Here is a 284,475-nt window from a genome sequence, read left to right as displayed (position 1 = left end):
AAGTGGGTAGAAGTGTTTTGTTTTTAATATTGGGAGAAATAATAGTATATCTTGTATATTAATGTGAATCAATTGGTTAAGAGGGAAAATTTTGAGTATTTATGAAAAAGTAGATTCTATATACTATTGATGTCTTTTTTGAATCATTTACCTTCTAAGAAGTATGTTCTGACCTTACAAATTGGAGAGAAGAGGTTATAGCTCAGTGGTAGAGCACATGCTTAGCATGCACAAGGTCCTAGATTCAATCCTCAGTACCTCTATTAAATAAATAAATAAACAAAACCAATTACTAACCCCCAGATAAATAAATAGCATTTTTTTAATTGGAAAGGAAAATAATACCAATTTTTTTCTTACATAGAACCTCGAAAGACTAGATCTTGTTTGCTATTGCTGTTGATTTGATGTTAGCAATTTTCTAAATTTTTAACCTTCTTGCCTAAAATGATACAGCATGCCTGCCAAAGGATGCCTACTGCTTTATGAGACCTTGTTGATAATTACATATTGTTTCTGGCTATAATTACAGGTAATGCCTTGATTGACTTAATGTCTCTAAAAGTTAACTATTTGAAATTTGTCTATTCTGACTCTTACTTCAGTTTAGGGTTCAGAGTTCCTCTTGCTTGGAGTAGGATTTTATTTTCGTAGGATTACATGGTTATGCTTAATGTCTGGGGTTGTTTGATACACTCAGCAGATACGGTTGCCAAAGCCAGGAAGGAAAACCAGTGCTGCTGACTCAGGCTGGCATCTTTTCGTGCATTTGGTAATCACGTACTGAAAGCCTGTGATGAGGAAAGCACTGTGCAAGATGCAGACGAACTGGTGAATGAGACATCTCCTGCCCATAAGATACTTACTGTCAAGGAGAGAGAAGAAACACATAACACAACTATAATACATGGTAGAAAGCATTAAGTGCCATAAAAGAAATTCAAGGAAAGTCCTAGAGGAGCCTGAAGGAAAAAGAGATGGTCACTTCTGGTTTGGAGGACATCACTGAAGCAGGCAGGTATTCTGAAGGAAATCTACCCAACAGCCTTCCTTCCCACGGTCTCAACTAATGTCAGTGTTTTCCCCACATTTTAAAACTCATGTTTATTCATGTTATGAGAATTCATGTTTATAATCCGAAAAGCAGTGACATTTTGACCGCACTTTAATTTTACAGCCAAATGAACTGATTCCATCTGTTTTTGATAAAAAAAATTCTATTAATGTTATATGTACTTAAAATTTAATGCTAGAAGAGTTTATTTAATTTTTATTTAATTTCTTCATTGAATTTTTAAAACTAATGACCAGTTGTATTTTAAGAAAAATAAGGTTTAATATGTTTTTAATCAGATGAACTAGTCATGAACTCATTATAGTTCCTCATTATGTGAAAAGAACAGTATTATGTGGAGGAAACTACCTCTTGGCTACGTTTTCATCATAAGTCATCTACTTTTGTCTCTCTCTAGTCTTAGGGAAGAATTGATAATGTGTGAACTAGCATAAGAAAGGGACATGGTAGAAGGTAACCACCTCAAATGGGAGTCAGTCAGTCACACCAGATTCTAGGGGTTTGGGGAGAAGGGTGAAGTACATAGTATCACAAACTAAAATATACGAATTGTGTTCCTTTTCCCTCCTTCACCTCTCTTAATATTTTCAGTAGTACCCAATGTAACCTAGCTGACTTCACAGCAGATCCAAGAGAGGGAGGGAAAAAAATGTACACTGAATTAAGGAAACCATCCAAAAAGGTATAATTTGTTTTATTTTATAAGGGTAAAAGTCCGATGTGAGTAGAGAATAAGAGGAAAAGAAAGAGCACATGCCTACCTCCCCCAGCTTCCAGCAGTGTGTGTGTAAGAACAGTTGGAGAGGTAATAGAGCTGTTAAAAACGCAACGATGCAAATCGTCAAACATAAAGCATGCTTCTATTTTTATGCCACCGCATAAAAATCGCAAGTTTTCATTAATGTTATATCTGTGTATTAGTGATATGAAAATAACTTAGTTTATTTGAACTTTTTTTCTACTAGTATATATACACTACCTGTTTTATTATATCTCTAGCTGACATATTTAAAATGAGGTTCTAGAATGCAGCTTTAGCTTATGCAATTCTGAGATACAAGTTTCTAGATGATGTTCTAGTACATTTCCCTGCAAGTGGACTTAGTCATGGAGACTGTGTCTTTCTTTCTGAAAACTTGTGCCAAAGATAAAATAGCAGAGCAAACAATCAAAGATCTTTAACTCATCCATTTCTCTAGGGGGATCTTTTTCTCCATGTCAAAAAAAAATGTTTCATTGTAAAATATAACACACTGAAATGTGCACGAAGGTGATAATAAGGTAAACCTGTGTATTCACCACCTGGTCAAGGAATTTTGCATGACCAGACCTTAGCTGCTTCCTTTCTGCCCCCAGATCTTCCTGATCCTAACCCTGTTCCTTAGTCTAAGTGAGGTCACTATCCTGACTTTCACTGTGATCATTTCCTTGCTTTTCTTCATAACTTTACCATTTACGTGTGCATCTTAAAACAATATAGTTTATATTTTGCCTACTTTTATGAAATACTGAGTATTTTTTGTATCTGACCCTTTTGATACTCCGTATAAGATTCATCCATGTTATTGTTTTTAGCTTGTGTAGTTTATGCATGCTCATTGCTGTAAAATATTCCATTGCATGAATATATCACAATTTATTCACCCATTTTACTCTTTTTAAGTTTTTTTCAATTAATTAATCCTGTTGGGGAGGAAACCACACAATTCCTGCTGGTAAAGTCATTGCAAATCGTTGCTCCCTCTTGCTAGCACCAACTTTGGCCTTGGCAGCTCCCCCAACTTTCTTCATTCTGTTCTAGAGCTCTTTTTTCTGTTTTCTCGAGGTCTTTTTCTTCTCTTACAGGCCATGCCTTGCAAGCCAAGGTCAGGTTCACTTACTTTTGCATAATCCAAGGAATCATAAACCATGCTGAAGCCAGCTGTCTTGCCGCCCACTAAAATGGGTTCTGAATCCAAATACAAAGATGACATCTGGAATGGCCTTGTACATTTTGGTTCTTTTTTCCTGAATTTCTGTCTTAGGTGCTGTTGCCTTCCCAGGGTAAAGGACATGGAAGACCATTTTTTTTCTGCTGAGATAGTCAGTTGGTGGTAAACTTCCTGGTCTGGATATTGTCTGTGTCACTCATGATGGTTGTCCATCCTCAGGCAGCCAGGGAGGAAGAGAACCATTTCACTCTTGACGAACAGATTTTGGCAATTATAAACAATGCTGTTATAAGTATGTGTGTATATATATATTTATATTTATATAAAATATACTGGCCTACCTAAGCATACGCATGCTTTTTATCTTTGACTTGAAAATAACAGTCTCTATTTTTTTTTCTTCACATAGTCTCTTTTATTATAATGGAATTGCCACTTTTTTTCTGGCAATTTTCAGTTTTTTTCTTTTAGTTTATTTACATTCATCTGTTTGAATGGAAAGTTTAAATTGTGCATTTAATATTAAGAATATATATTTTGTTTATTCAATCCAGTGACGCTATCCAGCATCATTCAATATGCAGGAAAATAGGAACACTTACACAGGATGGGAGAGCTAATGCAGCACAATGGTAAAAAATACGGGCTCTAGAATCAAGTAGATTGTTCAGCTTCTCCAATCTTCAGCCTTTTATTCTATAAATTTTAGGTAATAATACTTACCTTACAATGTTATTGTAAGGTCTGTCTTACAATGCAAACTAACAAGATTCAACTCAAACTGTTTTAGATACTAAAGGACTGTATTGACCCACCTGACATGAAGAAAAAGTGGGAGGTAGGGAATGGGGAATAAAGGAAGAATGAAATTTCCGCCTGCCGGCATTAAATAAAAATCCTTCACTCTGATTGGGCCAGCTGTCTTCTTATTACCTGGCCCTGAGCCAGTCACTGTGCATTTGGAAAATGCCCGCCACGATTAGACCAATCAGAGCCCATTCACAGAACTGGGGGTGTGGTCAATCCCATTCTGAGAATGTGGCTGGGATAAAATGGGAAAAGGATAAAATGGGTGTTAGGGAGGCAACCACAATGTCCACTCCATCAGATTTATAAATAACAAGAGTACAGGGCTCCGTCTATTCACTGACCCTCTGTCCGTGTTCATTGTTCTAGGGGCTGCCAGCACCCTAATCTGCCAGGTTTGTCACTCTCGGTACTAAGATAAGTATTTTTCAAAGTGATGAGGTAAATCTACACCTCCTCATAAAAAAGAGTTACCCTGTAATTTTATGGCTGGTGATTTTCATTTTCACAGAAAACATTTTCACGGAGGGAAATAGGGTTGGGAATGTATCTATTATTTTCAAAGCTTGTTTATTGTTACTGATTAGAAGACTGTTTTGCAAAGGGCCCAAAATATTGCACCCAGGAAGATATAATTAAACACTAATGAGCACATCGAGTAAGTATCAAAAGCAAACCTGTCATCTGTGGAGAACTGAAGACTTCTCAAAAGAAAGGAGAGAGAGGAGAATTAGGGAAAATAGTATCCTACAAAAGATCTCAGGAAATGAAGTAGAGATTCTTGCCCTGGGCAGAAATGAAGTGAATTTAAAAAGCATTCACTATAAGCATGTCCACTGAGTTCACTGTCTGAGACTCCAAATGAGGAGGTTATAAAACAGCACTATCAGCAAACGGGATCAAGGGAACTTGTTGGAGTGATGGACATGCTCTGAAGCTGGATTGTGAGGATGTTGCACAACCATAAATGCACTAAAAATTATCAAACTGTACACTTATAATACGTGAATTTTCTGTTATTTAAATTGTAATTCAATAAAGCTGTTAAAATTAAGGAAAAAAACTAACAAGAATCACAATCTAAGAAATTACATTTTTATTACAAGTCACATAAAAATGCTATTTGTCCTCCCCTTTCCCATCCTCTTCCTCTTCTTCCTTTTTTAGTCTTTTAAGTGCATCCAGAATGTGTAGACAACAGAGGTACTCCCTTGCTAAGGACGAGCCTTTCCAACTGATTATCTGAAGGGCCAATAGCCAGTGGTAATTTCATGGAAAGATCTTTGATCAGTGCTCCTGGGATCAAAACTTGAGAGATCCAGACAGAATCAAAGACTGTGAAGCTTCTCTCTGAACAGTAGAAACACCAAGCTTGTATGGAAATGAAGCAGGGTTATTTAATTTTTTCAGTTTGTTTGAGGTATAATTGACATATAATAGTGGCCTTAATCAAGTTACTGATTTGACCCTGGCTGGTTGACAGGTCAAAACCAGAATCTGGCACATCTTGACTTGGAGGTCATGCCTTATCCTGGGAGATGATGAAGTGAAACTTCCATGTGAAGACTTGAGAAAGAACATGTAACTCATGTATCCAAAGATGGAGAGTTTTCAGCTTCCTTAGTGTTAAGTTCTTTTCTCACCTTGTTTCTATAGTTAGAAGCTGACACATCTGAATTTGAGACAAGTGACCTGGAATTGGGGATAAAACTGCTCATTGTATGGAGCCTTGGAGTGTGCAAAGTTTAACTTAATAGAAACTTAGTAAACCTGGGTTCCAAACAACCAATACAGACAAGCACAGAATAAACACACAGTGTGTCTCGAAGAAATGAAGAAATGAGTGATTGAAAGTCTTCTCCATGGAAATAGTCTCCTGGTGTTCTAGTGGCCAAGATAGCAGAAGTAAGGGGAGAAACATACTTGAGGAACAAAGGTGCAACATTTTATGAAGCAGAAGGTTGACCCAAGATGAAATGATCCGTTATGTGGAATATATCAAGTATACTCTGCAGCAGAGTATAGGATTACCAGTACAGACTCTAGTTGGGGGAGGGTATAGCTCAAGTGGTAGGACACATGCTTAGCATGCATGAGGTCCTGGGTTCAATCCCAGTACCTCCTCTAAAAGATAATAATAATAACAATAATTATAAGTAAAGCTAATTACTCTCCCCCTCACCCCAGGAAAAGAAAAGAATACAAACTCTAGAGCCAGACTACCTGGTTTTGAATTCTGACTCCCCGATTTTACCAACTCTGTGACCCTGGGCAAGTCACTTAATGTAAGTAGGACATGTAAGATAATTTGTGTCAAAATTGCCTCATCTTTAAAATGGGAATATGAATAGTAGCTATTTTATAAGTTATGAAAATTAATGAATTGATCTATGTAAACATTAGAACATTGCTTGACCCATAGTAAGGATTGTGTAAGTATTCTATATTATTATCACCTATTTTTTCAACTTCCCTATTAGTGAACTAGCATCTTTCCATCTTTCTTTGTACACTGTACCCTTCCCCACTGAGACTTGTTCTTCATTACCAAAGACAGTGTACCGAGCTAAGATGCTCACTTATGCCTGACTCTCATCCAGTCTTGTGGATCCCTGGTGCCTACAGTGGGAAGTTCTCATAATCTGCAGCAGAGGACATTAACACTGACCACCACTACAAGGACATTAAACCAAGCAAGGAGTCTCAGGTATAATGGTTACAGCCTGTGGTTCTAATCTTGCCTCTGTCACAAACCAACTTCATGACCCTCCAGGAAAGTCATTTACCCTTTCTGTAACTTGGTTTCCTCATCTGTAAAATAGGGGTAACATTGCTATAAATACTTTACTGGGTTCTGAGTCTCTTCCCATTGACACAGCATAATCGCTTAAGCCCAAAGTGTTTTTATTTACCTATGAAATATTGTAGGTAAACAAAAACATATAAAGAAAAATATAACAACACCCAAGTACTTACCAGTCTAAGAAACAAAACATGATGCACAGAATGGAAGTCCTGGCTTGACGGGTTTTATTTATTTATTTGGTCACATTTGCATTTCTCACCATATTCCTGTATTGAGAACATGTGTGTATTTTTATCATTAACAATATCTGGATAAGTAATACAAACAGAGGCAAAGAGTCCAGGAGAAATGAACATCAATTCTTGCTTATTTTTCAAAACGTGTGTACACTAATGCTTAGGAATTCCCAGGTACTTCCCTATGACTACACTGTGTTTTAGTTAGGATGCCTTCTGTTCAAGTAAAAGGAAAGCACACTTCAAATTGGTTTCAGCCATAAATGGAATTTACTGATTTACATAACTGCAAAGTCCAGAATCAGACTTTCAGGTCAGGCTTGTTCCGGAGACAGTGAATCCAAGTTCTTGGTCTTCTCGCTGCTTTCTGCAGTATCTGCTTCCTCTTCTACCTGGCTTCCTATGGGGTACACAAATGGCCCCCAGGATGGGTCACACTTCTCCATCCAAGCCTTACAAGGAAGAGAGGCTGTCTTTTCCCATCATTCCCAGCTAGACTCCTGAAATTCACTCACATTAGACCACTTGGACAATACCCAACCAAAATAAACAACAAGCAAGCACTAATTGACTTTGGGTCACGTGTTTCACCTCTAGAGCTGGGGAGGAGTTAACTCCAGCAGAACCAAATGGATTCCCTCCAGCAAAATAAAAGTCTCATCATCTACCCCAATAGTGAGAAAGCTAAGTGACAGCTTCTCCTGAGAAATAAGTGACTAAATAAATAGTATTAAGCTGCTACTTTAGAGAGTACCAGTTCCAGAGACGGATCTAGATTTTGTAGTACTGGAAGCACAAATAATTTGGAAAGTCTTCTTTAAGGAAAAGAACACCAAATTAGTCTCAAATGTGAATATTTAAAAATTAGAAAAACAACAATTTTATTAACAGCCTCTAAATAAGTTTTTTTTTTTGCAGCATACTCTTTGCCTCTTCATATGATAATTTCCTAATATAATTTTTTAGAGAGATTTAAAAAGTAAACGAATTTTTCCTCTATCAAGGTTGACTGAAATTTACTTTTCATTATTGATAGCTTAAGAAAGTTTCTTTTAGTTTCACAACTCATTATAGCAAGGACACTACATTATCAATAAGGATATGTGAATTTTAGGACTGTTTTTAAACTTGTGACTATTTCTGTGAAGTTTCAGAGATGAAATGGGAGATTTCAGGGCATTACAAGTATTCTTATGCTGTGATTTACGGTAAATACTCTGAATTGATAACTCACATTTACCAGTTTGGTTTTGCATCATGGTGTGTTATGTTTTCTATTAACTCCATCAGTGTCAGTATTTTATGTAAATTATTGAGAAATTTAAAACTTTTGATTTACTCTTTTTCGTGAATTGGATTATCAAACAATTCAAGAAACTGTTCATTACACTTACTCAAAATGTATCCTCTGCGGGAAAGGGGGTAGGAAGGGATACATTTGGGAGTTTGAGATTTGCAAATGTTAGCCACTATATATAAAAATAGATTTAAAAAAACACATTTCTTCTGCATAGCACAGGGAACTATATTCAATATCTTGCAATAAATTTCAATGGAAAAGAATATGAAAATGTATGTATGTATGTATATGCATGAGTGGGGTACTGTACTGAACGCTAGAAATTGACACATTGTAACTGAATATACTTCAATAAAAACGAAACAAGACAAAACAAAATTTATCCTTATAATGAATTACTGCTTTGGTATGACCTTAAAAAAATTTGGGGGGGTTACAATTCACTTCTTAATGTTAGAATCATTTATATGGAATTCATCATTCATCAATTTTTGTGGCTTTTGTTTCATATACTCAGAACCTAATAATACTTGGTGAATCTCTAGAAATGTCTATTGAATTCAATCTAAGCAATTGTGATAAAATGCATCTAACAGTTAACCCTAGTAAATCACCATGAGGATGGTCTCTTGCATTTTAAAATGACAAAGAGATTCTTCACATACTATATATGTTCTCTCTGGTTTTACTGACCCATTCCAAAATGTCTTTCCAAACTGAAATTAAAACAGTGAGTCACAGTAAAAATGTATGCTGGTCTTTGTCCTTGATTCCTGGCACAGAGGTCCTAAAACCCTTGGAGTCTCCTAAGTGATAGGAGTATCTTTGTCATTCATAAGGGGCCCCTTTAGATCACACTTGAGTTTGCATTAATGGGATAACTTAAGGTGCCCCCTCCTAGATAGCCTCAGAACCAGGGCTCGTCACTAGAAAGACCAAACACTTTATTAGAAGATGGGAACTCCTGCCCCACTCACCAGCCTCTGGGAGAAGAACGGGAGCTGGAAATGGAGCTCTGTAAAAACTATTGAACGATGAGGTTCAGGAAAGCATCCAAACTGGTGAAGGCACCTAGATGCTGAGAGAGTGGTTCACCCAGAGAGGACGTGGAAACTCCACATTCCGGGAGAGGGTGTAGCTCAGTGGTAGAGTGCGTGCTCGGTATGTACAGGTCCTGGGTTCAATCCCCAGTACCTCTATTTAAAAAATAGTAATAATAATAAAAAATAAATAATTACCTCCTCCTGGCTAAATAAATAAACAAACAAAAAAGAAACTCCACATCTCCCCATCCAGTATCTTGCCCTAAGCATCTCTTCCATTTGGCTGTCCCTGAGTTGTATTCTTCATTATAAGCCAGTAACAGTAAGTAAAGCACTTTATTGTGTTCTGTGAGTCATTCCAGAAAGTTAATGAACCTGAGGGGACCGTCAAGGGAACACATATTGTACAATTCCAGTCATAGAAAATATCCAGAATAGTCCATGCCATACAGATAGGAAGTAGTGGCTTGCAGGGGCTGCGGGGAAAGGGTTGACTGCTAATGAGTAAGGGGCTTCAGTCTGAGGTAATAAAATAGTCCCAGAACTGGACAGTGGTGATGGTTACACCACATTGTGAATATTTTCATTGCCCTTGAATTGTACACTTTAAATATGGTTAAAGTGGTCAATTTTATGTATGTGTAAATTACCAAAGACACAGAAAACAAGGGGTGAGGGATATAGCTCAGTGGTAGAGTGTGTGCTTAGCATGCATGAGGTCCTGGGTCCAATCCCCAGTACTTCCATTAACAAAAATTAATTAATTAATTAAGAAAAAACTAGAAAACACATGTTGGTAAGACTGTGGAGAAACTGGAACCCTTGTGCACTGTTGGTGAGAGTGTGAAATGGTGCAGCTGCTGTGTTAGGCAGCTGGTAGTTCCTCAAAAAGTTAAACAGAACGACCATATGACCAGAAATTCCACTGCTGTATATACTCAAAAGAATGAAAACAAGGACTCAAACAAATATTTGTACACCTGTGTTCAGAGCAGCATTATTCACAAGAGCCAAAAGGCGGCAACAACCCAAGTGTCCACTGAGAGATGAATGGATACACAAAATGTGATCTATCCACATGATACAATGGAATATTATTCAGCCTTTAAAGGGAAGGAAATTCTAGCACATGCTATGGCTCATCCTTGAAGATTTATGCTGCATAAAATTTGCCAGACACAAAAGGACAAATACATGATTCCACACATATGAGTAGTCAAATTCACAGAAACAGAAAGTAGAATGAAGGTCGCCACCGGCTGGGAGGAAACAAGAGGGGAGTTGTTTAATGGGGACACGGTTTCAGTTTGGGAAGATTAAAAAGTGTGGTCATGGCTGCACAACAATGTGAATGTACTTAATGCCACCGACCTGTACTCTTAAAAATAGTTAAAATGGTAAATTTTATGTTATGTATATTTAACCATAAAAATTTTAAACCACTAAAAACTAAATAAAATAAAAAAAGAAAGAAAAGAGAAGAGGGAGGAGGGTATAGTTAAGTGGTAGAGCTCATAGATGGCATGCATGAGGTCCTGGGTTCAATCCCCACTACCTCCATTCAAAGTAGATAATTAAACCTCCTTACTTCCTCCCATAAATAAATAAATATATAAAATAAAACAGACTCTCAAGTCCGTTCAAAAGAAGAAGGAGAAGGAGAAGGGGAAGGAGAAGAGAAGAGAAAAGAAAAAACAAAAATTGCAGGGTCCTCCCTCCTTCCCCAGAGGGCGGGGGAGAAGAGAGTGTGAGGCTCCTCCAGAAGGGGGCGCATCGGAGTCCCCCAGCTCCTCGGAGGCTACCTAAACCGGTCACCCCGCCCCATCTCCATTAACTGCAAATCCCCTGGGTGGTTCCTCTCCTCCCCGGCTCTCCCGCCCATTCCCCCGTGTTTAGGTGGCGCGGAGGTCAAATTCACAGAAACAGAAAGTAGAAACAGCTCTCCCACCCTCCCCTGGAAAACTCCCGTCCTTCCAGAAGCATTCCTCCGCTTCTCAGGCAGCCAGAACACGCAAACGGAGGAATCCCCTATTTAATCTATTTCATTGCTTCTCTCCCAGACTGCAGGCTCCTCAGGGAGGTGGGCACAGGACGGCCCGCAATAACTTTGGGGACTAAACAGCCTCAGCACCATCACCCTCCCACGCGACAGGCTCTTGCAAGGCGTGCCCGCGCTCAGCAAGGGCACTGCCACCCGCCCCTTCCTCCGAGGGATGCGTGGCCGCTGCTCCCAGAGCAGCCCAGAAAAACCTGCACAGCCCTCCCCAGGTGGACATCTCCTGATTGAAACGAAAACTCCCTCCTGGAGGCTGGTTTCTGAGCCCTTCCTAACTGGAGCCAAAATAAGCGCCATAGGAAGCTGTAAGCCAGTCTTTTCCTTGGAGAGTGAGAGGAGTTAAATTTCTAACACTTAAAACCTTTTATTTTTTTCTGTTCTGAAGTAGTGATTTCCACTAATCTATCTTTTAGCTCACTGATCCATTCTTCTACCTCTTTTAGTGTATTCTTGGTTCCTTCTAGTGTATTGTTCATTTCAGTGATTTTATTCTTCAACTCTGTTTTGGTATTCTTTACATTTTCCAACTCTTTGCTAAAAACTTCACTCTGCGCATCTATACTCCTCTTGAGTTCTCTGAACATCTTGGCCGTCATTACTTTAAACTCTCAGATGAATTACCTATCTCCTCATCACTTATTTCTTCTGGGATTTTATCTTGTGCCTTGCCCTGGGAGATATTCCTTTGCTTCCTCATATCATCTATCTTTCTATGTGTTTGTGGATTCCTTCCACAGGCTTTGGGATTATTGTTTTCTTATCTCTAGTATATCTGCCCCCTGGTGGATGAAGCTGGACTAGAGGTTTATGCAGGTTTCCTGGCAGGAGGAGCCAATGCCTGCCCACTGCTGGGTGAAGCTTGGTCCTGGACCTCTGGTGGGTAGGGCTGTGTCTTTGAGGTTTAGGAAGTCTAATGGGTGGGGCTGTGTTCCCACCCTGTATGTTGTTTGGCCTGAGGCTTCCCTACAGGCTGTTGGGTGGACCTAGGTCTTTATGCTAATGATCCAATCAAGATGTCGGCCTCCAGGAAAGCTCATGTGGATTAACACTTCCAGAATGTCCACCACCAGCTTTTATGCCCCCTGAGTGAGCCGCAGCAGTCCCCCACGTCCCCAGGAGATCCTCCAAGTCCAGCAGGCAGGTCTGGCCCAGGTTCCTATGAACTCACTGCCTCTGCCCTTGGACCTGGTTCACGTGAGTTTCCGTGTACACTACCTAAGCGAATGGAGTCTTCCCTAGTCCCATGGGACTCCCAGAGCCAAGCCCCCCTGGCCTTCAAAACTAGACATCCTGGGGTCTCCTTCTCTTCCCGATGCCGAGACCTGAGCTAGGGAGCCTGACTTGGGGCTTAGAGCTCTCACTCCTGTGGGAGGGCCTCTGCAACCTAACAAATCTTCAACTTGTGGGTTGCCCACCCTGGGGGTATGGGCCCAATTATCTCACAAGCACACCCCTCCTACTGTCCTGTTGTGGTTCCCTCTTTATGTTTCCTAGTTGCAGAAGATCCTAACACTTAAAACTTTTAATAAAATGCCTGAAGAAACAGACAGCTGCAGGGGTAAAAGGATGAGGGTTCAAACTAAAACAAATCCTATCTTGGTTTTGTGAGCTGCATAAGTGGGGAATTTTTTTAAATTCTGACTTCCACAGATGATTAGATAAAGAAGTTTGGGATTTGCAGATACTAACTACTACTTATAAAATAGATAAATAACGAAGTCCTACTATATAGCCCAGGGAACTATATTCATTATCTTATAATGACCTATAATGATAAAGAATATGAAAAATAATATATATGTATAACTGAATCACTATGCTGTACAACATTGTAAATCAACTATACTTAAAAAGACCATTTGAAGTGGACAATTCCGTGGTATTTAGTATACTCTCAATGTTGTGCAACCGCCACTTCTGTCTAATTCCAATATTCTCTCATCACCTCAAACAGAGACTCTGTACCATGAAGCAATAACTCCCCATTCTGCCCTACTCTACAGCCCCTGGTGACCTCTAATCTATTTTCTGTCTCAATGAATTTGACTATTCTGGACATTTCATATAAATGGAGTCATAAAATATGTGGCCTTTTGTTACTGATTTATTTCATTCAGCGTAGTATTCTCAAGGTTCATTCATGCTGTAGAATGTGTCAGAATTTCATTCCTTTTTATGTCTAAATAATACTCCACTGTATGAATATACCACATTTTGTTTACCCAGCCATCTGTTGAGAGATACTTGGATATTTTTGCCTACTGTGAACCATGCCGCCATGAACATTTGAGTATAAGGATTTGTCTGAGTCCTTGTCTTTGACTATTTAAAGAATAGAACCCGTGGCTTCTCTTCCCACAGCCCTCAAGCACTGCCTTTCCCGGTTTGACTTTTGGTCCTCTCACTGTTCCCTGAAGGAGCGAGGAAGGACCAGCCCAGAGGTCGGCCTTTCTACATTGTACAGGTGCTGGTTTGCACATGAGGAGGGAGAAGGAATCCCAGCACTCAGGGCTGCCTGAAAGGGTCTGGGACTGCCTTTGTCTGCAGCTTCCAGGCTCTGTAGCTCCATTATCCTCTCCCTGAATCTTCCTCTTCCTCCTCCCATCTCAGATAACCCTGCTGTGAGGCCCTTCTTGCTGTAGAAAACAGAGCTAAGTTGGTGAAGTGTTTGAATTTCACTATTTGGAGGGATCTCAATTTAAACATCTCTCCTACTTAAAAAAAAGAAGAGGGAGAAGGGGAAGGGGGAGAAGAAGGGGAAGGAGAAAAAATTAAAGACAGCTGAAGCTTCCTCAGCCTCTGCCCTTTCCTCCTCCTCAAAGGTAAATAATTTGAAATTGCCGTGTGTCCCTCCTGTCCAAGATAGATAGATAGATAGAAGTTTTCTGGATCCTTTCTGTTGTCCTCCAGCAGCTTCCCCAGAGCTGGATGACCCCTTTCAACTTGTTATACGAGATTTTAAAATATTAAAAAAAAAATAAAAACAACAGCAACAACAAAACAATACGCTTAAACTATTGTTAGTCACATTTTCTATCAGCTGATGCTAGAGGCATTCTAACTGATACAGAACTTCATTTTGGAGTAGAGTGTTGCAGTAAGTCTCTAAAATGTGAAGCTGATTAAATAGATTTAGCTGCAAGAATCAAATGTCTGATAAAATGGATAAACAAGGCCCTACTGTATAGCACAGGGAACTATATTCAATACCTTGTAATGGCCTATAATGAAAAACAATATGAAAATAAAATACATTAATTTTATCCCAACATCCTCCAAAATTCTTAATTTGTTTCAGCATCAGTTCTAAAGTCTAAAGTCCAAAGTCTCATCTAAATATAATCTTAGTCAGTTATGGGTGAGACTCAAGGTAGGATTCGTCCTGAGAAAACATTCTTCTCCAACTGCGAACCTGTGAAACCAGACAAGTTACGTGCTTCCAAACTACAGTGGTGGAAGGCGCAGGATAGATATCCCCATTCCAAAAGGGAGAAAGAAGAAGGAAGAAAGGGGTCATGTGTCCCAAGCAAATCCAAAAACCAGCAAAGGAAATCCCATTAGAGCTTAAGGCTCAAGAACAGTCCTTTTTTGGATGGACCTAGAGATGATCATACTAAGTGAAGGAAGTCAGACAGAGAAAGGCAAATACCACATGATATCACTCATATATGGGATCTAAAAAAAATGAGACAAATGAACTTATCTACAAAACAGAAACAGACACACAGACATAGAAAACAAACTTATAGTTATCAAAGGGGAAAGGGGGAGGGAGGGATAAATTAGGAGTTTGGGATTAGCAGATACAAACTACTGTATATACAATAGATAAACAACAAGGTCCTACTGTACAGCACAGGGAACTATATTCAATACCTTGTAATAACCTATAATGAAAAAGAATATGAAAAAATATATACATATGTGACTGAATCACTACGCTGTACATCAGAAACTACACAACATGGTCAATCTACTATACTTCACTGTTTTTTTAATTTAAAAATAATATATATCTTAAAAAAAAAAAAACAGTCCTCTTTGATTTGATGCTCCACCTTCTGGATCCACTGGGGTGGTGGTCCTGCCTTCAGGACCACTGGGGTATTAATCCCTGCCCCAAGGCCCTGGGCATCAGCAGCCCTGCCTGTTGAAACCAAATCTACACCCCATATTTTAAAACCCAGGAAGCAGCCCTGATGATCTTCAAATTGCCTTCAAGACAACAACAACAAAAGCATAAAATAAAATACAATAGAATAAAAACAAACAAAAACCAAATTGCCTTCAGGGTCATTCTTCCCTTTTCTTAAAGAATGGTGTACTTTAACAGTCTTACAACATTATGGTCTCGCCTGTCCTATCTAAGAAGTCTGACAGCCTTCTTTCATTTCATCCATCTCCATTCCCTTCAGTTCAGCAAGATTTCTGCTAGCAAAATTCTATCTCTAGTCCTGGTTTCTGCTGAGATGACTGATTAAATTCATGGTTCACATACCCATCTCTTTATCAAATGGTGGTTCAATCAGCATGCTTAGTATTTTTCTCATAGCAGCCTTTTTCATTTTTTTTGCAGTATGGATAGGCTGAGCATTTTCCAAATCTTCAAGTTCTGGCTCCCTTTTGCTTAACAATTCCTTTGCCAATTTATCTCTCTCCTCTCATATTTTACTATAAGCAGCCAGGAGGAACCAAGACATTGCTTCAGTGTTTTGATTGGAAATCTCCTCAGCTAAATATCCAATAATTGTATCACTTGAAAGTTCCACCTTCCACAAAACACTAGTACACAAATGCAATTCAGCCAAGTTCTTTGCTACTTTATAGCAAGGATCAGCTGTCTCTACTTTCCAATATGTTCCTCATTTCCATCTGAGACCTCAGCAGAATGGCCTATATCATCCATATTTCTACCAACATTGAGTTGTTCATGATTATTCATGCATTCTCTAACAAGTGGCTTCCTCTTTCACTAGCTCTCCTCCTTTCTTTCAGAGATCTCACCAGAATCATCTAGAATGTCCATATTTCTATTCCCAGCAATCCAGGCTTTTTCTAGCATGTACCTCAAAACTCTTCCAGTCTCTACCCATTACCCAGTTCTACAGCCACTTCCACATTTACAGGTGTTTGATATAGAAGCATCCCACTTGGTGCCAAAAGCTTTCTGGTAGTCGGCTTGGGCTGCCATGACCAAATACCACAGACTGGGTAGCTTAAACGGCAGACATTTATTTCTCACAGTTCTGGAGGTTGGAAGTGCAGATCAAGATGCTGCTGGATTTGCTTCCTGGTGAAAACACTCTTCCTGGCTTGCACACAGCTGCTTTTTACTTACATGTTCTTTACCACGAGCATGTGGAGAGAGAGAGTGAGAGCTCTCTGGAGTCTCTTCTTAAAAGGACATTAATTCTATTGGATCAGGGCCCCACCCTTATAACCTCACTTAACCTTCATTACCTCCTTATAGGTTCCATCTCCAAATACAGTCAGGCTGGTGGTTAAGACTTCAACATATGAATTTTGGGGGACCCAACTGAGTCCATAGCACCCACACATAACCTTTTCCAATAAATTATTAAAATCTTTGCAACCTTGTTTCATCTATACACCTAATGTTTTGTTTTTGCTTTTTGGTTTTTGCTGGAGTATTTCAAAGCAAATTCCAAACATATAATTTTACCTTGCAAATATGTCAGTATGTCTTTAAAAGTTTAAAAAATAGTAAAACAAACAAACAAAAAAACACAATACCATTAATATATGGAGAAAATTGATAACTTTTAATCTAATATCCAGTCCATGTTCAAATTTCCCTAATTATCTAAAATGTCTTTTAATGGCTGGTTTATTTGAACAGGATATAAATAAGGTCCACATATTATATTTGATTGATATGACTCCTACTTCTTTACCTCTTTAAAAACAATTTGTTTTTGCCTCTTTTAATTTAGAACAATTCTCCTTTACTTCCATTTTTATCATGCTAAATTTATGGGTGAAGTAACCACTTAATTTATCTTCTAGAATTGAATTCCTCACATTCAGGGTTTGGGTGATAATGTCACTGTAACATGTCCGTCCATCTCCTTGTATTCTCTATAAAGCAGTAGTTAGACTTAAGGCTGATTTAGATTCTGTGTCTCCTTTTTGAAAAGGGTTCCCAGGTGCTTCTGTCGTATCTCTCATCGCATCACACACAGTGCCTGTCCCCACCTTGAGTGATAATGATTGATCGCTGGGTTCATTAGGTGGTGTCAGCCTGACCTAGCCATTGTAAAGACCCCACTGACTGTTCATTCACCTAGCAGCCACTGATGATCATTGCCCAGATCCTTACTTTCATTAAGGGTTGAAAAATGTTGATACTCTGAATCTATCATTCTTTTCTCACCAATTAGTTGGCATTCTTCTATAAATAAAAACTTCCCTTCCTTAACTCTGTGTTTAACCTGAACTATAGTTTGCACAAGAGAGTCAGAGAACTATCGCTTATTACATGCTGCTGCTTTAAGTCAAGTCCTGTAAGAGAAGCCGGCCCTTCTAGAGCTGGTTTGCCTGCAAGTGGAGGTTGAAGATTTCACAGCTCCACTAAAAGAGACGCTGTTTTCCTGTGACCTAAGACTCCCATAAGTTGGCACCTTGAAAGACTGGGGAAAAAAAAATCAACTGCTTTTATATCCTAAACTGAAGGTGGCACTTCCAGGTGCTGCAAAGCAGTGGTCTAACAGATAAGATTGCTCGAAGCCTCCCGGCTCTGCCGAAGGCCCACCTCATCTCCACCTGCTTTTGGCCTTAGGACTGCATCTCCAGCGCATCCCACATCCTTCCACTGCAGGCCCTTTGCACTTATTCTCTTGCCCCCAGCCCTCCACAAAGCCTCTTTCCTTGCCTTAGGACTCTGCTTAAATGTCACACTTTACTGAGATTTTTCTAAACCATCTTGCTTAAAGGGGAACCACCAACATTCTGTTTTCTGTATTCCCCTTCCCTATTTTCTTTTTCTTCTTTTATTTATTTAATTAAAAAATTTTTTGTTTTTACTTTTGGCGGGAGAGGTAATTAGGTTTACTTATTTATCTGTTGTTAGAGGAGGTACTGGGGATTGAACCCAAGACCTCATGCATGCTAAGCATGCGCTCTGCAACTTGAGCTAAACCCTCCCCTCCCTATTTTCTTCTTCTTATTTTTGGTAACCCTTACCACAGCATGTTTAACTTGTTTATTACCTATCTCCTCCCAATGGTCCATGAGGAGAAGTTTTCATTTTTTCCCACCGCCTCAATTCCAAGAATTAGCACGCTCCCTGGGACAGCAGGTCCTTCATACTTGGATAAATTAATAAATGCTGATAAAACTTTGCCTTCCCCTCACAGCCAGCTGTTTCAAAATGCCTCAGGGTAATACTGCTATGTTAGAAGGAGATTTCTAAGACGGGGTGGTCTCACGGCCCACAGCCCCCAATTTGGGTTACTCACTGCGTAATTCTCAAATCTGACTGGGTCTGCGACCTCAGCTAATCTACATACTGCCTGATTTTATCCTGAAACAATCTCCTGTTCTTTCTATTTGGTGGGATCACGATATCTAATTGGATTCACAACTGTCTTCTGACTTCATTCAGCTCCAAAGTCACCACTTCTAAGGTCAAACTAACAACTTGGTTTCCATTACTTAAGAGTTATATGTGATACTCAGACTGTAATTTCCTATAGATTTCTGTCATCCCCAGCAGACTGTAAGCTCCTTACAGGCACAGACCTTTCCTCTGCTGTTGCCCATGGACTCCCTAAACGCCAGCTTAGAGCTTAGTACATGGTAAGTGCTCAGTGAACGTGAGCCCTTCCCTGACCTGCCTTCCCTGGCCTAGACTCTGTGGTCCATCAATTCCAACCATCTCGTCAAGCTGCTCCCTCCCAAACCTCCCTGAAATTACCACCACCTTCCTTCTGCTTCCTATTGTCTGTACCCCTTCACGGCCACTGTTTCCATAACCCTTTGTGTGCTGCTTCAGTCCGTCCTCACCAAGATGGCAAAGTCCTCCGCCTCTTCTTACTGATACCTCGGGCGACTCAGTGAGCGCTGAACACTCCCTCAACCCTGAAACATTTCTTTCCTTTGCTTCCCTGTTTCTCCAGCCCCCCATCCCTGGTACATATATGTACTGTTCATTTGTACCTCAGGTATCTCTTTTCTCACTTTAAATACAGCCTCCCAGACAATCTCATCCATGTGCATAGTTTAGATGCTTGTGGCAACTTGTCCATGTCTCCGGACTCATCTATCCATTGTCTCCTGGCAGCCTGGCTCTCACTGGGCACAGGCACCTCAGAATCTGAAGCTCCAACTCCCCTTTCCTCTTCTGCTTGTTCTTTTGTTCCTGATGGACTTCAGCCTTCCTGTAGCTGCCTGAACCAAAACAGAGCACCTTTCTGAATTCTTCCCCTTCCAGCATCCCTGCAGCTCATCCATCCCCTTGGACTGTAGATTCTGCCTCCTAAATGGTTAGTTGCTTCTCTCCAGCCCCAGAGTTCTGTCCTCGTATTTGAGACCCAGGCTCCAGGTGTTCCTGAACCAGTATCACCCCACACTGTGATTTCCAAGGGAAACTGCTTTCTGAATCGCATCCCCTACTTATCATCTTTTTTTTTTTTTCTGTGGGCCCTCAGAGCCAGGGAAGATTTTTTTTTTATTTACATATATGTACTGTTCATTGTTTCTAAGAACAGTTTAGAGCTTTAGCTTTTTAAACTTACACAGTTATCAAAGGAATAAAGCCAACCACAAACTAAGAATCAGCAGAATGTGGTAATCCAATCATAAAGGACAGTCAAATGTGCTTACACATATTCAAGAAATTAATCATCTAAGTAGTTCATTCGTCCCACCTCCCATCCTTTCTTCCCTCTGCAGTCAGAAGCACTTTCTATGAGCTAATCTGGTTGTGCATATCAGCTTAATATCCATCACCGTCTTCCTATCACTTTGGGGACAAAAATCTCACCTCTTCAACCTCACATTCAAGATTCTTCATGATAGGGCCTGATGGTCATTCCAGGTTCCCCAGCTTCGTCTCCCCACCCCAATGCTTCCTGCTTACCTCTGCTTCAGGTCTCAGCTTAAAGATCACCTTCAGAAATACCCCAGACCCTGCCACCACTTGCCTATCCCCAGATGACAGGTTTGCCTCTCCCAGGCTCTCATAGCTGCCTGTACTTGTCACCAGCGTTCAGATGGCTTGTTTTGTCCATCTTCCTCACTAGGATTTGAAGGTGGGAATTACAACTAGTTTATCAGTGTGTCAGGGGTGTGCCTAAGGAGGCTTTTGAATACTTCTGAAAAAGAAGGAGATATGCTAAATGTAGAAGGAAAAAGTCAGAATCACTGGACAAGTTTATTGAAGCTGAGAAATTTTCTCACAATCCAGATGGTTCTTGGCACAGGCTGTGTGACATCTCTCCCACCAAGGCCCGTCCCAAACCAGGACATCTGCAATATAATTCAGATCATCAACATTTGTTCATCTGGGATATAATTCAGTACTGAGCAGCAGCAGTACATGGGGGCTCTGTGGCTGGATACAGATCAAGCTCTCTGGAACGTCTGTTTGCACACTTGGCCTTCACAGAACATTTCCTGGGGACCGGGAGGAAGGGAAGACAAAAGAAATTGAGTTGTCACGTGGTCTATTATTATCATTACAACAATTCGGACACAAATACATGTCTTTTCCAAGCTCACTTCTCCTACTCTCTGATGCCAAACTGGGTATCCAACAATTTAATTCAATTCTGATGCTAAGGACCCAGAGCTAGTGCAGACCCCACAAGATAAGGGCTTAGCGTCACAAGATCGCCCCACTTGCGATATCAATCGCAAGTTCCAGGCCACCCATACTTCTGACCAACTAACCCCCTCCTCAGGCTCACTAACTTGTTAGACTGGCTGACAGAAACACTCTTTGCTTACATTTACAGGTTTATTATAAAGGATACAGCTTAGAAACAGCCAAATGGAAGAGATGCACAGGGCAAGGTATTGCAGAGGGGATGGGGGGTGCTGAGCTTCCATGCCACCTCCAGAAATGGTACCCTTCCAGCCCTTCAATGTTTTCACCAACCCAGAAGCTCTCTGAACCCCTGTATGTAGGAGTTTTTATGGTGGTTTCATTACATAGGCATGATTGCTTACATCCCTGGCCATTGATGGGTAACTCAATCTCTAGCCCTTCTTGCCTCGTCTGAGGTTGGGGGCTGGGCTGAAAGTTCCAACTTTCTAATCTAGCCTCCATCTTTCTTGGGAGCAGCCCCTATCCTGAAGCTATCTGGGGTCCCCAGCCACCAAGCATCTCATTAGCATATAGAAGACACTCATTACCCTGGAGATTCCAGAAGTTTTAGGAATCAGGTACAAAGACCAAATATTTATTTATTTTTATTGTATCACAGCATGTAAAAATCTTCCCACGAGTACCCTTAGAGGAAGTGTCCTTCTGTCCTCTATTGGGGCAGAGTTCTTGGCTATGTCAAAGACAGGTGCATGCAATTAGAACATTACTTCTTACAGCCAACTAATCTGAATCCTCAAACATATTTTGATTTTCTTCGTTATTCCGTATTACACTTTTGTGATGGCAAGTTTAACTTTGTTTTTAATTATCAGAAGAGGGTGAGATTTGTCAATCTAAGAATCAAAGTATCTTCAATGTCTTTGTAATCAAAGACTCCTCAGACCTTCAAACACCTGCCCACATCCAACTCTAAGATAAGTGCTCTAATTTTGTTTTCATGACTCTCAAGAGATTTCACAAGTACATTGAGACCAAAAGGGCATCAAGTTGAAAGCACACATTCTTGTCAGACCTAGATTTGAATCTCTACTCTGCAACCTTGGGGAATTTCTAAATCTCTATCTCTTCATTTGTAAATGGGAAAAATAGTGTCCCTTTCACAGGATTGTCCTGAAGACTAAGGGAAATAATGCACTCAGAGGATTTAGCTAAGTAATCGGGTACAACATTGTCACTCAAAAAATGTAAGCCATTATAATATACATATATGGCAGGAAGGAATTCTCATTTTGAAAGCCATAATTAAGCCTTGATGTGCAATTTTATAGGTTCTAGATTATATTTAGAATTTATTGATTGGGTCGAGCTATAACTTGTATGGTCTTGAAGTGCTGATGGCATAAGAAATTAATCCATCCTTTTGGAAGTGAGTTATGCAACAAAGTAGCAGGGCAATGACGTCTCTGATGACACTGATCCCCTACGTGAATTCTTCCTAACAGAATAAATCCATGGATGCAAAAAGCCCTATTTATGTGAATTTAAGGAATAGCAGAAAACACCCTGAATCAATACTCTTAGACATTGAAATTAAGAAAATATTTTACTAAAATGAGAGTTCATGAACCAGATGGACTATTATTTAGCTACTTTGCTACCTTATTATATGGATTCAATTAATACATGATGAATTCAGGAGGTAAATTATTTAGAAACCTGGAATATGTTGCCCTATTAAATGAAAAGGTAGAATATTCCTACAGACTGGAAGGTAAGACACCAAACTGAGAACAGTTGGGTTGGGATGGTAGGATTGCTGCTCATGGTTTCCTGTTTAATATTTTCTTTAATAATCGCATCAAAAATAAAAACAAAATGTGGCATGTACCAGGTGGAGTAGGTCCCCTTCAATCCAGTGGATCCAGCCTCTGTTCTTCTTTTCCCCCTTCTGCACACAAGTGAGTCTGTCATTGTCCCAGGTGACCAAGCTCTGCATGAGGGAGGAGAGAAAATGGATTGCTCTAGCAGCATCCTCAGGGAGAGTGCCAGGTTAACTCACAAAAGCCTCTGTTATTACTTTAATTTTTCACCTTGCATTTCCTGTTATCCAGGCCTTTGGTATCCTCATCAAATTCTTCTCCAACTTTGAATGTAACAGAGTAGTTCCTTAGACTACTGTACGTGTGGATGGTAAAAGAATCTCCATTTTGCTCGATCACTTTCTGTGGCTTCAGCATCTTGGCTATCTTACGAGTGGCAAAGTCAATACCTTAAAAATAATTAAAAAAAAAAAAAGAAAAGAAGAAATCTCAACATTCAATTGAGATGCAAAAGCTGAGAATCTGGCGGCTATCTTCAAATTCAAACTCATCACACTTGATCGCTAGTGTTTCTTTTACAACTTCAACTTTGCTTCCTGCCGAAGTTGGATGAATGGAGACAGGCATCCTGGCAAACTTCCATCCAGAAGTGAATTAAAAAGCTTGAACAATTTTCAGAGCAGATTCATTTGGCTGGCTGTGTCTTAGGTAATGGATTTGAAGCCTGGCGTGGCAGAAGCAGTACTGGAAATCCCACCCCCTCATGGTTGACAAGATGACAAAGAAGCCAAGGGGACATTGCTCAAGACCCAATCCAGCCTCAATCATAGTGATGCTGCCTTTTTCTGCTTTATGTATTTACACTTCAAATTAAGACAGCATTTGAACAGTTTCTGAACAACAATGAAAAAAACCTCAAAAACCATTCTAATCATGCAAATACTACTAAACATTCAGAAATCTTTAATAAGCTTTAAAAAAATAGTCACACACAGCAACATGGGATGCTGAGAAGATCAGGGTTTCAGTAGAAACAGTTCCCAGTTGGTGATTTTGTACACACAGTGTAGCTAGAGGTAAGGGTTGCTATTTTAATAGAGGGACCAGGTGTCATTTCAGCCAAGAGCTGAGGGAGTGAGCCATGCAGATTTCTGGGGAAGGAAATATAACACAGAGGTCACAGGGAGCCCAAGGACTCCCAAGAAGGGTGTACCAGAAGGTTTCAGGGATGGCCATGGAACAGCCACCGGGGTCCTGACAATTCTTTATTACTTTCGTATCTCTCTGGTGTTCCCTAAGAAGCTTTTAAAACTACATATATTTTGTCTTGCTTAATCCTCAGTGGAAGAGTTAGGACAAATAGATTAGTTTGCCATTATCAGAAGCAGACGTCCTCAGGAAAGGTCTGAGTACCTCTGTGCAAGTTGGCATTAGAACACACTTAAGTTGAGAAATAGGCTTTGCAGTATTTACTTCTGCTAGTTGCCCCACTGGTGATTTGGTGTATCAAAGACCGGCACTCTTCCATTTTAATTTTTATCCGAATTACCAAAGAATCCGGTTAAATGCAGATTCTGATTCCACAGATCTGGGATCTGGGTTGAGGCACAAGAGTCTGCATTCTAAGAAGCCCCTGCTGGTCCTAGAGTAACAGGACCCTATGCTCACCTGGCCCTGAGCTCCTGTTTTGCCCCGGGGAAAATGCATCGACCTGGAAGTCCAGGTTCTTTACACGTGGAAGATAGAAGACAGCAATGTGTGCCATGTCATTTTCTTCACAGCTTGTTGGCAACTGGCAACAGGTTTTAGGCTGATTCAGCTATTGTATAAAATGCTAATGTAAGCAGGTAGGTTAGGGGGTCTCCAGAGAAGGAGAACAAGCCATAGCTTTCTTGACATAAGAGAAGCCATTTTGTGATCTAAGCCATTTTGTGATCTAAGCCTGGCCACAGTGCTTGCCCTTGAACGGGTGTCAGTAATCAGTGATCTTAAGGGAAGTAATGGAATGCAGGAACAAAGGAAAAGCCATCAAGAAATGGTAGTTTAGCAGTAAAACAGAGTCCTAGTTCTGTAACCAGCTCTTTTGTCCCTTTTCTGCTTGCCTATTTCTGTTCCTCTTAAACCTTAATTACAAAAATGAGATCATTAGGTAACATTTAATCTATCTCCTGACTTATGCTCTGCTAAATGCACACAATACCTTGCCTAACCTGTTGATTTCTTCCCTAGATTAAAATAAGCAGGAATGAAGAATTAAGCAGTTAAAGAATGACTAGTTCTCTACCTCCAGTGGTTCCCTTAGCAAATTTACAGACAGACCATGCAGGCAAGGCAGCACCCTAAGTAAGAACAGAAGTCAGCAAGTACACATGCAATGGAAAAATGACGAAGAATCTGACCTCCTACCTAAATGACTAACTGAGATTGTTTCCCCTTTAAAAACTTTTCATGGCTGAGCAGAACCTTCAGAGTTGGTTTTGGGACATGAGTCTGCCTTACCCACAGATTGCTGGCTTTTCTGATTAAAACAACTTCCGTTTCTACCAACACTTGCTTGTCAAGTATTGGCTCTTGAGCAGCAAGTAGCTGAACCTGAGCTTGGTAACAGTTCCTCCTCAAGGGAGATACAGAACAATCTGATGCAGTGAGTTCCTAAGGAACTAAGGCCCTACCCAAGTGGAGAATGGAAAGATGATGTTGACCCTCCTGACTTCAATCCACTAAAGCCTGAACTCTACTGACCTTTGCCCCAATTCTGTGCTGAATTCTCTGCTCAAGCCTCTTCATGAAAATGCATGTACCCTTAGCTCAAAAGTTCCCCAATTTCTCAGCAATGTTCTCCTAGGGCAATCTACCCAAGCAATAGACATAAAAGCAAAAATAAACAAATGGGACCTAATTAAGCTTACAAGCTTTTGCACAGTGAAGGAAACCATAAGCAAAACAAAAAGACAACCTATGGAATGGGAGAAAATATTTGCAAAAGATGAGACTGACAAGGGCTTAATTTCCAGAATATATAAACAGCTCATACAACTTAATAAGAAAAAAACAAACAACCCAATCCAAAAATGGGCAGAAGACCTAAACAAACAATTCTCCAATAGAGACATACAAATGGCCTAGAGGCACATGAAAACATGCTCAGTATAACTAATTATCAGAGAAATGCAAATCAAAACTACAATGAGATATTACCTCACACCAATCAGAATGGCCATCATTCAAAAGTCCACAAATGATAAATGCTGGAGAGGATGTGGAGGAAAGGGAATCCTCCTACACTGTTGGTGGGAATATAGTTTGATGCAGCCATTATGGAAAACAGTATGGAGATTAAAAATGGACTTAACATATGATCCAGCAATCCCACTCCTGGGCATATATCCAGAGGGAACCTTAATTCAAAAAGACACATGCACTCCAATGTCCATAGCAGCACTATTTACAATAGCCAAGACATGGAAATAACCTAAATGTCCATTGATAGATGACTGGATAAAGAAGCTGTGGTATACTTATACAATGGAATACTATTCAGCCATGAAAATAATAAAATAATACCATTTGCAGCAACATGGATGGACCTGGAGAATGTCATTCTAAGTTAAGTAAGCCAGAAAGAGAAAGAAAAATACCATATAATGTCACTCATATGTGGAATCAAAAAAAAAAAAAAAAAAAGGACACTATGAACTCATCTACAAAATAGAAACAGATTCAAAGACACAGTAAACAATCTTATGGTTACTGGGGGAAAGAGGATGGAAAGCGATACATTTGGGGGTTTACTATTTGCAAATGTTAACCACTATGTATAATAATAGATAAAAGGCAAACTTCTTCTGTATAGCACCTGGAACTATATTCACTATCTTGTAATAGCCTTTAATAAAAAAGAATATGAAAATGAATATATGCATATGTATGCATGACCGGGATATTGTGCTGTACACCAGAAATTAACATATTGTAACTGACTGTACTTCAGTTAAAAAAAAGAAAGAAAGAAAGCTCAGCAAGGCAAAATTCACAGCCATCACCTGATCCTTAACACTTTATCCTCCACACAAGAAGCCAGATACTAGCCAGAGAAACCAGTGAAGAAAGGATTTATGGTCACATGCCACCACCAAACTGGGGGTGAGGAGATAAGTAAATTATCAGGATTTACTGCCTTTGGGGAAAATAATCATTAATTCCTTCTTATGAATTGGAAATAGAGAGGAAATGAGATTCAAATTAAGGATAGCAGAATATGCCTCCTGAAATATGTCACTTTGGCATATTGATCATTCTGAACTGAAGACAAGTTCAGGGAGCTGAACTTGGGAAGCTGATAGAAGAAAAGCTGTCTGCCCTCCCCTCAAAACAGGACATAAATTTATAAAGGTGTCCACCCCTACTCTGTACCAGGTTGAACAGAAGTGAGAGAGACAATTCCAGACACCTATCAGCTTAGAGATGGCACCAGAAGAATGTACATAATCAATTTTACTAACTAGCTCTTATTTTCCATAAGTTCCTCCGTGCATTTATCATCCCAGAAGTTGCCATTCCTAGAAACACAATACCGTTCTCTTTGTCTTGTCAGTTCTGTGGAAAATTATTACTCCGTGCTAAGGTGCCGTATAAGCTCACGTTCTAACCACTCCCTGAAATACTTATCTCTGAGTCCTCCAGTGTGTATTCACCCTGTACGTGTTAACGAAATTCTGTTTGTCTCTTGTTAAGCTGTTTTTTGTTAGTCTCATTTACAGGGCCCCAGCCAATGAACCCAAGGGTGGAGAAAAATATTTTTCCCTTGCCTATAAGGTTTTGTGGTGTGAATCAGATTTAGCTTGAGAAGTTTCAGATTTCCCTACGTGGTGTGAGAAACGGAGGGGAGAAATCCTACCATAGGCTGAGAGATCTTAAAAACACACTGGAGCCTTAGAACTCTAAGTACTGTACATTTCAAAACAGTTAAAATGGCCAATTTTATGTTATATTTATTTTACCACAGTGAAAAGAAAAAATTGGACCTCTCCTCAATTTACAGACGGAGAAACTGAGGCCCAGGGTCTGGTAATTAGAGGCAGAGCCAGAGCAGCCCCCAGCTCCCCAGACTCCCAGCAGCTCTGGCCCAACCATCAAAAGTGTCCTCCCCTTGTAAGTGTCATTTAGGCTAAAGCGCTTGGCACAGAGTAAGTGCTCAGAATCACGAAGTCTGAAGAATTAGACTAAGGGCAGGACAAACTGAGAATCGGTAGGGAAGGGAGGTGTTCTGTCTTCTTGGCAGGAAATAAATCTTCCGGGCCCTCTGGGAAGCAAGGACCTTGGTCAGAGCCCCGCCACCCCACTACGCACCGTGGAGGCCCCCGTGTTCCCGTCCCTTCGCGCCTCTCTGCTAAAGCGCTCTGGGCACCCAGGCGCGCCGGAGCCGGGTCGGGCGGGGCGCGGGGGAAGCGACCCCTTCAGACACTGACCGACAGTTCTCCGGGCCGGAGTTGGGCCCCCGCGTAGGGGGAGCGGTAGTGGCCTCTAAGGGGTCTGGGTTTCTTGACCCCTCACAAGCCATCGAGGGAAGGACAAGCCAGGAAACAGAAGATTTCAGATGTGACTCCCGAACTCTAAGCCGGCACCAGAATCATCCGGGGGCGCGGGCGCGGGGGATGGCCAGCTGGGGCCCCGGAATCTGCGTCCCGGACCAGCTCCAGGCGATGCTGATGCTGCCAGTCGGATCCTCCCTGGGACAGCCACTGTTCCCACGGAATCCTGGAGCCGGCTGCTCGCGTTAAAGCAGCTGCGGGGCGAGGGGAGACCCTTCACCCGGGCGGACCCCCATCGTGTCCCTGAATCTCCCTAGGAGATGGCCCACGCCACAAGCAGCCCCGCCTGCTTGGGAGTCCGCGGAGCCTCGGTGGAGGGGTAGAGATGGACCGGGGCACCCGCGTGTCGACAGACAGGAGGACAGGCAGACTGGCAGCCAGGGGCGAAGGAAGGACAGGGGAACGTGTGGGAGTATGAGTGGCAGGAAGAAGGACGGAAGGGACCGGGAGATGGCCAGACAAGTCGGGGAGCAGGGGATGGGGGAGACCGAAGGATGGAGGGACAAGCAGATGGACTGGAGTGCTGACAGACGGACAGAGGTGGGAGACCGACCTGCAGACGGACGGACAGGGGGACAGAGGATGGACGGGAGGTGGCGGGCGCGGGTTAACGAGCGGATCGGCAGGCAGACTGGGGGGACAGAAGGACGAGGGTAAGGGGAGACAGGGAGACAGACCCACAGGCCAGCCTGGCTGCCTATGCCCGGACCCCCGACAAGCGGCGGGAGCCGGAGGCCGCTGCACGGCCCCTACGCGGCGCGCGGCCCCTCCCGCCCTACCTAGGGCCACCATGTAGCCCTCCAAGTTGTCGCTGCTGAGCAGGTTCCAGGTGCCGCTGAAGTCGGCGGGCATGGCGGGTCTCGGGGCGACACTGGCGGGTGGGCGGCGGGGACTGGGCGGTAAATGCGGGGCCCGGGAGGCGGGTCCGGGGCGGGACCTCGAGGGGACAGCAGCGCGGGGAGGGGCTGTGCCGGGAAGCACTGGGCACACGCACTCCTAGGAACCCTCTCCACTCCTAGCCTCCTTCGCCAAGCGCTCCTGGACTTCTGCTACCTCCCTTGCAAACTACTCAGTTTTCCTTAGGGCTTTCTCCTCTCCTGCTTCAACTCCAAACGTGGGCGTGACCGAGACCGCGTTCACAGGCACACTTTTTTTTCTCTGCCTACATGTTAATGACCAAGGGATCACCTTCAAACGCATGGCATTGATTACTGTGTCAGCCTCAAGCAATACACCAAGAAATCCAACTCTAGAGGACTCAGTGGAGGCTTACGTCCCTTTTTCCCAGCAGTCCTGGGATAAGTGGAAGGTGGTGGTTCTTTGGCAACTCCATGACATGCAAGGGGCATGTCTGTGATTCTCCTAGCCTTTCATTCCAGCTACTTACCTCACTGTCATGAGTCGGCTGCTGGGTTTCCAGCTGGGACATCCGCATTTAAGGTGGGAAAGAAGGGGTGGACCACCACCTGCCATTAGCCCTTCATCAGATTTCTGTTCATACTCATTGGCCAAAACTGTGTCAGATGGCACTTGTAACTGCACGGGAGCCTGTGGATCTAATATCCAGTCCCTCACCTTGACAGCAGAGAGAGGCAGAAGAGTAGGGAGTTAGGGATGTGGGCTAATGTATAACATTAGCCACAAACACCATCTATTCAGGCTGGCTCCAAGACTTTATCTGTCCATTTCTGATCTCTCCCACTCAAATATATTCAAATATATTAATAGCCAACATTTACTGAATGATTACTACATGTATTATCATTTGTCATCAAATCCTACTTCTCCAATAGTTATTTTAGTATCTCCATTTCACAGAGACAAAACCTGAGACAAAGAGAGGCTAGTAACTTACGCAAGGTCATGCAGTTGGTGGAAGAGTCTGGATTCAAGCTCAGGCAGCCTGGCTCCTGAGCTCATGTGCGACCTCTCTCCGCTTGGATGCCTTAAAGGCATTCAAACTTAACATATCCAAGACAGAAACCATGAAACAAATCATTCCTTAGCTTTCCTTATCTCCATGAATCGTACCATTAGTCACCCGGCTTGCTCAAGCCCAGAACCAGTAGATACTGTGGATTTCTCCCTTCTGTGCTCACCCATATCCAATCCATCAGCAAATCCTACTGCTTCTTCCATCCTAACCCAAAGCACCATCATGTCTTGCCTCCTCCCTGGACTTGCTGCTTCCACTCTGATCCCACCAAACCATTCTCCATGCAGCAGTCAGGCAAGCTTTTGAGAAATGTAATTCATATCTTATCACTCCTTCAGTGTTGTCCCTTTTTTTTTTTAATAAGAGGAAATTTGTACTCTTTCTCATAGTTCATAAAACCATTCCTGATTTAGCTTCTGGATACTTCTCCAACATCATTACTTTCTGTCTCCCTTGATGCAGGAACTCCAATCATGCCAGTTTTGTTGTAGTGGTGGTTCTGCGCAGAGGTCAAATGCTTTCCTTCTTCAGGGTCTTTCTATACTGTGTTCCCTCTTTCTGGGATGTCTTTCTCCTGGTTTTTGCACAGTTAGCTCCTTTGGCTTCCAGTTCAAAAGTCACTATTAGGGGAACAGTCATTTCTTTTGTGTGTGTGTCTCTGTTGTGTATATATATTTTTTCAATTTCTTTTTTTGGGGTATATATATATATTTTATTGAAGTATAGTCTGTTTACAATGTGTCAATTGCTGGTGTACAGCATAATGCTTCAGTCATACATGAACATGTATTCGTTTTCATATTCTTTTTCACCATAAGTTACTGCAAGATATTGAACATAGTTCCCTGTGCTATGCAGTATAAACTTGTTGGTTATCTATTTTATGTATAGTAGTTAGTATCTGCAAATCTCGAACTCCCAATTTATCCCTTCCCACCCTCTTCCCCCATGGTAACTATAAGTGTGTTTTCTATGTCTGTGAGTCTGTTTCTATTTTGTAAATAAGGTCCTTTGTCTTTTTTTTTAGATTCCACACGTAAGTGATATATGGTATTTTTCTTTCTCTTTTTGGCTTACTTTACTTAGAATGACATTCTCCAGGTCCATCCATGTTGCTGCAAATGGCATTATTTCATTCTTTTTATGGCTGAATAGTACTCCATTGTATAAATACACCACAGCTGCTTTATCCAGTCATCTGTCGATGGACATTTAAGTTGTTTCCATGTCTTGGCTATTGTAAATAGTGCTGCTATGAATATTGGGGTGTGTGTATCTTTTTGAATTGAGGTTCCCTCTGGATATATGCCCAGGAGTGGGATTGCTGGATCATATGGTAAGTCTGTTTTTAGTTTTTCTGAGGAATCTCCATACTGTTTTCCATAATGGCTGCATCAAACTATATTCCCACCAACAGTGTAGGAGGGTTCCCTTTCCTTCACACCCTCTCCAGCATTTACCATTTGTGGACGTCTGAATAATGGCCATTCTGACTGGTGTGAGGTGATACCTCATTGTAGTTTTGATTTGCATTTCTCTGATAATTAGTGATACTGAGCATGTTTTCATGTGCCTCTTGGCCATTTGTATGTCTTCATTGGAGAATTACTTGTTTAGGTCTTCTGCCCATTTTTGGATTGGGTGGAACAGTCATTTCTAATCATGCTCTTCATGGATAGGAATTTTCCCTAACATCCTGGCCTCTTTCCAAATCTACTTCCTCCTCAGAGAGGTGGAATGAGTTACCTGGTTGAGTGACCACCCATCCCAGTTTCCCCAAGACTGAGGAAGTCCCAGGACATGGCACTTTCACTGCTAAAACTGGAAACGTTCTAGCAAAACTGGAAACGTTCTAGGAAAACTGGAAGAAGTTGCTTGCTCTAGGGGAAACAGCCACTGAACCATTTCCATCAACTAGGTAGAGTTAGTCTACCAAAAATTCTAAACACAGGGTATCTTAGTTTTTATTTCTCCTCTGTTGACATGGACTTGAGAGCATGTCTATTTGCAGACCCAAACTTTCTCTCAGACAGACTGTCCCAAAGTCTAGACTGAGGGAGTTAGTTTATAAGTTATTATTGCCCCTCCCAACTTAATGGCTTAAAATTAACAATCATTAACTTGCTCACAAATCTACAATCTGGGTAGGGCTCACAGACATGACTCATCTCAGCTCCATGTGGCATTAACAAGGGTAACCTGGCTCCAGCTGGAAAGGCTAGAGAAGCCACTTCCAAAATGGCTCCATCTCACGGCTATCTGTTAGCTGGGAGCCCAGCCAGGCCTGCGGGCTGGGGGCCAGGCTCCTTTCCACGTGGGCCTCTTCATGGACAGCATGGGTGGCTTGGGGAGCATCCCAAGGGAACCAGGAAGATACTGTACCATCTTTAATGACCTAGTCTCAGAAGTCATAAAACATCGCTCCCACCAGCGTCAAAGACCTACCTAGATCCAAAGGAGGGAGCATGGACCTCAGCTCTCAATGTCACACTGTAAAAGGAGCATGTGAGATCAGAGAGCTCATTACTGCCATCTTGGAAAACACCATCTGTCACAGTGACCAATCCTTCTTTTGACCCTCACACTAAGCTACAATTGTTAACCTGGACTTTATCAGTAATAAAGGTGCTTTTACGGTCCTCCATTTGTTGTTTGTTTTGTCTTATTTTTCAGTTGGTTTAGAAGTTGGACAGAGAAACATTTGGATCTCTTCAAAAATCTGAGTCATATTTTCATATGTGTGTGTGTGTGTGTGTGTGTGTGTTAGTAGGGGTACTGGGGATTGAACCCAGGACCCTGTGCATGCTAAATACGCACTCTACCACTGAGCTATATCCTTCACCTCTGAGTCCCCTTTTCAGAACAGCCTTCTGATACACTTACTCTGCATCATGTCTCTGCTTACTTCCTTCATAATGATCATAATCCATAATTATCTTCTTTTGCTTTGTTTACTGACTTTTTCATTAAAATTTCAAGAGCAAAGACCATGTTCACTTTGTTCACCTCTATAATATCCCCAGGGCCTAGCAGTGCCTGGCAAGTGCTTAATAAATGTTTGTTGAATGAACAGCTATGATCTTTCCAAAGAAGAAACGCCATTTTTATTGAGAAACCAGAGTGACATTGCCTTGCCCAGAATGGGGCTATTGGTTCTGGTAATGATAAAACATTGATTCCTTTGGTGGAATATGACAGGCTGACATCAAACCCTGAGATTAGTTGTACGTTGCCATTTAAAGGGCACAGAACTATGAACTCTGACCAGATTTCTGAAACCTGTTTAAGTTCCAGATGACTAAGGGAACAGGACACAGAGAAATCATATTTCCTTAAACTCTCATTGTTCTAAACGTTGGCCCGAAAAATGAAAGGCACAGAAATAACTAACAATGGCTTAGCTTTTGTGCTGGTTCATGTGGTTTTCTGCCAGCTGGAGCAAGAGCCATCTATCACGGGTAGGGCTGAATTTCAGTTGAAGTGGGCGTAGACTGGATTTGCCCATGGGAGGAGGAGTAATTTTCTCCTCTACAATTCCCAGATCTTTCTTCTAGACTAGGACCAAAGTTATCTCTGGAGAAGAAAGAGGAGAGAAAGTTACTTGGCCAAATGTGAGCCCCTTCTTTCGTTCTATTTGATACTGGCAAAGTAAACCATAAAATTAGAGCCAACGTGAGGTCCCAAATCTGTGTCAAAGCCCTGCTTCTCCTAGTGGTAATGGATGGGAATGATGAGGGCACTCGGAGTGGACGTACTCTTCCAGCACCTGATGGAGTCTGACACTGGTCCAGCAAAGAATGGGGTGGACATTATGGTAAACTGCACCCCATCCGTACCTCCCCTCCCTAACTCAAGGAAGCAATGCCATCAGGGAGCTTGATCCAGTTCCAGGGCAAGACCTGGATACACAGGGGTTCGTTATACTTTTATCACTAATTTTGTCTATGTTTGAAAATTTCCCTAATGTTTTAAAGTGTAATTTTTGTCATGTTACCCACTGGTTTGGAAAAACTTATCAAGCAGTTTAACTTGATTAGGGAAACAGTGTCCGCTGCAGTCACTCAGACTTATACGACACTTGATGCAGAAAGGGACCTGACTCCCAGTGCTGAAATGGAGGTGGTAACTTCACCAGCAGGAGGGCCAGCTGCCCCGAGGAGGAGTCACAGCAGAGAACGGGAATCTCCACCATGTGCCGGGTGGCGCTGTAGCAGGTCAAAAACCTCATGTTTTTTCCCAGCCTCCCTCCTGTGTGCCCCCACATCCCATCCCCCGCGCCTGGCCTCAGTCGAAGCCCTGGTCCGTTCTTCCCCACACCTCTCCTCAGCTTTTTCTTTCCATCTAAGATGCCTCAGTTGGCAAAAAACAAAACAGAAACAGGACTTTTCAAACTTCCGATAAACAACAAATCATCTGTAGTGGCAGCAGCCCCACCTGCAACGCCCTCTGTCCTGTGTTTCCTGTCCCGCAGGACCTGTGGGCCCTCTTTTGGGAAGCCGTCAGCAATGACTCTGGAATATTCCTTGCTGATGCTTCAAATACAGCATTTCTCCTCCCTGCCTCCCCACAGGCGGCCTGGCGGCAAAGACTGTGCTCCCTTTGGCATCTCACATAACGAGTGTTCTGAGAAACGCTTCCTGGTCATGCAGAAGGGAAGGGACAGGTGGCAGCTCAGAGAGATGAGAAGCCAGTGCGAGTGGCATCTCTCCATCGGGGCCACAACACTTCAGAGCTGGAAGGGGCCTCAGAGATCATCGCTTTATTCTACCAAGGGGGACTGAGAGGCAAATGACTCCCACCAGTCGGCTGATTGACATGCCGGGACCTAGAAACCCACCTCCCAGGCAGAAGCTCTTTCCTCTCTGTCTCACAGGCCACCGTGCTGCAAGATGACGTTACACCACAAGCACGGGCACCTGGGTGCTTTTCTTTCTCTTTCTGCTGGTTAGGAGTGAACTGTGGCTCAGGTCCCGCCTTCTGAGCAGGTGTTCACTGCTCTAGTTCCAAGAGCTGCTAACACTGGGCAAGTTCAACTGAGTCCACCTGTGTGGACTGAACCCACCAGACTGTCATACTGTTGAAAGTTGTATTTATTTGCATTTATCCACTTTAGGTGATGAAAATGTGAAGATTGGGCTAAAACTTCATTCTCTGAAAAGTAATGATGTTATACAAGGAGCAGAGAGGTTAAGAGCACGGGTTCTGTAGACAAACTGCTCATTCAAGCTTCAGTTTTGCTATTTACACAAGTCACCGAATCATGTCCATCTCCTGTATCTAAGGCACACGGTAGCACGTGCCGGGCAAACAGGACGTGCTCAGTAAGCGCTGGCACTGTCAAGTTCAAACAGCACCACTGATAAATGAGGTACAGATTTTAGAGATGGACACGGGCTATGCATCCTCACAGTTAGATGCTGCGGTGGACATTTTAGATCAAGAAGCCTTTGGGAACAATTACGAGAATGGCAGGAATGGATGTCCCATGGCACTCAGAAATACAGTTAAAGGAGCTGTTTCATAACAGAGTGACTTCTGGGCTCCCAGAGAAGTGACTCCGAGAAGGCTGGGGTAAGGACTGACAGCAGCCTTGCCACTACCGTGCATGCATGCTGACCTTGGGGAGGTGTTTCCTCCCACCCTATAGTGAGATACTCAAGGGGGCAGAAAAAGAGCGAGCATCCTTTGACGCAAGGAGATGAAGCTAAATCAACCGCTTGACAGAATCTGACTGGACAGTCACTGCCCTAGTTCCAAGGAACTGCTAACAAGTGCTGTTCACACTTGTCCACTGAACAGGTAAACTACGCAAGACCTCTCCACGTGCTGCAGGCTCAGCTGAATGAAGCTGCAGCGAAGGGCTCTTACTCAGGGCTCGTCCGCTGGGTCAGGTTATACAAACAACGGAAGGGGTAAAGGGATACCGCACACACAGAACACCAGCATCAAACAAAACACCAGCACGACATTACTTCCTAGACTCTAAATTCACGTCACAAAAGCCAAGTATGAACATAGCATGGTAGGGGGTAAACAATGGCATATTTTCATCTTCCTCAATGGAAGTCACACCACTAACTAATATCTAACCCGCTGTGAAATTCACTGTCCTAATTTCCATTATCTGAAGAGGAAGTTCTGTCCTTAAGGATACCCAAAACTATGCTATGACACTGTGGCATTCATTAGCAGCATTCTTGGTACTGGGACAAAAAGCCAAGTAGCTGGTTCTATGTCCAAAGTTTGTTGATCCATAAACAGCACAATAATAGGACCATTTCACTGTCACCAGGTCTCCTGGGAGGGTCCCCATATGCCTTAGCCAGTGGGTCCTGAAGTCAGTGTACTCACAGCTGAGCAGGGTGTGGGCACTTCTGGGTTGAAAGGCATCACAGTAGAAGAGAAGTTTCTAGCACTGGAATCTCCCTGCAGCTCACACGTACTTCAGATGACCTGAGCGAAGTTTTCCAGAAGAAGAAATCAAACTTAAATTCTGACAGCTTCATCCGCTTCTAGATTGTTACTTGTCGGTGCTGTTCCAACTCTTGGTAAACTCCAAAAAGCTGAGGATGACCATCTCCACACTCTGCGATCATAACCTTTCATTCATCCGGCAGGCAAGAGACTGTAACTACTAGATGCCAGGCTCTGCACTCCCCTCTGTCTTCGAGAAGCTGGCTCCTTGGCTTTAGCGAGAATAAGTCAGGAGCTGCAGAATTTACAAATTTGCCAATTTTATTTAACATCTTCCTTTGTTAGCCTGTGGATTCACACCTGACTATAAAATTCCACTGGTGTTAAGTTTTTTTTTCTTCTTCCGCAGAGGTGTATCTCCTTCAACTAGATACTGGTGTAGGTATGAAGTGTAAATTACTAGGGACAGGTAAGTAAAGGTAGATTATTCTATTTTCACTTGAAATTTAATTTCACTCCTGTTTCTATCACAATATGATTTTCATGAACCATAAAACTATTCTAGAAAAAGCTATTTCTGGTCTTTTTTGCTTTCCTAACTGGTAGAACTTCCACAAAATTCTAATCTGTAGCAAACCATGTAACAGGTTTGTGCTTTTAACGTGAAGCTATGACTTCACTTATTATCTGAGTGCTCTACTTTGGTTAAACTTCATACCAAAGGACAAGAAGAGAAAAGGTGTAAGAAAACAGACTCTTTTTCTGCTTAAATTCACAAATGGCAGCTTCGCAGTGGGCCGGAGAGGAACAGCAGGGCTCTTCATAGTGTTTCACCTTGAGATCATGGATCATGGTTCTTCCACAAGTCATTGGCCAGTGTCCAAAATTCTGAGCTAAAGGAACTGCTGGGCTGGCCCAGTGTGGCATTCCTCACATCCATTCATCGTTTGATTATTAAGCTATCAGTAAAGTGAAGAGCATTCATGCTTCATAAAGCCCTTGAATGAGATCTCCCACTGTCTGTGGTTCTCTGTTCCAGGTGGAACGACGTCCCCTCTGAGGTTGTTCCTGAAGGTACAAGGTCGGCAGATGGCCAGGAGTAGAACATGAGCTGCAGCTGGGCTGTGCTAAGAGAATGCGCAGAACATGCAGAGGCAGGAGACTCCTTAGCTCTTGTGGGCATCAAAGACACCTGTGCACCTTTCTAAACACTAGAGGGCTTGGACCCCTCTCTCTACCTCCAAAGGTGGTGCTCCAGGCAAGCGTGCCTTAGCAAAGCTTCACTGGCCTTCTGATGTGTGCTACACAGAACCAACTACCGGCATCAAGTTTCTGCCAGGCCATTCACAGACCGCATTTTGCATAGCTGGAGATGACTCATCAGCGATGCATTTTACAAGTTCACTACTTTGAGAATGACTTCTTTGGCCACCATGGGTGAGGGCTGCCCAGAAACAGGCATGCATAAAATGTTCATTCCCTTCATACCTAAAGTTAGGATCTCAAATGGACTCTTAACTTTTCATACTTTCTCTTTATGTGGTAAAGCCAGGATATCCTTTTTAAATTTGCTTTGTGGTTAGTCTGACTGAATGTTCTTTTGGTTTCAGCGCTGCTAACTCTTGTTTTAAAGATAAAGGGACTTGCATATTCAAAAAAAAATACTGAAAACATTCATCACAATTTCTGATGAAAAGATAAACCTGATTTTAATTTACCACTGATTTTTACCCAACTTTCAAACTTTAGTTTATTAGAGAGGACCAGAATTCCTTTCCCCGGTTAGTAACACCCATATTGTTTCAAATTCCCAAAAAGGAAGCCCAAAACATCATGCTAGAGAATTTCTTCTGTGTTAGCTTCTGCAATGTTTCTCTGCAAAGGAGCCAGGATAACCCCAACATTCCTCTCTTCACTCTCCGAGCTGTACAAATTATGCTTTTCAATATATTCTCGGACAAGATCTGGTACCAAGTAGTGAATGCTCTGGCCCCTTCTCAATGCTCGCCGGATCTTGGTGGATGAGATGTCATTGGTGATCCATTCATTCACCAAGTGAATGTTGTTCTGGTGTTTCCACAGCACGTCGGATTCATAGATAAATTTCTGAGCATCATTTCCAGCCCGAGTAACACATATAAGCCCATATTCTCCCACTATTTTGGTGATATCCTCACTCTTCCACAGATTGGGGACACCAAAGGACTCCAGGAAATCTGCTCCACACAGCAACTTTACCTTTGGCACATCTGAGAAGAAGAAAACATAGTTTCAGGGCTTGCCTTTTTAATCACCCGTGCATCAAGATGAATATGAAGGGGGAGGGTATAGCTTAGCAGTAGAGTGAATGCCTAGCATGCATGAGGTCCTGGGTTCAATCCCCAGTACCTCCATTAAAATAAACAAGTCTAATTACCTCCCCACCACCAAAAAAAAGATGAATATGTATATGTGTTTTTCTGGCTAGAGGGTTCATAGTTTTTTTTTTTTTTTTTTTAATTGGATTCAGATTCTCAAAAGAGATCTAGGACACCTCAAAAGTTAAGGTCTACAGTAGGAGAAATAAGCTCAGGGTGCCTTTTATTCTCTCTTCCTCCCATCATAAAACTAACCAGGGCACTTTCCAAGCACCCCCAGACATTGAAGAGGAAAGGAAAATACAAAGGGGGTTTGCTCAGTCCTAGAGCCTGCTTAGCTCTCGTTGGTACGTCCTGGTAAAACAGACAGACCTTTTGTTTTTGTTTGCTCTGGGGATTTCCTTTGACTACAATCTTGTCTTTGTTCAGCCCACTTCCTCTTCCGTCCAGGCCTTCCCAGCACAGGTGAGCTCTGCTGGTCATCACAGGCGCTAGCCTCCAGTTTCTCCTGATGGTGTCTACAGACCAACAAAGGAACAGGACATTTCTCTTCCTCACAATGCTCGACTGAAATACCATCCCTCTGGAGATGCCTAAGAGCCTCTCATGTAACGTTAAAGGTTGGGTGATGTTAGAAACGTTTATCCACAGATATACACAGTGCCTGACCAGTCAGAACGGACGCCTTCCTGCACACAGTACTACTGGGTCAGAATGGATGCTGGCCAGTCCACTGTAGCCCTGGGTTCTGGCTGTCAAGAATGGAAAGCAAGGAAACTCCTGGGAGGACGGCAAGTGGTAGCTATCACCATTCTAAGCTTTGCGTCTGTGTCACAATAACAAGAATTAACGTTAATTATTTATTATGTGCTAACCACCACCCTAAACCCTTGGCATGGGTGATTTAACTAAATCTTCTCACGTCATGACCTCGGAATGGCACGGCCCAAGCCTTTCCGGCCCTGGGGACAGCCTTACAAATCTGTATATTCAGACACGGGCAGCGCAGAAACACGCCAAAAGCCACCAAAGCCCCCAAACCATTATATCTCAGAACTGACAAAGCTGACTTCACTGTGAATACCTTAGCACCTTGGCAGTCTCCACCCACTCCTTCTGAAGACTCTCCCATGTGTCAACTTCCACCCAGTTTGAGTTCTTGGTGGCGAGTTCGGCCATGATAAGTCGGTGATGGGCAGAGATGAGTCCTTTCTTCTTATATGCATCACCGACAGGAGAAATTATGCCTTTGATAACCCTGTATTTTCCTGGGAAAAGAGTTAGGTTTGATATGAGGTGTAAGGAATTAGATTTTATGCACAGGAAATATTATCATCAATATGGTTTTATAATCATACATCTCCACCCCCCCACCCTTTTTAACAGGGATTCAGGTTTATTTATTAATTTTAAACATTATATGGTAAAACATATAAACATAAAATTCACCACTTTAACCAGTTTAAGTACACACACGTGGTTGTACAAACACGACCACTGTCCATCCCCAGGACTCCTTCACCTTCCAAGCTGAAATTCTGCACCCATTAAACACAAACTCCCCACTACTCTGCACAGTTCAAATTCTGATCGGTATCACCAAACTGCCTTGCAAAAAGCCTAACTCCATTTGTATTGTCCACCTATAGCATATGCAAGAGCCTATTCCTCCCCAACATCTGTCATTTGACATTATCAAGTTTTAAAATTTTTGTCAATGTGATGGGTGAAATATATCTAATTTTTTATTTTAGTCCCCTGGTCACTGGAGAGTTTGAGCGCCCATCCATCTATTTATCAGCACATGATCATTTATGTAACAAAACAAAATAAATCTGTGTGTATGTAGGGGAGAAAAAGTTTTCCTCTACCCTCTTAGGGGTCCCTGGCTGGGTGTAAAACTGATAAAGACATTAACAGGAAAAAAGCACACACATTTACTTAATACAAGATTCATGAGACATAGGAGCCTTCATAAGGAAATGAAGACCCCAAGAAACAGTTAAACCGAAGTATTTTTATGCTAGGTTTGACGAAGAGTGGACAGTCATGGGGAAATATGACAGGACAGAGAGTACAAGGTAAGTGTAGAAAGCTCAGGGAAACTTAGCAAGGCCTATTCGTTTGGCATCCTTTTGCCCTCAAAGGTAAGGATGCTCCTTTCCTCTGGGTTTAGGGAGGGCATCTCTCACATGAAGGTTTTATTTTATTTTGGGGGGGGGGGTGGTAATTAGGTTTATTTGTCAATTATTAAAATATATATATATATTTTTTTGGTGGGGGAGGTAATCAGGTTTATTTATTTATTTATAGAGGTACTGAGGATCGAACCCAGGACCTCGTGCATGCTAGACATGCACTCTAACCACTGAGCTATACCCTCCCCACCTATTATTATTTTTAATGGAGGTACTGGGAATTGAACCCAGGACCTGATGCCTGCTAAGCCGGCGCTTTACCACCAAGCTATACCCTCCCCTGCTTCACACGAAGATTTTACAACCTGCTTCAGGGACAAGGGGTGAAGGAAGGAGGTCAGAGAGACCTTCCTGCTTCTGTTGTTTTCCCAAACTCCTTCAGCTTAAAATATACAATATAGCAAGGGGCTATATTTGGGGTAGCGTATTCTGAACCCCATCATTGCTTTAGGTTACTGTTCCTACCTGTTCCATTCATGTAGTCCTTGGCCAGCTCAAACAGCCTGAGGTGCATGTTGGTGATAGGATTAAAGGAACCACAAGCAAGGAGAACCACTTCTGTCTTCTCTGAGTTTTCCATGCTGAGAATTTGAAGTTGTGGATCTAAATGGAAGAGTCTTACACCTCTCGTATTGTCTACAAAGGAAAAAGAAAGCAAGTTCAGTTACCGGTCTTCTAATGTCCTTCCATGTTCTTATTCCAAATAGATGGGGAAATATTTGACTATGCTAGATGCACTGCAAAAATGGCCCCATTTCTCCTCCTTTCCTTTTCAGTGTGAATTTGCAGCTCTTACCACCAAGGGAAGGAGTCTCCTTCCCACCCTTTGTGACTTGCTTTGACTAAAACAATGCGGCAGATGAGAAAGTGTGTGCGCCAGTTCTGAGCCTAGGCCTTCAAATGCCTAGGCCATACACCCCACTCTCTTCTGGACTCCTTCCTCCACCACAGAAACAAGCCCAGGCTAAGTAGCCTGCTGGAGGGTGACAGAAGATGCGGGAGAAAGCTGGTGCGCCTGCTCATAGACAGCCAATCGCCAGCTACATGGCTGAGGCCACCCTAGAGCAGCCAAACCAGACAGTCTGCTCAGATGCAGGAGCAAGGCCAGATGAGACCAGCTGAGCCCGGATCGGATCAGCGAACCCACAAGCTGAGCCTGGACTCATAAGGAAACATGAACGTGTACTGTTTTGTGATTACACTACTGTGGCCACAGTTAACAGATACAATGACATTTTCATCTACCAAATGTAACTCCCCAGCAACCCGTCCTTTTGCCTCTTAGCCAACATGATCATATTATCACTTTCAACTGAATAACAGTTTCAATTGACAAACTTTTTCATATCAAATATTCCATCTGATCCTTTCATAACCCTAATGAAGTAATGCAAGACAACTGATTTTAAAACTAAAAATTTAAAAAATTTTATTAAACAAATTCATGTATATAGATTTAGAAATCACAGGGTGACAAAAGGCCCATATGGAACGAACATATTTTTTCTTGTATTTTTTGAAAATTGAAGTACAGTCACTTTACAATGTTGTATTAATTTCTGGTATACAGCATAGTGGTTCATTTATACATATATATATATTTCTTCTCATATTCGTTTTCATTATAGGCCATTACAAGGTATTGAATATAGTTCCCTATGCTATACAGTAGGGCCCTGTTGTTTATTCATTTTACATACAGTAGTTAATATCTACGAATCTCAAACTCCCAATTTATCCCCTTCCCACCTCTTTCCCCACCAGCAATCATAAATTTGTTTCCTATGTCTGTGAGTCTTTCTGTTTTGTAAATAAGTCTTTTTTTTTTTTAAGATTCTACATGTAAGTAATATCATACGGTATTTTTCTTTTTCTTTCTGGCTTACTTCATTTAGCATGACAATCGCCAGGTTTATTCATGTTGCTGGCATCATTTTATTCTTTTTTATGGCTGAGTAGTATTCTATTCTGTGCGTGTGTATGTGTGTGTGTATATATAGCATGACTTCTTTATCCAGTCATCTGTCCATGGACATTTAGGTTGCTTCCATGTTTTGGCTATTATAAATAGTGCTACCATGAACTGTGGGGTGCAAGTGTCTTTTCAAATTAAGAGTTTCCTTCAGATACATGCCCAGAAGTGGGACTGCTGGATCATATGGTAGGTCTATTTTCAGTTTCTTAAGGAATCTCTATACTGTTTTCCATAATGGCTGCACCAAACTACATTCCCATCTACAGTGTACCCTTTTCTTCACACCCTCTCCAGCATTTATCATTTGTGGACTTTTGAATGGAATGATGGCCATTCTGACCAGTGTGAGGTGATACTCATTGTAGTTCTGATTAGCATTTCTCTGATAATTAGCGATACTGAGCATGTTTTCATATGCCTATTGACTATTTGCATGTCTTCATTGGACAAATGTCTGTTTAGGTCTTCTGGCCATTTTTGGGTTGGTTTGTTTGGGGTTTTTTGTTATTAAGTTATATGAGCTATTTATATATTCTGGAAATTAAGCCCTTGTCAGTTGCATCCTTTGCAAATATTTTCTCCCACTCTGTAGGTCATCTTTTCATTTTATTTATGGTTTCCTTCTCCAGGAACCAAAAGTCATTGACCACACCCTGCTCACCAACGCCTCCATCCAAATCCCTAAAAGTAACCACTTTTAACTTTTTCAAGTATTCCTTCAAGTAGATTCTACTGTAATTCTATATTACGTGCTTACGATGCAATTTTTAAATTTATCTAACGTAAATAATGTCTCTTTACTTTCTCTTATGATCTGTGAGGATTAGCGCTCATAGCCTCTCTCCATATATATGGGGAGGGAGAGAGAGAGAGAGAGAGAGGCAGAGAGGCCACCTCTAGTCTATATTGAAAGTCAGCACCTCCCCGAATTTTGAAGGCATTGCTTCTAGACTGCAGTGCTAACAGTGGGAAATTCAGAGTCACTTCCAGTAATTTCAGATCCTTTCAATGTGGTTTACATTTTTTCTCCCTTGAAGCTTACAAGACCTTCTCCTTGTCCCCAGTATTCTGAAGTTTTGCAGTGATGTCCTCCAGGGCGGCTCTATTTTCATCCATTGTGCTGGGCCTTGAACAGGCCCTTTCAAAAGCAAAACTCATAACCTTCAGTGCTATAAAATGTCCTTGAATATTTTCACGATGGTTTTCTGCCTCCCATTTTCTCTGTTCTCTGCAGAAATGCCTGTGACAAGAGCTGAGGCACCAGGACAAGTCTTCTAATTTTCTTATCCTTTCTCTTCTGTTTCCCATCATTTGCCTTCATGCTCTAATTTCTAAATATCCTCAGATTCATCCTCCACCCCACCAATTGAGCTTTTCATTTATGCTATTATACTCAGTTTTTAAGATTTTTGTCCTTTGAATGGTTCCTTTATATGGTATTCTGTTCTGGTTTCACCTTTCATTTAAATTTTCTACCTCTCTTATTTTTCTACCAATATTAATGATATATTTAAAATTTCCTTCAAAGAGCTGATAGGAAGTTCCAAGTGGGTAGGCAGGGCTTTTGCACCAAGGGCTTCATTGTACAATAACCTGGCTGTCCGTACTGCAGGTCTTTCTGCTGGGACTGGTCAGAGCTCACAAAAAAGTATCCTCCAATCTCTTGCCTCTATAGCGTAAAAGCTATGAACCTATGCTCTGAAATTAGGCTACCTGAGTTCAAACCACAGCTCCAATACTTATATGTGCTGGATGACCTTGGAAAACCTAACCCTAGCCAAACCTTCATTTTGTCCCAGTTTTTCTCAATCTTAAAACATAGAAAATAATAGTACCTACCTCAGGATTATTGTGAGACAACACACGTACACTACATAAAACAGCTTTTGGCAAGTAGTGAACATACTATGAATTCAGCTATTATTAATGTTGCATATCATGTTGCTATAATTCAACTCCTTCTGATCTTCAAAAAATGTCAATTTCAAATGGTTCAGCCAACTATTATTATTCTATTGAATTTGTTTTTTCCTAAAGGCTTTTTCTTCTGAAACTCTCTTTCTCTAATTTGGACTGAAAATCCCTAACCCTTTGTGCATCTGTCATTCTGAAATCTTTCTCACCTCTCTCCTGAGTTAGATCCCCTATTTCTTAGAACCACGTCATTGCCTTTCTTGTTTTACTTCCTAATTTTTTGGGAGCACATCCTCAAATATCTTTATAACAAAGAGCACATGACATAAAATAAGTCTGTCGTTATTCTTCCTTAATTAAGAGAATTTTAGCCTGGAATAATTTTCTTTTAAAATTATGAATGTATCCTACATTGTTTTCTAGCATCAAACACTGCGATTGAAAGTCTGTCTCATGCCATTCTGATTCTTGTTCCTTTTCATGTAACCTACCTTTTCTTTTTGGAAGATCTGAAGCAAGGTCTCTTTACCCCCAAAGTTCTGAAATGCCATATGATGTGTCTTAGTGGGGGATCTTTTTCATTCATTGTGCTGGGACTCAGTGAACCTCTCCATCTCCAACTCAAATCACTCATAGTTATAATCATTTCCTTAATAAACACTCCCCATTAACTATCAATAAAATAATTTTGCTATTGTAAAGCTTTAAAAATATTCTTATCTATCCAAATTATGTTTCAAAATAATAATTTGGAGCACTTAGAAATATAATTCCAATGATGCCAAATTGCTCAAAGCATTTTGGGAGCTTTTAGGGAATTACTTGCAGAGCTTGAAGTATTTTTATAATTAATGTAGAAATATAACAAATGGCAAAAACAAACCAACATTTGAATGATACTTTCCAACTTATAAAACTACTTTCATGCACATTATCATTTAACCCTCATCATAAAACAAAAAAAAATTGGCCAGAGGCATTTAGTTTGTTCCAAATAATAATCTACTGTTAGATATTTTATTTTTCTAGTTCATCTTCTATCACTGGATTATCTAATTTTTCACTATTACAAACATCTCAAAGAAGAAATAATAAGTTGAGAATGAACTGAAAATTAAGGCCATAAAACACCTCACTGTGTACTTCTAAGACTTGCCAGCACTCAAAAGACCTGCACCAGAACCATTTATTTGTAGCCCAGTAGTGTTCAGACCCAACTGCTAAGTTGATCAACTTACCCTTACTCAGATTTTACACTCTCATTGGACAAAGTTAATGAGTGGCAGAACCAGGACTGGAATTTAGGTTTCCTGACTCCTGGGCTCTCTCTCACCAAAAAATGGAGATAAATGGGAGAGAAACTGGAGTTGTGTAGATTGGAAGTGAGCCCTCCCAGCTGAGGAATTGAGGAATGTGAACTTTAGTTCCTTAGACGACGGGAAACTTGGAAGGTTTCTGAGCAATGGAGTGACAACAGGGTTCTAGAAAAACAATGTTCTAGAAAAATAAGGTAACATAGGTGCTTAAAACCCATATATAGTTGTATGATCTTGACCTAATCACTAAACTCTATGTCTTAAGTTTCTTCATCTATAACATAGAGATAATGATGTAATATGGCCAAGCACATATCACATTGCCTGGCACGGCATTAATATAAATGGTAGGAAAGTGATAATGTTGGTGATGGTGATGCTATTGGAGTAATTGGAAGGCCAGTTACAAAGCAATGAGAGCCCCGGTTTAGGTACAGTCAGTGGGAATGGAAATTAGGAAACGTTAGTCAATAACCATTTAAGGTCCCCCAAACAGTGGCAGGGACACTGCTAACTGTTAATAGGAGATAAAAGAGAGAAGAGTCAGTCATGCTCCACACAGCATTAAAAGGGGTTCACTGGTTACTATTTAAATGTCTCACCTTTCAGTTATCATCCCATGGAGAATACCAGGATTCACTTGGGGCTTGTTTCCCCCTTCCATCCTCAGGCCGTCCCCCAATTCCCATGCAAAGTACCCGTGGTATTGTGCGGCAGGCGGCGGTGAATACCACACCCCCACAGTCCCCTGGGCCTACAGGGGTATCAGGATATCCGGCCGCTACGGAGCACTTCTCAGGACTAGGATGGAGGGGTGGGTTCAGCTGGAGTCCAGCGTCAGTTTCAGCCCCACCCGTCTCAAGTTTCAGGGACCATTCCCCAGGGGACACTGAGCTGTGGGCTGGAAGAAGAGAAAGGTAGAGAGCAGGAGGTACAGGTCCCCAAGGGAACTGCTTACTTGCTCACCAAAGGATGGAACAAAGAGCTTGAAGCCCCTGCCCTGGAGGAGCTCAGGTTTCCAGGTCCTCGCCAGGGGAAGGGCTGACGAAGGGGATGGGGGTAGCTGATCTCTCAGCTGAAAGGAAGCTTTCTCTTTTCACATTCATGACCTGTCTCAAATATCCAGCTCAGTTCTATTAACGCACTGTTAACATAGCCAATTTGAGCTCAGAGTAGACTTTAGACCCTCAAAGCCATAAAAGAATTAAGTTACAGTGAGCTCCTACCACAGCCCAGAGTGGCTTTAAAAGAACAAGGATCTGTCCCTCTCCATGGGAGAGCACTTCCTGTTTCCCTGCCGGGTTTGTGCATAGGGAGGGGGGCCTCGGCAGGTGAAGACTGGGTGTGGAAGAGGTTCGGGGGCTCTAACAGGGCAGCCCCTCCCTGCTCCGGATATTCCAGGACCAGAGGCACCATGATTCACTTCTGTCTGGCTCACACAGCCTATCGCCTGCACTGCTGGCTGCCAAGATCTCACCAGCTCAGGCTGTAAGTGTCTCTTACACTTACATTATGGGCAGTCCATGCTGACAAAAAGTTCATTTCTTTAGTTTAACTAAAATTTACTTTCAATTTTAAAATCACCTACCTCCTTAAGTTTAAAAAAATTGACGTGTAAACATTAATGAAACATTTTGTAAACATTAAGCCAGTTTTTAAAACATTAACTTTTTCCACACACACACACACACACAAAAACCCCAAAACAAAACAGTAACTGTTTGGCTTTTCTTGTCACATTTCAGAATGCTCAATATAATTAAATCTGTGTTGGCTGCTGTTAATGGATTGACTTGACAACCCCTCAGATTTACACCTCTAATGGGACAGTATTCCTTTAAAAATAGTAACCTTAAACATGTAACTATTCTAGTTCTAAAAATGTGCCATTGCTTTAAATAGTCTGGGCTTTATTTTGGAACTTGCTTGTTTTTTTTTTTTTTGAGTACCTTCAATGAGGATAAATCTTTGTCTATGGAGGAGAGATCTGATTTCTACAAATACCCTGAAGTCATTCAGTGCTAAACCCAATTATTAATAAAATAAAAAATGAAGGTAACAGTTTACAGTGAAGACAGACATAGAACTACTAGTCAAGGTGGAAGATTCTCCTACAGGCATGGAAACTAAGCACGTGTAATCTCGGAAGAAGAATTTCAAAAATGTTCCAGCAGTAACTGCAGGCTTCGTTTGGTTGTGTAAGCTGTGGTAGGTAGGTTAGCTCTCAGCTGATGGGTTACACTCATGCGAACAACGCATGGAGGCTGAGCCAGCACAGCCGGGGATGTGGTCAGGACTTTTAGGTCTGGTTCACATTGTAGCTCTACCACTTAGTACTACTAGGTACTAAGTTTGTCCTCAGAAAAGACATTTAATCTTTCCGAGCCTCAGTTTCCTCATTTATAAAATGGGAAACCACAGTCTTATGAGCCTCTCAGGATTTCTGTGCATATGAAATGAGAAAGTGAATTAAAAATGTCTGACACATTCGTCTACTAATCACGAGTGTTAGTAACTCTTACTATCACTTGTGGGTTGTCCCACAGCAGTAATTTACAGTCATGGCAAAGAAACCAAGGTTCTAAACGTCCCTTGGAGACCAGTACCAACAGTGCCCGCTACACGGTAGGACCTCAGTCAATGGTCACTACTATAACTGAAGTATTTTTAGACATATTTTGCTCTAATGGGATGGATCTCAATTCTTCTTTACTATGTTTAAAACTTTATTTCTGTGGCTTGATGTAACATTATCATGAAATAGAACCCGAATTTGGTTTCCGGAAGCCATTTTATCACTAAAAAAGTAACATAAAATGTAACTCATTGTGTCCCATGCAGCCAAGTGACAGTTTTCCTGTTTGGGGCCACCATCCTGACCGTCCAGTTCTATGTTCTGCTCAGGTAAGTCCCTTCACCAGCTAAGCCCCTCACCTGGCAGCTCAGCATGCCTGTCTTACCTGTGCAGACGGCGCCGGGGCTCTCTGCCACCCTGCTGCGTGCTTAACTGCAGCCTGCCCCATGGTTTTTCCCTATTATCAATGGTAGTCACCTGCCTCACCTCTTTGAAAAGTAAAAAATCTTAGTATAACAAGGATAGCTGGGATTTGGGCAGACTGAGTTTAACTTTTACTCAACAGTTGTTTCTTTTCATAAAGAAATCATGGAATGGGAGACAATGACGGCACCAACATTTCAATTTATGGACTCCCCAGAGACCAGTCCCAACAGCCTAGCATTCGCTAATGTCTACAGGGCTGAGGGAGACACAGGCACACTTGACCAGATTGTGACTTGACCTGCTATTTCAGATTTTATACTGGAAATCAGTCTCGGTTGGAAAGTCAGTTAATACCTTTTTCAGTGGGCAAATGAAGCAAATGCAATTTGACACATTCAAAATAAATTATAATTCTAAAAATGTGAAAATTCTAAAAAAAAAAAAAAATCTGAAAACTGCGAATCCACTTAAGTGATGGGGAAGGAATGGAAACTGCCACACTCATTGTAATTAGCCTAATTCAAACTTGCCAGCTTCCACGGAAACAAGTTTGTGTGTGGTGAGGCACAGCTCCTTACTCCAGAAGGCCAGAATTTCCACAAAACATTTTCTCACCAAAACATCAAACTGATAAGAATTAGAAAAAATGGCAAGCATTATTTGTCTACCAATTAAGAAGATTATTAACTCTTAATGTTATTTGTGGGCTGTTTTACAGCATTAATTTGTGGTCATGATAAAGGAGCCAAGGTTTTTGAGAGAAGTGAGCTGCCTAGAGCCAAATGAACCTAGTGCCAGAATCAGGATTAGAATTCAAGGATGAGTGCCTGCTGGTGTTACGCTCACAGCATGAATTTCTTCTAACAAGTAATAAATGAATGTATGACTTGGTGTTTTGATTTTTTAGGCCCAGATCTTCCCGATACTGCAGTCAGCCTCTCCTTACCAACCTGGTTGGTAACATCATCCTTACTTTCTTCACAATTGGTAAGCGTGCAGTCATTCTGTCAAGCACTTAAGAGTGTATACTGCTTGCCAGACACTGCTAGAATAAGAACGGGTAAGATAGGACCCCCTGCTCTTTAACATAAACTCACAGGCTAAATTCTAAGAAAAAATTCACACTTAGAATTCAGGTGGCATCTAAAAAAAGGACACAAATGAACTTATCTACAAAACAGAAACAGACTCACAGACATAGAGAACAAACTTATGGTTACCAGGGTGTAAAGGGGGTGGGAAGGGATAAATTGGGAGTCTGAGATTTGCATCTTCTGGGGAGTGATGGAAATGTTAGCTGTCTCAATTGTGATGGTGGTGGTTTCACTGGTGTATATGTCTATCAAAATTCAACTAAATAGTACATCTGAAATATGTGTAGTTTACTGTACAGGAATCATACCACAATAAAGGTGTTATAAGTACATAAACAAACAAACAAATAAATAAATAAAATTCAGGTGAAAGAAATTTTTTAAATGTTCCTTAGTATCTCTTTTAGCTGTCTTACAATCTGAATGTGAAACCAAATTAAGTTAAACACAAATATTTTGTTTTGATAGTATAAAATTCTTTACAGTTATAAAATTATCACATTTATTCACCCATTCAATAAATAGCTGCTGAGGAGATAACATGGGTAAGAAAACCAGGGACCTCAACTAACTGAACTCAAAAAGTGACATGGAAGAGTTGGACTCTAAAATGTGGAGAAAATTTAGGAATAACTTAACTAATATATTTTAGTTACTGTTTATTTTGCACGTACTTGTAAGAGTGACGTGCAATTTAAATAAAGACTAGGTCTAAATTTTTATAAAATAAAAAAGTAGTTATTGGGTGTCTCAGGCACGATTCTAGAAAGAACCCCCTCTGAATAACAACTGTGCCAAGAGCCAATGTGTGTTAAGGGTGAAGAGCACTGGCTTTGGAGACAGAGGGAGGTCAGCTCAAACGTCCACCCACCACAGCAGGAGAGACCACCTCTCTGAGCCTCCCTCTCCTCATTCCTAAGAGGGAGATAAAAAATACCTGCCTCATATTTTTGCTGTAAGGTTTAAGTGAGGTAATGAGGGAATTATTCAAAAACAGTCACAGTTAGTATCACCAGCATTGCTAATAGTGAGAATACAACTCTATCAAAGGAAAACCTTAGCCTGGTTAGATTTTGGGCACTTTTATTGCACAGCAGGAACTAGAGAAAACACTTTCCATTTAGGTTTGCATTCAAGAACGTGCGTCTGACGTGATTCCACCTACTAAACGGATGCTGTTCTGCCATCCTTTTAGGCTTTACTGTGCTGCTTACTTGGATGGAACCGGTCCCACGGGCACTGAAGAGGATGTTTTCTGTATTTGGTGTGGGATCCTTCAGTGAAGGAGTCTGCACGGCAGTGTTAACATTTTTGGCAACTGACTGTGTTCGTGTTTAAATATTGAATTTCTAATGGTTCATCTTAATCTGAAAGTTTGGCTGTATAAAATGCACCACTAGTCTTCAATATTTATTTTCTACTTATATTAAAAATAGAAATAGACAGGAGAGACAGAACTCCTAATCAGACACATGTCACAGTTAAAAGATTTCATCAGGGAAAGTTTAAAAATTACATGAGAGATTTTTCTTTTTGTGGAGGTAAATCCCACTTTACTAGAATTTTTTTTTTTTACGTTATATTAATCAACAGTGGAACTGTTGGACAGGGTTTGGCCCATTAAGCAGCAAGCCTTCTGTCTCTTGCTAAGCTGGTGCCTTTGTTTAAATCATTTTGGCAAGAACATTTTAAATATGTGTTCCAATTAAAAGACAGATATTCTTCACAGTGCTTTTTTCCTCCCAAATATAGGAGAAAACAACTCCTGAACTGTACTACTTATCTGTGCTGCTGTCCGTGAGCAGTCTGGTTTCTACAGGTAAGCAAAAACTTCCCCAGTAACCCAGCCCTGTCAAACCCAAACCCGGTCTTCAAGGGAAGCACACACGCTCAGCTAGACTGTCACTTCGCAAGGGGAAGCCCTGGTTCCTCTTAAAGCAGCAGCTCCAAGCAGCTATGGGGTCTGACAGGAAAGAGAAAGCGGAGAGGGTTAGAATGGGATGTATAATTAAATTCCATTCAATTTGATTCCGCTCTTTACCCTACAGTGCTTTTCTCAAGCCTGGGGCTGACTTGGCTGGCCACTGTGATCTGTCCAAGGCCAGATGCTAAATCAACAGTCTGAAGACGGCGGTTGAGCCCTGCCAGTCTCCTGCCTCAGATATGCTGTTGGCAGGTTGAGCCCTTCCCAGCAGCACTGTCACCTGACCACTGCCAGCAAGCACGTGACCATCTCCACCCTGCTACTCCGGGGTGAAATGGGCAGCTGAGCACCAGAGCTCTGACAACAGAAAGCACCACAAAACTAGCCATTGCGAAGAATACTGTCGTTAAGTATTAATGAGCACTGACTATGGATTAAAAAGGAAAAGTTCAACGAAGACCAGTGGGTTGACATCACAACTAAATTCACCTCAAATCAGGATCTCCTTTTAGATACTTCAAGATCATTACTTTGGCTTTCTGAACCTCTTTTCTGTCTCAGTGAAGCTGGCAGCATCAGCTGGATGGTTGCTATAATAATAAGTATTGAGAAGGAAGAAGGAAAATACAACTCTTAGTAATGAACAAAGGTCTAATTTCAAAAGAACACAGTGACCCAGACTATATATTTGAACAAGATCAATTCATTGCTGCTTTAAAAGCACAGTGGGAAATTTTAGAGAAGAAATCATCACAATCTCCCCTATCAGGGTTACACGAATCTCTCACATCACAACAGTCAATTGTTGTCTAGACAAAACAGCCAATTGACCTGCATGATGCTTCGTCTTCTGGCTTTTTCTGTGTGTATCCACAGATTCAGAGGGATTTTAAGTAGGAGCTAGTTACTCACAGATGCTCTCAAAGTCTTTAGGAAGTGGAGACAACTCCACTTCTTGAGGAAAAGAACAGAATCTCTCGGCAGATGCAAACATCTCCCAACACATCTGTGACAGGCACAGACCTTCACAAGTGGAAATGACTGTTTTCCATCTGCTTCTCTGTTCAGGTGGTAAGTGCCAGAGGGGAAGTGACCTAACAAACACCGTACCCATCCACCACACTGACATTTTCTGAGCACCTTCCACACCCAGACATAGATTAAAACTTAGGAATTAGAAACTTGAGTAACTCAGTATTTCAGTGAAATTTCCTGAGATAATTCTATTACTATGATTAACAGAAACTATTTAAAAATAACAATAAATATAATGAACAGCCTTTTACATTCTCTAAACCTCATTAGCCAAATATTAACATGCCAGATAAATGTCAGCTTCTCTGAAGACAGGATTTCTATCAGAAGATTCTTTTTTTCTGAGTGTTCCATCTTGCTCCTCATCCCTAAACCTGATCAACCTGAGAATCCTAGCTGATGACTACTTCATTCTTCCAGATGCTAAAAGCCAAGTACCCCGCACCATCCTTAATACATTTTTTTCTTCCCCCACACACTGGCAGGAAATCCTAATGGCTCACCCCCAAAATGTATCCAAAATCCAACCATTTTTTGCTAGTTGGAAATTTTTAACTGACTGTTTCTCAATGCAAGAGGTTGCTTCTTAAGACCAAGGTTGCTTGATACTTCTGTCTTGAAATTATGCAACATCCTTAACATAACTCCAGAAAATGAAATTATGTTTCTTAACTGATAAGCATAACTTAAAGCATAATTTGAACCAGCACCTTAATCCATAACCTATAAAACTGAATTTTCATTCACTTTAATGGTTTTATCATTTCCTCCAAAACCAAATCTGTGTTCACCAGAGTTAATTTCATTACAAAACATTTATTTTAGCTTACCAATATCTTATGAAATATAAATTATGTTCTTTCTGCTACAGATGAAAATTATAAAATTCTAAAACTGGTATTTTAGCCCCCTCATAATTTCAATAGCCACAATCAGGTATAGTTCCACAGACTAACAAAATTTGTTAGTAACTAGAAGTGTTTCACTTTTATGGTTTAGCAGCTGTTATAGCAGTTTTTAATCTGGGACCTGGGCTTCAAAGGTGTAACGTCTCTGAAGTTACAAGCAAAATGTTAGGTATGTACATCTATGAGCAGCTTTCTGGAAGAACCTCAGGGAAATCTGAGAAACTAAAAACATTAAGTATTACATTCTGAAATTTACTATAAGAAAAAAATAATTGATGTTTGACATTCACTACTTTTTCATTTAAAATTTTTAAAAACCCTGAGATTTAAAATTAGTCTTCACACTACTTTTTCCACAGCTGCTAAACCCTAAAAGTGCAACCCTTCTAATTACTAACTGAATTGAATACTGAATTTCTAAATGCTCCTCTTAATCTGAAAGTTTAGCTGTATACAATGGGCCATTAGTATTCAATATATACTTTCTACTTATAAAAATAGAGATATGTAAAAATGGAATTGCTAATTAGACATGTGTCAGTTAAACATTTCATTGGAGAAAGGTCAAAAATACTCCACAAAGAATTTTTCTTTCTTTTTCTACTCTACTAGAATTAAAAAAAAAAAAAAAAGGTAATATGGGACTAGTAGAAGACTGCTTTAGTGCTCCCACTGTCAGATGCAGTATTAGGGAGTTTGGATTTCATCCTGCAGGGAAGGGAGATGTATTAGAGGGTTTAAATAGGGAGTAGTGTACCAGTGCACTTTAGAAATAATTCTAATTTGTTCATTATGGCTCAGCAAATATTTCTGGAGCAATGGCTAGCTGTAGATGCTGGGAATAAACCAATATACAAAACTGTCAAAATTCCCTATCCACATGGAGTTTACATTCTAGTGTTGAGAGACAAACAATAATCAAAATACATACATATATGTGGCACATAAAATAATGAGGCCATGAGTAAAACAAAGCAAGGCAAGAGGATAAGGAGTGTTGGAATTCTAAATAGGGTGGGCAGAAAAGGCCTATCATGTGACATGTGAGCAAAGAATTAAAGGAGACAAGGGAGTGAGCCATGCAGACATCTGAGGGAAAAATGTTCTAAGCAAAGGCAACAATGCAAAAGCCCTGAGGCAGAAACATGCCTGTCCTGCTCCAGGATCTCCTGAGAGATCAGAAGGGTTGAGCTGGGATCCTGCTTTCCCAGCAGCCCTGCAGCCAGCCCACCCTCCATGTGCTGCTGAGTCCCGGGGAACCTGTCAGCTCTTTATCCTTTCTGGGAATACTGTGAATCCCTGAGGGCTGGCAAGATGAGGCTTACACGGCCTCAGATAAAGAACAAGTTTATAGTGTGTAGCACAGGGAACTATATCCAATATCTTGTAAGTAACCTCTAACGAAAAAGAACATGAAAACGAATATATGTATGTATATGGATGACTAAAACATTACGCCGTACACCAGAAATTGACACAACATTGTAAACTGATTATACTTAAGCAAAACAAAATAAAACAAAAATTAAAAAAAAAAAAAGAAAAAAAAGAAGAAGAGTTGAGACAGAGGAATAGTAGATGTCATCAGAAAGTAAGAGGGAACCATTGCAGGGTTTTTGAGCAGAGGAGTGACATGATCTAACTTATATTTTTAAAGGCTCTCTCTGCACAACATTGTAAACTGACTATGCTTCAATAAAAATGTTAAAAATAATTATAATAAAATAAAATAAAATTTAAAATAATAATAATAATAAATCAATAAAGGATCTCTCTGGCTGCTGAAGCTGAGAACAGAATGTAGAGGGAAAGAGGGTAGAAGCAAGGAGACCAGATAGGAAGCTACTCCAGTAACCCAGGTGAGAGCTAATGCTGACTTCAACCAGGGTGGTAGCAGAAGTGATGAGAAGTCATCAGATTCTAGGTATATTATAAAGGTAGAGCCAATGTGATTTGCTGATGGAGGGGATGTGGGTTGTGAGAGAAAGAGGAGTCAAAGATGACTCCAAAAGTTTCTGGCCTAAGCAACTAAAAGAACAGAGTTACCTTTAACTGAGAAGAGAAAGATGGCCGTGGAGTAGGTTTAGGGGAGAAGATCAGTAGTTCAGTGTATAAAGAAGTTACATTCAGGATGTATATTAGATATCCAAATAGTAATGTGAAGCAGGCAATGGAGAACAGAGTCAAGTTCAGGGGAGAGGTCCAGACTAGAGATTTTCTAGATTTGAGGTTATCTGCAATAAATGGTATTTAAAGTCATGAGACTGGATGACATTACCAAGAGGATGAGTGAGACAGAATGGACCAGTGGTATGGGCATCACCTGGGAACTGGTTAGAATACGAATCACAGGCCCTATCCTAGATCTACTGAATCAAAATCTGCAATAGAACAAGATCCCCAGATGATCTGCATGCAACTTAAAGTTTGCAAAGCACTGCTTTAGAGCACTCTTGCAGTCCCCTCTTATGGACAATGAAGGGTGATAATGGAAAGGATGGTGTCAAGGATTTACAACTGGATCAGCTGACTGAATGGAGGAGGAGAGGAGGTGAAGGAAAGAGATTTCTGACTTAAGCGACAGGGTAGATGGTGAGCCAGGAGTCAACTAAGCACAGGTTGGAAGGTATATGGAGGGAAGGCATTAAGAGACAGACTACTATTTTACAGGTGTTGAATTTGAGGTACACATAGGACATGCAAGTAGGGAGATCCAGCAGGCAGACAGAAACAGAAAGACTAGAACCTGGCAATAAAACCCAGAGACACTAAGACTACCTTCAATGGGATATCATGGTTATAGGAAGATTGTTTATTTCATTTTTTTTTTGAAGAATAGAATTAGAATGTTGGTAGGTTAAAGGAAGAGCACAATTAGGAAGCCACAGAACCTGCAGGAAAGCAAATAATTGATGGAGAAAGGTCCTTAAGGAGGCCATAAAGAAAGGATTTTGGGGACAAATTAAGAGGATAGCTTAAAAATAATGGGGAGAAATTAAAACATATGTCCACACAAAGAATTGTACAGTTCAGCTTTATACACAATAGCCAAAAACTGGGAACAACTCAAATGTTAATCAAGAATTGAATGAATGAAAACCGACAACATAATGCCATTTGCAGCAACATGGATGCTCCTGGAGAATGTCATTCTAAGTGAAGTAAGCCAGAAAGAGAAAGCAAAATACCATATGAGATCGCTCATATGTGGAATCTAAAAAACAAAAACAAAAACAAACAAACAAACAAAAACAAAGTGTAAATAAAGGACAGAAATAGACTCACAGACAGAGAATACAGACTTGTGGTTACCAGGGGGGTGGAGGGTGGGAAGGGATAGACTGGGATTTCAAAATTGTAGAATAGACTACACTGTATAGCACAGGGAAATATACACAAAATGTTATGATAACTCACAGAGAAAAAAATGTGACAATGAGTGTGTATATGTCCATGAATAACTGAAAAATTGTGCTGAACACTGGAATTTGACACAACATTGTAAAATGATTATAAATCAATAAAAAATGTTAAAAAAAAAGAATTGAATGAATGAATGAAAAAACAAAGTTGGTATACTTATATGATGGAATACTATTGAGCAATGAAAAGGGGCAAACTACTGACACAAATAACATGGATGAATCTCAAGAGACATTATTTTCAGTGAAAGAAGCCAGATACAAAAAAGTACACATTGTATGATTCCAGTTACATGAAATTCTAGAACAGACAGTTTACTATAGAACAGACAGTTTACTGTGGAAGGCAGCTCAATGGCTGCCTGGGGTTGGGAAAGTGAAAACAGAGGGCAGAAAGCTTCAGGGTTCCTGCCATGGAATCTTCATTTTTTTTCTTGTGTGCTCCTCACTAAATAGCAATACATTGGGGGAGGGTATAGCTCAAGTGGTAGAGCGTATGCTTAGCATGCTCACAGTCCTGGGTTCAATCCCCAGTACCTCCTCTAAAAAATAAATACATAAATAAACCTAATTACCTACCACCAACAAAGAAATGTAAAAAAAAAAAAAACAAAACAGCAGTACATTCACTTATTCTCACTGGGTTTATTCTTTATAAATAAATATCTAATTATGCTATGTAACTATAATGATGGTGATAATTATACTAATAGTAACTCACTGAGTTCTTCCTGTGTACCAAGCAATTATACTAAGCACTCACATGATCCTTACAACACTCCAGTGAAGAAGGCACTATTTTATCTCTTTTTTTAATATATAAGGAAACTGAAGCTGTTGATTAACTTGCTCAAGATCTCACAGCTCATGTAACAACCTCAACTCTAAAAGTTCTTACTCTTAACAGTTACACAAGACTTAATGACAGTACAGATTATCTACCAATAGACAGTTAAAAGAAGTCCATACGTTCAGAGAGTCTTTGGCTCATGGTACTTCTTGTTAGCTGCTCAGGTTTCATCTGTCCCTGCATTCTCCCTACCCAGCTGTAGCAACTTGTGGTCTGTGGACTCCCATCCCAAGTTCAAGCTAAAGTGTTCTAAACTCCTCCAGCTGCCAAGTAGTATTTACCTGGTTTTCCAGTTATGACTCCCAGTTCTGAGGTTATTTTCCCCAATGCTCTCTTCTGTGACTACCTACCTAACATTCATTCCTCTTTTCCCAATTTCTTCTCTTCCCTCCCCATTCGTCCTCCAGGCTTGGTTTCTTTTTTGTTTGAGAACTGGAACCCAAATCAACTTCCCTTGCCTATGTACTAGTAATACTTCTTCATTAGCCACTAACTCTAAACAACAACCCAAAGGTATGTAAGACTACTCTCAGCAGAGACCTGCTGAATCAGATTAAGTCATTGAGAAAGAGGAGGAGGCACATACAATGAATGTATGGTGAGGCTTTTCCTCCACAGCTTCTAAAATTGCACACACTAAAACCAACACAAATGCCTGAATAGAACACCTTACTATCATGATCACAATTAGGGGAAGCCCATAGTGAGAAAATGTTTATTCAGCAAAAAGTTCTTCAAATGGTGAAAGAAGTATATTTCCCAGTTTTGTGTTATGTGGCACTAACCCTATTTGTTACTAAGACTTCAAAAACGTTGAGACTTCCACACATATTCACATAACAAAAATGAGAGATACTTATACTAACATAAAAGCCACTTACTTTTACAAAGTAAATTCTGTGAATCTGAAGCATTCTGCAAGGTAGGTTATTGGAACCATTCTAACTTGAGTGTCAACAGTCTTCTCTAGGTTGGGCTGAGAATGGTGACTTCACATCCAAATTGTAACTCTGAAAAACAATTTATGGTGATAAGTAAGAAATTTTATGATCAGACATAACTGACAAATAATTCATTCCCGTAGAGTTCTAATGGTAATCTTGGGAGTTTGCCCTGGGAGCCTGAAACAGAATTAACTTTAAAGATAATACCTCTGAAACAATTTCGCCGTAAACCCTGATGGTGTCTTGTGGACTAGTGACTTAAAGGAGATGAGCTGAAAACGGTTTCTACCTAATTTCTGAGTAACTTTGAGAGTGTTGCGCAACTCCTTCTAAAGAGGAGAGCCAAACAGCTTCCAGGAAGGTGGATTTGGTCTTTTACAGATTTGGAGAGGATTTGGGAGAAAATAGAAGCTCCTCCCACCCCCGCCCCACTTCCGATAAGCTGAAGAACCCTCTAGAAAAGACATTTTTTTCCAGGGTGAATTCACTTGTTCCGAAGGTCAGAGGCAAATGTACCCAGGTTTTTGGTTCCACAGAAAGAACTCGTAAAAGGCAGGTTGCCCTTGCTTCGGGGACAGTTGTATATGACCCTCAAAGACCCCACATCTTGAACTCCCCTGTGCTGGCTTGCGACTTTTTAAAAAAGAGTCCTTGGCTGACTCCCCTGAAGTCAGGTTTCTCAGGGGCCCGGGGTGGGGACTTACCACGTCCTCAGGGCCGACCGGTCCGAGTCCTCCGGGAGACGACCGGCAGTCCGGACGCCAGCGAAGGTAACACCCGCGGCCGCTCCCTCATTGGTTCTCAGAGGCCGGAAGTCCGTGCGTCCGGCGGAAGTGCTCCTTCTGCGCGCGTCCGCCGGGCCGGGGCCCTCAGGTAGGCGGGGTCCCTCGCTCCGAACTGTGGTACGGAATGGTTGGGCAAAGGCGCAGAGGGGACTCTGGGGGCCTGAGGTGGTTGTCCGGGTTCTGGTCAAGGAAGACCGGAAGAGTGTCGGGGCCCGCGGGTTCCCGGCGACCTCTGATAGTAACCGGGCCTCGTGGAATCGGCCGCAGTAGGACCCAAGTGCGGGAGCTTCAAGTTCCTCGATGGGAGATGGGGTTTGGGGCTGTGGCCAGAGCTGGTCCCTAACCGCGTCGGGATGGTCGAGGTCTGGACGCTGCTCACTTCCAGCCTGGAAGCCGTGTGCGCTCCGATTTTACCTTTTCCGTGCTTCTGGATTTGACAACTTCCTTCAGGGCTAGTCTAGGTGCGGAGTTTTCCTCAGTAACACCCTTGGCCTCACGAGATAAAAATCTTAGAAAAGCTGCCAGAGGCACAGTATAAAGAGAAAAACGGTTTCTCCCCCTCCTCCATCCTCACTCCCATCTCCTACCCCTCACTACCGCCCTTTAATGTGTTCCTAGAAGGAGAAGATATGTTTCAATTGCAGGTTGCTCGAGTGGAAGTTTTCGGGACTGCTTTAGGCCAAGATTATATATAGTAATTAAAACTACTTGTTAATGGCTTCCCTTTTCTCAGCCAGCTCCACCCCCAGGTGGTTTGAACTTTGAGCCTCTTGTAGACCTGATGAACAGTTTCGCTTTCCTCACGTTTATGACACTTGGAACTTCAAGAATTGGAGGTTTATGCAATTTGAGACCCGTCAGCACGGTGCAGAATTCAGAGTACTGAGAGACAGGTGAGCATGAATGAGTACCTTCCACTCCAGGTTACAGATTTTGAGAGTGATTTTGCTGTTTTTGTACAAGGTGCACCACCTTTATTGAATACTAGGTGGTGCCCGTGAGTTAATCTTTCTGGGATAAATCTCAATGTAGCACCAGATTAAGGGTTTTCAAGTGCCTCCATCTTCCTTGAAATTCATTTAGAATAGCTTTATCTGCTTAAAATATGTTGTGTCTTTATACAGTTCATCCAGTTACCCAATATCTAGTCTGTATTAAGGGCTGAGGAGGCCAAGAAAGGAATCAGACTCATTTTATGTTCTTGGTTTACAGTGTGGAGAGGAAGACAGACAAACAACAAGCTATATCACATATAATTCAAGGCATACATAGTGCTAAATAGAGAATAAGATGTAGAATGTAGTGGAAGAAGCAGTCAGTTCTCATTATTCATTTACCAGTTATTTATCCAGTACCTTCTCTCTGCCCAGCATTGTGCTAGATACTGGTATACAAAGAAAGTGTAAAATCCCTACTGTCAGATAACTCATAATCTAGTGATTGGTAGGGAACCAAGGAAGGCATTACGGAGAAAGTGAAACTTGACTTTGAAGAATGGCCGTGATTGATAGAAAAAGATTCAGGCTCCGAAGAGAAGAATGAAGTACATGGCATGTTTTGAAACAGCAAGTAGTTCTGTGTGGTTAAACTGTAGGAAATTAAGCCTGAAAGACACGTTCAGTGTTACTTTGGGTTTGCACTGACTTAGATTGGAAAATTCAACAGATTTAAAATAATACTTAAATGTATTTCCAGAAGAAATTATACATGAGGCATAGTTATAGTAAATTACCCTCTGGCTAGCATATTATACATGAAATATAGCTGTAATAAATTACACTTCTGGCTATAATGCAGCTCATTTATGCGTACATGTTATTAATGATTGAAGTTGATTTAAGTCAGTTTTAAAGGGTATAGTAGTAAGCATAGATTTTCACTGATTACATTCTACTTTGAATATAATGTAAGGAATCATTTTCATTAAAGTTCACATGTCAGATCACTGGATAATGATTATGTGTAGGAAAATTTTAAGTGCTTTCATAGGTTACCCTAGAATTTAGGTTTTGATGAACGGTTGTACCTCATATTAAAAGTGTTTCCTAAAAGGAATGTAAGTTCAATTTTTTTTTTGAAGTATAGTTGATTTGCAATGTTGTATTCGTTTTTTGATGTACAGTATAGTGATTTAGTTGTACATATGTGTATTCTTTTTCATATTATTTTTCATTACAGATTATTACAAGTTATTGAATATAGTTCCCTGTGCTGTACAGTAGGGCCTTGTTATTTATCTATTCTGTATATAGTAGTTTATATTTACTAATCCCAAACTCTTAATTTAACCCTCTCCCCTTTCCTCTTTGGTAACTATAAGTTTGTTTTCTATAGTTTAATTTTTATAAATGGAAAAATGTAAATGCTATAAATGTTAAGGTAAATGCATACAATATCAACACACCAAAATCAGTAGCTTGTCTCTACACCTGCAATAATCAGAAATTGTAATGACAAAACCCCTGTTTCTGATATTAACAAAAAAAAATACAAAATATGTAAGAACAGCCAATTTTCAAGGCCTTTTTTGAATAAAACAGTACTTTTTTTTTTTAATTAAAGATCATAAAAGGAAGCCTAGATTTATGGAGAGATATATTGCTTGATTGGAAGAGTCAAATTTCAAGGATACAGATTTTCTCCATATTAGTTTTAATATAATCTCTGTCAAAATTTTAGATGAATTTTTTGGAACTTCACAAACTGATTCTTAAATTCATTTAGAAGAGAAAATGTACAAGAATAGTCAAAAATTATTGGGAAAGAAACCCATAATAATAAAGGCAACTCCTTACCAGTTATCAATGTATACCACCTCTAAAGCTATAGTAATTAAATAGCAAGGTAATGCCTTAGGGCCAGACTTGAGTCTGTTTCTATTGAGTCTACATTAAAGGTAGCATAAATACAGGAAACAGTGTTGGGCCAATTGGCTATCCATTTGAAAGAAAATAAAAGATAGATCCCTACTTCACAGTATTAACAACAACAACGAAACCTTCATATGCTTAAATACAAAATACTATGTATTTTTTTAATCTTGAGATGGTTAGGGCTGCTTTCATGAGACACAAAACTAAGAAGATGTAGAGGAGAAGATAGATTTGGCCATTAAAAATAATAATTTACCATAACAAAATATACTATAAAATTTCAGTCAGGGACCAGAGATAATATTTGCCACATAATTACAAAGACTTTATACCCATGCTATATAAATCAGTAAGAGAAAGATAATCCAGTAGAAAAATGGATGGTTTCCAAAGAAGAAATTCATATCAAAAGTTGTTCATGCCCACAAGTCATTAAGTAAATACACATAATGGCCAATGAGGTAATACTAGGAGTATTCTGAGTCCTGGAGTGTACTTATTAAGAATGAAAAAGAATGTTAAAATGAATCTTGTAAAGCAAAGTCACACCTGATCTACTTTTTAAAAATAAATCTGTATTTTCATCTATTGAATTTTTTTTAAGTGAGACCAATAGTGAAGACTTCTGATTAATTTGTCAAGTCAGTTAAGAAGACTGCTAGGCATTTTTGTGGGATGTTAATACTGTATGAATTTAAACTTTTATATACTAAGTGGAGGTTTTCTTTGCACAGCTATCTTCCCTACACCTGTAGCTCAGAAAGTATAGGCTATTTTAAATTGCACTGCTATACTGAATCATTTCAAATAACCAATGTATCTTCTATGTGGGTTTATTGTTTTACTTAGAGATTAAAATGGCTTCCAGAGGAAAGACAGAGACAAGCAAATTAAAGCAGAACTTAGAAGAACAGTTGGATAGACTAATGCAGCAATTACAAGATCTGGAGGAATGCAGGTAATAGTATAATTGTATGCTGCTGTGCTGTAAAGTGGCCTCTCTTTGCATCTAGATTATAAGCTCCGTGTGTGCAGGCCCACGTGTGATTTGGTTTCCCCTGTAGCGTTCTTCACAGTGCCTTGTCTGCTGGAGAACTAAACTCAGTGCAGGCTTTGGAGTTATAAAGGCTGGGATATGAACATTTTTAAATTAATTGCTAAGTGAATGTGCACTTGGGCAACATACTTAACCACCTCAAGTTTCCATTTCCTCTAGTGTGAAGTGGAAATAGTAACACCTACCTTGACTTCAGTATGTAAAGTAGCCCAGCCTGGTATCAAGCTGAGAAGGTACTACTTGAACTTCTGGTGTGTGTTTTCAGCTTTAAATGCTCAAAGGACTAGGACTACTCATTGCCTTTTTAAAAACCTTGAAAGATTGTTGTGAATATAACTGATGAAGGGACAAACACAATGCTTGGTCCAAAGTAGGTGTTTGATAAATGGTAGCTGTTTTTGTAGTAAATGTTTAATAAATGGCTTGTTTGGTTAATTAAAAATAGCCTCTAACTCAGATGGCCAGCACTGCATTGCTATTGTATTTCAAGGTGCATAAACTTTACCTACCATTAATGATAATTGTGATAATAATAGATGTTTAAGTACCTGTTATATGTCAAGGACTTTTTATCTAGTGCTCATAGCAACCCTATAAGGTAAGTACTATCATTATCTGCAGTTTATAGATAAAGAAACTGAGGCTCGGCTATGTTAAGGTTGTACCATTGATTCAGAGACTGCTTAAAAGGAAGTTATTACATGGTTTGTTAAGTGTGCCTCATTTTGGTTAAAAAAAAAATTTAATTGTTAAAGTAACCATATTGCAGGAAAACACCCATACTAATATCTGAACACATCCATCATTAGTATTTTGATATTTTCTTTCAGCCTTTTTCCCCCAGGATATTTTTTGTATATGTATGTATCTGAAGTCTTAGTGAACAAATACTAAAGTTGTTTTTTTTCACTTGGAATTCTATATTTTTCTGTATTATGTTCACTATACATCAGAGAGGAACTTGATACCGATGAATATGAAGAAACCAAAAAGGAAACTCTGGAGCAACTAAGTGAATTTAATGATTCACTAAAGAAAATTATGTCTGGAAATATGACTTTGGTAGATGAATTAAGTGGAATGCAACTGGTAAGCGTTACGTACGTAGCATGGTAACACAGGGTGGCTTTGTTTTTGTTTAGGTTTTTTTTTCCCCAGGATGTATATTTAGGATAGAAAATGTACCCTTTTTGGGGTTTAACTTCTAGAGGAATGTCTACATACGGGTAAAACAGCATATGCTTCTAGATTTTCATCTAGTTTGTATTTGACTCCAGTGACTTACATTGAAATAGCAAATGGTAACTAAAATTGTAACAGTGTTTGATGAACACGGAAGACCTATTAAGAATTGAAGACCTATCAATCAAATATTGTAATATCTGATTTGTTGGAATATTTTGGTTAGTTTTTACCTTGTTTTATTTCTAGGCTATCCAGGCAGCTATCAGCCAGGCCTTTAAGACCCCAGAGGTCATCAGATTGTTTGCAAAGAAACAACCAGGTCAGCTTCGGACGAGGTTAGCAGAGGTAAAGTTTCTTTAAATTGATCCAGTTGCTGTGTGTATTTCTTTTCTCAGTGCAAGAATTTGCTCATTATGTCATTCTGAAGTTTAAAAATCAGTCAGCTGAAAATGCACAACACCAACAGTGAACCCTAATGTGAAGTATGGACTTTGGGTGATGATGAAGTGTCAGTGCAGGTTCGTCAGTTGTAAGAAGCGTAGCACTCGGGTGGGGGATGTTTATGACAGGGAGATTATGCATGAGAGGGACAAGGAGTATATGGGAAATCTCTGTACCTTTTGCTCAATTTACTGTGAATCTAAAACTGCTCTAAAAAATAGTTTATTAAAAAGAAAATTAGTTAGTTGATTTTAGAGGCACAACCCACAGTTTTCTGACAAAATTAGTCCTTTGAGCAATTATTGTTGATAACGAATGCAGAGGTTTAAATAGTATACGGGAGTTTAAATTGCTACAGGCCACTTCTGCTAGGACTTCACATGTAAGGTTTTACTATTTACTTCTGGAGCCCTAAATTGAAATCCCACCTAGAATTCATGAGCAGCAGTGCTTTATGCATGTATGGCCTTTCCCATCGAAGAATTTCAAACATCTTTATAAACCTGATGCTTCAGGGAGTCTGTTTATAGACTTGAACGTAATTAAGACATTAGTAAGTTATTGCAACAACTAGTAATTTAATAGTATAGTAGCTAAGAGCATGGACTTGGGTCATACTGGCCGGATTTGTCCCTCTCCTCTGCTATGGAGGTATGTGACATTGGGGTAGTTATTTTCTTCAACCTTTTTGTGCCTGTTTCCCCTCTGGTAAAATGGTGACAGTGATAGTCCGTCCCAACCTCTTATGGTTGTTACGAGGTTTAAATGGAGTAATATGTGTAAAGCACATAAAATAGTTATCAAGACATGCTGTCAGTGTATCTGGTGGTAGAGGTGATATTTAACCTGAGTTCCAGGAGATCTGTTACCAGTCATCTCATTTAAGCCTGTAGATCACACTTCAGTTTAATGAAATGTGTTCTTAGAGGATAGCTCCTCTTTAAAGGAAACTATTGACCTGCTAATTCTTTGGTATTGTTTATAACTAAGATAATGGTTATGCTGAGCGTCAAGATTTATTAGAAGTGTGTAATAGTGTTTCTGTCATGTCTGCCTTGAGTTTTATCTATAGTTCTTTATCATATTAATCAGCTAGAGGACCTTTTATTAAAAGTAGATCTAAAAAGCTGGATTTTTGCACAGGATGTTTCTAACTTAAATACCGTATGCTTTGCATTCGTCTATATAGATGGATAGAGATCTCATGGTAGGAAAGCTGGAAAGAGACCTGTATACTCAACAGAAGGTGGAGATACTAACAGCTCTCGGGAAACTTGGAGAGAAGGTACCTGTATTTAATTTAATATATCAGGTATAAAGGAAAAAGTGTGAAGTATTTGGTATAAAACTTCTTGATCTGTGTGGTCTAGTTTGTCATCCTAAAACGTTCTTAACCGTGGTTCCTAGAACTACTTGTTAACACTTGAACTCACTCCGCCGGGCTTTGTTCGTTTAGCTGACTGCAGATGACGAGGCCTTCTTGTCAGCAAACGCCGGTGCTATACTCAGCCAGTTTGAGAAAGTCCCTACAGACCTTGGTGAGTACGCTCCTATTTCTGAAAGCTGGACGTGAATTACTGCTCCAGATTGACAGATGGTACACGTGAGATAAAATGATGGCCTTTTCTTGAGTTTAGAGGTGAAACCAGAATTGTTTCCTTTATAAACCCCTTTTAATGGGTTTACTTTCCCAATACTTTTAATTTAAAATAACCAAATTAATATAACCTACTGTTTTAAAAATATGTGTCGGCTAAATGTAAATACAAAAGTAAAGTAAACGAAAATTTTACATGTTCTATTTCATACCTAAATTAGAGTAAGTATTTGTAACCGATAAATCACCCTACATAGCTGAGTTGTTTGTGCAGGGGGAAGGGAACTGGGATGGCAGTGGGAAGGCTTAGGGGTAACGCACTGATAATAGCAGCTCACTTTGTTTTCTATTTTAATATCTATGTGATAGATTTTTCTTTCTTTACCTGGAACTGTGAATACATTTAAAGTGACATTTTAATTTATTATGTGTCTTTCTCCTTAGGCTCTGGAGACAAAGTTCTTGCTTTGGCAAGTTTTGAGGTTGAAAAAACAAAAAAATGACATGATATGAAAGCTTGAGACATTGATCACATTTTTGTTGTAAATGGCGTTTTTCTTCTGGGGATTTTGAGTCATTGCAGAGAAATCAAGAGATTCTTGAAATGCATTAATAACCTAAGAAAAGGTGACGGGAAAACATGCTTGTGGCTTCTGTTCATGCCCTTCATCACTGCTTTGTGCAGGGATGTCTGCTTGAGTGATCCTGGGCTTGCTGGGATGGAGGGACTAATGGACCTTATTCATTATTATTTGTGTGATTAAGAGAGAGAAAACAACAGTTTCTCTGCCTGTTTTTATTAAGGTTCCTTGTCTTTCAGTGCTGATAGTAAATGAAAAGATGTGAACTGACAGTTCTTTTCTGCTCATAATTTATCCCCACTTGTTGGAGTAAATAGTGTAGGCAACATCAGCATACCTTATATTTGTAGAATTTTAGAGTTCTGAGTGATGTTAGAAATCGTTTTCATTTTACAATCAAGGAAAGTGAGGCTCAGAAATAGCAAGTGACTTGCTTGAAGTGGCATTAGAGACAGAGAGCTGGGGATAAGATTTGGGTGTCCTGATTCTCAGTTTAGTGTCCATTGAATTTTATTCCTTTATTTTGTGCTGTTTTTTAAAAAAAAAAAAATTCACACATATTTGTGCAAGTCTGTGTTTATGAAAATTCAAAGTCCCAACAGAAAGTTGTCACCGAGGGACCTCTCCCCAGCCTGTAAGCTCTCGGAATGAATGGTGCCATTGTGTCCCTGAATTTTGAGCTTGGAACAATGGGAGCCCTGTTGAGAGTCTCCTGAAGTAACTTAACCTCCTGCGTTGTTTCACCAGGGAAGCAATTGGAAGTGGCAGCCAGAGGCCCTCCCCGTGTGTGACCTCTTTGCCGAAACCCAGAGGGTGGGGACTGTAAACTACTATTTACTCTTCAGTTTTTGGAGAAACACGAGTTGTGAGGAAAAGCTGGTTTCTCCCCTGAGTGTTTACCTCTCTCTGTATACTCAAATAGGTAGACTTCCCTATACGCCCATATGTTAGCTTATTTCCTAGGCTCTGGCCACTTAATATTCTTTCATGTTTTTCTCAGTATTCTTTTTCTTTGCACTTTATGCAAATTAAAAACATTTTTAAAGCTTCTTGTATACTGTAAACTCTACTAGGTGCTCTGCCAACTTGACAAATTAGGGGACCTCAGCTACATTAATGCCTTAGTTAGAACTTTTAATGGGTAACTTTTTATATATTGGTTTATTATGGGCAAAATCATTAAATTGTGGCAAACTAAGAAAAAGCAAATTATTTGCTATTCATCTAGGGCTTTGTGGTCAGTCACTATTTCATTATTTTTATAATCAAAGTGAAATTCACATGACATAAAATTTACCACTTTAAAGTGTGCAGTTCAGTGGCATTCAGTCCATTCACAGTGTTGTACAACTACCACCATTATCTAGTTCCAAGACATTTCCTCACCCCTAAAATAGACCCCATACTTAGTTAAGCAGTCATTCCCTCCTCCTCCCAGCCCTCCAGCAACCACTAATCTACTTTCTGTCTCTGGACTTAACCTATTCCGGATATTTCATATAAACATAATCATATAGTACGTGATTTTTTGTGTGTCTGGCTTCTTTCACTTAGCATAATATTTTTGCGCTTAATCCGCATTGTAGCATATATCAGTACTTCATTCATTTTAATGGCTGAAAATACTCCATTGCATGGATACCACATTGTGTTTATCCATTTATCTCTTGATGAACATTTGGGCTTTTTCTACTTTTTGTCTGTTGTGAGCAGTGCTGCTATTATGAACATTTGTGCATAAGCATTTGTTTAAATACCTGCTTTCAATTCTTTTGGGTCCATACCTAGGTATGGAGTTGCTGGGGTTTGTTTTTGTTTTAAGCCATAGCAGGATTCCCCCTCCCCTTCCAGTAGTAGTAGGACAAGGAAAATCAGCAATATTTCATGTTTGAGAGGGGCCTAGATGAATCTGAAGTTCTTCATTTTTCCCCCGAAACTTTCTCTAAGACTAACCTCAATGAAATATTTTGTTATTAATTATATTAATGTGTTCATTTTATAAGTAATAACAAGTACTCAATTTAAAATTAATCTTCCTTTCAAAGTGGCCAAGTTTACCATGCCTAGCAAGACGCTGTCAGCTGTGGCCGTGTGACCTTTGGTAGGTTACTTAAACCTTTTGAGCCTCATTTTCCTCTTCTATTCAGTGGGGATAACAGGAGCTACCTACTACATTGGATTACTATGCATTCCTCTCTCTTCCTTAATATAGAAAGTTTTGCATTAGAGGTAGTCCACCATTTAACAGTTCTTTCAAGGGCCATATGATATATTTTGTTTCTCGAATTCGATATTTAATTCAGAAAAATTATTTGAAACGTGAATAATTTGAAAAGTATACAACTATAGTTATTAAATGACATAAACTATGTTTCTGTTCACATTTTGCTATCCTTAATTCTCCAGTTTTTTAGACCTCTTGGGAGGTCTCAGACAGCAATAACTAATGCTAAGGCAGCTGATTATTTGACATCCTTGGGTCAAGCTAGTATTTTAATGAAAAGAATTCCTGCGTTTTTCAAAGAACTGGGGTTGCAGCAGAAATAAATTTCAATGATCAAGTGTCTAACTGAGCTGTTTAATGAAATCTAGTAATTTAAAGAAATACCTATGTTTCAATGTTTTGTTTTGTTTTTATCCTGTGAGTGGTAAGTTAGGTATTCTAGGTGGGCGATAGAGGGAAAAAGCAAGCAATAGAATGAGTTGTTCCCAGGACAGAGCTGGAGCTGGGACAGATGGATTGTTAACTTTGGTTGTTAGGTCTTTTATTGAAGACACTCAGCCAAAGAACGGTCATCTTAGGCAAAATAAAAGACTCTGCAAATCCGCCATTGGAATAGTATCTTATTACAGTGAATGATGGATAGTTTGAAATTATTACAGAAAAAAATAAACCCAGACCATTTTGCCTAGAGCTTTTCAGCCACTTTCCTGTCTATTTTTTCCTTATTCTATTCATTACTATGACCAAAGAACGCTCTTCTTTGCCTCTCAAAATGTTTTCCAGCATTAATATGTAAATTAAAACTGTCAGCATTCCCACAGACCCCCATGAACAAGCTGTAATTGCTTTCAGCCTGTGTGGCCCTGGAATTAAAAAGATTTAGAAACCGGAGAAACTAGTATTTAATATTTTCATTAAGTTGCAAAAAGCAGGTTAGAAATATGGCTGTACTAGATATCCCCCTGGAAAATGGCCTTTTGACATCCTCACTCGCTTTCTTTTAGAAAGCCCTCTCCCTGCTCACACTAATAGCAGAGTGGAGAGACTAATGCTGAAGGGGCCTCAAAACACAAGGGGTCAGCAATGTTCTCAAGAGTTCACGATAGAAAGTCGTGCTGTTCCAAGCAGAGAACCAGGAAAGTTGAGAGGGTCGAGGCTGTCAGTTGGTGACTTCCTAATGCTTGGTTTTCCTCTGAGAAGATCACATTCCTTACAGCCTCAGACAATGAACTACAATTAAAATTAAACAAATTAAAAAAATATTTTCTACAAAGGAGGTCAAGAGCCGCCAATTTTCTTTTGAGTTAAAAAAGAGGAAGATAATGCTAGTAAGAGTTCTCAGATTACGCTCACAGGTCCTCTGCCCCCAACTTCTGGCAACTGTGACCATGAACTCTTGAAGCATTCCCACAAGAACTTCTAGTTTTATTTCTTCACTCATAATTTCAGTACCTGGTTTAAGAGTTTATCTTAATTATGTCTGTTTACTCTAAAATGTCTTAGTGGGTCAAGTACTGTTTCTTTGTTACTACTAAATTATCCTATACATACATAGCACTTTCTTTACTATAAGAGGAGTTCAGTGATTTTTTTTTTTTTTTTCTTTTTTGGCTTATGTGAAAACCTTTAGGTCTGGCCTTATTCCTCCAATGCTAATAAACCAAGCCAAGTTGAAAACTGAGGCAGTGACCCTTGATGATAATCAAAGAGATAGATAATTTAGGTAAAAGCAAGTATTTGGCCTGGCTTGGATTATAACTGATTGCCTTAATCCTGTGGTTGACTATGATGTTAGAAAAGGTGGTGCTTTCTATTGCTTCATCTTTAAAAAAAAATTTTGACTCTATTAGCATCTCAAATTTTAATCATTTATTCTAGGTCTTGGTAAATTATACCTTAGATTTGGTTTATAAGGCTCTGAACTTACTTGTTTAAATATTTTGTTTCGTATTTACCCAGGAGAGGAGCATTTGTACTTTTGGAGCAAACAGGCAAAAATCTCAGTCCCTTAGCCTCAGCCTTGTGGCATTTCTTTTCATCCTGTCTCCCAGAAGTATGAGTGCTTTGTTCTTCTGCAAGAAAATACCATGAGCAAGACTCCACGTAAAGGAGTACATATAGAAATACTTAAACTTACTTTCTATTCTCAGAGAGAAAAATGTGGATTCTGTCTTTAACTTGTGAGCTTGGAGGAGCAATGAGGGGTGTGAGGGTGTGCTCGCTCATGTGTATGCCTCTCTTCTGGGAGCCTGACTGCTCCCCCAGGGCTCTTACGACCTCCCACAGCGCTGCTCTTGCCAGAGTGGGAGGTTGATTGTGCCAGGTTAATTTTGTTACAATCAAAGCACTGAAAAATTGTGTGTACTAGGCCCCTTTGGTTTGAAAAACTCAAAATGTGCTTTTCTCTGGTGGGGATCAAGTCTTGAAATTGAAAAGAACACATTTGAGAAAAATCTTAACAATCGTTATTGTGTGAAAGCAAGGAAAGTTTCTATCTGCTACCTCTTCTGATTGTGATATCATTCTTTCATCAGACATTTGTTGATTGCTGATATATGCCACACACATTATTTGACTCTTGTTAAATTTTCTGAAATTGGATATATATATTGGATAGAGTCCTTTTTTAAAAAAGTAGGACTCTTAAATGTTTATATAATTAATAGAAGTTTAGCTATCCAGCTGCATCACTGATTTATTTTACTATAAAATTGTGTTTAATAGATCTAACCCCCCCAAAAAAACTTTTACTCTATCATAGTTAGCTGGGTCTTTAGAAACATTATTTCACATGTGTATTTACATGTTGTAAGGAAGATTCCACTTAGAAATAATCCTAATCTGGGGAGGAGGGTATAGCTCAAGTGGTAGAGCAGCATGCTTAGCATGCACAAGATTCTGGGTTCAATCCCCAGTACCTCTGAAAAAAAAAAAAAAAGAAATTATCCTAATCTATACAATTTGATCTAAGTGAACTCTTTCATCTATAACTTTTTACCTCATCTTTTAATCAGTGTTGGAAAATGCATATCTCACTAAAATACAGTTGACCCTTGATCAACATGAGGTTTAGGGGTGCCCACCCTCTACACAGTTGAAAATCCTCAGTCAGCACTCGGTATCCGCAGTTCCATGCATCAGTGAATTCAACCAACCATGGATATGTAGTTAGTTCTATAGTATGTATTTAGTGAAAGAAATTCGGGTATAGTTTGACCCTGACAGTTCAAACCCATGTTGTTCAAGAGTCATCTGTATTTAAGTTATTAAGTTGTTCTGGAGAATATTAAATGGAAAGAAATACTCCTGTGGGGGAGGAAAAATGTCTTTCCTCTACCTTTTCATGTTCTTAACTGGGACCCCGATAACAAAAGAGATTAACAAAAGAAAAGCATGCAGATTTATTTACGTTAAGTTTTATGTGACATGGGGACCTTCACAAGGAAGTGAAGACCCAGAGAAATCGTTAAACCTGAGTCCTTTTATACTCAGTTTGATGAAGAGTGGAAAGTTGTGGGGAAATGTGATAGAACAAAGGTGAGCTAAGTGTGATAAACTACCAGAAACTTGGTCACATCTGTTTGTTCAGATTCCTCTCTCTGTTTCTAGTCTTCGGAGGAAAGGATGCTCCTTTCCTCCAGGTATTGGGGAGGGTACCTCTCACATGAGGGTTTTCTGACCTGCTTCAAGGGAAGGTCGAAAGTCTTCCACACATGCCATATCTCAGATTCCTTCAGCTTAAAATATTCAGTGTTCCAGGGTGCCACATTGTGGGGTGATGTGTCTCCTGAACCCTGTCACTCCATTTTTAGTTCTAATTCTGCCACTCTTTTATACTTGTATCCCATTTTGTCAAGTCACCTTCCAAATGTTCATGTAGATATTTTGTGAAGAATGGTTATTAAATGTTTAAATTGCTTTGAAACTACCATATAAGGAACTGTATAAAATTAAATAATACCACTTTCATTAAAATAAAATATTTTAAATCTTAAAATATACATTTTAAGAATACTAAATAAAATGGAGGTGTTGTGTTTGGTTTGACTAAGGGAAGCTTGTGTTCATATAGATATTTGAGGTAATGAGAAATTAAAATCGTAAAATAAAATTAAGTAGAAATACCTGATGTGGGGAAAAGTCTACAATTCTGTTACTCCTGTCTTTTCCTTTCCTGGAGTTGAGATAAATGACTTTTTCTGTTAAATTTCCTTTAATGACATAAGTTGTGCTAAAGAGATCTTATAATAACTCAAGACATCCTAGTGAAAGAATGTTACTGGGTTTGTGGGAATTTGTGTGTCTCAGCAGGGTGTCGTTAGCAGCAGAAGTAGAAGACACATTAAAACTAGTTCCACATTGTAGGCTGACTATAACTCAGTACAATATTTTTAATTAAAAAAATTTAAAAAGCATTATTTATTGACTCGAACAAAATAAAAAATTAAACATAAAACTAGATACTGCAGCCCCTTTAGCATGCTGGTTCTGTGTCTCCTCCCAAAAGAAATTAAATGGAAATTGCCTGCTCAAGGTTGTTTTAAAAAGTCACAAGTGTCCCCTGTGCTTGCTTGAGGACTCCTGCCTCTTCTTCTCTGGGAGTATGTCTTTTGCTCTTTCCTAAGAAAGCTTTTCTATTTATTAGTGAGGTAAGTGTCTCCGTTCTGTCTGTACTTGGGCACTAGTGAGTAAGATGAGCGGAAATGCTCCCATGCGGAGCACGTGCCGGGGGCGCAGGAGCAGCCCGGCAGCACTTGGTGATGCGGGCTGTGGAAACGCCTTTCTGTCTCCCAGGAGAGGACCTCAGTGGGTTTGGTCTGCCCCCTGGAGCCTGCAGCTATTTCAGTCTAACTCCTCATTTAAGTCAATCTGAGGTACTGCTAAAGCCTGTGGATTCTTTAAGTGAATTGCCTCCACTTGAATTCAGCTAAAAATTGTTCACTTTCACTTCCCAGGGCTGCTCCCAAGTTCCATGAACTCTCCCCTCAGCCTCACACCCCACCAAAAATATTGATGTCCACAGCATGACTAATTTCTTATTAAAGACCCAGGACTATGGCTATGAGTGCATGCCTAACTGCAGGAACGGAGGAAAAGGGTGAATCCCAGTGAGAGCTAAGCCCAAGAATGTGAGATAAATTAGGACTTAGGAGAAAAAGAATGGATTTGTTTTCCTCTCAATAAATTGTTTTTAAAAAAGAAGAAAGAAGAGGAAAAAAATGCAAAAAACCCCACCCCCAAATAATAAATTATACCTAAAAACTGATGCGAGTGCATAGCACTATGCCAGACCCGTCCACCATAAACTGAGTGCCTGCTATGCCTTTCTCTCCTTGCCGTCCGGAACCCGTTGTAGAATTGGTAGCCGTGGAGCAACTGGCAGAAGAGTGAGCATTCCTGAGCAAGGTAGAGCCAGCCCCCGCAGGAAGAAGCTCCTCTTGTGTGTACATAGCAGTGAGTGCAAACAGGGGTCAGTGTGTTTCTGAAAACTTGTGAAAGAAGATCATTACAGCCCTACAACCACCTACAAATCATACACACACTGCATCCAGAGACTCCCTGAAAAAGTTAGGGTCAAGGACCCCAAACTGTTCCATAAATGATCAAAGTCATTCTGAGCTGATAATATTATACAGTTTTATATTCTACACATTGTTTTAAATGGAAAATTAAATTAATTGGGAAAATTAAAGCAGTTGTTTGGGGGCTAGGGGCAGGTGGTTTAGGATGAAGAAAGCAGTAGACTCTACCATTTATTTTTTTTTCCCGTAAGAATGGAAAATGCCTTGATCATAGCTGCTTTGATGTATTGGAGTATCACTCCACAAGTATTTATTCACATCTTCCTCCCTTGAGGTGGAATATATTTCTTTACACCACCACTTCAGACCTGGCCATTAGACTGAACTTGGCAAACGGAATGTTTATGGATATGACTCCCGGAGAGGTCCTCAGTGTGCTTCCGCGGTTTGGCTTGGTGCTCGTGCTTTTCTGCCATTCATCGTAAGAGGAATGTGCCCTCTGTGGCCTCTGATTCAGGAGAATGAGGAGACATATGGAGCAGACTTAATCCCAGTCTGCAGCTAAACCCTGTTGATCCCAGCCTAATCCAGCAGAGTCATAGCCAACCCACAGCCTGAAGTACACACACACCAGGCAATCTGCAGACCCCTGAACAAAAAACACAAATGCATGTTAAGCCACTGAGTTTTGAGGTGGTTTTTTACACAATCACTGACTAATATGCCATTCTTATTCCATTTTAGTTCATTCTCCTTGCAGAAGCCATAGTCATCTGTTTAAATACAAATCCAACCATGTCACATCCTTGTGTAAACCTTTTAGTAGTTCTCATTGCTTTTGGAATAAATACTGAATGTTTAGCATGCCCTGTAAAGTCCTGTATGATGGGGGCTTGGCCTCTTTCCCCATCTCTCTGCACTCGAGCCACCCAGCCTTTTCTCTCAGCTCTTTGGTCTCACCATGCTCTCTTTCTTGTTCACGGCCCTTTTATGGGCTGGCCCCACTGTGTGCTACCCTCTTCTCCCCACTCTTTGCTTCGTTAACTCCTATTTATACCTCAAGTGTAAGCTTAAATCTTAATTTTTCCAAGGAAACTCCCTGACCCTAATGCAAGGTTAGGTCCCTAATTATATGGGCTCGCAGTCCATTTTATTTCAGCTTTTAGCACTTAACTATAATTGCAATGAATTATTCAATTGTGTAATTCATTGGTATATGTCTTACCCATCATGAGGACGATATGTGTCTGATTTGCTGCTTTATCCCTACCTAGCACAGTGACATGCACCTGGTAAGCACTCAATAAATATTCCTTGAACAAGCAGTTGACTAAGGAGACTATGCTTGAACAAAAGTCAGGGGATACGTACTAGGTCACATGAAGTTCTGAATCACTTCAAATGAAAGATCCTGTAAGAATTTAGTGTAAGGTAGTGTGAATATTGGGACAAGGTCAGAAAAAGAGACCTACAAAAAAAAAAAAAAAAAAAAAAAACAAAACCCACAGTGTTGTCTCAGTCACAGAGCCAGGGTAGTTACAGTAATAATGAGAGATCTCTAAATGTTACTGAATTAGAAATGAAACCGGTGGTTATATGAGGAAATGTCATTAACTGCCGGGGGATGGGCAATTTGGAAAGGTTGCTCGGTAGGAGAACTACCGGTGAGTTTCAAACAAGTGGAGATTGTCCAAGGATTTAAAAATAAGATCAAAGTGCGCCTTTTTGGGCTCTTAACTTTTTAAATAGTGTTACAGCTTATGTAATAGGAAGAAACCGTTCTAGGTATCATGATATACGCAAAGAAAAAGTAAAACCCAGCAGGAATGACACAACTTTTGAAATTTGAAGTGAAAAATCTCATGAAGGTTTCAGGACAAAGAAAAGAGAATCAAGGTGGTTGTAGCTTCAGCTTTAGAGTTTCAGTGCCCTGAGTGTGTAGGAGCAAGGGAAATGCACCTCGAGGAGAGCCCGGGACCCACCGCCTCGGGAATCTCTGGGACCTGTGAAGACCTGACTGAGCCGCCTCGCGTCACTTCCTGCCCCCACGTGCCAGCGCAGAGGGCGGCCTGTGGAAGCCATTTCATTTTCATATTCCAGTTTGTTAGCAGTGTATACAAATATAACCTATGTTGTTCGGGGTTTTTTAAAGGGAAAAAAGTGATAGAGGATTTTAAAAAATTCTTTAGCTGTTAAGTATCTTGGTCTCTTTCCCTTGACTCTATATCTTGCTGCTAATTAAAGTGATTTCAATAGAGTATCCTAGAGTGCAGCTTCCTTTTTCATCATTTTGCCGCCTGTGTTTTCTCTCATGTTCTTTGCTTAAATAATTAATAATCACTACTATCTGTTATGCAGCGTGTGGGAGAAGAGTAGCTAATCTTGGGTCCCAGGACATTTGCACTATGCCTGTCCCCTGTGCGTAAGCTTTCATGTGAGGCTCTTCATTAGCTGGCACCAGGGCGTAGATTCGCTGCCCTCAGCCTTCGGTGTTTATTTACTATTAAAAAGCCCCATCTGATTCACCAGCTGGGGGCAAATACTGCTGATGGGAACTAATTTCCCCTGAAGAACAGTAATGAAGAAAGTAAGAGGAATGGTGTGTGGAGAAAACAAAGCCACAAAAAGTTCATTTAGACTGAGCAGTCTCTGCTGGACCAAAATATAAAACGGAAGTGTCTGTCACGTTACTGCAAAGCCAGGTCTCAGTCTTACAAGTAGCAGAGGATTTAAGAAAACCCCTAGCTAAAATATGAATGTGGAACAGGAGGGTTTCTACTCGGGTAGGTTTAAACATTTCTACTCTTGGAACAGTGCAGGGTAGGAGCAAAGCTACAAATGTTTAATGATAACAGGCCCTACTACTTGTTAGCAACAGTCAGCTCGCAGGCAGCCTGTCCCTCAGTCGGGTGAGGAAAGAATTGCTCCTCAGGAATGGTCTTTCAGTCTCGCTTGAATACACTGATAACATTGCAGCATCTACAGATATGAAGTGCACTGATTTGTGCTGGGGGGAAAGACGGCTGTTTTATCATTTACTCCCCGAGAGCAGAGGATATTTGCTTTTAGGGATGGTAATTTTTTATACTTAATTGGACAATAACCAGCAATGGGAAAAAAAAGTGATTATTTAATAGACGACTGTGCTTATTGAAGGTTAATAGGCTGAATATTAGGATCCAAACTGAGGCCTTATGTTAGTTTGTCTTCACTAGGTGATTAAAACATTTGAGACTGCACAGACAAAATACACTTATAAGACATGTTGGTCAAAATTCTCTGCCAAAGAAAAGAAAAATTATTTCTTTATATTGTTCCCAAGGCACAATACAAGCAACGTTCCATGATGTTGGGAGCATGTACATATCAGATGCTGCAGAAACCACCCCTCTGGGGAGAGGTTGGCAGCAAGCCAGATGTTCACAGCTGCACATACCCCACTCATGACACAAAATATGTATATTCACTGGTCTACAAAATGCTTTCATCATTGTGTTTAATAATTCCTTATTATCTCCAAAGTAAAATTAGATGACAAGTTATTTGCCAAGGCGAAACAGGAGAATGGTGTAGGACTGTGGCAGTCTTTGCTGTGCTTCAGCCTCCGTCTCACTGTCTGTTTTCAGAGAAGTTAGAGTTCTGCCACATGTAAATAGGATGACAAGCTTAATATCAAAAAACAAATAACTCAATCAAAAAATGGGCAGACGAACTGAATAGACATTTCTCCAATGAAGACATACAAATGGCCAATAGGCACATGAAAAGTTGCTCAATATTGTTAATTATTTGGGAAATGCAGATCAAAACTACAATGAGTTATCACCTCATACCAGTCAGAATGGCCATCATTAAAAAGTCTACAAATAATAAATGCTGGAAAGGGTGTGGAGAAAAAGGAATGCTTCTATACTATTGGTAGGAATGTAAATTGATGCAGCCACTACGGAGAACAGTGTGGAGGTTCCTTAAAAAACTAAAAGTAGAGTGACCATATGATTCAGCAATCCTACTCCTGGTCATATATCCAGAAAAAATTAATTCAAAAAGCTACATGCACCCCAATGTTCATAGCAGCACTATTTATAAGAGCCAAGACATGGAAGAAGTCTGTGTCCACCAACAAATGAATGGATAAAGAAAATGTGTGTACACACACACACACCCAATGGAATACTACTCAGCCATAAAAAGAATGAAATAATTCCATTAGCTGCAACATGGTTGGACCTAGAGACTATCATATTAAGAGAAGACAGAGAAAGACAAATATCATATATCACTTATATGTGGGATCTAAAAAAAAAAGATACAAATGAACTTACTTACAAACCAGAAATAAACTCACAGACATAGAAAATAAACTATGGTTCCAAAGGGGAAAGGAGGAGGGAGGGGGGAGGGATAAATTAGGAGTTTGGTATTAATATATACACACTACTATGTATATAATAGATCAACAACAAGAACTTACTTATGACATAGGGAACTATATTCAGTATCTTGTAATAACCTATAATGGAAAAAAATCTGAAAAAAAAATACGTATGACTGAATCACTTTGCTGTATACCTGAAACTGACACATTGTAAATCAACTATACTTCAATTATAAATTTTTTAGGGGGAGAGGGTATAGCTTAAGTGGTAAAGCACATGTTTAGCATGCATGAGATCCTGAGTTAAATTCCCAGTACTTCCTCTAAGAATAATAAATAAGTAAACCTAATTACCTCCCTACATCAAAAAAAAATTTTTTTTAAGTAAACAGGATGACAAATATAGGAACCAAAGTAAAAGACGATGTTTTTTTTTACTTTCTATAGTATCGGAAATTATTAATTAATGTTTAAAATTTGGTTCTCAAAACACAAAAGGAATTGGTTCCAACTTTTTACTAAAAAATCTCTTCTTTATTCAGTACAAAGCCTGTTCCTTTCTGTCACATTCTCACTTCTGTACCTGCTCAACTTGTAGGCAGGAGGCCCTCTTAAGAGGTAAAGTTTAAGGACCACTGTTGCCATAGCTACTTCAGAATAGCTCTCCTTCTCTGCAGCCTGCTGTGGCTCCACTGTTGCTTCATACTTGGCCTGAAATTTTTACTGTTAGTGTTATCCCTTTGGATTAGAGTTTAGAGATTTTTTTTTTTTACCTCCAGAAAGCAACTATTTTAAAGATATATTTAAGTCTGGGAGCAAAGAGAGGCCCTCCCTAAAGCTGAAAGGATAAAATACAGAATCATAAATTTATTAGGTGAAGAGTGAAAAGAGGATTGGTAGCATTGGAGTTCTGGGTGGAGATGGGGAGATAGGAGAGGCTATCAATGGGAGGGAAAGCCCTGGGTGGGGTATTTCCACATTTTTTTATCCATGCAGTAATATTTGTTGAGCATCTAACACATGCCAGCTACTCTGCTAGGTGGAAGTGGTTCACAGTGACCTCCTTGCCCTCCTCCTGGAATTTATGGCCATGTTGGGACTGGGGCTAGCCTAGTATAAGTCAAGAAAACTCTCCTTGAAGAAGACCAAGAAGACCAAATATTCAGTCAGATGAAGTGGACAGAAGTGGGGAAAAGCCACTGAGGCAAAGGGAATTGTACACTCAGATGTCCCAAAACACAAAGAACCCTATGATCAAGGAATAGGGAGAAGGCCTGTGTGTGGCTGAAGCCCAGGTGGCAAAGGGGGTTCAAGATCAGGCTGGAGAGGGGAGGGTATAGCCTAGTGGTAGAGTGTGTGCCTAGCATGCACAAGGTTCCAATCCCCACCACCTCCACTAAAAAAAGTAAATAAAAACCTAATTACCTCCTCCTCCCCACAATCAAAAAAAAGATCAGGCTGGAGCCAGATCATGCAAGGCCTTGGAGCCATGCTAAAGACTTTGAACTTCATCAGGAAAACAAAGAGAAGTCATTGCATAGCAGACATTTGACAAGCTCAGTACATTTTAGGAAGATCCCTCTAGTTGCTATGAGGGCAATGGATTGAGGGGGATAGGGGAAAGGCTGAATCTGCATGTACTTGGAAGTTATTGCTGGAGTCACAGTGAGAGCTGATGATGGGTTAAACGGGCAGAGAATTGGAGTGGTGGGAAGTGGGGAGATTCAAGACATGGTTTGGGGTGGAAACAACACGGAGTGGATATGAGGGCTAAAGGGATAGTGGTGTTAAGGATATTCTTAAGATTCTGCTGTAAATGGCTGGGTAGAGTGGTGACAGGTATTGACAGAGGAAAGGCAGATTTGGGGACCTATTAAGTGTGAGATGGTGTGTGCAGAGCTGGTGCAAAGTCTACTGAAACCGTGGAGCACACCATGTTAGGGGTTTCTCTCCTCTCTCCCTTTTACCTTCCCTCCCTCCAGATTTGGCTTCTGGGTCTGTCCAGCAACATTGCCTCATTCTTTCAGAATTTTCCATGTGACGGGTGGCGGATGATGCTAACATTTTTGAGGTCACATCCTTACAGCTCTTGATCCAATAGGGAAGAAAGCTTCCTTTCATTTCTAATTCAGAAAGTTTCAGAGAAGGACTCCCATTGGCTCAGCCCAGGTCACATCCTACGTCTTAGTCAATGGTCAAGAGAGCACAGCACTTGAATTGGTCCAGTTTAGGTCCATGTCTCCCTGGTTTTTGTTTTTGTTTTTGTGGGGAAAAGGCAGAATTCTGTAATTGGTAGCCTCATCAGCACCTCTGGTGGGTAGAAGGTGGGGAGGAGCAGTTCCCCAAGGGGCAGAGATGGTGCTGGGCTGTCTGAACTAACAGGTGTTTCCTGCCTCCTAAGCCTTCAGTGTTTCATTCTAAGACTACAGATGGGTGGAGCCTGAGTTAATCTTGAAGTAATATTGCTATCTAAAAATGAAGAATTTTCCAACTCTGAGCTGATGGGGTAAGTGAGAGCCTGGCCGTGTGGATGAACTTATTGTGATTTTGAACTATAAAAATGATAAATAAATGAAAAATCTGAAAGAAGGAAAAGCATCCGTATTTCACACGGACATATTTTCATTTTATTCATTCATTTCCCACCTTTATCCTTAAGCATATATCTTTTAAAAAATATAATGTATACATTGTATCTTGAATACCAAGTAACTTGTTCAATTTTAATTCATTTGGTTAAATATCCATATTTATATGAAAATAATTTGAAGGTGTAAGTTTTTTGTATTGGTATGCTCTGGTAAAGTTGAAGGACTAGCTAGTAACTGTACTGGCAAATATTAGTTGGGCTTTTGTTATGGTCATGGTAGTCTGGGTACTGATGGAGATACAGACATCATTAAGATCTATTTCCGGCCTTTAAAAGTTCATAACCTCGTGACTTTTGATAAAATATTCCTCAATTGTAACTAAAAAGTTATTAAGTCAAAATAATATGAACATTGGAGAATATAAACACAGTAAAGTTTAAAAAAGGTATCTCTTACCCTTCTTGCATAGAGAAGGAGAAGAAATGTGGGGGGAGTGGAAGAGAATGGGACAGAAAAGGGGTGAAAAGGCTGGGGAAAGCCGGGCAGTAAGGCCTTCTAAACTGTTAGTGTCACCCTGTGCGAGTGTTGAAAGTGAGATCACATGCCCCTTTAAAAGAGAAGGTGGAGGATTCCAGACTTGGTAGACACTAAACTCTTAGAGGTTCAGTTTATCCTACTAGAAACCTGGGAACTCTTTTTCAAGAAACAATTATTTTTCTGTTCTCAAGGTTATAAATACATAAAAATATGTTTTATGTAATAACCTATAAGGTCGTAAGATAGTGCAATACCAAATTTTAATATAAAAGCAAAAAAAAAAAAAAAAAGGTAAGGTGGGTGCTGAGAGCAATTCGCATTTTGCCTAAAAGGGGCTGTTTCTATACACTTCCCAGACACAGCCAGATTGGCAGATAGTCATACTTCCTATAGAAACATTTTAATCAAGGATCCCCTTCTCCCCGGAAAAAGGCACTCACCACCAACACACACGATATTCTAAGTTTAACGAACCCTCAGAAGCCCATCCCTGGGCTCTGAGCTAGGGGTATCCCAGGTTAGACAGGCCCTCAATTCAGTAGTGGGCCTAACTGCTTCAAAGGTAGCAATATTCCCAGCTCCAGGACACAGAAATACCACGCCTCTAAATGTTTTGCATCCTGGTCCGTTTAAGATTTTTCAGGGGTCTTGGGTAAACTGGTCTCACCCAGGATTCCGCCCCGTCTGGCCTCTACCATTTTTAAACACAGACCCGTGTGTGGGAGAGGCCATTATTTTTACGGGATCACTGTGCTCCTTGAGCTGCTAGGGACAGGCAGAGTTGCTTTACCGCAGCGCCGGCTCCATCCTTGGCCCGGGCTCCGCCCTCAGGCCGCCGCCTCCTCCGAGCCCCCGCCCCTCCTTCCTTGCCAACCCCTGACCGGCTCCACCCCTTTGCTCTGAGCGCAGCCAGGCCGCTAGCCGAGACTGGATTCCACCAGCCCATCTCGTGGCTCCGCCCCCTCCCGAGGGGCCCAATGAGCGTGCCCGTCAGCCCCGCAGCACCCACCCTCAACAGGAACCTCCGCCCCACATGCTGATTTAGCCAGTGAGCCTCCCAGAGCGTCCAGGGCCACGCCCACCAGCGTGCCACGCCTCCGGTGCCCGGCCCTGTGCCGCCCTCCACCCCCGGGGCGTTGCCGTGGCCGCGCCTCCGCCGCCCGAGCGGAGCCAGATGCCGTCCCCTCCGCCGGTCCCTCCCCCGGCGGCCTGGCGCCTCCCTCCCTCCCCGCCGCGGTGACTCACGGAGCGGGAGGCGGAGGCTGAGGCGGCCGCTCCCGCTGCTGCTGCTGCCGCCGCCGCGGCTGCTTGGGCTGAGCGCGCCCCGGAACAGGCCCCCGCGCGCCGCTCTCGGACCCGCAGCCCCCGCCCGCACGGCCGGGTCGGGCGGCCCAGGTAAGCTCCGAGGCCGGCCCGCACCCGCAGCACTAGGGCCCGCGCCGCGCCGGGGCTCGGGGGAGCCTCCGGCCCTTTGTCTCCCGGGGAGGGGCCGTAGAGGGCGCCCCCGACCCCGTTCGGACCCACCGGCCGGGTCCCCGGCGCGGCGCCCTGGTCCGGGCCGGGCCTCCTGCCCCGCCTGGCCGCCGCCACCTCCTGCCGCTCGCCGCCCCCGACCCCGCGGCAGACCACCATCCAGCCGTCCTCACCCCCGCCCGGGGGTCGCCTCCACAGGTGTCCGAACCATCCACTCTGTTGCTCACCCCACCGTGTCGGCGTGGTTGTCATCGTCTATCACTCCACGTCCCGTGTCCGCGTGTCTTTTCCCTCACCTCGCCCCGCTCTCAGCATCCTGATCCTCTGTATAGAGCCCCCCTACCCATATTTCCCAAACTAAATTCTACCAAGGTCTGGCCACTGGGCCACCTTTCCTCTCTAGTTTAGTTGAACTGTCGTCTCCCCATCCCACTCTCCCGGTTCCTGGAAGGTGCACATTGTAGGCATATGTCTCACCTGTATGGCGGGCGGGTGTGTATGAGCCTGAAAAATTAATCACTCAGAGCCCCAAACTGCACTTCTTGCCTCCTTTTCATCACCCCCACCCCAACCACCTTCCTTTTTATTGAACCTGGTAACCAAGACACATAGATTTGGATACCCAACCTCTTTTAGGCCCCACATGCCTTCTGTTGTGTGCTGAACCTGTCTGAGCAGTACCTGCTGTCAGGTTAGCCCTTGGGAAGGCCCAGGAGGCCTGTGTTGGCAGCAAATCAAGTTTTATGAATAATGAGATGTGTGGCTTTCAGCACCTCCTATCTGAGGATCTAAGTATGCTATAGCTGTTAATTATTTTGTCTCCTGTCACTAACAGAACTTAAGGAAGTGTGCCTGACCAACTGCTGGGTAAATTGAGGCACAGGGTGTGTAGGTAAGGGGCCTGGAAGCAAGTCAGAGTTTGCCCTGAGGTTCTGCTCCCAGGTGACTTGGCTCTTAGCTCCCTTCTACAACTGCTGGGCTCTAGTTCCTGGCTTTGGACTCTAAGTGATACTGATCTCTTGGGCCATTAAAGTGTCCAGAGAGACCAAGTTTCCTCTGATTTAAAGCAGGACTTTGAGTCATAAATAAAGGTGGCGGCTGTTAAATGCCAGTGTGTCATTCATGGTTTCCTCGTGGAGTGAGTGGTCCTTGTAAAATACAAGTCGTTTCTTTGGAATGGAGATTCCTCTATTCAGTAGTGGGTGCTTACTGTGTGGCAGGCAGCATTCCAAGCACTGGGGCTGCCGTGGTGAAGATAGACTCAGCCCCTGCCCTCCTGCAGCTGACATTCTAAAGAGGAGGGAATAAACAAATAAGTGGAAAAAATAATTTTAGTAGTGGTAAGTGCTATGAAGGTGGGAAGAACCAGTTTGGATTTTGTTCTAAGTGCATTTAGAAACCATTGGAGAATTTTAAGGAGAAAGGTAATAAGATCTGATTTAAGCTTTCAAAGATCATTCTGGCTGCTGTATCGAGGATGGATTGTAAGGAGCAGAGGCAGAAGCAAGGATACTGGTTGGGAGACATACTGTTGCAGCTGCCAGACAAGAGATGATGGTGGCTTGGTCCAGCGTAGTAGTACCAGAAGTGAAGAGGTGAAGCCAGTCTGCTTCCCCTGGGAGAGGCTGAGAGCTGTAACACAAAACTTCAGGTAACGCTGACTGAGGTTTATATGTCTAGCAGAGAATTTCTAGACTTGACCATGCTCAGGTTTAGCTCAGCAAACCTTACTCGGTGCCTGTTGTGAGCCAGGTACTGTGCCAGACTCTGGGAACACTGACATAAATAGGGTGACTAGGGAGCAGTCTCCACGTTGTAACAGGGTGCGCGTAGAAAGAAAGGTGAGCACCTCCTTGAGGGGAGGGGGTTTGTGGGCTTAAAAACCAGTTAGAGGTGAAGGAGGGCAGAACACACTGGGTGTCATTTCCACATCCAGCTTCATTATTTAAATGAGAGCATATTGTCCTGCCTCTGCTGTAAGATGTTGCCCAAAGAAATTGGGACTGTTCTCATGGTAGATGGGAGAATAGCTCAGTGGCTGTGAACTTGAACCATTAACTAGAATAAAACTTGATCTTCATACCATTCCAAATCTGTGCCGTCAGAACATGTCAGAGCTTGAGGGTCATGGGGGTTACGTAGGCCAGCCCCCTCCTACGGTTGGGCACCTGTGGCCCAAAGAGACGGAGTAGCTCTTTTGAAATCCCATAGCAGTTTGTATATTTTCTTGTGGCACCCGTCACTTTCAGCCTGTTTCAGCTTCATGTGCATGTGCATGACCCTAAGCTTCCTGACGCCAGGGGTCTCTCCTGGATTCACCTTTCCATCCCTTGCAGCGTCTAGATCCTGCACAAAAAGGAAACTCATCAAGTATCGGTTGACTTGCCTGGGTGTCTCACGGCACCTAAAACTAGAGCCCAGGATTCCTGACCCTGGCCATGCCTTTTCAGCAGGTTCCTCCTCATCCGAAGTGCAGTACGAGGGTCACCCCGCAGTCTCTGTGTCACCCAGCTCACACAACAGGGCAGCCCTTCCTTGATGGATCTGCTCTCTCTCCAGCCCTGCGTACAAGGAACAGCTGCTGAGGGTGCTGACCAAGTGGTTATTCGACACTCAGCAAATATGAGGTGTAGCGCTTAATCAGAGCACGGACTTCACACCAAGACTATCTGGGTTTGGATCCTGGTTCTGCCGTTTTGGGCTTCATGACCTTCAGCAAGTAGCTTCACCTCTCTGTGACTCAGTTTCCCCATCTATAAAATATTAATACTTCTTTATGGAGTGGTTGGGATTAAACTAAGTAATACCTTAAATGCTTAGAACAGTACTGAGCACCTTAGTATGGTCTAGGTTAAAGTAGTAGCTCTTATTTCACCATCATTTATTTATTTGCTTCTTATCTCCCATGAGAATTTAAGCTCTTTTAGGGCAGAGATTTTATCTTTTTTTTTTTTTTTTTTTTTGGTCAACAGTTAAACTTTGTAGGCTCTCCATAAATGTTTGTTAAATTGCATGGCTCATTAAGCACCTACTGTGTGCTAGGCACTGTTGTAGATGCTGGGGATACAGCCAAGAACAAGCTCATCTGGATGCATTATCTAACGGAGGTTATTTTCCAGTAGGAGAGACAGACAGTAAACAAGCAGACAAGTGAACAAAATGACAGCGGGCGGTGAAAAGAGAAGCAGGGAGAATGAAACAGAGCAGGGAGATGGAGAGGGTTGGGGTCATAACTTTAGCCAGTTCTGAGGAGGTAGCATTGAATGGAGACCCGGACGACAGGCCGAGAGGTCAGCAGGAGCAGGAAGGCCCCTGGGGCTGGCATGTGGCGAGTGAGGAGCTGGCAGGAGTTGGGTCCATGGCCACGGTGAGGGGTTTAGATTTTCCCCTTCAGTTCTGAGCAGCGGGAAGTCACCATGTGGGAACTTTTTCTGGGGGTCCATCCTAGGAGGAAGAGCAGTGAGTGGGCTCTCCTTGTCCTGGGAAGGCTTTTGGAGGCCAGCAGTGTTGAGTTTATTACCACAGGTTTCTCATTGCTCTGGCCTAGGTGCCCAGAAGATGTGGGAGCCATCTTCTAGGTTAACGAAGATCCAGGTGTGTGTCTTTGGGTCCTGCAGATTCCATCAAGCTGTCTTTCCCCCCTGAGTGTGTAGGTACTTGCTAAATGTTTCTTGAATTGAATGAATGAGTATCACCAGCTCTTAGCAGCCTGTCTTATGCAGTGGCATGTCCTGAGGTTTCGGCTTCTCTCTGCATAATGTAAAGCTTTCAATCATGGTTGTGACTCTGGCATGACCTTGGAGTTTTGCTGCTGTTTTTAAATGCATCAAGGACACCCACACACATGCATGTCACTGTGTCTTTTCTGGAGGTGCACCAAGATCGACTGGGCAGCTTTCCCTCCACCCCACCCCATCCCCACTTCTCTTCCAGTCTCCTGCTGAGTGTCACCAGGCCACGCTGTCGCCTCGGAACATCTCCTATTTTCCTGTTTGATTATTTGATCTATACTCCTGTATGTCACTTGACCTAGGTACAGTGGTACCTAGAAAGCATTGGCTGTCTTTAGTCTGGGCTGAGCGAAGTTGGGAAGTTCAGCAGAGCACTGAGGGAAACTGCATTTCAAGTTTAGGAGTTCAGCTCACCAGGAATCCGGAGTCGGCCTCCTGAGACTGGGTGCAGTTGGCTAGCTTTTCAGATCCTCACTCAGGCATCCCCTTGTCTGTCAGTGTTCGTGATGCCACTTGCTCTGCTGACCTGGAGACTGGGCATCAAATAGGACTTCCGTGCTACAAGTAACCCTCAGGGTCCTGCTGTACTTCATTGGCAGAATCTGAAATGCTTGTTAGTCATATGTCACCTGTAGCCTTGTAAAAACTAAACCTGGAGTGGGTACAACCTTTTTCTCATGTAACTTTTTTTTTTTATTATGAGAGTAATAGGTACTCATTTAGAAAATGAGAAAATGAATGATAATGGCATTTTACATATATTGTCTTGTTTAATCTTCACTGTAGTTTCTGAGATAAGTACCATTATTATCATTTTACACATCCAGAAGCTGAGCCCTGGAAAGGTTAAGTAACTTGTTTGAGGTCAAGCTAGTTAGGAACGGAGCCAAGAATCAAACCCAGGCTCCCACATGCGAGCTCTAAGCACCCAGTGTTGCTTTTCAGCAGGAACAATAGAGAAGAAAAAAACATACCCCTTAAGCTCAGCGTGGGTGACGTTGTGAGTGTGGCCAGTTAGCTCACTGGCTGCTGTGAAGAGTTTGAATCCTACGCCCTTTCCCTGTCTCATCTGACCTTGGGCAAGCCAGTCGGCCTTCCTTGGCCTTCCTTTCCCCAACTGTAAATGGGGATAATGATACTTGTGCCTTCATAGCTCCCAGGGGCATTATGATGTCTGAGCCAAAGTGCTTTTGAACTTCTTTTATGAAAGGGCACTGAGCCCCAGCTGCTGTTGTACTCAGTTATTAAAGCCCTATTATGCCCTGATCCTCCACCAAGCCTTGTTAGAAGGGGAAGACAGTAGTCCCCGGAGGGAAAGGTGTCCTTCCATAGTGGCCAGAGCTGGACCAAGACATTGTTTTCTTCCTTCAGAGTTTCTTAAGGATTGAGGGTCACGAATGCTTTCTCTGTTTTTTGTATTCATGCTGTACCAGACTCGTGTAAGCAGGCGTGTAAGCTGTGCACCACAGCAGGACTGAGGACCGCCAATGGCAGGGCAGAGAAGGGGCTTGCGGGGCTTGGCTTCTCACCTGTCTGTAATGTCTCTGTACTATATAAGCCAAGGACATGGAGATGCCAAGAAGTGATGGCTGTCTCCCGTTCATCCTTCCTTTCCTCCTTCCTTCTAAGGACTCATTGATTCAATTGACAAGTATTTGCTGAGCTTTTATTATGATTTAGGCCCCATAGTAGGCACTGGGAATACTGTGGTCAGCAGGGTAAAAATAATTCTTCCCTATCCAAAACTTACAGTCTAGGGCCAAGAGGCTTATTATCTAGTTGGAGTCATGTGAATAAAGAAAGAACATGTTGGTGAGTGTTTTGAACTCTCAGGGGGAGAGTCAGGATATAATTTCCAGTTGTACACATGGGCCCCACAGGTGCCTGCCCTGGGTGGACATTAAGGTGGAGGGCTGTGCTTGGCTTCCCAGAAGAGCCAGGGAAGACTTGGTAGATTAGAGCCTCGTGTGTCACACTTAACAAAAGCTGCACTTGGTGTGGGCCTCTGTGGAAGCGGTTAGCACCTTGGCAGTCATGGTTAGTGAGAACTACGTTTCCATTTAAAGCCTTAACCCTTTGTTACTGAAGTTCAAGTCAGGGAGAAATGATCATGGCACCGAGCTCGTTCCAAAGTTTTTTGACGTTATGCCACCAATCCAGTGCCTTTCTTTTGAAATGACCATCAGACCTAGTCTCTCCAGAATTGTCTTCGTGCCTGACAGGTCTCCGTCTGCCAACATTGGAAAGCAGGCATATGGCGGCAGGCGGGCTGCGGGGCTGCGGGCATCAGTGCTCTCCGGCACGATGCCAGGGACGCCTGTGTCTGAGAGCCCCGTTTGGGGTCAGTACATGCAGAGCCGGGCGGGGGGAGGGATCTTTCTTCCCCAAGTCTAATGTCCACCCAGGGCAGGTACCAGTGGGGCCGATGTGTCCATCTGGAAAGCCCCAGCCCCGAGCCTCGGGATCCCTTCAAAGAGTGCGGTCAGGGAGGCCCAGCGGTTCCTGCAAAAGCACACAGTGTTCTTCCGCTCTCTCTCCAGCTGGGGCTGGGGTGGAGGGCCAGAGGGCTGGCAGAGGCTCCTGCCCTCATTCAGAGTGAGCGGAGGGTGCCAGGACTGGTGGTTCAGTCCCGGGCGATGTTACTTTCACCCAGCCCCTGTCACTGCCTTCCTGGTGCTGGTCAGCTGCCCCTTCCGAGAGGAGGGCCTCAGAGTCATCCAGCATCTGATCAGAAGGAAATGGCTGGCCTCGCGAGGAGACCGGGTCACTCAGTGCCCCTGGACTTCTTCAGGTGTGGTTGGGGCCCACAGGGAGAAGGTGACCCACTTCCATATCCCCTCCCACGTGGACAGCTGGGTGGGAGGCTTTTGGAGACGAGTTCCAATTAAGGTTTTTTCAGGCCTGAGTATCTCCTGAGTCTCCAACCCACATGTTTCCTGCTGCTGGAATCCTGTGGTCCGTGTCCCTGAACTAAGTAACAACCCCAAACAGATGAAGTTACCGCCTGGTCGTTCTGCAGTCCTGGTTTCTGAGGCGGGCTTTCTTCAGGGGTCAGGGTCCGTTTTGAATTCAAACACCTTTCACAGAGTGGGCCCCACCCTTGTTCTTCCTGCTAAATTACCTGGCAAACCAGGAGCCCAGTTTCCAAGGAGGTGGGTTAGTGTTGACCTCCCTACCCCAACCAAGGCCTCACAGCCTCCTGCCCCAGGCAGCCCTGGCTTCTGGCAGGTCCGTCCTGACCCTTGCCCTCGAAGAATGTTCTGCTGCAGAAATATGAACTAAAATGTGTTTCGGACCCTCTAGGTTTCTTCCATTCTCTCCAAGTAGAGGGCCTTTGAATGATTTTCCATTTATAGTTTTGCTTCTCATGTGGGTGCGGGGGTGAGGGGTAGAGGAAGATGATCTAAATTTGTGAGGCTGTGAGTACTGCCCACATGATCTGGAGATTTTTAAATGGTGACTTGTGATAGTTCTGAGCCCCTGAATGATCCAGTCTTACTTACAAAGGGGAGAGCAGAAGGTGGTAGAGAAACCGCCAAGGTCAGGTCCACAGACCCGTGTGAGTGCTGTACCTGACCGTGAGCTCCACGGCTGATCGCTGGAGTTGCAGGAGGCTGGGGGGTGCTGGTGATTTTTAGGAGAACAAAGTGGCTGTGGGGGCGTCTCTCCAGGGCCCTAGCTCTACTTTCCTGCACAGACAGCCTTCCGGAGCTTGTGGTGGGGCGTGGTGGAGTGGAGTCAGCCAGCGCAGGTGCAGGCCTCCATCCCTCCCGGGGAAGCTGCTGCTGCCACCTGAGAGGCAGCAGGTGCCCATCACTTTCCGTCTGCTCTGGGTGCGGCTGTCCACCCTCACTTCCTGCCTCCCAGCCCCGTGAGCGATGATGGCAGAGTTAATGCTCAACATCAGCCACGGCGCTGGACTGGCTGGACCTCCTGGAGGAGGATCTTTCTTTTGTTTTCATCTTCTGACGCCATTGCACTTCCTTTAAGAAAAAAAATACCATTTGGTTATTTTGCAGTAGGTAGTATATACACAGTACACAACTCAAAAGGCTAATTGGAAACGAAGTCTCCCTGCCTCTCTGAAAGAGACACCCCGAAAAAGACGTCTGTTAGTGGATGTCCTGTGCATCTTAACCAGAGACCTCCTGCACACGTACGAGTGCATGGCGCACATGCTGACCACACACACGCCTGACACGCACTATTTTTTTTCACACTGTAACACACAGTGTTCCCGACCTTACTTTTTTCATTTCACAGTAAATACTGGAACTCATTCCATTCCACCACCACCACCACCACCACCGCCACCACCATCATCATTGTCATCATTTGGCTATTAGCTCTTGAGCACTCTCTGTGTCCTGGGTATTGTTAAAGTGCTTTACTTATATTAGTGTATTTATTCCTCACAACTAAGTACTGAGCAGTGATAATTGTGTACAGTTTGCAGATGAGTAAACTGAGGCAGAGAGGTTAAGTTGCTAAGCTCCTTGAGAACCACCTCGCTCATTTTGTTGGTTCCATGGCATTCTTTTGATTGGTTATACTTTAATTATTTTTTAATCAATCCCCTGTTGCTGAGCATATGACTTTTCTTTTATTACTATTAACAAGAAATATATTCTTCTGCATATATCTTTGTGCATTTGTATAAGTGTATCTATAGGATAAGTTCGTATAGTCTGGATTACTAGAGCAAAGGCATCTGCTTAAATTTTTAGTATTGCCAAATTGCCCTCCATGGAGATGGTAACATTTTATACACCCACTAAAATTGCACAAGAGTACCTGTTCCCTTCATACCTTGGCAGAAGTTGTCAAACTTTTTGATTTGTTGCTAATCTGATAGGTGAGATTTGGTATATCATTATAAATTTAATTTGCATTTCCTTATGAGGAAATAGAGCATCATTTCGTATCTTTAAGAGCAATCTGTGATACTGTTTGCCCATTTCTTTCTTGGGTTGCCAGTCTTTCTTATTGATCTACAGGTGTCCTTTACATATTAAGGAAGTTTGTCCTATGACTGATATATGTTACACATATTTCTACAGTTTGTGATTTTTTTTTTTTATTATATTGTTTTTTCCATGCAGAGAGTTTTGGTTTTTCTATAATCAGATTTCTAAATCTTTTATTTTATAACTTCTAGGCTTCATTTCATATTATTTCCTCTTCCCACTGTTTTCTTTTCATATACTTAATTCTCTGCTTTACACATTTAAAATTTTGGTCCATAACTGAGTGATACACAAATCCGGCATACCAGAAGTGGGACAACCTGGTATTGTGTGCCTCCGGTGGGACTTTGACATTGCCAGCTATGATGGTTTCTTGCCAAAATGTTTACCCTTTCCAATTCTAAGGAAAACTGGACAAGTAGACGGTGGTCCTGGACTCTAAAAAAATGTTAATGTCATGATAGAGAAAGAAAAGCTGGTGAACCATTCTAGGCTAAGGGAAAGGAAAAAGTGTGGGAACCAGATGGGGTTGAGATCTTTGATTAGATCCTGGATTAAAAACCGGTAAAGGCTGAAGCGAGGGACGCGGCTGGGGAAATCTGGATACAGGCTGTATATGAGAACACTACTGGGTCAGTAGTAAATTCCTTGGGGGTGAGAATAGTATTGTGGTCATGTCAGAACATGGCTTTAGGAGATGGGAGATAAACTGAGAGACGTTTAGCAAAGTATCGGGTGTTTGCAACTTGCGTTCAGATGGCTCAGGGAAAGAAGCAGCATCCGCACCTCCATCTCCCTACAGCCTGGGGATGCAGGGGACAAATGTGGCAAAATGTTATCCATTGGTGACTCTAGGGGAAGGGTATTGGGGTGTTCCTTGCACTCTTCTTTCAGTTTTTCTGTGGCTCTAAAAATTGTCAGAATGAAAAGGTGAGGAGGAAAAAGCAACAATAAGTTTGTTCCATCTGGAATTTATTTGGGTTGCAGCCCCCTTGGCTTTGCCTGGCCCTCCTGGGTTATTGTCCTGGATTTCTGGTTTCTTTTCCCTTTACAGTACGCAGTCGTCTGTTTTTCTTTGAATTCTTTTTTGGGTGAGTTATTCTTTTTTGGACTTGGAAGTTTTTTGACTGAGTATCTTTCTGGCAGACTTACATGACTTTTCTAGAAGCAGGTAAGAACTAGTGTGCATTGTATTTTTTGTTTTAACATTGCATCATGTGCTCCACGTAAATTTGCAAGGCATTTTAAATCCTCAGGAATACCACCAAGCTAACGTATAGTATAGCCTCTCTCTCAGTGAACCTGGATATAAGGTTTTTCCTCTCAGCTGAGAGTTTTTGCAGGAGGTGGGGTTCTGATTGTATTTTGTGGATATGGGCTTGTAAAAAGAATGTTGGATTTCATTTTATGAAATATGACAGCCTTGGGTGAGTAGCTAGCCTGTGAAACTGGGAGTCATTTTGCCAGGGGAGTGCTTGCAGGCCAGTTTTGCTGGAAGCTTCTGCTCCCTCTCTGTGACTTGGTGACTAATGGTTTCATAGCTTTGGGAATGGAAGATGTCATTACAAATGGATGATGAAGACTTGGCTCCTGAACTGGGTTATCTGGGCGTGCCCAGTGAGTGGGAGCAGAATATGCCATCCCCAAATATACCACTTTGGCATCTTGATTATTTTGAATTAAAGTTACTTGAAAATAACAAGTTACTTCTGGATAGCACAGGGAGCTGTATTCAATATCTTGTAGTAACCTATAATGAAAGAGAAAATGAAAATGAATGTATGTTTGTATATGTATGACTGAAACATTATGCTGTACACCAGAAATTGACACAACATTGAAACGGACTAGATTTCAAGAAATAAAAATCAAACAAACAAAAATAAAGTTACTTGATAAACAACCAGTGCAAGAAGGACACTCTGACCGTCCTTTGTCTCCCTGAAAGCAGGAAATAAATCTCCCATGTGCAAGGTTCCCTCCCTGTACCCGGGGCAGAAGGCATCCTTATCACCGGAGACAGGGAATTCAAGGCTGAGAAGGCTGTGTAAACGAACTTCTTACTCCCTCAGTGACTTACTACCCCTAGCCCAGACTTCTTCGGTCAGTTCTTCACAAATGTAATATTTCTTTGCCTAGAAGGTATAAAAGCTGCCTTCTTTGGTCACTTCTTTGAGCCTCATATCTTTGGGGCTCCCATATGTACAAAATCAAATTAATTTTTCTCCTGTTAATGTCTTACATCAGTTTAATTATTAGATCAGCTAAAGACCCTGGAAGGAAAGAGGGGGAAAGTTTTCCTTCCCTGCACTGGTCTGGGTGTACGTGCCTACCCTCAGTGGGGATGGGGTAGTTTTTCCCTGAGAACCTTCACACAAGCCCCTGAGGCCTCCTGTCAACTTCTGTCTGCTCTTCTGAGCTTTTCCACTGTTGCCCTGGCCCTGAGCAGGTGACCCTGGATGGATTCCTGTCGCATAAGGTGCTGTGTTTTCCCGGCTCCTCAGAGCCTGTGTGTTTCCCTGATCATCTCTCCCCTCCCCTCCAGCCTTCGGTGTCCTTGCAGTCAGACTGGACCCATCAGAAGTTCTCATCTTCAAGCTACTTCCCTAGCGAGTTAATGGAATAAACGCATGTAGATTCTGGAGTTGCCTTTGTGTGAGATATTTTTTTATTTTTATTATCAGCTTGTTAAACATTTAGGGAGGAAGGAAACTTAAGTCTTCAGCAGCCTCTTAGGGGGAGGTTTCCTCCTTTTTTGTCCTGAGGTGGCTGGAGGGAAAGGAGAGGGAAGGTCACGGCCCTGTGTAACAGAGCAGAAGCAGTTATCCAAACAAACAAACAGTGTGGCTTTACGTGGTTCGAGGGTGTGATGAATCCTTGCAGTTTAGTGTGATGGTCTGGATATGTTTTTGAGGTAAACAGACGTAGCTATATTGTTATGCAAATTAGCACACACCTCTATGCTGAAAGCCTACAGCAAAGAGGGGGCAGCAACCCTAAAACTCATCTTCTTCAGCGTTTATAGGGAGAAGGTTCCCCCAGGAGGCCAGGCCTGGGGCCTGTCAGCTGGATCCTGAGGGGGGCCATCTCCAGAGCTGGGCAGGGAGGAGGGGGCTGGCTCCGGAGGCCGGGAGGCGCGACTGGGGCACTGAGCCCTCGCCCTGCAGCGACCCAATTGGTTTAATGACCTAATTCTCACCACAGGAAGCTGGGGGCCTTCCTGGCCCCGTTCTGAGGGGATGCCGGAGAGCTTGGTTCGGGAAGCTTATTTAATTGAACCAATTACAGGAGACTTCAGTGGGATGGAGGGAGAGTGGGGGCAAAGGCATAGGAGCCGGAGAGGGTGGTGATTCTGGAGCAGGCCAGCCTGCCATTAGGCGTGGGAAGGGCTGGGCTGGCCTTGCCTGGGCCTGCCTCTGAGAACAAGGCTCCAGCATGAGGGTGGTGTGGACGTGTGCAAATGGCTCTGAGCGAAGGGACCTTATGCAGGAGCTGAGAAATAAATAGCACTGTGTCCGTTTTTCCCCATCCTTTAGAATTTCCCAACTGAATGGACATTTTAAATGAGGACCCTGCAAGAGCTGACATAGCTGTGGGCAGTGGGATGGATGGAGCCTCCATGGGTTAAAATTTCCATTCTGGCCTCTTTCTCTGGAGGTGACCCAGGGTCTGTGAAACCTGGCCAGACTCCTTCCGTGGGATGATTAGGCTTGGAACTGGTCCTTCCAGCCCAAAGTTGACTTCAGCTGATCCCTAAGAAGACTGACCAGCAATGCAAATGGAGTTGTCCTGAAGTGGGGGTGGGGTTGTCAGCATGTTGGGGACATCTCAGATTTTGCCACTTGCATCCACTCATAAACAGACATGAGCTCTGGACTCCGCGTTACCTGGTCCTTGGAACCTGCAAGAGGCCAAAGGTCAGACTGGATCAGAGGAAGACCCGGAGCCGGATTTTGTAGGCTTGCTGGTTCCTGCCCTCAGGGCTCAGGCTCTGGCTTGGCCAGGTTCCAGGGCTCCAGCTGCTCCCTGGGAAGGAAAAAAAAATCTCTTTTTAAATTAGGTCAGAAGATGCCTTTCTTTCCTTCTGTCCTTGTCCCCCTACTGTGCGGAGATGAAGCCACCACCTGCACGTCCCTTGGTCAGAGCTGCAGAGCCTTTGCCGGGGACCAGGAGACTCCTGGTGCAGCCACGGAAACTTCTCTGCCCCTGCTCCGCGTTCCCTTCCTGTTTGCATTGTTCTAGCTGACCCACAGGGGCTGTCAGAGCAGGCCTGCCAGGTGCTCTTGCTTAGCTGTGAAAAGGTAGGTTTACCTAATTCAGGACTTAAAGAGACAGTGAGGTCTTTTTCTACCAACCAACCCAAAATCACAGGATAAAAAAAAATTTATTTTGTAGGGGGAGGAGGTAATTAGATTTATTTATTTGTATTTAGAGGAGGTCCTGGGGATTGAACCCAGGACCCTTGCGCATGCTAGGCATGTGCTCTACCACTGAGCTATACCCTCCCCACTAAAAAAAATTTTTTTAAACTGAAAGTTTTGAACAGATCCCTTTTTACCAGTCCAGTTACATCAACATACTGTAATCTACACGTGCAGGCTCCTTCAGTTCCTTGACGTCTTAGAGTCTCTGAGGTGAGGATGTTCTGAGGTTGGAGGTGTCTTTCATGGTCCCCAGGTGAATCCGAAATCCGTTCATTCACTTAACCACGTGTGGAGCTCCAGTGTGACTGGCAGCAGTGTTCCATCTACTGGGCTCCTCAGCACAGAGCCCACGGTCTGCGAACTTTTCAAGGGTCCACAAAAATGTTGGAGACCCGAAAAAACAGTTCCAGGTCCCTCTGCTCTTACGAGTTACATGAGAATTCTATTTAATGAGAGATGTGGGTCCGTTTTGCTAGATTGCTGAGAACACAGCTGCCCAGGGCCTACGAAGGCCTTGTAAACCACCCTGTGGCTGCCCTCAGAGAGCTTCTGGTTTGGAGGTGGAAACAGATACGCAGACCCCCAAGTGCAGTGTCAGGGCAGAACTGTGAGCAGAGGAAATTTGGGTGAGCTTGCAAACACAAGCTTCAGAAAGGTAATGACAGAACAGTGAACAGTGAGCACAGAAGAACGTCCTAGGCTGAGGGACCAGAGATGTGACGGCCCAGAGGTGTGGAAGGAGCCTGGTGCAGTTGGTAACTGAGGTGCCACCCAGCAGGGCTTCTCACCCTCCGTCCCGGGGTGGGAGGTGTCCTGTGCTTCGTAGGATGCTTAGCACTGTCCCCGGCCCTACCCAGTAGCATCCTCCCAATTATGACAATCAAAAGTCCCCAGACACTGCCAGATGCCCCTGGCTGAGAACGACTGCTGAGGAGGGAGCCCCTTCCTGTCCACCGTGCGGGTCCGGGGAGGGCTGGCTAGGGCAGGGTTGTGCCTGTCCTGGAGCCCGCTGGTTTGCGTGGCACGCCGGTGGGAGCCACACGCACGAGCGGCCCACGGGATCACTCTGAGGGGGAGTCAGGCCACGAAAAGGAGGATGCACCCCCAAACCCTCCTTCCCAGCCTAACCACGGTTTTCTGTGTTGATGCCTTTCCCGCAGCCGTCGTGTGGACAGCTGGGTAGGGCGGCCGCGCTCTGCGTGTTGTTGGGCTGTTTTGAATGATGTCAAGTGGATTTGATTTTAATGCTTCAAGAAGCTTCACCGAGGGGGCTTCATCAGGGCAGCTCACGCCTGGAACAGAATGTGCCATGTCACTGTGAAGGGGCAGGTGGCAGCTCCGAGGGAGGAGGCTGTTGGGAGGGGGAGTGTCGAGCGTTCCAGAATCTCTCCTGCGCCAGGGCTGAGGAGGGCCCATCAGTGTCTGGGCTCCCTAGCCGCTCCCCCAGACGAGGGCTGCCTCGGGGCCTTCGGAGACAGCTGCAGCCTCTCCTGCTGCTGCCCCCCATTTCCCTGGGGCTTTTTAATGTTTTCCTGGCTTTAAATTTTGATTTCAAATCTGCAGAAAGTTTGAAATAGTACAGTGAACACGCCTGCGCCCTTTGCCTTGATTCACTGGTGCTAAATAACATTTGCCATATTTGCTCATTGCCCTGTCTCTGTCCAAACGCACACACACACGCATACACTCATATACACATACATACTCACACACACACACACACACACACACAGACCCACTCACATACACATACCTTTTGTCCTGAACCATTTGAGAATAAGTTGCAAGCATTAAGACATTTCACCCTTAAATGCTTCAGCCTGTATCTCTTAAGGACCAGGACATTTTCCAACATAATCACAGTGTAGTCATCACACTCAACACAAAAACACTGATACAGTACTGATATCTATTGGCTACTCCTGTCACATTTTCTCCAGTTGCCCAGAAATGCCCTTTATGACTCCCTCCCTCCCCTCCGCTCTCTGGGTCCCATCAAGAACCAGTCACTGTATTTAGGTCTTATTCTGCCTTATTCCATTTTCTGATTGGCAATAGTTTGGGGCTCTGGCTTGTTTTTTCCCCATAAAGAACATTTTCATTCTAATTTCAGTTAAAATGGCTAGTGTTTCTATCAACTTCTGGACTAGGAGGGGCGGATAGGATGGAGAGAAAGTATGAATTTTCAAATCCAGGCTCGGTCACGTATTAGCTCCATGGCCTTGGGCCAGTTACTTACCTTCTCTGAGCCTTGGTTGTCCCACCTATAAAATGGGAATAATTCCTACCTTGCAGGCTTGTCGTGAGGACTCAATGTGCTGAACATGTCTGACATCATGCCTGGCCCTTAGAAATGCCCTAGCAACAGCAGTAATTATCACTGTTGTTCTGCAACTTCGACTGGCCTCACGGAGCAGGAAGGAGCTTTGGAACAGGTTGGAATCTGGGTTGGTGACCGCAGGACAAATTCCTTATCCCAAGCTCATCGCATAAGAATGGTCTGCGCCCTGCAAACTCCCTGACGCGCCCGGCCGTCGCTACACCTGTTTTGCTCCTGCTGGTGGAGTAAGGTTCGAGAGTGCCGAGCCTGGCTCTGGGCTGAGGAGGCTGCAATGTGGAATTTATTAATTAAGACAGTTGCTCATGAGGCCCTAGTGTCTGGGAGGTTGCAGCTTAATTACTGAGAGTGGAGCTGGTGGAAGTTCTCTGGTGCCCCGGTTGTGATGTCGCTGGGGAGGTGCTGTCCCGCGTGGGACTCGCAGCCAGGGTTGCAGATCAGCCTCAGCCCTGCCTCCCTCTCCCTGGCTCTGAGCACGTTTTTGTCTCTTTACTTGTATACTGGAGGACAGCGTAGCACAGAGGCAAGAGCCCAGACTGTCAGGGGTCGAATCCTGCCCCAGAACGGACTAGGATGGACTGGCTGGGTGAGCAGAATCTCTGTGTTTCTATGTCCTCATTTGTAAAACCTTCAAGGGATGTTTGTCTCGAAGACTGAAAGATTCACATACACAAAGGGTTAAAAGAATAGTGTCTGGGTGTCTGGCCAACAGCAAGGCAGAATGTGTGTCAGCTGTTTCTTTAAGCCGTGTTCTCACCTGGAGGGGATTTTGTCCCCCAGGGAACATGTGGCAATGTCTGGAATGGTCTTGGCTGTCACAGAGAAGGAGGAGGTGCTAGTGCACCTGGCAGGGAGAGCCCAGGGGTGCTGCTAAATATCCTGCAGTGTGCAGGACAGTCTCCACAGCAGAGAATTACCCAGTCCCAAATGTCAACAGTGGGGGGAGGGTAGAGCTCAGTGGTAGAGTGCATGCCGAGCATGCACAAGGTCCTGGGTTCAATCTCCAGTACCTCCTCTAAAAATAAATAAACCTAATTACCTCCTACCCCCACTTAAGAAAAAAAACCAAAGCAAAATGTCAACAGAGCCAAGAGTGAGACACCAAGGGCAGCAGGTAGAACATGGGAGGGGGCCCTGTTTCCCTCTCCAGCCCTCCTCTCATTCCTTCACCTCATCATTCCTTTGACTCAGTTGAGGGCTGATGGGCAAACTAGGACGGAAGAAGGGAAAAGAAATGCTGGAATATTTTAAACCTTTGAATTCTTATTGTTTGTTTAACTTTACCCCCATCCTGTAACAAAAATATCATTTACTTACACTGTCCACGTTGCCTCCTGATCTTATCATAATAAGTAATTGTAACTAATATTTATTGCACGTGGGCCATGTGCCAGGCACTCTGCTGGTGCTTTCTTTGTATGTTCTTTCATTTAATTTCACAGCCAGCACTTGTGGTGGGTTCCATTGTCACCCCCATTATGCAGATAAGGAAACTGAGGCCTAGAGATGGGAAGGGCTCTAAGCAAATCCTGGTCTTTCCCCAAAACTGCTCTGCTAGTGTCTCCCCCATCTTGTTGAAAGGAAACCCCCTTTCAGTATCTCAGCCTGAAAACCTGGGAATTCCCATCACACACCCCTCTCCTCACATCCCACACCAGACCCGCGGGTCCTCCTGACGTCCACTCTGCACCCACTGCAGCCACTGCCACTGCCCCTCCATCTGCCTGGACTCCTGCCACAGCCTCCTTGCTGCTGTCCCCGAGTCAGGGTGGCCCTGCTAAAACCCAGGTCAGATCAGGCCACGCCTTCACTCCAGCCTCACAGGGGCTCCCTACCCCCCCCACTGCCACCCGCTTCCCTCCCGCTGCACCCAGGGCCCCTGTCCAGCTCTCCTGGTCCTCCTCTGCACACCCCCTCACCAGACCACTCCACACTCCTGTCCCCTTGCCCCTGTCCCCTTGCTCCTCCCTATAGATTACCTACCCATTGATTACACTTTGTTTATTTCACTTTGTCTGTTCTCCCCTCTCACTGGAATGTACCTAGGGACTTTTGACTGCTTTGCACCGCTGTATCCCAGTACCCAGAGAGTGCTCTTTGTGTTTGTTGATTGAGTGAACAAGCGTGTTTCCCCTAAGGCTTCTCAGCTGGTAAGTGGCATTGCCAGGATATCAGTTCTTCACCCTCACTCCCGTCACTCCTTCCCAAAGTGCCCTGCTCCCCAACCACCCCATCCAGCACAGTGTCTCCCAAAAGTGCCCAGAAGTTTCTCCGGTCTGGTCCGTCACCACATTTAGACTCTGTCTTCAGAACACTTTGCGGATTTTCGTGGTGGTACCGACTTCATCTGAAGGAGGAATCTGCTCTGGTTCCAGCGTGGGCTTCTCTGTGGCCTGTGGAGTCCTGTCCTCGCTGTTCAGCCTGTCCCCAGTGCCTCCACCTCCACTGGCAGCTGTCAACGTCATGCCTCCCCACACCTCTTCCCACAGCCACAGCAGCAGTCCAGACTCTGACACAACTCCCATCCTGCAGTTCCACCTGCCGAAGTGTCCCATGCCCTCCTGTCCTTGCCGTCCCTTCTCCGTCACCCCCAGCCCGAGCCCCGGCTCTCACCTGGCCTGGCAGGGGGACTTGCCTTCCAGCTCTGCCCATCTCTCCTCCATGCTGCAGCCACAGTGGTCTCTTGACGCACTCCCCCACCCCCGCTTGACCCTCTCCTCACCCCCTCAGGGCCCCATGCAGTCCAGCACCTCCAGCTCCTTCACCTGCCTCCCCAGCCTCAGCCACACCTTCCTCCAGTTTCCCTGCCCAGGCTCTTCCTGCTTCAGGACCTTTACATGCCTGTGACCCCCAACCCAGCTCCTCCTCTTCCTCGAGTGTGTCCTCTGAAGTGTGTCTGCCCCCAGGGCAAGGTCAGATCCCCAGCTGCACTCCAAAGGCACCTTGCACTCACCCTTCTGGTCATTTATCACAGTGTCTGAGGCTGCGTTTACCTGAGTATGACTTGGTTAACATCTGTCTCCCCTGCTCACTGGGAACCACCGTCACAAGCAGACTGTGGTGGTTGAGCTCACCTGTGTGTCCTCAGTGCCCAGCACAGGGCCTGGCATTTAATAAACAGATGCTCAGTAATTGTTCAGAGAATGTCTGTTCCCTGTGCCTGCAGTGCCCTTCCATGTCTTCTCTACCAGCAAACTCCTGTTCATCCTTTAAGACCCAGCTCCAGTGTCTTCTCCCAGGAGCTGTATCCCTCCTCTGTGTTGTCACAGAGCTTTGCACATCCCCTTACTCTGCCACTTACTACACTGGGATCTCCTCCTGCCTCTGAGCTGCTGATGGGGAGGTGCTGGGCACCGCGTGTTACGGGCACTGGCACTTCGGAAGTGTTGTGTCTTAACCTGGCATATCTTTTTGGCTTTTTGTTACGTGTTATTTGTGTTGTTTTCCATTTGCCTTGTGCAGTGTGCTTTCTCAGCCATTCGGTTACCTCTTGGAAGACGGGCTCAGTGTCACTGCCCCCCTTCTGTCTCTCCTGCTCCCTGAGCCTGACACAGGGCTGTGGACACCTAGAAAGGTTTTATTTTAGAAATCCATCTGGAGTCCATGTCATACCTACTTAAGGTTACGGGGCTCTTGGCAGTTTGAGAGCACTTGACATCCTTTCCCTCATTCTGGACCAGCTAGATAATTTGTGAGGCCCAATTTGGGGCCCCTTGTTCAAAAATTATTAAGAATTGCAAGACGGTGACAGCCGAGCATTAAACCAAGAGTAGGACTCTTCTGAGTGCAGGCCCTGTGCTGGCGCCCAGGCCTTGTGCTCGTGAAGCCAGGCCAGATCTCGTGTGTCCACTGAGGGAAGACATGGTAGAGGCCCTGATTTCCTCTTGACCAATGGCAAAACGAAGGGCCCAGAGGCCAGTGACTGACTGACCTCAGGTGGCACAGTTGACCAGTGAGAGAACAGAACCGGAAACAGTCCAGCCCCAGGGGTGTGCTCACTGTCTCCACTGCTCTGGGGCCCCAGCAGCCTTGAGCCTTGGTTTCCTCCTCTGTAAATTGGGAACATTGACCTAATCATAAAGTGGCAAATGGAACAACTGGTGTGAGGCCCTGGGTGGTTCCATGAGGAGCCCACCACATCCCTTTGACGCCTGTCTCCTTTAAGTCATCAGTCCAAGGTGCCTCTCTGCTTCCTGGACCGTCCGAGCCCTGTAGGCAGTAGGAAGCTAATTGGCTGTTGGGATAGTTGGAGAAATTAAAGCCTGTCAGAAGTGGGAGAAGGTTGTCTCTTTTCATCTCTTTTTGAAGGAATGTGGGGACTTGGGTGGAAAGTTCCCCAGGGATCCTTGGTATTTCAGTGCTTTGATGTCTTGAGAAATAAAAGAGCAATTAATTGCTGTAAATGTCTTTCCCGTAGGGTAGTCTGAGGGTTGGGGGCAGCAGTGGCAGGTCACCACTCTCCCATCCCAGGGCCATCGCTGGCTGAAGGGCCCTGCCGACCGGAGACCCAGAGGCTAGAACGGCACCTCCCTGTAGGGGAGGCTTTTGAAATCTCAATTTCTCAGGAAAACACGTTTTCCTCGGCCCCTTGTGTGAGTGAGTAGCTTTCTTTGCAGAAATTGCTGAAGACAGATGGGTTGCAAAGCTCCTCTCGGTCCCTCAGAACCGGTTTCTTAATTATCCAAAGACATCTGTCCTCACTGGGGGCTGAGAGCCAAAAGTCCACCTTTAAACCAGGTGCTCTGAGGTCCTTGCACCACCGCGGAGGGTTGGCCGAGCTGACAAGGGTGGGCCAGACCCCCCTGCCCCCTGCTCCTCCACCTGCTCCTGCCAGGTTGCAGAACCCAAAGAATGAGGTTGGGGGGCAGGCAAAAGAAGAGAAGAGAATGTTCTCTGATTCCTGGAAGAGGTGTGTTTGAGGCAAGCAGACATGTGGCCAGGCTAGCAGGTTGTCAATCATCTGCAAATGTGCTGTGTGTGTACAAGTCTGTGTTTCCATACACAACTCCCAATGTCACCCAGGCACACGCACACAGTACACGTCTGGGCACAAAGTGGGCAGAGTGCCCAGGTCCCTGTGCCTGGCTCCTTCGTAGGTCGGGTTGTTTGGAGGGTGGGGCGCCTTCTCATGCAGATGCAGGACTTGCCCGTCAGCTGCTCCGGAGTGATTCACTCTGGTCTTCGACTGTCTCCCAGCACTGCTCTCACTCGGCCTCGGTGACTAACCTGGGGCGGGGGGTTGTGGGGAGGCTGTGTGGTGACCTGCTTTGGCCGGAAATGACAGGCGAGCACAGCTGCAGTCAGCACCTTATCCCAGAGGTGTGGGTGCAAGTTCCCAGGCTGGCCAGACACACTGGTATTTCTGGACTGCACGGAGCTCATCACCACTGAGGTTCCCGCCAGCTGCCCTGTATCCCTCAGCGTGGGGCGTGCGCTCCTCCCAGCTCCTCCCACGACCTGTGTCTGTTTCCACAGGGCTGCACCTTCCTATTTCTCCCTGGCCACAACCTGCCCATCGCAGTTGAGCCCCAGTTTGCCTGAAGTTAATTTCCAGAAGCAGGTAAGAACCTCAGGGGAAGACATCTGGGTGGGTGGCCATAGAACAGTGTTGGGGTGGGGGCCTTGGGTCCCGCCTCAGGGGCTGACCATGAAGTTAGCACATCTCCTGTCCTTTCTCCCTCATCCTGACAATGCTCATTGCTTCAGCTGTGTGGGTTCTTACGGTGAGCGTGTGGTGCTACTGATGCCTTTTAGGCTGTTAAGGTGTGTGCAGTCTGGATTTTTCATATAAGCTCTATGAATTGCACAATTATATTGTATTTTCGTGCAGCATGATGATTGCACAAATTTAAAGGTACATTTTAAAACATGAGCATTTATAATATATCACAATTTTTAAAAAATGGACAAAACAAAAGGCAAGTGCTGGGACCCATGGGGCAGAGAGGGCTTGTGTATCTAAAGGTCCCCCGCTGTCTGGCCCAGCCCACAGTTGCTCAGCATTTTCCAAGCAGGTGCCTAGACCACCATGAGTAGGAAGGTATATTCCAATTTATATAAATATGGGTGTTAACATTAGCTTCAAGTTTATAAATAAAAATGAGGGCAGGTGGCTGTGTTTGTGTTCGGGGCCCCTCGGGCCTGTCAGTGGGAGGCCAGCTTTCAAAGTTGTTTATCAGAAGGGGTCTGACTGCTGCATGCCCCGATCTCCAGTCCCTCCCGCACCACCTCCTGATTCTCTCAAAGTGAGATCAGCTGCTTCCAAGCTGGAGCTCGTGGGCATAGAGATTAGGTCCCTCTAATCCCTGGGTGGGAGCAGGGTACCTTCTGGATGACCTCGATGCCTCCCAGAGAGCGCAATGTGGCCTCCCAGGCCGAGGGCCACATTTGTCGCTTTGTATGGGTCCTTCCCAGTGGTTGGGAACCCCTTCCTCACTGTCCTTTACCAGCCAACCTTCTTTCAACTGAGATGTGGTCTCAAAGCCAACAGAAGTGTGTATCTGGTGGGGATGGATACATCTGTGTGTCTGCAGTGAATGTATGTACCTCAGTTTCCCTTAATTGCATTTGTCCAAGATCAAGTGTATTTTCTGGAGTCACGCCCACTTTTCACGCAACACGTGCATGTCTGTGACATAATGTATCTATAGCCACATTCCCGTCGCCGTATCTATAGCCACATTCCCGTCGCCATTCATTTGGATAGTTAGTTGATAGTTGCCTGTTTCTATCCAGTTTCTGGTTTTTGGCTCACGTATGCCTTTCCCTGGTTAGCTTCCAGAATGCTGTATCTCCAGAGAGGGAGCAGATCTGTCTCTGACCTGGGCAGGTGACATTGAGGGGTTTTCTTGGGGTTTAGAATGGAAGCGCCACCATCTTAGGTGAATGGGGTGTTGAGGGGGTAGCCTGGAGACCATAACTGAGAAGCATCGTTACCTTTGGCTCCAGAGGCTGAGGACTGAATGCATAATTAGTGTGTCTAAATTCTTTGTAGTTTGGACTCATGCAATTCAAACACATTTTAGTGGAGACCAGTTTTTTTTTTTTTCTGGACGATTTTTTTCTTTTTTTTGAGAGCAGTTCTTGATCCCTACAGGGGAGAGTAAAAATTCTCAAGTGAAGTTAATCTGATGTGTGTCAAAATTGCGATGAAAACTTAATAGCATGTTTGCTTGGATAGGCACCAAACGCAAACACACTTTAATCCGCTTGTGGCATACCAGCAACTGGACCGTCTGTGCTGTTTAGGTCAATTATGATTTATTCTCTTCAGTTATTTCCTTCACCTTGGCACCCCTGATGCAGGTTCTGTTTAGGACGGAATTATGTAAACCAGTCACAACGTCCCGGTCCACCCAGATTGGAGTGTGAAGGGCAGGAATGTGGTCCTGGTCCACAATCTGCCCCAGACCCAGCCCTGGGTGTTCCTCCGTCAGGGCGGGACCATCTCAAACTAGAGCTCAGAGAACGCTAGAAGACCAGAATTTTCAGCAGTGGCAGGAGTCTCCCCAAGGCAAGGAGAAACCGTGTAAGAACCCGTCTCTGCCAGGAAAGTGTGAAGTGGAAGTGACCTGGCCCCAAAGACCCCAGGCCCACAGCTGGGTGTGTGGGGCCCCCCAGTGATCACAGCATGAGTGTGGGAGGCAGGTCCCCTGGAATAGTGAGGCTACAGTGGTAGAAACTGGAGCAGCACCTATCTGTATGGGGCACCAAGGGTAAGATTTGGGAAGAGCAAAGTTCCATGAAGTAGAGCCCATGTAAAATGATTCACACGTGTACACACACACACACACACACACACACACACACACACACACACAGTCTCTCCCCTGTTGGTTCTGAGCCCTCATACCTCTGTTGAAGGACACTTGGCTGATTAGGAAAGGACAGCGAGGAAGGGGCTCCCAACCTCCCTGAGGCCAGGATCCCTGGTCCTGGGATGCACAGCAAAACCAGATGCATATCCTTGCCTGGGTAGAGCTGCCCCTGCATGAGGGAACAAGCTTGCTCTGGGACTGGGATGTGGTTTGTGACAGTAGGGTCACAATAAAGCCTTGAACCAGAGGGGCCTGTTGGGGGCTTGTGTTGGGGGGAACGGTGCTGGAGCTCCAGTTCTTTTGTGTGTGGTGACACCTAGTGGCCAGTCCCTTGTCTTCCACAAGGAGAGAGCAAACTGAGCTTTGACACAGGACAGAATCCAATTTTTACTCCTGGAAGCACTAACTCTCAGTGTGAAGGCTTCATGGAGCATCCTAGATGGACTTTGCAAAACATGACAGCTGAAGGCACACAAATGACTCAGGAATGAGAGTCTTTGAAAAAATAAGTTTGGTTATGGAGACTGGATTCGGGACTTCATTGAGCCTTAAGTGATGTAGCTATTGTAGAGGGGAAACCCGGTTACCACAGCCTGTCTGGACACTCCCTTCAGCCTGCCAGGCACGGTGCTGGGCTGTGGGAGCACTGGGCCTGTGAGGCAGACGCAGCCCTGGCCCTCCAGGCGGGTGCAGAAAACAGTGAGCAGGCGCCCCAGCAGGGGCCTTCAGAAACTGGGACGAGACAGGGCTACATGCCCAAGAGGGCCTGGGTGGGTCCCAGAACCTGCTTTGGTCGTGCAGTTAGGGAAGGCTCCCTGGGAAGGCATCTAAGCAAGATGGAAAGAAGTCAGTTCCAGGCCTGGGGACACCCAGTGCAAAGGCTGCTGGGGAAGGGGCTTCTTGGAATGATCTAGAAACACTGGGGGCCAGTGGGGCAGAGCGGCAAGGGGAGGAGTGAGGAGAGAGAGGCCAGGCCGGCTGTGCGGGGTCCTGGCGAGGACACGAAATGTGTTCTAGGGTAGGTTCAAGTGGAGAGGGATGTCATCTGTTCTGGGTTTATTAAAAGACCATTCTGGCTCCCTGTGTGGGGTGGTGGAGTGGGAGGAAGTGAGAGGGGGTCAGCAGGAGGGGAGGTGATAGCCCAGAACCGAGCTTCCCCACTCAGCTGCGCTGGGAAGTTAGGACGTTCAGCTGGCCTTGAGCACCTGGCCCTGGGGGATGGCTCACCCCTCCCTCCCGGTTACCAGTTGTTAATTGGCTCTTTTCTGAGCCCAGAGGAGGTGTCAGGGGAGCAGACAGTAGAGGAGGGAGCCTGGGCTTTGGTGGTGGAGAGGAGGGCCCTGCAAGGGGACAGCACCTCGTCAGGCACCCGGCCGCTCCATCTGCGTCTTGCCCTATTGTGTGGGCTTTTAGGGCCAGAGCCCCTGTTGCCTTATGGGGACAGCGGTTGACAGGAGCCTCCAGGGAGGCTGCTACCCAGGGCTCTGGCACATTTCTGAGCCCTCCCTTTGCCTGAGAAAGCCTGCTGGTCCAGGGCTGGCTGGCCCCTGAGGGATGGACGGTGTGAGGAGCGTCCTTGGCCCGCCAGCCCAGTTCCCTTGGTCCTCCGAGTGCAGCTCCTTGGCACCAGGGTTGCTGAGGCTCCACCCCCACCAGCTGCTGCGTTATTTCTGACTCATCCAGGAGTTACAAGTGTGTAACCCTAACCCAAACCCCTCCACTGCTTGCTTCCTCCCCACCGGCTCCTCCTGAAGGGAGGAGACCCTGGGACTTCTCTCCTGGGATCTTTCTGCAGGTCGGGTCCCCGCTGCACCTGGACACAGCTGCTGCCTTCAGGAGCCACCCTGTGACAGGTGGGTGGGCTTGTGAGGGCGGCGGCAGTGAACCCTGGTGAGTGTCTGTGTCCACAGCCGCGGGCTCACTGTCCCCATCGAGGGACTCCTTGGAGCCCAGCCCAGGAGCTGGCCTCCTGAACTCGTCAGGGACTTTTGCAGAGGGAGCTGTCTTAGTGTTTGGGGGCTGGGTACTGATCCCACAGTTTGTCCAGCGACAGGCCCCAGCCTGCTGCCTCTAATCATGTCACTTTGCAGCTTGTGGAAGTTGCTTGCTTTGAAAGCTGGGGACACTTTGGGCTTCATGCAGCACATCTCCTGGGCTCGCAGCAGGAGCCTTGCTGAGCGGGTGGATAGAAGGTAGATCTACCCAGAAGTCTGAGTCAGCCCAGGCTCCCGGGGCCCGACAGCCCCATGCACAGAGGGGGCTGGCCACCAGCGCCTGCTCCGGGGTCTAGCTGCTCAGTCTGGCCATATGGGGCCAGGGTGGCGAGGGAGGAGCCACCTGCTCTGGGGTCTCAAAAACAAGACCCTAAAGCATTGTGGGCTGCCTGATGACTCCCACCTAGCTCCCCGATGTCTGTGGGTCTGTCTGGTCCTGACACCCCCGCCACACTTCTCCTCACTCCGCAGGAGTCTCCAGAGCTGGCCAGGGGATGAACCGCGAGGGGGCGCCCGGGAAGAGTCCGGAGGAGATGTACATTCAGCAGAAGGTCCGAGTGCTGCTCATGCTGAGGAAGATGGGCTCCAACGTGAGTGCCTTGCGGGTGCCAAGGAGCAGGCCCCCTAGGCAGGGTGCCTGATACAGGCAGGGCAGAGGGGCTGTAGCCACCTAACGTGGCAGCCGTGGTCTGGGGAGGGGGTGCTGGGCCTCTGGTTTGGTTTCGTAGCCAGTTCAGGCCAGTTCTGGAGGCCCTGCTGGGACAGTCTTCCCACCTCCCTGTGCCAAGTATGGCCAGATGGGTTAGAGTTCTACAGGCCTTGACCTTCCTTTCCTTCCCTCTCCCACTGCCTGAGAATCTTCTCTGCCAGGAGCATCCAGGGGCAGGATGGGCGCTGAGAGGGCAGCAGATGTGCAGGGCGCTTCCCAAAGGGGAGGGAGGGCAGGCTCTTGGAGCAGCGCTGGCGTCTTCCCACTGGCCCTGCACTGCGCTGGAATCCATCTCAGATCTGGTTGAGTGGCAAGGCCTGTGGGCCCCATGGACCAGGTTTCAGAGGTGGGAGGGAGGTGGGTGGGTGGTGGTGCTCACCCCCAAACCGAAAGGTCCAATCACGAGAATAGAGACCTGGGGAGCAGTGGAGGAGGCACCCCTTGGGGACTGAGCGGCTCTGGGCAGGTGCCTTGGGGGCGGTGCACGGCCCCTCACCCACAGCTCTGTCCCCCTGCAGCTGACGGCCAGCGAGGAGGAGTTCCTGCGCACCTACGCGGGGGTGGTCAACAGCCAGCTCAGCCAGCTGCCCCAGCACTCCATCGACCAGGGTGAGTGGGGGGCCCGCGCAGCCGGCCTGCACCCTTCCCAGGGACACTCGGTGGTGCTTTCTCAGAGAACATAGCTCCAGCCCTTCTAGATGGGGAGTCCATGGGAGAGAGATTTGGGCGGATGAGGAGGGGCTGCCACCCCCTCCCACCCACAGAGCTGAGCCCCAGGTGGCGGCTGCCTCTAGACTTGGACCCCGGGGAACATCCAGGGCCTCCAGGCTGGCCTCTTCTCCTTCCCCACGTGGGAGCCAAGGACCCAGTCTGGCCACGGTGGGATCCCTTTCTAGCCCTGGGGGAGGCAAGAACTAGAGGTGTCTGGGGGCCCTGTCACTGCAGAGTCTCTGGTGTTTGCATTTCTTTAGCCTTTGGCCTGACCCCTCCCCACCCAGGATCCAGTTCAGGGCCAGGTCTTGTGTGCTAAGACCTGGCCTGGGCACAGGCTACATGGGACAATTGTGTTCCTGGCTGTGCCCAGGGAGGTGGCCCCCTTGGCCCCAGAGGTCTTCATGTGCCCAAGGGAGTTCTTTCTTTTTTGAGTACCCTCAGCCAATCATGATAATAGTAGTGGGTAAGATGGGGTGTTTATTGTCTGGGAGACTTGGGCGAAGTGCTTGGTCCACAGCGTTTCATTTAACCATAGGTAGCTACCAGCTGTTTCATTTCTACTTAGCAGGCAAGGAAGCTGGGCTTCAGAAGCAGTAAGTCACTGCAGCCGGTTACCAGGGGGCCCAGGGTGCAAACCTGCAGCCCGAGTCCAGAGCTGACTTCATTCCTGACTGTCCAGGAAGCTGCTAGACCCTTAATGGGGCTCTCCCTTTCCAGAAGGCTTATCCTGCTGACCCTGTGGCCCCATATCCTGACCACCACCTCCATCTAGGCCTTTCCTTTGGTTCTTACTATGCTTGGTTGGAATCACTGGCCATTAGTGCGGCTGGTGGGCTGCCTGGCGGGAGTGGGCTCCCAGGGGCAGAGTGCTGACGAGCGTGTCCGCTGGTCCCGGAGGCCATGGGGGAGGGCAGGTCTTGCGCATGGGGCTGCTTTTCCTGAGGCTGCCCTTGTTCTGGATGTTGCAGGGCTCTGCCCTGGCCCGGTGCCCGGTTCCCGTGCTCTGACGCTGGGTGTGACCCGGCCTGTGCACCTGACTCAGCAGAAATGTACAGGGTGTTCTAGTGGCGTGGGCAGCTCCCGGGGACAGCCGCTGGCCGTGCACAGCTTGCCCAGGCCACACTCATGCCGCAGCCTGTTCTGTCCCAAGTGCACCGTCAGCCGGCTGCGGAGGAGATGAGGGGTGTGGAGTCTGCCCCTGCCCTCCTGCTGGGATATTTTCTGGGGAGAGGTCTTTTCTCTTCCAGGGCTGATTTGGGTTTTATCATGGGTCCCTGCTCCCTGGTCCTGAACCATATCCACCTGAAACCCTCAGGCTTCTGAGTCCCTGGAGCATCTCCTTTCCTCCCTCTCCTAGTCTTGGGTCACTGCGTTAACCTGAATTTGAGCTGCGGTGGTAAGAATGCCTCTCGTAGAATGCTCTTAATAGAAAAAGTCAAAATAAGCTATACAGCTGTATGTCAGTGTAGAAGACACCACCACATATACCCTCCCCCCCCTCCGGAGCACACACACTCATGCATGTCCTTGTAGAGAACAGAAAAAGCTGAAAGAGTGTATCCTGGCCTGTTGATAGGAAATTTTGATGAAGGGTAGAACTACGTAAGGCACTTCCACTTTCCAAGTCACACATTTTGGTAAAACTAATTTTTTAATGTTGCACATACATTTATTTTATAATTTAAGGGGAAGTTTTTTGAAGTATTCTTAAGAGAACTCTTCATCTTGCTTAGCTACACTGACAACTGAAAATAAAAACGAGCTCTGTTAAATTGTTTAAGGAGGTCATGGTGACCTCACCTGGCCTTGAAACTGCTGAGCGGTCAGGAGGGAGCCATGGGCATGTGGGTGTCATTTCGTGGGCCCTGGAAGCCACGCCCCCTTGGGTGTGGGGCATCCAGACAGCCAGGCTGGCTTCAGATAGTCTCTCTCCAGGGAACAGACTCCTGGAACTGAACCTGGAGCTCGGGGAGAATCTCTGGGGAGATGGTTCTCTGCTACAGAGTGCCCTTCAGCCTGCCCCTCACCCCCACGGTCACCTCTGACCTGAACCTCACAGGAAGACGTGGGCTGCAGAAAGGCCTGAGGGAGAATTCCCCTGGAGTCGGGGGTCGAGAGGGAAGGGGTGGTGGTGCTGGGAAGAGCTCCTGTATTTTCTTTGTGCCTAAAGACACTACAAGCAAACACACAATCAAAACAAAACAGCTGTCAGTTCCGTCTCTCCCACTATGGAAGTACAAGCCTGAGAGCAGGACCCTATATTTCTGCCCATGCCATGGAGCCAAATGGGTCTCGGCTAAAATTCTAGCCTGACCACCCTTCTCCACTGGCAGAGCTGACCTCAGCTGATGCTACAGGGAGAGTTTCTGTCACAGGCTCAGGTGCTGCCCGGGTGGCAAAAGCCGTGGATCATTGCTTCCAATAGCAAGAGACCCCAGCATGAAAGGCACAGAAAGGCTTAGGAGCAGGGGGTATGATGGGCACCATGGTCCCATAGAAACCTGGCATTAGTGCCTCCTGCCACTAGGTGGCACTGTCTCTCAGCAAATGCCCGTGCTCTCCTCCTGTTCGAGCTGCTGTCAGTAGGGGGCCTAGGTCTCCCCACCAACAGGTCAGAGCTTGGCATTGGTCCTGGGATTCTACCCACCAACTCTAGACCCGCACATGCTTCCCCTCTGGGGCTGGAGGGGTCTGGTACTGGGAGCATTGCTTGCCCTCCCCAGATCCAGGTAGGATTGTGGGCTGGAACTTCTCGCTCACTGTGGTCCTGCCCTTCGCCCCGTGTCCAAGTCTTCTGGCCTCCCCCCACCCCATTCTTCCCTTGGTGAACATGTTCAGTATCTGCCGGGTCCAGGCAGGCGCTGGAGTGCATGGACCTGCACCTCTGGGACTCACTGAATGGTTCCAGCAGAGGGCCCAGTGGCTCCCCAGTGTGAACTGAACAGTGGGCCTGCCTGGCCTCTGCTGCTCTGAGCCATCTTAATCTCCCCACCCATCTCCTTCTCTCTTTCCCCCTCCACCTTCTACCTCTCTCTGCTCATCCCCCTGGAGCACCTTCTTCCCCTCGTCATACACTGCTCTTCTTGCTCTTCTTTTTGGGGGGGGGATGGTAGAGGGAATTAGGTTTATTTAATAATTTATTTAATAATAAATGGAGGTACTGAGGATTGAACCCAGGACCTAGTGCATGCAAAGCATGTGCTCTACCACTGAGCTATACCCTCCCCCTGCTCTTCTGTGTATTCTTTGAACCAGAGGAAATCAGTGCTGCTCTGGGAAGGTCGCCTGGCTGAGAAGGCCCAGCTGCAGGCTCAGGGGAGGAGGGCCGTAGCTTCCAGAGCAGGCTCAGCAGAACGCTGCGTTCATTCCTTCCTTACTGTCGGTTCTGTTCTCTCCGTCACGTTATCAGTCGTTTTCCCCGGCTGTAAAGTAACGCATAGTCACTGTGGAAAGTCATTGGGAAAGACAGAAATAGCAGAAAAACTTAGCTAATTGACTCCTGCCACATAGCTAGAATCACTGTTACCTTGTGTTCATTCCCCATCAGCCTTTTAAAAATATGCATATATTTCCGTTATAAAACTGAGACCATACAGTGTGAACACTTTGATATCCCTTTTGATATCCATTTTTCACTTATGATAATTTTACCATGTCCTTGAGCAATTTTCAGGAAAGCATTTTAGCAGTCACGTGATACGCAGCTGTTTGGCTGTGCCACGGTTTTTTGAGCCATCCTTTACTGCTGGACATTTGTTCCTCATTTCTGCTATTAATTACAATAGTAGCAAACGTTTATTGAGCTCCTACTACACTGCCAGGTTCCGTGTTAAGTAGCACACGTTATCCCAGTGAATTCTCACGATGGCCCTGTGAGGAGGTAGGTGCTGTCTGATGCCCACGATGAGAAAATGGGCCCTGAAAGGTTAAGTAACACGCTCACGGCCATAAAACGGGTCATGTGGGTCCCGGGTGTGGCAAACAAAGAACATCTGGGAGTGGCTTATAGGCCATGCATGTTTTGTTTGTTTGTTTGTTTATTATTCTTTTTTTTAAGTGGAGGTACTGGGGATTGAACCCAGGACCTTGTGCATGCTATGCATGCACTCTACCACTGAGCTGTGCCCTCCCCCCCAGGCCATATGCATTTTTTATCAGAACAGTGCTTTACCTGAGTGTGATTTAGGCAGTTAACATACTATTTCAGGAGGGCATCAAAAAATTGGAAGGGTTTCCTGCTGCCTCGTTATTCTAGGCCCTTCACCTACAGGTGCCTTTGAACATGCTGGTTCTTTGCAAGCTCCAGGTCTCTCCCTGTGCCAGCACTGCACAGGGGATGGGTGCCCAGTGAGCGCCAGTTCCAGGCCCCCAGTGCACCCTGCAAAGTGGCCTGCAGAACTGGCATCCTCGTGCTGAGCTCCATATAGACCCTTGTCCCGCTGTCCCAGGACTGGAGCGACCCCATCTAGGTGTGGCCCCTTTTGTTAAGGAAGCTTCTGTCCTTTCTCTTCCCCACTTCTTGGCCCTGGGAACTGTGATGCTGGCACTGTGGCTCCTCAGGTCTGATGACACTCTTTCTCGAAGAGACTTTCCAGGGAAGGTCCCCAGCCTGAGCCAGCTGGGCGGTCCCTGAGCCCTGCTAGCTTTTCCCCTTGGAAGCCACGGCTGCGGGCTCAGGGTATGCTGCCAGAGAGCCTAAAATAGGTCATTTGGTCTCAGGGTTACACTGAGAACCTTGTTAAAATAGCTGCGGTCATGGGCAACCCAGCAGGGAGCCAGCGGCCTGAGGAAACGGCCCGCCCATCACACCGCGCTCCTGGGGACCGAGCTGGGTACCCCTCTGCTCGTCACCCCGCTTGACCCTCCCTGCAGCCCTCGGGTGGCAGTGCTGGCACCACCTTCTCCATTTCACAGCCACCTTCTTCCGGGAATTCTCCCACACTCCCCCAGCCTCTGCTCTTTCTCTTCCTCCATGCCGCCCCCTGACCCCTCCCGGGGCCTGCCTGGGTTCCTTCTCGCTTCTGAACTGCCTGCGATCTTTCCTTCCACGTAGCTGTTAGTACATCGTGTCAGGAGCCCCGTGGGGCCAGCCAGGGTCTGTGCTGGGCTCACAGTCTCACGTTCGGCCCGAGGTCCGACTGGCACGGAGAGGGGGTACCTCAGATCCCTGTGTAGGTTGAGACTCAGGGGTCGAGTCCTGGAAGAGGCTCCCCCCTCTGCAGGGCCTCTGCACCACAGGGACCACCTGCTGGGGTTTTGGGGATCCCCCCCCCCCCGCCCATGTGCTGCTCCGAGGCGTCTCCCAGAGGCTCCAGGTGATCACCAGCTCTGGACTGAAATTGCAGTCAGGCCCGGGAGAGTTCCAGTTGGTGGGATGAGAAGCTAATATCTTTTAACTTTAATCAACACTTACATGAGAATTACCTGTAACCTAGTAACAACAAAATTAAACCAAAAAGTCACACATACCCTGAATCCAACTGAAAAATCAACCAAAAGGACTTGGTATGTGATAACTTGTGTCACAGAAAAAAAAAAACCCCAAGGAAGGGTCAGGAGCGTGCTCCACCAGCAGGGCCCGATGGTCAGTTCGGCATCTGGTTCTCGTCTGTAAAGGGCGACTTTGACCCCTTTTCACCCCAGTGACGGGTTCTGTTGTATAGACCTGAGAGCTGAGGCCCCCTAGGCCGTGTGCCCCTCTGTCCTGGAGAAGAGCGTCCACGGCCCCTCGGGCTGGCGGAGGCACAGGCACCCTTGTGTGAACCTGTTGATTTGGGTGCCAGGCGGCAGCCCCTGGCCTTGAGCTGCCGACCCAGGATAGCAGACAGAAACAGGAACTAACACATAAAGAGCTTTGGGCACCGATCACAGGATAGCAAACCCTGAGGGAAGGGAACTCACCTAGAAAGCCCCAGAGAAAAGGTGCTGTGCCCGGGTCTTGAAGGATGCCCAGGAGTGCATGTGGACAGCGGGGAGGAGGAGGGCGCAAGCCAAGGGATTCCCTGGAGCCTACCCAGCAGGGGCGAGTGTCAGGTGTCTCTGGGTTCCCCTAAGGTGCTGGTGTGGGTGGTGAGTGCCCGGAAAGGCAGACAGGCTCTGGACAGTTTCTTCCAGAGATGAGACCGCAGAGGGTCACCAGGGCTTGAAGGGGAGGGATGGCCGGGCTGGTGGATTGCGTGCTGGGGCGAGGTCACAGGGCAGAGGCTGAGGCAGGGAGACAGCCGGGAGGTCACGGCGGTGTCCTGTGTGAGGTGATGTGCATGACTTCAGAGGCAGGACAGCTGAGGCAGGTGGGGATGGGGTTTGAGGTGAGGGCCCCATGGACGGGGCTCCTGATCTGAGCAGCTGCAATGGGGAGGTAGGAGGAGGAGCTCCCAGTGGTAGGTGTCTGTGGGGGGATGGAGGTGAGGTCAGAGCCCAGATGCCAGGAGGGAGCAGATTGGAGGATTGGGTGTGGGTGAGGCCCCCAGGGAAAGTGGGCAGGGTGAGAGGGGTGGGAACCCCCTGAGCGCAGCTCTGAGGCCAGCAGGGGAACGCAGAGGGGTTGCCAGGTCGTCTTCAGGGCCCCCTGGGCTCATAATTAAGTGGTGACTTCTCCCAAAACAGTTTCTGTGGGTCCTGGCTGGAGGCAGATTGCCGAGGGCTGGGGAGATGGAAGCCGAACAGATGTCACTTTCAGAACGTTGGCCAGGAAGGGACAGCAGCTCAGGGGTGGGACCATCTGTAGCACTGAGTTCTCGGAGTGTGGGCCACAGACCACCGCATCGGAGTCACCAAGAGTACTTGCTTAAAATGCAGGTTCCAGGCCCCAGCCCAGCCCTGCTGAATGAGAGTGTCTGCCAAGTGAGCCAGGGAATCTGCATTTGAAACAGGCCACCAGGGTGGTTGTGATGCCCAGCAGAATTTGACAAGATGCCAGGACTTTAGGTCAAGACCTGGCCCTTACTGACCCCTGGAGGGATCCGCTCGTGCCTCCCAGGTTCAGTCCCTTCTCTGCACAGCCAAGCTCGGTGGTCTAGGAGAGCTTGCATTTTGGCGAGCTGAGAAAATTGAGCGAGGACAGTGGGTACCTCACCTGGGAAACCAAACCCCACAGGTGGGATGGGTGTGTTGGGCCCAGTGGGGGTGTGGGAGGAGGTGAGGTGGGTTTGGGGGAGCATGGGACTAGAGCAGAGTAGGTGTGATAGAACCCCAAGTCATGACCCCACAAGGTGCTGTTTGTGATGCTTTCTGCTGCGGACGTTATCCTGGTCAGTCCGATGGGTGGAACAGGTGTTTTGTAGATGCGGAAACCTAGGGGGACGTGCAGGGACTTGCCCTGTGTCACACGAGTAGGCACGGTGACACTCAGGCCCCGGTACCAGGATCCAGCAAGGGAGCCCATGCCTGGAGAGGCCCTTATCGGCCTGTCAGGAGGCCCAGTACCCCTGCCAGGGGCTGCCCCCATGTCTTGGCCGACGTGCCCCACCTTCTGGCAGCCCCAGTGCCTGATGATGTGGTTGTCAGCCTGGAGCCCAGTAGGCGCCATCGAGCCTGGAGGCTGCTTTGGCTGCTGAGACCTTGGTGGATCCAGGGCACTGTCCCCATGGCAACCAGTGTCATGCTGTCTCTGGTAAAAGCCATCCCCTGGGAACTTTGGGCATCAGAGCTGAGATGTATAGAACCCCCGGGTCCCTAGGCCATGGCTGCTAAAAACTAGCACGTGCCACCCAGCGGGTCTGGGTTTGTCTGGGGGAAGGCCTAGTCCCAGCTGGTGCCCGAGCCTCATCCCAGTGGAAACTCTCGCCCTTGGAGGAGTGGCGGGGACCTGTTTTTCCAGGAGCCTTGCTGCCTGGCTCACCTCCCCAGACTGGTAGCTGAGCCCGCAGTTTGGGTAACCAAGCAGCAGGTGCTAGTTGGTATTAACAGCAAGATAATGAGCTGAGGGGACAAGGAGGAAGTACCAACACCAAAAATCATGTGGTCAGAGAAGGGACAGACATCAGGAACGGGAATTACCCCGGACGCTTTGGAGCATGTGGTTGTGTTGCCTCTGTGCTGGTCGGCCGTGCGGGGAGGGTGACCCGGGCTTGGCAGGTTGGGTCTCCCGGACGGTTTTCAAGAACTTTGGCCAAAGTTAACTTCCTATGCTGTCTCCCATCTCTAGCAGGAGCTGGGAGACGCTAGGCTGTCAGGGCTGTATTTCTGAGTATTTCAGGCCCCAAGCATTTACCTCATTAGGAGGGTTGGGCCCCTCAGAAGGTCAGGAGCCACAAGACCCCGGAGCCCAGCATGGAGTCTCCTGGGTATCTCCAGTCAGTGATGGGTGCGAGCATCTCAGAGAGGCTGGGAGGACCCATGGCTGCACCGGGTGATGTGGGTGTCCCCAGCTGTGGCTGATGCTGGTGCTGGGAGTCCCCCCTTCTCTGGTGACACCTGTACAGGGCTGTGTCCTGAACTGCGGGGCCCTGGAGCTGGAAGCCTTTGGAAGCTGAACCAGGGTTTGTCAGTTTCTTGGGGAGGATTTACCCTCAGGGCTGTTTTCTCCTTCCAGCCACCTTTGAGCACCGGCTCCTCCGAGCCGGACTTTGCAGGAGCTGGACAAGCTCTCTGCAGCCTGTTCCCCTGCAGCCTGGTGCTTCGGTGGGATGTAGGCAGGAGCCGCACTGGCAGCATATCACAGCCCCCAGGAGGCCTGTCCTTTCCTTCCCGCCACCTGGTCTCTCTCCCTGCAGGTCCCTCCTGGAGAGAGAGGGAGGGTGGTGTCAGGAGCAGTCCTCGTCTGCCCTGGGAGCTGAGCCAGCTCCACGTGGGCTCCAGGTCTGTGCCTTTCCTGGAAGAGGGCGAGAGACTCCGCTAGGATTTTCCCCAGCCAGGTCGGAGAAATAGAGGTCGTGTGTCCCCTTGCTCCATCCATCCGCATCAGGGCTGCAGCCACCTCCTTGTTCCTTTTTCCTGTTCTTTTTCATCCCTGGGGCCTTTCTCCAAACCACTGCTCCCTGCCCCCTGTGCCGCAGCACCCTGTGGTGAGCTGGCTTCCTGATGGCAACGTGCTGATCCCCTTCAGTGAGCCGGGATGCGGGCCGAGGGTGGTGCTGCTGTGTGGAGCCTGCGCTGGGCTTTCGAGTCTGCTGGTGTGAATTCATCCTGAGCTTGCAAACAGACCAGTGACCCCATTGTCTCTCTCCCGCCCCCGGCTAGGGGCCAGCTTCCCTTTTCTAAGCTCCTGAATATTTGTCATTTTTCTCTCCCCAGTCACTTGACTGAACTCCATTAAAGGGGCCAAGCTGGCATGGGATGTGGGATGGGATGGCCCACTGGGTGCCCTGCGCTGGTTCAGAGAGCTGTGTCCTCACCAGTGCCTTGGCCCTGCTTTCCGTGGCAGATGAACCATGGGACAGGGGACACCTGGCAGAGCATTAGGCCAGGGCACGGGGCAGGGGTCTGGGCTCTGGGCTTCTCCTGGTTGGCCTTCTGAATTCCATGTTGAATTTTCTCCAAGGCATCCCGGGGCTGCGTTGGTGTTGCTTTCTAAATCCTGGGTCTCGGTTCCACTCTAACAGGGTTGGGTGAACTGGTGCAGCCTCTGCTGGGAGGCCTGAGCGGCCCCCGTGCTGGGGTGACTGGAGCAGGACCATTATTTCCTTCTTCTGGGAAACGACAAAGCGCATGATGCAGAGTGGTCCACAGAGTCTGCGTCGGGTCCTCCCTCTGCCTCTGATTCACTAAGTTGCTTCGTCTCTTTGAGCTTCAGGCTCCTCATCTGTAACAGTTCATCCTGTGAATGATGTAAGGCATCCTATAAATAATGGTGTAGGAGCTGTGGTCAGGGAGGGCCTGAGGAGGTGATTTTGCACAGAGAATGGCATGAGGTGTGAGAGCTGTGAGATGGGTTTGGGAAACAGCACTGAGGCAAAGGAAATAGCAGGTGCAAAGGCCCTGCAGTGCAAGTTCCTGTGCCTGAAGGACAGCCGGGAGGCCCATATGGCTGCAGTGGATTGAGGGGTGGGAGGGGGTGTATAAAAGAGGGTAAAGAGGCAGCCAGAGGCCATCATGCAGGGTCTTGTGGCCATGATGTGGAGTTTGGAGTTTACCTTAAGTATGATGAGATATCTTGCAATAAGCTGCCTTTGGAGAGTTTTGTGCAAAGAAGTGGCAAGGTCTGACTGCTGTGTGGAGAGTGGGCCATTAGGGGCCAGAGTGGGGAGACCAGGAACAGAGAGTACAGGAGGCAAGTTGAGGGGTTGTGGTGGCCTGGACCAGGGTGGTGGTAGAGGAAGTCGTCATGTATTCAGGATACCTTTTAAAAGTAGAGTCAGCAAGATTTGCTGATGTGTTGTATGTGGAGTGTGTTGGAGAGAGAGGGGAACTGGGAAGACCCCAGGGTTTTTGACCTGAGCAACCAGGGGATGGAGGTGCCATCGGCTGAGATGAGGAAGGCTGCGGGTGGAGCAGGACTGGAGGCTGTACCATTTGATGTTCCACCAGTAACATCTGAGGTTCCAGTTTCTCCACATCCTTGCCAGTGCTTGTCATTGTCTGTCTTTTGGATCCCAGCTGTCTAGTCGGTATGAAATGATGTTTCATTGTGGTTTTGATTTGCATTTTCATAATGACTGATGATGTTGAGCATCTTTTCATGCTCTTGTTGACCATTCATACATCTTCTTTGGAGAAATGTTTCTTCACGTTCTTTGCCTATTTTGAAAATTGGATTGTTTGCTTTTTACTATTATTGAGTTGTGTTATTTATATATGCTAGATATAAGTCCCTTACCAGATGTTTTCTCCCATCTTGTGGCTTGTCTTTTCACTTTTTTGACAGTATTTTTTGAAGCATAAAAGCATTTAACTTTGATAAAGCCCAATTTATCTATATTTTTTGTTGCTTGTGCTTTGGGTGTCATATCTAAGGAACCATTTCCTAACCCAAGGTCATGAAGATTTACTCCTGTGTTTTCTTCTAAGAGTTTTATAACTTTAGCTCTTATATTTAGGTCATTGGTCCATTTTGAGTTGATATTTGTATATGGTGTGTGGCAAGGGTCCAACTTCATCCTTTTCATGTGAATATCCAGTTGTCCCAGCACCATTTGTTCAGTTATCTCCTGTTGAACCACAAAAACCTTTGTGAAAACTTAATTGACCATAAATGGGAGGGTTTATTTCTGGATTCTTTATTCTGTTTCACTGATCTATGCCAGTTCCACCCAGTCTTGTTTACTGTAGCTTTGTAGTAAGTTTTAAAATCCAAAAGTGTGGGTCCAACCTTGTTCTTCTTTCTCAAGATTATTTTGGCTATTCTGGATCCTTTGTGTTTCCAAATGAATTTTAGGAGCAGCTTGTCAATTTCTGCAAAAAAGGCTGCTGGGATTTTGATAGAAATTGTGTTGAATCTCATTCAGTGATGTTTTGAACAATGATGTTTTATATTTTTTAGAGCACAAATTTCACACTTGGTTTGTTAAATTTATTCCTAAGTATTTTATTATTTTTGATGTTACTGTAAATGAAATTGTTTTCTTAATTTCACTTTCAGGTCATTGATTGCTAGTGTATAGAAATACAAATGATTTTTGTATATTGATCTTATACCCTGCAACTTTAAGTTATTTATTAGGACTAATAGTTTTTTTAATGGGTTTCTTAGGATTTTCTTTACATAAGGTCCACATCATCTACAAACAGAGTTTTACTTCTTCATTTCCAATTTGGATGCCTTTTATGTCTCTTTCTTGCCAAATTGCCCTGGATAGAATCTTCAACACAATATTGAATAGAAATGGTGAGAGTGGACATTGTTTTCTTGGCTCTAATCTTGAAGCAGGGAGAGCTTTCAGTCTTTCACCAGTGAGGATGATGGTATCTGTGAGTTTCTATTAAATGCCCTTTATCAGATTGAGAAAGTTCCCTTTTATTCCTAGCGTGCTGGGTGTTTTATCATAAGCGAGTATTGAATTTTGTCAGATGTGTTTTCTGTGTCTATTCAGATGATTATATGATTTTTTTGGTCCTTTTTCCTATTGATAGGATGTTACATTAATTGATTTTGGGATATTAAACCAACTTTGCATTCCTGGGATAAATGTCACGGTGTCTAAGTGTATAATCCTTTTTTATGTTGCTGTATTCAGTTTGCTAGTAGTTGTGAGCATTTTTGCATATCATAGGTGTCATGAATGTCTGTATTCATAAGACACTGGTCTGTAGTTCTCTTTGCTTGTGATGCCTCTGTCTGGTTTTGCCTTTCTTTATCTTTTAACGGGTCAGAGAGTGTGGAAGAGGAGAGACTAATCGGCTTCTTCCCCACCTCCTGTGCTCTCCGCATCCAGGGGGGAAGGACAAGCAGAAGCTCTGAGCCCATTTCCAGACAGTGTCAGCAGAGGTACCAATGGTGTGGACCAGTCTCATGCGTAAAAGGGGGCAGTAAGCCTGGCTGACAGCCCGGAGGCGGTGGGCTAGGCCCACTGACTTCTCTGCAGCATCTTCCCATTGCGAGCCCCATGTTTCCAGGACAGTGAGAGTGTCCAAGGAAGCCACCATATACTGGTGTTTAAAGGAGAAGGAGGGACCATGAGGGTCAACCTTGGAGATCCCTCCTGGCTCTGAAGCTCTAAGAGGCTGGATCATAAGTACCTGAACAGGTTGCCCTCCCCATTAGGTAAGTGGCCCAAATTCCATGGAGAAGAGGAGCGGGAGGGGCAGCAGCCTCACCTCGAGGTCGCACAGGCAGGCCCTTGTTGAAAGACAAGTTCCCAGCCAACCAGTGATAAGGACAGGTCAGGAAGGGCCTGTTCCCTCTTCGGCCCCAAAGGAACACAGATCCTTGATGGTGAGGCCTGGAAAACAGCACGTCCTGTAAGAACAACAGAGCACGAATGGGCAGCAGCTCTGTGGTTCCTGTCTGCACCCGGCTCCAGCAGCTGAATGGGAGGCTCTGTAAATGGGAGCCGTGGATTCCCAGCCTTCCCCACCCCAGCTGGGGATGGGGTGACCAGCTGGCAGTGTGGCGCTGCCTCAGGTGTCTTGTTAAATAGTCATTGCAGTCACTGCACGACCTTGAGGAGACTTCTTTCTCCACCTCTCAGTGTCGCCCAGGTACACACACTGGGCAGCCCTTGGGTCTGGGCTCCTCCAAGGAGCCAGTGGGCCGTTCCCTCTGCAGACTCACTGTTCCCTCCTAGGGCAGCCAGTGCTACTTTTGTGCCTGCAGCTCAGTACAGAGGCCCCAGGTCCCTGTGAGAAAGCCCATGAGGCAGGCAAGGAAGGAAGTGAGTGGGCTGCCACTGTTCATTGCATTTTTGCTGACAACTCACCTTTCACGGTCTCCCTCCAGCCCTTTCCTGATAAGCGAGCTGGAGAGGCGGCACTTGGGAGAAGCCGGCATCTGTTAGGTAACCAGCTCAGCTGCCATGCAGGGTATGATGTAATCTTGGATCCTGTGGTTGCTAGGAAAATTCTGCCTGCAGTGATATTGCGTGGTCCGAGGACTGAGGACTGAGGCGAGAACAGAATGTTCCTGAGAAGGCAGGGGAAGGATTTGTAGGGATTCCCAAGCAAAGGAACCCCATCCCAAGAAATCAGACAAGTTGAGCTCCTTTCTAGAAGTTTATTCCCCTTTTCAGGAATAGAGGTTGTGTTAGTAACAGCAGAATGCCATCAGGGCAGGGGGGTGCATGCAGCAGGGTTAGCTTCCTTGGCAGCACCTTGGTGCTCTGGTGCCAAACTGAAGGCACGTGTCTGTAGTGTTACATCCTTGTGGACGGGCCCTCCTCCTGCAGCGCCCACGGCCGGGTGCCTCCTCCGCGCTTCCACGTGGCAGGGCAGCCAGGAAGGAGATCAGTAGGAGGCTGCCAGTGGGAAGGGGAGATGCCCTGGGGTGGGGACAGAGATGGCCAACACCGGGCCCAGGGTAGGGGGTGGAATCCGACCACTCCCTGACTCCGTCTCACATGCCAGCAGCTCCACTGCATGCCCCCTCACCGCCCACCCCTTGGTGGCCTTTCCCGTGCCTGCTGTTCCCACCCTTCCCTCCCGGGGAGAATTCCTCCAGCGGAACAGGAGAGAAGTATGTCTGAAAGGCACTGCAGCCGACTGTTAACGTTCAGGAAGCAACCAAGAACCGGCCTAAATTTAGAAAAAGGGGGGAAAGCGGCAGAAGCCAGGCAGGGCGCGGGCCCGGGAGGCGGGGTGGGACCTGCTGGTCACCTCACCTGCCCTGCAGGGTCTGCCACTCAGTCCTTCCTTCCCCAGCAGCTTCGGGTCGAGGAGGCAGGTCAGCATCTCAAGCTCTCTCCCTCCTCCTTCCTGCCTTTTCTGGCTGCAGGTCAGAGCCTGTCTTATGGAAAACAAGACAAAGGAAGTGATTTCATGAGTGCCTGGACTGTAATCCTCAAGTCCACCATTAAAAATAACAATGAAAAGATTACAGCCGTTATCCGTCTGCATAGGAGCCGGCCCTGCAGCAGGCTGGGGATGGGCCTGGCCACGCTCCTTTGAGCAGGTGTTAGGTTTGGGCAAAAAGGGATGAATATTAGAAATCACAATGAGCAAGATCAAAACAAGAGTCTTAAAAAGGAAGAGGGAAGTTCTCAAGGGCCCCAGCTTTGGTGACGTTGGAGCAAGCGTCACAAGCAGAGCCCTGCTCCAGGACAGCAGCCTAGGTTCCTGTCATGCCCACCTCTTCACTCTGTAGCCTTGAGAAGCCTCTGAGCCGCACCCCTGCAGCCCACAGCCCTGAGCCCTCCAGCAGGGTTGCTGGCGCGCCCTGGTCAGGCTGTCGGGGAGGCCCCGAGGGCAGGTGGGCTTCCCCGGAAGCACCTTGTTCTCAGAAGGCACCCCGCTCCAGGGGACTGTCCCCGGGTGCCGCAGCCTCCTTGCCTCATCCCAGATGGCAGCCCAGTATCCGCGGCCCTCCAGCAGCAGTTCTTTTCCCCTGGTCTGCAGGTGCAGAGGATGTGGTGATGGCATTTTCCAGGTCGGAGACGGAGGACCGGAGGCAGTAGCTGTGAACCCCTTGGAACACTCTGGAAGCTGGCAAGGGCCAAGAGATCTGTGTGGACCTCACCGGCTGAGTGGCAGAGGTCATCTTCCCTACCCCCCACCCACCACCCCACCCCTTCCCGTCCCGCCTCACGGCCACTCAGCATCATCGAGGGAGACACCAGTGGTGCAGTTACGATTGGCTTGAAGGGACGGACTCATGATTGGCTGCGGGAAGAAACCTTTTTATTTTTAAATCTTGACCAACGGAAACCTTTTTATTTTTATTTCTGACTCTTATTTTTTAAAAAAATTTGCGCCTCGGTGTATGGCTTCCCAGGAAGCTCTCCGAGCTCTGGTGCTTTATTTAGGTCACTTTTTAGGAATGTGAAGAGGTCCGATTGGCTGCTTAAACTGGAAAAGGATCTTGATTGGCAGGCTAATGGGAAACGATTTTTTTTCTTTGATTGGCTGCAGGTGTCCTGCTGATCAGCAACAGCTTCTCCCTTTTGAATGTCGAAAACAGGGTTTGGGACGTTGGTTGTTATATTTGACTTGAAAAAAAGAAAGAAAAAAGAAACCAAGTGCGCTTTGCAATATTTATTACACAAAGAGCTTACTGCTGCTTTCACGTGTTTTGTTTGTGTTTGCATTCGATTGGCCTTCGGTATGTGCGTTTGGTTTCCCATTGGCTCACCCATGACTCCCGTTGTCATGGGCTCCCCCTCTGCTGCCTGCAGGCCCTCTCCAGCCCCAGGGTTCACCTGGAAAATGCATTTGCTTTAATGACCATGCCCGGCTCCACCAGCATGGGGACCACGAGGACCCCCAAGCAAGATCCGCAGATGGAAAACAGGGCCCCCGAGGAAGTCTGTGTTGTACTGATCTAGCAGCCCAGAGCTTAGAGGTGACCATTGGCCAGGATTTATGTGCATCACTTCCATGAGTTGGCAAGCATCCAGCTTCCCTTGGTGAGAATGGAATCGCTCACACGCCATCCGTCCAGCTCCCCCAGCCTGCCTGTGCTGAGCAGACGAGTAGGCGCTGGGTGGCTCTATCCTTTCAGCCATTCCTTCCATAGGCTACTTCCTGAGGCCTCATCTGGGGGCTCCGCCTGTAAAGGGAAGGAGCTGCTCCCAGCTGTGAGACCCCAAAACATGGCAGAGGTCTCTGCCTGGGAGCCTAGAACCCACGCAGAGGCTTCAGCTTGGCTCACCAGGCCCAGGAGGCCTCTGGTTCCAAACACCCCCTTCGTCCCCAACCTCCCCCAGCCTCCTCTGGAGGTGTCTGCTGCTGGAGCAGTGGGTCCTGACCAGACTGCCCTCAGATGGGTCTCTCTCCACAGCTGCCTGGAAGTGACAGGCATTATTTATGAAGTGCCCACTGGGACAGCTAGCTGATCCTTCACTGAACAGATCCCACCAGGCTGGCCCTCAACCCAGGCCCCCCAAAACACATTGCAGGGAAGTGGTCTTTGAAGGGCTGCAGGAACCCCAAGTCCTCCCACCTAGCCTCCTTCCTCCCCTGGAGGCAGCCTGCCCTGCTTCCTGCATCTCTCACGGGAACAGAATCTGGGTGTGGAGTTGGAGGAAGGTGTGGACCTCAGGGAGACAGTAAATGCCTGAGGCCTCCTTCCTGCCCCAGGTACCCAGAGCCAGGAGAAAATTCTCAAGAGTCAAATCTCCCCCTTCTCAGGGCTTGGGGCTGTCGTGGAGCATAGGAGTGAACGCCAGCGTGCCCTAGGCCCAAGCCCTGGAAGGCTCCACGGTGAGTGGTCGTTGTACTCTGAGCTTCCTCTGAGCCTTGCCCAGAGGAGAACCAGAGTGTCACAACCTAGACACTCATGTCCTCCACATATTGGCCACATCAGTTGGCTGATCGTTAACCTGAAGAGGCTGTGGGGGACCCCAGCAGGGGCCTGAGATCATCTTCCTCTCAGGGGCAGGGCACGTGCACACGCGTGTATAAGTACACAAACTCAGACTCGCACATGCACACTCCCAGCTCAGTGGCCTGCAGCTCCAGCTGAGCCCCTGGGGAAACGCGAGTGTTTTTCAGTCTCTGCCCTGGCCCCATGTGGTATATCTGTTAACAGACGTCAGTGCCGGTGTGGCCGGCTGCTCCCTCTCCTTGTACCTGTAGCTCTCATGAAGGGTCCGTGTCCCGGCTGATGGTGTGTTCCTGCCCCAGCCTGTCCTTGCCAAGGTCATGGGCCTCCCTCTTGTAACTGTGGTGGCCCTGATCTGTCTCATCTTCTGAAGAAGGAAAGTGAAAATGTTGCTGTGGCTTCATATTTCAACTAAAAATATATCTGTTGGAGAAAAAAAACAATAAAAATTTTTAATAGTTTGGCATGTGAGCTGAGTTACTCGCACAGAGCTGGGTGCACTGACTGTTTTCCCCACATCATGTGGACTCTGCTGCTGGGACCCGCCCTCCCCAAGGAGGCTTCCTAAGGATAGGTGAAAACGCCGTGTTGGCTAGTTGAATTGTCTATGATGTGGAGTGGAGCTCAGGGTTTGGAAGAGCTTCCAGATCTACCCAGCCCAGCTGACATGTCTGTAGGAATGGTGAGCCCCTCTTTTGACCTGGAGGTCCCAAATATCATCCTAGGTTGGGCTGAAACCAGCAGTCTTCAGAGGTGACCCCCCCATGCTCTTGAGCAGACCCTGAGCACCCTGGGCACCCTAGACTCCCCAACATCCTGTGTGACGGTAGTGGTCATAGAATGCTTGAAACAAAAGTCTAAACAGAGTATTGGTCCCTTCCATCATCCTAGAAATGAAAGATTTATTGGTGTTCAGCTGTATATTCAAGTTTGGAAGCTGAAATCATTTCTGCTTTAGGAATTTTTGCCTTGGAAGCATTTTCTAGAATTTTTCATTTCCGCCCTTCGTCATCCCATTTTAGATCTTCTTTTTTTCTGCTTACATGGACTCACCATGTCTGTTTCCTTTTCAAAGAGTTTCACTGGGTGCTCAGCGCTACGAGGTTTATTGAATATGGGGGCTGATGGCACAACTGACGTCATTAAATCTTGGTGTTGGAAGAGATGTTGGAGGTTGTCTAACAGCCCTAGTAGCCAGATGTGAGTCCCCTCTGAGACATCTGAAAAAGGCTTGTCCAGCCTTTGCTTGTATACCTCTGGCACTGGGGAACTCACTACCTCACACGATAGCCCATTCTACCTACAGGTAATTTATGTTCAGCCTTAGAGTGAGTTGCTCTGCCCTTCTCTGTAACTTCGTTTTCCAGGAAGGAGTTTATAGTTATTGAGAGAAAGACAAAAAAAGACAGTTATGTTAGCCAAAAATTACATGGAGACACCTATCAAGAGGTTCCCATTGGGTAAATTATGTGTAGACTCTCCCCACCCCCCACCTGCGCTCTGAGTGGCACTGTCAGTAGTTAGTTAACCTTGGACTTAATCGGCTCTTCTTAGCTGGGCCGCTGTGCAGAGGGAGGGGTTGGCTGGCCCTGGTCCCACCTGCCCAGCCCCACTGCAGAGAGCCTGGAACTGGAGCAGGGAGGGAGGAGCCTCCCAGAGCTGTCTGACCCTGGTGGGAATCAGGCTACGCAAGAAAGATGAGTTGGGACACTTCAGCAGGTGAAGGGAAAGCACTGGGGGAAGGACTGGGCCTTTCAGGGTCTCAGCCCACTCGGCAGGCAAACTTCCGGGTCCACCTTCCCAGGTGCAGGTGCACGTGGCCAGTAAAGATCCCAACAGCGGGACTGGGACTGCTGAGGCCAGGGACACCTGGGAGCCTGGTGACGCCTAAGATGGGCTGAGAAGGGAGGCCGGGCATCCTGCCTTTTGTTGGTGTTTCCCAGCCCTGGGGGAAGGGTGGTTGAGGATGAATGAAGCGCTTCTTCTCCCTGGCCCCCCCAGGTGAATAGCACCTGTGAGAACCCAGGCTGCTCCAGGCTTGAACGGGGCCCTTTGTAGCAGGGAAGACGATCCCTCCACGGCTCCTGGTTCAGTGGTGGGGCTCTTCTGGAGCAGGGGAGCTCTGTGGGCCCCGGGGGCCCCACCATCACCCACCTGCCCTGCCTGCACAGCCTCTCTCTCTCTCTCGTTCATGGCCACCCTCTCCTTTCCTAGAGGATGAAATAGGCTTAGACTAACCTGAGGCCATATTTAGAAAACATTTCTCCATCCAATGAAGCAACTTTCTCTTCTGGGGCAACAGCTGGTGTCTGGTAGATGTGGGGGCTTGGGGCACCATGACTGCCAGTCCTAATTTAAAGAAAGGCCTCTTCAAAGGACAAGGGGCAGTAAAATGCCTTTTGAATCTCAGCCAGTGCCTTGCCTTCGCTTGGAACTGCCCCTCACAGGTGGTTTCTGAGGGGCAGGGAAGTCAGAGGAGCTGAGCCCCACCCTGCCCACCCCGCCCTGTCTGGGCCTCCTCCCGAGCCCCTCAGGCATGGAGGAGAGTGTGTGACAGATGGCAGCCCTGTTGGCACACCTGTGGGAGCCCCGCCCCACCGCGCAGCCCCAGATCCTCTGAGAGTTCCCGCCTCTGGGCCCTTGGCCTTGGTCGTGGAAGGCGTGGGTTTTTGCAAACACCTTTTTTATGCAGGTGTCTCCCATATCCCAGGCTTAATAACACAGTGAATGTATGTTGGGTGCTACTCGGGTGCAGATGCGTAGTGCTTTGTGTACACCACCTCCGGTCATGTATGAGGTTCGTTATCTTGATTTTATAGATGAGGGAACGGGGGTGACATAGTTTGCTAAAGCATAGTACAGCCAGAACTTGGACCCACGATGTCTGACCCCAGACTCTGTGCTTAGAGGCACTATTTCCAACTTTGACACGAGGGGCAGGTAGGGGTGGGGGTAAATCCCATGTCGCTGGGTCACCCAGTACCTTCTCCCCACCTGCCAGCTCTGTGACCCCAGGGCCAGTCTGGTGTTTGCCCCTGGTCTCCAAGCCCCCAACCCTAACCCCGGCTGTCTGACTATGGTAGGTTGTTAACAACTGTTTGTCAGGCGGGTTAACCCAACAGCTGGGTCCTCGGTCCAGCCCTCATCTCTGGGATGAAACTGCTGTCCTCCCAGCCTGGGAAAGAAGCTGATCTCCCACAACCCAAGGAGCCCCGGCAGCCTCCGAGCCGCCCCTTTCTGACTCCTGCTCCTCACCTTTCACCCACTCTGATGCCTCCTCATGCAGACCTGGCAGTTCTCCAGCCTAAGCTGGTTTCTCTAGAACACGTTTCTTTTCCACTTTACCGTTAGCTCTTCCCGTTCACAGCTCCCAGCCAGTCCATCTGACCTGGAAGCTCACCTGCTCCTGCAAGGCCAGTGGAAGTGTTCTGGATGTGGGGACAGCAGGCTGGGTCTGGAGCTCTGCCTGCCTCCTATGACCTCTGTACCTTTGGATAGGTCTCAGCCTCAATTTTCTCATCTATAAAATGGGATAATATCAACATCTGTACCTTTAACAAATTCTATGCGAATTTGAACCCAGTAAAGCCCTGGACAAACATAATTCTCCCCTGACCTCATTTTATGCTGTCTATTCCCACCGTGCAAGTCTTTATGTCTTTATGTCTTTGGTGGCTGGGGAGACATTAGGATTCTGAGCAAGGACTCTGGAAGCCACCTGCTGAAACTGAAGTCTGGATCTGCCCCTCAGCAGCTGTGTGACTTGGGGCAAATTTCCCACCATTGGAAAAACAGAAGAAACCTAGAGCATCTACCCTATAAGGCTGTTGCTGAGAATTAATGGGATAATGCATATGACAAGCTTAGCCCACTGACCTGCCCACAGTGTGGGCTGGCAGCACATATGGTCGCCATTAAGTCACCATGACGGTGTCCCCCACCCCCGTCCTCCCCACTCACAAGTCCTGCAGAGCAAGGCCCTGTCTGCAGCTCCTGCTGTGCGTGGCGGAACAAGCCTCAGGCCCAATCAGGTGCTTGTTAAACATCCTTTAAAAGAGGATGAAAAAGCTGAGACATCCCTTGTTGAGGCCAGAGCTGCCTCCTGCTCCTGGGCCCCCGCCCCAGGCCTCTCCCTCTGCTAAGCAGCTTTGCGCAGAGAAAGAGCAATAATTGGAGCGAAGTCCCTCAGCCTTCCAAGACCTGCAGAGCTGATGGACCTTGTCAAGGCTGGATAGGGGCCTCGCAGAGCCTGGTGGTGGGAGGCTCTGCAAGAGTTCCAAGGACCCTCCTGCTCACGAGCTCGTGCTTATACTCCAAATAGAATCAGAGCCAGCCAGGGAAGAGGATAAAATTAAATCCTTGATCATGATCAAGTGGTTAAAAAAAACCCATCACAGCCAGAGGCTCCTTCCCACTGCAGCCAGCTCTGCTTCAGAGCAAACAGGAGGAGGAGGATGGAACCACTCGCTCAGAATGCCCAGCACCCCCCTCCCCCTTCCTCCGCCCTCCCTGGTCACAGATCCCAGCCCCCCAGGGTCCGAGGGTCCCCCCACCAGAGCCATGGACTGAAACAAAGCTCCTGTGGGGCTCCAGGGTGGTCGCTGTCAGGGGAGGCCCTCCCAGACTCTAGACTCAGGGCCTGCACAGATCCGGCTTCAAACCCAGAACGTGGGGATAATACTGGCACCTGCCCTGTGGGTCCTCGTCTGCATTCAGTGTGTGAACACCAGCGCGGCCTTCCCAGGACGCGGTGCCCGTGGGAGCAGTCAGCCAGATGCGGGACCCAGGTCAGGCAGTAGGGTGTGTTGGCTAGAGAGAATTTCAGAACAGCAACACTGGTGTAAGGTCTGGTCTGCCTTTTTTTGTCTCCATGCATCAGCAACTCAAGCTCTGGGGCTGAGGAAGGCGGCCCCCAACCTTTGCCCTCCCCTCAGGTGGGAGGGGGCTGCTGCCTGTCTCACGGGGGCTCTTCTGAGCAGGCCGTGGGGTCTGGGTGGGCTGCGGCAGAGGTGCCGGCGGGGGGATGGGTCCCCCAGGCTGGGCTCTGGAGTCCTCGGTGCACTTCCCCGGCCTCACAGCCACCAACCGCAGCCCGGGCGGCCGCCTCTCCTCACCCTGCAGCCTGGCCTGCCGCGAGGTGGCCGGCCTGAGGGAGAGGTGGTGGCTGAGCCACTGGCACATGGCAGCATGCGAGGAGGGAGGACTCAGGTGTACCTTGGCTGGGGAGCCAGGAGGCTGAGAGAGGAAACAATGAGGTGGTAAAAATAGCCCTTTGTTTACCAGAGGCTGCACATCCTCCTGTGTCCTTGTTCAAAAGAAAAACACCGACCACCCTAGGGAGCAGCGCCAGCACAGCCCAGGCCCAGGCCTGGTGGAGGGAGCCAGGCTGTGCATGGGGAAGGGGCCTGGATGAGAGGGGAGGACAGACTGACTGGTCCGGGTGGGGCCAGCCTCACCCTCGGCGGCTCCCACAGACCCTCCTGCTGGGCTGGCCCCTTCTGGCCAGGCCTATGATGTAGCTGCCACTGTGCTTCCTCAGAAACACTGTGTCCCCCAAACTCCAGCCCAGAGGAGGCCTAGGGCCAGCCTGGATTGCAGGGCGGGGAGCTGGCTGCCCCTGCCCCCCCACCCCCTTCTCAGCCAGACTGCTCCTGCCAGCTTGCCCCTTTGGGAATTTGTCCTGGGAGTGGTCCAGCATCCCAGAGAAGGGTAGTCTGTGGACTCTTCTCTGGCTGAGTCACCCCCATACCCCATCCAAAACTGAGGCTGCTGGGAGGCCATACCCGGGGGGGGCAGCCTGGACCCTGGCCCTCAAGGTTTCTATCCCAAACCTTCCTCGGTGGCTCTTGCAGGTCCTCGAGCTCAGGTGGCCTGCCTCAGAGGTGACCCCTGAGTCACCTGGCTGGCCCCTGGAACTCCTCCACACTTCCGGAGAGTTAGCCCTCCTCCTCGAAATTGGACCCCTGCCAGGCTTTCAGCCAGTCAGGAAACACTGGCTGAGGACCTACTATGTGCAGGCTGGAAGGCAGCCATGAGTGGGACCCAGCCCCACCCTGTGGTGGCGGTGGCTGCTGGGACAGATGGATTTGGAAGCAGCCAACAGTGTGGCATCTTATGAGGAGGAGCAAAACCCTCGTCACGGAGGAAGCGAATTGGAGCTGAAGGATCCAGGCTTGTTGCGGGAGCCCAAGGGGTTAGGAGGGTCTCTTGGAGGTCCTGCCCTTGCCCGTGGGGCTGTCCTTCTCCTTGCCGCTCATGGCAGGGTTCAGGGCACCAGGACTGCGGGTCCCTGGCTCCTCTCCAGCAGCCAGATGGTGAGAGAGCAACCGGAGGAGCCCAGGTAACTGCTTCCAAGGGAGAAGGCACTCAGGGGTGATGTGCTGGGGCAAGCCTGGCAGTTCAGGCTGGAGCCTGCTGGTTGCGAGAGAGCCAGTAGCACCCCACCTGGCCCAGCCCGGAGGACCCCGCCACTGCGGCTGGATGCACAGCTGCCAGCACCAGCTTGGGCCTGCTCTGGCCACCCCCCACCCTGTCCAGGCTGTGTGATCTCTTCAGGGCCCAAACATTCGTCCTGGGGGAGAAGAAGGGGGAGGGGGGTGTCCTAGAACCCTGTCCCTCCTCTGAGACGTTGGGAGGACGAGCTCGTGCTTGTTTGTGGAAGGCACGAGAAGCTTATGAGATTAAGCTCTTAAAGGTCGTTAGGCAGAAGAGGAGGCTGGGGCAGGTGGGGAGGGGGTGGGGCACGGCAGAGAGAGCCCTGGACTACAGCCCACCCACCACTAACCTTGGGGATTCCACCCCATGGGTCTGAGCCTCAGCTTCCCGTCTGTAAAACAGGGAGTCATCAGTGCTGCTCCCCAAACACTCCCAAGCTCTCTACCTGCCAGGCCTGTGGAAGGACTGTGAACCCCTCTCCCCCTCTTTCCAGTTAAGTGTGGCCCTGACTTGCTTTGGCCAATGAAATGTGGGCAGAAGTGCTGGGCCATTTTGGGCGGAAGCTCTAAGAGCTGTTCGGTAATCTTCCAGAGGCGGCTGGCTGGCTGGCTCGGGTCCTGGCAGAGCCCCCGCCAGTCCACCAGGGAGGGGGGAAGCGTGTTGTTGTCTTGTGCCCTGAGAATCCTGGGCCTGTTCATTTCTGCAGCGTCACCTGGCCTCTCCTGACCACTAGGTCGCAAGAGTCAACTCAAGCCTCTGATGCCGCGTGGCTTTCTGACACTTGCTGTTTCAGGGACTGCTGTTCTGCTCCCGGCCCGAGGGCTTCCCTGAAAGTGTTTGGGAGCTGCTTGCTTTTCTGGGACCTGAGAAAACACAAGCAAGGCTGCCCACATTCCCACCCTGGACCCTGCAATGCAGTGGCTGCTCTTCGCACTCAGGGTAAAAATCTCCCCTCCCTCATGGGCAGCCCCAGGCCTCGGGGACCTGTCTCTGGCTAGCCTCTGACCTCTCTCCCCCGCCCTCCGCACTTGGCCCCCGGCCTCCTTTGGTCCCTCTCAGACACGCTGAGCAGCCTGCCCGCACCTCAGGGCCATGTGCTGGTTCCTCCTTCTGCTGGCAGTTCTCTTCCACATGGCTGAATCCTCCATTTTCAGATGTCAGCTCAAATGTCACCCCCTGTCTCCGTCTGCTCAGGCTGCTATAACAAAATAGCACAGACTGGGTGGCATATAAACAACAGAAGTTTATTTCTTACAGTTCTGGAGGCTGGAAGTCCAAGATCAGGGCGCCAGCATGCTCAGGCTCTGGTGAGAGCCCTTTTCTGGGACACAGACGCCAGCTTCTCACTGCGTGTGTTCTGAGGTGGTGGGAGGGGCGAGGGAGTTCTGCGGGCTCTCTTTATAAGAGCACTAATTCCATCCATGAGGGCTGGCCTTCACAACCTCATCACCTCCCAAAGGCCCCACCCCCTACACCGGTGCACTGGGGTTAGGACAGCAACATATGGATTTGAGGGGACCCCAAACATTCAGACCTCAGAGAGGCTTCACTGACCATCCTATTTTGCTTCCCACTCTCTGAAGTGTTCTGTCCCTTTTTTCTGTTGATTTTCTTTATCTGAAATAACTTTATTTATGAATTTCCTTCCTTGCTTGTGTATCTCTGACTCCTCCCACCAGAAGGTAAGCTCGCAGCGGCAGGAAACTTGTCTGGCTTCTGCGATGCTGGGTCCCTGGCACCTGACATAGCGTAGGCTCTCCATAAAATTTTGTTAAATGAATGAATAACCTTGACCTTGAAATGGATCCTCTGCTGAGGCCTCTGTCACCGACAGGTACAGTGAGCCTGTTTTCTGAACTAAGACAAGGAAATCTGGGACCTACAGAGAGGAGAGAATTGTCTGTTTTTCTGGCTGTGGCCTCAGGGCACGTTTCAGGGGGGCTGGGCCCAGGTACCCGTGTGGCACCCCACACCCACGGCCCTGGTGGGCCTGTCTTGGCTGCTGAAGCAATTTCAGGGTCCTGAAAGGGTCCAGGGACTGGCAGTGGTCAGGACGTTTTGATTGCAGGCAGCAGAAACGCAGCTCCAACGGGCTGCCGTGGCTGGGGAGGCTCTGGGTGTAGCTCACAGGATGAAGGCAACTGCGGCAGGAGCCAGGGCCTCCGGGCCTGGAACTGGAGGCTCGATGTTTCTGAGGGGATTCTCTTCTTCTAGGTCCAGCTCTGCTTGTTTCTGCTTGATGTTGGTTTTGGTCTCATCATTTCCTTTCAGACTGAACTTCTCCTCCTCCTGCAGCCTCAGTGCCCCAAACAATCCCAGGGCAGTTTCTGATTGGCCCTGCTTGGGTCATGTGCCACATTTTGGACCAATCACAATTGCTGGGGATTTAGCCATCTCCCTTTCCTGTGACCAGGGTGGGACAGGCTATTGAGAATGTCACCACCACCAGGACCACATGCAGGACAGCAATGGTGTCTCACACACCTCAGTGATGGTGTGTCATCGGGAACGCCATTCATCCCTGGGCTCTGGTGCTGACTGAACCCCAGGGGGCGAGAAATCTTACAGTGATATCAACCCTGGTGCTCAACCAGCCTGCCACAAGGGGCAGAAAGTGGACACACTCATTGCGATCAGTTTTCCTCTTCCCCATACAGAACTGGTTTTGCCAGCCTAGAGCAGCACTGTGGTGTCATGTAGCCCTGCCTAGAGTGGCAGGTGTCCCACAAAAGTAAAAGAAGGCTAGAAAAGGCTGCATACTATCCACAGGCTTTTGCAGGATGGCAGTATATTATCCTAAAGGTTCTGAGGAGTCCTGCAATAAAGACGATCTTTTCATTTAGCTTTTCTCCTCATCTGTTTGACCACCCAACTCTTAAGGTCTGAGCCCTGCTGCTTATGGGTTGTGTGTGACTTCTCCAAGCCCCAAGTTTCCCCACCTGTGAAATGAACGATGATACCAACACCCACCCCCCAGGGTTGTCATAAGTTTGGAATGGAAACAGGTCTTTGATAAGTACCTTGTGAAACTGAAAGCATTGTGCAGAAACCTGATCATTTCCTGGTTTAACCTGGAAAATAACACATACCCTGTTTACCTTACAAGGTACATAACCCTCTGTCATCAAGATTAGGCGATGAGAAAGGGAAAGGAAGTGATACATCCAGCACTGGCCAGCCAGCTGGCTAGTTAGAGGTGGGTACAGAGGGAAGGAGGAACTCTGACAGCAGTGCTGTGGGGAATGAAGGCTCAGGGACCAGGAGAACAGAGGCGACAGTAATGGGAACTGGTGCCCGATGGGAGGGAGGTGCTGGATATCGCTGCTGATCCTTTCTCGAGACTTCTGAACAGACAGCATCACTGATGTCCCCTTCCCTGAGAGTTCCCTGTCCCCTACGGGGGACTCTGCCTGGGACAGAGATGGGTCTATGAGTTTGCTCAGGCTGCGTTAACAAACACCATTAAGTGACTTTAGGGAAATTCATTTTCTCCCAGCTCTGGAGGCTAGAAGTCCAAGGTCAAGGTGTTGGCAGGGTTGTTCCTCCTGAGGGCTATGAAAGAGAAATCAGCTCCAGGTCTCTCTCCTTGGCCATCTTCTTCCATGTCCTCCCTCTTTGTGCCTAAATTTCCCCCTTAAAAAACATTTTTTTTGAGCTGTCTTATTGATTTTGTCCATTTTTTAAAATTCTTTTTTTTGTTGTTTGGTCTTTTTTTGGTGGGGGGAGGGAGGTAACTAGGTTTCTATTTTATTTTTGCTGGATTCAAAGCAAAATTCTTTTGCATTTCTATAAATAACAAAAATCAATCGGTTTTTATTTATTTCTTAATGGAGGTGCTGGGAATTGAACCCAGGACCTCATGTATGCTAAGCATTGCTCTACCACTGAGCTATACCCTGCCCCCTAAATTTCCCCTTTTGATGAGGACAGCTGACCTATTGGATTAGGGCCCACTCCCATGACCTCATTTTAACTTGGTTACTTCTACAGAGACCCTATCTCCACAGAAGGTCACATACTGAGGTACTGAGTGGTTAAGACTTCAACATACAAATTTTGGGGAGACACAGCCCAACCCATAACTGTGGGCATTCTCCCGAGTGGGACTCAGCCTCCATCCCACCAGCCCAACTCCTTGGCCAAAAGCACGTGGATTGTGGCCTGCCGGAAGACAGAGAGCGCCCGTAATTGTGTTAATTGCCACAATGCCCGATCTGCAATTAATACGCCATGGGAACAAAGAGCAAATGCACTAATAGCACATAATTGGACCCAAACTACAGCCTCGGCAGAGCTGTGCAACTGAGCTCGGCTGTTTATGCTCCTTTTCAAATTAGCAAAGACAAGCAAATTAACATCCGTTTCCCCTTCACTCTGCTCAGAGGGGGGCCGTGGGAGAACCTCGGGGATGGGGGATGCTTGCCAGGCACCCTGGGAGGTGCTTGTCCAGAGCCAGGCACCCTGACTGGCCTTTGGAGCTGTGGGCAAGAGGAGGGCATCCAAGGAGTGAGGAAGCCAGACCTCTCCACAAGTCCTGACACTGGGGCCTTGGCAGACCTCCACCAGGAAGGCAGAGATTCTGGTGACTGGGGCATAGGCATCATGCACATTCAAGTGGAGACTATTTCGGGCCTGGGACAGGATTGGTCAGGATTTGGAAACTTGAGGCTCAGTGCTGGGACCTCTCCTCCTCCATTCCTGGGGTGGTGGTCAAGTCCAGGGGCAGATAGCAAACCCCACAGGAGGGCAGATACAAGCTCCTTCTGCCCTCTGGGCACACAGGCCTGACTGCCTTGTGTCTCCACGGCCCCAGGGACAGCCAACTGGAGCCTGCTCTGCCCGAGCTTGTCTCCTTCAGTGGCAAGGTGCCCTGCTCAGGCCTGGAGGCGGCTGGCCCAAGCTTCCTCCCTAACACGCAGCATCCAGCTAGTGCCAGGAAGAGCCTCCCCACCCTCCACCGTGTGCCTGGGGCTCCTCGTCCTTGGCTGCCGCATCTGCCTCTTCCTTCTTCCTGAAGCTCCCAGGTCCTGCCTCAGGGACACAGGGATGGACTGAGCCTGCAGCCTGCAGCTCAGATGGTCTTCCCTGGGCCCCACCAGGGCTCCTGGCTGGGCCTGTGCAGCCAGAGGGGCAGAGTGCGAGTGGGGCTAACAGACTCCTCAGCTGGCCCCCTCTGCTCCCCTCCAGGCCACTAGGGTGCTCCTGCCTTCCAGGGCCTGGGTGAAGGGTGAGGGAGGCCCTTCTCGCTCCAGTACCTTCCTGAAATTCGCTCGCCTACCTTTCCCAGGCTGTGCTGGGGCCTCCTGCCTGGCTCGTGCTAAGCCAGCCACAGCAGGGTCACTGAGAATTCTCGGGTCGTATCTGTGGTCCAACCACAGGTTGGTGGGGAGAGACTGTCTTCCTCTGACAGGCAGCCTCTTCATTTGCATCCCCGAAGTCAACGCCCTCAGATGATGGACACCAAGCACGGAAGAAGCTTCAATGGGGCTACAGCCGGGGAGAGGAGGAAGGAGTTTTCTGCTGCTGCCTGAGGCCCAGGGGACCTGGAAACAAGAGGCCCTGGGGAGCACACAAAAGGGCAGCAGAAGTCCCTCCCTAGGTAAGTGTTCCTGTTCCCTGGTCCTTCCTGCCTGCTGGACAGAGACGGGGGCAGCACCGGACCTGTGGCAGCACGGCTTGCTCTGATGTTCCTGGCCCTGGGGGTGCCTGGGACCCTGACTAGGGCCAATCCTGACCATCCACCCACCGTACTAGGAGCTCCCAGGGCTGGGAGAGGCACTACCAGCCAAGAAGGGCTCCCATCTTGGTGCCCCTCTGACTTCCTGGCCTTGCAGAAACTTCCACCATCAGAGCAGTTTAGGCAGATGGTAACAGCGTGGGTAAGAGCTTCAGCTTTAGGGCCACACCGATCTAGGTTGGCATCCTGGCTTTACCCCTGAGCTTTGTCACCTTGGGCAAATTACTTAACCTTTCTCAGCCCCAGCTTCCTCCTCTGTAAAAGCAGGATAATCACTGTATTCATTGCATGTGATTCGCTGCTAGCATTGAAATCAGATAACACACAGGATGCTTCAAGCACAGCAAACACTCATGGATTGTTATTACTTCATCTCTGGGGGGTGATTAATCCCTGCCACACAGATGAGGAAGGAGGGAAATGGGTATCCCCGAGCAATTGAATTAGCTGTAAGCTTGAAAGAGCCAGAAATTCTGAAATCTGGCTCTTGATTTTTATTGGAGTTTGCTGGCCTAGGGAGCTTCAGGGTCAAGGAAAAAGCGCAAAAATACCAGAGGAGCCTCATCCAAGGTTTGGTTCTGCTACGTCTTTGCTGGGTAGTCTTGGTAAGTCACTCAACCCCTCTGAATTCCCGCTTCCCATCAGCTCAATAAAACCCCCTGTGAGGGAGATTGTTGTGAGTCCCAAAGGCATCAGATGCCCTTGAGAAAGGAAGTATGCTAAACAAATGCAAACTCGAAAGTACTGCAGGAAAGTAGTTATTATAATCATCAACTTCTTGGACATCTCAGGTGCATTCGTGTTTATCCCCATCATCGTGAGAGTAGTTACCACTAACTGAGCATCCACTATGTGTCTCTGACTGAGCTAAACCCTTCATGTGTATCCTCTCATTTGATCCTCACAATAATCTAAAGGAGGTATTGTTATTGTTGTTATGGTGATGATGACCATTTTACAGATGAGGAAACTGAAGCTCTGAAGATCTCGCTTATCTGGTCTTTTCTGCTGATAACTGGAACCCAGGTGTGTCAGCAGTAAGACCATGGGAGTAAGACATGCCTCCTATTTTTTTAACCACTTTATCCTACAACCTCCCCACTAATTCTAGGAAATGTGATGGAGCTGTGGATAGAACCCAAGTTTGGTGCTGTTTCCATTGTGCCCAAACAGTGGCTGTGTTTCCTTTGGACTGTTTCTGCCCTCGCCTTTCCCTCCTCCCTGGAGACCCGGTCTAGTCCTTTCCATCAGCACATGTATGCAGACAGGGCATATCACATTTGGCTGGTGTGCCCTCAGAGGGACCACATTTGCCCATATGCCCTGTGTGTGTGTGTGTGTGTATGTGTGTGTGTGTATGTGTAGAGTGTGTGGGGTGTATCACTGGTGCTGCTGAATCAGACAGCCACCCCCTCTCCTCCACGACACGCAGAAATGAGTGGCTTGTGTGCCTCCCCCAGGGTGCCCATCCAAAGAGAGGAGAGGAGAATGCAGTGTGTTATCTCTGGGAGGGAGGATAAGCAGGAAACCCCAATTCTGGTCCCTTTTGGGGGTGGACAATCCAGCTGCCTGGCTTCTGTGTGAAGGTGAAGTTTTCCTTCTCTGTAAAATTTCACCAGCCAGAGATAGCTGATGCTTCATGTGTAGCAATTCTCAGTTCCTTTGCAAATGAGAGCCATGAAAGCTTTAGAGAGAGCCTGAAACCTACGGCCGCAACCTGATTGGAGACCACAGGAAAGCACCTTCCTAAGTCAGGGTTTCTGCTACTGCCGATAAGACTTAAAGCTCCGAGCCATGGACAGAAATGAACAGCTGATGTTGTGTGTTGGTTCCTCTATTTGTCATATTCACCCAGCGAGGCGGGCACTGGCTTATCTCCATTTTACAGATGGAGATACAGAGATTGGAGAGGTGAGGCCCTCACCCAAGGCCACAAATGGAGAAGGTCACACAACTGGCCAAAAATACAAAAAGGCTCACTGCTGCGCTCTTTGTAAAAGCAGAAGACTGGAAACAGCCCATCATTAGGGGACTGACGACATAAACCCCAGTACGTTCTCTACTCACAACACTTCTGACCCCAGATGTGTGGGTTTTCCACACCAAGTAAGCCTCTAATTCTCTGCGGACATCAACTGGGTGTCCTATAAATTAAATTAATTCTGATAGTAATTCCCTAGAGTTAGTGCAGACCCCATGGACTAGGGCTCAACCCCACACTGCCACCACTTCACATGCAGATTGCAAGGAAGGGGCCCCCAGGTTGCCCACACTTCTGTCTGACTTGGCTGTGACCCCTTTTTAGTTTCAATAATTTGTCATAATGGCTCACAGAACTCAGGAAAACACCTTACCTTTCCCAGTTTATTACAATGGATATTATTAAGGACCCCATGAACAGCTCGATGAAGAGGTACCCTAGGTCAAGGAAGACCATACCCTAGGTTGAGGTCTGGAACGGTCCCGAGTGCATGAGCTTCTTTCTGTTCCCGAGCAGTTCAGGGTGCACCACCCTCTTGGCAAGGGGATCTCTTCACTGGTCCAGAAGCTCGCTGAATCCTATAGTTCAGGGATTTTTATGGAGGCTTCATTATGAAGGCATGATTGATTATTAACTCAATTCCCAGACCCTCTCTCTTCCCTGAGGTTGGAGGTGAAGTGGGGCTGAAATTTCCAAGTTTCTAACCATGGCTTGGTCTTTCTGGTGACTGACTGTCATCCTGAAATTATCTTAGAGCCCACCAAGAGTCACTTCATTAGATCAAAAGATGCTTCTATCACCCAGGAAATTTCAAAAGATTTAGGAGCTCTGTGTTAGGAACCGAGGACAAAGACCAAATATGAATTTCTTAATACACCACCACACAAGGGAGTACTATGCACCCATGAAAAAGAACGAAGACAATGTTTGTATACTGAGATGGAAACATCTCCAGGATATTTTATTAAATGGAAACATCAAGATACAGAAAAGCTGGTGTGATATGCTTCTTTTTATCTAAGAAAGGGCAAAGAAATATATTCAAATATTTACTTGTATTTAAAAAAACCCCACAATGGAAAGATAAACCAAAACAAGACAAAATGGTAATCTTTAAGGGCAGGAGGGGACAGGAAAGAACAGACAAGAATGGAGCCTCTTGCCTTCTAGATTTGACTTTGGGCCCATGCAAATATTTCATATAACCATACAACAAGATGAAATTAGAATTTTACAGAAGCAAAGGATGTGGGTAGATATGGGTTTCACCTGGGTCTGTCCATCTAGAGTCCCTGCTGTAAGCAGACACTGTCTCGCTCCTCATTAATTAACACTTTTAACAGCAATGGAGTGACCTAGCCTGGCCACCAGAAGGCAGAGATGGGGCCAGACTTCCCTGCTGCTTTCAGGGCTCCAGGGGATAGCCCTGGAGTGGGTTTGCTCCCAAGCACATCATTAGGAGAGCAGCCACAATGATGGCTTACCTGCCTCCAGCTCAGTTCCACGAACACAGGTCAAGCAGTATATGCTGTGTGAACACTGATCACGCATCCACCGGAGGAGGGCTTGGCTTCTGGCAAAGAGGTTCCTACACGAGTCCTTGTTTCACTCCCACAGCAGCTCTGCACCTGGGAATGAACAACCTGGTGAGGTAGCCAGCCTCCATGCTTCATACAGCTGGAGGGTCTGACGCGGTAGAACAGGCTAGTTCCAAGCTGTGGGATACCATGCAGGGCTTCCTTCCTTCCTTCCTTTCTTTCTTTATCTGGGGCATAATTTCACGCAGCGGGTAAGGCACTACTTGGGCTCAGACGTGAAACTGAATCCCAGGTATCCTCCCTTCTAGCCATGAGCTCTTGAGCAAATTTTACTTTATCTGGAATAATAAAAGTACCTTCTGGAAAGAGTTGCTGCAGGCATCACTGATATGTCACTTATAAGTACAGAGGCTGTTTTTATTAGCAAACCTCATTTTGAAAGATGCAGCACCATGGAAATTCTGTGTCCTCTCTCCTTTGGCTTAGGCGGGCTGACTATACATTCAAAGGTTCCAGTCTTCCTTGGCTGGCTGACAAAGCCACCTCCTCATCCTCCCAGTTGTCCACTGAGGGCGGGCCTGGCTGGTGCCTCATTTCTCCCTGCTCCAGGGCTCCCGGAGCTGCAGCTCCGTCAATAGCCGGCTAGGTTCAGGCAAGGCCCCTCTCTGCTACCCACAGCCTAAGTCTAGATCAATCCTCATCTCAGGGCCGTTTGAAGGATTAGCCAATCCATCACGTGGAGACCTTTGATAAATCCCAATATGGCTGAGGCTATTGTCAGACCAACCGGAAACCGAGTTCACTGCTTTCCCTGGCTTCCAAGATACTCAAGCTAAGCCCTGCTGCTGGACTAACTCTCCTGGGGGTGAAATCTCAGCGTGTGCAGGTTGCACTGAGCTCAGGGGCCACCTGCCTGCCCACCTGCCGCTAGACCTGTTTAGATCTCTCTTTCTATTTCTCTAAGGGACAGCCAGGGTGAGAAGATAAAGCAATCAGGATTCCAGACTCCGAAGAGCTTTTGTTTGTGTTTCTTATGGAACTGAATACATTACATTTTCCCTCTTGGCATCAGTTTATTGACTCAAAACATAGTTCTGAGATTATACCTTTCTGATTTTATGTTTTGTAAATCTCCAAGGTTGCTGGAAACCTACAGGGTGTATTTTTTACCCTCTTGAGATATGATCTCCACAATAAAAAAATCTACACAGCAATTCATTCAGTGTATCATGGAGTGTTTATTGAGTACCTACTGTGTGTTCAGCAGTATACCAGGAGCTCAGAAGCCTCCCGGGGAAGAGGAAAAACCACCATATGTTTAGACCTACTGTATATTAGTCTCTGTGAGGCACTTTAATTGCATCAGCCATTGAATTCACAACTCTAGGAAATAGGTATCGTTAACCCATTCCACATGTGAGGAAAGATTCGGAAGGTTCTTTAACTCATCTAAGGTCATTTGGAGTAGCAGGAGCCAGAATTTCCATCCAATGCTGTCTGACTGTACTACATGGGTCCTTCCCACTACAATAGTGTGGAGGAGAAAAGGACACACATGGATTAGTTAACCAACAGCACAAAGCAACAGATTATCAAGCCTGGATTGTCAGGTTAAGAGCATGTGGGCTTGGGGGGGAGGGCCTGATAGTCAGGAGGACTTCCTGGAGGCGGCAGCCCAGAAGTGCACTGGTAGGACCAGAGGCTCAGGGCAGTGATAGGGGATAGTGTGCCATGTGATGCTGGCCCTGGGAAGGAATGAACTTGAGCTCAGAGAGTGGTGAGACATGGGGCCTAAAGTCAGCTGGGTGGGACCCAGGGATGGAGTATGGGAAGCCCAGCAGAGCTGTCTGGACCTGATGAGGTGGCAGCAGGGAGCCACTGGGAGCCAGGTAGGGCCTGAAGCAACAGCAACGCCTGGAGAGGATGACTGTGCAGTGCTGGCTAGAAGGAGTGGGGGGCATGGCCTGGAGATGGCAGGAGCCAGGCAGGTGTCTCAGAGTTTAGCCCTCTTGGACCCAGATGGATGTGCAGGGGGATCAGAGGTGGAGTCTTCAGGCTTTGGTGGAGGATGCCTCTGAGGGACAAAGGACGGAAGGAGCATGTTCCATCACAGATGGCTTTGAAACTCCCCCCAAGGTCACATCATGCCTCTGTGCACTGCTGTTCAAGGTCTTCCTGTGGCCTCTAGGATTAAGTCTGAATCCCTCAGCTTGCCACTGAAGGCACCTCACAATGGCCTCAACCTACCTTTCAGGCTCTTCACCCATTATTCTCTTAAATGAGTCCTCTGCTATCCTAAACGAGTCCTTCTCTCTCGACAAACTGAGTGACTCACTCTCCTCCCAGCCTCTGAGACTGCCCACCTCCTTCACCCCAGCCCAAGCTGGTCTCCACAAAGCCCACCAGCCAGCCAGACCCTCTCAGACAACATGGCCCCGGCAATCATTGTGCAGTGAATCACCTCTGATACCTCTCCTAGCAGTCTTGAATAATTAACATATTGTTGTTTAACTTTTGCTATGGGTATCTCCCTAATGCTAGCATCCCATCCTTGAAGGCTGATCTTTTTACAGCAGTTGTCTCAGCTGGGGAAGTCATTTCGCCTTAATCTTCTTCTCTGCAAAATGGAGCCAATAAAATGTCTGCTCATAGGGCACTGTGTCTGGCACTCAGGAGACCATCCATGACAATTCTGGTCCTTTCCTCTAGTGTGAGGCAGCCCCAGGGCTCCCAGAGAGCCCCAGGACAGGAGGAAAGAGGAGGACCCAAAGGCCCTGAAGGGATCCTTCTTTATCCATCCCGATTTCTGCATTTCTAAAGGACCGTTAGCATCACACTGAGCTCTAGAAAGGGCACGTGCACAATCCGCTTTTAAAAAGCCACAAACGGATTTCTTCAGCAAATGGAGAAATCCTGAGTTACAAATTCAGGACGGTTTTCTTGGAACAAGCAAGCCCCCTCCCAGGGGTGGACCCACTGCAGCACGTGCTGCACAGCCCTTGACTGTTTACAAAGCGCGTTTAGCTGACCTCGTCTCCTTGAACACCTTTCACACCCCGCAAGCTCCATCTCATCACCTCCACTTGGCAGAAGAGAACACCGAGGTTCTGGGAGGCGACGTGACTTGCTGCAACTGGCACAGGGTGTTGGCGCTCAGCGGCCCTGGGCTGCACCCTGCAGCGGGGTCTGCACTCCTTGGGGGTGGGGGTGGGAAGGGGAGAAAGGGGCGGCGCGGGATCCAAGGTACCCATCGCCCCGTTCTGGAGCCTGGGAGCTCGCGTCGGAAATGAGTTGATGCTCTCGGCTGCGGCAGCGGACAGGGGGTGCAGTCCCCGGGGCCTCTCCCACCCTCTCGGAGCCCCCACCCCGGCCCCTGCCCTCCCCAGCGCGTACCCGCGGGCGCGCGTTCCCGGCTTCGCCTGCGGGTTCTGAGGCGCGCGCGCCCGCCCCCCACCCCCAAGCCCCGCGCGCTCCCTCGACCGCGCGCGCGCGCGCCGCGCCGCCGCTCCCCTCCCGCCCCTCCCGTCGCTCCCCTCCCCGCCCCTCCCGCCGCCACCCCGCCCCCGGCCGGGTACCCTCGCCGGACCCGAGAGAGAGCGCCGCCGCCATCTTAGTTGCTGCCGCTGCCTCCAGCGAAGCACTGCCTCTGCCGAGGGGAGGGCGCCCGCGGCCCAAGCGCGCGGCCCAGCGTCACGGCGGCGGCTCCTCCTCGGACCCCGGTGCTCGCCGCGGCGCCAGACAGCCGGCCCCGGGCCGCGAGAGCCTCGCTCCGCGCCCCGCGCGCGTCCCTGCAGCTCCCGCCTCGGGCCGGCCGCGGCGCCGGGAGCCGGAGCGATGCCGCGCCGCCCTGCGCCCGCGCTGGCCCCGGCCGCCTGGCTGCTGTTGGCCGGGCTGCTGTGCGGCGGCGGGGTCTGGGCCGCGCGAGGTAAGCGGCGGGACCGGGTCGGGGCTTGGGGGGTCGGGTTGGGGCGCGGGGACCGAGCGCCGGGAGCCGGGTCGGGACGCGGGGTTCGGGGCCGGGCGCGTGACTCCGGGCCGGGGCGCAGGAGGCCGTGGACGCGCGCTGCAGGCGCCGAAGGGGAAGCCAGGCTCCGTCCCGGGCGCGGCACCAGGTCTCTGGCCGCCCCCATTGCACCAGCTCCCGGTGGTGGCTGCGCGGGTTTGGGGAGCTGTGCAGACGGGCGGAAAGATCGGTCCGCCTTCCTTAGCGCCCGCGGGCTAGGGATGCAGCCCCCGGCTGAGATGCCGTGTACGTGTGTTGGGTGCTTAGATGCGCATAAGGCTGGGGGTGCACGCACAATTTTTGGTGTGTGCTTACATAAGAGCCCACTCCTCCGCATGCCTTTCCCAGATCTCGATTATCTGCTGCTGCTGCACCGCGGACGCGGCATCTTCGCCCTTTTCCGCCTCCTTCCAGGGTCTTTTGAACGTCTGTTTTAAAACGAGGCGAGGCTGAAACTTCTGGCTCCCCTCCCACCTTTTCACCCAAGGGTGAAATTATGATGAGGTTTACGACCACGGTCTCACCCTGTGTTGGAAATCTTCCTCTCCTTTACCCTCGACGCCTTGGTGCAGTTTTTCTGACGGTAATTTAGATCATGCCAAAACGAGAAACCCGTCTTTGGTTCCTTAGAGCCTAAATTATTTTATGGTTACTTGGCAAAAATTTGTTAGTGAATCAGTTGTTTCGTTGTTGTTGTTTTAACCTTCAGTCACTTAACCTTGTAAACGTTACACGCTTTCTGATATTGACTGATCTTGCCAACGAAAAGCTTACGCATTGCAGATATATGCTTCCGAGTGGATCTTGGAATCGTAAACATTTTCCTCGGCCTTAGAGCAAAGTAATCTAGGTGTAGTCTATAGAATACTTGGATCTATTATTCTGGGTTTTTTTTTAATCAGAAAAAAATATTTTTGGTGGAGAGGGCTGATGGAAGGCCAGACGAAATGGTCATATTTCAGTTTGGCAAGCTTTTAAAAAATTGTCATTTTCTCCTTCTGGGCATGACATATCAAGAGAAGTATGGTGTTCACAAGTTAAAGGGCAGGAGAAGCAAATGCTTCTTTTGTTCTGTGTTCGTTTCTTCACATCGAAGATGATAGACTTTGAATACTTCTTTCATTTATTTCATTTCTAACATTCTTTTGACTCTGTCAGATTCAGATATTAGTCACTAAATATCTGATTGCTGTCAGTTTGATTTTTAAAAGTTAATCAAGCTAAGTTTGGCATGTTCTTTCTGGATGTGGGCTGGAGTAAGTCTAATATATCCAAGAAAAAAGGTCAAAGTTTGCTTCTCTTGGGGAAAACCCACACAGTTTAAAAATATGTGCTTGGATTGGGCATTTTGGCAACAGTTCCAGTATATTTAGTTTAGTTAGTGATAATATTTCTTGTTAAATAATCCGTATTTTCTTAGGTTTGTCCATTCACCTCCATTTGCTTTTCATCACTGAATTAACAAATGGGCTAGTTAATTAGCCTATTAGCATTATTGGGGTACTTAAACAGCAGAGAGTTCAGCTATCAAGCATCTTCATTATGGTGGACTAACAGAAATCTTAACTGAAAGTCATGCCGAGGACTTGAGTCATTTGTAATTTGCTAACTTTCTCTAAGCTTTTCTTGGTGCATTCGAATTCTTGGTCTTCAAAATAAAAACACATTTTAAACATCAGTTATTCTGTTGCATTTTTTTTCCAGCTTGCAAGTTAGAAAATGTCTTGTGAATGTTACATGAAATGTTAATAAAACGATTTCACTTTGAGGTGTTACATGTAAATTTTGTATGTAAATAGGCATTTTGTGGAGATACTTTCTGTGGGCTCATTTAAAAGATGATCTTTTCAACTAATATCTGAATTTTTAATCCTGTAAGACAGTGTGACATTATGAACTGCTGTTCATACTCTAGCTACCTCTAATAATAATGGGGTAAAGATAACGTGTAAACTGCTGGAGAGAATCTTAGGTTTTGTGATATAAATTCCACTTAAATTTGAATTAGTTATTTTATGGAGAACCCTGGATTTCACTTTAATTGTAGCCATAGTTTTAAAAAACAAACAAACAAGTAAACCAAACTATTAGGAGAAATCTCCTTGGCATGCCCTAGGCTGCTTTGCGTCTCTCCAGTCTGTCAATGATCAGAAAATAGAAAATTTAATAGGGAAAGTAGAAAGCTTATATGAATATTAAATAAAAATAAATGCACTCCTACAATGCATTCCAATGCCAAATAAGTGATATTCACTGTTATTTTCCTGTTTGCACACAGACTTCTCAGTAAGGTCTCTGTGAACCCCAGAGCCCTCCGCTGCTTCGCTTTTTCTTTTCTCCGTAGCGCTTACCCCATTCTAACACGCTCTGCTATTTACTGATTCTGTTTATTGCCTGTCTCCCCTCACTAGAATATACCCCAAAATGGAAGGGTATTTGATCTGTTTTGTTCACATATGTATCCGGTCACCTGTACACAGTAGGCACTCAGTATTGTATGAATGAATGTATTAACTATATTCCAGTTTAGGCAGCATAGAGTTTTTACATCCTAATTTTGACCTGACAGATAAATGTTATATACTGAAAAAGCATTACAGACATAGAGTATAAAGCAACTTAAATTCTACAACACGGATATAAGAGCTCACTAGTGTATAATTTTTCAAGGATTCATTCTGTTGATTGCAGTGTTGAGGATATGAGATCATGAACGTCTGTATCAGCCTTTGAAGGCTGTAGCTCTGTGGCTAACGCTTTGAGTTCATTTTTCAAAAATACTGTAATTCTCAGCTTTTTTTTTTTTTTGAAAATGCTTTTTGTTACCTTGTTTTTCAGAAGCAACATTGAGGAAAATGTCATTTTACTATAGACTTCAATATGATACTTAATTTAACATTTTTATTGCTGAAAGTAAATATTACTTATTTCACATAAGAGACCTATAATTGCTACGGAAATAATAAAATATTAATAATTCTGAATATGTTCCAATTTAAGAGCTGTAACTCGATTAACTGGAACCGTCAGTTAACTGGAATCCAGGTTTTGGCTGCAGACTATTTTTAGAGAAAAAAGCATTAAAACCAAGCAGTTTCCCAGAAATTCTTTTTCAAAAGGAAGATTTAGTCATTCATATCATACGTTATTTGATTTTGGAGCCAAAAAAAGCAATTCAGTTTTAGGTATGATGAGTATAACAAATAAATGAAATTTTTATGAAATAACGGTAACATTTTTGTATTGAAATAAGAAAATGCTGTCAGTCCATGACACTAGTTTTAGGACTTGGTTAAGCTTATTAAACCAATTCTTAATGTTTAAAATGAGGAACCTGAGGGGTGTTAGATTTTTAAGACATGAAAAAAAAAAAAGGCTTGAATTATTTTTTATTATTGCTTTCGAACGCAGGAAAACAATATTTTGGTAGAATTTTCATTTATAAGAGTTGAAACAAAGTGGATTTGGTTATCCTGAAGATCATCCAGAGTCATATTTCTCATGCATTCTGAGTAATTAAGGTTTTAGATCATTATGCTTTAAAAAATATATGTTGCTTTTTCTGTGGTCATGATTTGGTAAGAGCAGAGGTCCTTAAGAAATACATCTTTTATAAGTGAAATTCAAGATACTGGTTTGTGATAAAATACAGATTTTAGTAGAGCTTCAGGAGTATAGATTCAAGGTTGGTGGAAATAATTTATACAGTGTCATGTTCTTCCACTGTTAAAAAAAGAAAGCCTCAGAAATGACATTTTGACACTGGTAGAGGCTATGCAAAGCCCAGAGTTAGGAACCTTCAAACTATGACAGTCCCCCAGCCCCGCATGTGATGCTGATGCAAGGTACCCAGGAGCACCTAGGGGTTGGGGCACAGCATTCCGTGTTCCTGATTTGATAGGTCCTTTCTCCCTTATGTTTTAGATATGTTTTTGTTCATTTTCTCATTTAGCTGTAGGATGATATTATTATTAGATTAAAAATTTCCACAAGATCTGTTGCTAAGGCTTTTTAGTTTTAAAATTCTAGGCAAAAGATTCAGTTACTTCAAAGTAATTCAATTTATAACATCTTAAAAACCTATAAAAACACATCTGAAAGTTAACTTCCTTCCATTCCAGAACCCCAGTAAGGAGGTATGTCTTAGCAGACTAGGGGGAGAATTGTGTTTTTCTACTTCACCTTTGGTCAGGCATGAATATGTTTTGGACCACTCTGAGTCTCTTGTGACAAGAACTTCTATAAAGTCTGCTACTTTTCAAGTCTACCTTGATCAGTATTTTTTTGAACTTACTGTTTTAGGGCCAAAGAAGACTTTCTTTTCCTACATCCATTGTTTTTTAATGTTTAAAACAGGTTTATTGAAATATAACTCACCATAAAATTCACCCTTTTAAAGTATACAATCCAGCGATTTTAGTATATTCACAAAGTTGTGCAACCACTATCAATATCTAATTTTAGCAGCATTTCATCACCTCCCCCCCAAATCCCATATCCTTAGCAATCACTCCCGATTCCCCCCTTTTCCCTATCCCCCGGTGACCACTAATATACTTTATCTCTATGGACTTAACCTATTCTGGACATTTTATATATATAGTATATGGCCTTTGTGACTAGCTTCTTTCACTTAGCATGATGTTTTTTCAGAGTTTACCCATGTTGTGGGTGTCAGTGCTTTTATTCCTTCTTATGGCTGAATAATATTTGCTATAGACTGAATGTTTGTGACCCTCCAAAATTTGTAAGTTGAAACCTAATCCCCAGTGTGATAGGATTTTTAGGTGGGGGCTTTTGGGAAGTGATTAGGTGATTGAGGGTGGGGCCCTCATGAATGGGATTAGTGCCCTTATAAAATACTCCAGAGAGCGCCCTTGCCACTTCAGCCACCAGCAGACACAGTGAGAAGATAGATGGCTGTCTGTGAACCAGGAGGCAGGCACTCATCGGACACTGAATCTGCTGGTACTTTCCCCTTGGATTTCCCAGCCTCCAGGACTGTGAGAAATAAATTTCTGTTGTTGGTAAGCCACCCAGTCTGTGGTGTTTTGTTATAGAGCCCAGACAGACTGAGACAATATTCCATACTGTGTGGCTAGACCACATTTTGTTTATCCGTTCATCGGTTGATGGGCATTTGGGTTGTTCTCCACTTCGTGGCTGCTATGAATAATGCTGCTGTGAACGTTAATGTGCAAGTTTTTGTGTGGACATATATTTTCAGTTCTGGGTATGTGACTGGAGTGCAGTTGCTGGGTCTTAACAAATCTGTGTTCAACATTTTGAGGAATGGGCCGAACTGTTTTCCAGTCTGCATTCACTCTTGACTTCCATAATCACTCCAGGAACATTTTTCTAATCAGATACGTATCTCACAATTGTTTTAAGAATTTTCTTATGACAGTTTTAAGTTGCTGATTTTTTTCCTACCCTAGGGACAAATTGGCATTTCATCCAACCAACTCCTTCCTTCCCCACTCTCCCTTATCATTTCTACCCAGGATCTTAGACTTTGAGTTGAAAGGAACTTGGAAAGTTCTGTCTTCTGCACTTCCTATAAAACAGGCGTTTCCTTACACGTCCCTGACAATTGATCATTCAGCTGGGCATTTGTTAGCTCACAAAAAGCAAAACGTTTCTTCAAAAACATTGTTTTCTTCAAAACATTGTTTGGGATTTCAGTCAGCTTTCCTTAGGACTTAATGTTATCCATTCTTCAAATCTTTGCAGGCATCCAGCCCTGCAGCTCTTTGTTTTTTGCCGCCTCTCACTTTAAGAAAGGCTGAGAGCATCTGTGACCCAGTGTCTATCCCCGAGGCCCTGATTTCTGCCCGTGATCTGAGGAGTCAGCTAGTACAATGCTGCAGACCCAGTGATTGGGGACATCCCCCCATCACAGAGTAAATATTTAGTGCTTAATCTTATGAAAGAGACTGTAAGAAACACTAGGATTCTTAAACTGACATTTCTTCATTCATTACATTTTTGCTAGCTAATTGGCTAAAAAGGACTTTGTTAAAGCAAATTATTTTGTCTGGTCCTTTGATTTATTTTTTAATTAACTATTCATTGTTTACCCTGTCTTCAATCATAGTATAAAATGCTTAGAAATATGTCTTTAGATTGAAAGTGAATTTTAATACGGTAAAAATGGATGTCATCTTTATTTAAGTATAATGAAGACATATTTATTCTGAGCTCTTCCTAAATCTTAAAAATATTTTCTTGATACAATACTTTCATTTTAAAGACCACCAAGGGAAAAAAATTTGAATGTCATAAATTCCTTTTATGAGGTTGTCTATTAAAGTGGTTTTTAAAGAGCAAATTTTATTCCATCTGAAATGCAGAACCCAGTCACACTGAATTTTGCATATTTCAGACATAGTTAATGATGAATATTGATGGGACCAGCTGCATAATCAAAGTGTGGGGCTCCTTTGTTCAAAAATTATTAGGAATTTCAAGATGGCATCGGAGCATTAAACCAAGCATGGAGCCCTGCACACCCAAGAAACTGGTCCTGAGTATTGACAGACTTCACGTGGCTGGAGTGTGAACAGAATGTGGGCCTGACCCTGAGATTTTAGCCAGAGCCCTCGGTCCTCTGGGCACCCTCCCCATGAACCAGCGGCACAGCCCTCCTCAGCACACCACCCTCGATCCCGTCCCCTCCCTGGAAGACTTTTGTTCTTTAGTGGCCTCAGGGTGGAGGCTACAGCTCTTCTATGCCCCCCCCCAGCACCTGCTGAAGGACAAACTGTACAGGGTTTACAGTAAGCAGTGAGAGCAAGTGGTGGAGTCTAATTGAGGACTAGGGTCACTTTTGACTTGAGGGAGTAAAGCCTTTGCGCCAAGGAGATTATCTTCACCTTTAAAAAACCTTGACTAATTCATGCGTTTCCTGTTACTCATGGAACTAGTAACAAGGATAACAGAAGTAATTAAAATTCTTGGATGATCCCTAATCTGTTTTTTGCTGTGCGTTTCAAACACATATCAGAGTAGCTAGTAAGCAGCAAGATGCACCCACTGGCTTGAATTTAATTTTCTCCCCAGGCCGTATTCACTCTGGGCCACAATTTTTAAGACCAGTGGAAGGACTGAAAGGTAGGCAGCAGCCATTCACGTATTTGTGTTTCTCCTGGTATTTCTGCTAGTGCTGTGTAAGTGGTAGTGTCCCTTGATAATCCTGCAGCCTGAATTATAAAGCCCCGAATTGGCAGTGTTTCTGGTCTTACTTCTGAGTTGTTTGTAAATATCCATTAATAACTGCCCATGATTCCTGAATAAAGCATTTCATTTGGCAAGAGTTTTAAAAAGTGCATGCCCGAGTGTACAAAGCGTTCTGCTTAATTAAGAGAAGCAGCTAATAGGTATCTTACAGACATTCAAAGCCTAGAATAGAAAATGAATTAAATGCTTTTTGAATGTGAAATCTGACATTTTAAAACATTTTCTAACTGGAGGAAGATGTACCAATGTGATCGTTTAATAACATAACCTCTCTTTCCCCGTAATGGCGACTTCAATTAATAACTGTAGCGTTAGTATTTGATGAAGTTTTAGAAAGGCCGTAAATGCCAGTAATTAGTACATATTTTCTTATTCAGTTGATAATGTTTATTAACCCCACTTTCCTCTAGAATTATTCTTTCTGAATATTGAAAGGTTTGATACGTTTACCAGTACTTTAAAAAAGCAATGCGTACGGCAAGTATGTCTTCTTTGCGTTTTTTTCCTTTTCTATTAACATAGTGTATGCTTACATGGTTTTCAGTTCTGATGGACAGAGGGAAGCCAGGGCAATGAGAACGCAAACATGGGCCACTTACGGCAGGCTTTGGTTGTTTAGACCTGAAGGGAGAAGGCTAAAAAGGTTTCTCAGAATTTCTGTTTTATCTCAAAACTCAGCTCAGGAGTGCAGGAGAGCAGATAGGAATTTGGAGCAAAAGCCTTGCCTTGGAACAGAGCAGTCCTGACTATACCTTCTTATCTTTTGGAAACCCAAGTAGAGACAAGTAAACTGAGGCAAGCTGGTGCCACAGGCAGTGATGGACCCTGGACACCAGAGAAATCCCCAACAGTGGCTAACAAAAAGTTAGTCCATGTCTGGTTCCAATCAGATTGAGCTCTTTTCTCCTGAGACACTCAGGCACATTTTATTTCTCCGTGCTGATTCCCTGGGTCAGGGAACTCACTGCAGCCGAGGCTCCTTGACTCCCTCAGCTCCGCGCCGTCTGCCAATGCCTGTTCTTCAGCTGCCTTAACCCAGCTTTGTCATGATGTATTGTCTCCTGGGACCCATTTCTGATTCCCAGAGGACCTGAGAAGGCCATTCGTATCGCTCTGTTAGGAATTGAGATCAGGACTCAAGTTTTATTTTTCCCCTGGAAACATGGTTACAAACTGCTTATACTCCAGAAGTGATCATCACTAACCTGTTTGACCCATAATGAATGAAAATCAGGCCAATTTTGCAGTAAAACACGGCACACACACCGTTATAATACTAATAATTATCTAAACCAGCGATGAGGTGCTAGGTGAAGTTTTGTGGTAAGCAGGTCTCGAAGTTGCTTAAAAGATTTTGTGAGGAGCGTCAGCCATGATCAGCCATTCCTTGAGGAGCCTGAAGCAAGAGAAAGGCCGAGAAGGAGGAGCCCGATGATCTGAGTGACCTAACCTGTGACAGGAACCGGGGGTAGTTTGTTGTGATCTTGAAAAGGAAAAAAGGCAGCAGAAGAGAGGAGACAAATCCCCTGGTGCCCAGTTGCTCCAAGAGTCTGCAGTGGAGGAAGAGGCCAAGGTGTGGGAGAGGCGGTGGGGGTGGGGGGGCGTTGAGGGAAGGTGGATGTGTGTGGCGGGCCCTCTGCAGGTTACGTGTTGACCACGCCAAGAACTGCTTGTCTGTGCAGGTCATCCCTTCAAGAGACTACTTACTGATGTGCCTCATTTAAAGGAATGACTCATGGTCTGATGGACTGAATGTTTTTCATCAAAGAAAATTTTACCTAAGAATTCCTATTTAAAACCTTGCTTTGACTTTTCCAAGTCCCTGAATCTATATGAATTCAGTTTACTCCTTTGTAGAATTATTTTGCTAAATCAGATGTAAAAAAAATGTATTTTACATAACCCCTCAAAATTTTTTTTTTGAGAGGAGTAGATTATTTATTTATTTATGTATTTATGTTTTAGAGGTGGTACTGGGGTTGAACCCAGGACCTTGTGCATGCTGAGCATGCGCTGTACCATTTGAGCTATACCCTCCCCTGCACCTCTCAAATTCTTGATTGGATTTGTAAGTGTCATTTCCTGGAAGTCATCCTTTCTTTTTTTATTTTTAATTGAAGTATAGTCAATTTACAATTGGTAATTTCATGTGTACAGCATAATGTTTTGTCATACGTGTACGTACATATGTTTGTTTCCATATTCTTTATAGGTTACTGCAACATGCTGAATATAGTTCCCTGTGCTCTATGGAAGAAACTTGTTTTTTACATCCTTTTTAAATAATGGTGACATAGTGAATTCTAATGGTAACAGTAAAGGATCAGCATGAAGGCTTCCTCTTCACACTGATTATATAGGATAAGTTGGTCTCTAAGGCAGTGTTTTTCAAAGGATGTCATGTGGATGGATGTTATTTGGTAAAAAAAGGGTCTGTTAGTCACCTAAGTTTGGGAAATGCTGTTAAACAGTTTTCACGACTGTAGGACTACTCGGAACCTTTAGTGTAGTCATGTGTGTTGAAGAATTGCCGAGGTATCATCAACTAACTTGGCCATGGACTTGTCTGGGAGCATGTTGTGGCACCACTGTTCCACAGAATGTACTTTATATTGCTGCTCCAGATTCCCCATCCACACCCCCACTGTAGAAAATGGAAAATACGATTTACTACAAAAAAGAAAAAGTTAAAGTGACCTAAAATACTGCATTTATGAGATCATGAGTCTTAACACTTGTGTATTTCTAGATTTTTTTTTCCCTTGTAAAAATTTATCTACATAGGCAAAATTTTAAGGAAAATGAGTTCATTTTATACCAGGTGTTTCATAACTTTCTCAGTGTCATTCATTGAACATTTGTCCCAGGTGTGGTAGGTGTAATAGTCTACTAGAGAGATGTAACAGGATCTATTTTACTAGTCCTTAGGGATTTCCAGACTCTAGCTCAGAACCCCTGTGCTCTCCAAAATTATTGAGGATGTCAAAGAATTTGCACTTAATGTGGGTTTTATCTATCAATATTTGCTCTATTGGTAATTAAACTGAGAACCTGTTAAAATATTTATTAATTTATTTAAAATAGCAATAATAACCCATTTGATGGTAGTGACATCTTTTTAATGAAAAATAACTACATATTCCAGAACAAAAGCCGGTTTAGTTGGAAGACTGGCATTGCTTTACTTTTTGCTAATCTCTTTCATGTGGGCTTAAGAGAAGGCACTGGGATTCTGCATCTAACCAGTTGCAATCTGTTATTTGGTTGAAGTAGATGAAGAAAATTTGGCCTCACACAGACACATAGCTGGAAAAGGGAAGCCTTGAGACCCCCTGAAAGGATCTTGGGGACCTTCCGAGAGTCTTCAGACCACATTCTGGTAACTGCTGCTTTAGGGCAGTGGTTGATATCGATGTCAAAATACAGTGGGGGAAATGTCACCAGTCACTTGCTTCTAAATAACAGTTGAAGTAGCAAAGCAAAGTTTGCAAGTGATTTTCTTAAAAAAAAAAACAAAACAGAAATTAGGGTTAATGTACTTATTCCTATAATCATGTCTCTTGCTTACATTGTCACTTGCTTTCTTGAGTGAATTTTTAGAAATTTTTTTCATTCTTGCGTATACAGATGGGGGGACCCTCACTACAGACCTGGATTTCCCTGCTGTGTCTGTCCAGCACATTCTGCTACAGTAAGGGGCCCTCGTAGGTGGGCAGTCAGTACCTCCATGTGTGGAATCAGCATCTTGTGTGCTTGTGGGCTATTGCTTTGGTTTTCTTTTTAATTTCATGACAGGACACAGTCTTAATAAGAAGAAAGACAAAAATAGGTGAAAAGTATAAGCAGGTGTTAAGTAGATGTATAAGTAGATGTTAAACTCAGATTTATTTAGGCTTTTTCTTTTTTTAAAAATTAATGTATTGTTATTATTTTTAATTTAGGGGGAGGTAATTAGATTTTTATTTATTTATTTGAATGGAGGTATTGGGGATTGAACCCAGGACCTTGTGCATGCTAAGCACACACTCCACCACTGAGCTCTACCCTCCCCGCTGGGCCTTTTCTTTGGTGGTGTGTACACTTATGCATATTGTTAGTAATTTCTGTAGAATGAGATCTGGGGAAAATTGTCTTTTTTTCAATGCTTAAAAAAAGTTCAATGCTTAAAAAAAAGGTTACTATCTTTGTTTTTCCTGACAAGATGGCCCTTTTGAGACTTTTACATGGCTGATTTAATTGTAAAAATGTTTTTTATAACTACCACGATGAAAGAAGTCTGTTTGTTTTATTTTCCTGAAAAAAAATCTTCAGGGATTTTCTCAGAATCTGGAGTACAGTTGTGCATGGATGTGTACGTTTGTCTTGGTGGAGAGTGTTTGTTTTGGTGTTTCCCTTGATTACCAGTGAGCTTGTTCTCAGCTACGTTACATTTCATAAGTCTGGTTTCCCCTTTAGAGGTCATCTAATCCTTTCTCCCCTTTTATAATAAACTCCTTTACTTTTAAAATCTGGCACTTTGTCTTCCCACTTAAATAATCTCTTGTTACTTGTATATCATTGCATTAGAATGTTAAGTACCTTTAAACCACTAAATTTTAAAAAAGTCTCCTAGTCTATCTAAAAAAACCATGTGAATTAATGTGGCTAGAATTCTAGAAAGGAAGGGATTTTAGAAATCATTTTGTTCAGTCAGCCCATTTTCCTGTAGAGGAAACAAGTGGAGTTGTGTTGTCAGGATGATGTTTTCACAGCTCAGAATGTGGAAAGTAGGAAACAGTGGAGAACAGTCGAGTATCTTTAACCCCATTTCTTTCTGTAATAAATAGTGTTCAGAAAGCATACATTTGGGTGGCTTGTTATGAACCTTTCATGTGCGTGTTGAGTCGGGAAAGATGATGAAGTTGGAGTAGAATTTTAAAAATTCTGAAGAAAGGCTCCATTATGTTAACAAAGTTACATCCCTTTAAATTTTGTAGCACTTTTTTATTGGTGTCTCAGAAATTTGCACACTGTGCTCCAATCAGTTTTGGAGTTGACAAGAGCTTTAGAAATGATCTGGTGCAGCTTTCGGTGGTCTCTTCTCTATCATGGGTCCTGACATCAGGCGACCAGTCCCTCCTGAAAGTCCTTTAATCAGGAACTCCTTCCATTTCGGAGGGCAGCCTTCACTGTCAGAAAGTCCTTGATCTCAGTCCTGCCTCTGATCCCCACAGAGCAAATGCTGGCACTCTGGGAGCGTGGTGGGTGGTGAAGAACGTGGACTCTGCAGCCAGATGACCAGGATGTGAACCCGGCTCTGCTTTTCACTTGCTGTGTGTGCCCCAGCAGGCGCCTTAATCTCTCTGTGCCTCAGTTTCTTCATTTGTAAAAAGGAGATAATAGTACCTGTCTTACCAGGTTGCTAGGATTAAACAGATTTTGAAAGTGTTTAGAACACTAGAATATATACATCATGTGTTTGCTGTTTTATTAACTCAATTCCATATAACCCCCCCTTTTAAATTGAGGTGAAATTCACACAGTAAAATGAACATAGCATTTTAAAAATTTAATAAACTTTATTTTTTAGAACAGTTTTAGGTTCATAGCAAAGGTGAATGGAGAGTACAGGCCCCACGTGTGCACAAGCTCCCCCGCTGTTGCTGTCCTGCACCACAGTGGTATGTTTATTACAACTGAGGAACCTACACTGACATGCCACTGTCACTCAGAGTCCACAGTGTAAGGTTCACTCTTAGTGTTGTGCATTGTCTGGTTCTTGACAAATGTGTGATGCCATGTATCCAGCACTGTAGTATCATACAAAATTGTTTCACAGCGCTAAAAACTTTCTGTCCTCTTCTGTCCCTCCCTCCTCTTGAACTCCTCGTGACCACTGATCCTTTTACTGTCTCTGTAGTTTTGCTTTTTCCAGGATGTCATGCAGTTGGAATCGTACAGTATGAAGCTTGTTCAGTTTGGCTTCTTATACTTAGTAATGTGTTTATGTTTTCTCCATGTCTTTTCATGGCTTGATAGCTCATTTCTTTTTAGTACTTCTAGTACTTTTTAGCACAAATATTCCATTATTTGGAGGCACCACAGTTTATTTATCCATTCATCCCCTGAAGGACATCTTGGTTACTTCCAGGTTTGGGACAATTATGGATAAACATCCATGTGCAGGTTTTTGTGTGGATGTAAGTTTTCCGTTTATTTGGGTAAATACCAGGGAGCATTTTTGCCGGGTCACACAGTAAGCATATGTTTAATGTTGAAAGGAGCTGCCAAAGTGTCGTCCAAAGTGGCTGCAGCATTTTGCATTCCTTCCAGCAGCGAGTGAGAGTTCCTGTTGCTCCACATCCTCACCAGCATTTGGTGTTATCCGTGTGTTGGAATCTGGCCGTTCTAATGCGTGTGTAATGGTACCGTTGTTTTCATTCGCGATTCCCTCATGGTACGTGATGTCGAACATCTTCTCATTGCCTTCCTTCACCTGTGTATCTTCATTGATGAGATGTATGTTCACATCTTTGGCCCATTTAAAATATTGTATTGTTTGTTTTCTTGTTGTTGAGTTCTTTGTGTATTTTGGATCAGAGTCCTTTATCAGATGTGTCTTCTGCAGATATTTTGATTAATGTTAGTGGTGTATCTTTCTCTCTTTACTTTTCGTCTATATGTGTCTTTATATTAAAAGTGAGTTTCTTATAGAAAACATAGTTGGGTCTTGTTTTTTTTGATCTACTCTGACTGTCTCTGTCTTTTAGTTGGTATATTTAGACCTTTGATATTTAAAGCAATTATTGATATAGTTGGTTTAATATCTGTCATATTTGTTACTATTTTCTGTTCGGTGCCCTTGTGTTTTGTTGTTCTTTATATCTTCCATACTTTTTTTTTCCTTTTTGTGGTTTTAATGAGTATTTTATATGATTCCATTTTCTCTCTTTTCTTAGCTTCTCAATTATACTTTTTCTTACTTTTGTCTTAGAGTTTCCACTGTACATTTCCAATTAATCCAAGTCCACTTTCAGATAACACTGTTACTACTTCACGGGTAATGCACGTACCTTATGAAAACAAATGATCCCTGAGTCTTCCCTCCTGTCCCTTGTGTCATTGCTGTCATTGATTCACTTATATACAGACGTGTCCAAGAGCATATATGTGCAAGAGCAGACTTACCGGTTAGACCAATTAAAAGTAAGAAAAAATAAAAATAAGAGAAATATTCTATCTTCACTTACTTATGCTCCAGTGATCTTGCTTTCTTTATGTAGATCTCAGTTTCTGACATAATTTTCCTTCTCTTTGAAGAACTTCTTTTAACATTTCTTACTGGCAACAAATTCCATCAATTTTTGTTTGAGAAAGTCTTTCATTCTTCACTTTTGAAGGCTAATTTTGCAGGATACAGAATTTTCGGTGGTTTTTTTTTTTCCTTCTTAACACTTTAAACATTTCATTTTGTTCTCTTCTTGCTTGCATGGATTCTGAGAAGTCAGATGTAATTCTTACATTTGCTTCTTTGTAGGTAAGATATTTTACCCTTTCTGGCTTCTTTCAAGATTTTTTCTAATCTTTGATATTTGGCAGTTTGAATATGACATGCCTAGGCGTAGTTTTGTTGTTGTTTTTTGCATTTATCCTGGTTGGTGTTCTCTGAGCTTCTCAGATCTGTGGTTTGGTGTCTCACATTAATCTGAGGGAAATTCTTTCATTACTGCTTCAGATGTTGCTCTGTTCCTTCCTTCTCCTTTGGATATTCCCATTTATGCATATGTTACACCTCCTAGAGTTGAACGAGTTCCCAGAGTTCTTGGGTATTCTGTTTCTGGGTCTTTTTGTTTTTTGTTTCTCAGTCTTTTTTTTTTTTGCTTTGCTTTTCAGTTTTGTCATATCCTCAAACTCAAAAAGTGTTTCCTCAGCCTTGTCCAGTCTCCTAATGAGCCCATCGAAGGCATTCTTCGTTTCTGTTAGCGTTCTTAATCTTTAGCATTTCTTTTTTATTTTTTTCTTAGAATTTTCATCTGTTTACATTAACTATCTGTCCTTGTATGTTGTTTATTTTTTTTCCATTAAACCACTTACCATATTAATCACAGGGTTTCCCGTCCTTCCTTCCTGCCTCCCAGATAATTCCAACTTTCCTGTCATACGTTAACTCTGGTTCTGATGCTTGTTCAGTGTCTTAAAAATGTGTTTTTGGTTTTTAGTATGCCTTGTAACTTTTTGTCGAAAGGTGGACGTGGTGTCCTGGGCGGAAGGGTGCCTTTGGTGATGCAGCTGGTAGGTGTGGGAGTGGCACTGTTCTGTGGTCCTGGGATGAGGTCCTGGTCTTTCATTGAACCTGTGCCCTTGGGCTGTGGACCTCACCAGTGCTTCTCGGGCCCCTCCCATCCTTCAGTGGGACAGGATGGCTGCAGTGGGCTGGAGTTGGTACTTTCCCCTCCCCCAGGTAGATCAGGCTCTGGTAAAACCCCAGCGGGTTAGACTCTGGTTAAAGAGTTAACCTGTTAAGAACAGAATGCTCTGGAGTATTTTCAGATGGTTCCTTCCCCCCTCCCCCTGCTGGAAACACAAGGTGGGGGGGTTTCTCCAGTATTTACGTGAGGACCTGCTAAGGTTCCTGGAGGTAAAATGCACAGAAGTGTGGGAGACCCCGATGACTGGGGCCCCCTGGGGTTTTCAGTCTCAGAGCTGGCCACACGGACCCTCCAGCAATTCGTCAGTGACTCTGGCACTGGCTCCCGGAGGTTTCTGCCCGTGGGTTTCTGCTCTTGTATGTTGTGGTTATCTGTATCACCCTGTCTGTCTCTACCATTTGGGAGGCGCCAGTTTGCCCTGTGACCTCACTTCTCTGATGGATCCAAGAAGAGTGGTTGCTATTTCAGTTTGTTCAGCTTTTCACTTGTTAGCATGGAGTGGTTTCTAAGCTCCTTACATGCAAGATGGGAAACCAGAAGTTCTCAACATAGTGTTTTAAGGTGTATAGTTAACTCAGTGGCATTTAGTTATTCACAGTGTTGTACAACCACCACCTCTGGTAGTTCCACAACAGATCATCACCCCAAAAGAAAGCCTCACACCCATTAATCAGTCCGTCCCTACTCCCTCCCCCCTCATCCCTGGTAACCACTAATCTGCTTCCTGTCTCTATGGATTTCATTATTCTGAAAATTTCATGTAAGTGGAGTCATACAATATGAGACCTTTTACATATGACTTCTTTCACTTAACATAGTGTTTTTGAGGTTTGTCCCCATTGTAGTGTGTATCAGTACTTCCTTTTTATGGCTGAATAATATTCCATCTTATACATAGACCGCATTTTGTTTATCCATTCATCTGCTGATGGACATTTTGGGTGGTTTCCACCTGTTAGCTGTTGTGAATAGTGCTGTCATGAATATTCATGTATGGGTGTTTGTTTGAGTACCTATTTGCAGTCTTTTGGGTATATACCTAGGAGTGAGACATATGGTAATTCTGTGTTTAATTGATTGAGGAACGCCAGACAGTGGCTGAACCATTTTGCATCCCCAACTCTACCCTCCCCACCAACTTTCTACATTTCAAAATAAAGCATCCTTTGTTTCTTCAGCTGTTCTTCATGGACATATTTCCAAAATCTCCGCCAGCCTGCCTGGTCTCTTTCTCCAGGTGCTCCGTGGTGTAGATACCGCCTTTCAGACGGGGCAGAGGTTAATAGAGTTCCATTCACAGGAGCGGAGTTGGAGTGGTGTGTGGCCAGTACCCCTTGTCTAAACTTCTCAGACAGACCCCACGTAGATGTTGAGCCCTAACCCGAGGCTGTGAACCACTGTGGGGCTTCACGTCCACCTTCATTATGTTTCTCCTTGCTGCATGTGACCGGCTACTCCACGCTGCCAAGTAGTTTGAATCCTGACTGCACATGTCCACCTGTCCATCCAGCTTCATGTCACTATCCAATTCGATGTAAAGGTTGAAGAGTGCCAGCCAAGAATGAGCCTTTGACAGGTTACCAGAGACTGGTCCAGCGTTCCCTGGGTTTATTTATCCAGTGACCTTTATTTATCCATCCAGTGAGCGGGATGGTCATTGTAAGTCCCCCGACCTTGATTTCTGTCCAGTTTCCATCCTGCCGTCTTGTTCTCAGTCCCCAGGAAATGAGGAGAAGCCTCGTCCAATCCGTTTCCGCAGTTCAGTGCACTATTTGTAGGGTTTCAGGTGGGTCGTGGTGAGTAAAGTTTTCACCAGGGCGCTTGGTGCTCCATAAACCGCAGCTCATGTTACTTTTCCAGCTTTCCTCTGACTTTCCTAATAACCCTCTCAAAAGAGGAAACATTTAATACCTTGTGCTTGTGAATAATGTCACCAGCTCTTGGCGATTTTCTTTCCTTCTCTAGAGGCACAAAAACTTACCGAGAATTTTGTCCGTGATCGGTGTCAAACTCATTGAAATACAGTTTAAAATGTCCATCATCTTCTTATTTTTGAACCGGGTTATTATATCCTTCACAGATCCTTTAACGATCAACCATGGTGTAGGTTAGCAGTTCCGTCTAAGTTTTCTCAATGTCCTGGGATTTAAAACACCCAGAATAACTCAGGGGAAGTGTATCTTCTTCACGTCTTCCCCAGTCCTGGACATTAATTATCTCATTATTGTATTGGTTCTGCTCTTCCTAATCCAGACGTGCTTCTTGAGAGACTCAGTGGCAAAGTAAGATTGAGATGTTTCATTTTGTGTTTGTCACAAAAACCTTTACACTTATTTTACAGATGATGTGAGAACGCTATGTAAAAGCCGTTGTCTTGCTCATGTTAGTATTGTAGGAATGTGAGCAACAAAGGAGCAAAAAGTAGGGGAGCGAGGACAGAATCTTGATTTTTTTTTTCCCCCTGATTAGCTACCAGGGACTTTACTAGACAGCTCTAGTCAACTCATGACAGTACTTCGGGTGCCAGCTGCTTGGAACGTTGCATTGATATGAATGTCAGAAGGTCTTGAATACTGTGTGGCCTTTTCAAACTGTATGTGATAAAGTTTTCCATTGTACATGAAGGTCAGGAGACTAAAAAAACACACAGAACTTGGAAATTAGCACTGGACTATTATGTTACGATTCAGGACAGCGCCCTGTCCTATTTTAACTCAAGACAAACGTGATAATGATAAAGAGGAAAGAAAAGGGCAAACCTGGCCTGTATTTTCTGATAACGTTGCAGAACAGGGAACTGAAGGAAACCATGGCGTGAGCTCCTTTGTATTGCTAGGTTTCTGATGGACTTGCATTGTAGGAGTTAAGGGATAAATGGATGCATACAGATCAACATCTTGAAGTGTTCTACGAGTGGTTTGGCAGGTTTGTACCTGTCATGCTGTGTATTTAATTCTGTAGGAAACTTTGTATGTCGTCAGAATAACTTCCATGCACGTAAGATATGAACTGAGGTGCGTTAAAGGGCTCTGTTCCAAAATTCTTTTCCTCCACCAGCTGGCAGGGTGCCTGCATTTCTTACCTTAGCTTCTACTTTTGTATTCAGTCATTGAAGTTCTTTTGCAAAATGCAGGTGTCCTCACCCTTCATCTGCACCCAACTCAAATGAGTGTCTCAGACCAGCTGGCCAGTCCCAGCAGGAGTGTGAGGAAATGGAAAGCTGGAGCAGGTACATTTTGCTTTGGTGTAAATGAGTAGGTCAGGAGGATCTGGAAACACACACTGATGGGTTGGGGACGGAGGCAGGTGTATACCTTGGAAACCCTGGCCTGCCAAAGGAGGCTCCAGGAGCCTGGTGGCAGCTTGTATAGAAAGGCAGTAGGGTGACCTGAAGATAAAGTTCACAACGTTGTGTTGCCTTGCCTGAGAAAAATGCTGTGCATCACATTTTAGAGAACGCAGTCACGCATGAGATGGCTGCTTAAGGAGGGCTCTTGTGTAAAACAAAAGTGGTGGCCGGAGCTGGAGCCAGTTACAAGTGTCCTGGAAGAGCAAAGCCAAAGACAGGTCGCTACCGAAATAGCTCTCTGGGGTGAGGGTGGCAGTGGTTGGAGGTCGGGGGATGTGTGCAGAGGGCAAGAAAGCATTTAAGAGAACAGAAGTGAAAATTGTCCAGTTTCTCTTAAAGAGAGCTCTCCAAATGCCTCTGTTCATGAGCTGTGGGGGATACGTTTGTTCGTCGTTGGGCAGTGCGTCAGAGTCTCCCGGAGGACGTTCCGTTCCAGACCTGCCCAGCCCCAGGTCAGTCTGACTGACTCAGACTCCAGGGTGCGGCCCAGGAGGTGCAGCTGAGGGGCGAGGTCTAGAAGGTTCTGCCCTGCACCCTGGTTACAGAGCCCTGCTGTGGTACACACACTTGGGCATGTTCCTTGCCCTCTGTGGTTTGGGCTGCCCTCCTTTTAGGATATTAATTTTAGTAAGTGAAGTTTCTTCAGTTTCCCACCACTCCTGGCCACAGATCAACATCTGAATGAGGAAGACACTTTCTCCAGCTGCACACCTTCCTCCCTTCCCTGTCACAGAACTGTGTTCTGGAATATCTCACTGTTCATGCAAGAGCAGCCACTAGGGAACAGAGCTTGTGAAAAACTTTTAGGACCCCCTGAACTTAACCCGAGCGCCCATCCACATTGGTCAGAAGATCCCAAGTGCCCTGGGGATGTCGGCCTCCAGACCACCCTCTGGGTCACCTGTTGGGTGTTGTGGGATTCTGGCCAGGTGCCTCCTCTGTTCCCGGGGATGCTGTAGCTAAGGGCCCAGCTCCCGGCACAGGGGACCAGGATGGTGGCAGCATATTCATTACCAGGACCCGAGAGAAATTCTGTGACCCTGGAGCACTTCCACCTGGACCCCTCCCAGTGCAAATCCTAAGGGAGACCCCTTATTTCCCAGAAGTTTAAGGACCGTGTCCTCTGCACCTCTCCCATCACCTGGAACTTCTGGAAGAGTCGGGGTTGGGGGGGGAGTTTTTTTTGCCATTAGAAATTGTGTTGTCACCAGAAACGAGGCTCCCACGCTAGAGTGGCTGCCACGTCTCATGTGTGACATTCAGCAGTGGCTCTCAGTTACTATGTGAGTTTCATGATGCTGACGATGGAACACAGGCATGCTGGTTATGTTAGACCTGCTGGTTATGTTTTAGGTTGGGACCTGGCCTGTTAATTTGATGGGGGTGAATCTCAGTACTGAGTAAAACAGAATTTGATTTGAAAATTTCACTTCTTATTAGTGACATGTCTTCATTTGCTCACCAGGAAAAATTGTGACTATGATATTGTTACCTTGGAGAATTAAATACAACTTACCACGAAAATCTGAGTGCTAGAAAAATGAGATAATGGGCAGCTGAAGGGCAGGTAGCCTCTTTAAATGTTTAAAAAAGTTTGTTGGAGCCTTCTTTAAAAATCCCACTTTTTTCTGACAATAGTGAATGAAATATGCTAACCACCTTGGTGGTTTGGGATCAGTTATTCTGTGCTGCAGGTGGTGCGTGTAGGTCTTCACCGACCCCTCTGTGGAGCAAACCTGGAACTTCTTTAAAGAAGGAACTCCTTACACTGTTATCTGTCCTTCCATCTACCCACCCAGTTTCCTTTTCATCTTTCTGTTAACAGTGATCTAAGAATGTTTAATTATGTAATTAACCTCCTGAATAGTGTAATAAAGATGCCCATCTATAAAACTAATTAGGGGGGAAAGATGGAAGTAACCCTCTTGAAAGTTGTTTTTTTAAAATTGTTATTCTCAGTAAAAGCATAATTCTGTCTTTCTTTATTACTTGAGCTTCTCACCATCACTCAAAGCATACTCCATCATCTCAGCTTCATATTAAGTTCCTTGTTAATTTCAGCCTCTCTGTGTCCCTAGCCTTTAAATTCTTTAAAAATGCAGCAACAATGTCTTTCCTAATTTGTATTTCTTCCCTGGCTCTTTCCTGGGGTGATGTGGGGAAGTCTCCATGAACTGTTCAGCTATTGCTGCTGAAGAGCATGAAGTTCAAGTAGAATGTGAGAATGACAAGCATAAAAGAAATGTAGCTTTATGGTTTGATTCCAGGTTACACTGAGGCTGCAGACGCCAGGTTTCTGAGGGTCAGCTAGTGGAGATTCCGCTGGGTAGTGAGTCTTACTGGACTAGGGTGGCAGCAGGAGGATGGAGCCCGTAAAACCTGCCACTTGTTGTGTGTGTTTTCTCATTTCCCCCTTGGGGTGAGGGGTTCTTGGCTTTCATTAGGTTCTCAAAAGAACCCGTGATCTCAGGGGGGAGAGTATAGTGCAAGTGGTTGAGTCCGTGCTTAGCATGCATGAAGTCCAGAGTTCAGTTCCCAGTACCTCCTCTAAAAATAAGTAGATCCAATTACCCCCCCAAACAGAAACAAAACAAAGAAACAAAAAAGAGCCCATGATCTGAAAAGGTCATGACCGTTGTTTTAGGAGGTCCTGCCTCTTCACTAACAGACCTTCAATTATTTGTCTCTCAGGTGTAGGGGTGCTATGTTTCACCCAGATTTAATATCAGAAACATTAATTTTATTTGACTTTTTTAAATCCTAAATTTTAAGAACATCACACCCTGATTTCTCAAAAATAGCACTGTGACTGTTGTTGTCTCTTGTCTAATGTAGCTAGATCTTTGGGAAAATCAGTCCCAATGGTAAGAAAATCGAGCCTACATGGTGCCCAGCGTGTAGCTAGTGCTCGGGAAATACGTATTGTATTTGATGTTGAATCCGCAACATTAGCTATATTCAAGCCAGTAGAATTTTCAGATCAAAATGGAAGTGAATTGAAATATATTGACAAAAACATTTATAAAAATGACAGTCTCAATGAATTAAAAGTCCTCAATAAGACATTAGCAAATCAAATCAATAATGTACAAAAAGAATTACACACCATGACCAAATGGGATTTATTCTATGTGCACAAGGCTGTTTCAATATTCAAAAACCAATAGCCCACCATATCAACAAGTTAAAGAAAAAATCACTTGATCATGTCAGTTAATGCAGAAATAGCATTTGATGAAGTCTAACACCTGTTCATGATAAAAACTCCAGCAAGTTAAGAATAGGAGGGGAACTCTCAAAACCTGATAAAGAACATTTATAAAAACCCTACTTAATAGACATACTTAATGGTGAAAAAAGATTGGGAAGTTGTGGAAACCATTAAAGAATTATTGTTTAAGAGCGATTAGTAGTTTTAAGTTTTTTCTTTCATAGTAATAGAATTCACGATGAAACATCACAGAGAGATTATTGAGTTAAAGTATTTGATATACCAAAACTATTAGATAAATATGAATCCTGGCTGGATATTTGATGGTATTAAATCATTATTGTGAATTTTTAGGTGATAATGCCATTATGGTTAGTTTCAAAAAGAGTCATCTTTTAGGATGCATGTTGAAATATTGAGCAGTGAAGTTATATGATGTCTGAGAGTTGTTTCAAAATATTTGAAATTAGCAGGAGAAGTAGGAGCTTGTATATCAAACAAGATTGGCCTTGTGTTGATAACTGTGGTGATTGAATCATGGATACATGGGGTTCATTATTCTGTTTTGTCTACTTTTGTATCATGCATAATAGAAAAAAATAAAATTACATGATATAAAATTTGTTTGGTCACACCCATTAGGTGGCTCCTATAAAAAACAAGAAAGTAACAAGTGTTGGTGAGGGTGTGAAGAAATTGGAACCCTTTGTACTGCTTGGTGGGAATGTAAAATGGTGCAGCCACTATGGAAAACAGTATGGCATTCCTCAAAAAATTAAAAATAGGATTACTGTATGATCCAACCAAAAGAATTGAAAGCAGGGTCCTGAGAAAATATTTGTATACCCATGTTTGTGACAGCATTATTCACAATAGCCAAAAGATGGCAGCTACCTATGTCCATTGATGGATGAATGGATAAACAAAGTGTGGTCTATACATACAGTGGAATATTATTCAGCCCTAAAAAGGAAGGAAATTCTGATACATGCTGTAACATCAGTCACCCTTGAGGACGTTATGCTAATTGAAACAAACCAGTCATAACAGGACAAATATCTGCTTATCCAAGGTACCTAGAGTAGTCAAATTCAAAAGAGACAGGAAGTAGACTGGTGGTTACTGGGAGCTGGAGAGGGGGAGTGGAGAATCACTGTTTAATGGGGACAGACAGATCTCCAGTTTTGCAGGATGAAAAGAATTCTGGAGATGAATGTACTTAATCCTATTGAATGGAATACTTAAAAATGGTTAAGGTGGTAAAATTTACATTGTGTGTTTTACAACAATTTAAAAAAATTTGTTTGGAATTTGGAAGAATAATTAAAAGGGGGCCCATTTAAGCTTGGAAAAGTTAGAATTATAAAAAGTGTGATCTTGCTCCCTAAGAATTCCTTTGCAGAATGTGCTTAAAATTAATATTTTAATCATAACATAAGCTCTGTGAGGGCAGTAAGCATTCCAATCACCGTTGTTTCCTCAGCACTTAGAAGACTACCTGGGGCTCAATAAAAATGGATTGATGAATGGATGGATGATGGATGATGGATGGATGATAGATGATGGATGGATGATGGATGGATGGATGATGGATAGAAGGAAGGAAAAGGAAAGAAGCCCCTTTCCCTGGATTCTCCCCAGCCCTGACGTCCCTCCTGAACTCTCAGTCCAGGATGGGAGCAGCTGTCCCATCAGCTGTGTGCTGTGGAGGCCCAGACACTAAACCAGAGTCTTGGGTCCACCGGCTACCATTTCTCATCTTGTCCCTGCAGCCAAGGTCTTTGACGGACTTCCTGGATTCTGTCCTTGCCCCTTCCTGTCCCCTCTGCCCTGAGGCAGGAGGTCTCTCCCTGCTCCCCTCTGCATGGCCTCCGCCCTCCACGCTTTGAACTTGGGAGAAGGGCATCGAGTCTTCTCCCCTTCTGCTCTTACTCTCTGGTCTCACCTCAGGACACGTCCTGTCCCTGCCTCGCGGAGCCAGGGTAGCTCTTCAGTCTCGCGAGCTTGACTGATGATGAGCCCACCCCGCGGCTCAGGGCCACCCTCACCCAGACCTTCCCCGCAGGCCCACCTTCTCCCTGCTTACCGGACAGCCCCGCTTCACCCGGAGGGCTGCACATTCGCTGTAGGTGAAGTGTGTGTCCGGTGAAAAGTGAACAAACACGAGAAACATTTCACTGAACCATTGATTGTTTAAACGTTAAATTTACGTGCAGTTGTGATGAGGCCTTTAAACCTGCTTACTTACAGAATTTGCCTAAAGAGCAGTTGCTCGTCTGCTTACTTTAAGGATTTATTTTACACTGAAATGTGATTTTAAAGGTGAACTTCTTGTTAATGTAATAGACACATTGTAAAGTTGGCTGTTTTTGAAGTCTACAAATGCTTTTACTATGGAAAACCTTGGTTTTCCTTAAGGAGGTGGATCCAAGTCAGTGGCTCTCGGGAGCTGGGCAGGGTGTCGGCCTGGCCGAGTCTTGGCCGTGTCTGGAGACATTTTTGGTTGTCACAGCAGGGGAGGTGCTCCTGGCATCTAGTGGATGGAGGCCAGGGACGCTGCCAAACATCCTACAGTGACGGGACGGGCCCCTCAGCTAGACATTACCGGGCTCAGAATGTCAGTAGCGCTGAGGTTGAGAAACCCAGATCTAAACAACGGCTAATACATAGAGTTTTTTTTTTTTTTTTTAACATTGTAACATTAAATTTATTTGGGATTGTGATGAAGAGGCCTTTAAACCTGCTTACAGGATTTGTCTAGAGATTCTTTGGAAGTGTTCAGTTTTAGAAAAAAAAACAAGAGTAATTAAGAAATGTATTTTACAAAGTCAGAGGAAACTAATGCTGTATTAGCCAAAACCATTACCAGCTATAACTTTGGCTGAAAAGGAGGGCTATTGTTTATAAATTTCATGCAGTGTTACTTTGGTTGATTAGAAAGTTTCCTCTTTTGGTTAAAAAAAAAAACCAGGTTTTTGTTGGTTTGTTTGCTTTTTGGTTTACACTTAGCAATATTGCTCTGTGTAATACTACATCTCTCTCTTTTGCTGAATAAAGGGGATATAATTAGGCCTCTACAGGGTCTGAGGCTGTAGGGAGTTCCTTTTGCTGTAGGTTGTATTCAGGAAGATGATGTTATGGAGGTTGTCATGGGAACACCTCCTGAGCCTCCTAGGCTCTGGTCTCTGCCCTCCCAGTTTTTTCTAAAACGTAGTTCTTGCTTACGATTCATTTAACAACAGGTATTTGTGGAACGCCTGTGTTGGAGGCAGAGTGGGCCCTTCAGTTACGTCATTTATAATCCTCAAAGCAAGGTTGTGGAAGGTGGTCTCATTCTCCACTTACGATGCAGAAATAGGCACAGTGATTAAATAATCTGCCCCTTGTTACAGAGCGAGTGAGAAACTATTCATTTATTAACTAAGTTCTGCCTGATACAAAGTTCCTGCCTTTCCCACCAGACCACTCTTTGTTTATAGCTTTTAACAGCATCTTGCTGTCTGAAGAATTGAGAGAGCTCATCCGTGTAGCAGAGGGTTGCTCACCACGATACCCCTAATCGCAGGCCAGCCCCTCTCCAGTTGCACCTCCTGATGCTCTTGTCTTGCTAGTCCCAGGTTGAGCCATGTATTTTTCTACCTTTATACTTTATATGTATTTTTATTGTTTTAAATACTCCCGCACACCTGAGAAACCTCAGTTATCCTTTTAGGGAGATCCCTGGGAGGTCTCCTCGTGGACTTCTGGTGGTCCCTAGAGTTGATCTCAGGTATTTCCAGCCCCTTCTTCCAGCACACGGTACAGTTGCACTTCCCCACCCCATGCATTTGGGTGAGGGCTTGTGACCAGTTCTGGTCCTGACTTAGGAGCAGAAGTGACTTGTGACCCTTCTGAGTGCGAGGGTCAGCTCCCACCAGGAGACCCTCCAGAGCGCTCTTTCCCTCTGGAAAGAGGCGGGGCCAGATTTAAGATCGTGACTCCTTGGTCATCTGGGTCCCTGCTGCCTGGTGAATTTCCCAGCACAGCGTGAGTTGTTCACACCTCATCACCCTTTGGTTATAGCGCCTTCATTTAGAATGTAGTGGTCGTTGACATGTTCGTGTCCCCTAAAAGATTGTGACTTGATTCCCCAGGAGCCCAGCACCTGCGCCATGGTAGGTGTTTAAGGAAGATCCCTGGGAACAAACCCCAGGTCAGCGGTGGTGTAATGCTGAAAGGACCTTTGATGTTAAGATGCTTTGAAGGATCAGGGATGGTCTGATCTAAATATGAATTTATGACCCAGAGAGTCTGAGAGAATATTTGTCTCTTTATTTTTTTATATTGAGACTATGAATATTTTGCTTATTCTAAACTTTTCTAGAAAAGAAAATAATCTGCTGGAGATTTTATACTCATATAGTTTAAGACACTTTTTCATGCCTATCATCTTTAACAAAGGGCCTGTTAACTCAGACTACATTCCCCTCCTTTGGTAAATAAAGAGCTGGATTTTGTAATCAAAGCCTGTTAATTGGCGGCATGGACTCGGTGGCACCTCTCGCCACCTAGTGACAACATCCCTCTATTGCAGATTCTTTTGACGGACCAAGGTTAAACATTGAATCTGCAGACAAAACAGGTAACATTGTCTAGGATTTACCTGTAAGCTCCTAAAAGTAAGTCACCTGTCATTATTTATTATGATGTCAGTATTGGCCCAATGTGACCAAGCTAAGTAAGTATTCTGGAATGAGAAGGAGGCACATATCAAATTCTCTTGAAGCAGTGGATTTCTCTTTATAACTGAATAAATCAGAAGGGAGTGGTTTGTGGTGCCCGGCTGAAGTCAAGGCCGTCACACACAGGCTTTGGAACCACCTTGCCTGGGTCTGTGACTTGTGGGACCTGGGCAAGGGGTCGTCCTCTCTTTAGGCCAGAGAGTTGGGATGTACTCGGGGGCATAAGTTTTATATTCCAAGTTTACCTTGACATTGACGATTGTATTCTTTTCATTTTGACTTTTAAACTGGTGGCAATTCCTAATGATTAAAATCTACCACAACCACGAAAACTAGCTGTGTCCTGAAACAGTAGGCGTGTACCCCAGATACGGCCCACACTTACAGAAGGTCTGATCTCTAGCATTGCTATTCTGCAGTTTTGTTTAGTGCTGTGCTATTCAGAATTTGCATGGCTTTTTTATGGCTTAGAATGTAATGAAATGTATCAGGTAGACTCTGAATATGGTGACCTGCTCCTAGACTTATGGCCAATAGTCTCATGTCTTTATTCGTGATTTTTGGAGGATGATGACAGAAACATCAATCACTTGTTTCCATAAATATTTTATAATGCCAATTGAAGGTGATGAAATATTAAAAATATCATTTATTAAATATTTAAAAGCTCAGTCTTTGGAACTGGCCACATCTCTTCATTCTACTGCCAGCTTAAGGAGCAATTTAGAAATTTTGAATTATAAAGTTAGAATAGTGGGGAAAAAATGAAGGAGCTGGGATGATAGCTACCTAGTAATTATTCCCCTTGAACCATCAGCTGTTTTCAGCGGCAGGCCTTTCCGTTAGGGCCGGCAGAAATCCATCGGGTTTTCTGCAGTTTGCTTTGCCGAGTATTTTTACTTCCCTAGCAGCTTAAATAAATCCATTTAGTTTAAGTCTCGGAAGTTTATGGACTCACATGTGGGAGTCGTGTTCCTCAGTTTTATTTGCTGTGCTTCTAGTTTTATTAATAAAATCTTAAATATGAAAACAAATTAGAATTGAGTATGGCTATTACTAATACGCCATCAGGAGTGAATTGAACTAACAGCCTTTGTGTTTTAAAATGAGAGATTAGCGACGAACAGCAGAAAAAATGGCCTGTTTTCCTGTATTAGGCCTGTAGCTCCAGGCAGTGTTCCAGCCTATCTCATAGCCTGGTTCAGCAAGATACCTGGAGAAGATGATGAGTTTCAGCAGCTAGGTAAAACATTTGGCCTGATTGCAAAATGAGGCTGTTTTCTGTGTTTGCTGGAAACCTCTCAGATCAAAGGCTGCAGCCAGCTGTGGGGTCCACACAGAGTCCTGCACCGGTCACCTGTCCTGGGGAGTGCTTCTGAAGGAGAAGGCGGGTGGACCAGGACCGTCCGAACTCTTTACCAAATCTCTTGTCCTCGGAGCAGCTTTGGCGAGGCGATGAGGTGTTTTCCAGAGACACTTTTTTTGTGTGACTGTGTATATATGTTTATTTGTTTATTAAGGTATAGTCAGTTTACAATGTTGTGTCAATTTCTGGTGTGCAGCATAATGCCTCAGTCATATGTACATATACATATATTCGTTTTCATATTTTTTCACCACAGGTTACTATAAGATATTGGATATAGTTCCCAGTGCTATACAGTAAACTTGTTGTTTGTTGGATTTTATGAGGAATCCTCCTGTGTTTTGAAGTTAGAGACACCCTGCCAGAGTTCAGCAGGTGTTCTGTGCAATTCAAGGGGGTCTGTAGATGCAATTCTTGGTGTTTGTGGGAGAGGGCGAGCGGTGAGTCTCTCTACTTTGCCGTCTTGGCACCTCTCTCCCAGAGGCACTTTAAACATTTGGTCTTTATGGTCTGGGTTTGGTCTCACATTGGTTCTTTCCATAATCTCACCAGAGCTCACCTTGCCAGACATCCCTCGGTATTTTGATGTCTGCGCTGCCTCTGGATTCTCGTCTGTTGTACTTGGAACATCCACCTGCCACAAACGGACAAACAAACAAACAAACATCTTCCCAATGTCTAAAACATCAGATCATACCTTTTTTTGTTCAGTTCTCAGCACCAAAACTTTTCTCTGTGAGAATTTATAAACTAGGGCACTGACTTGATTTGCACTGTGTATGAGGTTTCTTATAGCCTCACTCACTCACCAAGTAGTTCCTGAGGTGTGAGGTGCTAAGTCCTGTCCTTGGTACTGGGAATTAGCAGTGAGCAAAGGGCCACACTCTCCCGGAATCTGTTTTTGTCCCCATACATGTGCAGGAGGAGAAGGGACCACGCAGCCCATCATGGCATTTGCTGAGTGCCTGACGCTGATCTGAACATTTTGCACATGATTGGTTTGATCACATAGCAGCCTGTGAGGTGGGTGGTGTCACTGTCCCCAGTTTACAGATGAGGAAACCGAGGCTTAGGGAAGAGGCCAGGTAACCTGCCCCCAGGGGGGGCCCAGGCTGACTGTAGGAGGAAAGAAAAAGGAAGTGGAGGTGGGTGGGGTGGAGCAGCGGGGGCTCCAGAGGAGGGGGAGGAGGGAACCTTTGAACAAAGGCCTGAAGCAAGAGACCTGGTCAGGGGATTCGTGAGGTCAAAGCTATTTTAATAATAATATTACAACGTCATTTGCCTTTTCCTCATTTTCTCACGAGTGCGCAGTGGAGGGTCTTAGAGGCCACAGGACACGGAATAGCGCTGCGTGTGGCCTGCAGGAGGGGCAGTGAGAGCCCCGCTGGCTCTGCCAAGCTGGACCCAGGAAGGGTGTGCAGAAATGTAGCACACTGCCTCTATTCCTAGTAAACTTTGTTTTTAAAAATAGGGTTGTGTTCATTGAAATATGATTTATGTTAACGTCCAGTGGGTTTGCTTTTTTAAAAATGACTAAGTACTAGAAGTTGTCTTGGTTTTAATTCCCAGTACAGTAAATACCGATAGGTTGATGGGCAGACCCCACAGAAGCCAAAGCTGATTAGGGTCCTTGGTGTAAAGGTGTCCCAGGAGCAGGGGGTTTGAGCCACCCCTGCGTTAGGAGCGTCCCCCTGGCCGCTGTGTGAAGAGTCCGGGCAGGAGGACACGATGAGGTGGTTACTCGGCTTCTGTAATTGGTCTAAGTGGGCAGCAGAGAGGATGAGAAATGGTGCATCTGGATTTATTTTGTGAATGTGGATTTTTTTTTTAATCTGGTAAAATACACATATAACAAAGTTTCCCATCATAACCATTTTTAAGTGTGCGAGTCAGTAGTGTTAAGTTCATTCATTCCTTCTGTTGTGCAACCAACCCCTGGAATTCTTTTCATCTTGCAGAACTGAAACTCTGCACCCATTTGTCACCTCCCCATGGGTCTGGATTTACTTTGAAAGTGAAGGCAGAGGTTTGGATGCAACATGTGTAAAATGTCTTGTAGATGCGTCATTAACTAGAGAGATGGTGGCTCCCCACCTCACCCCGCAAATGTAATTTCACATTGCCTGCTTGTTTGGAATTTTACACGTGAGCGCACTGCTCCTCCCGCACGTCAGGTGGGAGTGAGTGCAGGTGAGGCCCAGGTGCTTCTGGTCCTCACCTCCGGTTATCCCATAACATGATGTGGTCACATGACAGCCAAAAAAAAGTATCTCATCATGGTAGGTGGTTAAACATTTGAATTTAGTTTCAGATACTTCTGGGCTGACTTACACTTAGGGAGAGAATCTGGGTTGTTCATTCAAGAAATAGGCACTGACTGTGTGGAAATAAGGTTTTCATCACATTCCTTTTAATCAGGTCTGCTTGGTGAGTAGCTCCATGGTTAATTACATGTCCTGAGATTATGATGTGAACACTCATAAGGTGAAGGTAAAAGGAAAATGGAAAGTTTCCAGCTGTGAGATGAGCCCCAGATGTGCTGGTGGAGATGGGAACTCGGGGAGGAGGGGGGGTTGGTGACCAGAACCAGGGAACGTCTCAGCACAGACCCCCTGGGAGCCAAGCCCTGGGCGAAACAAAATGGACAGAAATAAAAAATTGATTTCGTCAGGTAAGCAGACTGCCAGAATGCAGTCCTTAACCTTAAAAACAAAAGTAGTTCGAGTGCCCAAGCAGGAAGGAAAAACACCACTTCTCCAAATTGTCCGCCCAGCCCTGTGAGTTGTGGGGTGTCCCTGGTTCACAGAAGAGGAAATTGAGATCAAGAGGTCAGTTACGTGCTGCAGGTCACCCGGCAAACAAACAGCCCGGCTGGTTGGCCTGATCCCACAGGGGGTTATTCTTGAGCATTGTTTCCAGTCAGGTTTTTCAGAAATTATATATTTCATTTTCTTTTAAGACCTGATTATTTGTAATTTTATAGTCATAAATCTTGTTTCACATCTTTGTATGTTTTTGTTTGTAATTCTAATTTTAAATAAGGAATATTGTATTACTGTTGTCATAGAGAAATAACATTTTAAAACTAATTCTTTAGTTTTAAAAAAGTTTTTACTGAAGTTTAGTTGATTTGCAATGTTAGTTTTAGGTGTACAGCAAAGCAATTCAGTTATACGTATACATACACATATATACACATATTTTTCAGATTCTTTTCCATTACAGCTCATTACAAGAAATTGAATGTATTTTCCTGTGCTATTCAGTAGGTCCTTGTTTATTTTATATGTAGTATGTGGTAATGTGTGTCTGAGAAGTAACATTTTTTTAATTGAAATGTACTTGATTTACAACATTAGTTTCAGGTGTACAACATAGTAATTCACTGTTTTTATAGATTATACTCCATTTAAAGTTATTACAAAATAATAGCTGTATTTCTCTGTGCTGTACAGTATATCCTTGTGGCTTATCTGCTTTATGTGTAGTAGTTTGTATCTCTTAATCCAAGAAATAACATGTTATTATTTGTAACTTTTCTGTGATAGACTGAAAACGGAGTGTGAGTTTGTCTGTGACGCTGTCTATAGATGTCAGTCTTTTTTCTTTCGATTTCTAGAGCAGTTTATTTCTTATTTTCAGTTACTTCATGGACTCATATAATTTCTACAGTACTTACTCTAGAATTGAAGATTTCATTCCATTTCGGTCTTGATGCCAGACTTTGTAACAAAAAACATACACGCGCGGCCTTCCAGACTCATGAGAGTTAAAACTTTTGTCCTTTTAACAATGGACATGTGTCTTCAAAGCAGTTGGGTTGAAGATAATAATCCTAACTCAGCCTACGTCCTTTCTCCGTTTTTTTTTACACATAGTTAACAAGCACAAGCCATGGCTGGAGCCCACGTACCATGGCTTAGTGACAGAGAGCGACAGCACTGTGCTCCTGGACCCCCCGCTCATTGCCCTGGACAAGGATGCCCCTCTGCGCTTTGCAGGTAAGCACGTGTCTTTGTCCACCTTGGCGAGTTGGATGGGTGGGAAGCATTTCACGCGGCCCATTGGGCTGTCGCTGAGCCCTTCTGAGAATGTCTTGATTTGGTAGCTAAGGGTTGCTTGAGGCCTCTTGTAACCACTTTTTTTCCCTTTAGTTTTAAGAGTTGGGGTACCTGATCCCCTCCCTCCAAAAGCCTATACCTGTTGAAAAGCAAAACAGTTAATTGCATCACTGTGTCCCTTGTCTTGACGGAACTAGAGAGAGAGCGTCCAGACCAGTGCATCTCAGACTTCAGTGTCACACAGAGCACCGGGGATCACGTTGTTTGTTGAAATGCAGGTTTGGATGGAGTGGGTCTGGGGGGACCTGGGCTTCTGCCTTTTTAACCTGTGCCCTGGTGCTGCTGGCCGTGAGCATCACAGATCGAGGTAATTACAGCCCTAGATGTCCTCGCCCTACCTAGGTTTCAGTTACCTGAGAAGACTTACTTGAAAACACTGAGCAATCTTCTATGAGTGAATTCTTTTGGCTTAGATTTTACTTTTAGTAAATTTTTATCTTGAGTTACTTTATAAGATTGTAAACTGTAAGCGTTTATGGACACAGGTCTCTAGGGTTGCTTTGGATTTGCTGCTCTGCTAACATTCAGTAGCACTTTGCACATCAGAGCTGTTCTTGCTTTTCGCTGGGGCCACGGTGACTCATAACTGGTAGAGGAATGGGCCCTTCGCCCTGTCTGTGCCTCAGAGTCAAAACTGGTGTCGTGAAGTTGATTTTTAAAGAGTAGTTTCTGCGTGACATATCTCCAGAACAGAATTTCTCCTGTTAAAGAGCGTTCTGTTGGCCTAGGGACAGGTGAGAAAGATTTCAGTTAGCTTGTGGCGATCATACCGCCCATGAATTTTACTGTGGTAAATGGGGGGGAGTGAATGTGGAGCCGTCTCTGCAGAGCTATGTGAAAAATGAATTTGTTCTTCATCCCATTTAAGTGCCACTTCCCATTTTCAGGAAAGTAGCCTGAGAACAAGCTTACGCTGTTGGAGTCAGTGGAGGAGACAGACCTTTCCAATTAGTTTTACTTGTTTATTGGTTTTTAGAGAGAAATCCAATTAGATCTGGGGCAGTGGAGGAAGCTCTCTGTGCTATGAACACACACAGAGTATTTGTCCAGGAGCCAAGGTGTTGTTTTTGTTTGTTCCCACCCCTGCCATTAAGATCATTTTTAGCTGGTTTCCTCTGTGAGTAACTAGATTTTGAGTGTTTGCATGCACGTCTGTGCACACGCTTCACACGCAGCGCCTTCGGTTACTATATGCAGTTCCTCCTCAGGAGTGTGGCGCTTCAGGGCTGTGTGAATAACGTTCATAAGATTGTCTAGTTTTTGTTTCTGAGTGGACCTGGACATTTCTGACATCTCGTACATTTTAAGAAGTGATTGCATTGGGGGGAGGGATAGCTCAGTGGTAGAGCACATGCTTAGCATACACGAGGTCCTGGGTTCAATCCCCCAGTACCTCCATTTAAAAAAAAAAGTGATTGCAGTCAGGAGCTCTGTACATACTCCCTCCAGCCTCTTTTTACGGTGTGGATTGTCAGGTTGTCAGCCGCATCCAGTCCTGTTGGTAGAGCTCTGTCCGTCTGCATCACGATACACAATGCTTATAAAGCACGTAGTGTTCCAGACGCCGTTCTAAGCGCTTTACTAAAATACGCATTTGTGTTTAATCCTCAGTGACCCTTTGAGGTAAGGACGCTTCCTGCCATCCCCATTTTAAAGAGAGGAAGCTGAGGCACAGAGCAGGTCACTTACCTGCTCTGGGTCACACAGCTCGTAGGAGGCAGAGGCCAGATTCCAACCCAGCAGGATGGCTCTTTACTGCGATGCTGTCTAAGGCACCACAGGAAGTTACTGGGGGAGGGAAGTAGGAAATGAAATGTACAGTAAGTGCTAACTTTGAAGGGAAATGTCATACTAGTTACCTGTCATGTATTTTTTCTTTCTCATTGTTTTTAATTGTATTGTGCCGTTTATCAAAACTTAATGTATTATAATGGGGTGGGGGAGGGTATAGCTCAGTGGTAGAGCATGTGCTTAGCATGCACAGTGTCCTGGGTTCAATCTCCAGTGCCTCCATTTAAAAACAAAAACAAACAAATAAATAAACCTAATTAATTACCCCCCCCAAAAAAAACTTAATGTATTACCATAAATGAAATAATACTTACAGAGTTTTATGTTTTTAGAGGTTCTCGGGTATTTTTTAATTGATGTGTAAAAGTTATATATTGGAATTTTTAAAAAGTATATAAGGAAGCAGTTTAGAGCCAAGTATAATGGTAACTTATTGTATTTGCCCATAGGGAACATAAAAAAACGTATTTTCTTTCTGGAGATTTTCATAGGGGGAGCACAATTGCTGTTATAGTTCTTTTTTTTTTTTTTTTTTAAATAAAATCTACCATAAAATGTACTTTTCTTTTTTTTTTTTTTTTTTAAGTTGAATTCATGTTTAGTAATTATAGGCACTGTGGTCCTCCTTCCCCCTGCCCAGGCAGCAGCAGGGGTGGTGCAGGGGCTGGGGCATATGCCCCCAGCAGGGAGGACAGCAGTCCCAAGAGTGATTTTCAGAAAATAAAAAGGACCCCAGGGGTAGGTGCTGGTGCCCCCTCCCCCCCCCAAATGTACTCTTCTAAAGTATACAGTTGGCTGGTTTTTGGCATATTCATAAGATTGTTCAACCATTAGCTACTGTCTAATTCTGGAACATTTCATCTTCCCCAAAAAGAAACTCTTGCACCTGTTAACAATCACCCCCTACCCCCAGCAGCAACTAGTCTACTTTGTGTCTGTGCCTATTCTGGACATTTCATATAAATTCAACATGTGGCTTTGTGACTAGCATCCTTCACTTAGCATGATTATTTGAAGGTTCACCCATGTTGTGACATGTATCAGTCTTTCATTCCTTTTCATTGCTGAATAATATTCCATTGTGTGGATATACCACATTTCATTTATTCATTCATCAGTGATGAGCCTCAGAATTGTTTCCACTCTGTGGCAATAATGAATAAAGCTGCTGTGAACATTTGTGCACAAGTCTTCGGATGGATGTCAGTTTTCAGTTTTCCTGGTTATATACCCAGGGATGGAACTGATGCTCATATGCTCTAGTCTAAAGCATGGACCTCATCCTTCTACCAAGGTGAGCAGCTGAACAGCGTGGGAAAGGGAACACCTCTCTGCCTCCTCCCTCTTCTGTTGCCATGGTATCCACCCGGCCCCTACAAAGAACACTGGCCCCCACGAGGCTGTAGCAGCAGGTACATCAGGAACCCAAGTGCTGAATCTTGGCTCTGGAACTTATTGGCTGTGTGGCCTTGGACAAATTACTTAACATCTCTGTGCCTCAGTTTCATCATATGTAAAATGAGGATAATAATGCCACATACCTCATAGGGTTTGGGGAATATTAGCTTCTTTATTTATAAATATGAGGAGCTTAAAATAGTGCCTGGTGCACACTGAGTGCTGTGTATACAGTGAGTGCTGCTGCTGTTATGAACCTTTTAAAGATATTTTTTTACTCACCATTCTGTGAGAACTGTTTTTCCATCTTCCTATAACAGCTTTCATACTGTTCCATTTTCTCACTGAGTTTCTTTGGGTAAAGCAGAGGCCAGGTCCAAAGCCTTATTTTGATCTTAGGTTGGTTTTGGTGATGACAGTGAGTTTAATGTAGCTCTATGGTTATGGTGGTGGAGGCGGCGGCAGCGGCAGCGGCAGCATCTGATATCTACGGAGCCCTTCCAGTGTGTCAGAGGGTGTGTGCTGAGGGTCCTGCGTTGTTACTTCAGCTGATTCTTTCCAGCCATCTCATGTGGGAGGTACTCACACTCCCATCTTCCAGATGAGGAATTGGAGGCTCAGAGCACTTCTGTCAGCAGCATGACTACTGTGTTCTCCATCTAATCCCTGGTCCCTAGACCAGCGCCTGGGACTGGTTGATGCTCCATAAATACTTGTAGAAGGAACGAGTGCCTTTGCCCAAGATCACACAGCTCACACACTGTATAGCTGCCTTCAAGCCAGTGGTCTGACCCCAGCGTGGTTCTTAGATTCACTGTGTCAGTTCTCACGACATTGTCTCTACAGCATAGTAAACACTGGTTCACAGTCTTACCACGTCGCAGGACCTGTGTGTGGTAACCGCCGGAGATGACTTGTCCCAGCTCCGAAATAAATACTCGTGTAACGTGGGAAGCCTAGTCCCAGAAGTTCCTTGCAGGTTGTCCCTCATCAGACATTCATATGCGGTGCACAGGGTCTGGCCCAGATTGTTTTCTTGGGGTGAAACTAAGAGAATAAAGTCTTGGTATTTGTCAGGTGTTTTAGGACGTTAAAATGACTCAATTCCTTATTTCTTATTCCACCCCTTTCCCTTAATCTGTTAATCTAACGGCCTGAGTAGAGATGAGGGTCACGGCGTGTACTGTACATCTTACGTATGTAATGGGGGAGTTACAAGTTTGAGCCACTTCGCAGGCCACGTTGTTGTTTGGACAGTAACTTCTTCGTCACTGCCGGTATCAGAAACTGAGCGTCCTGCATCCCTCCTGTTTTGAAGCTCTTCCCTTTAGTAGGTGGTTCTGGAAGCATTCTTTTTCCTGCCTTTCTAGACTGAGTACAGATATTTTACAAGATTAATTGAACAGTTGTGATATGGGTAGAATCTAAAAGAAATCTCAGGGTGAGAATGAGAACTTTTATCTTTGTTGGTATTTAATTAGAACCAACTCAGATCTGTGCCACTTTTCTGGGTATTCTTTGTAATTCATGTGACTCACATGCCCCGGGGATGGGGTTCACTACCACTCTTCTCCACCCACTTTTGCTTTTTTAGCATGTGTAGTGTCGTGTTGGCAGTGATGAGCTGGATGTCAGTTAAGCCGCATGAAATTGCCATTATTATGTGCTGAAACTGTCAAAATATTTGAAAAAAATGGAGCGTCAGAAATTGCATGTGATTCAGCCTAATGTAAGGTAATAATGTTGAGTAGCAGTTTTAAATAAGAATCTAGATGTCAGGGCAGAAACTTCCTATTAACAGTAACTGACTAGAGTGAACTCATTTTGGATGCATTTGCCTCCAGAAAGGTTTGAGATCGATAATCATTAAATATTAGGTAGCTCTGCTAGGTCTTCCAGAAAACACACACAAAAAACCCATAAAAGTTGTTCTCGGTCCTCCAAGCACTGATCATCTGGATGGGAGGCAAAACTCATGCCGACAAAGAGTTAACCAGGGAGACCAGGATGTTTGTTAGCTCGGTGCCGGTGCCGAGTGAGAGAGGCCACGGTATAGACTGGGGGTTAAGGGAGGCAAGGAGGTGATCTAAGGCAAGTCCGGGCTCCTGCAGAGGACAGCTGGGATGTGCAGGGAAGTGGGGGTTAAGGGCCGAGGTGGGAACAGGCAGGGCTTCCAAAGAGGAGGGTGAATAGTTGACTCACGGCGTGTGTGGAGGAGCAGAGGGGTGGAAGTGAGCTCAGCGCTGTGTGGTGTCTGTAGCCACGCTGAGTAGACGGGACGTTACCCCTCACGCGGTTTTCTAATACCGCTTCCAGATGGTCCTGGGACCCCTCCACTGAAGGCAAATTCCTGGGCTCTGCTCTTAGCTCTTTGAGTCTGTACTTCTAGGAGTACAGTTTAAGAAATCTGTAAGCAGCCACAGAGGTTTGGAAACCATTGCGGGGCCAGCGTCTCAGGCACAGGCTGCAGCCTGTCTGCATTGGGGCCTTCTGGCAGCGCTCCTTAAAAACACAGATTACTGAGCTCGGCTCCTGAGCTGCTGAGTCAGAATTTCTGGGAATGGGGCTTGGCAAACCACATATTTAACAAGCTTCCCAGGCAGTTCTTGGCACACTGAAATTTGAGAGCCATTGCGGTAGCGGGCGAGGCGCTTGGAGGGCACAGCCCCCGGGTGGTTAGGCTTGGGCTGGTGGGGCATAACCCTTGGGTGTCTGATTTTTGTTACTGTATGTTCACAGTATCTTGAAAAACTGCTCTGATTAGAGCCACACATGAGCTTGTCCCAGAAACCAGCCTGGACCAGGGAGCAAGGAAGCAAAAGTCACCATAAATGAGAGTCAGCCTGGATGTCCAGCTGGTGAGCGTGGGTGCCAGGGCCTCGCAGGGAGGAGACTTGGATCAGCAGGGAGGAGACTTGGATCAGCAGGGACGTTGTCCTGGACTTGCTGCTCAGGCAGTGCTGTTCATTTTCCCTTAACAGCCCCGTATCTCTCTCCTGCTGGGCCCAGATTGGTGGGTCTGTGCCCGTTACCCGCCGCCCCCCCCAGCCAAGTGCATGCGTGACCCAGGCTAGGCCGACCTGACGCTCCCTCTTGGAATGTGAATGTGGAGCAGAGGGACGAGGGTGCGAAGACCAGTTGTGGTCACGTTGCTTCCGTCCAGGCCGTTTGCTCTGGGACTGTTGCGGCTCCACCTTCCTGGTCTCTCAAGCTGCCTTGGTTTCTGACCGTTTCCAAATCCCTTTCTCTGGCTTGCGGTCACTTCCATGAGTTTCCGACGGCTGTTCACTGGAGGCCTTTTTGCTGAGTCAGCTTGAGCGGTTTTTTGGTTGCCACCAGAGGCCCCTCAGTGTGTGGGCAGGACGGCATGCGAGCTGGGGGGCTGCAGGAGAGACTCGAGACACGCCCTCTTATTGGCGGAGGAGGCTGAGACCCTACTCAGATTTCGAAGAAGACTCAGAAAGAATGCAGGGCCAGCTGGAAGCTGAGGTTCCTCAAAGGGACAGACGAGGGAAGTGAGGGCTGAACACAGTCAGCCGAGAACCCTGGATGCGACTGGGTATCGTGAAGTCAAATCCATACTTTGCTGGGCTCATCTATTATGTTTTTGTGTTTTGCTTTAAAAAATTCTTTAGTAAAGTTCCTTTTGGCTATTTAGATGACCTTAGGAATGAAGAGGGGAGAGAGAGATAAGGGAAGGTTTGATCCATTCTGAGGCCCGCATAGCTGGAGAGGTCACCTGGGGGCACTGCAGGTGTGACAGAGCAGGGCTGCAGGTGGATTTATCTGGCAGAGCATTCGTGCAGGGTCTGAACTGAGTGGGGAGGGGCAGGACAGAGAAAAGAGAACATGAGAAGTGATTTTGAGAGGTTCTTCCTTGCTGAGGTAAGAGAAGGCTGAGTCTGGGAGAGCAGTCTGAGGATGTAAAGGGCAGAGATGCCCTTTCTGTGTGGTCACGTGTGTGGGGTGGTCATACGGGTGTACCTGGTAGACCTGTACGTACAAAGATGAAGGAGAGGGAAGAGGAATGAATCGATGACGAGTTTAACGTTTAGAAAAATCAGCTCCTGGGAGAATGGGGCATTATGGACAGAAATTGGTCCCCGTATTGGGAGAGAAAAATCAAACTGCGTGCCGTTCGAGCGGCAGTTGGAGACTCACTATGAAAATAGGTAAGGAGTTATTGTTAATTTTGTTGTCTATGTAATGTTACTGTAGTTATGTTAAAGCAAAGGCCTTTATCTGTTAAAGATGGCCAGGGACTGGTGTGAGGATGAAACAGTGTGATGTCTGGCTTTCAGATCCTCCAGCAAGCAAACACACAAGACGTTGTCAGGGTTGAACAGGCTGAGCTCCGTTCTCCTGAGTCGTTTCCTCTCTTCTTTGTGCCTTAGCTCCCTAAGTGGCGCCATTCGCTGTAAACCAGGGGTTCACTCCCAACGCTTCCGCCCCCTCCATCCAGTTGGCTATGAAGCACTAGCATCCTCCTAGTCCCTTAGATGTCTCCTGCTGACACGGCCTTAGTCCGGCCCTCATCCAGTCTCTGCTGAAATTCGGCGTAGTTTTAACTTGTTCGCTCGCCCCTCGCCTGCTCCAGTCAGCTCCACCTTCCTCATTGAAATCAGGGTCCTCGTTTGAATGAGTGGACAGACCCTTGAAGTGGGCGTAGCGGCCAGGTCTGCAGACAGTGGCTCAGCAGAGACACGCAAGGCCACGCTGTGGGTACAGAAAACCCAGGTCTGCCGGTGTGCAGCTTTGTGCCACCCCTGCCCCATCACGCTGCCACCCGGAGAGATGTCAGGGGCATGTAAGTCCTGCAGGTAGAAGGACCAGCCAGCCTAGTGATGGAATAAGCACCCGTGAGCGTGAGGCACTGAACCCTATTGGTGCAGCCCCTCCGAGTAGCGACTTGAGTACAGTTGGTGGGGACATGGGGCAAAGATATGAATGTACGTTTTTGCTGTTGTCATTATAAATGGAGCCAGTCTTTTAGAGAGCAGCCTGGAAATACATGCATTTCAAAATAATGTCTATTATTGTAGTTGGTAATCATACCTCTGAGGTGCTGTTCCTTAGCAAATTGCGGTATAGATACACGTTCAGAGCTAAAGTGTGAACTCCCATTCCTCCCTCCAGACCCTCCTTCCATGGTTTCTCCTGGCTTGACTGAAGGCAACTTCGTCCTTGCCGTTTCTCACTCATAATCCCACAGCCTTGGCCTTGCTTTGAAAGCACAGCTTGAATCTGACCACCCCCCACTGTCTCGTGTACCCTCCGTTGTGGCCTCCAGCATCTCTGCCTGGATTACCCCCGTGTCCATCTTTACCCTCTTAGAGACTTATTGCAGCACAGCAGCCAGATGGATTCTTTCAGCATATAAGCCACATTTACTTATTTCTCTGCTCAAAACTCTCCAGTCATTTCCTCCTCACTTGGAGGAAACGTTGCATTTCTGTAGTAGCCCCTGTCACCTTGGTTCCTTGTCTGTGTCTGACCCCTTCTGTAGTCCTCCCCTTTGCTCAGCAACCCTAGCAGCATAGACCTTGTTCCAGAGCTGGGCCAGCCCACGTCTGCCTCAGGACCTTTGCACTTACTGTTCTCGCTGTCTGAAGCTATTCCCCAGATTAGCATGTGGTTTGCTTCCTTAGTTTCTTCTGGTTTCTACTCTGACATTATCTTATCAATGCAGCCTTCCCCGAACACCTGAAGTATAAAACTGAAACACCCCAGTGCCTTCCTATACTCTGAGTCCTCTCTTCCCTTCCTCCCAGCCCGATAGCTCAAAGGAGAGATTGAGGGGGTCTGCGGCCGTTGGCAAGCGGTTCCGCTCCTCCTGGTGATCTCGTGGTCGGAAACAATCTCAAGGACGTTGCCTGAATGATGAGCGTCTTTAAACTCTCACTCAGCAGTGCACCATGTAGGCGGCGTCACCCAGGTCAGACACTTCATCCCTGAGTCTTAAATCTCACTTTCCTGTGCAGCGGCCTTGTCAGGAAAGCACACGTGTCACCTGAGTGATGTGGGGCAGCCTCACCCTCTTTTCTTTAGAGCAGCAGAGTCCGAATCAGACTGAGACATTTTCTCTGAATTAAAACTGGATAACTTGACTTACCTTCAGGTGTCTTGTGCTGTATTAATACACACCCCAAAGTGTAAGCATAATCTCGTGAATGTGCACATTCTGGAAGACAGCTGGGCACAGCTCATGGCGGATGTCTAGAGCAGCGGTCAGCCAGCCTTCCTATAAAGGATTTTGAAGGTCTTGCAGCCCATGGGGTCTCCTTGGCAGTGACCCAGCTTTACCATCGTTGGGGGGTGGGGGAAGCAGCCCCCAGATGATACAGGAACAGGTCTGTGTCCCAATAAAACATGACTTAAGGACACTGAAGTTTGAATTCCATATAATTTTCTTGTGTCGTGAAATAATTTGCAGAAACCATTTTCAGCACGCAGGCTGTTGAAAAGCGGGCACAGGCTGGACTCGGCCCGCGGCCGCTCTGCGCAGCGCTGTTGGGTAGAGCCCGGGGCGGGGATGGAAAGCTTCCAGGTCCGCGTCTCCATTCAGCAGTGATCAGTCCCGTGTGGCTGTGGAGCACTTGAAATGCAGCCACCTTCACCGAGGAGCAGAGTTTTTAATATCACTCACTTTTACTATGAATTTTAGTTTCATTTTAAACAGCCCCATGTGGCTAGTGGCTTCATATTGGGCAGCACAGATCTGAAGAGAGCCTGTGTATGGGCCCGGGAAGCACAGACAGCAGTGTCCACTGTTGCCCTGTTCACAGACAGCAGAAACCTGGAATTCTGGTATGTTCACACACTGGAAAATAATTACAGTCATGGCGAACGTTCGTTGAGTGCTTTCTGGATACCAGGCAGTGTTTTAAGCACTTCACAGGTTTTAACTCATCGGGTTCTCACTGTGTGTGGCAGTGAGAATGAAAGCCCAGTGTAACTGCACGAGCCAACCAGGACAGAGGAGTCAGACACACACAGTTGGGAAAAAGCTGAGTGAAAAAGCAAGTCACAAAAATTGCACACCGTCTGATGCCATTTTAAAAAATCTCACGAACAAACAAAATGAAACAACATCTCAGGGATATACAAATATGTGGTAAAACCACTAAAAAAAGGGAAGGGAATTCAGGCAGTGTTACCTTTGGGGAAGCGACGGTCTCCCCAGTGAGGCCACGCTTTGTCTGGGGAGAGGGGCTCCTGACCTCTGCTCGTTTCTGCTCTGTAGTGGTCGCAGGGCAGGAGTGATACTGACTTGGGAGAACAGATGTTTCAGGAAATAAGAACTGTGATGGTTGTAACATCACTCCACTTAGCATCGAATCTGGTTTTGGTTCCTGTTTAAGCAGAGGTTCCACTGGAAGAGGCGTTTGTATTTGCTGCCTCGGTTGGGTACTTTAGACAGAACATTGTTATTTATTCAGCTCAAGAACAAAGGGTTAAAATAAAGCCCTTTGCTCCAACTGTTTCATTAAATCTAACGATGAGTTGAGTGCTACCAGAGTCTAACCACTGAGAACTTACTTAGCTTGAAAATGAAAATCCAAAAACTGTAAAATAACAAATAGATTTACTTATGAACTGTTGTCATCAAAGCATTCATTAAAAGAAAAATCCTAGTGACACCTGAGGGTGTCAGGAAACTTGATAGCAGAATTTTATCCCTGGGCTGGTGTAGTTCATGGTAAGTGGGATCCAAAGAGACATTTTGTTACCAAAGACTCAGTCTTGTTATGACAATTCTAGCAACTGACTACTGAGTTTCTGTTAAATTATATCAAGCTTTTCTATGTAATATATGCATCTTTTGACTTTTTTTTTTTTTTCCCCTTATTGTTTCGGCTTCATTCTTTCCTGTAATACTGACATGGGTTTATCTTTTCTCCCTTCAGAGAGTTTTGAGGTGACAGTCACCAAAGAAGGTGATAAAGGGTTCTTTCTCTCCCTCTTACGAACATTAACCCACTAACTTTGTTTATAAAATTGGGAATCAGCCCTTAAACAGAAGAAACTGTCATGCTCTTTTATCCCTATTTATTCTCCTACTTTGTTTCTATTTTTAAGTATATTGATGGGAATTGTATGTAACCAAACCCTTGGTTAGAAATATCTGGAAATCAGACATCCATTTGAACTGTATGGATTATCCTGTTCCTTTTTAAAAAAATGGATTTAAGAGATTCACCTTGTAGTCATTTTCTACTAGTTGTAACTTTGGAAGGATTCAGTTTTATTTTTTTGTGAAATATGTTTTGTGAAGTTTTACACATACATCAAAATACTGATAGGTGTTCTCCCTCGGGCAAGAGTGGAAACCTAGATGTTAATTTCTGCTTAAGCTTGTAAATCAGCTTGGAGGTACTTAGGTTCCCCGGCAGGCGTCGGCTTCAGGTCTGACAGGAGAAAGTCCGAAACGAGGGCAAGTCTAGCAAATCCTCCCCAGAACGGAAGCTGTGTCTTCATCTTAGAGGATAGCTGTTGAAATGGATGCCTGAAAAGTTGGTATTTCTACCTTTTTCTCATCCAGTAGTTTGTTTTGATTCCCTAATTTTAGCCAGGCTCATTGCACAGGAAGACTTGTTTCTTCGATTTTTTTTTTTTTTGACAGACTTTCTGTAATTATGGTGCTGAACCTACATCTCCGCATCTTCCTCTCTCAACACTTAACTGTGCCTTTTAGCCTCCTCTCTGGTCCAAATCAAAACAGCTGCCCAGCCCTGCCAGGTCGCTGGGCAGTTTCTCCGAGTTATCAGGCCTTGGCTGTTTGCTAATGAACTGCTTTACCCTGGAGCTGTCTTAAGTACTCCTGTGAAATGCCTGTCTGTATTTTCTCTTTCTCTCTTTTGTATTCCTGCATGAGTGGATGCAAAGTTAAACAAGTTGCTTGGAAAGCCAGAACATGCTTCTTTTTACTAAAGCCCCAGAACTTACCCCTTGTCCAAGCACAGCGCCCTTGCTTTGTCCACAGACCCTCCAACCCTCTGGCTGCCGATTGTTGTCGTTTATTTTCTTTGGGGGAGGAGGGGAGCGTGCCCAGGGTCGGTTTGGCAGAAATTCTAACCCCTGCTCCTTTGACTCCCTAGGTGAGATTTGTGGATTTAAAATTCATGGGCAGAATGTCCCCTTTGATGCAGTGGTAGTGGATAAATCCACTGGTGAGGGAATTATTCGCTCAAAAGAGAAACTGGACTGTGAACTTCAGAAAGATTACACGTTCTCCATCCAGGCCTACGACTGCGGGAAGGGACCGGATGGGGCCAACGTGAAAAAGTCTCATAAGTAAGTGAACTGGACAGAGAGTGTGTGTGTGTGTAAAGAGAGCAGGAGTGACTGTTCTGCTGTCTCCAAGACTCCCTGTTTTTGAAATGTGAGGCCCAAGGTAGTTCCCGATTGTCCACAGTGGGACTGTAGTAAGCTCTTCGAGGGCAGGAATCATGCCTGTTGACTCTTGTGTATGGTGCCCAGCACGTGCCTGGCACATACTAGGTGCTGAATAAATGAATGAATACTTTGATCTCACCAGATACTCCAGTAAAGAAACGAGGGCTTTACGTTGAGAATCAGAAAAGCCCACTTTTTCCAGAGGATGATATTTTGTTGATATGTTTGTCTTTTTTTTTTTTTCCTATAAATTTTAAGGGCATTTGAGCCGGTGGAGGAAAGCTGGCTTCTGCACCCCATCCTGGGTGTGTTCACACCCTTCCTGCCAGTTGAGAACTACTGGTGTGACAGAGAAGACTGAACGAGATGTAGATTTAGAATTCTAGTCTTTTCTCCACCACTCACTAGCCCTTTGACACCAGGCAAATTTAATTTTGTTGCGTCTCAGTTTCTGCTTAGCCCATTGGCTCAGGGAGGAGGGTAGGTGGGTGAGGGGGTGGCACGCAGCCCACTGTGAGGGCAGAGGTGGGCGGGTAGCGCTGGGGCATGGAGGGTCTTGGTGGACAGTGGGGGTGCTGCGTGCCGGCGAATCATGCCCCATCCTTTTTACACGGTGTGGTATTACTGTTTTCCTTGAAAAACACCTCGTTCCCATCAGGGACCTTGTCTGATTCAGAAACGCGCCCTGATCAGTTGCACTTGAGACCGACAGTTTTCTCTGTTTGTCGCCTGGTCTGATGGTAGGTGTTAGTTTTCTCAGGCCCCAGTGGGGCGACGGAATGAGGTTTACCGGGCAGGGCAGGCTGCGGTCTCTGTCGGGTCCGCAGTGGGTGGCATCCCAGCAGTGGTCACTGATGGTCTCCATCCCTTTGAGGCAGGATGAAACTTGCTTTGATGCTCATAATTTCCCATCTTCCTTCTCTCTTCCTACCCCTTCTTCCTAACTTTTTCTGGATTTTGCAACAAAGTATTTTTAATTTTTTGATTGGAGAGCAAATAGACGTCTGACACAGTTTATCTTCCTTCTTTATGCGCTGTCCCACATTGTCAAGAAAATCCCAAATCTCTTGCTTCATATTATTGCCTTTTTACCAGCGGCCTTACTCGCTGGGACTTGGAAGAATCAACCCAAATTCCTATTTTAACTTTCTGTTGTCTCTACGCTAAATTAAAAACAATGAATAGTTTAATTTTTATCTCCATCATAAGGATTTAATAAAACAAGATATCAAAGAAAGGAAATGTAAGAATAGGGCAGAATTTTATTCTTGGGGTAAGAGAACCCACAAACAGAACACACAGCTTCTTCCCGCCCTTCTTCCAGAGCCACTGTCCACATTCAGGTGAATGATGTGAATGAGTACGCACCTGTGTTCAAGGAGAAGTCCTACAAAGCCACCGTCGTGGAGGGCAAGCAGTATGACAGCATCCTGAGGGTGGAGGCGCTGGACGCAGACTGCTCTCCGCAGTTCAGCCAGATCTGCAGCTACGAAATTGTCACTCCAGACGTGCCCTTCACCGTGGACAAAGACGGTAAGAACCCAGGAGCGTGCCTTCCTCACCACGGGAGAGATGGGGGCAGGCGGTGGGTCCCCTGGACACCAGTCAGCCTCAAACCCAAACTTGGTCTGCACTTCTGTGAAACTCTGCTCTAACAAAACACCATAAACTGGGAGGCTAAAACAGCAGGCGCTTATTTCTCAGTCTGGAGTCTGAGAAGTCCAAGATCAAGGTGCTGAATGATTCCGTGTTAATGAGGACCTGTACTTACTTAGAGATGGGGTCTTCCTGCTGTGTCCTCAAGTGGCAGGGAGAGAGCTCTTGTCTCTTCCTCTTGTAAGGACACTAATCCCAACATGAGGGCTCTGCCCTCATGACCTCACCTGAACCTCATCACCTCCCAAAGGCCCCACCTCCTGATGCCATCACCTTGAGGGCTGGCGCTTCAGCGTGAGAATCTGGAGGTGGCAGGGACGCACACATTCAGTCCATATCAAGACTGAATGTGGTGTGTCTGTTTCACATTCAGCTTTTTGCTCTGTCCTCCTGCAAGCCTCTTTCCTGGCACTAATGTCTTGTGTTCTCTGAGAGGGCAGTCCTCCATTTCCTTCTCCACCAAAATCTATTAAAAATCCCCCACCTAAGGTGCTTTTATTTTTTTATCTCCCCACCTTTCAGTCAGTGTGCATCTGGATAAGATTGTCTTTTAGTCAATCTCGTTTTCTTTTCTCCGTCAGATGTGCGTCTTCAGCCTCATCTTGAAGATGAAGGTTCATACCTTAACTGACAGGCCCCCTCCATCCTTAGTAACTGAAAAGAATTGACTTATTCTAGAGCTCAACTTCTTTATTAGGTTATGGCTTCTTGATGATGCCACGGTGTCTCCACTGTTAGCGCACAGTCCAGAATCTCTGATGAAATTAAGGACACTGAAAACACTTTGCAGACGTCTGTACTGAGGTTCAGAAAGCAGGCTTCTGTTCTGCTGGGGAAGGGGAGGAAACCCCTCTCTAAAAGAGTAAATCTTTTAGCAAGAAGTATTGAATGCAGCTCGATCTTGTGTTTCATATTTGAAGTACTTGAATTCTTTTGTCTCTTTTATATTCTTACATGTTAACGATTAAATCTCAAATATAAAACCAAATAAAACTAAGAATATATAGAGGTTGGATTGTGTAGACTCATCCGGACTCTGCTTAAACAATCCTTAGAGGTGGATTTAGGGTGTGTTCAAGCTCAGCAAAGCCAGACTGAATGTTAATTACCTCAAGCGTCAGTTTATTCTGTGTCTGTATTTCTAGGGTGGAAAGCAGGTGCATTTGTGTTTCAGCATGGGACGACAGAAGTCAAAACCAGCATGTGTTTGAAAGTAATCTGAAAAAAAAACGCATATACAGGCACACCCATGTGTAACTGAAGCCCTTTGCACTTGAAACTCACACAATATTGTAAATCAACTATAGTTCAATTAAAAAAACAGTCAGGAAGAGAAAAACAGCATGGTTTTGGGTCCTCACTGTTGTTTTTCCCTTGGAAGGTTATATAAAAAACACAGAGAAGCTGAACTACGGGAAGGAGCACCAGTACAAGCTGACGGTCACGGCCTACGACTGCGGGAAGAAAAGGGCAACAGAAGACGTGCTGGTGAAGATCAGCATCAAGCCCACCTGCGCCCCCGGGTGGCAAGGTGAGCACCCCCCACCCCGCTCCCACCCCTGTGCGTACCGTGTGTTCCCCAGGGAGGCCTGACTGGGAACTGCCCTCTCCCCCTCCCCGCTCCGGGGGCCCACACAGGATGGAACAACAGGGTCGAGTACGAGCCCGGCACCGGCGCCTTGACGCTCTTCCCAAACGTCCACCTGGAGACGTGTGACGAGTCGGTGGCCTCGGTGCAGGCGACGGTGGAGCTGGAGACCAGCCACATAGGGAAGGGCTGTGACCGTGACACCTACTCGGAGAAGTCCCTTCACCGGCTGTGTGGTAAGGAGGCGAGAGGGGGACCCCCGCCCCTGGAGGTGTGTTCAAAGGTTGTGTGTATGTGTGCATTTTAAGCACCACTGATTTGAAGCAAGTATTTCTCTAAGCTACATTAAGAATCATCCAAATAGGGATTATAAAAGTGGAGTGAGGTTTGGTTTGTTTTGTTTTATGAGGGGGAGGTAATTAGGTTTATTTATTTATGTTTAGAGGAAGGACTGGGGATTGAACCTAGGACCCTGTGTATGCTAAGCATGCGCTCTGCCACTTGAGCTATTCCCTTCCCCCGGAGTGAGTTTTAAATGTAACGAGATGTGTTTTTTTTATTGTATTGGCCCCAAAGCGGCATTTATTTACCCACTGAATTCCAAAACAGTTAATTTAGAGGTCTGGCATTTCATAATCACCCATCTCAACTGACACGGGCCGATGCACGTGGTGCCGTCAGGATATGCAAGGACAACAGCCAAAGGGTCACAAAAAATAAATCCATGATTTTTAAAAATTATTTTTATTGAAGTATAGTCAGTTTACAATGTTGTGTCAGTTTCTGGTGCACAGCAAATCCATGATCCTTAAGCAGTCGCAACCAAAACAAAAAAAAAAGTTGCAGGTATCAAAGCTTTAGATGCATTGCATTGAAACAAGGTTTGTGCACATCATAATTTAGAGGCAAAACAAGGCACCACTGAAACGTCATGTTAAATGGTGGAGAAGTTAAACTGAAGGAGAAGAAGGAAAAGAAAGAACAAAACCATAGGTAATGCGGTAGCTTTTGGCAAAGCTGGAGTAGAAAGTCGAAACTAATGAGGCCCACATCTGAGTTACAGTCTTGGCCGACTTCGTGTCCCACCTACAAGCTGCTGGGGCAGCTGAGGAACAGGGTGGCTGCGAATCTGACCCGAGCCTGGTTCTTTGGCTTCTCATCCGCTGTGGATATTTTTCTGGTTTATCTAAATGAGGTAAAGGTGAGGCATGCATGCCTCTCGGGGAGAGTGCTGAGGAAGAATGTTCTACTCGCCGGTGATAAAAGCACCAGTAAGCGAGGTGCCCTCCTCGCGATTGCAGGGGCCTCCTGTGTTCCCAGAGCTTCTCAGTAACAGCGTTGCGGGGAGCGTTTTCCTATCCTCATCTGTCTTCTCCCTGAGATATCGGCAGATCAGGCGACCGGTTTTCCCACGTGGTTGGACATTGTTACATGGTGAACAAGCAGGCGGGGAAGTATGTTCTCTGCCGGCTCCTCCCGCTGGGGGATATACTCGGGTGTTTCATAACTCTGGGTCCCGATAGGCATAATCATGTACTAAATATATGCAAGCTAAGATGTCTGGGATATTTTCTGTTTTAAACTATGTATATAAATGTAGTGCAGAAAACTTAATTTCTCATTATGCCATCATTTTGTATGATGTCCAGTGCACATTTTCTCTGTAGAGCAGTTTAAAGGTAGAAAAATGGAAAGAATTTCTTATTTGAGTGTTTACTGTGTGCTCGGTACCTCCACGTGTGTTATTTCATTTAATCTCCTGTCAGGCCCACAAAGACAATAGTGCCGGCCTCGTTTTTACAGAGGATCTAATTGAGACCGAGGGAGGCCGGGTCTCTTGCCCAAGGTCACACTTTTGGGAAGTGACGGAGCTGGGGTTGGGACTGAGATCGTATGATATTCGAAAGGCCAGGCTGTTCCAGCCAAGTCTTGCTGCCTCTTGAAATAGGGAAGTCCAGGACCAAGTGACTGGGAGAGGTTGCAAACTCTTCTGTGGACAAATTTAAAAGAAAATCGAGCCTGGCGATGTGTAAACAACAGTTGTGAAAATGTTTGACGTTCTTTGGCCTAGTATTCCATTTCTAGGAATTTATCCTCAAAGAATAGTCATGGAGACACACAGAGGTCCTCATCAAGGCAAGGTTTATCAGAAAAAAATCAGGGACAACTCAACATGCTTGGGATAGGTCAGTTAAACTACAGTACGTCTGTGCAGTGAAGCCCTATTCAGACATTTTAAATTACACTGTGAAGAATATGGATGGGAAGATTTGTATGTATGTGTGTAGCAGGACTCCAGTTTTAGAATACGTATGTATTCATATGTATTATACATATTTTATAATGTATATTCGCACATATTCTACATGTTTTTATAATATGTATATATTCGTAAAGAAAGGACTGGAAGTGTTTATACCCAAATATTAATAATGCATGTATTTGGGTGGAATTGCAAGTAATGTGTCTTTTTTTCTTTTTCGTTTCTTTTATTTTTGGGGGGTGGGGAGAGGTAATTAGATCTATTCATTTATTTATATTTAGGGGAGGCACTGGGGATTGAACCCAGGACTTCATGCAGGCTAAGCATGTGCTCTGCCATTAGAACTATACCCTCCCCCGTTTTTCTTTTTTTTAAATTGAAGTATATTTGACGTACAGTTATGTAAGTTATAGGTGTACAACATAGTGATTTACAATTTTTAAAGATAATACTCTTCTTTTTTTTCCTTCTTCCCTTTTAAAAAAATACCCACGGTTGTTATTTATGAATCTTTTAAATAATAGAACCCCTTATTTTTGAGGAAAAGTAAACTGGAACTAGCAAATTGTGCATCGTAAGATAAAGGTAGTACCTCAGCATGGTTTTGAAATGCTCACACCTTTCCAGTTGGGCGCGTCACGCGTGTTGAGTGTGACTGTTGTTACAGGTGCCGCGTCCGGCACCGCCGAGCTGCTCCCCTCCCCGAGCGGCTCCTCCAACTGGACCATCGGCCTCCCCACCGACAACGGCCACGACAGCGACCAGGTCTTCGAGTTCAACGGCACTCAGGCCGTGAGGATCCCAGACGGTGTGGTTTCCGTCAACCCCAAAGAGCCTTTCACGATTTCTGTGTGGATGCGGCATGGGCCATTTGGCAGGAAGAAGGAGACGGTTCTTTGCAGTTCAGACAAAACAGGTAGGTGAACTTCCCTGCGACAGGCGTCCCCTGCGGTGGCACCTGGGGGCTGCTGCCTTGTTCTCCCTGAAACAGCTCCCGTGGGCTGTTGGTGGCACATGTTGTTCCGTGATCAAGATATCACACTGGTACGTGGGCGTTTGTTCGTTTTGGGCCCCACTTCTTATTAAAATCCAAGTGTATTTATTTCTAAACCCTACCTTGGCTCATCCCAGAGAGTGCATTTATGCTAATAAATTTGTGTCTTCAAAACTTATTAAAGAAATAGCTTTTATTTCTCCGTTGGGTCTTGAGTTGGCAGTTTGGCAGCAGAACGTCTCTTTGCAGATATGAACCGGCACCATTATTCACTCTATGTCCACGGCTGCCGGCTTGTTTTCCTCCTCCGTCAGGATCCTTCAGAAGAGAAGAAATACAAACCTGCAGAATTCCACTGGAAGTTGAATCAGGTGAGTGAATGGAAAACTCGCTGGTTATGAGAGAGATTAACTAGGTACTGCAACCTTGGCTTGCACAGTACCAGCTGTTAAATGGGCAGCATATGTTGAAGATTTTATGATTTCTGTGTCTGTAGTTGCTAGATAGCAAATGAAATCACATTGAGGAGTTGGGCATAGCTCAGTGGTAGAGTGCATGCCTAGCATGCACAAGGTCCTGGGTTCAGTTCCCAGTACCTCCATTTAAAAATAAATAAATAAGTAAACTTAATTACCTCTCCCACCAAAAATATGTAAGAGCATGCATGAGAAAGGAACAAAGTATGTGACCGTGGAAAGATGGCTGTCCAGGTGGTAGCGTCATCGCTTACTGGTGTAATTTTTATCTACGTAGATCATCTCTTTCTGGGAAACTTTATCATAAATTCTTTCAAGAAACTAAGAAAGGGATAGTCCAGAAAAAATTTTTGCAGTGTAGGTAGACATGTTAGGTATAGTTCTGTTTTAGTAACCATAGTCTGTATTTATATATTTATAGTTTCTCCTGATTACTTGTTTAAATCCTTCATTATGGGAAATTTCAGACATATGTAAAGTAGATGCATATAGAGCAAAACTGTACATCTCCTTCGCCTAGCTTCAGTCATTATCAACTCTGGTCAGTCTCGTTTCATTGTTGCCTCCGCTGTTAATAATCTTCTGACATCCATCCAGTGATCAGATTTCAGATTGTCTCATAGATGTTTTGTGTTTACAGTTTGCTTGTTTGAATCAGGATCTAAATAAGGTCATACATTGTGATTGGCTAATAGACCTTTTGAGTTTATTTTAATCTGTAGATTTTTCTCTTCTCTCTTGGAATTTATTTGGTGACAAAATCAGAGTTTCCAGGAGCTTAGATTTGGCTGATTGCATCCCTGTGGTGTCGTCTAACGTGCTCCTCTGTCTTCTTTATATCCTGTAAACTGGGCTTGGGCTCTGAAGAGTTGATCAGAATGAGGTTTATATGTTTCTTTCTTTCTTACTTTCTTTTTAAAAAAAAATTTTAATGGAAATACTGGGGATAAGAACCCAGGGCCTTGTGCATCCTGATAAGCATGTGCTCTGCCACTGACCCATACCTGTGCCCGCCCCCTGCCCCCCGGGGTGTGTACGTTTCTGATCTGTTTCAGCTCTGGGTCTGGTGGTTTCTCTTTGTGACTTAAGCAACGGTTAGTGCTCGGTGCCACCAGTCCTCAGGGTGCTTGACTTTGGTCATTTGGGTTGTAGGAAGTGTGTTCCCAGGAACGGCTCATGGAACAGTCGGCTCCTGAGTTCTTACATGTTGTTTTAATAGTTTGTCTGTGGCCTTTATACTGAAGGTCACTTAGGCTGGATGTAACATCTGACTCAGATTCAAGATTTCCAAGAACAGAAAACACCTCCCTCCGTTGACTCCTGACATAAAATACCGCTGTTAAAATCTGCCACCGACCTGATTTTCCTTCCTTTGTAAAACACCTGGTCTTTTTGTTTGGATGACCAAAGGATGTTTCTTTTTTCTTCTTCTCTTCTTCAGGCTGTTTAATTTTATGAAGATGTCTTGGTTGTTCGGGGCCTGTTTTCTCCAGTACGTGTATATATTCTCATGCGTTTTGGTATTTCAGGAGGCTTTGCTGCAGCCGTTAGTGTTCTCTTCCAGGGCTTCGGTTCTCCTCTCTGGGGACTCCTTTTATCCTTGGTTAATACCCTTTACCCGCCTTCTGTATCTGTCACTTTTGTCTAATTCATTCCTGTGTTTTGTCACCTGATTTCCGAGTTGCTCTAGTTCTGAATTATATAGTCTTGATTTTCTGTCATTTTTCTGATGTCTTTTGATGCATGACTGTTGTCATCCTTTTTGTAGTTAACGTCTCTCAGGTTTGGTTTCATTGTCTAAGGGATATTACTCCCTTTGATTGAATTTTTTTTCTTTAAAAAACCCTGCGTGGGGTCGAGTTGTCATCTTTTCCCCTCTTGGTTTTATATGAAATGAGCTTTCCTGCACTTTGAAAATAGAGTTGATCAGCATGACCTTCTCCCCCCCCCCCCTTCTGTTGTTTTCACAAAGTGTGAGGAAGAACGTGGCCTCACCCACTCTGGCGTCTCCTGAATCATCGCCCCGGGCTTTCCTCCCGCTGACTCTCCTCTTGGCGTTCACAGCGTTACCATGTCACCCAGTGTTGCTGTGGGGTTGTCTGTGGTTTGGGGTTTCACTTTCCCAATCACCCTGTTTTTAAGGAAATTAGAAAATTATACTAATTCTACTACTGTCTTCTCAGAATATATGCTCATGGATTTGACCAAATATGAGTGATATTTAAATACACTGTTACTCTACGAATCCCCTAGAAGCCAGCAGTACTTTAAGAACTGGGATGTAATATAAATTGCTTTCTGCAGGAGCTTATGTTACAGAACTTGTTTCAAATAAAGATTTTTTTTTTAATTAAGATTTTTATCTATCTCAAAAGTGAATTACTGTGCTATTCCTTTATGTAGAAACACGTGATTATACATTTATATACACACATAATATGCATGTATAATAAACATATACAATGTTAGAGGTTTGGCTTTTTACTCAAACTTACTGGGAGCAGCTGCTTTTCTTTTGGGGGTAATCTTTGGCAGTTCCTCCATTTATTTTGATGTTTCTGGTCTGTTTAAGATCTGTTTCTCGTTTGTTCAGTGTCTGAGCGTTTAAATGTGAATTGGGCGGACTTTTTAGAAACGCACTTTCAGAGCTCTCACCTCACAGCACCTGCTCTTGCCTGTCTCTGTTCCTGCACGTCTGCCCCTTCCTCTCGGGCCAGCGGTCGGGGAGTGCCGGGCCTGGCAGGGCCTCGGGGCCTGCAGCCCGACTCCCCGCGTGGCAGCTCCTTCACGGTGGGAAGGAGCTCGGTTCAGTCTGGGCATCTGAACTGTCTGCATTTATCTAGACCGTCACCTTTGAGCTGAGAAAGGAAACGCACGAGCTCCAGGGTGCCTTGTCCTGAGACTGGAGGCGTTTCTCATTTTGATCTAGAAAAGGAGTGGCCAGCTCAGTGGGTGGTGTCTGTCCCGCCGATGCTAGAATTTCCTGGTGCTGCGCTCTTGGCCAGAGACGCGGGCAGCTCCCTTCTGGACCCTGTCACATGGTGGGCGAGCGGCGCCCTCATCCCAAGTGTCCCAGAGGCGGTAGTGCCACCGGGGCCCCTCTGACGGGACGTGCTGGGCACGTATTTTGTTGTTGTTGCTGTTTTACGTCTTTCCCTTTCTAGGGAGACAGATTCATCACAGGTGACTCATTCTCACGTCCAGCTGTGTCGCTGTCACTGCTGCGTCTTTGGGCGAGAGGGAAGGTGGGCACCGCACACTTAACCCTGCCCTTGGCCTCGTAGGTTTGTGACGAGGAGTGGCATCACTACGTCCTCAACGTGGAAATCTCGAGCGTGGCTCTCTACGTGGACGGCGTTTCTCACGAGCCCTTCGCTGTGACCGAAGATTACCCGCTGCATCCAGCCAAGATCGAAACTCAGCTCGTGGTTGGGGCCTGCTGGCAAGGTGACGGTCACTGGCACCCGGTTCCCCCAGGACGGAGGAATTCAGTAACACTCCTGTGCTGTGTTGGAGGGAACGGGCTCCTCTCAGTATCTCACACCCGTCACTCCCCTTCCCTTGGTCCTTTTGCTCCCTTGTTTGGCTTCATCTCTGGGGCATTGCTCTGTTTACTGTGCTCACTGAGGGGGACGAAGGACTCGCACACACCCCAGCCTTCCCGGGACCCTGGGAGGGCGCGTGGCACAGAGGGAGAGTGTCCTTGAGGGACTCTTATAAGTCAGTCTGTTTGTTGGAGTGTTCTCAAGAAATGGAGAGGCAGCAGTCAGGCACAGGTGTGGGGGTGTGCTTTGGCCCTGAGGGGCTCACCAGAGCCTTTAACCTGGTGGGGACACCTTCAGCAGGTGCTCCGCTTGTGGGGGGCTCTGTGGACGTGTCTGTGAAGACCAGGGACGGGAGGTGATGACAGCCCCCAGCGAGATGAGACCGGTTTCCGCTGCTTTCCGAGTGGCAGGCTGTGTGCCGATGACCTCACATGCATTACCTCTCTAACTGCAAGAATAAGTCTGCGGGGTAGGAGCTGAGAAACTGAGGCTCAGAGAAGTAGGGAGCTGTGTTACCCAGCTGGTAACGTGACGCTGGGATTTGAACCTTGGGCCAGACCTCTGACCCACCGAACCAGGGGTTTTACCCTTTTCTGGGCCATCGAGCCTTTTGGTGGTCCGAGAAGAAGTATTCTCAGGATACTTTGTAGTTAATCTGTAAAATACATAGAATTTCAGACACAAGCAATTAAATTGAAACACAATCATCAAAGCGCTGAACGGCTGGATCTGTAAGGTAGCAGTACCCGTGCTGCTGTATTGCCACGTGAAGATCAGGCAAGTCCAGAAACTGCGGTGAATCAGGGCAGCGAGGCGCTTTGTGACAGCGCTCGCGTCTCTGCCCAGTGCACCGAGACAGGAAATTACTCCTACTGGCAAAGTCTCAGTTTCTGCTAATACTTCTGTGGTTTGTAGCTGACACTTATAACCAAAGGGAGAGCTGAATTTCAGAAGTTATTGAAAAGAAGCATGTAGTTTTTCCTATCCAAGTTCACAAACCCCTCGGTCAGCCCTTGAGGTTCTTACCCACCCCGCCCCCCACCCCCTTCAACCCTCGCCTTTGACTGTGGTGTCACTTCAGGGTGTCACCATCACTACACATGCCTGCTAAATAGGCCTTCTTTTTCCCTCCCCGTATGGAAACATTCTACCTCGAGTTAGGTTAGAAGTTTATGAAAGAGCCTAATTTCTAAGACAGCTTTGCTTCTTTTAGTACAATTTGAATTTCATAATTTTCCTGCAGACCCTTTCCAAAGGAAGTAAGACAGTATTTCAGAGTGAACTTCTTTAGCAAATTCCCAGATTTCATTCTCGTGATAGTTCATCCATCAGAAAGCAGAGCATGAGACCAAGGAATGAAGAGTAAATTATTAGGCACATAGGAACTTTTTAGTTGTTATTCTTAAAACTTTGGTTCAAGTTTGCTTTCCAAATTAAAGAACAATTTCTGAGTAGTGATTTTAAAAATAAGAATAAGAAAGCAGGCATGAACCTAAAGGTTATTTTGTATTCTGGGAACTTTGTCCCGTGGGTTAAAATAACCCCCTGCCTTCCTGGTCATGTCACAGCATCTCTGCTGTCACGTGGCAGTTAACCTTTCACCCCCTCTCATCTCTTCTGTCTCAGCCCTCTCAGCATCCTTAGCCAGAAAAATCTGCCTAAATTCCCAAACCAAATACAAGTTTTAAAAGTTTTAGTTAATGGGGAAGATGTCTTTTCTTCCTTTCAGTGGGTTTGAAGCCCCCTTCCTTCCAGATTCACTGTCGGGAGCCTGGGCTGCAGGCACCGCTTCACACATCAACTGAAACAGCAATTCTAACTGTGTTAGGAGGGTAGGAGCTGTGTGGGCTGCGGGGCTCACCTGCACACACCTGGCCCTGCCCCCAGCGTATCCCCGTGAGGCTGCAGCACAAAAGGTGGCGGAGGCTGGGAGAGAAGCAGTGCATCTCCCACATGGTCTGGGAAGTGAAAATCCTGTGCTGGATCACTGGGCGGTCACTGGGCGGTGCCTCTCCCCTCAACACTGGGCCAGGAGCTGCAGGCGCTGTCAGGGGTTAGAGTTCCCAGGCCTGTCACGGATTAAGTCTTTCTCTGGGTGAGTTCCTTAACCTCTGACTCTCCCTTCCTGTTCAGAAAAAGTAGTTAAAATGCCTTTTTTCCTCTGTCACTTAGAGGTCAAAGTCTAAACCGATGTGAACTCCTTTTGAGCTTTAAAAAAGACAGCTTTTTACATATTCACCACATACCAGGCTTCAGATGCTTCCACGGGCCATCCCGTTTTGTCTGCCGAAGTATCTTACCCCCTAGGAAGGCCGGGGTGGGGTCCTGTTTACACCAGGTGTGTCTCCGCCGTCGGGTGTCAGCTGGCACTTCTCAGCGTCCTGCCCGGCAGCAGGGGTTGAGGACATCAGTGAATTTAGAGCACAGCATTTACTCATCGTACTTTGAATCCAACCTGTGTTTCGGCAAGGAGGCTGCAGGAAGGTGGGAGGAAAGTAGAAAGAAGAGTGAGGGTGGTCAGTATAACTTTGGGAAATTGTGACCAGGTACAGACTTCATCCAGGTGGAGTGTGTCCCCAGGAGGGGCAAGAAGGGAATTTTTCTCATTGTGTTTTGTGTTTGGTAGCTTTTCAAAACTAATTTTCAAGGTCCAGTTTGAAGAGCCTAACCTCTTGGTCCTTTTCTATTGTCTGTCTTGCTTTTCTGCAGAGTATTCAGGAGTTGAAAATGACAATGAAACTGAGCCTGTGCCTGTGGCCTCTGCAGGTTGCTGGACTTTTCCCCCTACGGTTCACTATTATGTTTCATTTAAAGACAAGACATCAATTCATTGCACATTTCGCATGAGATGCCCAAGTTGCATTTTGGTCCCAGACCCTATTTGAGCTGCTGCTTTGCCTTCCGCTGCCCTCCCTGCATCATGGGATTTCCCTTTTCTGCCCATTCCGATCACAGTTGAAGTGAGAGCAAGTGACTCATTAATGCAGTGCACTAATTGGAATCTTTTTTTTCCCTCATCAAATTTTACCCCATCCCACTGCCTGAGGCGCCCTGCGGAAATCTCACAGGCCAGGTTTGGGAGGCCACCTCCTGCTTCTTGTGTGTCTGAACCACAAGACAGGAAAAGACTCGTGTCTAGATAGTCTGTCCTCATGGTGACTTTTAAATAGTGTTTCTTAGAAATCTCGATCCCTAGAGATGATGTAGCATCTGACGTCCTTATCAGGAGTGAGATGTGCTGCCGCCAGCCGGTGCCCTCTCCAGTGTAAAAACGGTGTAGGTCCACCTGGTTTTGGCTCTTCGTTACAGTCTGTCAAGGGCCACTTTCCAGGTTTTTCTTTTTCTTTTTTGGGGAGCAAAGAAAAGAGCAGCTTTATTGCTTTTGCTGGGCAGAGGGGAGTCAATGCAGGCTAATGCCTTAGCAACTGTGAATCCCTCTTTTTAAAAAAAAATGCTTTTTAAAAAATCTAATTTGGGGGGTGGAAATTATTAGGTTTTATTTTTATTTATTTATTATTTTAATGGAGGTACTGAGGATTGAACCCAGGACCTCGTGCATGCTAAGCATGGCTCTACCACTGAGATACACCCTTCCACCCTGGGTTTTTCTTACAGCGTCTTCACTTCCCAGTTATCCTCAGTGGTAGGAGACAGGCACAATGGGACTCAACAAAATAGCCACCTATGGGCCTCGTACTGGTGTTCCTTTTATCTTTCTAGTCCTGTTTGTGTACATTCACACCCACGTTTGTATGTAACCCCCTGAGGATGCTCAGTTAGAAAAAGCGACCCAGCGCCTGACCCAGCTGATTGAGAAGGCGGTGGTGGAATAGGCTGGCACCAGTATGACGTCACTGGTGTACCATGGTGACGGGTACAGTGCAGGCCACCCTTCCCAGGGAGTGCCTGGATGTGTGGGGACACTCATGGGACCTCTTGGCTTCTGGGCTTGGGTGAGGGACCCCCGACTCCTCTTCTCCAGGCCATGTGCATGATCATAAACCATTTAATTTCTTCACTGCGCTTCCATGTCAGTTGCAAAGCTAACAGGATTTGGTAGGAACTAACCTGCATGTCCACTCATCAAGCTGCCACCACCAGTAACACCGCATTCAGAAATGAAGCAGGAGGCCCTGGGCTGCAGGCCTAACTTCTGCTCTTTTTCCCCGTGTTCCAAAGGTGGTGACCTGCACATGACCCAGTTTTTCAGAGGTAATCTGGCTGGCCTGACGATCCGTTCTGGGAAACTTGCAGATAAGAAGGTGATAGACTGTCTGTATACCTGCAAAGAGGGGCTGGACCTGCACGTCCCTGAAGACAGCAGCAGAGGCATAAAGGTAACACCGGCAGCCGCCTGCATGGCACTCACGGCTTCCTGGGCCGCGATGTTGACACGAGAATTAATCTGTGATTGTTTTTACTCACAGCACCTCTGACACCACACATGCGGGTTTTTTCCTCACACCAGTTCTCCAGCTCTCTGGACTCTAGCTCCCTTGGTGTCCTGCAGTTCAGTTCAGCTCTGACACTAACTCCCTGGAGGGGGCAGGGACCCCCAGCCCACCACACGCCTGCTCCTCAGGTGCCACCTACAGTGTCAGGGCCTCCGACACCCACACTTCCATCCAACTGGGCTAACAGTCGAGGGCTCCCACAATCCCTCCCCCTTTCCAGGTTCAGTAATCTGCTAGGACTGCTCAGTAAACCCCAGAAACACTTCACTTACTGTTACTGGTTTTTGATAAAAGATACAACTCAGGAACAACCAAGTAGAAGAGACACAAGGGGGCAAGGAGCGAGGGAGGGCCCATGGCGCTCCCACACCCTGTCTAGAAGCACCTCCCTCCCAGAACCTCGATGCATCCACCAACCCAGAAGCTCCCCAGACCCATCACTTAGGGGGTTTTGTGGATGTCCCATTAGGTAGGTATGATTGATTAAATCACTGACCATTGATGGGTGGCTCAGTCTCCAGCTTCTCCCCGCTCCCAGGGTTTAGGGGGTGGGGCTGAAGAGCCAACCCTCTAATCACATGGTTGGTTCCTCTGGCAAGCAACCCCTCTCCAGACTATCCAGGGCTCCACCAGGGGTCACTTCATTAAGGTACACTCTGGGCTGGTCGAAAGGGTCTTATTATGAGTCATAAGACTCTCCTATCACTCTGGAAATTCCTAGGGTTTTAGGAGCTCTGTGCCAGAAGCCAGAGACGAAGACCAAATGTATATTTCTTACTATATCAGAGATCTGTTTGCACCTCAGATATTTACCGTCAACTTACAGGGTCACATCACTGGAGTTACATGAGCTTTTCCTCTCCACGTCACCAATTCAAGTCAAGCCCAAGCTAACCCTCTTTGCCAAAGCGTTCGTTCGTAGCTTCAGCTTCTTGCAATTAGAACCTTATTCCTCTCTTCTCTGTTTGGCACCGTTTCAGATCCAAGCCAACCCCAGTCAGTCGGTGTTGACCTTGGAGGGAGAGGATGTTGGGGAGTTGGATAAGGCCATGCAGCACATTTCCTACCTGAATTCACGACAGTTCCCCACCCCTGGAATCCGAAGACTCAAAATCACCAGCACGGTCAAGTATGTGCTGATTGGTAACAATAAATCTGTCTTTGCTCAGTGACCCTTGAGAAGAAAGTGTGCGTATTTGGGTTTTTAAGACAACTCAGCCTCCCTTCTGTAAGGAAAGGTGGTCCATCGCTCCTTACCAGGAAGGTCGAGTGATGTTCATTAGTGATGTTTGGAAATACTCTGGGAGTGGCCGCTGTCTTCAGTCCCCCAGGTAGCTGTGGAATCCTGCATGTTCCACCTCCGAGCACCTTTGCCCGTGAGGCCTGGGAAGCCGCCTCTTAAAGCCCTGACCCCTGCCTCGCCTTCTTGTTGGCAGGTGTTTCAACGAGGCCGCCTGCATCTCCATCCCCCCGGTGGACGGCTACGTGATGGTCCTACAGCCGGAAGAGCCCAAGATCAGCCTGAGTGGCGTCCACCATTTTGCTCGAGCGGCTTCTGAATTTGAAAGCTCAGAGGGTGTGTTCCTTTTCCCTGAGCTTCGGATCATCAGCACCATCACGAGAGAAGTGGAGCCTGAAGGGGAGGGGGACGAGGACCCCACAGGTAACAGCCCCTCTGCCCTCTGAGATGTCTGCCTCTGCCTGGGCTCGAAGCTGGGCGCTGAAACCCCACCACTGCTGCACTCCTCCTGGCCCTTTTTCTTTTTTTTTTTTTCTTCCTTTCTGTTGGTGCTTTCTGTTTTGTTTTGATTTTTGTGTTTTTTAGGGGGTGGGAGGTAATTAGGTAGGTTTGTTTGTTTGTTTATTTAAACAGAGATTCTATGAATTGAACCCAGACCTCGTGCGTGTTGAGCATGTGTCCTACCACTGAGCTGTACCCACCCGCCTGGCCCTTTTTCTCTGGGGTTTTAGGGACTTGGAATCTGACCCATGGGCTGGAGCTTACTTTGACCTTTGGAAACCCACCCGGAGGGTCCTTTCATCTTTGTCCGGCTTGATGCCAGGATCTGGGATGGATCTTGTGGGTTGAGAGGATGGAGACCAGGGCAGGAGACGCTGTTTGGGTGCTCCTACTGGCTGGTTAGCCAGAGCGGGACAGGGTCCCCTCTTCTCGGGCCTTCCCAGTGGCCAGTCATCCTAGACACATAAAGCGCCCCCAGTTCTTGAAGGTGACTGTCCCATACCTCTGTCTGTGGTCCCTGAAAGGGCTCTGCGAGTTAGAGGATGGGTGGGCCGGCCATCAGGTGCGACCTGGGCTCTGCGGCCTCTATTTCCCTGTGGGCTGTTTTTGCAGTTCAAGAGTCACTGGTGTCTGAGGAGATCGTGCACGACCTGGACACCTGTGAAGTCACGGTGGAGGGAGAGGAGCTGAACCGAGAGCAGGAGAGCCTGGAGGTGGACGCAGCCCGCCTGCAGCAGAAGGGCATTGAAGTCAGCAGCTCTGAGCTGGGTGTGGTCTTCACAGGTGAGAGGCGGAGCGGAGAGCAGGCGCTCCAAACCCTCAGCCCCGCTTCCCCGCATCGCAGAACCCGGAGGGAATCCGCGGGGAAGTGTCGACTGGGAAGAGTGGCGGCTACCCACCTTCTCCAGACGGGAGGGGCTCTGCCTTGGGTCCTGTCCTCACAAAGGGCGAAAGTTGGGCGTGTGGTGGCACGTCCCTCCACGGCCCGCGCTCCTAACCTCAGCTGCCGGGCGTCTTCTCCCTGCCTGCAGGTGTCGGCACCATGGCCAGCTACGAGGAGGTCTTACGCCTTCTGCGGTATCGGAACTGGCACACCAGGTCTTTGCTGGACCGGAAGTTCAAGCTCATCTGCTCCGAGCTGAATGGCCGCTACGTCAGCAATGAGTTCCAGGTGGAGGTGAGTGCCGGGTCTGTGGAGAAGGGCCAGCAGCATGGTGACTGACCCTCACTCGTGGTCCCTTTGTTTGCACACGAGCTACCTGGGGAGGGTAGGCTTTTCCAGCCTAGGGGCTGTTGCCGGTTAGACCTGCACAGGTTTGGGGTGACAGGTCGTGCCTAAAGTGGGCCGGGGTACCGCACAGTGCCTGCCTTTCACCAGATGCCTCAGCCCAGGGGTCAGAGGAGCCTTTGGAGAAAGGAGGTCAAGAACAAGTGGCAGTCAGTGCCCTGGTTGAGGGACGAGATGGTTTCTTGAGACTGGACACTGCTTTTGAGAGAGCAGCGCCTAGAGAACCGAGGGTTCTTTGTAGGTGGCCCGTCCTTCTGAGAACAAATCCTTGGCCCAGGGTGAGGGCTGCTGTCCTGCCCTGAAACCTGTCATCTCACTCCGAGCTTCTGTGGTCCAGAGAAATGGGCCCAAAGTTCTCAGCAGTCGAATGCTTCCACCATGACCCCGTGGCAGCAGAATTAAACTCACAGGGCTGGAGCCAGAGGGTAGCGGGTTTGAAAGGAAATGAATGGCTGTGACTTGTGCTGTCGTTCACGTGGCTATGGTTTGGGGAAAAGAGGAGCTGTGGTCTGTGCCAGGGATTCTCAAACGACTTGTGGGGAGGGGCCAGTGGTGGTGGCAGGGTCTCGCCTCCGGTCTGTTGTGGACAAATTATTTTATCAGATGTAATAGAAATGAGCTATTAGGGCAGTGGGATGTCAGATGGTTACAGCAGCCTCCTTGGTTTCCCCGTCCTTTTCTCCACCCACCAGTATCGGTCCAGGACCCACTTTGGTGGTGCTGGTCCCGTCAGCATCTCAAGTGCGTCTCCACCGTTCAGACACATTAAGGCTGCCTTTCTGTCCCCACTGCAGGTGAACGTCATCCACACGGCCAATCCCATGGAGCACGCCAGCCACATGGCCGCCCAGCCACAGTTCGTCCACCCCGAGCACCGCTCCTTCATTGATCTCTCGGGTCACAACCTGGCCAACCCTCACCCGTTCGCAGGTAGGACCATGGGGAGCAGCCCCACGACTTCTGACCTCCAGCAGAGTCGGGCAGCCCCAGCCCCCCACCCCTTCCTGTGGGAGCCCAGCTCCCACTCAGAACAGCCACCAGCCAGCCCGGTCATTGTTCTGTGTCACACGTGAGGAAGCTAAAGCGCTGACAGAGGGCAGACTCACTGATCCCCGGCCACCGGACAGCGGGGCCAAACCTGGATTTGAAGCTGTGCTGTGCCTCCTCCCATCTGTCTGCCTGTTCTCTGGGGGCTGGCGGGGCGTGAGGCGTGCGGGGGAGGAGGTCGGGCGCACGTGGGCTCTGAGTTGGGTCTGGTTGCCGCAGCAGCCCCGTCTCCTGTCCCCACAGTTGTCCCCAGCACCGCCACCGTCGTGATTGTGGTGTGTGTCAGCTTCCTGGTGTTCATGATCATCCTGGGAGTGTTTCGGATCCGGGCCGCCCATCAGAGGACCATGCGGGACCAGGACACTGGGAAGGAGAACGAGATGGACTGGGACGACTCTGCCTTGACCATCACCGTAAACCCCATGGAGGTAGGTGCGGCCAGATGACGGCCGACAGACAGCCAACCAGGCTGGGGCCGGACGGAGCTGGGCTCACCTCATCCTCAGTCGTGTGCTTTACGTGATCCGCACAACTGGGTAAACAGAGGCCTAGAGAGGCCTTCTTCAGGCTCACAGTCACCCTGTGGGGGTGACCAGAGCTTTGTTGTCCCCTGTCCTTGGTGAGGCTCCTCCCAGCGCAGCACAGCCCCTCTCCTACTGGGCAGCGGCTGGGGCTCCTGGCAGGTGAATGCACGCTGGGCAGTTAGCGGGGCCACGGGGTGGGGCCAGATTCATGCCCAGTCACCTCTTGGTCAGACGTATGAGGACCAGCACAGCAGCGAGGAGGAGGAGGAGGAGGAAGAGGAAGAGGAGAGTGAGGACGGAGACGAGGAAGACGACATCACCAGTGCTGAGTCGGAGAGCAGCGAGGAGGAGGAAGGGGAGCACGGGGACCAGCAGACGGCAAACAGGCAGCAGCAGCTGGAGTGGGATGACTCCACCCTCAGCTACTGAGCCAGCCGCTCCCTCCGTCACCTCCCTTCTTGCTTCAGGAGACTCTGCTGTCATCTCCGTCCCCGCCCTAAGGGTCCACGATGTACAAAGTCATTCTGGCCAGTAGGTCTGCAGACCCTCCCCACCGCCCATCTCTGCCCGTGCTTGGTGTGTAGGACCGTAGGCCCCCTTGCTCTCTCCCTGCCTCCGCCTGATGGCGCGTAAGTTACGTGAGGAGCTGACACTCTCCGGAAAAGTTGTTGTGATTGGACTCGTTGGCAAAGGGTTAAAATTGCTCGCTCCCACCTGGTAATCCTTTTTTTCTTTTTCTTTTTTTTTTTAATTTTTATTTTTTCCAAACTAGTGCATGTATAAAATGGCAGAATGGGGATTAATATGTAGATGATGAACTGACTTTTTAATATTTTGTAAATAAATTGGGATTCCTTGTGTCCTTTGTGCTAGTGTAAACCAGGGCCGGGTGCAAAGTGAAGTAGGAGACGCTGAGCGTGGGAGGGACCGAGGCTCCTGCCCCTGGGTGTCTGCCCGACTCGGGCAGCCCTGGGCACTCACGGCCTCGGGTCTCAGGCCTTGGCGTGTGGACGGGGCAGCCAGGGGCACAGACATCAGTGTGCTGCCTGGCAGGAAGGGACCAGGTCAGGGACCGCTCTTTGGAGGCTGGAAATGGCCAGGTCTTTTCTTGGGGATTCTACCCGTTTCTGACTTGGCAGAGGTCCGCGGGGGAGCTGAGGTCCCTGGCCATTTGTGTAGGCTTCTCTGAGGACCAGCAGCTCCTTGTGCGGGAACCTGGACTCACACGCGGCCTTGGGGTTTGTACTGAACATTTCCTTGCTGGTGAGAGCGCGTGTCGGTTATACGGCTAGGGCAGACCGTATGACCTCTTGGTTTGGATCAGCAGGCCTGAGGGGTCCATACTCAGAACGGCTGAGGAGCAGGTTTGCTGAAATGATGTCCAGTGGCCTGAAGGACAGTGCTAGACCCCCTCCCCAGAGCCCCGGGGCAAAGCCCGTGCCCAGCCGGTGGTGAAGGGCAGCGGTCAGGAGCTCAGACCCCTGCAGCACTTGGTTTTTAATTTACATGTGAAATTTCAGATTTCTAAAACTGGGGGACAATAATTTTGAACGCTGTTCCGTGCTCATAACTGCTAGTTTTGAGGACACCGCCGGCTGTCCTGTGTCGTGTGTGGCCACCCCTCCATGTACTGTCGCTGTAGCTGCTCTGTTTAGACAACAGCTAGACGCCGACGCGGAGGTGGGATGTTCTCGCGCTGTCTGTAGCCGCCGCCGTGTCACTTTCCAGATGTGTACATTGATGATTAGGTCAGAAAGTGTATACACCACAATAAAGTTTGGGTTCTAACCAACTCCAGTGGGAGAGTGGGTTGTTTTTTGTCTGGTTTTCAATTTAATCCCGCATTCCCTTGTTTCTTTCTGAGCCAAAAGCCTGACACGCAAAGGCTTTTATTTCTTTTACTCTGTTTTTACCTCTCATTTCAAGGTTTCAGAGTGCTGGTCTCAACCTGCAGCAATTACATTGAACTTGCCTTCCCCATCCATACAGAAACAGCAAATGAGTTAAAAAAAAAATAGAAAATATTCACTCAAACAAGAAATTGCTGTGAATATGCACTGTGCTGCCCACGCCAGAAAGCACAGACAAGTTTAAATAAATAACAGATAAACATACACTCGGCTTTTCCTATTTCCAGACGGGTGAGGTGTGTTTGATGAATTCAGCACTTGGTGGGGAACCAGAGTGTGGTCTGTGGGGCTGTGCGTGGGGCACGGTTGCTACGCCTGTCAGCCACCTGTAACTGATTGAGAGAGAGCATTGGCACCTGGGCTCTTGGGAGGGCGGCTGCCTCTGACTCTCCTGAACCTCGCAAGGCCTTTGAGACAGAAGCAGTGCAGCCCTGCAGGCCCCAAGTCAGCTGCTAATACATTAAGCTCATCCGTGGGCTTCTAAAAGCCCAGATTCTAAGCCTCATCTCTGGAGTTCGCTTCAAAAGGCTGAGAGAGGCCCGAGAACCTGCATTTCTTGAGTTCCTCAGATGCACCTAAGGCTGAGCCTAAATTATTCAAGCTAAGTACCGTCAGAGGAAAAGATGCCGCCACACCCCTAGCTCTCACGCTGCTGGTACCTGGGTACTGAGAGCAGGTTTTCGGATGTGAGCATCCAGGGAGAGGAGAGCAGGTCCTTCGCTACCTAAAACCTGCTTTAAGAGGAGGTTACACGTCATTGCACAAAGTACTCGCACCTGTTTGCACCTTGATCCACGACCAGGAAGAGCTCGGTCAAGCTCAGGTCTTTTTAATGTGTCTCAAGGACCAGCGAAGGCTATACTTCCTGGAGGCTAGGGCCGTTCTCCCAAGCCACAGAGGTTCAGTAGTTTGGCTAATTTTTTCTTACCCGCAAACAAAATTGCCTTACAGCAGAGATGAGAGAATTCCCGTACCCGAGAGTCACTTTCAAAGTGGAAAGCAAGCGTCCCTGAAGTTGGAGGGGACCCAGGCTTCCTCCAGGAGCTGCCCAGAACTCAGTCAACGGAGAGCACGGAGGTGGAGGGGTGAGCAAGCCTGGGCGCCCTGTCGGGACTGCAGGCACCAGGTAACTGCCAGGTGCCAAGACCTGTGCAGTCCAGCGGGAGCCTGGAAAGAGAAGGCTTCCCCGTGGGAGAAGAGTCTTTGCTGGCTCCAGATCCACCAGCTGGAAGACTTGAGGTTACAAATCCTCGGCAAGATGCAGTCTCGAGGTGCCCAGCTCACAGTGTCTTCTCATCAAAGCCCAGGGCTCTGGCAGGGGCCTCCGGAGGACAGCACCCCTCCCCTGCGTGAAGGATGCATTTCCATTTATGGCTGTTCAGTTCCTGAAACGTTTCAAGTCATAAATAAATAACCAGTGTAAACAAAAGGCAGCCATGTAGGTTATTTACCAAACGGTACAGTTCAGGCTTTAGGCCCTGGAGGATGGCTGAGGACGTCTTGTTCCCAGGACTGACGGTTGGTTTGTCCAGGCCCAGGGCTTGCAGGGGCCAGTGTCCGGCCAGGAGGGGCTGCTATTGTCTGTTATCTTTGGACACGTTGTGGGCCAGCCAGTTCACTTTGGTTTTCCAGCTCTCCCGGAGGGCTTCGTTAAACTTCACTCGGAAGTGCTTCAGAGCCTCCTCCTCTGTTTTTCCCAAGGCCAGAGAATCCTGAGGCAAAATCAGAGCAGTGGGCGACCACACTGGGACCTGGTCCCTGCTCTGCAGGCTCCCCTCCTGCCTCCCTGTACCTCTGCCCACCCTGAGCAGGTAAGAGTTCCTCCTAAGGGAGCTGCGCAAAGGGATTCAGGAGATCTCCACCCAACAGCTCCCCTGGAAGAGGTTGCTATTCTGCTCCCAGGGAGGCCCCCCGACCCATCCTCAAAACAAGAGGCCAACTCGTGCCAGGTGGTCTTGGCCCCAAAGCTCCAGGGTGGACAGGCGGCCTCGCCTTCTCCATCGGAAGCTGGCAGGAGGAGGAAGGGAGGGAGCAGCTTCATCTCATGAACTGGGCACCAAAGAACACCTGGCAGGTGCTGGTAACCCTGCCGCCCTTACTCCCTGCCAGCCTCAGACTGAGAAGACACAGGAAGGAAAAATACTTTTTTAACTGTAGGTGAACCCTATCTAATCCAGCCCTCCCGTACAAGTGGAAACACCAGTCCGTGGAGGACAGCAGGGTGGATCAAGGGAGGTGCCCGCACATCCTCAGCAGAACTGGGGCTCCGGCCAGCTGCTTCCCACCAGACCCGGGGCCCAGGGCCTGTGAGTCTGGAGGGCCCACCACACTCTAGGGGGGAGGAGAGGCTCGGCCATATTGCTCGGAGGCTGGCCTGCCTGGGCTTCTGCCTGGCGCGGCCCTGTCTTGGTGCTTACCTTGAGATACTGGATGTCTTTGGAGCAGCTGAGCTCAGGCAGGCCTGCCGCCCGCATGAGGGCGAAGAGGTGGAGGAAGAGCAGCCCGTGCCGCCGCAGGATGGAGTAGGCCCTCTCACAGTAGCCCCGGAACCTGCAGCGGAGGCCGGGGGCGGGGCTCAGGGTCCTCCCAGCCACCCCTACCCCAAGCCAGCCCATCCTCGCCCCGGAAACAGCTGTGGACACAAAGCCCTCGCTCCCTATAACTGACCCCCGACGCCCTGAGAGGACCCCTAGACCTGCCCACACTGCCTGTCCCTGCACCTTGACTGGGGCCCCCCACACCAGGGGGGATTTAGGGGGCCTGGGGCACCCTCACCTTTCAAATTTCTCACTATTATTAGTCTTCCCCTGCTGGATCACGTGGACAAAGTCATAGGTGAGGATGAATGGGACTCGCTCACGGTTGATTCCAAACTTGGTCTTGAAATTCCCCAGAAAGTGGCCGAAATCAATGTGGAAAAGCTAAGGGGAGGGAAGGGCAAAGACTGAAATGGAGTCAGAAAGGAGGGCACCCCGGCCCAGAGGAGCCTGGGAAAGCAGAGGAAGCCGGAAGGGCTTGGAGTGGGCTCCGCCCGGCAGTCGTGTGCAGAGCAGAGAGGCCAGCAGGCTGGCGCAGGGTGACAGGCACCCCCCTCATGGCCGCCCCCACCCTGCCCCTACCTGGCCGTTCTCCCGGACCATGATGTTGTCGCTGTGCCGATCACCGATGCCCAGCACGTACGTGGCCACGCAGTAGCCAGCACAGGAGAGGGTGAACTCCTCAATGGCTCGATCCAGGGCCTCCCTGGTGGGAGGGGTTGGAAACCATGGCCACACCGTTCTGCAACTCCTATCAAGGGGTGGGGTCTATGTCCCCCCCGAATCTGGCTTTATAACTTGCTTGGACCAATGGAACGTGGAAGAAGTCATGCTGGGCTCATTCCAGAGCCTGGGCCTTAAGACACCTTGCAGCTCCTGAACCTTCCCTATGGCCGTGGAGGGAAGCTCAGGCTAGAATGAGCGACCACATGGAGAGAGACCCCGTCACACAACCTTCCAGGCCCAGGCACGCTACCAAATGACAGCAGCCACACGAGTGATTCCAGTGGAAGAGCCACCCAGCTGAGCCAGCTCAAGTTGCAGATTGGTGGTTTAGGCCCCTTAATTCAGGGTGGTTGTTACATGGAAATAACTAACTGATACATGGGGGAACAGAAACCTGACCCACTTCCTCACAGTATCTATGGGCTGGTCCTCAGAAGAAGCCACAGAAACTGTCACAGGCCTTCCTCCTTGCCTTTGACTCCCAAACTGTACCTCCTGGAAGGAAGGGCGTGTGTCCCTAGAGCCCCAAACCTACCCAGGGTTCTTGGACTTGAGCCAGTTGAGTAGAGCATCTTTGTTGAAGGCAGCTGTGGCCGCCATGTTGCTCTTGTTCAGCTGGATGTTGGCGATGGTGTCCGAGTGAAGAACGACCTCGATGAGGCCTGTGCGGTCCCCGGTGGAGAGGCAGCCATAGGGGGTCATCCTAGCAGGTGGGAGGAAAGGCAGGCAGACACAGTGGTCAAGGGCTGTCCCTTTGGCTGCTTGGCCCTGAGAAGCATAACTCAAAAAAGCCACAGGAGATGCTACTCAAGTTGCTGAAAAAGAGGAGACAGGCCTGGGGAGGAGCCCTTGACCCTCCGGGGCTTCAAGGAAGTTTCCTTGGAGAGGTTGCACCAGCACCCAAGATGCAGAGAAGAAAAGTCAGCACCTTGGCTGAGCTCACTATTTGCTGAGAGATAAAAATCCAGGTGGCCTGGATGAAGATGGGGCTGGAAGCCAGGGATGCTTAGGGCAAAGGAAACAATGGAGCAAGATGGGTACTAAGGGCCAGGGCTGGCCTCCTCCACCCTCATTCTGGGGCCCTATCACCTCCCTGGCCCCGAGTTTAAACTGGTCCCTGGTCTTCTTAGAGCAGCCAGTCTTCTCCAGCTGAGGTGGAAATGTCAGCTTTGACTGGGGACCCCTCCAAAGGGACAGGATCCTAAGCCTGGTGCAGGCATGAGTGGATGACAGGAGGGCCTCTCACCTCAGGTCCAACCCCTCCTGCTTCCACAGAATGTCCATGAGCTGGATCATCTGCAGGGTCAGCATGTCCTGGCGGAGGTCTGTGCAGCCGGCCCCCGGGAGGAGAAACACGAGTTTCTGGTGGGTTCTCCAATCCCAGCCATGCCCAGGCTCCAAAGTCCCGGGACTCTGTCTTTTCCTCAGCTGGCCCTCCAGGAGTGCCCCCTCCCAGGCCCCCCCGAGGGCAGTATGGGGAGGCCAGGGCCCAGCCTGCTCACCATCCCCGTTCTTGAAGATGATGCCCACGCTGCCGTCACTGCCGGCCTCCTCGTTGCTGTACATGACCCACAGGGGCTTCATCTTGGAGTCCATGAAGGTGCACTGCTCCACACTGCTGGGGCAGGGCGCGGTCAGCTGCGGGCCCTCTGCGGGGCCTCTGGGGGGCGGGGGGAGGGGCCCTGGCTGGGGCCCGGGGCTCACCAGACTTCAGCCAGCAGGGTGCTGGGGTCGAGCGGGGACTGCAGGTGGGAGAGGGCCTCCAGGTAGGTCTCCTGGCGCATGCACATGTGCATCAGCTCCTTGGTCTGCGGCTTGGGCGTCTTCTGGGAGCTCACTTTGACAAAGTCGTTCAGGGCCTTCAGTTTGCTCAGAGCTTCCCCCTGGCCCGGAGGATGGGAAGGCAGTGTGGGCAGGCCGGGAGGGGCAGGCTCCGAACCTCGGTTCTACCAGGGTCGGGGCGACTTGGCCAGAAAGTAGAGCCCAGCGTGGGGTGAGAGTGCAGGGCCCCGAGCCTCACCTGCTTCATCAGCACCTTCATGTGGTGGGTGCTGCCCCGGCAGTAGGCCTCCATGATGAGGCCGAAGCGCAGGGCCACAGACGGCACGTGCATCTCGGAGCTGGAGGGAGGAGGAGGAGGGGCTGAGCCTCACCTGGCAGGGCCACACAGCCCCTCCCAGCCTGGCCCGCCAGGCCAGCAGGCAAGAGGCCCCTCCTCCCCACGGCCTTCCAGGCGAGTCCAGCTACCGGAGGTGCCAGAAGAGGAAGTGGCCGATCTTGCGGTTGGCCAGGGCCCGGTCCAGCAGGAACTTGGTCAGCTCGCAGTCGAGGTAGGACTCGTACTTGAGCACCTGCACCAGCTGCAGCAGGTACTGGAAAAGCTCGTCGTCCCTGCAGACAAGGGAGGCCGGCTGGGGCCCGGAGCCTGACGGCTTGGGAAAGGGTCTGCAGCTGGGGAGGGGTCAGGGCAGGCGCAGGAGGCCCCATCCAGCACCCAGTCCTACACGCTGGGGCAAAGCGGCCCTCTGAGGAGCAGGGAGCCCGCAGGACTCACGTCAGTTTCCGCAGGGACTTGATGGCGAAGGAGCCCACGTGGCGGTCGGGGAAGCTGAAGTCCAGCAGCTCCAGGGCACTCAGGACAGGCAGCTCAGGCCAGGAGCACAGCAGGTAGAGCATCTGGGGGGAGCCGGTGGTCAGGGCAGGGGGCCGCAGGTGGTGGTCTGGCTCCAGGCCCGGCCCCCTCCCCGGCCCTGCCCCCACCGCCCACCTGGGCCACGTCCTCATGTTTGTTCCACTTGGTGACCAGCAGCAGCCGGGCCAGCGCCTCGGGGAAGTGCTCCTGGATCTCGTGCCGCATCTTCCACACCAGGTCCTTCTCGTGCTCATACAGCTCCCCGGATCCCCGCCGCTCCAGGATTTCCCGCAGCTGCAGCTGCTGGAGGATGCAGGCGGGGAGGCGTGAGCGCTGCAGCCGGGACCACAGCCCACCGCCCACGGCCCCCAGCTCACCTCCTCCTCCGTGAAGCGCCCATGCTCCCCGTGCCGCCCCAGCTCCAGGATCTGCAACAGCGGCCCTGCTCTCAGCGGCGCCCCTGGGGCCCTGGGCCAGCCTGGCAGGGCCCCCAGGGCGATGTCAACGCCTCAGCGCTGCCTTTGTGGGCCAATGACTCTCAGTGGTGGAGATCGTCCCGCCCGCTGCAGGGTCTTTAGCAGCACCCCTGGCCTCCACCCACGAGACGCCAGGAGCATCTCTCCCACTAGTTGTGACCCACAAAGTTGTCCTTGGACATTGTCAAGTCCCCTGGGGGACAAAGAGGCCCCTGGTTGAGAACCACTGCTCTAGGACACACGAGAACTATAGAGAGTCAAGGTGTGTGGGGGACCTAGCCTCCAGCCCCAGGCAACTCACGGGGTGTGGGGACCAAGTCCTGGGGAGCCTTAGAGGCAGGGTCAGGAAAGTTAATCTTTAGCCCTGAGGTTTCTAGGCAGGGTAGGTCCTGGACCCCTCACTGACCTTGTCCAGGGCAGGGTAGTACACAGGGTGGGGGGCCACCTCAGGGAGAAAGATGACCAGAGCGGCTGCACTCTCAGTGTTGGGATTACTCCGCACAGTTCCCGAGGGGTTCAGCAGCTCCCCTTTCTCATCTGGATACAGGGCCAGATGGAGTTACAAGGGGAATGCCACCAGGTCTGGGAGCCGCCCCCCCCACCCCACACCTGCCCTTCTGGCCTGGGCCCACCTGGGACGGAGGGCCACATGTAGAGGCGGCACTCGCCGGTCTTGAGCTGGTCCTTGTAGTCAAACAACATGAGGTTGGCCCACGCGATGGGGCAGTCCTGGGAAAGGAGTCCAGCTGCTGAAAAGCCTCCATTTGCTCACCTGCAGGATGGGCCCAGCCAGGCCCAGACTCCCTGCGAGGCAGCCAGCAGGGTCAGCTACCCCTTGGCTCCCTTCTGCTCCGGGATGCATCTCACTCTTGGCTTCTTGAGAAAGCCCCAAACAAACCACATCAGCCCCAGAGATCTGGCCTGGCCCAGCTACCAGTGAGTCAGCATGGCTTGGTGGCCAGTCACATCCTGGGCCCAGTGACTCAGTGCTCGACCACCACTCCATGCCCGGCCGGCTGCTGTCTCAGGCCACCTTGCTCCCTGGGAGTACACTGCATTTGTCCTTTCACCCCAGGGGGCTGCCTCCAGGTTCCCACGAGGACCGAAGTCCCAGGCCCAGATATTCTGAGACCCCTGCTCATGAGCCCAGGGACCCAGCACCATCACACAGCAGGGGTGGTGGCCAGGGTGGGAGGGGTGGGGAGTCTGGGTCCAGAGGCCCTCTAGACCCCATCCCCAGGCTGCTGGGATGCTGGGAGCAGGGCGAGCAGCGGCCCCAGAGCTGCAGGACTGGACTGGACCCAGCAGGGAGTCCACTGGTTCTCTGAGGCCTGGCCCAGCCTCCCGACCAGCCCCACCTACCGCCTTCTTGGACTTCTTCTTGGTAGAGCGCGCCTTCTTGGCCTTCTCAATCACGGCATAAAGTGCAAAGCAGAGGCGGGCCATGCGCGGCAGGTCGCACACATTGATGTCGAACTCCAGCCGCTGCTTCCATACGGGTTCTGAGCACACGCTCACCTCTGAGCTGGACACCGTCTTGCACAGTGTCTCGTTGCCATGGAAGAGCCCGGCCTGCACCACCAGCTGGGGAAGGCATGGGCACGGGTGACAGGGGGCTGAGGCCCAGCCTCCCTTTCCCTCCCACCTAAGGCTCGAGTCTCCTCCTGAAATGTGGGTCTGAACCCCACTCCCCACATGGAAGAAAGGGGTCTGGAAGAGGGATGGCTGGCTGCCTGAGCAGGATGAGTGGCTCTGGGCGACAGGGAAGGTGTCCTGGGCTATGCTCCCCATCAGCTCGGCAGGATTCTGGGGCATGTTGCCTCCCTGCTCTGGGTGTTGGTTTCCCCATCAGGGTTTGGAAACTCCAGGGGCCCTTCTAGCTCAAGCACCCAGGGGTTCCCACACTGCTCAGAATCATACAAAGGATTCTGTGGAAGGGGTTTAATGCTGCCCGCACATGCCGCCCTGCCTCCTCCAAATCCACCCTCATCACCCAGTCAGAAAGCTGCCTCCATCCAACCCTCCATGATTCGTTCACGGAAACCCAGACCTGCCCTGCTTGGGAAATTACCCCAGTGAGTAAGTGCTCCAGAAAGAGCTTTGATCTCTATGGACCCAGGTTTTCCGTCCTGCAAATGGGACGAGAAAACCTGCATCTCGCAGGCCGTCCTAAGGACTAAGGAGGTGGGCTTGTGAACGACCCAGAAGTGGCCTTGGCCCCAGGATCGAGGTCTGGGCTGCATATACCCCGCCGCACCCCAGTGCCCCCTCGGAGCCCCAAGGCCCCTGGCCAGTGGGAGCAGCTCCTCCTCTGTGCCTGTCACCTCCTAGACTCTGTGGTTCCCACATCCCTGGGCTGGGCCTGGCCCCACAAACAACACTAAAGTCAATACCCAGAATTCGCTGGGCCCGGTTTCTCCGAATCGGCACCTCTGGCTGGCCAGCCTGCTCCCCTCCCCCCTTCCTGTTTTGAAGCAGCTCACAATCACCCCAGGCAGGGATGCCGGGTAATGTGGTCAGGTGGCTTTTGTGTAAACCCCCCTTCTTCCTCCACCACCCCTCCAGGTCACAGCCACCGTGTTTGTGCAGAAAACACACGATCCCTATGCCCTTCCCGGCCCAGGAGCCCCTACCTTCATCCGCTCATCTGCATTCACTTTGCTGCCCTGGATCAGCTCGATGCAGAAAGGCTGCTCCAGGGACCACAGAGACACTGAGGAAGGCTGGGCGGGGTGGAGGCAAGAAGCCAGCTGTTAGAGCAGAGGAATTCAGAGGAGGGCACGCCTCGGCCACTGACAAGGCTGGTGGCCACTTGGGTGGGGGTGGGGTGGGAGTGTTTCAGGTTTACGACAGGGCTCAGGTACCTGCACACAACACCATCCTTTACCAGAAAACCTGCCATGCAGGCCCCCCAGGGGCCCCAGGACCCATGGAGTCCTGCCCGCAGTGCAGCAGGCAGGTCCTCGTGAGGAGAGGAGGCCTGAGAGCCAGGACTGGAAGCTGCCCTGGGGAGTTCAGACAGGCCCCCACCCCAGCAGTCCAGTCGCGCTGGCTGCCCAAGCTCCAAGGCCCAAGTCTTAACACAGTGTTGCCCAGTGGGCTCCAGGGTTGGGCAACAGGTGGGAGGGAGAGGTGGAGGGGAGGGTAAGTGCAAGGCGCCGCTCACCTTCTTCATGGGAATGGGGGGCGGCTTGGTGCGCGGTTTTTGGACTTGGGAGGCAGGGGTTGCTCTGTTCGTCCCGCATGGCGAGGATGGAGGAGGAGTGCACCATGGTCAGGTGCGGGGTCAGCCCGCTGTGCAGGCAGCTACAGATGTACTGAGATGGGAGGCAGAGTGAGCGGCCGATGGGGCGGCCCCAGCTGTTCCTTGCATGATTGGCTACCCAGGGACCCCCTCCCCTCATCTGACCACTGCCTGTGCCAGGCCTTTTGGGGGCTCTCTTGCTGGCTCTTCCTGTCCCCACACACCTCCCTGTGCTCTTGGGGAGATGCCAGCCCAGCAAGAGGACACTCTCACTGTGACCCCCTGAGATCTGGCTTGTTGGGCTCAAGAGGGGCCAAGGACTGCCTCCCCGCCCCCCCCCCCCCCCCCCGCCACCCAGGCCCCGGGCCAGGGCTGTGGGGAACCCATGAGCCCAAGGCCCCTCCCAGACCTCAGCCCTCACCTGGAACTGGCAGAGGGGGTAGCTGCCGTACAGGTACTCATGCCTCCCGTTCACTCGCAGCGTGTAGTCCTCAGGCTGCTCCACCAGCGGCTGCCGGAACACTGTGGCCTTCTTCCGGAGGGCGCAGGCCATCAGTGCCAGGGGCACATCCTTGGTGGACACCTGGAAGGTGAAGCTCTCCTAGGGGGAGGAGGGAGGGTCAGGCCTCCTCTCTCGTGGAGAGCCCATGGGGGTCTGGGGCATGGGGGTGCGGTTGCCTAGCTGCACGTAGTAGGTACCCCCTGGCCTCCGGATGTGAGCTCCGTGAGGGCACGTGGCCAACACCAGGAAATATCTGTTGAACAAATGAGTGGACAAATGACCAAAGCCAAAGGTCACTCTGCCTCTCAGATCTTGCCTGGTAGGACACTCAGCCGAGCCCCTCATGTGCACAGATACACTGTAAATACCTGATGTAGTTGGGAGGAGGGTGGACCTGGAAGGCTGGTGGGTGACCGGGAGTCTGGCAGGGGAACCGTCCTCCATGGACACGGCAGCACACAGGCTCGCAGGAGCCACCACTCACCTCACTACCCTCGAACTTGACGTTGACCAGGAGGGCCCGGTTGGGGACGCGCAGGGTGCCTGGCCCCCAGCTCCGTGCTGAAGGCTCCAGCTGCAGCGGGAAGCTGTACTGCAGCCAGGCCTCCCAGCTCAGCTGCTGTCTCCGCACAGCTGCCTCCTCACAGAACTGGCGCATCTTGGCTCGAAAGTCATTCACTTCCGGGTCTTGCAAGGAGTCAAACTCATGGAGGCCTGGTAGGAAGGGGGAGCTGGGTCAGCGTGGGGGTCAGGGGTCAGGGGTCGGGGGCAGGCCCAGTGGAGGTACCTTTGCCAATGAGCAGGCTGATCTGGGAGTTGATGAGCTTCTTCACTCTGTCCCCCTCGCGGGCCACCAGGCGCAGGACGGGCAGGAAGGGCTGGATGTCACACAGCCGCCGCTGCTCGTCCTCCAGCTCCTGCTGCTCTGCGGTCTGGTTGACGCAGGTGAACACATAGGCCTCGGGGTCACTGAGCATGTGGAAGAGCGGCTCATACTGGGCTCGGTGCCACAAAACCTGGAAGGGACAGTCACCGGTCAGCCCCTCTAGCTAAGGCAGGCGGGGCCCCAGGGAGCCGGGAGGTGACTAGAGCTGCATGACCCTGACAGGGAGGCAAAGGCAAGATCCCAGGACTGCTACCCTCTCCATCCATTGAACGTTGACCATTGGGTCACCAGGGGTGTCCATCACTGCTCCTCTGTGAAGGGGGCCAGGTACGCGCTCAAGTCCAGAGCTGAGCGGTGGGTCCTACTCTCTCCCCTGTGGACTGGCCTGAAAAATGGCCTGCTGGACAGGACCTCCTGGCACCCAGTTAGTCATTCTGGGGCTCATCACCCTTATCTTTAAATGTTGGCCACTAATTCAGAAAAGTTTAACACACTGAGGGGGCACAAACACCTCTGTGGCCTGCGTTCAGCTCCTGTTCTGTCAGTGTGTAGCCTCGGGGTGAGGTGTCCCCAGGGATCACTGGGGCGCCATCTAACAGTCAGGCTTTAGTGCAAAGGCGCTCACTGCTGAGTTACAGAGAAGACTGTGGAAAAGGAGAGAACAGCCCTATTTTTCTTCCACGGGGGACAGATAACTGTGGTCCATCAATGCAAAAGGAGAGCACAGGGGGCTGGCCCAGAATCTAAGGACACCTGTAAGAACGAACGGGCACAGAGGGCTGGAGACACAGCACTTAGCAGGACAAAACCCCAAGCTATAGAACAACGGTTGTAATTCAAGCCCATTCCCATAAAAATAATAATAAACGTGTCAATTACTTGGCAAGCTCGGGTTTGCCAAGTTACTGGAAGACAGCCACACCCATCGGCTACAATGGCAGAGCTGAGCAGCCACGACGAGACCAGCAAAGCCTACGCTATTTACTACCTGGTCCCTGGTATAAATAAAAATATGAAGAAATTGAAATCGAACTGGGGTGTGAGGTGAGGCTGCAGGGACCGATGCGTTTTACATTTCTGGGGTGTTGGAATTTTAATAACATGCATATGTGGCTCTGTAGGCAGAAAAACGAGATTGACTTTAAAATGATATTTATATAAAGTTAATAACACGAAAAAGATATGTTATAATGTTATAATGTTAACTCAGAAAAAAATTCATGATCAGAATTATCACAAAAAACACAATATAGGAAAGAAAACAGGAAACAGCCAAAGTGTTAGGCAACTTTTCCTTCTACTTTCTTTTATTTTCCTAAATTTCAATGTGTCCATATTGCTTTTGAAATGAAAAAATTTTTTTTAAGTTTTAAAGAAACATCCAGGAAGGGAAGAGTTAAAAAACAAACAAACAAAACAAAACCAAGGATGGTTCATGACTCCTTTCCTTTTTTTTCTGCTCCCAAGTATAGCTTTTCAAATTCTGGGCGTTGCCCTCTGGCACGACCCATTAAATCCCACAGACAAGCCCTCTGAAAAGTCACAATATCCACCGAATACCACCCAGACGTTTAATCCTTTGACTGAGTAATTGACCCTGAAAATTATTCAACAGAGCCAGAAACCACTTCCAAAGATGACATTTACTAAGAAAACAGTTCTAAAGACAAAAGACCGGTAAGACTCCTAAGTGGTCGTGGATGGGGTGTGGTTCCAAACACGATGGCACAGTCACGGAGAGGATGACAGGCCACCGTGGGAACCAGCACCCTGACGCTTTCACTGGGCTCTCAGGTGTGGGGGGTGGTAAACGTGCCCTGATAAAGGCGCGAGCTGAATTTGGAAAGCCAGAAGGACTCTAGAACTGCAGGTTTTAAAACAATTCTTGGATATCATTTTTATCTTTTAAAATTTGTAACTGAGGATCTCAAATCCGAGAAACCAGGTGTGAGAGTGAGAGAGTCTGTCTGTCTGTCTGTCTCTTTGAATTCCAAGCTCTGAGGACTAGGACTATGATCTTAAGGTCAAGATCATACCTTCTTGATGGTGCTGAGGTTGGCATTTCGGGACACAGGGAAGTTCAGATAGACCCCCGTGGGCAGCAAGAAGTCAACTGCCACGTCCTGATTCTCCTCTTTGGTCCAGAATTCCATGGGGCAGTCAACCCCGGGGGGCATCCTGCTCTTACTTCTCAGATACCAGTCGTCCTGCAAAGGAAGCGAAGGCAAAATGAGGCCCCCAGGTGTGATGGGTGAGTCCTTAAAAGGACCCTTTCGCCGTCAGGATGTCAAGACATTTGCCAGCAGGAGGCTTGGGATGGAGTCCCGGCCAGGGGACTTGTGGCTCCCACTGTCCCAGGTCACCATCTAGGCTGAGCTGCCTCTTATCACAAGTGGGCAGTCTGTCTGCATCCCTCACAGCAGTGCCCCCAGTTCAAGACTCCAACAGACCCAAGTCAAATCTTTTTTTTTTCCCCCTTGGGAACACGCATACGTGGGAGACCAGCCAGCAAAGATGGAAAACGGTAGGATTGCTGGGCAGACAACCCCAGACTTGAGAGGGGCCAAAGGCTGAAGTTCTTCAAAACTTTTGGACCAGAAACCAAATGGCTTAAAAATGGCTTTAGCCATCAAACACGTTGTTGAAATAGCTCAGTGTTACCAAACCCATTCCCTAGTAAGTAGCGAAATGTTACAGATTAGAGTTCTTTGAAGTATCTCGCCCACTCCAGGTTACCACCACCTGGATTCTGCTTGTTTATAGTTTCCATGAATGTTTTTATCCTTTTATTATACTAATATGTAGCCACAAACAATTCCTAACATTTTTTTGCATGCTCTAAGTCTTCTGCAACTTGTTTTGGCCACTCAGCATCTTTAGATGTATCCACACTGATACATGTAGCCCTAGTTCATTCATTTTAACTCTTGAGTGGTACTTCACTGGGTAAATAAACCACAATTTATTTACCCCTCTCTTGTGGAGGAACCTCAAGGTTTGTGTCTACTCATTTACAAATGATGCTACAACGTATATACTCTTGCCTGCACCTCCTTGTGTACAAGTGAGAGTCCTGATGAATGTTGTCCAAGAGAAACATAATGTGAACCACATGTGTAACGTCAAAGTTACCAGTAGACACATTTTTAAGAAAAATATATAGATAAAATTAAGTTAGTAATATATTTTGTTGAACCAAGTATATCCAAACCATGGTTATTTCAATACATTGTCAGTATAGAAAAATTACTAATAAGATCTTTTACAATTTTTGCTATTAACGTGTCAAAATCTGGTGAGTATTTTACACTTAACAGCACATTGCAATTTGGACACTAGGTTTTCATTTAAAATATTTCATCTGCAATGTACATTTCATACAAATTTTACAATTTACACATTATAAAAAAAGCAGGTTCACAGATTCAAGTTGTTCCAAATACACTTAAAAGTTTTCCGATAAACAAATCAAGTAACCACATCTTACATTTAAATGAATTAAAATTAATTACAATTTTTAAAAATTCTGTTCCTCAGTCACACTCTCCACATTTCCAGTGCTCAAGAAACACATGCTGCTGTGGCTGCCGTATTGGACAGCTCTGCTGGAGGGCACACACCAAGACTGGAGCTGCTGGATCACAAGTATAACCTATGACAGGTTTAACCACATCATTAACTTTGCATGTAAAGTGGTAGTAACCCAGTAACAAGGGACTTCATCTCCGTATCTTTGCCAGCACTTGGTATCGTCAAATTTACTCACTTCTATGGGCAAGAGATGCTCTCTCATTTTAATTTGCATTTCTCTGATTATCCATAAAATGTTTATCTTCTGCAAATAGCCTGCTTATAAACTTTGCCCATTTTTCTGTGGGGTTATTTGTCTTTTTCTTACGGGTTTGTAGGGTTTCTTTATAGTCTCTCAATTCAATTCCTTTGTTGACTGAATGAGCTGGAAATGTCCTCTTGTTCAAGTTGTGTTTATGTATCTTTTTGATGAGTAGAAGTTTTGAATGTTGACAGTCAAATCTTTTCCCTTTTTTTGAGGGGGAAGGTTATTAGGTTTATTTATTTATTTAAATGGAGGTCCTGGGGATTGGATTCAGGACCTCGTGTATGCAAAGTGTGCCAAGAGTATACCACTGAGCTATGTCCCCTCTTAAATCTTTTCCTTTATGTTCCATAATTTTTATTTTTTAGACAAATACTTACCTACCCTAAGATCACATCCTCCTGGATTTGAATGACTTTTAAAAACAGTTGAAAGAGGGGAGGGTATAGCTCAAGGGGTAGAGCATATGCTTAGTATGCATAAGGTCCTGGGTTCAATCCCCAGTGCCTTCTCTAAAAATAAATAAATAAATAAATAAACCTAATTACTTACCCCCTACCAAAAAAAAAAAAAAAAAAAAAAACCTAACTAACTAACTAAATGACTCTTAAAAACATATTTTTTAAATAGTTGAAAGGAAATGTTTAGTTTGAGACAAATGTTCTTTTGGTGGCCCTGCCAGCTGGGCCCGGGCCTCACCCTGGGTTAGATGCAGATACTGCTCAGAGCAGTGGGACAGCGTGTCACCCTGCGCCACCATCTTACCACGTTGGGATCCATTTCCCCTGATTGTAAAACCACATCCTACTTTGGGTTCCTCTTTCTGAGAATGGCCAGGCTAAAGGTTTTGTTGTTTTTTTTGTTTTGTTTTGTTTGATTCAAAAAGTGGAGGACAGTCAGGAATCCTGGAAAATCCACTTACAAAGCTTTGGCTGAGCTGGGGAAAATCAAGGGCACCTTTGGCCACTCAGTCCTGAGGCTGAGATGAACGCGTGTGTGGCAGGAGCTCCCCAAGACTCTAGCCAAAGGGGTGAATGGGGCTCCCCTGCCCCTCAGCACTGTGGAAATGAAGCCTTCCACTATGCTCATCCATCTGGGATGCAAGGAAACACTTTGATATTAAAAACTCACTCCTAAAAGGGGAAGATTCAGAATGGTGTGGGCAGGACAGAATCAAATGCCAGATATGGGACAGGAGAAAGCAGGACCTCTTTGCCTCTTTGTGGCCCCAGAACCCAGGATGCAGCTGCTGACAAGCCCCAATTCTCTGTGAAGCCCAGTGTCAGGACTCTCAGGGTGTATGGGACACAGATGATGGCTAATCCAGAGACCAGATGCTCCAAGAATCAGATTGGTACAACCACTTTGGAAAACTGTTTGGCAGTATCTACTAAAGCTGGACACATAAGCCCTATGACCCAGCAGTTAATTCCACTCCTAGGTAGACACTCACCAGAAATGCCAGAACACGTGCACCAGAAGCAGCCTACAAGCTAGAGCATCGCTACTCATAGAAGCCCCTAGATGGGAACTTCCCCAACGTGCGTCAGGAGTAGAATGGGAAAATAAATTGTGGTTTCCTCTCCTGATGGAATGTTATGTAGTAATGAGAGTGAATGATCTACAAACACAACAATACAAATGAATCTCACAAACCAAGCTGAGCGAAAGAAGTCAGGCACAGAGGAGGACATGATCATGATTCCAATTATATGGAGAACAGGGGGAGGGTATAGCTCGGTGGTAGAGCATGTGCCTAGCATGCAGGAGGTCCTGGGTTCAATCCCCAGTACCGTCATTAAAAATAAATAAACAAACTTAATTACCCCCCAGAAAAACAACCAACCAATTATATGAGAACAAGTACCCCAGAACTAATCTATGTTGAGAAGAAGAGCTAGGGGTTCCCCCGGGGAGGGACAGGGCTACAGTTAGCTCTGGGGAAAGGGGGCACAGGGGCTTTTGGGTGCTGGTAACTTTTGTTTTCTTGATCTGGGAGCCAGGGACCTTTCACAAACTCAATCCACCTTTCATCTAAGTGGCTCAGATGGGAGCCACTACTCCTGGCTACTGGAGAGGCCCAAGACCCAGGCCTAGCCAATCAGAGCCCTGAACTTCCCCTGGCAACTGGGACTGGATTGGAAGCAGGGATGGGACCTAGGCCCAGCCAGTCTTTTCTCCGGCTGTGGTGACTCCAGGATGGGCATGTGACTACCAAGTCAATCCAATGGGTTCTGACATCTGGACTTTGGGGCTTTTCTCTGGGGGGAACAGAAGACAGAATTTATACCTAGAGATGCCGGTGACCACCCGCTGCCCTGAGGGCTGGAACCCGAGAAAGGATCGGTGTGGAGGAAAGCAGAGCTCAGCGTGGAGAGTAAAGCAGGGTCCTTGATTCCCTGGATTCAGCCGTGCCTGATGCTACGCTCTACCGCTGGACTTTTCCATTCTGTCAGCCAAAAAATACCCCCTGCCTTTTTTGGGGTTGTTGTTACCTTGGAGAAGTCTGAATTGGATTTTCTGTCACTTACAGCTGCAAGTCTCTATTTCCATAAATAGAGCAGCACAATCCATTTTTGGAAGCTTCTAATGTTTGGAAAGTTCTTCCCTTGGAAACTGGCCACCTCTAAGAGCCAACCCCTGTCCTTTGTGCTGCCATCTTGAGGCACAGGGAGTTGTTATCTGAAGACTCTTCTGCTGGATGGTGGCCCCAGCACCTCTGTTCTCCCTACAATGCAGATTTAGACTCTTTTGCCAAAGTTTGGTATTCCAAGAAAACAAGATGCTCCAGTTGGGGCCTGGCAAATTGACTGTAGAAGAATGTTCTGGACACTAAACTCCTGTTTGTTTGGCCTAGAAGTGTATCAGGCTTCCCCCCACCCCACCCCCGCCAGAAAGTTCTTTGGTGGCCACATCACCTGGCTTGTTGGCTGCCAGCCCTCTAGACAGTTCTCACAGTAAGCCACATCTCCCAGCCTGCACAGGAACACTAATTTCCTGAATCTGAATACAGGAACTCACAATCATTCTTGGTAATTTCATCTCACGGAAATAATCAGCACTCACGTATTATTGGATTTGGCATTTCGTATATATCACTCAGCCTGAGATATATTCGTTATTCAACTAGTATTTATTAAGTGCCAGGAATCGTGCAGGGTGCTGGGAACACAGTGGGGAACGAGACAGAGGCTCCCTTCCCAGGAGGAGCTTACATGCCAGTGGAGGAGACACAGTAGACCAGAAGGATGCTCCCACATTGTATCCACGTGGTGAAGGGCAGAGCATCAAGTGAAGATGTGATGAGAATAGCAGGAGGGGCTCTGCAGGGAGGGAGGCCAAGAGAGGCCCCGCTGAGGGGAGGACCCTGGAGTAGAGGACCAGAGGGACCCATCGTGTGCAGAGCAGAGCGGACAGAAGGCGGACCTCTGCCATTGGGGCACATGGGAGGGTACGGGGTGGGGCGAGTGCGGGGTGAGAAGGGTTGAGTTGGTCAGCAGGGACTAGCCCTGTAGAGCCTGTACAGGGGAAGCGCCTGGCTGTCACTCTAAGAGCCACACCCAGCCCTGGAAGGATTTAGGCAAGGGAGCCACAGGATCTCACTTGTGTGTGAAATGATGTCGCTGGCTCTGGCCTGGAAGGGCTGGACAGCAGCAAGCATGCAGTGGGAGACGGTGGGGTGACTCGTGCCACAGATGACGGTGGCTGGATCCAGAAGGAGGAGGGGGAGATGGAGTCGGAGAGAGGAAAGGAATCAAGATATACCCAGGAGCTTGGGGCCGGGTCAGATGGGGGACAGTGAGGGAAGAAGTAAGGACGACAGACAGATTTGGGCCGGGAGATTGGAGGCGTGGTGGGAATTTACCGAGATGGGAAAGTAAGGCAGAAACTGATTTGGGAGAGAATGAAACAGTGAGAGCTCCATCTCAGACAGATTGAATCTGAGTTGCTCACTGAACATCCCAGAGAAACAGCCAAGGGGCAAAGTCCCAGTTTGGAGCTCAGAGGAGACATCTTTGGGGTCACAGAGATATAACTTGGGGTTAGTGGGCTACACACAGATGTGGAGCCATGGGGATGGGTGAGATGTCCTAGAAACAGAAGGTAAATGAGGGCCAGGACCCCCCTCGAGGCACTAAAGTGGGATGGACCAAAGAAGAACCATGATCCTTCTCGCTCTGAGTCATCCATTTCTTGGGAGAGGACTTCTCTGTCTGTCCACATTTGAATCACTGATAAAATATCAAAGAAAACTGGACAAGAAGGTGCTCAGTTCCTTTCGCCTCCCCGCTTCTGGCCAGCACGATCCGCAGAAGAGCCGGGCGGCAGCAGAGTAAGCCCGGCTTGGGGGCTCCGTCCCCAGCCCCCTGCGAGTTGTTCCTAGATGCTCCAGATGCTTCAGGGGCACGCTCTCTGGCTCAGAGTTGAAGAACAGTTTCTCGGCTGTGAATGTCTGAGGGGTGCGACCTTCTGAGTCCTGACTGGCCAGCAGAGGAGTTCCTCCAAATTTTGATAAACGTATTTCTGCCCCCACCATCCTTCCTCGCCAGCAGCAGGGAAGGCTTCGGGGGCCCTAAGTTATTTTGAGAGAAAAGGGCAACCAGAGCCATGAACACCTCTTCGGGACTGGGAAGGAGGTTGCAGATAGTCCCCTGGGCTGGCAGGCCAGCTGGCCGGTGGCTCGTCCCACGCTCAGGACTGCGGAAGGATCCCTTTCGTCCCTGTTGAAACTCCACCGTCTTGGGGCTCTGAGCTGGCATCGCCTGAGCCTCTCGGACTTCTGCCTCTCTCCAGTGGCCATCACAAGTGTGGCTGACACTTGGACCAGGAGCTGCTGCCCAGCCTTCGTCAATGTAAAGACAGGCTTTTTGGTACTATAGTCACATGTTCTGGGGAACAGCTTCCCGAGGGAACACGTGAGTCACTCTCAGATGGCTCTGTGCAGGGGATAGACAGGCAGCGGGGACAAGGAAGCTGTATCCTGCTTGTCAGAGCAATAAACATCCTCCTCCCTGAGGGGGTGCCCTGGGCAAAACATGCCATGTACCTTCGGATGGTATTAAAGCAAGAGTTGAGAGGTCCCCCTGGGCCACTCCTACAAATCTGTGTAGAGAGCTGTTCATGTGCTTAACCCAAGGACAGAACATCTGTCCCACGCCTGGATTTCAGAGCCTAAAGTTACAACCCAATTAACCCAAGGGAAGAAGCCTCAGTCACATAAACTTGTAGAAGTATCCACCGCCCACCCAGGCTGGGAGGATGCAGGAGCAGCAGCCACGTGACAAGGGGCAGGGCGGGCTTCCCGCCCACACTGAACAGGGCAGAGTCCGCACTGTGCCTCTTGACCTGAGTTTATTTTCAGGACTCCTCAGCCTCAGAGAGTCCTTCTAATCAAGTGTTGTTTCCCAGCCATTCTCCCATGGAGAATGAAGTGGACACTTCCTGTTGCCCAACTTAGGTGGACAGTGAGGGCAAGTGAGCAGTTTAGAAGCGGGTTAGAAGGTGCTTTAGCTGGAGAGCCCACCTCTCGGTGGAGCTCCTGGATGGTCACCCTGAAAGAGCTTTCCAGAAACCACAACCCTACTCTGGCTGCCAGAAGCGCCTTCAACCCCCACATCCTCCTGGAGACCCTGGGGAAAAAGAACATGGGGCCCCCTCCTCTGCCCAGAAGGCTGCAGACCCCAAGTTCTATTAATTCATTCACTCATTCATATTCATTCATTCAGCAAATATTTATTTCTGCACCTTCTTTGTGCCCATCGGGGAATGGGAAATGCACCATCCCTGTTCTTGCGGAGTTTTTAGTCTAACAGGAAAAGACCAAAAAGAGGAAAGAAACAATTGAATAAGCGAGATGATTTCAGAGAGAATAGGAGTTGGAATGTTTGCAGGGAGGGTCTCCTTTGGATGGAGGTCAGGGAAGGGTCCTCAGGTGAGATTATATTGGAGTTGAGGCCCAAATAATGAGAAGGATCTGGCAAAGATCTATGAAATAGGCTTCCAGGCAGCTGAAATGGGAAGTGCAAAGGCCCTGAGGCAGGAGGCCAGGTAATGAGAGTCAAAGGCCCCAAGGCGAGACTGGAGAGATGACGAAGCTGACCTTGCGGGGCCCTGTAGCCTTGGTGAGGAGCCAGGCTTTGTCACCATGGCAGTGGGAAGTCACTGGATGGAGATAGCCTGATTTTATGCTTTATGAAGAAGACTGCTTTGGCTGCCGTGAAGAAAACGGAAGAAAGGGAGGCAAGAATGGAGGTGGGAAAGCAAGTTGGCCAGGGCCCCAGGTCAGAGCTGGCAGGGCAGATTAATGAGGGGAGGCATCAGGCCCTACAGGCTGCAGACGGCCCCAGTTCTCAGCTCTTAACAGAGGAGTGCCTCTCTGAGGAGCAGGTGTTCCAGCAGCCTAGCCTGGAAGCCTGTATCCTTCACCTTCTTGAAAAGAATGAAGCCACGGGCCAGAAGGGAAACTGCATGGCTCAGGGCCCCCAACAGCTACAGTTTTAGGATAGACGTGCTGTTTTTTTTTTCCAAAATACAAGCCCTTTCTTTCCTTCTGTCCTCCCTCCCTCCCTCCCTCCTTGTGCAGGCAAGCGGCACATCCTAAAGACCATGTCCAGGATTAGGAAGGAAGGGCTTGTCTGGAGAGCTATCTGACAGCCCAGCTCCTGACACAGGAGAAAAATGGGTCAGAGCGGGTGAAGGATGGGATAGGATGAAATACAAGTAACATGAGGTGGAGGGATATAGCTCGGAGCTCAGAGGGGGAGGGGGTAGCTCAGTGGTAGAGGGGGTGCTTAGCCTGCAGAGGTCCTGGGTTCAGTCCCCAGCACCTTCATTAAAAGAAAAGGGGAAAAAAACACAAAGTAACATGAAATCTTGCAGCAGGCACCCCAATGTCTGCTTGGAAGGTCAAGCTGAGGACATGAACTGCCTTACTCCCAGGTTTCGTTGTCTACCCACTTCTGCTTCCCTCACCTCTTTTTTCTCCTCCCCTCCCCTCCCCTCCCCCTTCTTCTTTACTCCTTCCCATTTCATTTTTTATAGCTGATTTACATCTATCTCCCATTTTAAATGTGTCTTCTTTGAGTCCATATTATTCAACAGGATAGTAGCTTCTCATCTGAATATTTAAAAAAGAAAAAAAAATCCTCAACAGGGAAAACCAAGACTGGCATCAAAGAATGAGAGGTGTAGGTGTTTGGAAATTCTGTTCTATATGGAAAAAAGAGAGAGAGACTTCTGACTTCTGTTGCTGCCATCAGGACAAATGAGCCAACGACCCTGCAAAAAATTCTATCCTGTCTCTTGTGATGCTCAGTTCCTAGCCCACCCAGGCAGCCTCAGGCCTGCACCCACACAGAGGCCCCCCGACACCACACAGCAAAACCAGGAGGAAGAGCCATAATCTCCAATATGGTAATTTGAGGAACTTGGGAACTGTCCTAAGGAAGCAATTCAAAAGTGAAATAAAAAGAGAAAAGCTATATGCACCAAGATGTTCATTGAGGTATTGTTCGTGAAAGTTATAAATCAAAAATAATAAAGAAATGGCTAAGTAAATTATAATACATTGGCTTAATAAGAGTGAATGTAGTCACTAGCAGGGCACCTGTGCACATCACACAGCACTGCAAACAGACTCCACGTCAAATGAAACCAATACTGCACAGACGTATACCACGGCAACGTGCTTGTGAACAAAACATTTCAGAAAGCATAGACAAAAAGAAAACAGCTATCATGTGGGTGGATATGGATGTTATAATAACAACATTTAAATGTCAGTATCTATGGACGTTACGCAAGCACATGATTTTAAAAATTAATCAAAACTAAAAACACCTGCAGCCAAAAATTAGCAGTTCCCTGACCTCCACATCCAAACATGCTACCCCCAGTTTCAGCTGTTTCCTTGGGTATTTATCTCCGCATTTCTAAATATTAGGTCTATACTGATAGTTCTTGGTCTTCAACTTTTAACTTTTTTTTGCAGGTAATTAGGTGTATTTATTTATTTAGTTTTTTCGATGGAGGTATTGGGGATTGAACCCAGGACCTCGTGTATGTTAAGCATGCGTTCTACCAGTTGAGCCCTACCCTCCCCCCACTTTTAACTTCTTACCATAGAAGGTGAGTTTGTGCTTTCCTGCACATCGCACGTGCACACATCCTCTCCCCCATCTTCTGAATAGCTATATGATCATTTTTTGTTAATCAAACTTCAGTGCTTCCATTATTTTAACAATGTAAATATTATGATTTTATTTCCTTTCTTGTTCAACTTTTGCTACTCCTATAGTTGATTGCTGTCCTTGTTTTCAATTTTGTTTTCTATGTATAAACATGTAATTCTTCCCCCAGAGTTTGAGGAAGAATTAATGACTAGTACATTGAAAAAAAAGCAAATGAAAATAGGAAGCAACTATCAAGTCCAGTGAAAACAAAAAGTTGAACAAGAAAAGAAAGATAACTGTAGTACACTATGTGGACTCCACGATGAAGAATCATGTGTGATGGCAAAACGGCTGGTATTGCCACCGAGTACTGGGCCCTACTTTGTACCCATGCTACTTCTGTACCAAGAACTCAACCTTGCAGCCCATCCCTGCTGTCATCACCATAACCATGGAAACAGCACATGCTTCATCCCTCTCTTCTCTGTCAAAATATAACACAGGTACATCTCATCAATGGATTCTAGGTCACAGGTCCTAGCTGCAGGGGAGGCTTGAAAGAGAGTACTTTTCAGTTCCCATGCTGGGGTAGGTTTTTTTTTGTTTTTGTTTTTTTTTCTCCCTACTCTCCAGACTCAAAAAGTAAGATAATAACTGAAATATACAAAGTTATTTGGCAGCTGAGCCAAATGAGAAACAGGAGACAATGGCACATTGTATAACTTGTTCCTCTTTCTTGGTTTACTCTCTCATTTTAGTGGAGCACATCCTCCAGTAGCTTCCTTGAAAATGGATACAATGGATGTGGGGGGGGGGGTGTATAACGTTTTTTGAAAATTTGCATGTCTAAAAAATGTCTTTATTCTATTATTTTGCTTGAATGATGATTACAGAATTCTGGGCTGGGAATTAATCTCCCTCGGAAATTTTAAAGAGTTGCTCCATTGTCCTGTAGCTTCTGGTCTTGATTTCGTAAAGCCCAGTGCCATTCTGTTCTCTGATCAGAACGTGGCCTATTTTCCTTGTGCTGGCTTTTAGTAACTTCTGTCTCTGGAGTTTTGAAAGTTCTTGGTGATGTCCCATAGAACATCTTTTACTTTGTCATAATGGATGTTTTATCATTCATTGTGCTGAGACTCTTAGTGTGGAAACTCCTTCAATTCCAGATTTTTTTTCCTGGAGTTTCTTTAATAAGAAACTCTAATCCCCCAACACAGGTCTACACAATCCATGGGTTTCATCTATATTCCAGGGAGCCCTGGGGTTCCACAGAAACACCCCAAGGCCCTCAGAAGATGGTGGGGTAGGACAGGGTGCTGAGTAGAAGGAGTTCTGGGCCAGTCTCTACTTGGACCACAGTGGCACTCTTTTTATCTGCTTTATAGGTTAAAATTCTGCTTAATACTTTGATCTTTTAAAAGAGATCCACACTAACAAAGATGTTTGGAAAGTACCGATGAAGATCTAGAAGAAATGAGGTTGGGGTGGGGAGAAAGCCTCCAAAGATGACACCATGATGTACCCCCACACCCCACCCAAACCATCAGAAAGGATGGGAGCTACCCAAGCATCCATGTAAAGAGGACAGCGCTGTACACCCACAGTACATATGTACTCACACAGCCAGCAAATGGGACTGCTGGTCTACCAACCTGGGGCCTTGCTACCGGCTACCCAGCTACCCCCAGACACCAAAGGGGGATAGTTAGCCAATACTCAGCCAACGTCAGTCTCTGGCCTCAGTTTCTTCATTTGCACACTGAAAGGACTACATTCATCTTCCAAGCTAATGTCCTAATGTCCTAGAGGTTACAAGGAGTGTCCCTTTACTGGTACAGTGACTGCCAACTCTCTAGAGGAACAGAATGTCCCCACCTAAGGACTCCCTGAGAAACAATATCAAGTTATGGAAATCCAATCTACTTCCTTCAGAAAAATGTTTTAATATTTCTCTCCCCAAATAGGCCAGCCTAAGTCTGCCATGAATAGCGTAAGTCAAATACCAAATGCTGCAGCTTAATAATGGTCTCCAGGACTCCTCGGAGCAAAGTCATCCCTTCCTTCCCAGGCTACAGCATCCCTTTCTTGGGAAGCTGGCTGAGGTCCAGTTCATGTACCTCCTCGTCGGCAACTAGCACAAAGTTGGATCATTCCCTCCCTTTTGGCATTCTAGTCCTATAGAGAAGTTCTCTTTTGGCTAGATAGTCAGGGAGGATGGATTCCATTCAAATTCTTAACCTATCTATGAAATAGCATCTCTTCTTCCCCCCAACCCCCATACTGCCTCCTTTGCCCAACCTACCTCTCTGGAATGGTCCAAGAGAGACCAGCAGCAAAGGCCCCTCTGCCTGGCAGATTAAAGATGCTTTGGAATCAGTGAGCATCATTCCGCCCTTGCCTGACTCTGAGCTCCTTATCTGTCTGGGAAAAAAAAGAAAGAAAGAAAAAAAATGTTTTAAAAGAGAGTCTCAGAAACCTTCTGTGCCTTCTCTTACAGGACTTTGGTTCAAAAGCGACTGTTTCACTGAGGTTCCCTTTTTGCAAACCAGTCACATTGTGCTGGATGGGCCTTTTTCACCATCTGTGTCAATGCCACCCCCAGCTCCCTTTGGTGGTACTGAAGCAAACCACAGGAGCAATTCCAGTGCCTAAAGCAGGAATTTATATACATATAGATGACTCAGATCATTTTGAGAGTTGTTTGTTGGTTTTGTTTGGTTTTTGAAAGCAACGTGAGTGATCTGAGCCAAGTCTGGGTTCGAGTTCCATTCAACGGCTGCAAAAAGCAGGTCTGTGAACTTGAGGTCCCCACTCAAGACCCAAATCACATCATAAAGGAAGATTCATCCCTGCATGCTGGAGACAAAAAGGAAGGGGATGTGGGGAGGGGTCCACCCACTCACTGCATCTGTGGTGCTTCTTCCCCAACTGTGGGCGGCTACGGGAAATAATCTGACCCCAGAGAGAGAAAGACACCTGAGCTCCGGAAGCCCAGGCAGCTGAGTTCTAGCAGCAAGACACGCCCCTTCCTCCAGTATCAACCCACTCCCCCAGCCCCCAGCTACCTGCACAGCAGAAGACTCTTGCCTGGACCCCCCCCACCCCCACCCCCGGCTAGGCTGCAAAGGGCTCCCTGAAGAGCAGGAAACCTAAACCACTGACTGCTCCATGAGACAAAAGCCCAGTTCTAGGAAGCCATTGGAAAAGGTGCCATTCCAAGCACACATTTCCCAAGGTCCAAGCTGGAATTCTCGCTGCTGCCAGCCCAATCCCTGGAAGGATACCCTATGGACCCCGCTGCAAGAGCCCAGGAACATGGGCCTGGATGGTCCCTCCACTCAGCATGCAGGGAAGGATGGCAAAGACTTCCCAAGGAACTGCCATCAGTGTCAGCGACAAGAGCTAATAAAGAAATAACTTCCACTGCTGACCAATGGAGTTAATTAACAAGAGGCCAAAAAACATCAGCTCAGTCACCGGGAAAAGAGACAGGATCACAGAGAAAGCACTTTCAAAACGTGAAAAGACAAAGCAGAAAGCATGATGGAGCCGAGGGAAAGAAGAGTTAGAGAAGCAAGGAAGGACTTAGTCCTTAGGAATTCAGGTCAGGAAATAGGGAGTCGGGACAGAATTCACAAGAGGGCAGCCAAGGAGGAGGCTCTTCCCCGGGAAGAAGGTACGTCTTCTGTTTTGGCTCTCATGCTGACCGGGACCTCAGGAGCTGGGTCTGCCGCCCTCTAGCCCACTGGGTTCAAGGGCAAAGCTTTGGGAGGCAATGCTAGGAACGGTCAGAACGCAGGATGCTCCGTCCCGATTCCAGGGCAGGGGGAGGGGTAGGCGCGCACCGCAACTGCTCGATCCCTGACAAGTAAACAGCTTGCCCTGTATAGGCGCGCGTCCTCGTCCGGAGCCCAGCTGAGGGCCCAGCTCATCCCATCAAGGGCGGTAGCGGGACACCCGGGATTCCCGGCCCCCCAAGCATAAAAGGGATGCAGCGGGATGAGAAAAGCCCACACCAGAGAATTACAACGCGAGAGCGGCCCGCTGCCTCGGCCTCCCGAACGGGGTCTGGTCCTCCCCAGGAACGCGCCCGCCTCTCCCAACCCCCACGCTCCCGGGCCCCCAATCGCCCCAGCCAGACAAAGCCCGGCGCTGGGCGGGGCGTGCACGGGGGGGGGCACTGGGACCCCGCAGACGCCCGCACAGGTGGGCTCCGTACCGGGTGTCGGTGCCGGGGGCGGGGCCCGGTCTCCCTGGAGACGGTTGCCCAGGGGACGCGGCGGGCGGGTCCCGGGGCGACAGGAAGGCGCGAGCCTCCGGGCTGTGGCGCGGGGCCCGCGGGGGCCTGAGGGCAGGCCCGCGGCGCGGAGCCGGTGAGCGGGGCATCCGCGGAGGGGCGCGGCCCTGGGCGGGGCCCGGACAACGGGCCGGCGCGGGCGGGGCCAGGGGGCGGGGCGTCCCCGGGTCTGGGGCGGGGCCCGCCGCCGTGCGGGCACTGTAGGCAAATTCTCACAGCCCCAGCCAGGCGAAGCTCTGGAGAGCAGGCGTCTGATCCGCGCTTCGAGGACGCCGCTACAAATCCTCCCCGATCCCCGCTGTCCTGGGCTGGCTGCTTGGGTTTGCGCCGGGAGCCGGGAGCCGGGAGCCGCGAGACTCCGCTGGACCTCCGACCGCTTGCGCACGCTGGCCCTGGACCCACTTCTGCTTTGTTAACCAGAGGATAGAAAATGCCTTTTGCAAAGTGAGCGAGGGCTGGTCGTCTGCCAAACTGCTTTCCGCTCCGGGTTCCCAGGGAATCACCATAAAGGGCAGGACACTGGACCGGTGTCACTAGTCGAGGACTGTGGCCACCGCAGTAACTGGCCATCCCGGGCTCTGTGCTCAAATCCAGTGTGCGTGCTGTTTCCTGGCCGCTGGGCATCCCTTTTCATCGGAGTTCCCCTTACATGTCAGATTTAGAAAATAAGTGGGTTAACCCGGGACTTTCACGTTACACCTATTCATCACAATGAACTATGCGTGCTGGCAGAGCATGCGGGCAATAGAGCGGTAATCCCCCTGCACTTTGCCCATGAGCTGTAGTTGTTATCCAGGCATCACATTGTAAGGTAGGTATTGTTCTCCCTCGGGTTGTAAATAAAGCTGAAGATTAGAGGGCAAGGAACTTAAACACACATCTGCACTCAATCCCACAGCCTCTTAGCGGCAGTACTAGCTTTGGAACCACTTTGGTTTGGTAACGGGCTTACATGCTTCTTGTCCTGCAATGTCCCAGGTCTCCTCGAATGTTCTTTCGGGTCCACAGCCCAGGACTTCAACCTTTGCCACAGTGGAGCACGAGAGGAGGGAAATGTGAGGTTCAGAGTGACTGACAGTGTAACACCGGGGCGGGGGTGGGGGTGGGGACAGACGTGGGGCGGAAGAAAGTGATGTGAGGAACAGCTCTCCGTGGTCCTAACTGCTCCACCTGTCTCCACACCACTTCCATCCAGTGTTTCAGGTGAAGTGCCCAAGGCAGGGGCCCCCACTCTAGCCGGAGGAGCCTCCCTCCCCACCAGCGTCACCGAAAGCCTGCGAAGAGAGGAAGGAGAAAAACTCGGCTAGAAGCTCCCGGGAATCTTGAAGAAGCTTGGGATCCGCGGACCAGGCGTCCGGGTCGTAGGAGGTCCCGGGACCTCGAAGACCTCTGCGTCCCCGGCCCCAGCACTCCTGTCAGGGTCAGGGATCCGGGCGCCCCAGACATCTCAAGAAGAGAAAGGGGGTTCAGATAGGAGGATCCCGTACCCAGACGTCACACAGACATACAAAGACATACACTTCCATGCACGTTCACACACACACACTCGAGCACAGTTAAGTAAAACAAAACACACAGAGACGCACACTAAGTCACAAGAGGCCAAACACACACACAATTACTGTATGTAAAGACACACAATGACACAGACGCCGGGACCACAGATACACACTGAAGTTCACTGTCTACACACACAGCGCAGCCGGCTGTGCACTTGGCTGACAGTCTCCGGAGAAGGCGGAGCCTGGGCCACTGGGCAGGGACCGCCCTGCACCCAACCCAGGGCTCCACCCGCTGGCTTCCTCCACCCTCCCCTTCACTCCCAGGGAGGGGAGCCTGCAGCAGAAGACTGTCCCCCAGCTGCTCCTACCCGGACTCAGCCCCAGGGTAGGGGTGGAGAGACAGGACCGCCCTTGACCCACAGGACCAAGGTTTCCCCAGGATGAGAAATAAGTTCACAGCTGGACCCTGGGTGGGCAGACAGAGGCTGGGAGTGGCTCTCTGACAGCCACTCTGACTGGAGAGGGGTGTTATCCCTAACAAACCTGGAAAGGATAACAACCCCACAGGGCCAAGCTACCAAAGAGATTTTCCAAGGGGCAGACAGGCTTTGGTGGTTCCCACCTCCATAGGTGTCTGCCCTTCTTCCCAGGGGCCCTTTCTCTCCAGCCTGCGTCTGATTGAAAGTCAAGCTCAAAGACAGGTCCCCATCAGCAGTGTTCAAATTGGGGTATTATTTTCCTCTGCAGCCAAAAGAAAAACCCAAGTTTCTCTGAAATGGCAAAAGCCACAAAAAACATCCCACCTGTAGTCATCGATGTCCTGGAACTGCACTGACAAATTTTGGAAAGGTATACAGTGTAATAAATTGGGAGCAAATTATGTGAATTAATTCAGATACATGGAAAGTCTCTGAGAACAATGCCTGGCGTGTACACTAAACACTGAAGGAGTGCTTGCTCTCACAGACGGGAAACAGACACAAAGAGATGCAGTGGCCTGCTCAACGTCACACAACTAATTAGTGGCAGAGAGAGAAGGAAAATCAAAGTCTCCCGATTTCCATGTGCCAAGCTCAGGTATATTCAGTCCTTTCTGAAATACAAGTGAGGGTATCAATAGATTCGTTTGGTGGAGAAATAGTTTCACAGCTGTTAGAAAAAAATAAATAGGGAAATTTGATTCCCTCTCCTCTACTAGCTGTTGCCAAAAGGAGTGGCTCCTCTTTATAAGTTCCCACGCTTGAGGCAAGAAATCAGATGAGCCTTTGTTCCCTACCCATGAGAGCCCTTGTTACAGGCAACAGGCCTGGAGGAGGGAAGTTTATTTGCTCCATTCGTCACTCCCACTTCTGTCTCTCCTTCCACTTGCAGGTAAGCTCGCTGATGCAATGTCAGCTCCTCTCGGCTGCGCAGTGACATCCCAACGGCCAGCCTTCCTGGGATTCTGCTTGGCTCTTCCCCCTCACACTTGGCACTCAGCATTGCCAGGGGCTCCGGATATCTCAACCCCAAGTACGCCACTTTGGCATATTGATTCTTTTGAATAAAAGTAGTTGAGAAACAGCCAGTGCACAAAGGACACTCTGAACTTCTCTGTCCCCTGAAAGCAGGAGATAAATCTCCCACGTGGAAGGTACCTTCCTTACACCAGAAGGTGGGAGGCATCCTGACTACCAGTGACAGGGAACTTAGAGCCAAGGAGGCTGTGTGTACGAGCAAACCTGGTATTTCCTCACTAACTTACTACCCCTAGCCCAGTCCCCTTTGTCTTGTCAATTCTTCACAAATTAATTGTCTAAAAGGTATAAAAGCTTCCTGCTCTGGTGACTTCTTTGAGTTTCATATTTTGGAGCTTCATATTGTGGGGGGGGGGCTTCTGTATGTACATATATATTTATATGTTTTTCTCCTGTTAATCTTTTTATTACAGGGTGGAGGGAGGTGCCCTCAGCCAAGAACTTAGAAGGGTAGAAGGAGAATGATTTCTCTTCCCTAGCATTTGTAGGTGTGGTCAGATAAGAAGCTGAGTAGGGACAAGACTAGGAAGGCTCCAGTTGGGGAGTTGGGAAAAAAATAAGATGAAACTAACAAGAACCAAAATGAAACCAGTTAAATGCTGGTTTTAAGTTCTATTAGGCACAGGAGGACTCTGGAAAATAATCGTCTTCAGAGGGGGAGACAGTTTCCCTAGTTATTCACATAATCCTCCATCCTTTTGTTCCCCTGATCTTTTTCCTCTTAAGGCACAAGGATGAGGGAACCTAATTACAAGAGTGTCTAGTTCCTGCTCCCCTGCCATCTTTACAGATTTCCACTAATCTCAGAGTCTCTCACCCCCAGTTAACTCAAAAAGTGGCTCATCTGTAGTTAAAAAAGCAAAGTTAATTAGAATCTGGAGATTCTGTCTTTTTTTTTTTTTTTTTTCCCAATTCCCCAAGCTAAGACCAAAAAAGTCTGCCTTAACTGAGGCTTCCAGAGTTTGTGACCTGGGAAGTTGCAGATTAAAAAAATGATGCTCATGTCTGCAATGCAATGCCCAAAGTATTCGTGGTTGCAGGGAATCTCCAGGCGAAAGGTAGGAGCACCAGCCCTGGAGTTAGACCTGGATTTGGATGAGTCTCCTAATCTCTCCAGAGCGGTCTCCTCCTTTGTGAAAAGAAGAACCAGCACACAGCACTGACTTGGCCCACAGAGGTGGGATCGATTGGACAACGCACGCAGGGGGCTTCTAGCCGCGCCTGGTGGTGGGGCACCCGGTTATACGCTGCATTTCATTGCCACCACTTCCTGTGAGTTTTGGGCTTCCCGTTCCCACGTGGTCCTCGCGGGAGGACACGATGTCTTGGACTTTTTTGTACATTCTAGAGAAGAAGAGCTATTCCTTTGTTCGTGGAAAAGGTCAATTGTGAATTTTTATTCCAAGAAAATTAGAGTAAGGGGATAAATTGGGTGCCAGAACAACAGGGGATTGTGTGAGTCACACATCAAGGCTCATGAAAGATGCCCTGGGGACTCACGAAACCCATTTTCTGGAATCTCCTTGGGAAAGCGCTAGATGTGTCTGCGAAGCCGCTGAGAATAAGAAAATTCAACTAAGGCTAGGGCATTTTTAAAAGTTGGGTCTAAACTTGAAGAAGGTAAAAAGAATGGATCTGGCAATATTTGATCAAATATATTTACAGAGCTGCAGCTTAAAGGTAATTTAGTTAAGACGGTGGTGGGGGGCAGGGGGCTTGCCTGAGTCTCACAGTCAGATCCATAGCGATCAGTACCTGAGAGATACCAAAATGGACAGCAGCAACGGCAGAGGGGACAGCAGCTAACATTTTCTGGCTCATACCACATGGGAGGCACCATGCTAAATGCTTTACATCGTCCATGAAGCTTTTAAAACGTAGCAGCCAGTTCTCATCGAGGTGGCATCTATGTCTCCTCCCCTTAAATCTGTGTGGACTTGGGACTTCCTTGACCAAGAGAATATAGCACAAGGGATGCTAAGTGACTTGGGAGTTTAGATCATAAAAGGCCATACAGCTGCCAGTTGGAACCAAGCTCCAAAGCTTGCTCTTGACGTTCTGAGCATCAAAGAAGTGCCACCACCCAAAGCTGCCATGCTGCGATGAGGCCCCAGCCAGAAAGAGAAGCCATGTGCAGGCACTCAGGTTGACAGTCCCATCTGAGCCCAGCCTTTGATTCATCCCCACCCAGGCAACTAGACATGAGTGAAGAACCCTCCAGGTGATTCCAGCCCTCCCTCCACCTGCTCACAAAAGTAATGGGCAGGCCTTTGAGAGTCCCCCCTGCTGACCCCAGACATCACCATCCCAGAGCACAGCCAAGATGTCCTGTCAAGTCCTGTCTGCGTTCCTGGCCCATGGAATCCACGCACATAATAAAACAGTTGTTGTCGCTCAAACAGACTAGAGAAAGGCCTATTTAGAGATTCAGCCAAAGAAGATGAGCATAAATTAAATCAGGAAAGATGTGGGTCTGACATGAGGAAGAACTGCTTGACAGTCAGAGTAGCCAAGACAAATCTTGCTGTTGGAATCTGAGGAGCCCCTGTCCCTGCAGGGGAAGGATGGGCTGGTGAAAGGGTCCCTGTGTCCTCGTTCCTGTTTCATCGACTAGTTAGATGACCATGAACTAGGGGGTTTGACCTCACTGGCCTTGCTCGGTTCCTTCATCTGCAGTACAGAACCCAAGAGGCCGAACACTGAGGGAAGGACATCTGGATATGAGACGATTAAAAGCTCAGGCTCTGGAACAGCCCGATGTGGTCTGACACTCCACGTGGCCTCAGCTAGGGGACCCTGTGTAAGTCACCTGACACTTCCACGCTTTAATTTCCTCATCTGTAAAATAAGTCTGCTAATCATGGAGGCGTCCTAAAGACTAGATGGATGCAAAACATAAAGCATGGGGCTGGACACGTGGTAGGAGCACAGGAATAATCAAAAAGCGAACCATCAACAAACAAAACAGTGGTTGCTTTATATCTCTAAGTCTGATGTGGTTTTTATGTAGCAACAGATACCTAGAACTTTGATTACCTTATTAAGTCCTCAAAACAATCCTACAAAGTAATTATTGTCATCATCTCCTTAAGGAAACTGAGGCCCAAGACTTACCTAAAGCTACACAGTAAGTGGCAGAGCAGGGATCAGAACCCACCTTTACCAACAACTAAGGCTGCTTCTAACAACGAATCACCCACCACTACAGGGCACACGGCTCAGTTTTTTTATGCGTGATATGCCTATTTTATCGTGACCCAATCCTGCCCCTCAAGACAGTCTAATGAACCACCTGGAAAAGAAGGGGTCTCCGGTGGCTCTGTTGGATGGTGTGACCCAGTGCCCTGGTGGGAAATGGTCAAAACTACTGGGAGGGGTCGCGGTCCTGTTCTAGTCAATACCCTTCTTAATGACAGGAATGAAAGGAAATTCAAAAACTGGCTCACCAATTTGATAGAAATGCAAATGGAATTCACAAATACCCGAAGAAAGAATTTGTAAAAATTACTCTAACAGAAGTGGTTAGATCTGGTAGAACGAAGTTCAAGGCTATATATGGTTACATGTTAAGGTCCCCAGTTATAAATACAGAGTAGGGAAAGATGGAAGAGGCTGCAATAGAGCAAGGAACCCAGAGGACTCAGAGCTGACCCAAAGCTCATTCGGAAGCAGCACTGGAGGCCCTTCCTGAATGAGCCAGCTGGGTCCTGGCTTTCATAAGGACCGTCTCCACATGAAACGGTCTCCAGGTACTTGCCCCTCCTGGTATCACACCTTTGTACAGCCCCCACCCACATTTTAGCAGGGTTGGTCTATGTGACCAAAAAAATATAGCAGAGTGATGACAGGTCTCCTTTAAGATTAGGTTATAAAAGAGCATGGGGCTTCAGTCTTGTGCCCAAGAGAGTCTTTGTCTCTCTTTCTCTCATCTTTAACTCTGGGGTAAGCCAGAGGCCATGTTGGAAGGACACTCAAGCTTCTGTATGAAAAAGCCCACATGGCAAGGAACTGAGATATCTAGCCATCAACAGGTGAGTCACGGAAGCCTGCCCACAAAAACCTTGGCAGGTGTCTCAGCCACATAGACCTGCAGCCCAGATTCTGATCCACGGAAACTGTGCAATGGTAAGTGTTTGTTGTTTTAAGCTGCCAAGTTTGGAGGTAACTTGTTACACAGCAATAGCTAACTAATACACCACCCATGGCTGCTGTGTTCCTTGCTGTGTGGCCCAGCACCTGCTCTAGGCTTAGGATAGCAGGGGTGCCCTCAATACCTGTGACTGAATAAACAGTCAGGACCAACAACCCCTCCACTGTGATTATGAGTCAGACACATTTCTAGAGAAGAGGCAAAGGGCCAAGTGAAAGAAGCCAGCCACAAAAGACCACATCCTGTATGATTCCATGCATCTGAAATGTCCAGAACAAGCAAGTCCACAGAGAGAAAGCAGCCCCGTGGTTGCCTAGCACTGGGGGGCCTGAGGAGGGACGGGGAGGGGCTGCTAACGGGGATGAGGTTTCATTTTCAAGTGATTAAAATGTTCTAAAATCCATTGTGGTGACAGCGGCACAATTCCATGAATATACTAAAAACCACTAAATTGTATACATTAAATGAATTTTTGTAGTATGTAAATTATATCTCAACAAAGCTTGTGATACCAAAAAAGGGGGAAGAGGAAACCAGGTGAGGTCACTGAGCGGGGAGTGGCATCAAGGGCAGATGACGCCCCCCAGGACGAGGGAAGGCCTCGGGGTGCTCACCAACCCCGTGCCTGGAGCAAAGAACACGGTGCTAAGGTCTCAAGGAGGCTTACCTTCACCTCGGCGCTGTGGTGGGCTGCTCAGCGCCAGCCTACCCACTTGGCAAAAGGGGGCCTGCCTGTTAATCTTACAGGGTCTCAAGCCACGTGAAGTCCAAAATGCAGGGCCTGGACCATTCCAGCCACCTGTGATCTACAGCCGGCTCTCCGGGCGGGCTTTCCCACCTGCCGGAGCCAAGGCCCTTCACACAGAAGGCGAGGGGGCACAAAACCACAGGCTGCAGCCATCCCGAAGGATGGGTGGCCTCCTCAAGTGAGCCAGTCCTCCAGCGAAGTCACATGATTCAGGAAGCTGGTCCCTGCTGAAAGCCCCCAAAAGCAGCAGTGAATTTAGGTCAAAGAGAAGGATTTAAATGGCTCAGAGTACGCTTATACATCGTATCTAAGAAGCAGTCAAGACTGGAAATAGAAACAGCTTCAAAGCAGACCTTGAACACGTGGTCGGGCAAGTGTGTCTCACAGGGGCTTCAGGGGGGTCGGAACCCCTTGCCCCTCTCTGGCCTTTGAGGTCAGTTTCAGTGTCAGAATCTCACAAGGCAGAGAAGCCAGTGGTAGAACCCAAACAGCCCTTCAGTGCAGAGCCTAGGACGCACCCGGGACACCCAGGAGGCCAAGGAAAGTACCCACAGAAATGTCCTCGTTGGCACCTTTTTCTGGGGAGAAGGTCTATGATTTTTCAGCAGATTTTCAAAAGGATTTAAATCTGAAAAAAGGTGGGGAGTTTATAGCTCAGTGGTAGAATGCCTGCTTAGCAGGCACTAGGTCCTGGGTTCAATCCCCAGTACCGCCGTTAAATAGATAAAGAAACCTAATTACCCCTCCCCCCAAAAAAGAAAATCTGAATAAAGGTTAGAAACCATTGAGTGGTGGAGTTCTAGGCAGATGGAAGATGGATGTTTTTCCTTCCTTTGGCAAACCTGTATTTCTTACAAACTTCACAACTAGCTTGTATCAATTCTATACAATTAAATACATATAGTATACATGCACACACATTTATAAAACACATAGGGCACATCTTGAAAATGTGGGCATGCATAAGCTAGGAAATCACAGCCTATAACACCGGGGAGATGTAGGCCACCCCCATCTCAAGACCTCCGAATCATATCTTTTAAAATTGCAAACTCTACTTCCTCTCTTCTGTCCTGACCCCAAATTAATCACACACACACACACGCGCGCGTGCGCGTTCAGGATGGCAGTGGAGTTGGTCATAACGTCACAAGGCTCTCAGCTACTTGGCAGTTTCCTCCATTCTCCTGGGAGCCGCTCTGCCACGGGCCACCCCGCACCTGGCTCGGCCTCAGGCCCCTTCCCCACCCGGCCGTGGGCTTACGTCCTTCTCTTCTATTGTCACGAAAGCCCAGATCTGCAGGTGACCTGTAAGCCTTGGGGACCACAGAGACCTTTGAGCACCTCATTCCATCATCCATCACCAGGTCAGCCTCTCCTTGGCAGGTGTCCCCACACCTGCTCCTTCCAACCTCAGGTCTCCAGGCTGCTTCTGCCCTGGGAGCCCCCGGGATAAGTTCAGAATGACAGCCTCTTCCTCAGTTCTCAGGCCCGTCTTTGGGGCCACAGAAAGCAGCCCCCATCACTGAGGATCTACCCTGAACGGGCACATTTTAGGTGCCTTGTGTCCATTTTCGCATCTAATCATCACTACAAGCCCCTAAGGCAGGCCTTCTGTTTCACAAAGGAGAAGAGTGAGGCTCAAGGAAGTTACAGCTGCACAGCTAGTGAGGGGCAAGGCAGACGTGAACCCAGGCTGACTCTGGAGCCCCGCTCTTACCACCGTACCACACTCTCTCTCCTGGGTCACTGCAAAGGAACTGGATTTGGGCCACCGGCCAAGAAGACACTTGAGTCCTGTTGCCCTGATTGTGTCACTCACTAGCTTGAGGACCATTCGGTGGACTTCCCACAAGAGCTTCAAGAGTTGGGCAAGAAGGCAATTAAGATTTCAGAAGCCAGGCCCTGCTTCCTCTGGACAGAGGGAGAATGGGCACCACGCTGGGCAGACTGGGGTCAGGCTGGGTGCCAGAAGTTGCATCCTCCTGGCATCTCTCTCTGTAGAGGAGCAGAGCCCAGGAAGCCAGGTCCATAAAGGACCAGCAAGAACAGAAAGGCTGCCTGGACCCCAGCTAAGTGCTGGAGACAGAGGAGACAGGTGAGAACGGGGCGGGGAGCCCCTCTTTACAGCCAACAGACTCCCAGAGGCCTCAGCCCTCCTCCCACCTGAGATCCAGATTTCCCTGCCCCAACTGAACGCTTCCTCCTGGAAAACAAGCGGCCACATTTGGAGACAGCGCAGGATAGGAGTCAGGAACAGGCTCTGCCACTTCCTAGTCGGTAACACCTAGGTAAGTTACTCAACCTTCCTGTGCCTCAGTTCCCTCTTCTGTAAAATAGAGATCACAAGAGTGCTTAAAGGAATAAATCAGTAATAATAAATTTACAAAGTGCCCATAACACTTTGTTTGGTGCTAGGTTCACCTCCTGGCACACAGTGGGTGTTACAGAAGTGTTTGTTGTTGTCAGACAAAGACATAGCAAGCTGGATTGATGAAGGTGGCAATTCCGAGCTGGCCAACAGCCAAGCTGATAGCACAAACGTTGCTGACTGGATCAGCAGAAAAAGAATCTGGTGTGAACCGCCTCCCTTCCAGAGCCTGCCATGCTCCTCCCAGGGTGAGGGGCTGGTGTCATTTAGATGGCAGTTCTAAGTCAAACCCCGCCTCTCACCCAGGCTCTGTGATTCTGACGTCTTATTGAACTTCTACGAATCGGCGGTAATGTGTTCTCCATTTCCTCTTCAAGACAGCCTGGCCGATGGCCTCAGTGTGCTGACCACCCGGGGTGCCCAGCCGCCAGGCCCTGGTCTCTGCAAGAGTCAGCTATGCTTCTGCCCAAATACCCCCACGCCAGTCGTCCACCTTCATCATCTACACAACATGGTAAGTGGATAAGCAGGTGAACTACGGGTGTGAAAAGAAAGAGCTCTTTCCATGAAAAAGGAGCTGAATGCTTTAGAAACAATAAAGAGAAGTCACTAAAACAAAGTTTTCATTGAATTAGAATGAGCCGAGCAACTGTAAAAGACAGGAGGGTAATAAAAATTTATAAGGATTTATGCAAGGATGATAAACCCACTCAAACAAAAAGCTCTTGGCCTTCCATCAGCACATCAGTGATCCAATGTACACTGATATATTTTAAGTTAAAATAAAATGCTTAGATTTGAGGTGTTGTATTTTGATAATTATCTACCCCAACCAAAGTTTCAGTTACTCAACCAATAAATCACATGAGATAAAAGGGCTCCTAAGAGACTAGAATTTTCCTGTCACAATTGCGTCTAATCTAATCACTATTTTGCCCTAATCCATGTTTTTCAAACCATAGTTGGAGACACTGTGCTGGGAGCAGCGGAAGCCACAGGGGAAAACGTAAACATCTTCCCAGAGCATCCATCTGACTCAAAAGTAAGGGAGAAACAGTCCTCATAGCAAAATAAACATGGATTATCATGGACTAGGATGTAAAATCAATGTTAGTGTTAAAAATAAAACTTGAAGCTTCAAAGCAAGGTCATGGTTGGGGTGGGCTGCTGCAGGCTAGGGTCGCAATCCCATCTCCTCTGGAGGGAGGAGCGGGTGGGAAAGTTGGGAGAAGCACGGTCCATGAGGGTCAAGGTCACTGCCAGCCGCCCCGCCATCTCCCAACCACTTTCCCACAAACCTGCAGCACAAGGGCTCCTGCCTCCGGAGCTCGCCCAGCCAGGCACCCCTGCTCGCTGCTGCAGCTCACAGGACAGGGCCAACCCAGGGTCCAATGCCACAGCCAAGGTCACTGGATAGCAGACCTCAAGGGCAAGCTGCTCTCACCTGCCAGGCCAGGCCAGGCCAGGTGAGCTAGTCCAGGGGCTGCTCTTACTGCCCTCCGGTTTCCAAATGACAGCAGATGGCCTATATTATTCAAATATTCTTCACACCACACAATAGGGGAAAAGATTCGTGATGCGGTGATCTGGCTCCCAGACCTAGAAGCCGCTGGCAACAGGAGGTGTGGTTTTGCTCTTTTCATTGGGTCTGAACAGGAGAAATTTTTTTTTTTTTGAGAAACGTTTTTTTCATGGAATTTTTTGAGAGGGCTGGGTGAGGGGAAACGATGGGAGCTCTTGATGTTTTTTCCCCTAGAAGAAATTTCTCATGAAGCTGTTTATTTGAGACCAACACCCTGGTTTTACCAACTTCCTCCTCAGACACAGGTGAACAGCAGAGAGGAAAACGTACGCATTAAGCATGGACAAACACCTGCGTGTCAGGCTGGCGTCCCCCTCGCCTGAGCCCCACTTGAGGCGAGTGGAGGCACTTTACCCTAAGAGGCTGCAAAAACAGGCTTTGTGGGCAGGAACCCAAGCTGGTGCCAAAGCCCTGGGGTCACCCTCTTGAAACACCTGCCTCAGTTTCACAAACTGCATGAAAGAGTATCTGGATGTGGAAGCGAAATAGTCACCGGGATGAATTCCAGACTCAACCATTAGTAAGTTTTTACTCCCATTTCCAAGCTACAGAGGCTACAGGACCACAGGGGCAGAAGGTCCCCCTGCCCATCCCAGCCCCTTCTCAGCTTTCAGTGTGGTAAGCATCACCCAGCATCCATTCATGTGTTTGCCCCCAGGAGGCTCACCCCCAAATCCAGCCAGAAAGCCAGGGACGTGGTCCTTTTCGACAGAGAGGTGCTGCCACCTCTCTCCGAGGATGGGCTACCTTTACAGCAGAAAAATTGATCCCTGTGCTTAACCCAAATCCCTTTGGCTTAAGTGTAAACCATCTCTCCTTAGAGAAACAAGGTGACTCTTGAGGGTGAATGGAGACTCATTAAATTAAAATAATGATAATAACATTAACAGCTAATATTTAGTGAGTATCAACTATGATAGGTGATGTTCACCATCTAGTTTATCTCATTTAATCTTTAAGACAGCCCAAGGAATAGATCCCATTAGCTTCACTGTACAGAGAGGAAACAGGATCAGAGAAGGTAACTCATCTACCCCAAGTCACACAGCAGGGACATGGGGAAGCTAGAGTTTGAATCTGAATCCATTCAGTTCCAGAGCTCAAGGGTTTAACTATTGCATTACACTGCAGCAACCCGAATGCTTTACATCCAGCTAGCAACCAAAAAGAAAGCTACTTTACCTCATTAGCAATTTTTTAAAAACCCACATTTAAGCAGACTACCTTTTAAGCCTATTGGTAAAATATTTTTTCCAATATTATTCACTGCTGGCAAGAGTGTTGTGAAACTATCAAATATCACTGGATAATCTAGTCCAGTTGTTCTTGGAAAACCATTAAGCTCCAAGAGCCATAAAAATGGTCAGTGACTTTGATGCAATAATTCTTGAATATGGGAACAGTCAGATGCCTGAAAATGTCCGTTACAGTATTTCAAAAGCGGGGTGTGTGTGTCTAGAAGCAACATAAATGTCCCACAATGGAGGATGCCCAAGAAAATGATGGTGTCCCTGTTTTAGGACACCTCTACTGCCGCTAAAAAGGATGGCTGGGTTAGGAAGCAATGTGGGAAAATGCTAATGTGTTCATGTTAAGTCAAAAAAAGCAAATTACAAAAGCACATGCTTCGCTCTTCAAAAAATCAACCATATTCCCATACACTCCAGCGATTACACTACTGGGTACATACACAAAAGAATGCAAAACAAGGGCATGAACAGTTACTTGAACATCCATGTTCATAGCAGCATTTCTTACAGCAGCCAAAAGGTGGAAGCAATGCAAGTGTCCATCGACAGATGTACAGATACACAAAATGTGGTCCATCTATACGCTGGAATATTATTCAGCCTTAAAGGGGAAGGGGATTCTGACACCTGCTACAACGTGTATAAACCTAGAGGACATGATGCCAGTCACAAAAGGACAAATACTGTGTGATTCCACTTATATAAGGTACTGAAAGTAATCAAATTCAGATCAGAAAGCTGAATGGTGGTTGCCAGGGGCTGGGGAGGGGGAGGGGGAGAGGGGAACGGGGAGTTAGTATTTAATGAGAAAAGAGTTTCAATTCTGCGAGACAAAGATGGATGGTCATAATGGTTCATAACAATATGAAGGCGCTAAATGCCACAGGGCAGTGTGTACTGCAAAGTGGTCAAAATGGTCAATTTTGTTACGTACATCTTACCACAACTGAAACATAAAAGTTAAAGTAAAAAAGCACATGCCTATTAGTTACAATTAAACTAAAAATGCACATTAAAAAATGGAAAAGATGCCCAAACTGGCAGTAGCTGTGCTGGGATAGTGAGGTAATAATACGTATCTTAACGGCTCACTCTATACACCAGCCCCTTTACAGACAGGCTGTGTTTCGCTGCGTGCCTGGCACTTTACACGCGAATCTATGAAATCTTAAAGATTGGTGGTAGTATTGCCGTTCCATTGTTACAACCGGAGAATCTGAGGCTTGCAAGGGTTAAGCGATTTGCCAAAGATCACCCAGCAGATAAAAAGTGGTTGCAATGAAAATCTAGCCTGGCTGCCCCCAGAGATGGTACTTTCTCTTCCATGTGGCAGGCAAGCCACCCATCACCACCGCCACACCCCGCCCCGCCCCACCCCACCCACACGTAAATGACTTTCACAATTTCCATCTCAGAGCTGTGATCTTGCTTCCCTGTTGGTAAGAAAGCACTTCTCCCAGATTTCACAACCCGAAGAAAAGAAATGTCCTTCCTGCCCAACCAGGGAGGAGGAGACAGGAGAGTGGCCCTGCCCTCCCAGAGAGCCCCCACCTCCTACAAGTTTCCATGATGGGGAGGGGGCAGGGGCAGCTCCCCAAATCCCTTCCAGCACCACCAGCCCCACTCCACAACGGCGGCCCCTCAGGAGGAGGACATGGGGACACAGTAGCGAAACCAAGCCTTGGGGCTGCTCAGCAGACGAAGCTCCAAAAAGTGAGGGGCTGCGTGGCCCCAGGCAGGGGAGGGAGCCCCAGCTGGGAGGGAGCCCTGAGTAGAGAAAGGGCTGTCCTTGAAGAGGAAGAGGTCAGGAAGGGCAAGAGAAGAGGAAGAGGGCCGAGGCAGTCCTCTGCAGGCAGGTCCTTCCAAACCCCAGTTATCTTTTCTGCTATTGGACCCTGGGGAGCGAGGCGGGATGCTGCTAGCAGCGAGCAACTAAGGTGGCTTCCAGTTCACAAAGCTGCAGGGAGGGGAGCAGGAGGGGGAGAGGGAGGCTAGAGACCTCTGGGGCCTCCGAAATCCTTGCCTAATGACACCTATGGGAAGCACGGTGGGATCGCCGAAGGAGGGAGCAATGGGTTTCCTGCAAAGATAACTGTGCTCAAACCTTCCCCAGAAAGTATCAAAAGAAACACACTGCCGTCCATCTGCAGTAGGCTGAATGGTGGCCCCCAAAAGAGATGTCTGTCTTCACCCCCAGAACCTGTGAATTATTTGGAAAGTGAATAATACGGGAAAAGGGTCTTTGCAGATGTAATTAAGGATCTTGAGATGAATTCATCGTGGATTCTCCAGGCGGGCCCCAAATCCAATGACAAGTGTCCCTGTAAGAGACAGGAGAAGGCCAGGTGGAGACAGAGACGAGATGGCAGTAGTGCTCCCCTAGCCAAGGAAGGCCTGAGCTCCCAGAAGCTGGAAGAGGCGGGAAGGATTCTTCTGTAGGCCCCTGGAGGGAGCAAGGTCCTACTGACGCCTTGATTTTGAACTTCTGGGCTCCAGAACTGTGAGATAATAAAATTTTGTTGTTTTAAGCCACAAAATGTGTGGTCGTTTGTTACAATAGCCACCGGAAGCAAACACAGCGTCCCTCCAGGACATAAAATCCAACTGGGGCAGCTTGCTCCTTCCTTTGCCCCTGCCCTACCCGGGGCCACCTCCACCCACTGTCATTCCCCTGGCATTTTCTCTAAGTGGAAAGCAATTTCCCCCAAAGTGAGTGAAACAGAAGCTAACCGAAGTACCACTTTACAAACAGCCACACCCATCACTCTGATCACTCTCCCTCCGGCTCAGCAAGTAGGCGGCCTTGGAAAGCACTCATTTCCAGGAGAAGCCCAGAGAACCATCCACTGAGAGGACGAGGTTGCCACTTCGGGGGCAGGAGCGGTGGCTTCCCACACACACCAAGCTGGTGAGGCAGGAAAGGGAACCTTTGCAGCGCCAACCTCTGGCCCTCGGTGAGGGGAGAGCGGGCCGTATTTTGGTGTGACCCATAGAAAGTCAATGTTTGTCGCAAGGAAGGAGTGAGGAGGGAGGTTCCTGGGTTTTTAAAAAAATTTTTTTTCCATCTTGAAACTGACAGCATTTCTGATATGATTGTAGGGGATTTCCACCAACCAAATGAAAGAAAACTCAGTTTTCGCATTCGCTGCAAGGAGGAGTTTTGCAACACTGTCATTTATGAAACACTGGCACTGGCACAAAGATGAGAGTGTGTCCCCCTCCCCCCAAACTAGGCTGGCGGGCGGGTAATTACCACATGTGTCTGACTCCGACTCCGGACAGCAGGGCACCAGGGCACCGGCGCGCCCTGATTCTCCCAGAGCGGTTCCCTCTGGACCCGCCCCTCCAACAGCTTTGCTGGGAAACGTGTTTGTCCCCTGGAGAGCGGCTGAAAGAGCTTTTCTAAGGTCCCACGGTCAGGAAACATTTGGAGGGGCCCCAAGCCCCCCACCATCAGACCCACAGAAGCAGCTGGAGGGAGGGAGGGAACTGTTCTCTAAACAAAAATGGTTTTGAAAAATAAGCCAGCCAACAGGGAATTGCCTCATAAGTTGCACATTCACTTCTCCCTTTAACTGTGCAATTGAAAAACAAGCTGAAGCAGGAACTGATCCCTCACACACTCCCATTCATCGCCCCTCCTCTCTCCCTTGACACAGCGGTGCCACTGGGCACAAAAGCTAACCCGGTCTGAGGTCGGTCTCTATTTGTGGATTGTCTGTGCCTTGTAAGCCACCCCCCACCCCCGACAGAGGCTGGTACCCTCCCTGCCTGCCCGCCCTGTTCTTAGCAGCTCCTTGGCCCCCAGTGGGATCTTGGTAAATATTTGCCAAAGGTAATAAAGCAAGAGAAAAAGGGGGAGCCCAAAGCAGAATGCAAAGACATGCTTTATGCGCCCTTCCTGGGCATGGATCAAGGCTGCAGAGATGCAGCTTATCCCACTGAAAGGGGACATCAGTGTGGCCAGGGGTCCCTCTGGGGCAGTTGCCCTAATACCAGAAACGTTTATATTCGCAGAGTGGCCAGCATTGTTTCTAAACATGGGTGGAGAAGGTGAAGGGAGTGGGGCTCAGAAGGAGGTAAGCTTGACTGTCTTTGGAGGCGACAACTGCCAAGTGCATTTTAAGAGCACACACCATCCCCCCCCCGCCCCCTCCCAGCACACCACCTCCCCACCCCACCCCCGAATCCCAGAGTATCTTCTAGTACTTGGAGGAACTTGTAAAAGCACCAGAAGAGAATCAATCTGAGCACAGGCTCTGCAGTGCCCTCATGAGCCAGGACAGGCAGAATCCTGAAGTCAAGGAATTAAACCACAGCAGGACATGGAAATGCTAAGGGCTTGGTATTTTCTGCTCCAGAGAGAGCAGAAGAGAGAGTTCTACTCCTGTCTCCTTGTGTTTGGTGGCAGCCTCCTAAATCTGAACAATCTCCATCCCCACACATCCCATCAATCACACCTGGTGGTTAACGGTAGTAGGTTTACAGGATGGTACCCAGATGGGTACCTTAGGCGCTGTGGCTCTGAAAGGACACCCCAAGTCCTCCATCCCCACATCAAGAGAACTGTTAGGAAACATCCTCCTTAATTTGCAAGCAGCAACACCTCCAGATGATTAAATGCTGTGGCATCTGAGGGAACCAGGATTCTATATCAGCTAATTGTAAACTGTGGGTTGGCAAGTTACTTAACTCTTCTGAGCCTTAGTTTCTTCCAGTGAAAATGGAGACGACATCATTCAGCTCCCAACATTAACTGAAAACACACGTAGAAACGAGCAATTCTTTGGAGGGGTAAAGTCTCCTGTTGTACCATTCACTTGACAAGAACACCAAGGCACTGTGGGCACTCCAGCAGTGTGCAGCCCTCCTGGAAGTGAGCAGTGGGATCAGCCCTCGGTTTTAAAGTCCCTTTGGAGCAGTGACACCCTCGGAGACTCCTGAGAAAGGAACCCGCTCCCTGCTCCAAGGTACACCCGCCCCACATATAGGCGTCACTGTGCAGGGCATTTCTGAGGGCGGCATCCGTTGGGGTTTCTGCAGGGCCCCGGAGGAGGAAGCCCCACTTGATAGCCTGGTGGGGTTACAGACCCGCAGGTCCCTCCTTTCCAGGGAACACCTGAACGAAGCGAAAGCTGCTCAGTCAACCGAGGGGTCCAGAGCGCTCCACCTGCAAACTGGACAGATCCTAAGGGTGCCCCGCGAGGACCTGGCAAGTGGGCCACTAGCATGGGCAACCCCAGGGCGCCCCCCCTACCCCGACCCCGGAAATCCTGTCCCAGCTCGCTTCCTCTCCGGGAGGACGCTTTTCGAGGCCTCGCATCAGTCCTTCCCTGGTCTCCGGACCTCCATCTCCCCAATAGGGCAGAGCGCAAACGGTTAAGCAGTGCCCCTCACCCTGGTCCCCACGGAAGGTCTCCCTGTTTCCCTCTCCTCGATCTCAAAGAAGGGGGTACAGAGGATGAATTCTAAATAAAAACAGGAAACGCGATGTTAAAAAAAAAAAAAAAAAGAAGCAGCAACAGCAACAGCCTCATTCAGGCTGAATTACGGGTAAGAGTATTAAAAAGAAGAAAAAAGAGTCCGGAAATGCAAAGCTGGAGGCGGTTTTGCCGCCGTAACCCGGGCTCAGCCGCAGATCCGGGGGCTGATCATCGCCGCGCGGCTTCAGTAAACACGCGGCGAGCAGCGCCGGCGGCCCCGGCCCCTCCGGGGCGGGGCGGAGAGGGACCGGCCGCAAGTCCACGAGCCCAGCAACGGCCGCTCCGGCCGTTCTCCAGCCGGGGGGCCGCTCGCCAGGGGCCCCGCTCGCCAGGGGCTGGGGAGGGCGCGCAGAGCCAGGGCGCCGGGGAGGCGTGCGCACCCCTCTCGCCGCGGTTCGACGCGAGCGCGGGGGCGGCACCGCCGCTGGGAGCGCACCCCGCAGCCCGCCGCGCGGCCGGGGCGCCCCCTCGTCCCGCTCGTCCGCCCCTGGAGCAGGGCGCACTCGGCTGAGCGCTGCCCGTTACCCCCGCGCCTCGACCGGTGCACGCGAGGCCGCACCGCCGCTGAGAGCGCAGTCCGTCCCCCGCCGCCGGGCCCGCGAGCTCCCGGGTCCCGTCCGCGGGGCAAGCAGTCCAGGCGCCGGGGAGCTGCGCGCCTCTCTCGGCAAGCGCTCCGGGGGCGCTCCAGTCCCGGCGCCACCGCGCGCAGCCTCGGCCCAGGGCCGGGTGGGGGCCCACCCCGGGGGGCGCCCCTTGCCGGGCTCGCTAGACGCGGGCGGGCGCTTAGGGTCGGGGTGCACCTTCTGTACGCGCCGGGGGGAAACCCGCTAGCCGGTCCCGCGGCTCCCCGCGGCCCCCCGAAGTTCCCAGCCCCCGTCCGCTCCCCACCTCCCAGACGCAGCCAGAGACGAGCGCTTACCGGTCCCGCGCGGCTGGCAGGGGCTGGGGCGGCTCGGCCGGCGGCCGCTGGAAGCAACGGCGCTGGGCGCGAGTGAGCCTCTAGGGAGGGAGGCGGGGCGCGGTGGGGGCGCCCCGCCTGCTGACAGCCCGCACACTCCACTTCCCACTTTGTTTCCTTTTTACTTGCAACAGGAAAAACAACAGGTCCTCCTGCCGCTTTTTCTGCCTCTCCGCCCTCCCCACCTGCCCCCCAAGTCCCGACCCCGTCTGCGGCTGAAGGGGCATCATTCCAGGTGCTTCTGGAAGCTGCACCTTGCCCTTCTTCAAAACAAGTTTACGTATATATAAAAGAAAACAACCAAATGAAGGTCCTAAGAGTCCATAAAAGCCCCACGCCTTTCACACTGGAAGTCCCACTGGGCTCAGCCCTGGAGGGAAAAGAGTGGCCTCCCGGCTTTAAGGGGGTCAAGAGCAAGAGGATGGGGGGGTCGGCACCCTCCAAGATTACAGTAGTGGTTTCACATCCTTCTGGGAGGTGATGGGGGATGAGCCAGTTAACAGCTTAGTTAAAACGATCTAAAGGACCCTCCCCAACCCAGCCAGAGGGGTGAAGCCCCTGTTTTGTTCCCTTGGACAGATGAGGAAGGCCACTGAGGCTTGGGGAGGGGTTCTTTCTATCCAAGAGATTCCCTGGCCTCTCAGGACCAGCTTAGGCAGTGCTGGCTGCAGCAATGGGAGGAGCAAAGACTATTCCCATGTCAGAAAAGCAGAGAGAACCTGAGCAAGATGAGTGGGTTACTACGTGGTCCCAGTTTTCTAAGATCTAGGCTGCAGGCAGTGGTCTCTCAGCTGATATCTGTAGAGGAGCCAGGAGGAACCACTGATCCCTTAGGGGGAAGAATGTTTGGGCTGTCTCCAGGAGTGTACATCCATTCCAATGCAACATCTGAGGCCCACAGCCTCACTCCTACCCCAGGCCAGGACCACTGGTCCCAGGCAGAGGTCTCCAGCCCACTCCAGGGAGATAACTGTCCAAAGCTAGAAGAGAAATGGACATTTCAGAGAGAAAATCTGATGGCAGGTTCTGATGCTTCTGAACATCTGTCCCAGCCCTGCTCTTGCGAGGTTGCAATTTAAACACTACTCCCCGGTTTTCAGAGGTGGTTGTAAGAAACATTCAGATGAGGAATGCTTTTGCCTCAACTGAAAGAACTCTTCATTGAATATGTATTTGCTGACAGCCATTCAACTCATGCTTCGTAATATGCAAGACGGGAGGCCTGCCTGAGTGCTCAGATGCGCTTCACACATTATCTCTGATCTGTACAATAGCCTCCTAAGAGAAATCTTATCATCCCCACTTGACAGATAAGAAAACTGAGGCTCAGGAAGGTTGAATCATTTTGAAGGACCACACAGTCTGTGTCTAATTGCTTCCAGATCCTCGCTTTTTTGTCCATACCAAGCTGCTTATGCCCCAGTCTCAGAAGTTTCACTTTCCTGAAACCCCTAATGCACTTCCTTTTTGAGATGAAACCATGGGCCATTGCCCCTTCTTTTGCCTGGGGTGCCAGGAAACTCAGGCTAACTGTAGCATCAAGCGCAGTAGTCATGACCCTTAAGTTCCCGATAGACTTGCCTTCTGCCTTCCTCTCTACAGTTTCCAATCTTTCTCACTTTATTTTTAACTGTTGTCATGTGTTTTTTGGAGGAAGCTACTTCAAGTTCCTTTTGAATTGTAAGTAAAATGGACCAGCCACGGTGGAGAATTAATAGCAGTCTTAGCAGAAAAGGGGCACTTTGGCTGTAAGGAAGTCAACACGTGTCACTCACGTGACCTCCTGCCTGGGAAATCCTTTAGCCTCATTTTATGGGAGGCAAAGGAGATCTCAGGTATTAAAGACAGAGCTGGTGAGTGGAGAACAACTCGGATGGACAGGAGACCCACTGCAGGCCACTCAAAGCACTCAGAGCCCTCTACACCTTACACCTATCTCCTCCTGTGCCTGCCACCCTCTCCTGCAGAACTTCCCCCTCCAGAAGCCAGCCAGCCTCCACAGCTTCTCACAGATGCAATAAGCATCTTTGTTCTGTTCGACCTTGAGTGGTTTTACCACCACCACCCACACATGCCCACAGGCAGGGTTAACTCAGGGCAGCCAGAGCCAAGCTGAACACCGGCTGCAGGGGTAGAGACAGGAGGAGCCCACTTCCTCAGCACTTCCACGAAGGGCTTCAGACACCTGCCTCCCTGCCCCGTCCTGGCAGGAAGCCCACTTTGCTGAGAGTCCTTTCCTTCCGAGCAGAGCCAAAATTATCCAGCTCAAACCCTTGCCCTTTTACCTTGGCCAAGAAAATTGTGGTGAAGGTTCAAAACACAGAGCATCTTCCCTGCAGCCAAACTGCCCAGCCTGGCCATTGTGGAGCTGTGTGACCTCAGATGAGTGGCTTAACCTCTCTGTGCTTCCATTTCCTCATCTGAAAAACAAGGATGCTTAAAATGGCTTTCAACTTTTAGAATTGTTGTTAGGATTAAATGAGTTAATACATATAAAATAGTACCTGACACAAAGTGAGCCCCCAGAAAATGTTAGTTCTTGAGTTATTCCAGAAGAGTCTTTGTGCTTTGCAGGACTGGATGTTTCTGTCTAAGACAATATTTTTCAACAGCAGCAATAGCAGCTGTTGTGACATATTAACCCATTAGTGTACAGGACATCCATTTAGTATGTCAAGTAAATAAAAATGGAACAGAATAAAAAATATCAGATTAGATACTGTACACCAGAAATTAACACAGCATTGTAAATCAGCTATGCTTCAATTTTTAAAATATCAGATTGTATTCCACATAAATATCAGATTGCATTCCAGAAGCATTTTCCCCGAGGCTTTTTCCCACCTGTAGGTATGTGTGAGTGTGCATTCAGTCAAGATGGAGAATGCATTCTCACTGCAGATCCCGGTCAACACAACTGGAAAGCTGTGCCTTCTATGGGTGACATAACGGTGGTGGCAATGGAAGGGCAGCACAGATGGTTCGAGAACTCGGCCAAGGTCAGACTTGATTTCTGGGAAGTCTGACTTTTGAGGACACATGCTCCAGCGAGTGTGGAGAGGTGACCAGGAGGGGAGGATCTGTGGAAAAGAAGCCAGGGTCCAGGCCGTACCTTCTGTCTGGGGAATGACTTGGAGGTGGGTGGTTTTTGCCCCTGCACTTCATCTCAGGTCAGAGCTGGACTGAAGGTTACAGAAAGACCCAGTTAGCTCAAAGGTGATCCAGGTGAACCAGGACCCTGTGGGGCCAGGGCTGAGCTGATGGAGACTGAGTTTCTGGACCCGACTGAATGGGAGCTCCAAACAGAAATCAAGCTGTACTTCTGTAAAACATACACACTCAACACCCAGGCCGCCTGGGTTCAAATCCCAGCTGTGCAGCCCTGGGGTAGTCACTTCGGCACCTCCTGCCTCAGTGCAGGGGAGGGTTCCATGAGTAGATGGTCCTGCCCCTGGCACAAAGTCAATGTTCCAGAAACAGCGGTTGGCTTTTAAACAAATCCTCTAATGCTCTTCCTAGTCCAGGGGGGAGAAGTGGAAAGAGGATAATGGGGAGCAGTGGGGTTTGGGGATCACGAGGCTGGATCCAACCCCATGCTTCCATACACTGGGGGTGACCCAAGCTTTGCAACACTGACTCATTTGGCGAGTTCTGGGCTTTGGGATACAGCACTGTACAAGCCAAAGACCCGCCCTCCTGGGGCTTACACCTGAGTGGGAAGAGAAACTATGAAGAATAGAAATAGGATACAGTGTCATGAAGCAGTGAGTGCTGCAGAGAAATATTAGGCAGGTTCGGTGGGGAGACAGGGGTGCTGGCGGGGACACAGGAGGTCAGGACCTCCCAGCAGAGCTAGGATCTGAGTGTGGGGGTGGGGGCTGCCAGTGTCTGAGGGAAGAGCATCTCAGGCAGAGGGAACATCCATTGCAAAGGTGCTGAGTGGCAGCACATCTGAGGACCAGGAAGGAGGCCAGGGAGGCTGAAGGGGGGGGGGGTAAATGGGAACAGCAAAGAGGAGGAATCTGAGGAGGGGCAGCAGAGGATTTGGGATTTGGCTGAAAGAGTGATGAGAAGCGGAGGGAAGGTTCTAAGCTGAGCTGAGGAGTGGCGGTAAACTGTGATTTACCAGTTAAAAAGTCGACAATATACACCTATACACTTCCTTGCTTTGCCAGCCTTAAGGTCCTAGAAACAGCAACCCCCAAGAAGCATTGCACATCCAGCACCCAGATCTGGGTCTCTGATCCCAAGGACCAGGGCTCCTTGGAGAAATGGCTGATTCTTTGATGGGAGCAGGAAATAGACAGGATGGGCCTGGAGCATCTTACACTGCCCGGAAGTAAAGAACATGACAGAAATAACAAATCAAAACGCCACAGTGATGGGGCTGGTCCGAGTGACACTGCAGTGAACTGAACAGGCTTCCAATGGCCAAAGCGGGGACATTTTGAGCAACAAAATAAAGTTGTATTGGGTTGGAACCCAAGGTATAAAATAAATGCCTGTGAGTCTGGACTGATGTAAGTAAATGACCAGATCAATCAATAAACGAGGGGGACTGGATAAACCTCCTGCACAAAGAACCCCAGAGAGCTTGGGAAGAGACTTCACCTGCCTCGCGGGTGAGGAGCTTAACTCTTCACCCCGTCAGTGTAGGCTGTGCCTAGTGACCCCTTCCACAGAGGGCACCATGGAACGGGCGACAAAGGGACTTTACAGAGGAGGCACCTGGCAGATACCGCCTTGGCCAGGTGACCAAGGTCCACGTCATCAGTGGTAAGTCAAGGGTAAGCAGACACCCTTGATAAGACATGGTGACAATGATGCTTTGTCTGTCTGGTCGTCCTCCCCAGACCCAGAAACACCAGTCTAGTCATGAGGGGGAAAAAAAACCCAAAACAAAAAAACCACCATGCAAACCCAAATGCGGGATGGTCTACAAAAATACCTGACCGTTCCTCCTCGGAACTGTCAAGATTATTAAAGACAAAGAAAGGCTGAGGAACTGTCACAGCCAAGAGCGTCCCAAGGCGACCTGATGACCAAATGTCATATGATGTCCTGGGTGGGATCCTGGAACAGAAACAGGACTTTAGGTAAAAACTAAGGCAAAATATAAACTTTAGTTTATATTTTGGACGCAGTATAAACTTTAGTTAATGATCGTGTACTTGTGACAACGTACTGTAGTAATGTAAGATTAGCAATAGAGAAACTAGCTGCGGGGAGTGTGAGAAGTGGCTACACTATCTTTGCAACTTCTCTGTAAATCTGAAACTATTCTAAAATTAAACATTTATTTAAAGAAAAAACTATCAGAATGATGCTTGGTGGGGACGAGGCAGGGGAAGGGCCAGGCTGAATCCCGTGGGTCCAGGAAAGAAGTGCAGAAAGCAGGGGTAACATGCTAGAAGTCTGGCATACAAAGGTGGGAGGTAGGGCTGAGTCACCCAAGGTGGGGGTGGGGTGAGGGGAAGGGGAGGGGAGGGTCCTGTGCAGAAAGCACTGAGGCAAGGCCTCTGTTCTCTGGCCCTGGAGATTTGGCCCTTGGAGTCTGATGGGGGGCAGGGGGTGGGTATTTTAAAATCTGGGAACCCTGAGACCCAGCCCTGCCCCCACATCCTCCAGTCTGTCCCCTCATCCTCCAGTCTGTCCCCTCCTCTGTAAAATGATAATAAAAAGTTGTGACGTCAACTTTAGAGAGCCTGTGAGACTCAAAAGATGTGTTTCAGTGAAAGTGGTCCGGAGCAGGCAAAGCGCTGTAATAGGTGCAGGGGGAGGAGGCCTGGGCGGAGCTGGCCTTGCTCCGGCCCCCCGTCCCGGCACCCCTGGCATCCCCTGCTCCCACAGCTTCTGTCCACCTAGAAAATAGCCCCTCTAGATAGATACTGTTCTTTAAAGCCACCAATTCTGAGGAGCTCCCCTACGTGAAACCCCAAAAACCTCAATGAGAGGGCATATGGCTGGTTACTTTTCCCCTAGACAGAAAAACAAGAATGAAAACTCATCAGTAAGAGAAAGACAGGGAAGTTGCAGGCAGAGAAGAGGAGGACACAGAGACGGGAAGGGGAGAAGGCCCCGTGAGGACGGAGGCAGATTGGAGGGCCAGCCGAGGACCTCCTGCCGACACTGGAAGCTGGTAGAGGCCAGGAAGGAGCCTCCCCAGGAATCTGGAGGGGGTGGCCCTGCTGACACCTTGCATTTGAACTTCCCACCTCCTGAACTGTGAGAGAATAAATTTCTGTTGTTTTAAGCCACACAGCTCATGGTCATTTGTTACAGCAGCCGCAGGAAACTGATACACACCCATTTCTTCTCTGGATCATCACACAACCAGTGAAGTGATCATTATAAGATGTGGCCTCAGGAAAGAGGGGCTGGGCTTCCCAAGCAAAGGAGAAAGGCCAAACGATGGTGGAGCGGCCAGCCCGGGCCCTTTCATGCTTTTTCCTGTCTCACCCCATAGTAACCGCGTGTGTTGGGTGTTACTATTATCCCCATTTTACAAACGAAGAAACTGAGGCAATGCCACGGGCAAGTGGGCACTGGTGGACCCCATCTGCCTAAGTCAGTAGTGTCACCCCTAGGTGGCAGCCTTCCTACAACCCTGAGGTCAGGCGTGAAGTCTACTGGATGAGCAATAGCAGTAAGTTGACCCACGAACCAAAAATGGCAGGAAGAAAATGTGCCATCTCAACACTGTGAGGGGTCTGCCTCCTCCTCTTGGGCAGAACAGTCCAGAGGAAGGCGTGGTCCTTCCCCTTCGTGGAGTAGTATGCAGCCATTGAAAACGGTGCTTCTGAAGATCTGTAGCATCATGGGAAGTCATCCCATCAGCAGGTGACAAGGGCTCAAGGCAGCGCTGCCTCTGCGCTGGGTCGCCACCTCATAAGTGTTGCATACGCACATGCGCGTGGTAGGCGGTGACTTAGAGCAGTGAAAGCTGTGTGGGAGGAGGGTTGCAGATGTTTTTCTTTCCATGTCATTTTCTGTTCGCATTTTTGCCAAACATGTAATAAAGATGCAAAAATGTAAAACTTGATTTCCTCTCCCCGAGTCAGAGCTAATTCCTCTAACAGCTCTCTACGTCAGTACAGGTGAGCCGTCGTTCCATCCTGCTGGGCTCCGGGCACGTTGTTCTGCAGCCAGATGCTCACGTGTCTGCAAACCAGGAATGGGGTGTGAGGGGCGGGGGTGCTGTGCAGGGATGAGAACTCAGGACGAGGACTCCTTCGGGAATACAGGTGGCATACAGGAAGTCCATCAGTGACTAGCAGGGACTCAGCCGACGGAAGCCCCAATTTGGGGAGGCACTCTTGGGGTGTGTGTTCAGCTCCTTTCTCTAGGAACCCTCCCCCAGTGCATCCCCCTTCTCCTGTGGCTGTACCACAGTCTCCGGTCAGATGCGTTTGCCTTTGAGGTTCATTGGACTGGAGGTGGTCACCCGGCCCCAGGTTCGCCAAGGAGTGATCTCCCTGGGAGCATGGAATTAGAACCAGGGGAATAGTGTTTCTTCAGGTACTTGGAGCCTGGGCAGTGTCACATGTAAGCTGGAGAGCTGTGCGAACTCCTATCCGATCGAAGGACTAAAGAAATCAGAGAGGCTGCTGTGCAGAGAAGAGAGACTGAGAGAAAACCATGAAGCAGATGCCTGCAGAGGAAGAGGGAATCACAGATGAGAGAGAAGATTTGGGACAACTTTTCAGCTCTTTGTCTCTTTTTGAGGTCCCACTGCATTCTTGCCTTTGGGTCCTTCTGAGAGCTCCCTACACCCTGATGCCTTGAGGGCACGTGGAGCAGAAAAGTCTGTGAGCTTAGCAGCTGGAATGGGGATTTCTGGGAAGAGCCACGGGAGCGAACAACCCTTAACTCTGAAGCCTCCCACTGTTTTAGGTTAACAAACTTCAGTGATTTAAAGACAGAACTGTATACAAATGTAATCAAGTGAACAATAATGTCAGAAAATCTTTTTATACTCTCCTCTTAACCAAAATAGAAACAATAAATAAACACACGCATTAAAAAAAAACCATAAAATAAAATAAAGCCTCCCACTGTTAAGTGGCATGAGGTCAGGAGGGGCTTCTTCTGAGAGAAATGAGAGAAAAAGCCTTCCTTCCACCCCACATCAGAGGATGATTTCCTTTTCTCACCCTTAGGATGAAAGAAGAAACTAGCCACCACGCTGGCTGCTAGGAAACCCCAGCCCTGGGCCATGGCCCGGTCTCCCAGTCTCCCGGTCTCCCGGTCTCCCATTCTAAGGCTGAGTATTGAACTGGACAGGATTTTGTGGAACAGGCTATCGGTAAATGACATAATCCAAGAATAAAATTGACAGGCAATCAACTAGGGTTTTATAGGGGTTGAAACTCCAGGAGGTCCTACGACCTGGAAACTGGGGCCTGTGATCTCTCACCTTCCAGGTGATTCCCAGGCCCAAGTCCCAGGGCAGCTGCCTCCCCCTGTAGAAAAAGCCTCCCCAAGAGCCTCTCAAGGGCAGGCCTGAAAGACTAGACAAGGGATCTCCGCCCAGGGGGCTGAACCTGGGGCAGCCACGTCTGCCAACAGAGGAGCCAAGGAGGGTAACCAGCAAAGCAAACCCCGAGTGACAGCTCATCCCTAACGCCGAGCTGACTCCGTCCGCCTGGGAGGCCGCGGTGTGCACTCTGACTGGGGCCTCCCTTGTTTGCTCTGTAGATCGAGTAAGGAAGGAGGGCTTCAGTCTATCACTTAGTCTATTGATTGAGGGGCATCCCAAGGAGGGATCAAGGGGGCGTCTGTCCGCTGGAGATGGCAGCTCTGAGAGCAGAGCCCTGAGCGCAACAGTTTGGACTTGGAGCGCCTCACACTTGGCAGGGGCAGCACCTCTGCGGTTGACTCCAGGGTGTAAAGGTTAAGCGCGGGTGACTGGAGCAGAGCTGTCTGGGGAAGGAGGAATACAGCTAGGGGGTGCATGCATGCTGGGCGGGACAGGATGGACTGCGCTGACGTGGACGCTCCTGGCCTTCACACTCTAATAGTGTAATGCTGTCCCTCTGGCCCCCTTTTCTGGCAACCCTCCCTTATGTGGTCATGAGGACAGGTACTCAGCACAGAAACCTGACCACTAAGCCATAGCTCTTTGGGACAAAAGGGATGCCCTGATCCAAGAGAGGACAGGGAACCTCTTCCCAAGAAGATGGGCTTGGGCCCCGGAAATGGTTCTCTTTGGGTGAAGGATCCAGGATGCATCACCTTGGCAGGTGTGATGCAGGTGGACAAGTGGGCACAGGCAAGCAGTGCTGAGAGAGTGTCCAGGGGCTGCCTGTTCCGGCACCCCAAAGCTGGGCTGCGTCTCTGGGTTCCATGGGCACACCCCGTCCCACTCCCACAGAGTCCCTTTCCCTGCTTGAGCTAACGGGGCTGTTTCTGATTCTCGGAACCACTCATATGCTGGGACGGTGACCTGTACTGGGGTACTGGCTGAGGCTACAGTTCAAGGACACAGTGGACAGCGGATATCCGAGGCAGCGGACCCAGCTAGCCCCCCAAGGTTACTGGCTACCACCTCCCCCACCCTTCCCCTCTTGCTGCACCATGAACTGTGACCAGCAGCTCCAGAACCCCCCAGGCCTTCTCTCCGACTCTAGGCCTTCGCTCATGCTGTTCCCTTCGCCTGGAGTGTCCTTCCTAACTCCTCCTTCTGCCCCACCCCCCGCCACTTTACCCCGCCAGGGTACTCAGCGCAGGCGTTACCCGCCTGGCTCCCTTGCCCAGATGGAGGGGCCCCGGCCTTCACTCTTGGCAATGCCATCCTCACTGCAGACAGCCTGCTCAACTGTGACCGCCTGTGTACGCGGCTGCTCCCTGGGAGCAGGGACTCTGCCCGGATCTGGGCTGGCTCCCTGGCCCTGAGCCCTGTGTTGTCAGGCACCCAGACAGCATTAAAAGTGAGTCTGTAGGAATGCTGAATGCACTGGATGAATGAATGACACAGTCGCAGCTGGACAAGTCAGGCTTTGCCCAGGAGAAGGGTCAGGGGACTGTAGCCAAGGGAAGAGGAAGGACAGGGGTCCTGGTCCCAGCCAGTGTGGGAACAGCTCTTTCATTTCCTTCCAGCAGGAGCCTGACACTCAGTGACCCTGAAACCGGATGCTTGGAGGCCTGACAGCCTCCGGGAGGCAGGGAGGCTGGACTCACTTTTCAGAGAGGCCCCTCTTCCCCTCATGTCACCAGAGATGTGGGTTCAACCTGGATCAGTCCTTCCACAAGCCTGGGAACAAACGCTGTTACCAGACTGAGGATGAGAACCCGGGACCCCTCTGCTCCCCGCATCGGGCAGCCTCCCAGCCTCTAGCGTCATTTTCTGCTTTGCCCTGGAGACCACAGAATCCAGAGCTTGGTTGCTGGTGGCAGGACATAACCTGCACTCTCCTCTCTCTGGCTTCCCCAGGTTTCCTTGCCAGGCAGCCTCTGCCTTCACTTTGCCACCCCCCATCTCACTCTGATGAAAAAGCGATGGTGCAAAATTCGTTGAGGAGAAAAACAGGAAGTAGAGCCGAGAGCAAGGCTGCAGAAGCACTCCCCGGGGTGGAGAGTGTGGCAGCCCCCTTCCACCGCAGCCTTACAGGAAAGTGGTGAGGGGGCAGCCCCAGCCTGAGTGTGGGGTAGGGGGCAGTTAGGGAGAATCCAGTAAAGACCCTTTGACCATGAGGGGCTTTATTTTTAAGCCAAACATCACACCTGCATCCTGCATTTTACATCTTCTCTCACCTTCTCACAACAACTCCTCAGGGTTAATACCATGGTCCCATTTTACAGATGAGAAAACAAACCCAGAGAAGTTAAGTGACTTGGCCCAGGCCACACAGCCTTTCCCACGGCTGGGTCATGGCTCCTTGATTCTTTCTCAGACTTTGATTTCTATTTGTGGTGTGTTTTTGTTCTGGGCCTCTGAGCGCACAGGGGGTGAGGGGAGGGCGGGAGGGGGAGGGCTGTTTCTGGCTCCTGCATCTCAGCACATCTGAGCTGGTGGGAAGACAGGGAGCAGGGCCAGCAGCTGCGGGCCTATCCCTTGAGGTTCTGGTTCCTGGAATGTGGGAGCTAGAAGGATCAAGAAAAGAAGAGAGGGGAGCCAGGGAGGGGAAGGCACCAAATGACAGCCGAGGACGGAGGGCACCCCTCCACAATACACAATCAGGTATTTACGACCTCAGCTGGCTGATGGGCCAAAGGACTCAGAACTTTGGGTGAGTTCAGAACCCACTTTGCCTCCCAGGCTTGGAACTCAGGGTATCCCCAGTTCTCTGTCTGTGTGCCTAGAGCATCAACAGATGGGGCCCCAGGGAGAAGAGGTGAGACTCCAGGTGATGGAGTGGGGAGAGTAACCCCCCTGCAGGCTGTCCTCCCTCCATCCTGCCCCCAGCCCTTCCCCCCGGGTCATTAAGCCTGCCTCACCCCCAGGACAGACTCCGGCAGGCAAACTGGTATTCTGGAACCTTCCCCAGAGTCCCCACCCCAAGCCCCTCCCAGCCCAGGCTCCTGAGGTCTGAGGCCTTGACCCACGGGGTCTCCCCTAAGCCCCAGGCCCTTCTGCCACAGGCACCTACTTCCTGGCCACCACCTCTTCACCACCAGCTACCACTGGGCGTCCCCCCAACATTCCACAGAGCTCCCCCACCCCTGCGGAAGGCCCTGATGCCACACAGTGCCTGAGGTGGAAACTGCGGTGTCATGCTGTGGCCTCCACACCCCCGCCACACGCCACGGGGTGTCCTCTGCCACGACAGGGGTGCCTTTCCCAGAAGCACCTGGGGCTGTCAGGCCTCACAGAGCCAGGCGCCTACAGGACCGGGGGGTGCCATTCTGCCTCAGTGGTTTCCCTGCCGCTCTCCCCGGGGCTGCAAAGAGGGGCTCCCAGCCCACAGCATCAGAAGCGTTCCCTCCTCGCCCGGCCCCTTGGGGTAGCAGTCCCCCCTCAGCGGCACCCAGGGGCCGCCGGGAGGCCTGGTCTCTTCTCTGTGGAGGAGCCTCAGCCTCTGGGCCCGGGCACTCGGGTATAAAAAGGAACTGTAAAAAGGAGTTAGTGTGAGTGAAGTCCTGGAACAATGCCCCTGACCCCTAGTTAGAGCTCAGTATACGTTCTTGATCATCGTTCTCTGATTTAATCCTCCCAACAACCCTGTGAAGTCAGTTATGCTCCTATTTAACAGGTGGGAAAACGGAGGCAGAGAGAGGCGAAGTCAAGTGCGTAAATTTAGCAGCAGTAAGTGGCCCCACAGGGATTTGAACCTAAGTCTGCTGGAAGCTGTGCTCTCAGCCACTGTGCCCGGGGCTTCCCAGTCTCCCCTGGTTTGGGGGCCAGCTTTGGATGCACACACAGCGCCCCCGACCCCCGCAGGAGGGCTGGTTGGGGTGGGAGGCTGCAACCGGACCGAGAAGCTTGCCGCGGCCCGCCACCTTCCCTGCCAGGCGCTCGCTGCCCCAGCCTCCCGGCCTCCTGTTCGGGCTCCAGGGAGCATGGGCGCCACCTGGTGGCGATGCCCCGTAAACGCCACCACAGTCCCCGCCGCGCATCCACGCTCTCGCTCTACTCGGGTTCCTGGAGCCCATCAGGCTGGGCTGTGTGGTGATTCCGCCAAGCTAATGAATTACAGGATATGGAACTCACTTTCCTCTCTGCCCAGCTTCCTCCAGGGATGGGGAAACGAGCGATCCCTGCTTCCCCCACCAGCCCTCCCAGTCCCCCACCAGCGCCTCACCTGCCTCATCGTCCACTTCTCTCTTCTCTGCCGCAAGCAGGTGTCCCCTATCTCACCTTGTGTGATCGTTAAGGGGCTAGAAGTTTTCCTCATTCATTTAACATGTTGTCAAAGGCCACCAAACACGATCCTGTACCCTGGGGATTCAGGGTGACCAATGTCTCCACCCTTGAGGACATTCTAAGGGTGGAGCCGATAATACAGGAATAAACAAGAAACAAACAAGTACGTTCATAATACCTTGGAAGGCAGTGTGTGCTGGGCAGAAGAAAGCAGGGCAGGGGCCACCATCACCAAACCCTCGGGCTGCTTGGGCTCCACACCCCACAACAGGAGGCAGCGTCTCTCACTCCACACATTGCCCTCCTCACTCTCTGGGCTACTGGCCCCAGGCAAGGACCCCCCTCCACTCCCCCTCAGGCTCTGATACCTCCCACCAGGTCACCCTCCTCACCTGGCTAGGGATCTGACACCCACACCTGGCCACCCTGGGCAGCTGCGGTGTCGTGGACGGCCCCTCCCCCCAGGGCCTTTGGGGCGAAATTCCTAAGGAAGGAACGGAAGGAATGGAAGGAATGGAAGGGGAGGAGGGAGAGAAAGCAGCTCCTCAACTTGATATTTGGAAACATTTCAAACTCTCTAAAAAGCTGAAAGGGCAGGACAATGAGCACCATACACCCGAAAGACATGAAAAACAGCCTGGGTGACAGCTGATGGTGGGGAAGTTCCCGGAGAAAGAAAGACAGGAACGGAGCACAAGGGGGAGGGACGGCGCTGGAGGGGAGAGGGTGGGGTCAGGTGCGTGGTGCGGGCACCTCCCTAGGCTGGAGCGTGGACAGCCCGTGGTGACAGGCAGGCGGGCAGAGGACACGAGACAGCTGTCCATAGGCTGTAGGTAGAACGTCGGAACATGTGGACTTCTGACGGTTTTTTTTTTCCTGTTCATCAGGAAGCGAGCTCATCGGCTGAGAGAGAGAAGAGGGGAGGAGGTGCTGAGAATGGGAGGCAAGAAGGGAGGTGTGGAAAGTTCCTCTAGGAACCTGTGAGGCGTGGGGCCTGGGAGCAGAAGGCTACCCATCCAGTCAGCACGGTCAGCCGGCTGTGTTTTTCTCCAGGTGCCTTGGGCTTTGGTCCCAGGGGCCCGCACCTGCTCTGTCTTCTCTTCCTGGCCCCTCTGCTGCTGCTGTCCCGCCTCCCTCCCTGGGATGGAGCTCCCCAGCCTCTGGGGTCTGGGCGGAGAGGAGAGTGAACCGGAGGCACAGGGAGGAGAGGAGCCGGAGGCACAGCCAGCAAACCCCCCCCCCCCCCGCAGGGCCTCTCAGCTGAAGCTGGTTTGAGCTGGTTTCTCTCACTTTGTCTTCTCGAACATCTCAGTAGAACCTTCTGACTCCAGCTTCTTTCCTCCAATCCATCTGTCCTCCTGTCCCAGCCCGATCCTACTTCCGTAAGAGCTCATTGCTCTCCAGGTGTTAGCTAGGCCAAGACAAAGTTCTGGAAGGTTCCAGGGTCCTGAGTGGGGCTGAGCATAACCAGCACTTACTAAGCACCAGGCGCTATTCTAAGCAATCCTCACCCAGTTAGCTCACTCAGGTCTCACAGTGGTCCTCCGTGTGGCCTCTACTGTGATTTCCACAGCACAGTGAATGGGGCGGGGAGCAGAGAGGGGTCTGAGGGTGAAGGACAAGCCAGGATCCAAAGCCAGACCCCCTGGGCCTGACTTGGTCCACAGGCTGAAAGGGCCTGATAAAAGAAATTTCCGCATCTTGAGATGTAGGGAAGTCATTCTGGCTTATGCATGCGTTAACTTGAATTTTATGTGAACTAAAATAGCCTGTTTATAGCCTACAAATATACACTGTATATCTGCTTTAATTGTTAAAGGAGAGGGCACATCGACCAGAAGTAAAGGATGTCTATGTCAAAAATAAAGATTAAATGCCCCTCCCCCGGGACGCTGGTCTTCCTTTGATGGTGACTCCCTTCCCGGGCATCAAGACCGTACTGTACACACTGTAAGTGTATGGGCTGGTCTTTTTTTTTCTTCTTTCTTTTAAACCTTGGTGAAATGTATCCTTGACTTGTTTAATGTTCTTTGTTCCGACAAGATATAAAACTGGGCTGAAAACCCTGCCTCTCTGGAGCAGCGCCTCAAAGTCACCTGGGCAGCGGGCTGCCGGGCTAGTCCTCAGTTTGGCTCAAGTAAAACTCTTTTCTATTCTTATTACTGATTGTTTGTTGATTCATTTCATTGACAGGCCCTTCGGCTGGGTGGCGGGATCAGTACATGGCGAGCAGGGCCCCGTACAAAGGGGAAACGGGGAAAAGGGAAATAAAGAATTTCCAAAAAAAAAAAAAAAGAATTTCCAGACGACTTTTCGAGCGGGGCATTAAGCCAGACTTCAGTGTTCTTTGATCACATGGGTTGCAGGCCCAGGAAGCAGGGGTGGTGGTGAAGACAGGCAGGCAGGACCAGGGTTCGAGCCTCTTAAGGGAGGTCCAGGGTGGGTTGTGTAGGTGTGTTCGTGCAGCTGCCTTTGCTTTCCCACAAGGGACCCCCTCCCCAAGCCTCCAGGGGCCCCTTGTTGAGAGTAGGAAGGCACTCTGTGCCCCTACATGGCTGGGCCAGAAAGTTGGGGCAGGGAGTGCAGCCCCGCAACAGAGAGGGGGCCTTAGGTCTTTCCTGCCTATGACGTGATCCCTCCTCCCTGTCCACATCCCCCTCTCGGAACTCAAAAACCCAGAGGGACTCTGGTACCAGGACTGGTGGCTCCCTCCCACCCCCACCTTCTCCCCACACTAGATCATCTGAGCAGGGAGAAGGACCCCACCCTAAGGCACAGGGCTGAAGACCTGTAAAATGTGCAGGAAATGTGTTTTGCGTCTAAGACTCATGCACACACAGGACTCACTGTAACTCAGCTTCCATCCAGCTGAGCCCAGAGCTGCTGACTTTAATGAAGCCTGACTCTTAACAGCAGAAGGTTGCTTAAGAGAGTTATGGTACCAAAGATGAAAAAGTGTGCCATTATCAGAAATAATGTGGAAGAATATTTAATGATGAGGGGGCATGCTCAAGATGTGAGATATTAAAAAAAAGCATCCTTAAAAAAACAAAACCAGCATGCTCAACACGATCCCAATATTCAACAAATATGCATGTTTTCATTCATTTATTCCTTTCACCAACATCTATTGAAAGAGGAGCCTCCTGAGTGCCAAGTGTTGCCCTGCAGGTGTGGGGGCTGGGGGTGGGGTGGGGACAGGTGCCAGGAAGCCCACCTGCTCCAGGCCTCACAGGTGAGCCACGGTCTTGGCTGCCAGAAGAAATTGGCAGGAGCTATGGGAAGATCTGAAGGCTTCCTGGAGGAAGTGGCACCGGAAGTAAAAGCTGAAAGATCTAGAGTTACCTGGGGATTAGTGAAGTCAACCATGTGTTGTTGGTAGTACTAAGTATGCACGCAATGTGCCTGAAGCTCGAGACACTTTTCTGAAGCATTTATTTATTTTTCAATCTAAGTATCATTAAGATAATATTCCTGCTTATTAAAAAAATTGTCAAGAAAATTCCTGCTGCTCGTTAAATTATATAAAATGTCAGTAAATACTCGTTCATTAAAATTAAAAAAATTTTTGGGGAAGGAGCTAGTTAGGATTATTTACTTATTTGTTTGTTTTTATTATTATTATTTTTTTAAATGGAGGTGCTGGGGATTGAACCCAGGACCTCATGCTTGCTAAGCATGTGCTCTACCACTTGATCTATACCCTCCTCCCTTGTCAGTAAATACTTGTTGATCAAACTTAAAAAAAAAAAAGAAAGAAAAGAGTTACCTGGGCAAAAGGGATGAGGGACTCCCAGAGCTGCAGAGAGCTCCCCAGTTTGGGAACTGGACAGTTGGGGCCCAGGCAGCTCTCGGGGCTAAGCTGGGGCCCTGACCAGGCTAGACAGGGCCTTGTGAGTCACCAGAATGGGGGCTGCCCGAGGCCCAGGGTCCATCCAGCTCCTGCCCCTGACACCCAGTCTCGCAAAAGAAACAAAAACAGGCGGGAGTAGCGGGGGTGGTCTGGGAAGGCCTCTCTGAGGAGGTGACATCTGAGCAGAAAGTCCTCCAGGCAGACCTGGAGGTGGGAGGAGCGTGAGGCATCCCGAAGAAATGTCAGTGTCCTGGAGCAGGGCTGCCCAACTCCGGCCCCGTGTGCAGGGGCCCCGGGGCAAGTGCTGTTTGCGGGGCTCCTGTCTATATAAACAATTCTGAGGAACCCAGAATCAGTGTGTCATTGCCATCCTGGCAGCACAATCTCACTCAGTCCCCTAAAGCAATGCCATGCTAGCCAGGGGGAGCCCCAGGCCCCCTCTTGGGGTGACTGCATGAGTGAGGATCTGACCTCCTCCAGGCATCTGGGAGGCTCAGGTGTCCCACCTAAATGACAATTCTGGCCCCCGATGGTGTCAGGCACTAAGGACGGGCAATGCCCTTTTAGGAAAGGGATCGAAGTCTGGGGGATCCAAAGTGTGTGTGTCTTGGCGTGGACCTGTGTGTGAGAGGGCTGTGAGAGTGTGTCTGTGTGAGCCCGTCTGTGTGTGTTATTAGCAAGGATCCCTCAAGTTCTGTAAATAAATTTTTTAAAATAAATTTTTATTTTCGAACAATTTCAGATTTACAGGAAAGAGAGTTCCTGTACACCCCACACCCGCCACATCTAGGTTCCTCTACTGCTAGAATTTCACCTGGTTATGATACGATCTTTGCAATGAATGAACTGTCATTACTCTTAGCGAAGCTGTGTGAGAAGATTTCGTTTTGAAGTAGGTTAACATTTGGGAAATCCATACTAATTCCATGTATTCTAGTGATTTTGTGGGGGGGAAAATATAAGTTCACCAAAATGTGTTTAAAAGCAACTTCAGGCTGGTTACTGCTGACTCAGCATGGAAGCAGAGACCAGGAGCCTGCGAACTCGGTTTCTTCCTACACCGCCTGATTGTGCCGGGGTCACTTGAGGCCATTTATACCAGCACTTCTGTAAAGCCATCAGCTAATTCAGCTGGTCATTTGGCAGGTTTGAGTGAAGGGGCCAAACAAAAATGAAATATTGACTCCAACTGCCCCCTCCTTGACTATTTATAAGGTCAAAACAGAGATCCATGTCCCTTGGGCGCCACCACAGTGAATTTGGAAGCCGTGAGTTCATGTCAAGCTGCCAGTGCCTCGGAAAAAAGAAAACCAAATTTTGTGCTCTAGACAAAATCCCAGCCCAGCCAAGCTCTCAGCAGCTGCAGGGAGGCCTCAAGGTCATAAATTGCCCTGACTGGTGATGGAGTAGACAGGACTGTAAAATCAACTTTAGAAAGCCACGGGCTTGGCCTAAACTGCATTAGTCTTCCCGCGCTGTGTCTACGGCAAGTTGCAAAGGGGACGTCATGCATCTCCTTGCTGGGAGGTTCTTGGGGAGCGTTCCGGCATTTTGGTGGGCAAGCGAGAGCTGGGCTACCTGGATTTGTGCTACTGCGTGTAATTTAGATGGATTACCTTGGAAATGTCCACTAGTATTAAAAAGGAAGAGTTAAAATTGTTGAAAGAAATTTTTTCTGTAAAAGGCACCGAGTGGCCCCGACAGTGTGTCCCTGTCACATAGGCTGCCTGATTCTGGCTAAGATGCTACAGGTGGTGAGGAAAGGGATACATAAATATTAAGTTATTAATTCCCAAGCGTGATTCAGCTGAGTATGTGGGAAATAATTCAGTTAAGGAGAGGAAAACACCAAACAGAAAATGCCGCTATGCTCATAAATCTTGGACTCAGAGCTTAATTGGTTCTCCAAAAACTGAACAACTTTTAGTGAAAAAAGAAAAAAGAAACCACCACTAGAAAACTGTACCTTCAGGATCGAGAGGAACAGTGAAAGGACCCCAGTAAATTTTCACCTGCCTGCTTAGCTCTGAGCACTTGGGCCACTTAATGCACTGAGTGGGGTAGTTACCCCCCTGCGGCTTACACTCCAAATTGCTTTCTGCAACCCACAAAGCACAGAGGAGAGGCTGCACCATTTCTGCCCCAGGGGACTCTTTCTTTGACATCACATGTGCTTTTCTGGGCCACAAGGGCAGTGCTGAAACTCAGCATCCAAGTCAGTTTGAGTTCTGCCCCAAACCCCAGGGCTTCGCCGGGTGAAAAACTGTCCACTAAGCATGACGAATTGTCCTTATGTGGTTCAGGGCGCAGGACAGGTATCCCAAGTCAGGTGCAGCTTCATCCCTGCTTCTGTCCAGGTCCAAAGCAAGTGGCTCTGCCCACCGCTGCTGCCTGCAGTCCACACGAGCCCCGAGGTTGGAGGTTCCATCGCTGGGGTGGCGGTGGGGACCTTGGGCCGCATGAGGCCATCCCACCACCCTCTGTGGCCTGTGCTCATGTCCCGTAGCCTCGGAGCCAGGCAGTGGATCTGTTGTCCCTGTAAGGTCCCTCCCTGCAGCTCAGATCCAGTCTGACCCCCTTGCCTTTGTTGGGGTCACGGCAGGTCGGCAGGGGCAGACCAGGCAAGACATTTGCAAATGCCCACCCCCATCCTCCCCTGGTGAGTGAGCCTCCCCCCCAGACCCCCAGCCCAGCCTTAAACCATGCAGACGCCTCACCTGAGTGTGGGTGGCAGACACCTTCCTCCGCATGGATGCAAGAAGCTGAAACTCCTAAATCAGACCCATTCCCTGCGACTTCCAGGGTGAGAGTAGGGAGATTAGGATTCTCCCCCCAACACACGCCCCCTGCTGACCTTCACAGGGACCCTCAGGCGTCCTGGTTCAGCTCAGGGAGGCGGGTCAGAGCTTGTGTCTCTCAGGCCTAAAATGCCCCCAAGCCCCACAGGACCCCTTCTTTCGGCAGCGGCCACCTCCTGCCTCCACCTCCCCCCATCCTGAGCGGCCTCCCCTCCCTCTCCAGGGTCCTGGACTCTCTAGGCGGGAAGGGGCTTTGGGTGCCTCCGGGCCTCTGCTGCCCTACCTGACGTTGCACTGTGTTACTGTGACTGTTCTGTAGTCCTGTCTCCCTCCAGCACTGTGCCCCCGAGAGGGCAGGGACTGTGCTCTCCCTTCCGAAGGGGATGGGTAAGTGTGACCCTTGTGGCTTCGCGGGGACCTGGTCTCCACTTGCCTCCTGCCGTGCCCGCAGCACTGCCGCTGGGCTCAGCCCAGGTCTGCCCTCTCCTTGTCTCTGCTCCTGGTCTGCCCTCCAGTTCTATGAAGGACTCTCCAAGGGCAAGGCTCTCAAGTCTAGCATCTGGCACCCTCCCCCTGGCTTCAGGGAGCCCCAAGTGTGTCCCTCCTGACACCTCTACTCGGAGCTGACATACTTGCATGCTGGCTGTCTAATGGACATTTCATTCATTCATTTATTCAACAATATCTACTGAGCCTCAGCTCCAAGCCAAGATCTCCGCTCTTGTGGAAATTACGTTCTAGAGGGGGAGGCAGCCAGCGAGTAATCTCAAGCGGCAGCCACCGCTTGTGATTCATGGAAGTAATCATAGGAAATTGAGAGAGAACAATAGGGGAACCCATTCAGAGCAGGCTTCTCAAGGCAGCCTTTCAGGGGGAACTGAAGCTGTGCATTTAGGAGAGGAGGGCTCCAGGCAGGGACACAGGAGGCTGTCTCCAAAGCATCCCATACTAATGCTCACAGCTGAATTTAAAATCTATGCTATGCCCCTGTCCCCCTCTCCTTTCCCTAGGTAAGGAGGGACCCCTCCATCCAGCCAGTGTGCATGCCAAAAACCCAGGGGCCAACCTGGACACCCCTTCTACCCCCACCTCCAATCACCAAGTCCTGTGGGTTGTCCCTGGAACCCAACAGTGTCACTCTGCCTCCATCCTGGACTAGCTGCCATCTTCTCTCTCCTGAACTGTGCAGCACCCTCCCCCCACATCAGCTCCCCCCCCTACCGTTTCTCTGGTTTCCTTCTTGTGTTCTTCCAACCATCTCCTTGTTCTACTACCATCTTTTAAAAAGGCATGTTTCCTCCAGTCACTCTCTTAAACTTGGACACTGGTTTCCCATTTGTTCTTAGGATGAGATATTGAATCCTTGAAGCGCACCCTTAGTGCGTGGCCCCTGCTCTCCTCCTGGGCTCCTGTGGAGCTACTCACACCCTTCCTCCCTGGGTTCTTTCAATTCCTTGAAAGCTGCCCCAGGGCCTTTGCATAAGCACTTAATCCCACTTACAGTGATCTTTCTCACCTACCCTTTAAATTTCATCTCCAACCTCAAGGGACTAACTTCATAGCCCTTTCAGGTGTGTACTGACTGTGTGCTTACCTAAGCCCGCCCCTCTGCTCTAGGCAGGCTCTGGGGAGCAGGGACATCTCTCTCTTGCCCACTGTTGTAGTCCCAGTGCGAGCTGCTACAGCAAAAAGCATTTTGCAGCTGTGCAGCCACTCTGGACACCCAGACATCCTCTAATGGGGGGCTTCTGCCTTTGATTGCCCCTCAGAAGGGATGGGAGATTGTCTGGGTCCTTGGGCTCTTGTTGCATGGAGGGGTCTGGGCACCACACAGCTAGTTGGTAAGGGGGCTGGTAAACTAGGGGTGATTTTTGAAACTTCTGCTTTTTTAATCAGCAGACCCTTTTTTCCTGACATACAACCTCAAGTGGAGCTCAGCATTTGAAAACTGAGCTTCTCTGCTAGACATGGTGCCGGGCACCCTGCTCACCTCCCTTCACGCTTCCCCAGGTCCCTCCCTGAACCAGGGGTGAAAACTTTCTCTTTACAAACAGGACCAAGAGAACCTGCATCTTCCTATCACCCCTCCACCCACCGTGTAAGCTGTCTGCTGACCAGGTGCAGGATTCCGAAGCAGAAGTCAGCTCAGGAGTCGAAAAAAACTGGATCATTTTCTGTCTTTCTAGAATGCAACCAGGCAATGCATAAAAAAAGCTTTAGAATCTTGATGAATCTTTGATAGAATGATTTGACTCTCAAGAATTAGTGTAAGAAAAATACAGAAGACGTAGGTTCCTACAAAGATATCGACTGTTGCCCCAATTATAAAAGCGGGGAGGACTGACGGGTCTTCCAGACACTCAGCAGTGAGGGAAGATGAAATCACCGGCTGGTGCTCACAGGGGAAGGCAGCCTTTGAGACAAAGCACACTTGATCCAGAAATAGAACCACGATGGTGTCCGGAGAGAAATAAAGTGACAAAATGTTGTGCAGAAAGATCCCATTTTTGTAAAAGAAAAAATACCTATTAAGACACGTATGCACAGAACGAGCAGGCGCCGACGTTAGCTGTGGGATTACGGGGCACTTTCTATTTTGCTTACTTGTAACTCTAGCTTCTCTACAATAAACATTGCCCTTTTATAAGAAAACAGCAGATGACTAATTATCAGTAAGATAACACAGATGTATCTGAGGAAGGGAAAGAAGGCCCAGCACAGCACAGCTGGGGATTGGGTCTCCCCTCGGCCCCTCGGCCGGGCTCCCTCTTCACGGCGCAGGACTGGCTGGGAGCCCTGGGCAAGGGTGCGACCCTGGAGAGAGGGGCTGTTCCCGGGCAAGCACTTGCTGGCCCTCGGAGGAAAAGGCTTCTAAGAAGTGGGCTCTCTGACCCCTGAGGCTCCGCCCGCAGGCAGCTTGGCCCTGCCATCCCAGAATGTCAGCTGTGACCTGTGTGTAGTCAAAGTGACAGGCCAGCCCTGTCCCTTGCTGTCGCCTTCAGAGTGGGGTTAGAGGGCCTGCCCTGCTGGCTCCAGGGGGCCAGGCAGCCACCACCCACCCTCCCGATGGGTGCTGGGCCGGAGTGCATCTGTCACATTTACCAGGTGCCTCTGCATCGGGTTGTGGTGTAATCACCCCCACCTCAGCCCTGGGTGGCGGGCCTGTTACTTGAGTTAAATGGAAACCCACAGAAATGCAGACCCCGTGGTCACTGGGCAGCCTGAGCTCAGAACTTGCGCAGTGACTTTGGAGGCTGGCCCGCACCCGGGCTCCTGGCTCAGCTGCGGGGCGGTGCCGGGTCTCTGAGTGCTGTCTCAGTGCCCACCCTGCACCCACTCCACCGGGGCAGTGCTGGGCCGCCTCCTCCAGCACAGCCCCCACGTCCAGAAGCACCCTCGCCCCTCTCAGAGCCAGGCCGCCTCACCAGGCTGGGCTGGGGGTCCG

At 47.3% G+C, this 284,475-nt stretch overlaps 6 protein-coding genes, 2 long non-coding RNA genes, 2 other non-coding genes and 1 pseudogene across 18 annotated transcripts; 5 read left to right on the top strand and 6 right to left on the bottom strand.

Moving 5' to 3' along the window:
• Positions 1-2,752: 2,752 nt before the first annotated feature.
• Positions 2,753-3,262, bottom strand: LOC102512272 (annotated as a pseudogene).
• Positions 3,263-20,616: 17,354 nt separating this feature from the next.
• Positions 20,617-29,492, bottom strand: RBP7 (retinol binding protein 7). The gene is made up of 4 exons (XM_032495153.1): positions 29,235-29,492; positions 23,135-23,313; positions 22,933-23,034; positions 20,617-20,890 (listed from the first exon to the last, which is right to left on the bottom strand). Exons 1-4 carry the CDS (start codon positions 29,305-29,307, stop codon positions 20,840-20,842), a joined length of 405 nt encoding a protein of 134 aa, XP_032351044.1. The 5' UTR covers positions 29,308-29,492; the 3' UTR covers positions 20,617-20,839.
• An 8,996-nt stretch (positions 29,493-38,488) lies between these two features.
• On the bottom strand, positions 38,489-60,562 carry NMNAT1 (nicotinamide nucleotide adenylyltransferase 1). 3 transcript variants are annotated; one of them, XM_006178385.3, is made up of 6 exons: positions 60,448-60,562; positions 59,681-59,809; positions 41,826-41,996; positions 40,247-40,430; positions 39,535-39,680; positions 38,489-39,054 (listed from the first exon to the last, which is right to left on the bottom strand). In XM_006178385.3, the coding sequence occupies exons 3-6, from the start codon at positions 41,938-41,940 to the stop codon at positions 38,642-38,644; spliced, it is 858 nt and encodes a 285-aa protein (XP_006178447.1). In that variant the 5' UTR covers positions 41,941-41,996; positions 59,681-59,809; positions 60,448-60,562; the 3' UTR covers positions 38,489-38,641. The 3 variants fall into 3 exon arrangements, with proteins under 3 accessions (XP_006178447.1, XP_032351040.1, XP_032351041.1); XM_032495149.1 differs by lacking the exon at positions 60,448-60,562 and adding an exon at positions 59,951-60,088; XM_032495150.1 differs by lacking the exons at positions 59,681-59,809; positions 60,448-60,562 and adding an exon at positions 47,168-47,185.
• Positions 60,498-68,534, top strand: LZIC (leucine zipper and CTNNBIP1 domain containing). 3 transcript variants are annotated; one of them, XM_006178384.3, is made up of 8 exons: positions 60,498-60,616; positions 61,262-61,421; positions 64,251-64,359; positions 65,412-65,547; positions 65,890-65,988; positions 67,274-67,369; positions 67,541-67,622; positions 68,126-68,534. In XM_006178384.3, the coding sequence occupies exons 3-8, from the start codon at positions 64,259-64,261 to the stop codon at positions 68,182-68,184; spliced, it is 573 nt and encodes a 190-aa protein (XP_006178446.1). In that variant the 5' UTR covers positions 60,498-60,616; positions 61,262-61,421; positions 64,251-64,258; the 3' UTR covers positions 68,185-68,534. The 3 variants fall into 3 exon arrangements, with proteins under 3 accessions (XP_006178446.1, XP_032351043.1, XP_032351042.1); XM_032495152.1 differs by having other exon boundaries at positions 60,567-60,616; positions 61,266-61,421; XM_032495151.1 differs by lacking the exon at positions 60,498-60,616 and adding an exon at positions 60,677-60,989.
• Positions 68,535-84,700: 16,166 nt separating this feature from the next.
• Positions 84,701-127,268, top strand: CTNNBIP1 (catenin beta interacting protein 1). 2 transcript variants are annotated; one of them, XM_032495148.1, is made up of 6 exons: positions 84,772-84,909; positions 105,923-106,007; positions 110,060-110,117; positions 110,730-110,848; positions 111,486-111,576; positions 126,607-127,268. In XM_032495148.1, the coding sequence occupies exons 4-6, from the start codon at positions 110,753-110,755 to the stop codon at positions 126,663-126,665; spliced, it is 246 nt and encodes an 81-aa protein (XP_032351039.1). In that variant the 5' UTR covers positions 84,772-84,909; positions 105,923-106,007; positions 110,060-110,117; positions 110,730-110,752; the 3' UTR covers positions 126,666-127,268. The 2 variants fall into 2 exon arrangements, with proteins under 2 accessions (XP_032351038.1, XP_032351039.1); XM_032495147.1 differs by lacking the exon at positions 110,060-110,117 and having other exon boundaries at positions 84,701-84,909.
• TRNAA-UGC lies at positions 114,834-114,905 on the bottom strand. Its single transcript has one exon. It is a non-coding gene; the product is annotated as a tRNA-Ala (tRNA).
• Positions 127,269-143,082: 15,814 nt separating the features above from the next.
• On the bottom strand, positions 143,083-146,194 carry LOC116668248. The gene is made up of 3 exons (XR_004325329.1): positions 146,075-146,194; positions 144,168-144,311; positions 143,083-143,261 (listed from the first exon to the last, which is right to left on the bottom strand). It is a non-coding gene; the product is annotated as an uncharacterized LOC116668248 (long non-coding RNA).
• A 1,623-nt stretch (positions 146,195-147,817) lies between these two features.
• CLSTN1 (calsyntenin 1) lies at positions 147,818-214,594 on the top strand. Of its 4 annotated transcripts, XM_032495142.1 has the most exons (19): positions 147,818-148,146; positions 180,397-180,519; positions 191,736-191,765; positions 192,927-193,122; positions 194,549-194,757; positions 196,262-196,411; positions 196,519-196,704; positions 199,399-199,647; positions 199,975-200,096; positions 203,486-203,648; positions 206,456-206,512; positions 207,926-208,083; positions 209,181-209,329; positions 209,637-209,863; positions 210,554-210,724; positions 210,973-211,118; positions 212,024-212,159; positions 212,520-212,704; positions 213,032-214,594. In XM_032495142.1, exons 1-19 carry the CDS (start codon positions 148,056-148,058, stop codon positions 213,227-213,229), a joined length of 2,946 nt encoding a protein of 981 aa, XP_032351033.1. In that variant the 5' UTR covers positions 147,818-148,055; the 3' UTR covers positions 213,230-214,594. The 4 variants fall into 4 exon arrangements, with proteins under 4 accessions (XP_032351033.1, XP_032351034.1, XP_032351035.1 ...); XM_032495143.1 differs by lacking the exon at positions 191,736-191,765; XM_032495144.1 differs by lacking the exon at positions 206,456-206,512.
• Positions 214,595-214,673: 79 nt separating this feature from the next.
• On the bottom strand, positions 214,674-261,627 carry PIK3CD (phosphatidylinositol-4,5-bisphosphate 3-kinase catalytic subunit delta). The gene is given in 25 exon segments (XM_032495141.1): positions 214,674-216,422; positions 217,128-217,260; positions 217,486-217,631; positions 217,830-217,953; positions 218,509-218,676; positions 219,220-219,298; positions 219,476-219,588; positions 219,678-219,856; positions 219,994-220,093; positions 220,221-220,364; positions 220,528-220,649; positions 220,741-220,908; positions 220,983-221,033; positions 221,488-221,618; positions 221,714-221,810; positions 222,444-222,665; positions 223,715-223,804; positions 224,248-224,304; positions 224,306-224,398; positions 224,747-224,926; positions 225,312-225,541; positions 225,615-225,843; positions 227,750-227,920; positions 240,022-240,140; positions 261,539-261,627. Coding segments are annotated over 23 exon segments (3,135 nt in total). The 5' UTR covers positions 227,891-227,920; positions 240,022-240,140; positions 261,539-261,627; the 3' UTR covers positions 214,674-216,284.
• Positions 229,988-230,060, top strand: TRNAT-AGU. The gene has a single exon. It is a non-coding gene; the product is annotated as a tRNA-Thr (tRNA).
• Positions 241,944-243,313, top strand: LOC116668249. The gene is made up of 3 exons (XR_004325330.1): positions 241,944-242,460; positions 242,995-243,071; positions 243,212-243,313. It is a non-coding gene; the product is annotated as an uncharacterized LOC116668249 (long non-coding RNA).
• Positions 261,628-284,475: the final 22,848 nt, after the last annotated feature.

Source organism: Camelus ferus, chromosome 13 (assembly GCF_009834535.1).
Source record: "Camelus ferus isolate YT-003-E chromosome 13, BCGSAC_Cfer_1.0, whole genome shotgun sequence".
In the NCBI taxonomy this organism is placed as follows: Eukaryota; Metazoa; Chordata; class Mammalia; order Artiodactyla; family Camelidae; genus Camelus; species Camelus ferus.
This window is presented reverse-complemented; position numbering and strand designations above follow the sequence as displayed.

Coding starts and splice junctions, on each gene's coding strand:
- RBP7 (XM_032495153.1), bottom strand. CDS start 29,307: ATGCCCGCCGACTTCAGCGGCACCTGGAACCTGCTCAGCAGCGACAAC. Junction 23,314..29,234: donor GGGCTACATGGTGGCCCTAG/GTAGGGCGGGAG, acceptor ATTATTTTTAAG/GTATTGACTTTGCCACTCGT. Junction 23,035..23,134: donor TGGATAACAGGAAATGCAAG/GTGAAAAATTAA, acceptor TCCCTCATGCAG/AGCTTGGTCACCTGGGACAA.
- LZIC (XM_006178384.3), top strand. CDS start 64,259: ATGGCTTCCAGAGGAAAGACAGAGACAAGCAAATTAAAGCAGAACTTA. Junction 64,360..65,411: donor CAAGATCTGGAGGAATGCAG/GTAATAGTATAA, acceptor ACTATACATCAG/AGAGGAACTTGATACCGATG. Junction 65,548..65,889: donor AATTAAGTGGAATGCAACTG/GTAAGCGTTACG, acceptor TTTTATTTCTAG/GCTATCCAGGCAGCTATCAG.
- NMNAT1 (XM_006178385.3), bottom strand. CDS start 41,940: ATGGAAAACTCAGAGAAGACAGAAGTGGTTCTCCTTGCTTGTGGTTCC. Junction 39,681..40,246: donor GAGACTGCCAAGGTGCTAAG/GTATTCACAGTG, acceptor GTTGGTCTGTAG/ACACCATCAGGAGAAACTGG. Junction 39,055..39,534: donor AGAGCAAACAAAAACAAAAG/GTCTGTCTGTTT, acceptor TCTTCTTCTCAG/ATGTGCCAAAGGTAAAGTTG.
- CLSTN1 (XM_032495142.1), top strand. CDS start 148,056: ATGCCGCGCCGCCCTGCGCCCGCGCTGGCCCCGGCCGCCTGGCTGCTG. Junction 208,084..209,180: donor ACAGCAGCAGAGGCATAAAG/GTAACACCGGCA, acceptor GCACCGTTTCAG/ATCCAAGCCAACCCCAGTCA. Junction 210,725..210,972: donor GCTGGGTGTGGTCTTCACAG/GTGAGAGGCGGA, acceptor CCCTGCCTGCAG/GTGTCGGCACCATGGCCAGC.
- CTNNBIP1 (XM_032495147.1), top strand. CDS start 110,753: ATGAACCGCGAGGGGGCGCCCGGGAAGAGTCCGGAGGAGATGTACATT. Junction 110,849..111,485: donor TGAGGAAGATGGGCTCCAAC/GTGAGTGCCTTG, acceptor GTCCCCCTGCAG/CTGACGGCCAGCGAGGAGGA. Junction 111,577..126,606: donor CCAGCACTCCATCGACCAGG/GTGAGTGGGGGG, acceptor CCTGGTCTGCAG/GTGCAGAGGATGTGGTGATG.